The sequence below is a fragment of the Cyprinodon tularosa genome, unplaced genomic scaffold (genome assembly GCF_016077235.1).
Source record: "Cyprinodon tularosa strain WSP-4 unplaced genomic scaffold, ASM1607723v1 ctg33, whole genome shotgun sequence".
In the NCBI taxonomy this organism is placed as follows: Eukaryota; Metazoa; Chordata; class Actinopteri; order Cyprinodontiformes; family Cyprinodontidae; genus Cyprinodon; species Cyprinodon tularosa.
Genome location: NW_024039041.1, coordinates 3,283,999 through 3,527,220, shown reverse-complemented (window position 1 = coordinate 3,527,220; position 243,222 = coordinate 3,283,999). Strand labels below are relative to the sequence as shown.

The 243,222-nt window shown below is 37.8% G+C and overlaps 7 protein-coding genes and 2 pseudogenes across 14 annotated transcripts; 3 read left to right on the top strand and 6 right to left on the bottom strand.

Annotated features, from left to right (window-relative positions):
- Positions 1-3,333: 3,333 nt before the first annotated feature.
- On the bottom strand, positions 3,334-27,079 carry LOC119789025 (bone morphogenetic protein 1-like). Of its 4 annotated transcripts, XM_038293772.1 has the most exons (21): positions 26,986-27,038; positions 26,469-26,624; positions 21,703-21,804; positions 21,452-21,586; positions 21,228-21,345; positions 20,122-20,300; positions 19,926-20,031; positions 15,033-15,157; positions 14,812-14,927; positions 13,260-13,362; positions 12,992-13,108; positions 12,219-12,364; positions 11,774-11,969; positions 11,570-11,695; positions 9,142-9,305; positions 8,872-9,052; positions 8,258-8,383; positions 6,085-6,212; positions 5,787-6,000; positions 4,396-4,646; positions 3,334-4,309 (listed from the first exon to the last, which is right to left on the bottom strand). In XM_038293772.1, exons 2-21 carry the CDS (start codon positions 26,581-26,583, stop codon positions 4,175-4,177), a joined length of 2,883 nt encoding a protein of 960 aa, XP_038149700.1. In that variant the 5' UTR covers positions 26,584-26,624; positions 26,986-27,038; the 3' UTR covers positions 3,334-4,174. The 4 variants fall into 4 exon arrangements, with proteins under 4 accessions (XP_038149700.1, XP_038149702.1, XP_038149699.1 ...); XM_038293774.1 differs by lacking the exon at positions 26,469-26,624 and having other exon boundaries at positions 26,986-27,079; XM_038293771.1 differs by lacking the exon at positions 26,986-27,038 and having other exon boundaries at positions 26,469-26,971.
- A 1,133-nt stretch (positions 27,080-28,212) lies between these two features.
- Positions 28,213-48,178, top strand: LOC119789032 (annotated as a pseudogene).
- Positions 48,179-54,166: 5,988 nt separating this feature from the next.
- Positions 54,167-98,258, bottom strand: LOC119789031 (AP2-associated protein kinase 1-like). Its single transcript, XM_038293782.1, has 20 exons — positions 97,248-98,258; positions 91,614-91,732; positions 88,555-88,663; positions 86,872-87,014; positions 86,047-86,168; positions 84,878-84,959; positions 84,503-84,635; positions 84,293-84,396; positions 82,230-82,312; positions 81,900-82,060; positions 81,368-81,489; positions 80,839-81,171; positions 80,595-80,728; positions 78,892-79,097; positions 77,867-77,956; positions 67,379-67,468; positions 66,935-67,039; positions 65,373-65,537; positions 62,344-62,451; positions 54,167-56,353 (listed from the first exon to the last, which is right to left on the bottom strand). The coding sequence occupies exons 1-20, from the start codon at positions 97,408-97,410 to the stop codon at positions 55,719-55,721; spliced, it is 3,207 nt and encodes a 1,068-aa protein (XP_038149710.1). The 5' UTR covers positions 97,411-98,258; the 3' UTR covers positions 54,167-55,718.
- Positions 98,259-105,566: 7,308 nt separating this feature from the next.
- On the top strand, positions 105,567-119,347 carry anxa4 (annexin A4). Its single transcript, XM_038293781.1, has 13 exons — positions 105,567-105,731; positions 107,494-107,543; positions 110,024-110,111; positions 110,945-111,039; positions 111,831-111,944; positions 114,044-114,134; positions 114,478-114,557; positions 115,853-115,909; positions 116,081-116,174; positions 116,370-116,465; positions 117,423-117,481; positions 118,798-118,920; positions 119,148-119,347. The coding sequence occupies exons 2-13, from the start codon at positions 107,535-107,537 to the stop codon at positions 119,202-119,204; spliced, it is 963 nt and encodes a 320-aa protein (XP_038149709.1). The 5' UTR covers positions 105,567-105,731; positions 107,494-107,534; the 3' UTR covers positions 119,205-119,347.
- A 21,224-nt stretch (positions 119,348-140,571) lies between these two features.
- LOC119788955 (prolactin-releasing peptide receptor-like) lies at positions 140,572-160,601 on the top strand. Of its 2 annotated transcripts, XM_038293658.1 has the most exons (3): positions 140,572-140,658; positions 154,390-154,865; positions 155,603-160,601. In XM_038293658.1, the coding sequence occupies exons 2-3, from the start codon at positions 154,399-154,401 to the stop codon at positions 156,234-156,236; spliced, it is 1,101 nt and encodes a 366-aa protein (XP_038149586.1). In that variant the 5' UTR covers positions 140,572-140,658; positions 154,390-154,398; the 3' UTR covers positions 156,237-160,601. The 2 variants fall into 2 exon arrangements, with proteins under 2 accessions (XP_038149586.1, XP_038149585.1); XM_038293657.1 differs by lacking the exon at positions 140,572-140,658 and having other exon boundaries at positions 154,354-154,865.
- A 10,624-nt stretch (positions 160,602-171,225) lies between these two features.
- On the bottom strand, positions 171,226-177,790 carry brf2 (BRF2 RNA polymerase III transcription initiation factor subunit). Its single transcript, XM_038293593.1, has 4 exons — positions 177,535-177,790; positions 175,719-175,778; positions 173,043-173,364; positions 171,226-172,186 (listed from the first exon to the last, which is right to left on the bottom strand). The coding sequence occupies exons 1-4, from the start codon at positions 177,680-177,682 to the stop codon at positions 171,388-171,390; spliced, it is 1,329 nt and encodes a 442-aa protein (XP_038149521.1). The 5' UTR covers positions 177,683-177,790; the 3' UTR covers positions 171,226-171,387.
- Positions 177,791-182,527: 4,737 nt separating this feature from the next.
- Positions 182,528-200,336, bottom strand: LOC119788956 (annotated as a pseudogene).
- A 2,708-nt stretch (positions 200,337-203,044) lies between these two features.
- Positions 203,045-219,664, bottom strand: LOC119788957 (glycerol-3-phosphate acyltransferase 4-like). Of its 2 annotated transcripts, none has more exons than XM_038293661.1 (13): positions 219,493-219,664; positions 212,633-212,805; positions 210,324-210,393; positions 209,922-210,216; positions 209,759-209,833; positions 209,584-209,673; positions 206,873-206,966; positions 206,666-206,781; positions 206,268-206,323; positions 205,072-205,157; positions 204,857-204,985; positions 203,744-203,823; positions 203,045-203,466 (listed from the first exon to the last, which is right to left on the bottom strand). In XM_038293661.1, exons 2-13 carry the CDS (start codon positions 212,795-212,797, stop codon positions 203,316-203,318), a joined length of 1,407 nt encoding a protein of 468 aa, XP_038149589.1. In that variant the 5' UTR covers positions 212,798-212,805; positions 219,493-219,664; the 3' UTR covers positions 203,045-203,315. The 2 variants fall into 2 exon arrangements, with proteins under 2 accessions (XP_038149589.1, XP_038149588.1); XM_038293660.1 differs by having other exon boundaries at positions 219,532-219,664.
- Positions 219,665-220,988: 1,324 nt separating this feature from the next.
- Positions 220,989-241,708, bottom strand: cabp1b (calcium binding protein 1b). Of its 3 annotated transcripts, none has more exons than XM_038293662.1 (8): positions 240,805-241,708; positions 227,665-227,832; positions 225,700-225,730; positions 225,030-225,173; positions 224,797-224,906; positions 224,093-224,167; positions 223,873-223,945; positions 220,989-222,293 (listed from the first exon to the last, which is right to left on the bottom strand). In XM_038293662.1, exons 1-8 carry the CDS (start codon positions 241,480-241,482, stop codon positions 222,268-222,270), a joined length of 1,305 nt encoding a protein of 434 aa, XP_038149590.1. In that variant the 5' UTR covers positions 241,483-241,708; the 3' UTR covers positions 220,989-222,267. The 3 variants fall into 3 exon arrangements, with proteins under 3 accessions (XP_038149590.1, XP_038149592.1, XP_038149591.1); XM_038293664.1 differs by lacking the exon at positions 240,805-241,708 and adding an exon at positions 229,725-230,233; XM_038293663.1 differs by lacking the exon at positions 227,665-227,832.
- Positions 241,709-243,222: the final 1,514 nt, after the last annotated feature.

Genomic DNA, 243,222 nt, shown 5'->3' with positions numbered 1-243,222 from the left:
CGCCCCTCATTACCCCCTGTACACTACATGATGCACAATCAGGCTGAAAGTCAGGCCGATCAGAAAATTCATGCATGACTGGAAAGTGGCCCCGAAAAAGGCAAAAAAATTTGCAGTGTAAGCCCGGCCCAAAGCCCCCTCTTGGAAGCCAAAACGTATGCTGAAGTTTCCACTTAAAGGAAAAAAAATATGCCAAAGTTCCCTCTTAGGAGCCAGAACATATGCTAAAGGACCCTCTTGGAAGCCAAACCGGGCGCTAAAGTGCCCTCTTTGCATCTAAAATGTGTGCAAGAGTACCAACTTGGAAGCCAAAATGTATGCTAAAGTGTCCTATTGGGAACAAAGGCGCGGGCTAAACTGCCACCTATCTGAGGTTTATAAATATGTACTATATGTGCTTTTTTTTCTGCCCTGCGCTGTTTTTTGTACTATGTTTTGTCTGAGAAGCTGTGCTTTAATGATGACACCATACTTGTATATTTACTTAATTGAGGTGAAATGAAAAAGTCTTTAACCTGCTAATTTGTATGGTATTTTTTAAGATTTTTTTTATTCTTTATCACTAAAAACACATACTTTTACCCTCATGACTGGCTTGGTGGTTTTAATTATACACTGTGAAGCACTTTTATCTTAACTGAAGCTAAAGGAATAACTGGTCAGGGAAAAAATTCAACAAGGGCCTGTTTACAGTTTAGGAATCACCACTTATGTTCCCACACCCTGAACAGCACTCAACAAAATGTAGGTATTTAAAGTTGGTAAGTTTCTGAAACAAATTACAGAAAAGTAAAATTTGACTGAAAAACAACAAGCAACAAAAATGTTTTAAACTGCAAATCATGCAAAAAAATACTTTTGGATCCAGTAATGATGACTCAGGTTCTTTTTGGAGGCCAACTAAACAAAAAATGTTTTGCCTTAGAAACTGAAAAATTACAGCAGCTCTCAAGACAGCGTGTCTGATCATAACTTTAATTTGGTGAATGTCAACTATCAAACACATGATTCAAGAATCAGGAGTCCAAAGATAAGGGAACATTTGTTCATTTGTAGAACAAATATTTGAATATGAGCTACAAAACATAGAAAAGAATGAATTTATTCTGGACATAAACTGTAAAGAGATACAAAAGACTTTAATATCTACAATTGAATTTTTTTTTTATCAATACCCTGGCTAAATGCCACACTTAAGACTCTGACAAAGAAAAAGAGACTCCATCCTCAATTATTTCTTTCAAAATTGTTCTATGCACAGAGTAAAAGATATTTAAAGAAAAATGTGCTATATACATTTGATTAAAGATGCAGAAGGTATAAATACACAACTCTGAATAATACTTAAAAAACTCACAGAAAGGGAATATAAAAAGATAAAGGAAATTCAATTCGAAATGACGGTGCCTCCTTATTTCGGTGCTTCCTTTATAGCAAGTAACATCAATGACTCTTTTATTACATATATCCATTAAAAAAGTACATTTCTTTTGCAATTTTATCCTCATCAATAATAAATTATTTTTATACAATTTCAATTATAAAACCTTCAATATGGTCAAACCTAATGCAATTATTTACCAAGGTTTAGATATTAGACAAGATTTGAAAAAGGAAAAAACATCTTATTGGCAAAAATTACTAAAATTAAAGGTGGAGAAAGGTGTGGAGGTGGGAGAAGACTAAATGCCAAGCTTCTTATAAATTGAGCCATCTAATCCTTCTCTCAAAGTTTATAAACTTAAATTGACCTACAAAACACACACTGCTTGTGATCAGACTCTCCATTTTACAAACTGACTTCTTGCCTCCAACTAGTGTAGTAACTGATTGACCACTGGATGTGAAAATCAAATATTTAAATAGAAAATATGTGCATGGAATCACCAAATCCATTTTAAAACATGTTGCTCTGTGAGTAAACAGAAATATACCTGCTGCCTAGTCAGGCTAAAAGAAGATCACAGTTTCTTTGTTTTACTTCCGTGATCAGAAATTGGTTAATTGAAGTTTGACCATGTGGGAGTGTATTTTCCCCAAATCGGATGTGTTATACTTTGCCATTTTCTCATTTCCTGTCTGATTTGTGGATTGTCCTTTAAAATGCTTCATAGATCCAACTAAATGAGACTCCAGGTAACTCAAATAGACCCCCTGATCTATCTGAACCACCAATAAGGGCTTCGCCTCTGGAGTACCAAAGGATGGTACTACTCCAAATATGGAATCTAGCTAAGAAGTTGGAACCTGGTAAAATGTGTCTTTATTCTGTTGAAGTTTAATATGTCTCTATACCTTGCCTTTAAAGCTACAGTGTGTAATTTTCAGCAACATCTAACGTCCAGACTGCAGACCGCAGCAACATGAACATCTCCCCCCCACCGCTTCTCCCCCCCAACAGTACGGCGAGCGTTACGGGACAAAATGTCTTCCACGATGTCCGCATCACCTACCTTCTCAAGTGATGAGGTTTGTTTACATAGATAATTTTAATACTGCCATCTATTGTTCAGTACCGTCTCAGTTCATCTCTCTCAACTTGCCGTAGTTACTTTGGAGCGTAATGGGCGATCTCGGAATCGCTAGTTTGTTGGCTCTGCGCTGCCGTAGCGCAAAGATGTCTGCCTCCATGGCTGCGAGACCCGCTCCTATGTAATTATAAATAACAAATTCTAAGGCAACGCAAATATTAAGGTTAAGAGGCTGAGCTCGTAGATGATGATAAATAACATAGTTATGTATAATATATTACATTTCTGACTGTATATCCCTGTAATTATTACACACTGTAGCTTTAAATATGTAAATGAATAAATAAGGTAAAAATGGAAATACATCAACAGAATATCTTTAAAACCTATAGTTTGTTTTTTCTTTTTTTCCACTTTCCTATAAATCTCTAGTTTATGTTTTTCTTAATCATTTGTTCAATAAGACTTTTTTTTCTTTATATCCTATCACAGCCAAATGTAAATCAATAACTAATTTCATTAAAAAAATAAAATAAAATCATGTAACCTATCCAGTCCAGCCGGAGCCTCCTCCACACTTATCAGCATCTTTGGTAAATGTCTATGAGAATTTCATAAGTAGCTTAAACTGTTTTCCTGTTTCTGTGCACTGCAAAAATGAGGCAACACAGAAGACAAGTTATCTCAGCCACTTTTTAAAATGGGAAAGACAATAAACCATACAGATTAGTAAGGGAGATTTGTGTTGATATTCATAAATCAGGTAATAGCTACAAAAAAAGGGTAACTCACTAGCAGGTGCATGTGTTTACAGTGAGAAAAAAACTGTGAACAAGTATAAGAAAAGTGAAAGGGTGGCAAACAATAAACAAAATGATCCCCAAGTCTCCGCAGGAACGCTTTATTTAGAAAATGTTGTGTTCACATCATTAGGGCATCATTTATTTAAGATGCCATTACAATGAACGTTATACACTGGAAACATCCTGCAGAGCATTTATACTGATTGTTGATCAGAATTAGCCATTTCCAGCTATATTTCTTTTTTTAACTGCAGACCTCATAAAAAGTTTTTAGAAGTATTTGCTTGTTTGCAATCAACACAAGTAAAATTCTGGAATTGCATTCCTTTCTAAAGCTTCACGTCTCCTTTTTAACTTGCTGCAGTTGATGTCAGAGCACAACTAGAAAAGAGAACTGAAATTTTCAGCAAAAAAATGTCTACATAGTTGTGATATTAAATATCAATAAAATGCGTTTCACCTTGGGCGTCCCAGTTTCTTTTGTACATGGTATCCATTGAACACATTAAAACAAATAAAGAAAAAACAACAACAACAACAACAACATTTAGGAAGACAGCATAGTTTTTCCATTAGGAAATGCAAATATACTGAATAACACGTTTTTCCAAGCTGACTCTTTCCATCCTTTAATTGTTTTTTAAAGTCTTGGCTAATAATAGCAACTTATATTTTAATATTAATCCAGTGTGTTTCTATAATATGTTTATAAATGGAAATGATTTCCTCATCTCTGGTAAAACTAAACCGCTCTGAAAGTGAAGACAGGAAGATTTTTCTGTATGGTTTCAATTAACATTACAGATGTAAAATATGTGGGGTGGTATTTGTGGTACCAAGCCCAGAATTTACTAGTCGCCTGGAAATGGGTGTGACCCAGATGGGAGTTTGTGATTTGGCCTAACTGCTGGTGTGTAACGTGTCCTGGAACTTTGTACTGGTGTAGCGTGCATGAAAGCCTTTTTTACTGATGCTGTCGTCTGAGTGGAACTTTAACAGAATGGCATCTCCGGCTGAATAGACATCCTCTGGAGCCTGAGGGAACCGAGAAACACACACATGTCATTTTTAGAGACACTTATGCTACTGAACTGCATCAAGAACATTATAAAAGTTCGTACCCCCGATCCACAGTATCGCCCCAGTCTGGGAGACTTTATGTCAGCGCCGTCGTACAACTCTAGATAATCATAGCCACAGTCTGCCTCTTCTTCAATCTCAAACACTTGGAAGATGATCTCAACTCCGTAACCCTTCTCGGCGGTGAGCACCCACAAACAGTCGAAGCCTCCAGGGTAGTTGTTATCTCCAAACTGTGCATGAGAGTACAGGTCTTTTGTCCTGACCTCTGCTTTAAGATTTCCTCCACATTCTGGGAATCCACAACCACAAAATTAGAGGGTCAAGAAGAGTGGCTCATAAAAGTGTGGAAAGAATGCAGAAAACACTTGAAATGTAACATTTCTGGCAACTCATTCCCCAGCTTTAAATGGCAATTTCAGTCCTTTTTATTAGACTCTCTTTCGAGAGTAGTACAGACAAAGCATTTTTCTAAGGAAAATAAACAAAATTTTACTCTCTGCCAGTATCTTCTTTAGTTTCTCCAGAGTTTTGGTTTAGAGCGTGATGCTCAGCACTTAAGCAGCAATATTTGTTATGAAATGGCCACTGAGGGAGGTGCTTTTGAAGGTCATTGGAGTGTCTTCACCCTAAGTTTACAATCTGTGTCCAAATCTAGTCAGGCTTGGAGGTGCAAATGCATTGCAAACACAAAAAGTACTGCAATTTTAAAAAGAAGAGGCTTTCAAAACACAGACTAAAAGTCATGCGAAGGAAAATCGCTGCAAAAGTGAACCGCTGTGATTACAGGAAATGCAAAAGTACTGCAACTACATAAACGAGCTGCATTCACAAAACACTGCAAAAAAGAAATTGAATAAAAATACAAGACATGTGCCAGACCTTAACAATGTCATAAATAGGTTGTTCAGAAAGAATCCCTGCATAAACAAAATGCTTACAGTAAAGGTAAATGTAAGTTTTCTCACTTGTGATATGAAAATCTAGTTTTCAGCATTTCTTAACTTAAATCTGTTTTTGCTACTTGCAGTGTTTCTCCTTGCTTTTTCAGTTTTTTCCTTTTGTATGCGTATTTGGATTTGTTTTAGCTTCCTTTTTGTGGCTCTAATCTCTTAATAGGTGACCTCTGAAGGCTTCTTTGAACAGGTGTCTGTTTGGGGTATTGGGGAATGGTATGCATACTGTTTTGATCTGTTGCAGAAAGTTCCAAAACTTTATTTGCAGTTTGTGGTTGCATTCTTACAAAATGCTACAAAGTTAAGGGGGTATCAATACTTGAAATTAATACTTTAAAGGCTCTGTAACCTTTATTCTCTCCTTTATTCCTGTTTTTTATCTACCGGTAATTAATCCTAATCTCAGACTAATCTGTTAGTTTCAAACTACATGTTATATAATAAAAATAGAATAAGCTGATTTGACCTTTGCCCACCTGTGTTGTATGAAGCCTCAAAACCTCTCTTTTGCACAGAGTTGTCAGAGAAAAACCTCAGGAACATTTTGCTGCTGCTGGATAAAATTGGAGCAGGCAGTTTGTTGCCACAAAAGTGTCCCAACATAGGCGCACGAACATCTTCGCCATCAAAGATCTCCAGATGGTCGTAGGCACACTCTAGATGAGCCTCCATGTCGACCTCATTAAAGATCTGAGAGGGAGATTTGGAAACAAGTTATAAAATGCAGGTATCATTCTGCTGGTACAGTATCAGTATGTCTGGCTCATAACCTACGAGTTTGATGCGGTGGCCTGGCGTCGTGGACAGAGACCAGGTGCAGGCCTTCTTACTGGGATAATTGTCAGGCCAGTTGGGACTGCTGATTGTGCCGGATATGGTGTTTACAAAGTGATCACACCCAGCTAAACCAAAATAAAACATCACATCATGTAGAAACAAGGAAGTTACCTAATTTCCGACAACAAAAATTCCTTCCACCAGAAGAGCCTCATTATCACACAGCAATGGGAAAAACTAACAGCACCTCAGCATTAAACAGCTCATAAAAGCTTCTTTAGCAGTAATAAGCTTAAGTGGTTATTTTCTGTATGACTTAAACTCTCATTTTATTGCAAATTATTTTTAAGAGAGAGTTTTCCTCAGTTTATTGAGGTTTACTAGTATATTTATATGCTCACCTCATTTAGGCTGCCTGAACTTCTCCAGAAACATTAAAAAATATATATTGTTTTTTAGCATTCAAGAATAATGAATTAATGAATCTGAATTTTTTAATTTGAATGTAGCACATATGAAAAGAATTTGATCAGGTATGATGCTGATTAGACATAACTGATGTGGGTAGTATTTAAACAGTTTTTTTCAGTCTCTAATATGTAGATTATGTGATTGATGCTGATGTTGTTTAACAGGGTTTTTCAGAATCAAATTCTAATCTAAGCACCTTTCCACTCTTTTATGGACCAGAATCACAGAACAAATTCTCACTCTAACCTCTAGGTAGCAGCAAAGGACTTCCTTATATGTATAAACCAGGATCTCTGCTTTTATGAGATCAGAAACCTTAAATGGTTTGATGCTCCATCAATTATGATCTCACTTTTGGACTTTTTGTTTCTGTTTAAGTTTTTAACTTTTGGGTTCTCAAGTATGCTTTGTTTTCTTCTGTGTTGTTGTCAGATTTATGTAATTTTTTATATTCTTAGTTTTGCTCTTCCTAGGTAACCTCTGGTTCCTACATACTTGGTATGTTTTTTCCCTGGTCTAGTTTTAGTTAGTCATTTATCCTTAGCTCATGTTTTGCATAGCCTTGGTTGTTTTCAGTCCCTCCTCTTGTCTTGTTGTTTTTCCCTTGATCATTCCTGATTTTGCAGTCATTAGTTTTATTCCCATTTAGCCTCATTCAAGTTATTTCTAGTTACCTTTAGACCCTGTTGTTTCCCCTGGTTATTCTTTGCTGCCCCCTGGGGTCCTTTCCTTTCCCCTTTGGTCCTTCTAGTTACTTTTGTCTGCACCTGCTCCCTATCGACTAATTAGCCCTAACATTGTTCTGTCTTTCATAAACCTGCTGTTCAGTTACTTGCTGGATCCTTGTCATTCCTTAGCTTTATTCCTCCCTAGCGTCTCCTAGTTTGTTGGTTCCTGAGTTTGTTGTCGAACGATTCTGGATTATGACTTCTATATTTTTACTTCTTCATTAAATTCTGCACGTAATCATCTCTGCCTCTTTAGCTCTGCATTTGGGTCCACAGCAATATCCACCAATCTTGGGATTATTCCAACATAATATATGCAGCCAGTTTGAGGTCTGGATAACTGTCATGTTGATGATCCAGTTAGTTACACTCCATTTTGTGAGGTGTTATACTCCCCTCCATTTTCACGTGGCAGCAACTCCAACCCAGATCATGACTCCTCCACCACCGTGCTTAATAGTTAGTAGAAGCCCTTTTTTTCTAATATCCTTAGTTTGCATTTGTCCAAACTTATTTATAATTTATAAGTGCAAGGGGAAATGTCAAAAATGTCCTATTTTTTAATTCTGATGTAACTTCGAAAATTTTTCACTTCTAAAACCTTTTATACTGTCAAATGATAGACTTCACAATGTTTGGAAGTGATCATCTTACACCCAGTTCCAGATTGCAGACATCAAAATTCGCTTCTCCAAGGATGTTGCTGATGCCATTTTTATCTTGCTGTTGTGTAAATCCAGACTAGCAAACTGACAAAATTGGTTTAATCTCAGTACTCTTATTGATATTGAGTAACTAAAGTGCAGGTGATTAACATAAAGGATTCATTTGGGTTTTCCCATTACTGAAAAATATCTTTTTAGGGAGCCAAAAAAAATCAGTTCATTTCATTAAAAAAAACATTAACAGCCTAAGAACCATCTGAACGTAGAAGTCGTGACATGATCATAACAACAGTGGCCATAGCCTACCTTCCTTGCAGTCATGATTATTATCATGCAGCATAAACCCAGAGGGGCACTGACATCTGTAGCTCCCAAAGGTGTTCACACATTCATGTTGGCAGCCTCCGTTACCTGTGGAGCACTCATCTATATCTGTGGAGATATTCAAAATCTGTTGCTGGACTTCAGCTGCTCTTCAGTACAGAAAAAAAAAATGAACAAACAGGCTGCTGTAAAACATGCAATAAGCCTAAATTATTCCTCCAGACATGGATATATTTGGTGCTGTTGTGTTTAATAAGTTGACTTATATTTACACTACAGCAACCTCACCAATTAACACTAATGGTAAATATGTGTTTGAAAAATCTAAGATTTAAAGGCTTTTATGCTGCTGCAGTTTTCTACCACTAAGTTATTTTTACACCCAGCACCACCTTCCTGACTCGGGGTCACATGATAAACGCATCTTTTTCATGTTTGTTGCAGCTCCAGTTTCTTCCAGCTTTCTATTTATTTCCCTGACTTTCCCTGACTCTTTGCCAAGACAGGCTGCCTGGTTGACTTTTCTGTTGTGCTTTTAGGCTGTTCAAGATCTGCAGGATTGCATCAGTACTTTTTCAGATTCATCAAAAGCTCACCAGAGAAGAAGTGGGCCTTGAAGCCTCTCTTGGACACAGTATTGTCTGACTTGAACTCAATTCTCATTTTGTTCTGAAGGGAGGTGATAACATCAGGTTTCTCTGTGCCGCAGAACTTGCCGTAGATCTTGGAGTCGGAGCTCAGACCGCTGTGCACCTCAACGTAGTCGTACTTACAGACCTGTTCAGATCCAACAGGAAAACTCCATCTTAATAAGGAAAGAAGAAAAATAATGAAACACTTTACATCCAAATCTGAGCAGAACCTACATCGTTGCCTTCTGTCTCAAAGCCATCAAAGACCAGGGTGATTCTGTACTGAACAGGAGCCACCAGCTGCCACACACAGTTCTTGTTGTGGGGGTACTCTTTGGGCCAGCCTGGGGTGGACAGGGACCCGTTCAGGCTGGTGATGAATCCGCCACATGCAGCTGCTGGAGGGCATGACAGAAGAAAAGGAATGCAGAAGAAGAACTAATGCATTAGTAAGTTAAAAACATCTGTAGAACCTGTGGGAGTGGTGGCATGGTGATTGAGCCCTGGAGAGGCCGCAAAGGTTGCTGGTTTGAAACCCAGACTTTCGTTGATAGTCTGAGCAAGACCCTGAACCCCACAATGGTTTACAGTAACAATTTACAGTAAAAAGTGAAAAAAAAATGCAGGAATCATAATATAAATAATCAAAATTTCAACAAAAAAAACCAAACTGTTGCATTTGAAATAAAACACTTTAAAATATCTTTACTGAAGAACATTATGATGGATAATTCAGAGAGAGAACCTGTTAAAAGATAAATTAGATATATTTCAAACTAGTTTAAAAATATTACTCCATAAAATAAGTGGATTTCTAAAAAATTATCAGAACAAATTTTCTTAGGTAAATTTAATTATTTAGACAAATAACATCTTTTAAGTCTTTTGTGGGACTGATTTACTGTAAACCTAAACAATATATTTATAACAAAAAATAAGTAAAGAGATTAAGTTTACTCATGTTTTTCTAAATAGTGTAAAGAGTCAAACTCAGTGTTATTTTAAGCAAATAAATAGTACAATAAATAAATGTATACATTTTTGCTGTCCTTTGGTTCTAAAGATAAGGCTGCAAGAGTACTGCCCCCTTGTGGCTAAAGGGGAAAGTTTCAATCGTTCTCTAAAAAAAGTTTAGATTATAATAAGAGGCCACTTGATTAAATTATCATTCTACAGTTTACACTGAGTTCTTTATATAATTGTTGTCACAGTGGAAATCTGACGGCTAAAATACTTGGCTATGATAACAAAGGAGCCTTTAAAGTATTTTTTAAAATAGCAGAAATGCTATTCTGGGGTATTTTTCTGTAAACAAAATAGTACATATGTTTAAAGTGTAAGTGTGGTGTGTACTACTTTCAGAAACCATTTATCCATTTTCTACCAACTGTCCATCAACATCACAGGGAACTGGTACCTATCTTGATCTCTTTTGATAAAAAGCAGGGAGCACCATGGAAAGGTCACAGATCCATAGTGAGACAATAAAGGGACCTACAAACCATGCACAATTACACCTAGGCCCTGTTTTAGTGGGATAAAGTCTCAACACTGAATAAGTTCAGTATTAGGCCTAAATCGCTGCATATCCGTTATAATAAGTTTAAAAAGTCTGATAGCCATTATCCAGAGACAAATTAATCCTGTAAATCACTCCTGGAAAAACAGAACAAACAAACTAGTAGGATTTCCTGAAATTATCCTAAATCTGTTGAACATTGAAGCTGAGACACAAGAAAAGAGTCAGGAAATGTGTCCTTTACTGCAGGAACCTGTAGATCTTGGAGAGCAAACGGTCATTATGCTCCACATGATTAGATGGAATTTTAATATGGATTCATAGATTTATCATTACAGATCTATAGTTTTCCCGCAGTCAATAATGAATCTTTTAGCCACAAATCGCTCATATGACACAACAAGGACACATACATTGTGCTGCACTTCATTGCTATGCTGAAGCAAAATTGTCAGGGATTCAAAGTTAAACTGTTTCAAGAAATTATGATCCATTAGAGGGATCCATTACATGGATTATAATCACTTCTTCCTACCCCATTTTTGAGCATGATATGTCAATGGAAACAAATATCTGTATTTTTCTTTTCTTTTTTATGCACTGCTTGTTACTGTGCACTATTTTATTTTTTTATATTTGTATCATGTTCAAAATAAATCTCATTTAATTTCATAATTTAATAGTTTAATTCCCCTTTTTGAAATGGATCCTATGGGCAATTTAGATACAAACAACTCAATAGTTATGTCTTAGGACTGTGGGAGGAAAGCAGATGTGCACACAGAGGGAAAACATGTAAATTCCATGTAGAGAACTTAGGCCAGCACTTCAAATAAGGACCTTCTTGCTGCAAGGCAATAGTGCTACAAACTGCAACACATGGACTAACATTTTCACATTGATTTAACACTGATTGTGATGCTGCTTTAAAATAAATATTACAAAGTATAGAATTCTGCATTTCTGTATTAAACTGAAATGTTGGTTTTGATGAGACAAAATGTTAAACAAGATGAATAATACGTTTGCAAGCCTTTGTCTGTGCAGTAGATAAAAAAGACTTTCAAATGAGAGAGAAAAGTGGGAGCCTTTATCTCCTGTCTTCTTCAGTAATAACTGTTGAGAATCGTCCTCCACACTCACCCTCACAGCTGCGTTTGTCTGCTGCCAGCTCATAGCCAGGGTCGCAGACGCATCTGTAGCTGCCCAGCGTGTTCACGCAGCGCTGCTCACAGTGCCCGTTGTCAGGTCTGGAGCACTCATCCACCTCTATTTTGAAAGAAAAACTGGAATAAGTGTTGAACTAAAAACTGGGCACACACTTTGTAGCTGGGAGGAATCTCTGACCTTTTAAAAAAGTGGCAGCAAACCCCGCCTTGTTAACGGAGCCATCAGATACAAACTTTAGCCAGAGCTGGTTGGAGCTGCTCTGAAGGTTCCCTGGCTTGTCGTAGCCACAGAACCGGCCTAGTAACGGGCTGCTGTCAGAACCGCCATCCCTCACTTCCACAAAGTCGTAGGCGCAGGTGTCATGCTTCTCAATCTGCACTCACAGCATAATAAATGAATGCTGCTGCTGTTTGGGATGCATACAGATAACATAACACTTTTATGTAGACTACTTATACAACCACCTTGGACTATTTGAATTAAACTACATTTACATACTTGTTGGTAATGACAGATCGTATCAATCAAAATATTGTGAAACATTCTTTTTTTTTTTTTACACATATACTGCATCAGCAAAATACAGGAGTCAGTAATTGTATCTTTGTTTCCCTCCTTTTACCTCAAATGACTGAAAGATGAGGCCGACTTGAAAACCCTCTGCCACTGTGATCTTCCAGACACACATTTTGTTGGAGTGGTAATCATCTGGATAGTTGGGGGACCGAATCTGACCATTGTCTTGCTTCAACTCTCCTCCACAGATTGCTGCAGACGGGTAAGAATAATGAAAGAATCGAACAACAGAATGACTGCTGTTTAACGTGTGAATATGTTGCTTTCAAATATTTAAAAGCCAAACAAAAGGTAAATAAAGACAAAAGGTCCTGACTGACCTTATTTTCAAGAATTATAAAAACACAAATAGAAAAAAAAATCTAAATTCTAAAAAATTTTAGAATAAAGGTGTAAAAAATATAGAAAAAAAAAATCGAAATTTAAAACAAAGAGCAAAACCAAGAACAAATAAAAATAAGGATTTTTTTTTTTTTTTTTTTTATAAAAGGTACTTTTAAAATAACTATTTAAATTCTGGAAATGACAGTTAGACAACAACATCCCAGCAGAGGGCAGTATAACACCTCACAATTTTAGTTTTTATGGGACTAAAAAGAAGAGTATTTATTTAATATTTACACCAGCTTATCTCCAGCAGTCATTTGAAAAGAGATTCCCTGAGTGTGTCCTCTGTCTGCCACATGGTACAGTAAAAGACATTTTATTCAGTGGTTTTGATTATAAAATAAAAAATTCAGGGAGTAGAATTTTTTTTCAATTATTGGGCTGTTCTTACTTTCTAAACATGCAATTAAACCAGTTTGCTTAATGTTTTACCTTCATAAAAAGCTGAAAAGCCTTTGCCCACCCAATTGCTGCTGCTTCTGAATTCGATCCAAAGGTGACTATCGTTGGAGATGATCGGATCTGGAATGGTGTCCCCACAAAAACGGCCTGCCAAAGAGATAAAGAGAACATTTCCAGAAAGAATATACTCCATAATGTAATTCATAAAAAAATGAATGACATAAATACAGTTACAGATGATAAGTGGTCAGATTTAACAATTGATTAGTAATTGAAAATAAAAAGGCATCAAGTCGACCTTTCAAAGGAGCCTTTCTCCAGAACCCGTCTCGAACTTCCACATAATCGTACCAGCAGAGATGACTCCTGAAGAGATCCATGGACGTAAAATTAAGGACAATCTGAGAAACAAAGGAGAAGAAGGTGAGCATAACAGCAGGAAAATATACAGGCTTAACATGTACAAAATTCAAACGAGTTCAAATTTTTATTTCACTTTTTCACCTGGAGTTTATACTAAACTGATCCTTATAACTGGTGTCCTGTTATTTTAGATGCATCTCTACCAAATCCAATAATTAGTTAATTAGCATAAATCTGAAGAATTTCACTGAATTCTTAGGAGATCATTTACTTTGGAGTCAGATGTTGTTTCAGATACAGATTCAGGAACAGTAACACATCTAAGAGCAGCCCTCTACATTTTCTTGTCACCTCTGCAATGATTTTGTATAAATCCTGCCAGGTGTGGGTTTAAAGTCATTCATTAAAAACAAGCTGCTCAATGTATGACATTTTCAGCCATGAGAAGTTATGAAACATATAAAAGTATATGAAACATCAATAGGTTGTTACATTAATACTGATTTTGCAGTTTCTATCCTAGTCAGTTAAATAACAAGCTCATTTTTGCACATCTTGATGTTGCTACGGTACTTTTTTCAAATATCCATTACTGTAAAAATGTCCATAGCTGAATATTGCTTATTCCTTCTCCAGGTGCACAGTTTTATATTGTTAAAACACTTTACAGTACAGTATTTTATTGTTAATCTTTTAACTCTTCACTAGTATGTTATTCCTCTAAATTTTTCTAAGGTCAACATTTGTGTGACCATTTTTTCTATAATCTTTTTGCTGCTGTAAACACCAGAATTTCTCCATTGTGGGACAATTAAGGGATTTTCTTTTCTATTTTATTCTATTCTATTCTATATTTCAGGCTATTTATGCATTCAGTTCATATCCTATTGTTGGTCGAATCAATGAATCTTTGATTGACCCCCTGCTCTCTTGTAAAAAAACACTGATGCACTTTTAGCTGGAGTACTCCAACCTGGCTTGATGTAGCTGCACTTGTTGAGCCTGGCTTGGCATTTGTGAAACGGATAAAGCCAGGATGCACTGTTCACACAAGGTGAAGCTGGGCTTTATCTCTTATCCTGTTTTTTTTTTATTTTCCTTTTGTCAAACAACCCCGTCGTCCAAAGTAAAACAACAAAGAACCGACAGGAACAAACTCTAGAGATGCATCACTATCATTCATCTCATTAATACGACTGGAAGTTTTTGACTTAAATTACAAAATAAAAAAAATCTGTCTTCGGATGATTTTAATGCATAGAAAAGCTCTCTTATGCTAAAGTTTTATTTTTTTAATGTTATTTTCTTATCCTTTATGCATGCATAAATTCATCAAATAAAAGAAATAAGGATTTTAAAAGAGGCTTTCCCCCCTCTATCATGATTCAAAAAGATAAACTGGCATTATATATTGGAAAAGTCTTAGGAGTAAAGTCCATGCATCTATTTTTGACAAAATAGATACAGGAATGAAATAGATTAATCACCTTTTCTCCTGGTGTGACAGAAATCCTCCAAACGCAGTGAGTGTAGGCAGAGTATCCATTTGGAAAACCAGGAGAAGAAAGATTTCCAGCACTTTCCTGCAGGCTGTCTCCACATTCTGCCAAAAAGGAAGTAAAAATCACAAAAACAAATGCCCAAAGATAACATTCATAAAGATAGATAATAATATTGCTGTTCAATTTTAAATCTATTTTTCTCCTACTTGCACATTTGTAGAGCTTGCGGGCTTGAGCAATGTCTCCTTTGCTGAGCCTTGTCCTCTGTCCAATGGGTGGCCGAATACCATTGACATCGTAGCGAGGCAAGATCGTGTCCAAGAAGACGCTTCTGTCTCACACAAAGTGGAAATCTGTTTTACATTTTCTTAAGGAACCATTTAGAAGTTAATCATGATACAAACATTAAGGTACATACAGAATAGATGGAAATGAGCAGAGTTTGTTTGGAGATGCTAATGTAATCAACTCCTTCTCCTCTTCATCACCTTCAAGCTTTAAATACCTTGATACTTTTTATTTATTCTGATAATCCCTCTCTGGATTTACTGCCTCCACTTTCGCTCTGTTCCCATGGTGATGAAACCATGAATGACAGGCATGTACAAACAAAGCACTCTGAACGGAGCCGTTGGCCAGTGCCAGTTGGCTCAGCGGGTCCCGCTCCTGAATGCCAGAGGAAAAAAGCCACTCTAGCCCAAAATTGTTCAACAAAGCCTGAACAGGCCGGGCCTTTATTTACCTTGGCATGCATCCATGACCCAGAGCCTTGATGAAGTTATGGGAGTAAAACACCAGAGCAGAAGCAGAGAGAGGTAACAATACGCTTGAAACAGAAAGCTTTTTGGTAACAACCTAAATAGATTATTGATGAACTGATAATAAAAGAGGGACAAACATCAGGTCTCTTCAAACCGATGTGACTAAATCCAATATCTCAAGCATGATGTGGAAAGAGATTGATTCTCCTTGAACTTTTTTTGTTTTTTTATAGGTTATGTAAGAAACTGAAAGATTTGTGAAGAAAGTGGAAAAATAATGAACTTGTTGACACAAAACAGAAGCATTTACTGTGGATTTTTAAATAGTCTCCTTCCATCAGGAAGGATAAATCTATGCTCCAAACAAGCTTAATACGTTTTTACATATTTTGTTTTGTAAACTGACTGCTTCATCATTTTTTATCTTTACCTGAATTTGCCTTCATATTAATGACTACACAGATTTTTATTTTTGAGATGATTTTTTGTTTTGCTCTTCTGCTATACAGCTTAAATGTTCAAATTTTGCTTTAGGGCCAGTCTTTGCATAGGTTATGTGTCATCAAACTATTTGTTTTTGCCATCGTTTATCCAAATATCCCTAATGATAGACAATAAACTTACAGAGAGTAAAATGCTATTTTTTAAAAGTTCTCCCACTTATAAATCATAGAGGGGTCTGAAATTGTCATCTTAGGTATATGTAAACATAGTCTAAAAAAATAAAAAAAAAAAAAATCCAGAAATCACAATATGTGATTTTTTTAATCATTTATTTGTATGATACAGCTGCAAATATATATTTGAACACCTGTTATTCTGCCTTCTAAATATCCACCTCCACTCCATTATTATCTTTAATTAGATGCACCTGTTTGCATAAAGACACCTGTCCACCCCATGCACTCAGTAAGAATCCAACTACTGACATGGAGAGCTGTCCAAAGACACTAGAGACAAAATTATACACCTCTGCAAGGGTGGAATTACCAAACAGCTTGGTGAAAAAAGTCATTAGGAAATGGAAGAAGCTAAACATGACTGTCAGTCTCCCTGGGACTGGGTCTCCATGTCAGATCTCACCTCGTGGATCTCAATTATCCTAAGAAAGGTGAGAAATCAACCCAGAACAACACAGGAGGAGCTGGGACCACAATTTCCTTGGTTACTGTTGGTAGTGCACTAACGCACCATGGTTTGAAATCATGATTGGCACGGAATGTTACATTTCCTTGGCACCATGAGCCCAGCACCCGAACTTCAATCATGCTAGTGGAGGCATCTTGCTGTGTGCTTGATGCAGTAGGGACAGAAAAGCCAGTCAGAGTCAATGGAGAGACAAATGGAGATTAATACAGAGCAATCCTGGAAGAAACCCAGTTAGAAGCTGCAGATGACGAGTGTCTGGGCGGGGCTTTCCTTCCTAGCAGCAGAGCGAAAATCATCAAGAACTACAATAGTTTAGGTTTAGGTCAAACATATTCACTTTGTACTGGTATAGCAAATAAAACTTTAATAAAATAAGCAAACTTTCTACTTGAACTAAAGCACAGAATAGAAAAGTTCAATGCGTTTTAGTACGTCTGCACAAAGCTGCAACAAGTAATCATTAAACAAATTACTCATCACTGGAGAACATGTTCTGTCATGACAGAGTTAAGCGTAGAGCCAAACTGAGGTGAAGACGAATGCTTTAATAGAAAATACTGGAAGAACTTGATGGTTCTGCACAACATCTACAAAAGAAAAGAAAAACTCAAAAAGGTAACCATGCATAGAATACCAGAAGGTGGAAATGGGTATGGTAACAAACTTTCAAGTCATGAATTCCAATGCCAGTGCAACAACCCAACTTGATATTAAAGATGGATGCTACTCACATCAACAGTAGTTAAATTTTCCTACTTGACTGTTGGTAGCAGTTCTTTATTGTGCATGTAGCATTAGGTCAGTCGAACAGATACAACTGTCAGTGTTTATAGGAAGAGTTTTGTTGTCGTGTATATGTGCAGAATACTGCTTAGAACAGTGTTATTGCCATTTTTATGGTTTCAACAGTGGTTGAAGTGACCTTTGAACACACTGGTTCACAAGCGAAAAACTGGAATGCATTTACCTCACAGACTAAGTCAGTCCAATAAGTTATTTTCGAGTCCCGAGGATGAGGGAATACAAAATATACAGGTGCTGGTCATAAAATTAGAATATCATGAAAAAGTAGATTGATTTCAGTAATTCCATTTAAAAAGTGAAACTTGTATATTATATTCATACATTACATACAAACTCATATATTTCAGATGTTTATTTTGTTTAATTTTGATGATTACAAATGACAACAAATGAAAATCTCAAATTCATCATATCAGAAAATTAGAATATTGTGAAAAGGTTCAAAATTGATGGCCCCTGGTGCCACACTCTAATCAGCTAATTAACTCAAACCACCTGCAAAAGCCTTTAAATGGTCTTTCAGTCTAGTTCTATAGGCTACACAATCATGGGGAAGACTGCTGACTTGACAGTTGTCCAAAAGACGACCATCGACACCTTGCACAAGGAGGGCAAGACACAAAAGGTCATCGCTAAAGAGGCTGGCTGTTCACAGAGCTCAGTGTCCAAGCACATTAATAGAGAGGCGAAGGGAAGGAAAAGATGTGGTCGAAAAAAGTGTACAAGCAAGAGAGATAACCGCACCCTGGAGAGGATTGTGAAACAAAACCCATTCAAAAATGTGGGGGAGATTCACAAAGAGTGGACTGCAGCTGGAGTGAGTGCTTCAAGAACCACCACACACAGACGTATGAAAGACATGGGTTTCTGCTGTCGCATTCCTTGTGTCAAGCCACTCTTGAACCACAGACAGCGTCAGAAGCGTCTTGCCTGGGCTAAAGAGAAACAGGACTGGACTGCTGGTGAGTGGTCCAAAGTCATGTTCTCTGATGAAAGTAAATTTTGCATTTCCTTTGGAAATCAAGGTCCCAGAGTCTGGAGGAAAAGAAGAGAGGCACTTCATCCACGTTGCTTGAAGTCCAGTGTAAAGTTTCCACAGTCAGTGATGGTTTGGGGTGCCATGTCATCTGCTGGTGTTGGTCCATTGTGTTTTCTGAGGTCCAGGGTCAACGCAGCCACATACCAGGAAGTTTTAGAGCACTTCATGCTTCCTGCAGCTGACCAACTTTTTGGAGATGCAGATTTCATTTTCCAACAGGACTTGGCACCTGCACACAGTGCCAAAGCTACCAGTACCTGGTTGAAGGACCATGGTATCCCTGTTCTTAATTGGCCAGCAAACTCTCCTGACCTTAACCCCATAGAAAATCTATGGGGTATTGTGAAGAAGAAGATGCAATACACCAGACCCAACAATTCAGAAGAGCTAAAAGCCACTATTAGAGCAACCTGGGCTATCATAACACCTGAGCAGTGCCACAGACTGATCGACTCCATGCCACGCCGCATTGCTGCAGTAATACAGGCCAAAGGAGGCCCAACTAAATACTGAGTGCTGTACATGCTCATACTTTTCATGTTCATACTTTTCAGTTGGCCAACATTTCTATAAATCCTTTGTTTTTATTGGTCTTCAGTAATATTCTAATTTTCTGATATGATGAATTTGAGATTTTCATTTGTTGTCATTTGTAATCATCAAAATTAAACAAAATAAACATCTGAAATATATGAGTTTGTATGTAATGTATGAATATAATATACAAGTTTCACTTTTTAAATGGAATTACTGAAATCAATCTACTTTTTCATGATATTCTAATTTTATGACCAGCACCTGTATACACTGAGGCAGGGGTAGAGGAATGACAAGCAAACTGGAAGAGTTTATTAGAGGGAATGACTTGCAGATTAAGCAGAGAGAGATAAATAACCAGAAGAAAAAGGACAGACATATAAGAAACCCACAATCTAATAGCAAAAAACTCTAAATAGGGAAAAACAACAAAACACAAATTATGAATTAGTAAGACAAACAACCTATGATGCTTAATACATATAAGTAACTAAAGAAAGTAAGATCTGAAGTTTAGAGTGAAATGTAAAGAAATTATTACAATACATGCATGAAGAGAAGTAAAAACCAAACGCTGCAACAATCATAATGAACTGTATATAAATGTTAGATTTTGAGGTGGAGAACTAATGAATGATGAATCAGTGAGCATTTCTCAGAGAGTTGCTTTTTTTTCATCATGAAATGTGTTGAAATGGAAACAGAATAGTGTATGCTCAGCAAACCCAACTGAAAGGCAGTATAAATGAAAGCTGTTCCATTTAGGTGATGCAAAAGAAAGGTTAAAAAATGAGAACACAGCAACCCACCTGGAGAAGGTGTTCCTTGCATAATGCATGATACTCCCAAAGTCATAGACCTCTCCCAGAGAGTTCACCTCTCCAGGCTCCATCTTCATGAAATTATACTCTTGTCCTTTGGTAGATGTAATCAAGCATCAGCGAGCCATATGCACAATAACAGAGACATTAGCGTATAGTAGTAACATGGTTACTACCTTAGTACCTGACTGGATGTTGTCTCTGACGATGCTTACGTGCTCGTCACGGTCAGGACGAGTGTGTTCATGCCAGAATCCGATCACATGGCCGAGTTCATGAACCACGATTCCAAATTTATCACAGTTCTTCCCGATGGAAATAGCCTGAGGTCCACCTCCTCTCCTCCCCACATAGGAGCAGCATCTGTAAGGTAGAGATCAGCTTGACTTATTTACTTTATGAGCTGGAAAAATGGTTTTAACACGTTGTAAACGAGAAAGTCCACTTCCAAAAATCCTCTGTTCATCAGGATTATGATCCCTCTAAAATATACCAGACCTCCAGCATACCGCCGGTGTTCTGTCAGACCAAAATACCTATAGTCAATACGCAGTGCAAGACATCAGATTTGCATTTATAACACTGCTTATTAGGGGATAACGATTTTCTAACTTTTTTCTCTTCACAGACCTTTGTTAAAATCATTAGTGAATCTGCTTATTTAGAATGTATCTATAAGTAAATCACCCTTTTTCAGTTATTGAATAAAAACTCAGACAAAAGTTTCTGGGATTTCCACTTTATGCATTCTGTTTTTGAATACTGGTCCAAATGTCAAGGGCTTTATTACCTGTTGCCTTAATCTGTGTCATAAATGCCCAGCTTATGCCCACTATTAGTACTATTACCGTAGTTTTTTTATACATAGCTCAGCTACTGCAGTTCAAAATACACATACCTAACCATAACTTTAACTTTTTGGAAATGTAAGCTTAACTTCTTAATAAATGAATCTTGTTCTTATGGAGTATTAGTTTAAAACAATTTCACTGTTGCATGTCATTAATTGATAATCAGTAGTTTCTCTCTATTAAATCCTGTGAGGAAATTTGGGGTTTTCTTCTATTAATGTAAATGTATCATTAACATAGAACTGAATAGCAGTAAGAAAAAAACACTATAAGAATATTAAAAATTCACAAAAAGTATATTATTAAGAATTGATAACCGCAAATATTATGATTAGAAAACTCTATAATGCCTCTTTAAGGCATTAGAAGAGATACTTCAAAGTTTAATGTTATTTCTTTTCTTCATACTCGAAATTTTCAACAATTGCTTAAAACTCACCCGCAAGACCTGTAGGTAAATAAAATATAGCTCTCCTCAGTTGTCCTCTCAGTAAATATCACACAGGTATGTTTCTCCCAGTGGCGCATTGCTTGGCGAAATATTGTCCGCTGGCTGCCTAAGAAGGGATTCTGTAATTAGGTTTTGACAGATTTAGGTTGTCCAAGGTGAGCGTTTAGGCAGAGGAAAGCCATGAAGGATGCCTGGCTCTCCTCAGAACTCACCACTGAAATTCCTGCTGATCACATATGGGATGATGCCATCCGGCCACAGTCGCTCAGGCCTGGAGGTGGCTGCTCTCTTCTGCCGATTTGGGCTCAAGTTGTCTGGAGCTCGATCATTAGAAGAGGAATTACTAGCTGTAAAGTGCATATGAAAATACAATATATATATTATCTTTTATGTGTCCTGAATAGACTTATTAAAATGACCATCTTCATATAGATACATGTTTTTTTTTCCTACCAACAGATACCTGAGATTGTGTGGTCAGCATGTTGTGCTTCATTGCTGCTCTGGCTGTTTTTAAACATGCGGAGATCTTCTTCATCCAGAGCAATGTCTCCCAAAAAGGCAGCTGTGCATATATAAAACACACAAAGAAACATAAAATACAAGAGTCTCATCACAACCACACACTTCAATGTAGGACACATGGTTAACATCATTCTTACTGATATCTGAAAAGTGATGCATTAATTTGCATCAAAACCCCTTTAAAGAAAATCTAAAGCAACATAAAAGCTTTTTTATTAACTTTACATACCTTTATGCTTTTTTTTCATATAATCTTAAGCAGATTATCACATAAAATCGCATAATATATATATAAATAATACGGTATATATTAATCTTATGTAGTATTAAGACACTAGCAGGAAATAAATAAAATGTATAAATAAATAAAAAAAGCTAGTATTCTAATATAGTAACTAAGGGCCTTCTTTATCTAACCATCAGTATTATTTTCATCAAATCAAAAGGGAAGTCTTAAAATTTCTGACTTCTTAGATTACCTTTGAAGATGTATTTAAGACATTGGCTGGAAATAAATAATACCTAGTGATCTAATTTGGAAAATACAGTCAAAATGTTTGCCACTTTTGTTGAATTAATGCTTTAGTTCTGACAATTCAACAATTTCCATGTTGTTTATAAAAACATAAGGTGAATCAGAGGGAGCTGGAATCGAAGGAGAGGAAAAACGATGATCAAATACATCAAGGGTTACTTTTACTGCCTTCTGCATAATGAACGGGGGTTAGAAACTAATTGAGTAACATAGTACCCATGAAGGCTCCAAGTGTATTTAAACTTTTATTCCTAACTGATATTGGAGTTAAATTACTCTTCTTTTTTGATTTCTCAGGTTTTGCAGGATTAGCTTCTCAGACACTTAAAAGGCAGAAGTTAATTTTCCTATTTTGATAAACCTTAATATTTAATAAAGAAGCTTAATGCTATTCAAACCTTTACTTGTAGAAACAATATTTATTAAATTAACTGAGATTGCATATTACTGAGGGCCTTTTACCGTTGAAAGGTGATGCATAGAATTTATTTCTTAAGTCTGATTTAGGTCCATTTGGATTGCCAACATTTATTTCATTATGTAAATGCATAAATGAAAGTAAAGGCATGTTTTTTTTCCCTTTGTGTTGTTGATCATATGTTTTACAACACACAGCATATGCAAGCACCCTTTAATTTCTTTGTACCTTGTAAAAGTGACAGTGACATAAAAAGTGAGCTTACAGTATTTATAAGCAGTAAAACTCAACTCAAAGGATCAGAGCTTCCTTCTAGAACCTTTTTACAATAGTTGGGTAGGAATTTTGACAGTTCTCTAAATATATAGAACAGGACTAAGTAGGTCAGGTTAATAGGTCATTTTGCTCATATCTTTCCGCTCTGGCTTTAAACACAGTATGGGATGGAAACTTTTACTTTACCCAATTTGTAGCTTATTTTGAGGAATAATTATAGTCATTGTTTCTTTAGAAGGTTTGTGAACAAATTCTAACCTTCTCTTGAAAGGTTTCAACAATATTTCCAGATACATTTCTTTACTCATCATGAAACCTATTTTATTAAAAGTACCAGTCTCCCCTGCAAAAAAAACAAACAACAAAAAACATCTACAAAACGTGGCTGCCACTACCATACTTTACAGATGAGATGATGTAAACCTTGCAAGCCTCCACCTTTTCCCTCCAAACATAACTAAGAACGTTGTGTACATAAACATTATTATTATTTTCATCACACCAAAGCAGATGTTTCCAAAAATTATTGTCTATCTTACTGAGTGTATATACTAGCTAGTCTGGCTTCTAATATTACTCTTAAAGGCCTTTTAACCCATGTCAATCCAGGAATATTTCGGTTCTGGGGTTGATAAGGATATTTACCAACACATTTGATCCCTGAGGCACAGAACCCAGCTCCTCCCTTAGCAGTAATATGGGCTGGACTTTTTATGTTTATCCATTTCTAAATAAGAAACAAACTGGCTAAATCATTTAGTTTTTTTCCATGTAATCTCATTAAAAACCAGTAGCTGCCCTGAAATACATTCACATTTTCATATTAATCAAAGTGAACTACTCTGAATTAACCTAACAGAGATCTAAAATCCCATAACTTGGAGCAAACGCAGAACATTTTTTATATAAACAGGTGAATTTGAAAAAGGTAATATTGTCTAATATTATTATGACATTAACCAAACATAAATCATTTTGACATTACCAGGAAAGTTTTAGAAAACAATGCATCAGGTTTCAGCTGTATGTACAACTTATATATAGGCTTAAAGGACTCGTAACATTGGAATGTTGGTGTTACTTAGGCACTATTTTTTTTTTTTTTTTTTAGAAAAAAGCCCTCTTTTTTTGTCTTGATTTAATTCTCCTCAGAGCTGTTTTATAATAGACAAAATTTGAATTCAACTGCATAAAAAAGGCAAAAAAAATGTCTTTATATGACTTTAACAGCAAAAGCACAATATGAAAAAGTTGTCTGAATCAACATTACACCTTTTTTCCCACCCTTACTTTGCTTTTTGATTCACAATAAATCTGCTGTGGTTCTCCATGTCTACTGACAACTATATTAATTCACAGTCTGTAAACAGTCAAGGTTAAGAGGACCATGGAGATGAACATGAACAAAAGTTAGTAAATCCAAAAGAAATAAAAGGCTTTTATTTTTAATCAAAAGGTCATCTGTATAAAAAAGCTATGTGTTTCTAATGTTTGTCAGTTTGACTTTTCAAAGGAAACTTCTGCTCACTGGCTCACTTGATTTATTCCTTATGAGCACCTTGGTCTGCCATGAGGTTTAACAACCTTTGAAAGTACAAACGAGAGGATGTGGCCCGTCTTATAGCTGCCTTTGAAGTAGACTCAGTCATGCAGAGGGTGACTGTAAATGACTGCCACACCACCCCTGCAGAGCATGCACTCCGTGCCCTGCAGCCATGAGGGATTTCGCCGGCATCCAGCCGAAGAACAGAGCTGGCACGGCCTCTGTGACCTTAGGTCTCCAGGCAACTGCTTTAAAGTGGAGGAGAAGTGTGTTGTGAAAGTTCCTAAAGTCACAAGAAAAAAAAAAAAGAAGAAAGAAAACGGAAACCAAACCTGCTGGAAGCCTGTGATTATAACAGAACTGAAGGCCATGTTAGATGGTGGAAGCAGGTTGTGTTTAGTTTTTTTTCATTCCTAATCAGAAAATGCAAGTAATTGAAGTTTTTAATATATTATTTCTATTTTATCTGTTAGTATTTTTTTTTATTATCGTATTTTCTTTTGTCACTGACTTTATCTACATCTGGGCCCAAAATAATTCACACCTTGCTCGAATTAGATTAAAGTGACATTCTAATTTTATAAATGTGTTTCTTCAGACATACTTTTATACATATCAGTATTGACATTTAGAGGAAGCATTAGTGTGACACACCAGATTTAAGCACCACAAACATGGTGTATCAGACACGCTGTGTGTTAAATACACATGGTGTAAATCACTCTGGCTGGGCAAGCTAAAGTGGCCTCACCAAAGTCCTGAGTTGAATCTGATGGAAATTAGGAAAGGGGCCCATATAATCTGGTCCAGAGATGAATAATTGCAAATCTGCAACCAATCTGGTCAGTGAATGTAAGAGGATTTAATTGCTGTACTGCAAATTGAGATTTTTTTGCATTAACTATTGTAAAGGCTATAAACAGTTTTTGCCATGTCAATGCAAGTACTGTAAATGTTAAATTGTTTTTAATACATTGATATTTCTTTTTTTATTTATTCATCATATTTTACAGAATATCTTCCTCATTGTTATTTAAAGAAAAGTATTTCAATGTGCCAAAGGTTGGAAGAATCATGTTTATAGAAGTGAGAAACTGAGGTTTCTGCAGATCTTATTTCAAACTTTTTTTTTGCTTTTTATGACAAATAAATACCGGTATACAGAGGAGGATTAGGGCCAATGAAAAAGCAAAAAAAGTTACCTGATTTTTCAATTTTATTTCAGTATAATATGAGAAAAAAGTCAGAAATCTGAGATTAAAGTCAGAATTCTGACTTTATTCCCATAATAAACTGAAATTATATTTAAAAATTTGTTCAATTCTTTTACTTTTTTCAGTGGCCATAATCCTCTTCCATAGAAATAAAACCAAAACCTCTTAAAATAAAGACTTGAAAGTAACAGTTACTGCCTCCATATATATATATATATATATATATATATATATATATATATATATATATATATATATATATATATATATATATATATATATATATATATATATATATATATATATATATATATATATATATATAGTCTCATGTTTCCAAGGTTAGTAGCCTCACATACTTTTGATTTAGTATAACAATGAAAACCACACAGTGAGTTGTTTTGTGCTATACAAAACTTTTAGAATTAAGTGTTAAACAAAGATAGTATGATAACTCTCCATTTTAAATATGATTAATTGGTTTTAACTTAGCCTTTCAGGAGTATTTCTCAAAAGTTTTAAATTCACTTTTATTGTAAACTTTACAGTCATATATCATGCATTTATTCCTGCAAGTGTCAAAGTTTATTTAAATCTTATCAGTTTGAATAATAATAATAATAACAAAACAAAAAAAAACATCATCCAGCTTCAAACTTTCCAAACGCAGCATTTGTCCACTAACTAGTGATAATATCAGGGTTGAGTCTCACAGTACCAGCTCTGCATGGATCCCTGTAACCGATGGCATCCTCTGGCTGAGGGAAAGGCGCGCCATCAGAGACGCAAAGAGCGCTCAGCAGAACCAGGATGGCTGCTGCCGCAGAATCCATCCTCACTTCTTATTAACTGGAAACCGACGCCGCTGCCGCTGCTGCTGACAGATGATTATTGTTGGAAGATTGAAAAAAAGACGAAATGATGATGATAATAAAAAAAAAAACGCAGGTGATGAGAGTTCCTTTAAAGCGACACTGGGTTAGAAACACGCGCCTCCCAGCTGCTGCCGCTCCAGCAGTAAATCTAGGCTATATCGTTTCTAAATAAACGTTAAACGTCACTTATTGTAGTCATAGCTCAGGTTCCGAGTGTGCGGAAAAAAAAAAAAAGCCCACATCCAATATTATAAATTTAAATTAATAATCCAAATATCTGTTGAAACGCATCAAATATAAATTGTTCCGATCTCCAAAGTCAGTGTAAGCAGATAGATTTTTAGTCTTTATTATACTTACAACACCTGCAGCTTGCCAGCAGGGTCCATTATGGGAACATCTGGAAATCCTGACGCACCCATTATTGGGGTTGGCTCACACCAGTACGCCCTCTTGAACTGTTTCACAAACCAGATCGAGTTTTACTGGAATAGTGTGTAATAGACAGATACATGGATAATTGTGTCATTTAGTGTTTGTCTCCTCCTGCTTTGTTTAAAATCTCCCTGAATTAATTTTGTCCAAAGGCTCTTTGCCAAATAGCTCAGTCAGGTTGGATCAGGAATGTCAGTGATGCTGCTTTTAAGTTCATAATGGATTACATTTAATTAGATTTCTGCATGTTTGCTGTGTCGCCTACATGGCTCCAGCACCTATCCTGTCATCAGACGCCTCACAGAAGAGGATTTTTTATATCTCTGGAAAATCACTCTATGTTGATTTTGGATCATTATCCTAATGATCGGGCCTAAAGACGATCAAGTTCCTTTTGTTTTTCTTTCCCAGATCCAAGACACTATTGTTCTAAAATGTGTTGCTGTTTCATGATGACTTGCAGTCTAACAAGGTTCCCAGGACCTTTGGAAGTCATCCGGATACAGCATCACAGCTCCACCATACTCAATGGGTAGGATGAGATATTTTCCCAGTTATTCATGCTTTACTTCATATCACACCCTTCTGAATTGTTTGCTGCCAAAACACTAAATCATATTGTCTTCTCTTCCAGTTAAAGTACAGTTGCAGGTAAAAAAAAATCCCTGTACAATTCAGCAATACACTTTTGTATTTGTTGGATAGAAAAGGCTTCTTTGTCTACCAAACTAGTTTACATGCAGATATGCACCTCTTTTTCAGGTTCCACACAGACATAAGTTTGAACTCCTCCTTTTAATCCACTATGTAATTGAAATTGATTCCCATTGCTGTTACTGTTAGCCTACGGTCCAAATGCATGTTTTTACCACTATGTGGTGCTGATGGATAAGGTTAAAAATCACCTTCTAAAGAAGTGAAAAAACAAGGGAACCCTTTATTAAAAAAGACATTTATTCATGATAAGGCTGAATAAATAGTAAGTACTCTATAATTAAATGTGGTTAGTGTTTTTTTGTTTGTTTTTTTACAAACATGGTGAAAAATGGAAGAAAGAGGGAGCCATATACTTAGTCCCAGTGTTTTCCATCCTCATCTGCCAGGATACATCTGCTACCAAAGAGATGGGATTCTAATTCAGTGGAGAATTTGATGCTTTAGAGATCAGTCTTCCCAGGATGGCTGTGCACATTAGAGCACTTTAAAGGAGGAATATTTCAGCTGAAGAATCTTTGCATTTACTTAATCTCAACCTAAGCCTGCCTTAAACTTGAAATGATGTCCCATTTCTGGTTTGGACAAGTCCTGATTTGTGTGGAAGTGAGCATACTGGTGGCAGTCCTGGTGGTCGGCGGCATGGCACAGATTTATGATAGATGGGAAGAAGGGTCATCCTGCTACGGAGGATTTGATCTTTACTTTGTTCTAGACAAGTAAGTGCTTCTGCAATTGCATAATCACAGGAGAGGTTCCTCAGAGTTTGGTGCATGAATCATTACAATTTGTTTTGATGTCAGCAGCAACATTTTCGGCAGATGCTATACTAAGCTGCAGCCTCTATTTTTAGTTGGCAAGGTGGTTAATGATTTTTACATAGTTTAAGCTCAAGAAGACATAAATAAAAAGCATATTTATACATTCAATAAGTAAACAGTGTAAACAATCCTTATACAAGCTGTGTTTGTTTGGACTTTATTTTGGTGACATAACAGGTGGTTCTGTGGAAATTGCTGGGAGGGGGGGTTTGGGAATGCAGACAATTAACCATGTACATATCTATGACTTAGATGCTGGGAACTACCGGGTTCCTATGTGTAACTATCAGAATTTACTATTTTCTTTTCAATTGATCAATCAAGTATTTTCGTACAATTACAGTCTGAAATCAACAATGTTCTTCTCTGCGTGTTTCATATAAAGGAAGTGGTAATTTGTAAGTCAATTCTAGTAAAGTAACTAGTTTCCATCATTCAGATAAACTGCATAAAATGTATATTTAAGGAAGTCAAGAAAGCCCAGCAACATAACTTAAAAGTTCTTGATGATAACCTATGTGAAATTTACTTGCAAGAAACCAGTACATTTCATGAGAATAACCTAACAGGATGCTGCGACTTTCAAAAAGTAGTCTCTAAAAAGGAAAGGGTCTAGGAAACAACTTAAAAGTTTTAAAAGTAACACCTGAACTCTGGGAAAATGTTGTTTGATTATATCATCATACCAGCATTTTATTTTCCGATATTACTGGCATTTATTTGTAACAGATGTTTTTACCCCCTGATATTGTTTTGAGTATATTTAACTATTATCTTTATCACTAGCAGTAATACAAGAAAATCTTGTATGTGCATTATAAAAAAATATTGGATTTGTCAAAGACAGTTAATGAATCTCTGCAACTAATTAGCCTGTTGCTTCTATTTATTTACCTTTGTTCTTTGTCAAGTAAAATTGGAGCTTGATCAAAATGATGAAATGATATATTCAATATTCTAATGGAATGAAAAGTACAACAAAGATGAATGAAGTTGATTACTTGCCTAAAAGACCTTTTAATATTTCATTGACAAACTAAACTGGAAACGTAATTCTTACAGATGCTGCCAAATTTAAATAAAATCCTGCTGCAGTTTCTGTTTTCCTTCAAAACAAAAAAACATGAGAGGTTTACACAGGTTTTTACACACAGATTGAGATTATCCAGGTACTTATATGTTCCATGTTGTAGGTTAAACATCTCTGGATTTAACAAAGAAAGCATATTCTGTTTTAGAAAATGAAATGTAATGCAGGGGCTCTAGTCGTACTTTGCTGACTGGAGCAGCAGCAGAGCTCTGTGTGCTGGGCAGCAGAACCCTTGCACCATTAGAGCCAGATGTTCCAAAGATCCCTGGTTTTTTGGCGACGTCCCTCCACTCAGGCTCACATCCCTGGATAACTGAAAACATAAGGACAAGAGGCTGCACGGTGTTAGAGTCTGCTTGAGCTCCAAATTTCCACTTCATTGCTGACGTCAATCTAAAGTCCTACATTTATTTTACTAATTTGTTTTCTTTTCTGCACCTGCTCCACCAACAAGAACTGAAATCTTAAGATAATTCAGTTTAATTTTGCAATTTGTTATGATGGAAAAAAATACAGTTTAACAGATTATAGCAACATTTCTTCTCAGTTTGCAAACAAAACAGAAACTTTGTTGAGCTCCTGAGAAGTCCATACAAGGATCTTGCTGTTTTTTTGGAAGAATAAGAAAAGAGTAAATGTTTTTTGTTTTGGGAGAGATCGGTTAATTATGACCACCTTGCAGCTCCGGTTTAAACCAGAGGGGGAGCAAGCTTTCTTTTTTTTCTTTTTGTAAACACAATTTGACCATATGTGACAAACTGGTTATCATGCAGAGGTTTGCTTTCATTTTTGCAATTAAATCTATGTAAAAATACCAAAAAGTACGACTTATAAAAATAATAATTTAGCAACCAGTTGAATCCCCAAAAATCTGTTAGCATAAAATGAAACTTGCACATTAGAAAATTATTCAAAGTGAGCCACATGATTGGTTTGCCGTAGAACCAGTTCATTAACAAACTATGAAGTATTCCTATACTTAACCATTGCACATGCATGCATTCCTCTGAATAGTACTTTTATTACTCACCAACATTCTTAAAAAAAATTCACATCATGTCTCCATATTATTCTTTTAAGTAGTCATCAGTTTGAAAATTTCAAATAATAATAATTGAACTTTATTGATCACACATTGGAGAAATTTACCTCTGCGTTGAAGTGGGATGCCATTATGCAGCACCCGGGGGTTAAGGATCTTGCTCAGGAACCCAAAGTGGAAGCAGTGGGATTTGAACGGGGTACTTGCAACCTTCTCAGAGCAGTGCTCTAACCTACTTGGTCAACACTCCCCTTCTGCTCCCTGGTCATCTGCTCTCTAGTTCCTCCATTCTACAGAAAAGCCTTTTGCAAAATTCTGCAATGATCTCCTCATGGCAACACACACTAAACTCACATATTCTGTCCTAGTCCATCTTCTATTTATCATTTCCACCTAGTTCGGATTAACACTTTCTTAATTTAACCTGCTATAAACATGACACATTTTATACTTCCCCTTTTTGCAAACCCAATTGCACTCCCTGAAAATTGTAGCTTTCAATGAAAACAGATATTCTCTATTTTGATTCATATTATTTTTAGCTAAGTTGGACAGTTTCTGTCTCCTGAATAATAGCTCCCATGTTTGTCCATTCTTTCAACCTATGGATGATGGTATCATCCTTAACTGCCTAGTATCATTCCATTCACAAAAATAGCACCCATCTGAATCTGAATTCCTATCAATGTTAATATTCTTTGATACCATTCTTACACACAGTGGATACACTGCTAACTATATTTTCCCTTCTTTTTAGTTTTCTGCAAAAACACGACATATACCTCAATCAGTCCAGAGCTCAGCTGCCATAATCATCTCATCAATCAATCACATTATTCCTCTCATGCTGCAGCTTTGACTCCAAATCAAACTTTCCTTTAATTTTCAAGATCATTTATAACCTTAATCCTCCATACCTCATTAAAATGCTGCTGATCAGTCTCTTAGCCAATGCTTAGCCAAAGATGAATCCATCTGTTAGGTTCTCGGTGAGGCATCTGAATAGGATTGCTCTCCATATCTTAAAAAAACAAATAAATAAACATGAAATTCTGTTCATCTTATAGTATGTTGCTTTAGGCTGTAACTTCTTAGATCTATTTTTTTTATGTTCCTAATTTTAAACCCTAAAGTTATTCAATAGAAAACTACTTGAGATCTAACAGTTTTACACCGCACTGCATGTTATGTTTTTTATTTTTATTTTATTTTATTCATCTTCCTTCATTTTTGCAAATATTCAAAGTGGACAATATTTAATGAAAACTGCCATCAGAATCAAACAGCCATCAAACTGCATCATATCCAATTAGTATATTGTAAATTTTTATGCCTCAGTCAACCTGTTATGATATTTGCAATATATACATTAAATAAATGAGCCTATCAAATACAAAACATAACATAAATAGCATAAGAATTGCTCCAGCAGCTTGTTTCATTTTTAACTGCGTTTTGCTCCATGTATGGCTCAGGTCTGGCAGTGTGCAGCACTACTGGAATGAGATCTATTATTTTGTGGATCATCTCGCCCACAAGTTCATCAGGTTTGTGTAAACGAAAAAAATTGTAAAAGTAAACTATTATAATGGGTCGCAAATTAAAAATATTCCTCATTCCTGTAGTCCTCAGCTACGGATGTCTTTTATAGTATTTTCCACTGATGGACGGATCCTGATGCCGCTAACAGAGGACAGGTGAACCTTACAATGACACTCTGCATGAACTTTCTGGTTTCTGATGTATGTTTCCATTGTTTGTTGAGTTGTTTTGTATTGTTTTCTGATCAGAGATAAGATTCGAGGTGGGCTAGAAGAGCTGAGTTTGGTGCAGCCGGGTGGAGACACCTTTTTGGACAGAGGCCTTCATAGAGTAAATTGGTTGCTAAGAATCAATGAAAAAAAATCAGCTAACACACTAAAACATCTAAATTAATACATTTTCCTTTCAGGCCAGTGAGCAAATATACCATGGCGCTGGATATGGTGAGCATTCTTTAAAATTTATATTTTTCCTCATTCAAGCCTCACTGAGAAACAGCTGCCCTTTGTATCGTTTCCTCTGCTTAAAGCAACACTTTTGTTCAATTTCACAGCTGATCCTTTTAATTTTTACTGCTTCAGGCTACCGGACAGCGAGTGTCATTATCGCCTTGACAGATGGAGAGTTGAGAGAGAATCAGTTCGATGTGGCGCAGAGAGAGGTCAGAGAGATCTGAAGGATTTTTTCCCTTTCATTTTGCCAAATAAGTCTTTAATGTCTTTTTTATCCATTAGGCTGACAGGGCACGGCAACTTGGTGCCACTGTGTACTGTGTGGGGGTGAAAGATTTCAACGAAACACAGGTGACATCAACTGGTCAGTAAATCAATGTACCTACTAATTGTTGAAACAAACTGTGAGTTTAATTTTTAGCTTCTTTATCTGACAGCTTTCCACCATAGCTGATAGCAAGGACCATGTCTTCCCTGTAAATGACGGATTTCAAGCTCTGCAAGGAGTCATTGACTCGGTATGAGACACACAAATAAGCCCACATCTATAGATAAATGCATAATTCATTCCTTGTTATGTGATGAATTTCTCCCATAGATCTTGAAAAGATCCTGCATTGAGATCCTGGCTGTAGAGCCCTCCAGTATCTGTGAAGGAGGTGAGAAAATACAAGTTATCCATTGGCTAAAATCACAGATGCATAACTCAAATATGTTTACAGCGGAAAGTTATAGTTTTTTTTCTTTCCTGTAAGAAAGATATCTCTAATATGCAATGTTTCTTCAGAAAGCTTCCAGGTGTCTGTTAGAGGAAATGGTTTCCTTCATGCCAGAGACGTGCAGAAAGTGCTTTGCAGCTTCCGGATCAATGACACACTCACTCTCAGTAAGTGCTGCACTTATTTAGGATTATGACCCAGAAATATTTAGAAATATTAATATTATTGTATATGCAACCTAATGAATATAGAAGTAAAAACAATGACAGAAAAAAAGACAGAAATTTTCCTGCAGTAACTATATAGGGCTTTTGAAAAGTGTGACTTTTTGGTATTTCATTTCTTCTGATTCAGATATTTTTAAGTGCTTTTAATCTGTTCTTGTTGAATATTTTCTTTATAAAATAGTCTATAATGGTGTTTTTTGTGAGGACAGTTCTAGTTACAGAGCCGAATTCATACTCTTTTGACTTTTCCAGATACAAACATTGATGCATTGTATTTGGATTTTCTATGAGACCATACAAGATCCTGAAGTCCCTAGTTGTTTTTAAGCCTGGGCTTTAAATAGACCATTTTAGGACATTGAGGGGCTTTCATCTAAGCCAGTGATTCTAATTCCTGGTCCTCTGGATCCACTGCTCTGCAGAATTTAACTTCTGCAGCATTCCATAGCCTACCGAGGGGGGGATGCAACCATTTTAAATAGGTGTGCTGAGGTGAAAGCACATCTAAAATGTAATCTAGACTAACACCCACCCAAACCAGTCCATTATATCCCTGTTTCAATGTTTAGGGTGGAAATCCAGCTGGAAGTTGAATCCAGCTGCAGTATAATGTTTGTTAAAGCATCTAAATTGTGTTTTGTCTGGATTACCCTACCCTACCCTACCTCTATCCACCTTTCCATAAACTCTGATTAACTACTCTATACCAAAAGATACAGAGTATCTTTTGATTTCAAAATGCTGCAGAATGCCTTTTAACTTGCTCATGCAAGTATGAGCACATCTCCCACATTTTAGCCTCACTTTACTGCCTGCCCAAACATTTTAGAATTCATTCTAAAATTATTTTATTTAGTTTTAAATCCCTAAATAGGCTTTACCAACTATACCTCTCTGAGCTTCTACATCCTTATAGACCTACTTGCTGTTCAGCTGCCCCTACATTTAAGTGGAAGCTCAGAGGGGGGGACGCTTTTTCTCTGCTGCAGCTCCAAAGCTCTGGAACGACCTGCCTCTGTACATCAGACTTCTCTGACTGTTTTTAAACCTCTTGTCAAAATCCCACCTTTTCTCTTTGGCTTTTAACACCTAGGAAGACTGCGGGCTTTATAAAATTTTTTATCTTTTATTCCTTTTATCTTTTACCCAGTTTTATTGATTTGATTGTGTGAATATTATTTTTACCCATGTTTTAGCTTCTTTGTTTTTTATCTGTACTGTTTATTGATTTGTTGCATTAATTTTTTTCTGTACAGCACTTTGTTCAGCTGTGGTTGTTTTTAAGTGTTTAACAAATAAAATTGGATTGGATTTGATTGGAAAAGATACCCCCCAAAAAAGTGTCCCCGCAGAATAATGCTTCCACCACCATCTCTCGACCTGGGAAAAGTGTGCAGGGGGAAAATTCTGTCACGTTTTAGCAAAGAATACTTTTTTTTTTTCCCATTTAAGCCAAAATTTTTATTTTCTGGTCCCTCTGACCAGAGCACCTGTCCACTTGTGAGAAACAGCAGAATTTCTTTCAAAAATTTAACAAACTAATTTTATTACAAATATGTAGCCCTCTTTACCACTTTTTGCAATTATTAGTCCTATTTATTGTTGTTTTTTTAAATTTAAACAATATTGTGATATTATTTGTTAAAACAAAGATGGGCTTTTCACACATTTCTACATGCAAATATTGTCCTGTTATTGTAACTCCTCAGGATGAGGTATCATAATGGAAAGAAGAACTAAATCCTTTTTACCCACAAGTGAAAACAATACTAAGTCCTCATTACATAACAAGCACTAAGGTGCCCTTGACGTAACAGTGTTGGACATTTTTTCGACTGTCAGCATATGGATGGGTGGGAGCTAGAAAACTTTGGTGGGCTGCTGTGACATGAGCCTGCTCCCTCTGTAGTCACCATCAGTCCCTGTCTTTCTTTGCTGTGAACTGGATGGTAAAACACTCAGGACTTCTCAGATGTCTGCAGGGGAATGTGGAGCTCATCAGCAAACAGAGCTCTTTGCACACAGTAGACACTCACACAGCCAGGGTAAATAAACCACAAACCCTCCCTCATTTGCTTCAGTTTCCATCAGAACAGGAAGTCCCGGAATTTAATAACATTAAAAAAATTTTTTAAAGGCTTGAAGCTTCTAATTTTTCACCTCAAGAGAAATATGAAGTAAATTTTTCCTCTACATCACAGATTCATCATGTGCTTTTTTTCTCTTCGGGTTTATAAGCTTAGATAAAAGCATTTTTATTTTCTTCTGTTTCTACAGTGAAAAGACCTTTGGTGGTTAGAGATACTTATCTTTTGTGCCCAGCTCCAGTTTTGGAAGAATTTGGAACGTAAGTGGTTACTCTGTTCACAAGAATATTTTATGAAAAGCACTTAATGAAATAATGAGTTGAAAGACCAATGTCTAGTAACTTGTAAAAACAAGACAATTATGTTCATGTTTTTTTTCCTAACTGCTCATTAGAGATTGCTTCAGAATTAATGATCACATGAAATCAAAGACCAGTCTTTACCTGCTAACTAAAGAGGGGGGGGTTGCTGTAAAGTCAATGTCTCTTATGAGCTTTTTTAGATAAAATTTCTTATACCAATAAACAACAATGTATTTTATTTCTGGTATTAAAATGAAATGTGTTTAAAGTTGAATGTGTCGATATTATTAGACTGACTAAACTACATTTTAATGTATATAAATTGGTTAAAAAAAATGTTATAAAGTGCCTTTGAAAAACATTTTATGTAAATTGGTACTACATAAATAAATTTAATTGATTTAAATATTGGATTTTATTTTTAGGATTAAAGATTTAACTTTGAAATTGAAGACAAGAAATTCTATCCATAAAAGTTTATATGTTTTCATGACACCTCAGGTTTTCTATATTTGTGGAAACCTTACAGTCACATTAAAGGACAGACTTGGAGATGTTCTGGCGTTATCGTTTGTTAATTTGCTAAATAAGAAGGATGTCCTGAAAATGGCTTTAGTCCCTTTGAGGAAGCTGAGTTTTTTTAAGGATATTATTGAGTCAAACCTCCAGTCGAACAGTTTATTCAAAGGAAACTAGCTGCAGAAAAAGAACACAGTGCAATTTAATGCTTTTGATCTGCATTAGTATTGTAATTGTTACCCCCCTGGACTCCCTCACAAAAACTATCCTGGACTCTGCTGTCTCTCCTGATAATTCTTTACAGTGAAATATTGTGCATTAGTTAAATTAGGCAGTTTTTTTTCTTTGTAATAGGTAGACTAGGTTAGGAAATTTACAATGATGTTCACCATCTAAGGCCATATTATTTGTTTTTTACAATATTGCCTCTTGACAGTGTTTGGAATCTGGAAGTTAGCACTGGGATGTTTTCTTTGTTTTTTTTATAAATCATTGATCATTTGTGCTCTTACATAATAGTGCTGTACTGGTTAAATGTTTTCATTTAAAACTAACAGAATAAAATGGTTCTACTGCTTCATAAAATGGGTCATTTGCATCAAAAGTTGAAATATTTTTTCAAAAAAGAGTCGGCATCTCTCTGTATAACTATCAAAAGCACAATGCAGGTCAGACATAGAGATTTGCAGCAGCCAATACATTCGTCTTTACTGTGAAAAATACATATTAGCTAAACAAACAAAATAATCTAAAATTATACACTCACCGGCCACTTTATTAGGTACCCCATGCTAGTAACGGGTTGGACCCCCTTTTGCCTTCAGAACTGCCTCAATTCTTCGTGGCATAGATTCAACAAGGTGCTGGAAGCATTCCTCAGGGAGTTTGGTCCATATTGACATGATGGCATCACACAGTTGCCGCAGATTTGTCGGCTGCACATCCATGATGCGAATCTCCCGTTCCACCACATCCCAAAGATGCTCTATTGGATTGAGATCTGGTGACTGTGGAGGCCATTTGAGTACAGTGAACTCATTGTCATGTTCAAGAAACCAGTCTGAGATGATTCCAGCTTTATGACATGGTGCATTATCCTGCTGAAAGTAGCCATCAGAAGTTGGGTACATTGTGGTCATAAAGGGATGGACATGGTCAGCAACAATACTCAGGTAGGCTGTGGCGTTGCAACAATGCTCAATTGGTACCAAGGGGCCCAAAGAGTGCCAAGAAAATATTCCCCACACCATGACACCACCACCACAAGTCTGAAGCGTTGATACAAGGCAGGATGGATCCATGCTTTCATGTTGTAGACGCCAAATTCTGAGTTTTCAGTTTCCTGTTCTTAGCTGAAAGGAGTGGCACCCGGTGTGGTCTTCTGCTGCTGTAGCCCATCTGCCTCAAAGTTCGACGTACTGTGCGTTCAGAGATGCTCTTCTGCCCACCTTGGTTGTAACGGTTGTTATTTGAGTCTCTGTTGCCCTTCTATCAGCTCGAACCAGTCTGGCCATTCTCCTCTGACCTCTGGCATCAACAAGGCATTTCCGCCCACAGAACTGCCGCTCACTGGATGTTTTTTTCTTTTTCGAACCATTCTCTGTAAACCCTAAAGATGGTTGTGCGTGAAAATCCCAGTAGATCAGCAGTTTCTGAAATACTCAGACCAGCCCTTCTGGCACCAACAATCATGCCACGTTCAAAGTCACTCAAATCACCTTTCTTCCCCATACTGATGCTCGGTTTGAACTGCAGGAGATTGTCTTGACCATGTCTACATGCCTAAATGCACTGAGTTGCCACCATGTGATTGGCTGCTTACAAATTAAGTGTTGAGGAGCAGTTGGACAGGTGTACCTAATAAAGTGGCCGGTGAGTGTATATGAATGTAAACAATATATAATATCATTTTGCAAGCTAAACACACACAGGTCAGGATTAGAGCAAGATTTTAAAATTAAAGTGCAGTTGATATTGTCAGGGGCAATAGATTGAATAACTGAGAGTTTAAATTAGTTAATTTTTTATTTATAATGTAGGTATTACATCAGGATAACACACTGTTAACCGGATTGGTATCAGGAACAAAAACAGTAGATGCAGATCATTGGATATTCCAAGAAATCTGTTGATTTGTTTTGGATTTAAGAATAGAGATGCTCAGAACGATTTCATTTATTGTCATTTTTCAGATCAGCCACTCTCCATGTTAGCATGAACAATGGCCTCAGCTTTATATCCAGCTCTGTCACCATTACTGCCATCACTTGTGTGAGTATGAAAGGAAAAACACACGTTCAGCTCATTGTGTTTTGACAGAAAGAGGATTTGGCCCTATTGTCTCTGTTTCTTATTAATTTATTCTTGTTTAGAATTGTCTGTTCCATAACCTTCATCAATGATTGGAAAGCTCTATCAATTTCAATAAAGCTGTTAATTATTAAAAAGCATTGCATTGTAAAAATAATCTAATCTTTCTTGCAGTCTGATGGGACCTTTGTGGGGATTGCATTGCTCATCCTTCTGCTCTTGTTAACCATGGCTCTGCTGTGGTGGTTCTGGCCTCTCTGCTGCACTGTGGTATGAAAAGATATTGACATTAACCTATATGCTACCTCTGAATGTGCTTTTGCTCTTGAGTACAACATAAATTATGTTCTACCTGTTAAAACTAGGAGACAACAGTAACATACTTATATTATTTAAAAAAATACTTGCAGGTTATTCATGAGGCACCTCCACCAGTAATAGAAGACATCTCTGTAGGTTATTTTTGTAAATTTTATTTACACATTTAAATTCCATGTTTGTTAATTTCAAGCAAAACGTTTGCTTCAACTAATGTTTAGGATGATGAAGATGGTTTCCCAAAGAAGAGGTGGCCCACTGTGGATGCATCGTACTACGGTGGCCGTGGAGTCGGAGGAATCAAGAGGATGGAGGTAATTCAAAGTGCAAAAAAAACAACAACAAACAAACTTAAAATTAACACAGAGAAATCAATTCTCAGTTCTTTGCTGATTTGCTCTTTCGGTGCATAAGCAGTCATAAGTCTATGCCTCAGTGAGTTTGTTTGATTAAGACTTTTGTATGGCGAATCTGATTTAGTGCAATTTAAGTATTCAGTTATGTCTTGTGTCTTTGAGTGATTCAGACAGACCATACACAGAGCTGTGCACAAGGTCAACGGTGCTCACTCATGCTTGCACAAACTCAAACATGCAGATTTGCATCCGTATGTGCAATTATTTAAGAGGGCCCTGAGTGTTTCTGACTAACATTTCTGTAAAAAAAAATCATCCTCTATTTCTTTAATTTAAAAAATCACCTACTTAGATTAAGATTGTCTGATAATAACGTTTGGAAAACTTGAAGTGTGAAATCCACTTTTTTTTTATCTGAAAAGCTTCCTTGCTAGGAGAGGTTTTTACACATATGAGGATTTTTTGTGTTTGTTTTGATGAGGTGATACACATAAAAAAGAAAACATACAGTTAAAAGAAAAAATACAGGAATAAAAACTGTTTGAAACAAATATGTCGCTAACACAAACCAACTTATACCAACTATAATAATGTACATAAATAACCAGGCTCATAACGGTAAACTATAGGGCTGCAACTAACGATTTAACGCAAATCGATTAATCTGTTTTTCCGATTAACCAATTAATAATCGGATAGCAAAAGGTTCCTTAAAGAAGACTTTTTACAAAATCAAATGAACTTACATGGCATATATTTTTTATTTATAAGCACTGTATATTCATTTAACCTATTTTCCTGTTTTCCTGTTTTTCGATTAGTAAACTGGATATCCCCCTATCTGTTTATTATCTGCCAGCACACGTTTTTCTTCTAGGAAAGCACCAGATACAAATCTAACAACTAGAGCCAGGCAGCTGAACAGAATTACTCCTCACAAGACTTAATTATCCTGAAAGTGGGGAAAGGAGGACATATAAAGTGGAAAAAACCCAAAAAGACTCAAAGAAAATAAGAAGTTAAAAAAAAAAACCCTGTGAAAAGACTTAAACCTTGCTTTTGTGGTGGTTAACGCTGTGCATATGCTTACAATAGTGAAAATAAATCCAAACTGGTTTCAGGTTCACAGATGAAACACGTGGCAGTCTTTACTGCGGCCCTCAGCATGCAAAAAGCAAATGATGAAAGGTGGAATGAGATCAAACAGGAGAACAATAAAGCGGGGCAGGAGCTGCTGCCTTAATAGAGTTGAGCATGCAAGTCCACGCTGCATGAATCAGAGTCACTTTGTTGCTGTGACCAGCTCAGGCAGCCAGACAGAGGGAAGCTGGGGCCATCTGGATAAGCAACATGACTGAAATGCTTGGTTGATAAAGGAACTCAGCTGAGATACTGTGATTTATTTGTTGTTGTTGCACAGGAGAAGATACATTTCTATTCGGAATGTTGGAGAATTAGCTCTGGAAAAAACACTGACTAAAGAAACTCAGCCTGCCTTTAATGGGTCTGATAAATCATGTTGAAACAGGATTATGTCGGCCTCCTTCGGGACCATGTACTTAAAGAAAAAGACGCTCTTCACTGAGGAAAGCAAAGCTCTGCAGACTGGCAGTGCAGTCTGAGGAGTCACTCAACTCCAAACACTGAAATGGAAAGTATGCATGGCTTCATTTATGTGCTCTTTCTGCCAAGTCAAGGCATTCGCGGCTTTTGTGTGTTAGACGAAAGGGAGTGAATTTGCCCTAATGATCTTCCAAGACTTTGTTGACTGTGCTGGTTTAGCGTGTTAAATTCTGACTCACTGCTTATATCTCAGCCTTTTTTTATGGTTTGCTTTGCATTATGGTAAAGACAAAACTACACAGACTTGCAGGATTTCCCGGCAAGATAACATATTTGTGTTAAGTTGCTTTTTTATCAACTGATTTACTGCAGCCCCAGACTAACATTTTTGAGAAGATGGGAAAGTAACAAATTTGAAAGATTTGTACAGAAATTCAGGAAAAACAGGCTGCCTGCCTTTCCCCTGACTTAGGAATTTTAGCAGCCTAGGTTTAATTAAACCTTGCAGGACTCAAAGGTTTATATAAAACAATGCAACATGATAAAAGACAACAGTTGTTTAATGCAAGTGCATCAGTTGAATTAGAGCAGCAGTCTTCAAACTCAGACCTCAGGAACCATTGTCCTGCATGTTTCAGGTATTGTTTAAATGGGTGACTAGCATGCCCCTGCAGCTTGTGGTGGCTGCTGAGGAGGAAGTGCAATCATTTGATGCAGGTGTGCTGGAGCAGATACACATCAGTGGGACGTGCTTGGAACACCTCTAGAGGGAGGCTTCCAGAAGGCATCTGAAAATATGTCTGAGCCACCTGAGCTGACTCAAAATGGAGGAGAATTGAATCCACCCCAGACTTCTTCTGGATGACTGAGCTCCTCACTCTGTTTCTAAGGGAGTGCCCAGCCACCCTATGCTGTCAGGGTTTTTAGAAGGACCCATAACGCAGAGCCAGAGATGGTTTCTTGTTGATGTATTAATGATGGCATTATTATAGATAATCCAGTAAAGAGAAACTGCAGGGTAACAGTATGTATATAGAGTGGATGAGAATACTGAACAAGGTGTGGAGATAATTACTTGACTGGGAGCAGGTGTGGCCAGAAAAGGCTGGAAGGGAACTGAAGGAAAAAGAGAGTCGCACTAGGGGGCAACGGTAAGCAATGAGGCAATACAAAAGGACTTAAATTTAACCTAGGAAGAACTGAAATGACACAAAAAGGAAATGGAACTAAGGCTGTGTCCGAACTTCCGCCCTTATAACTATATAGGCCACTATATGGTCATAACACGACCTTAAATGAGTGTCCAAATGTCTAGTGGATGAAAAAGTAGTGGACTCCAAATCTCCCCCAAGGCACCTTCATAAGTAGTGATCATCTGTGGTCACTAGACGAGCAGATATATCCTGGAATGTTTTGCGAAAGCTCTCCTTGCAAAGCATCATGGTATTTGTTGTCACAACTGCCCATTGTCGCTATGCAAATAACAAAGATGGCACATACACTGAGCGGGGAGGTGGAGTTACGTGACTAATGGGAAGCGAAAAGTAGTGATCATCCATCCGAAGGGTCAGTTAACTGAGTTCACTATAAAGTCCACTATATAGTCCCAGCTCTGTATAGTGATTGGGTGATTTAGGGGTTAGGGTGGACGTTTGGCACCGCCTAAGACTTTTCGGATACAACGGCTGCTTCCTCCAAAGGCCGATTACATCACATTTCGGCACCATGGCCTGTTTGAATTGGAAGACTCTGGTTGGAAGGAGTCCAAACAAGCCAAGAGCTCCTTAAGGGGAGAGTACCACTTATAGGTGGAGATGCTCAGAGGAAAAGGGGAAATGTCGCCAAACAGTGGTGAGTACTGTAAGTGCAGTTTAATGTAATCCAAATATGTGAATAGTTCAATCTGAAATGAATGAAAATAGTAATAGTAAATTGTTATTGAGTCAGATGTGTGGCAGGTAATGTTTGCTTTATTAAAAGTTTTTATCTGTCCCTGTGCAAATGGGTTTGACTGATATTTAAGCACAGAATCTAATATTTCTGTAGTGTGAGGACTACAGCTCTGATATCTGTGATGATGGTACTGCTGCTGAAACTCCTCGAAAATGTCATTAGCACACAAAACAGTAGTGATAAGTTTGGCATCCCTTCTTTGGTTGCTTTGTGAATCAACTGGCAGAGTTGCTAAGCGACGTAGCTTACCCTGAGTGAGGGGCAGTGGACGCCGGAGAAGGCTGGACCTGTTGGAATCTATAGCTGAACTTCTTTTGCCGCTGAAATCAAAGGATAGGGAAGGGACTGGAGAAACTGTGATAACTAATATCCAATGGGAAAACATCATCTAAAGATAACAGAAAGCCATAAACATGAAAAAACTACAGCAAAGATTAAAATAACACCAGGAATGCTAAAAGAGATAATTAAGATATACACCTGTGAAGAGTTAAACTAAGAAGTAATTCAAACATGATATAAATCTTAACAGCAAACACAGAATAACAAAAATAAAAAGAATTACTGAAAATATTTAAATTGTCACTGTAATTTTGTTCACAGCTCATTCTTAATGTACTCACAACTGAAAAATCAATTAACATTCCACCTGAGAGGGTCGCTGTTGCCACCCTCTGTTTTAGAGTTGAACTGCCTGTTCTAAAGGTCCTGAAGCATGCTCCAATGGTTAAAATAAATCACCTGGCTGGGGCGGCTATAGGGCTGGCCACTGTTTGACCAGAGGTTGCCATGGCCCCCCTGGCCCCCATTCTAGCTGTGCCCCTGGCCATGGACCTTAATCTCCTCCTGAGGCTCTGGGAGCTCCGTTTCACTTTCCTTAATCTTTATCAAGTTTATCTATAATGTTGCATTTAAATTTAGCTAATTTCTGCTGCTTCTCATCATTTCAAACTCAGTGTAATTGCAGCCCAGGGCTGAAAATGTCTTCCTCTGTTTAGGTTCGTTGGGGAGATAAAGGCTCAACGGAAGAAGGAGCCAAACTGGAAAAAGCCAAAAATGCTCGCGTTGTGATGCCCGCTCAGGAATATGATCCGCCTCCACCACGGATTTACTACCACAGAAACAAAACCATCTCCACCCACAAGTGGTACTCTCCCATTAAGGTGCTCTTTCACTTTTTCTAACACAACATAATGACTCATTCAACTAATTTATCTTTGTTAGCTTTCTTCCTTTGCCAAATGAATTTACTCTAAATAAAAAAATCCATTTTGATTGTGAATTAATCTTCCTAGCTTTTAAGCAGAGCGTTGTTTTCCTTTTAGCCATCTGAAAAGATACTTTTGCTCAACAAAGTTTCATAAGCAATTGATTCAAAACTTAAAACTGAATATGTGACGCCTATTTGAGGAGGTCTGTAAGATTTTATATAAAGGCCAATTGTTACTGAGGAGCAGAAGTGAGAAAATATTTTGGTTCAGTGTTTTGGATGATGTGTTACCAGGAAGTAGCTTATAAAATTCTGCTTCCTCAAATATTAGTCAGCTGGATGGATGGTTGTAATAAAAAACAGACACAGAGCTTACCCCTGGGAAAGGACTCAGAGCGGTGGGTGTTATTTTTAACTAATTGCATGCTTTGCTTATCTGTCTCTGTTTATCACATAAAGCCTTCCACACATCTGGAAACTAAAGAGCTAAAACAACCAACGGGATGCTTTTCTCTTTCTTTTCAGAGAGATGAACGTGTCGGTCTTTCAAAGCAGTAATGACATGCTGAAATAATTTCTGTATTTTATCAGATTGGGTATAAATATACTACAGGGAAATATTTTAAAGCCACACCTAAAGTCTATATATTTTTACTTCAAGACAGACAGGAATCCCTTTAATGTGGTTTTGATCAATTAAATTTTAGGTTTAAGGGCCCTTAGGAAGATCTTTCAATGATTTTGGTTTGGTTATTTTATGGCTGCTTTTATTTTCCTATTTGACTTATTATTTTGTCCAACTATTTCTTCATTTTTAGAGGAACATTGCAAAAATAGGAATATGGTTGCAATCTATAAATGCGGACTATTTATAATACATTTGCTATTTTTCAGTATGATTTTTTAAGAATTACATACGAAGGATGACTATAGTCATACTGTAGTTCAAAGTAAGACAGAAACAGTTAAATTCCCTGATAAGCTCTTCACCCCTTAGAGATACACAAATCTTCCAGTCGATGAAAAAAAAACATCAGTATTTACTTAATGTTTTGGCAAAAATATCACCATTCTTCAATATTGCTTGCACATGTAAAAAAGACTTTTAGCTCTCCCTAAAACTTAACTCAAGGTTTAGACTAAGTGATAAGAGAAAGTTAAACAAATCAATCTGGTTAATAATGTGTGAATATTATTTGTCTGATTAAAGTCATTCAGATTTCAATTAAAGAGCACTTTTCATAATGTTAAATGCTTTTCAAGGTTAAAACCTAAGTAAAAAGCATGCAACTAACAATAGAAAATCACAAGAGAAAGTGTTAGGTAAATAGAAATACAAATATTAAAAGTGTTTCTCACTTTTACACAATCATATCTGTAACAAAAGGATGATACAGGCATATGCAAGCAGTGGTGAAACACTGAAGCTCAAAAATACAGGATTATCTTCTAAAACCACTTAAACCAACAACAAATAAATAGGAATGTAATGTATTTTATAATTACATTAAAATATTATTTTAATGTAATTATAGAATGATTGTAGAAAATGTTAATGATAATACATAAATTGAACATATAACCTGATAAACAGATCAAATAAATGAATAAACAATAGAATGAAGGAAAAGAAGAAAAAAATGAATCAGGCTGTTTACAGGTGCGTACTATATCAAAGTATGACAGTTTTCTTTTAGGAGTCACTGTAGTTGTGTTAAACTTTTTAATGTTTATTTTGCCAAATTGTTATTATTAGTATTTTCAGGGACTTCAGTAAATTAGTGGGAACAAAGCACGTCTTTCAAATAAATTTTAAGTTATGTATAAAACAACACAGCTTCATGCTTTGAGATTAATAGACATTTTATTGCTTTATAAATCATACTGTAGAAGATAAATATCCTTTCTTGCACCATTATAGAGAAAAACTGCGTTAAACTTAAGCTGATGATGGCTTTCAGACAAGGCAGAATGATAATAAATATATTTTCCTGGATTATAGGAATATGTGTTTCTTTGAAGAGGGACATGAAACAAGAGAATTTATGAAGCTGTGAATGTGGCATCTTTTTTTAGGGGAAACTGGATGCTCTGGTTGTGTTGATGAGAAGAGGCTACGACAGAGTTTCTGTGATGCGACCTTATCCTGGAGACAAGGTGACCAACATTTTTCTTTTATTATTATTTCGTAAAAAGTGGTTTATAGAGTAACAAAAAAAGAAAAATTGGAGTAAATTTATATTCTATAGCAAAAAAGGAAAACACATAAATAGCTTAAGAGCTTGTGGTGAGAATTGGGTGACCTCATGGCATCAACATCCTTGAATCAAATGGAGAACCTCATAGGAGTTGTCAAGTGCCAGAGTGAGAAGACAAATTAAGTTAGAGAGTGGATTATTGTCTGGAGGAACACGCCTGCAAAAGTCATTAGGCGACCAAATAGTCTGGCTTCTAAAGTTCACAGAGTTTGCAGGAGTTGGTTTTCCTTCATGTCACTCACTAAGATGAAGCATCTCCCTTGCAAATCTACCAGCAGCCTTGCAGCAGTCAATTAAGCAATTTGCGCCACGTTTGTTGCTCCTATAAATCTGACTGCGTTTCCACTATTAGTTGAGTTACACGTTTCCAATTTACTTTGTGTGCCTTTGTTACAGGGTCGGTGCATCAACTTTACCCGGAGTCCATCTTACCCTCCTCCCCGCTACCCAATCTACAACCATCCCTCCACGCCTATCTACACATTACCCAACAGGTACCAGCGGCGTGCATCCGACGGCTGCCAGGACCTCTACCTGCCACCCTCGCCTTCTTCCACACGGCCACCTCTGCCGTCGACTCCACCCCCGACCTCCAGCAGCTCCTCCATGTACACGCCTCCTCCGAACAGAGACCTGCCCCAGACCAACGCCAGACCGATCTCTCCACCTCCATCCCCAACAGGCTCCCTGCCACCTCCACCCCAGGGGCAGCCTCCTTGTAGAGCTCCTCCACCCTCACGCCCCCCTCCTCGGCCCAATCATGAGATCAACTGAAGATGTTAGCTCCAAAAACTTTACCTGTAAGACCTTTTCGCTGTACCTGAAATTCTGATTGACCACAATAAGAATAGAAGTGACTTTGCACAAGAGCTGCAAACAGTTTAACCTGAAATACAGTATTTTGTTCACAAGTCTCATCTTGAACACCCGTGTAAATAATGCAAGTTTTTCATATTTTACTGTCTTTGCATACAACAATGTACTCCATGAAACAGATGGTCATTCACCATTCCTGAGTTTTACTTGATGTAAATTAACGATGTTAAAGCAGCTAGACCTTTTGGAGCTGCATAAAGGGAAAATAAGACAATATTTGGAACTTAATTTTCTTGAGTTGAGGTTTGTGCCTCACAACAGTGATCTTAATTTCTATGCCAATATAAAAAAAGAAGCGCTAGAAAAAAGGAAATGGGAACGCAACAAACATAAGTTATAGATAAGTTACAGAAGAGCAAAAACTAGGTGCATAACAAAGTTCCTCTAAAGAAGAAAGTATTGATGGTAAAGTCTCTGACTTCAATAGAGTTCATGAGATTAATATTTATGTGGTGACGTCTCCAGGGAAAAGCTAACCTGGTATAAGACAGATTGATTCATATGGTTCAATTTCAATTTTACAAAGTATCCATCTGGAAAGTGTTCCACAAAGGGAGGCACATTCAGTCCAATTCTTCTAGCTGATTGGGTAAATCACCAGCTGGCACCTGCCTCCCCTGTCGAGCTCTTAGCCAATCACAGCAGCAGTAGCTCTGATTGATAAACTGATAAATTAAAGTTTTACCAAATCACACAAACATCTTCCTCATCCACAAATGCAAAAATCACATCCCTTTGCTTATTTTTTTCAATAGCAAATAGAGAGTATTCCGGCTGTCCCGAATATACCGGGACAGCCATGTTTGTTTTGCTTCAGCCTTCCTTTTCTGGTTGAACTCATGCATTTAGGTAGATACTGTAATCTCAATCTGAATTGCACAGACGTCAGCTGTTCAATTTCTCCCATCAGCTGCATCAACAAAATGTTAATTTCACTGCGTTGTGTCCTCATCTTTTATCAATGGATCATTCCTTTCAAGTCAAGTTTTCTAATTGTTTAATAATCCTGGAGCAAACAGTGTTTTCAACAGAGACGTTTATTCTAGTGTTTAAAGAGCAAAATTGTCGTCTGTGCTTGTTTATTTTCTCAAATATTAACAACTTTTCTTTGGAAAAAGTAAGTGTGCTCACTTCAGATTTGTTTGTGTTGCAAAAAGACAATCATTTAAACCTTTGAACATATTTCTGTAAGAAATTTTATGTGTGTTAGGAAAAACGACAACAGAGAAGCAGTTTGTATTTTTTTTTTTGCACTTACTCAATATTTGCCTTTTACTTTGATCTGTAAATATGCATTCATTAAATCACTTCATTTATTTCAACACACAGTTGTATAAAAATGACGACTGCATCGAAATAGTTTAATTTATGTAGTAGATATTGTAGATTTGTATTTGTGCAGTGCTAAACATTTCCCTAAAGTTAAACCCTTGATGCAAAACTACAGCATATTAGTCAACATAGAGGATGATACAGTTAACAGAGACACAAAGACTTAAACAGTACAGTTAATATCAGTCCTTTCCTGAACCCTTTGGGGAATAATCCAGAGGTTAACGAGGTATCTAAACCAAAAAGGTATATTTTTTGCTGAAGGGAGTGGTCTGAGTTCTTTCAAGTTTTCTCCGAATAATAAAGCGGTGACTGACCCAGAATCAGATCCGAACATTTAGATTTTTTTTTATTGTGAAATAAAAAATAAAGACTTTATTTTCTTGAATCATATGATGTGCATTCCTTTTTAAATACTTTTAATTATTTCACAAAAGTTATCAGTATAACATTAGATTTCAGTGTATGCGTGTAAGGAAAACTATCCCAACCTTTGATTCATTACATTAAATACAATCATAATAATTCCTAGTCGATGCACAGCTGAAAATAGTTGTAAAACATAAAAAAGCGCAGATTTTATAATGTTATTTCCCTCAAGTTTCATATTTTCTATTTGCAAAAGAGCAGTTAGATGAGTAAATCACTTAATTTAACAGAAATTAAAGTTAAATATGTTTCATCCCCTTCAGAAAATCTGAGATTTAAGTGTCTTAAGTGTTTTCAATAAAACTTGGAGCCCTAGCTTTAGCTCCAGAGAAGAGATCATTGCTGACTAACTTTGACTGCAGCAGCTTTACTTTAAGCCCGTTTCAGTGCCTTTGGCCCCAGTAAAAGTTGGAAAAGAATTTGCAGAAGCATACAGTATAGCACTCTATAACATCAATGTAATGTGTGTGAGAAGAACTCAGCTGAAGTCGTTCTGCTGGTCTCAGCTCTGAGACCTCCACCTGGATACATCATCACTGATTACTTTAATTAATCTTAAATTGGAGCAAAGATTCTCCAATTGGATTTTCTGATGATGGCATTTCAATAAATGTGCAGCTGTATGATTTGAATTAGAACATGATACAAAGTTATTATGTTGACTTTTGGTAACATAACACAGTTAAGAGAGTTATTGTGTTGGCTTAAATTCCACCCTCCGTTAATCTTCAAATTCTTGTCAGGAATAAACCTCTCAATCTGTCCTCCACTTATATGAACTTTATCTGTACCTTCTGCTGAAAAAACATCGATTCCACCCTGGATGGGGTGGATACATGTGCATAGCCATTTATATTTTTTTCCTTTATTTAGATACAGATACATATTGAATTTTAGCACACCTTTTTCTACAAGCATTTGATTGGTTTTCTTCAGCAGCGGAGCCTTGATCACTGAGTGTGCTTTCTGCCAGTTTTCTTTCACTCTTGGACAACTACTCAGATTAATTTTGGACTTATCATTTAGAACTATTCTGTGACCGGGTTACGGTTAGATTATTTTTCTTTCAACTTCTGACATATGGCTAAAAAAGAGACATATTTTCAGAAGCTTAGGAAAAGCCTGAAAAATGTATTGATTTGTTTTGTTGCAATAAGTTTGGAAAAATCTCTTTGTCTTCCATAATATCCTCCTTGTTTGATTCCTTGGAAATGTGAAGACTTTTTAACGCAACAAAATAAGGCCTTAAAAAGATTACCTGCACTGATTAAGGACAGCATTGCTTTATAAATACTGATATGTTTCAGACATTTTCTGGGCTTCTGTCTTTTTTCCACTTCTTTTCACTGTTCCTTTCCTGCTTAATGTCATTCTACTTTATTACAGCTTATTTAAATTTTTTTAGGTGGCTTCATGTATTTACTTTGAAAAACATTTATGAATTTCTCCTGCCCCAAATGAAATAAGTAAAGCAACTTCATTTCTTTTATAACACAAATAATGGTAATTTAGTAAGTATTTGTGGAAATGTTGTATTTGCAAGACAGTTTATTACTAGAGGCATTTCATACTCCTAGAAACATATGCACAAATTACTTTGGTCATTTGAGATTGAAAATCCATATCCATATGTAATGGCAATTCTGCAATTTTTTTCTAAACATATAAAAAAAATCATGAAATGTGTTGCTCTAAAAGTGCAAAAGATTACACTGCTTACAACTATTTAGGATTGAATTGAGGAGTTAAATGGTTGTCAAGATTTCTGTTTCTGCATTTTGTGGGTATGTCTCGGCATAGAAATGGAGAGAAAAACAGAAATGGGGGAATGAGGTGAGGTAGGGAAGAGGAGGAGATGCTCTGAAGTCCTTTGAGGCTGCGTGCAGCCATTAGCCAGGCGCTATCCATGTAAAAAATAGAGTTTCTTCAATATTATTCAGCCTGCTAATTGCCTAAATTTCTTTGGCTAGGCTATCCTAATTTAGCTAACCTCCATAGAAGGAATTTATAAATTAACAATCTGATGCAGGCCATGAGGAATAAGGTTGATGGTCACAATGGTCAGTGTTTGGTGGCTCAATTGACTTGGGCTTGAGAAGTCCAATCATGGACTCCCAGCTTTGAACAATATTGTCATCTCTGTACAAAGCATGGGGATGAAAACACCCCTGCATGTGGGAGCAGTTTCAGCACCTATTGAGGAGTTTGGTGGTGGAGGCGTGCCTGAACGTTGAGCCACGCCCTGATCTGCATTTTGCAGTCAGGGGTCACTTTTTGGTAAACATGAATCTGAGGAATTTAGTGCAGACAAGAAGCTATTTACTAAGTGCTATCAAGGAGCTGCTACGATCTGAAAACATCTGAGCTACGTCTCACGGGACTTCATCTTAGGCTCACTGCAAACACGATCTAGATATAAGTCAACATTTCTTAAATTCAGCCCTAATTTGAGCAGGTAAATAATATGATCTGTCAATGGAATGGATATTTCTACTCTTCAAATAAGATAAATTAGATATTATGCGCTTAAAATAAGAAAGTACAATCATTTTTTTCTTATTTTTAATGTAAATCGTCTTGTTCCATTGGAAAAGTATCCCACATACCTCCTCAATTCAAGACCAAATGCACTTATTTAAAGAAAAAAAATTATTCATTTAGATAAAAACAATTCCAGTGCTCCTACCTCCTATCCCTTGACCTTTCTCTAGAACACCAGACTGCTGTGCTGAATCCCGACTGTCCCGAATATCATTATGCCACGGACACGAGTGATCCTTGTCCAATTGGGACTACAGCCTTTCCGAAAAGAACTACAACAAGCAAACTACATAAATGTAGCCAACAGCTCAGGTTCTCCCTATGAAAACTCAAAACATATGTAGGTGTGTACATTAGCATGTGTTACACCGAGTACACTTGAAAAAATACTGTATTTTTCTTAGATTGTGAAAAGTGGGCTTTGCCTATACGTCCTCTCCCCCAAAGGACTGTTGCTAACCCTATAGCTCCTAAATGCCGGATAGCAATGTCAGGAGGTATATAAATGAACTGGTGATGATAGGAAGCATCCTGTTTCCTCTTTCTAGCTCCTTCCTTGCTATCAGGCCTATTTGGACAGCACTTATTTACAGTAGATGACCACTGGCGCACTTCCGCTCTGGCTTAAATGTCTTTAACAATTTGCACTATTTGGAAGGAGCCTTACGACTTGAGCGAAAACCTTTCTTGTCAATGTTTGTATTATAAACAGAAGTAAACAGTTAGATATTTTGACCAATGAAAATTTAAAGAACAAGGCTTTATGTAGTATTTAATATTTTCTCAGTTAAACTAATAATTTTATTCAGTACCACTGTAGGCATTATTTGAACATTCTAAGAAAACTTTTTTATAAAAAAGTTGCATCAATGATTAAGTGGAAGACTTGATAAGTAAAAAGTGAGTGGGAACCTCTGCAGAGGCTTGAAATCTGGGCTTCATGCATTTTGTTAAATAGTTTCCTTTTTAAAATACACATCACTAATATACATTCATCTTGTTCAACACCTAAATGGGTTTTATTTTCCTGTGAGCGAAATAAAAAGACATCACAAAGGAAATAAAATAAAACGCTTCACTGGAGCTTCAGCATTATGTAACAAACCACAAAGCAGACAGTCAGCTGACTCCAATTCCAGTCAGATTTCCTAAAATAAATCCCATTTCCATGTGTTCTATTATGTTTTTCATATTTGAAAATGCCTTCAAAGAAACTCAGATTTTCAGCTTCACAGGTGGTGATGTGTTCAGGATAGAAAAGAAAACTTTAAACTGCAGAGGCAGACAGCTCCTGAAATAAAAACTAAATTTTTTTGGAAGATGTTTAAACAGATCAGCAAATGAGATTGGATAATGATTAAATTTAACTTATCCAAGAGGACAGTTTTGTATTTACTCATTATTTTACATCAGATAAGCCCCCTATAAGAAATTTTTTTACCGACAGGTTTAACCTCAGAGCATTGCGTAACATTAAAGAAAAAAAAAATCTCATGAATGTGTCCCTCTGGAAAATGTTTAAAAATGTTTTGCAGCTGCTTAAACTACTAAACCTGGCCAGCAGCGCCCTCTAACTTCAACTTTACAAACTGTGGAAATTGGTAGGAAGTCATAATCTGCTCCATAGCTCTAGGGAATAATGAGCAACAATAAATAAGTAAATTACATAAGTTGAATAATTTAGGTGAGGAAAACAGAAACTAAATAGCATTTATATTTAAAACAGTTTTTCTCTGACTATTTTTTTTCCAAAGAATGAATGATTCTGAATGCTTTGCCAACTCCAGAGAAAAACAAATGATTCATTACTCGATTTACTGGCAGCCCAAGAATTTTGGATGAGCTGTTTCCTTTCATTTTACCTCAGGAGAATTTATTTTCTTTAATAATCAGAACAATATAGCCACAGACTCATTTTGTGCTCAAGTACAAACAGTACAACATACTGTATATAAACTATGTTTTTATAAATCTAAGGAGTAGCATTGTAGTTAAAGAAAGTTTTTAAATGTTCAATTGCCAGGAGGAAGAAATTAATGTGAAGGACAGAAGCATACTACCACCAGAGCAGAGCTTGGAAAACAAGGCAACGGGACCAGAAGCAACTTGTGTCCTAGAAAAGCATTAAAGAAAAAGACAAAGTTTTCAGAAGGCACAACAATCAACACATGATGATACAAAGGTATGTCCTCTGAATGAATGCTCTGTGTTGGTGCAAAGAAATGTCAATCCAAACAAGATTCCAGTCGAATGGTTTTCTACAGATTTTCCCTCATACTGTAGCATCTTCTGCAAGGAAAAAGTGAGAAAGTTTCTCAGGTGTCAGAGCTTTGAAATTGTATGGCTGTGCCCAGGGAGGGTTCAAAGATCACAACTCTGCTGAAAACATTTGAAAAGTTTAAACATAGACAAAAAAGACTAAGAATAAATCCAAACAAAAAAATATTTGGTTAAAATGTTTATATCAGTCTGACGGAGTACATTAGATAAGTTAAACAGGTGGATGAACAATACATTGACTCCCTTCACATTCATTTGCTTCAGTTGCAAACATTTTTTTTCAAACCAAAAAAAACTTTTTTTTTTTTGTAATTTTACAGTACAACAAAAAACATGAAAAAAATACTTTTTTTCTCAACACTGCAAAAATATTTGGCCACAGCTGTTGATAGCATTATATCAAGGCAGACATTGAAATGTAACATTTTACCCAATAAACAAAACATGTCACCTGTGCTTAATCCAAAACTGGAGTTTAATTTAAAAAAGCAAAGATGGGTAAGAACAAATTATGAAAACATGAAGCTGATTTTCAAACATAGGTTTAGAATAGTGAAAGCAGAAATATGTCTACACTTTTAATTCAGTTTATTCTTCATACATAACAGGAAAAACAGAGATACCACTGAAGGAGAATAAAACAACAAACGGAAGGTAGAAAGCACATTGGATTCTATCCAGCTGAAAAATAATTAGCATCTTCATCAGTAAAATCTGTTTATATCCAGTATTAATTAAGCTGATAACAGTGTATGGATGCAGGTATGCTAAGCCTGAGGGAAAAAAAGAAGTCCTTCATTGTGCCAAAATAAAACAGAATAAAAACCACATAATGCTAAAAAAAAAAATGAACCAACTCCATTAAGAAAGTAGTTTTTATAGATAAGACAGAATTTAAATAACATACACTGAACTGTGTTTATGTCAGTTTAAATGGGGAGCCCGTAAACTAAGCTTCAAGTAATTTAATACTGACTGTTTCCAGCTCTCTACTGGGCTGCTGGGAATTTTGGAAAATGTCGATTAAAAAAGTACTTATAGAAACAGAAAAATTTCTTTGGCTCACGGGTAAATGATAAGCCTCCAACTCTGATAGCGAATTCTGTTGGAGGAGGACTGCGAACATTTGGTAGATCTCATAATTCTGATAATCAAGGCACTATCTGTAGTTGATATGTAAACAAAATGAAATAAGCTTCCAGCATGAACTGCCATGCAAAAACTTCACACTGCCAAGCTACAGATGTTTTCTGGCATGATACGATACAAATTTATCCTCTTTTCTTCTAAATCTGAGCCAAAGTATTGGCTAAAAAAGTGAAAGAACACATCTTAAATAAACACACAATCTCTGAGTTCATAAGTCAACCTACACTCCTTTAGAGCAGTAACGTCTCCTTAATTTGGGTCTTTCGTGGTTTATTTCACCTTTTTAGGACTTGACTCATAACATGAGATATAACATTGACTTACAAAAATAAGAAATTTGTGAGGAAACGGTTAGGGTTGTGCATTCTCGATCAATTTTGTGGGATTTTTGAATGAGTTTAGGCGTTTAAACTGCTCATATGGTGACTGACAGCAGATTACATAAGTGAGGTAGGAGCTTTAATTGTAACAATGCTGACACTGCATTTGGGATTCTGGTAATACTGCAGCTAAACAATATTTTGGCATCTTCATCTGAAATGGCATTTTTTAAAACAGAAAATAAAACTTAAGGTTTCCCTTGAGAGTATCTGGGTTGAAAAGGTGCAGCAGTGAAGGGGTCATCCACAGTTTTCCCCACTATGGTCCAGGAATGCAGTGGCCCCACTGCCACTGAGCCCACAGCGGCCTGCTGACCAATCCTGGAGATGACGCGGTGCACCGCCACGGGCTGCTGCAGCAGAGGGGCCTCTGTGTGCAAAAAGGCACCGGGGAGACACTTGTTGCTGTTCTTGACTTGCTTTGCCCCGGGCCTGGATATGTGAGTGTTATCTGGAGCATTTTTGTTGGTTTCCTGTCGCTTTCCAAACGGTGCCAGCAGGAAAACATCTGATGCTTCAGCAGAAAGGGCGGAGCCACTGAGTGCTGTCCCATTTCCATCTTTCTGTCCTTTAAACGGGAACAGCTGGAAGACATCAGATATCATCTGGCTGTTTGCAGAGGGGCTCTGGGATTCTCCTTTAACAGGTATGAAATGAGGGATAGAGCAGGGAGTGTGTGCAAGGCGGGGCTGAGCAACACATTCATCTGACGGCAACTTGTCTTTGTTAGGGGCACATGGAGTGGTGCTCTGATGGATCTTCAGCCCAGGAGCCTCAATGTGAGCAGTGTGATGTTTGTTCCTGGTGAGCTCCCTTTGCAGGTCTGTGTTTGCAATGAAAAGGAGAAGGGTGACATTTATAACAAGAAATTCAATCATTGAAAGTGTTGTTCAAATTATATCAAATATAAGTAACTTTTAGAGCAGATCAAGTAGATAAAACCCTAAACTAAAAGAAGCATTAGTCGTAGGAAAGTCCCAAAAAAGCAATTCAATGTAGCATTTATTTTTTTCTTAAAGTCTGGGGAATAATAATCTTTGCCAACATGTTTGTTTTTTTATTTGTCAAAATATGAGAATTAAAATGATTGAATAGTTTATTATTTTAGTCTGAGTCGCTTTGCACTATAAACTAACTGCAGACGAACATTGCACATATAAGGTCTTACCTGCATTGATTTACAGGACAATCCAAGCCAGAAATGTTACTATTCAAACTGTTTTTTTTGCTCTAGCTTCAGCTATGTCCGCCAAACATTCTTTCGAAGCAACGACATTGACAATTATTTAAATATTGCAATATTGCACAGACAAGTTTTTCCAGCAATATAAAGTAAAATAGAACTTTAACACATCAGTTTGAATTAAAGATGCACCGATCTGATAATAATATCTCTATTGTTTTCAATATTGATGAAAATTCTAGATATCAGCGAAAATGGGCTCTTCTGACCAGCCACTTGATTCAAAATACTGTAAAAAAAAAAAAAAGTAATAAAGTAAACAAATTTAATAAAATATAATTTATAAAAATACAAAAGAACACTTAAAATAACTATTAACAATCTTAAAATTATATCCGCCTCAGACAGAAGCTTATATAATCTGATATTAATTTTTTTGGCTAATAAATGTGTTAAGTTGGTAGAAACATTTAACAAAAAGACATTTAGCTGTAACTGTAGTGAAACAGCTATCTTTCAGAAATCTACGTGTTGACACACCTGCGCCATTAGTTTTGTGTTTTGCAGTTATTTTTTTTTAGTAATAAAGTTCTTGAATAAGTCTACACCTAACATGATCTGATCCAGTTCTGTGAGCAGAAGAAGTACCAGCACTTCCCATAGAAACCAAACCTAAACATGCAACTTGGGTGCATTAGAAAATTACATAATGTGAGAAAAGGTTATTTGGTTTAATTTTGCTTAGAGAGGCTGAGCTGATAGCAGCCAAAGCTGTTTGCATGTCAGATCAGTAAACTCACAGATCAGCACGGCAGGAACCTCACTGCAGCTAACCATGTGACACCATGCGGTGTGAAGGTTCTACATTTAAAATAAAAGCAATAGTGAAACACCCAGTAGAGTCAGCACGTTTACAAACAGATTGAAATCAGATTTTCAATTTTGGGACCATGTTTGGTATTTTAAAGCATGTGGGAATTAAACGTTGTGAGGTTTGTTTTTGATTTAAGTAAAGGGGTGAAGCTAAGAAAGGATGATGAAGACAGTTGTATGATTTTTTTGCTCTAACATATATATCTGTAGTAAAGGTGATGAAAAAATGTGCGAGTTATGTTAAGAGTTACAGTAATAGTGTAAAACTGTAACCTTTATATGTTCCTGCTTTAGTCAATAAACATCATGTTCAATTCCTCTATGGACTATGGCCGATGAAAACGACACCATGTACAGTGTGAGCACTACTTTGTGTTGGTTGATCACATAAGATGTAAATCAATTGACGTACCTCAGCCAAGCTCTGTAATCCAAACTCTCTGTGGTTCTGGGTTTGTCAATAAGTGCTTTGAGCAATGTAAGAATCAGAGGTCGAAAAGTCAACATTCACATTTGTACTTTATTAGCCATCGCTTTATAATTTTAAATTATCTCACAAAAAATAGGATCACACAGTATCACAGCTCTGATGCAGGTTTGGGCCATAATGACAAAGAGGCATCTCAAAAAACACTTGATAATATCACATGACTGACAGCTTTCATTTTTCTTTTTGGAGATAACAGAAGAAAAAAAATCTGGGACTTCCGTTTCAAACCAGGTACTAGTCTCACCTGGGATTAGTAATTACAACATCACACTAATGCTGATAGGGGAAAAGCTTGGGGACTTGCATAGGTTTGGAAAGGAACTGCAGATGACTGATGTTTGGCAGAAGAATCAGAAACAGGATTGCTTGGTTACATTAAGCCTTAAAACCATGCATGCAGCAACTCTGGTATATATATAATGAGGCTTTCAAGATGTCTTCCTGTGGTTTTCTTTTGGGTCAAAACAAAGGTGTTGCCTTTTTTACCCAAACTTACTGCACTATACAGATACATGTTCCCAACATCTGCGTCGGTCATTTAATCCTTGATCCTTTTGGCACAAATTCTGGGTTGTGGACTTCAGGACGAAAGTAATTTCTCTAATCTAAACACTCATAATTTTAAAACTAGCTATATGTCAAACAATATTGCACGTACCTTAACCTTGGGCACTTTATTAACGTAAAACAAAGATATTTTGATATATCTTTTTCCTCCTCTGAAATTCCAAAAGTAAATCTTGTGCTTTTTTCGTTTCTTAATTGAAAATAATATCAAAGAAAAATAAGCAAGTGACAGTAGGGTTTTTTTTTTTTATTGTAGTCATGCATAAGATGCATGAAGCATTTATTTTATCCTACAGAAACATCCATACAGTTCTGACCTTTGATAATGATTATGATGCCGTGTAAAAATCAAACTTTAGCTTGAGTAGAAGTGCTATACCTTCAGAGCAACATCCTTCAGAGCTCCGAGAACATTAAATATAAGATGATTCTGTAAACCGTTAAAATGAACGCATATTTCCAGAGGACAGGGGATAGTAAGTCGGCGTCCTGCATGAGATGCAGCTCCGACTACCTGAGAGAATTTAGGAGAGATGAAGGTCTGTGCTTCCAGAGGAGATTTAAGGACAAGCTGATCAATGCCATTTCTACAGCAAATAACACACTAAGACTATTGGGAAAAAACAAACAGAATACACTCCCGACACTTCAGGGTCCACACACACTTTACACACTGAATACCAACGGCATGGGATTGTAACATCCAACACCACTGCCATGCTTTTTGATATGAATCCTGTGATCACTAAAATAAACTGGAGAAACCTTGAAAAGCCCAAACTCAAATGAAGCGGGACCAAAGAGAAATAATTGCACGGAATTCCCTTCTTCACCAGACGGCTTGGAATGCAAATAAATCAACCAACCCGTCCATGAAAACGGGTGGAACACAGGATCTCTTCTCTTTTCACAACAGTGGAATAAGACATGGGTTGGAGCCTCATCTCACAGGCTGAACAGACCAGGAATATCATCTATACATCTCAACATACTGACAGTCTACAAGTATTTATAACCCAGAAGAAAAATAAAAAGATCACACGTCTGCACAGAGGAATAACATTTTCAGATATTCTTTAACATTATCCAACAATAATGATGTTAAGAATCATATATATATTTTTAATATAGACTAATATCTATTTCTTACATTCATTCTCTAACACTCTATTCATATTAACATGTATTAACAGGAAAACAATGTCATATATATATATATATATGGCATGTACAACACATTCATACATAAAGCAATATGTCTTTCACATGTAAAGCTTTATGACAATGACTCCATATATACGATCTGGATAAGAGACTGAAGATATCTATTTACATAAATAAGGAGTAAACAAATGGGCGGAATGTAGGAGGGATTGCACAATGTGGATTTAATGTGCAAAAACAACAGTGTGTGAAAAATGTATGCCTTATCTCTGTAGGTGCCAAGAAAATGAACTGAGTGCGTTATACTTATTTTTAATTGCTACCATTTCTCTGCTAGGTTCTATTGTTGTTAGTTTTTCTTAAGCATTTAAATCGAGATTTCATGCATTTCGATGAAATTGGCACACTATCAACCCCCTGATTTCTGATTTAGTTCTGATGCATCCTTTCTTTAGGAAAATAAATTTAAGTCTTTAAAAGAAAGCAAGGTAGAAAAGGTTAAAGCAAATATTTTTTATACTGAATGGCTGGAAGAACAGCACTGCATAATTATCGGCACTCCTGCTGAAGATGTCTTCAAATTTTTTATTTTTATTTGGGGCAGCGTCATGTTAAACAGAAAATGCTTTGATCAACTTTCATTTGAGTTGCTTAGTCAGCAGTGTCCATGATCAGAAATAATTAAATCATCTGCTCACACCAATGCACATTTTTGATTTATAAAATGAGTATTTATTAGCAATACAGGTTGTTGTTTTTCCCTGGTGCGTAAAAATATTGTGTCCAGAGGCACAATTTTATTAATTTTCTTATTGGAAAAGACAAGAAAATAAGCGATTTCACTGAAATCTAGGCATGTGTCAAATAGCAATAGGTACGATAACCTAAAAATAAACTTTCCCACTTAAGGCCTTTGAAACACAGAAGAGATGCTTTCTAAAAACCCTGGTAAACCTTTAAACCAGTAAACAATCACAGCTATCTACTATCAGAGCAAAACAACTAAAAGCTAAGTACTACTGAAACTGTGGCATAATACTACTGATAATGCATTGCTTCTCTCTGTCCTTTACATATCTAGGTTTCCTCATTTAGGAGCTCCGGCCTTCCTTGGCTCTTCTCTTTCCCTCCGTGTCTCACCACAGCCATAAATGGAGCAGGCTACTGTGTCGTTACAGACCACATCATGCCAGACTGTAGGGCCACCTTGCTATTAAACATCCCCCCTCAACACGATACAACATATTTGTAATAGAAAATGAATTAATCTGAATTTAACTGACTTGACCTGAGTAGATAAGTTAGCAATGGAAAAGAGGCATTTGACCCTCTTCATAAAAAAATATTTCTAAGCTTTTTTCTTGTTCTAAAAACCAATCTTCAGTAGGGTAACAAATAATTATGGAGTGCTATATTTAATATTTGCATTGTTGTTCTCATTGCTTCTCAGATTACTTCAACATTTTGTTATGACTCCTCCGCTTCTAGGATGGACATTCACATATTCACACTCTTAACCACAGCAGCTTAAAAGTTGTAAATATCCTCCAACAAGAGCTCCAAGAAGTCCAACATTTTGCATCCATAGAAATCAGGCTTCAGATTCAGAAACGTTTGGGCTTTGTTGTTTCAAATAAACCTCATCTGAATAAGTGCGCTCTAAACTTTTCCATGTTTTAATTTTCTGTGCAAATAAACTCAGGGAGGAAAATCTAAGAAGGCAAACGACAACAAATTCACTTGTGCACGAGAACTACGACCACTTAGAACTATGCCTATTTTACAATACGACAATGATCTTTTTTGTTTGCTATTAGACATAATGCAGTATTCTTCAAATAAACTGATAGTTTTTATCCTGATTGACAAAGGAACTACCATGACTCGTCTTTAAATGGACGGTGAATGGCTGCTTGTTCTAAAAAGGATCATAAATAATGCAAGGTGACGAGAGCAAAGCTGAAATGTTAGCGTGAAGAGATGGCGGACTATCGATGAAAGAAAGCAGGAATGAAAAAGCGCTGACAGGCGAGGGATGTTTCTATGATGAAGGGGTAAGTCAGGGGGGTGCAGGGAGCTATCCATATCAACACTGCTGATTGTTATTCTATGCCGGACTATTATCCAGATTTACAGCTTCTACGAAGGAGGAAAATGGGGGCCATCTACAAGTCGATGAGCTGGTCCACCAGCATCAGGGAGCGGGCCAAGCTTGGCAGGCTGGATTCAGAGCCACCACTGTTACTGCGCGAGTGGCCTCCTGAAACTGGCCGGACAGACAAGGGAAGGGAAACAACACGAGTACAGGAAAACAGAGGTAGGGGGAGATAGGAGAAAGCAAAGGAGTGGGAGTCACAATAGGCAAGGAAAGCAGGAAACAGAAGTGAGAAGAAAGAATTCACCCAATTACAGCTACAGCCTTTTTTCTTCTAACAATTACATTCCTGTGTTCTCATTTTAATGATTAGATCTAAACTTTCTAATTTCAATCGAAAGATCCATCTACTTCTTTCTAAAAGAAACCTTAATGACGTACCTTGGGAATTTTTTCGGCCTGTGACGGGAATGGGATCAAAGTCATCCTCTGTAGCAGCCTCTGCGCTGGTCGGCTGGGTTTCAAAGTCTGAGATCAGGAGAGACGAGTCTGAAGATGATCAAATAAAGTTTAGACCAACACAGCAAAAAAAAACCAAAAAAGACCCCTTTTCAAGACAAATACATCTGCTGCTGCAGATGTTAACATCCTGTCTGATACCTATTATGAAATTGAATCACTACAGTCAGACTGCGATGCAGAGTTGGTAGAGTCAACAGTATTTAAATACTATAGTTTACCAGCCAAGAACTGAGATCTAAAGCCCTAAAGCACGTCATAATGGAGAACATGGATTTTACAATTTAACACAGTCTGAAGATTGTTGATATCACAATGATGTCGCCCTGTTTTCTGTGAGATTGAAAGGCAACCGGTGTGAGCTCTGAATGTGTGATCCACCTGTTATCTGGGCAGACCAATCTATATAATGCCAAAAGACAGTAATCATTCATAGGGAATTTATGGCCATGTGTTAAATGTTGTGAAACAAAGACCTGAAACGTATTAGACTGATCTGAACAAAGCAAATGATCAGAGTTCAAGTTGCAGACATTTGAGTTTGTGATGGTAGGAGAAGAACACATGCATCACCATAGCAACCATAAAAAATTTTTTCAATGAATGCAGTTGTCATGTAGTGACAGCTGGCTTTTATATAATATTTTGTGATCCAGAGATCTCATCTTTAGCTGCAGCTCGGTGTCCAAGAGATTTGGATTTTTACCTCCACAATAATAGCCCCTTTAAGGTTACAATCACTTCTCAGTCTAGTTTAATTTCATTCAGTTGTTACTATTTATTTCCACAAATTTAGTTGTTTTTTTAAGTTCTTAGTGGGTTTGATATTTGCCATTAGTTCCTATTTATAGTATGTACTATATAAGGTATTAGTTCTTCTAATACTTTTAGTTTTTTCACATTCCACCTATTTTTTTAGGTGACGGATTACAAAAATAAAAGATAAGTATTGTATTTATGAAATTATCATACTCCTCAACACAAGATACAGTTTTTTTTTAGGTTTTGAGGTAAACTGACATGCAGCAAAAAAATAATAATTTCTGTATGTTTTTGTTAAATTTATAAACGCAGAATACAGTTAAAGTGAGTTATAGATTTCCATTTTTTCAATAGTTTTGGTTAACTATAATAACCCTGAGCCCATGAAAAACATGGATTATTCTTTGTGACCACAGGCTAAAAGAAACAAATCTTTGTGTCAAAACTTATTTACACTTCAGAAAGCTATCAAATTAATTAGTAATTAATCCTTATAAATGTGCTGTTAGGGTAAAAAAATGACAAAATGTGTATTTCCAAATATGGGATTATTTACCCTAACCTACTGAATAAACTTAAAAAATAGATGGGGTTTAGTTACATTTTCTAGTGTTAGACTGTGTTACTGCATTAAAAATTAACTCTACTTTAATGTGTTTACATACATTTTTCCCAGGAAGGCAAATAAAGAGGTAGACAGCTGCACCTAAGATCTTAAACCCCCTAAGGAACCAATATTCCTGGCTGGAGCAGCAAGATCACGCCAAGCAGCATTTTGATCCTTTGATGTTAATGCATTTCTACCTCTGAGAAGCAGCAGTTTTTAAATTATTAAACACCAGCTTAATGTTTACTTTGTCGATAGATACTCTTGGAAAAATAAGAACTGAGAGGACTTTCCACAGCTGAACAAATAAGACACTACACTCTCCTCTTAAAAAAAGTTTTTTTTCTGTCCAGTAAAAAAAAGAAGAAAAAAAAACTTTCAGCTTCACTGAGCAAAATTAAAGGTACACTATGCAACCGGTGTTGATTTTCCAGCGAGACTCCCCCCAGAGGGCGAAAGTAAAAGTGCACTGTCGTAAATATGCACAGCTGTTCTCCTGGTTTCTCCGTCAAGCCAGGCGCTGTTGTTTTGAGCTTAGCAGACAGGCGAACGCAACGAATGACTAATGCTGCGTTCACACCGCAGCTGGCGCGACAGAAGCAGCGAGTTTACATGCAAAGTCAATGGTTGACGCGCGTCAAGGCGCAGCAAAAGGTCCCGCGGCGCGTTTTGAGCAGCAGGCCCAGCGCGTCTGAGCAGCTGAAGCAGGGAGAGAGAAACAGCGCTGATGATCAGAGGCTATGATCTCTCCTCTTAAACAGTTTATTGACGCCTAAATTAACTTAAAATGCAGAAATCTGCCGGCAGAATATGCAGTTTGGATTATTTAGATCAAAAACACCTACCAGCTGCCGCGATGAACCGCGAGGACGTGACCTGGCCAGAGGCTGCTGATGAAGGGGTTCCTTCTGTCGGCGCACCGCTGGTATGTGGGGGTCTGAGCGGCTCCGACAGAAAAAATATTGAAGGCAGGATAATAATCTGAATGAACTGACGGCACTGATTACGTTTTCAGGTGTATTTTCTCATTTAAACACATATTAAAACTACTTTATTCCAAATGATCACAGCAAATATAGCTGCAAGGCAGAGAAAGGATAGTGAAGCTCCGCCCAACGCGCGTCAGACACACTTTTGCACCGCACAGCCAGAGCAGCAAAGCTGCTTCAGCTGCGCGTCAGAACTAACTGGTTCAAGCAGCAAAAATGAAGCAGCAGACACGATTTTGCTGCGTGAACGTAGCATAACTGCACAAGGATCGCCACTGTGCTAGCAACGAGAATGCTTTTAACTGGGGGGTGTAGCAGTTCTCGGCCGTAAAGCAAGACTGACTCTCATGAGACTTCTGAGCCTGTGGGTGCGGGTCGGTGCTCCTGCAATTGCAAGTGCAGTATTTCCCCCACAGACCACCAGGGCGGCCGAGAATACCTTTGTTCAACCTGAAATGAATCATTTAATCATCCATAACGTTATAGAACACATTAATTAACTGAAAAATGTTGCATAGTGTGCCTTTAAGTGATTTCTAAAAAAACTAGTGTTTATAATTAAGAGCTTCTTTGTTAAGATCCCTGCATCTTACCCGCTTTAGGCTGTACAGAGTCTCCAGACAGCAGGCTGAAATCATCAAGAGCAGAGGTGGCAGAGGTGGGAGCAGAGGAGACGGAGGAGGTGGCACTGCTTGGTGCTGCGGGGGGACCAGAGATGAGAGAGCAGCCCAGGAGAGAGCCATCTGCAGTGAGAGGGTCTGGGACAGGAACCCAAATAGCATAAAGGGATGTTTTTTATTAGAATGGGATCTAGTTAAAACATCTGCATTCTCAGAATTGAATATTGACTATTTAAACACATTCTGTCTTCTCTCACCTAAACTGTCAATTAGAGGTGAGTATTGGCCTGAGTGTTGCGATTCGATACATGTCGCGATACTTGGGTCACAATACGATATTATCACGATATTGCAGTATCCCTATATATTGCCATATTTTCCCCAGCTATCAAAATCAAATGATGAGATAAAACAGCAAGTGCTGTATATTTTCATCAGAAAATATTGATTATGTATCATTATCCATGTTGTTTGGGGTTTTCTTCCACTGTGACTGCCTCAAACACAGATTTGGTGCTGCACGCACAGTTAAAGGGCTCCACAGCGCTTTCTGCCAGAGTGGTGGTGCAGAGGTAGCCCCTTTTCCCATCAATATTTTATGTAACCATTTTTTTTTTTAAATCGATACAAAGAAGTTAAATGGTAAATGGTAAATGGCATGTACTTATATAGCGCCTTTATTCAAGTTAGGAGACTTAACCAAAGCGCTTTACACTACATTCATTCACCCATTCACGCACACACTCACACACTGATGGTGGCAAGCTACATTGTAGCCACAGCTGCCCTGGGGCTCACTGACAGAAGCGGGGCTGCCGTACACTGGCGCCACCGGGCCCTCTGACCACCATCAGTAGACAATGCAGGTGAAGTGTCTTGCCCAAGGACACAACGACACTGAAAGTCGGAGTCGGGGCTTGAACCGTCAACCCTTTGATTTCAGGGCAAACTCCTACATCCGACGCCACTGTCGCCCCGTCGTGAAAGATCGATATTATATTGGGCAGCCGAATATCACGATATATCACCAAAATGATTATTTCCCACACCCCTACTGTCAATTGAATGAAATAACTGACAATAATATGGAATTATTTGGCCACCAGTGGCAGCAAAGAGAAAAACTTCAAAGCTGCAATTATAGCTGAATGCAGACAATTACAGGCTGTCATGGTGACAGTTTGTGTCACTGATACCATGCAACACGAAGGTCCATGGTTCGGTTACGAGGCTAGGATCTTTCTGCATTGGGTTTCCATGTTCTCCCCATTGATGCATGACAAGGAAAAACAAATATATCCCAGGATACCAAAGAAAACACTATGATTTTTATTGATTCATATGAAACCAGCTGATGATTATGATGCCTATCATTCCACTTTTACTTTACATACGTATTTAGGGTTTTAATGTTTCTGTTTGTGCAAAAAGATTAACTAGATTTTTCATGAAGTTAAAGTGTTGTCAATAACACTGAATGTGTTTTTCTGCTTTTCGTTCTCGTGATAAACTTTAATAAAAAGAAAAAGTTCTACCTTTGACAGACTCCACAGACCCTCCAAACGGATCAGACAATGACAGCAGATCAGGAAGTATTAGAGAAGAGGTGTCAGGAGATTTGAGTCCTTCAATCAGCTTCTCTGTAGGCCAGAATAGATAATAATGAAAAACTTACACAAAAGTAATTGATCAAATGTCCAAATCATCCAGACAACAGAAAAAGCAGCAGGATGGATAGATGGATGACATGGACAATGGGATAGAATTTTTAAACCAAACCCTTAGATTCTCTAAACTGTACATAAACCTGTGATTATCAGCATCATCCTTATCCTGGTAATTTCTAAAATTCCTGTTATCAATTTGCAAAAATTCTGATTATTATGAAGATAGAAAGAGGTTTTTAGCTGCTTAAAATGTATAGGAGGGGTATGGGAAACCAACCAAATAAGTCATTATCAACACAAAGAGGCATTTACCAGGAGCATCTGACAGTTCAAGGGTATGAAAAGGATCTGGGACAACCAAAAGAGACGCTCCTGATTCCAGAAGAGCAGATGGTCGTTCAGCTAGGACACAATGACAAGAATTACAGGAAAGATTTTGAAATCAGAATAAAATGCAACTGAACATTCTGGCTTAAAAACATAAAGCAAAAGGAGTTTGACCTTTACATACATTATTCATACTAAAAGGACACCAATTAATTGCTGTGTCTAAATTCTTAACCACTTGAAAAATCCCTTTTTTCGTCATCATAGTCTTCCCTTGGTTGACTGCATCACTGCCATTGATGTTCTTTTTCATAATATTCACTCGGTGTCTTGCTATGGGATGCAGCCTCCTGCAGCCCTGATAGAAGCATCTATCTCAATCTGCCAATCCTGATTGGCCGGTGGAAGTGCCCGTCATACGCCACGCCCCGTAGCTCCGACTACTAAAGCGTGTGCGGATCACGGCACTCCAATTCAAAACCTCTTCTCACCTGAGAGCTTATCTCACGTCGGAGCCTTCTCCTAGCTTAACTGCCCACAGACGGACCTTGCTAGTTTCCGTCGCCGGACGCTAGCACTGTGCTCTGGCTTCTGCCCTGGCTTCTGCCCTGTCCGCTCACTCCAGACCGGACCGGTATCCTTTTGTCTCTCTTCACGGCGGAATCCCTCTCGGCTCCCCTCCACGGACGCTCGAGTCGGACGAGCATTTAGCACACCAGCTACTTCCTCGACCCCGCCACGCTAGCACGCCAGCTAGCTACGGTTCCTTTCCCTACCAGCACTCCAGCTCGTCAGAAAATGGCGACCGTCCAAAACCCCCACGCCAGGGGAGACTACCGTCTTTGTGGCTGCGGGAATAAAATTTCAGGGAAGGACACCCACCCGGTGTGCAGTACCTGTCTGGGAGTCGACCACGCCAGGTTGGCCCTAGAGATTCCCGGCTCCTGTGGACAATGCAAAGTGTTCACGGTTAAGAGCCTCAGACGCAGGCTAGCCCGCCAGGTTAGCGTCTCGGACTGTGATCCATTCCTCCCCACCGCCGAACAAGGTGCAGCCGCGGAGGAGGACGTGGACACAGCTGGGGAAGCTCCGGAGACTGACTACGACTGGGGTGCCCAGTGCGAGCAGCTCCATTCCCCCCCGTTTCCCGAGGAAGACGTGCTGGAAGTCAGCCCCATGGAGGAGGATGACGACACCTCGTTCCTCATATCAGAGGACGAGGAAGAGGATGACACCTTCATGGCCCCAGCACAGCCTGAGAAGCCTAAACCGCCGTGCCCTTCCACCAAGGAAGACAGGGGAGCGAGCTCACCAGCTCCCTCCCTCCATGTGGACCTGCTCGACGTGTGCAAACGCGTGGCAGAGAAGCTGGAGATCCCCTGGCCGGTCGCAATAGCGGAGCCCACCCGGTCCCGCTAGGAAGGCAAACGGCTTCCCCTGGCACGAAATGCGGTGAAGCAGCTTCTCCCTGTCTTCCCCGAGTTGCTGACGGAGCTCTCCAAAACATGGACTAGCTGCCCATACAGCAACAGGAGCCCTATTTCGGGCGCAGCATCCCTCGACTGCGAGGCGATGGACGCCCACGGCCTCCTCTCCATGCCTCCGGTGGAAGTCCCGGTAGCTGCGCACCCCTGCCCAGGCAGCGTGAGCCCGCTGTCTGCAGTTTCCCCCAGGCGCCCGACGCTGCCAGCTAAGCCCGAACGGTTTCAGTCTGCGCTGACCGAAAAGGCATACAAAGCAGCAGCCCTCTCGGCCAGAGCCCTCAGCGCCCTCTCCATCCTCACTGCCTACCAAGCGGAGTTGTTTGGCGCGTCTGCTGAGGAGCAAGACCCGGATGTGTGGGAGGAGATGGCGGTCATCGCGGATCTGTCTCTCCGTATCCAACGTGTCTCGGTCCAGGCCACAGGGAAGGTGATGGCAACCCTCGTCGTCCAGGAGCGAGCGCGATGGCTCAGTCTCGCTAACCTGACCGACAGGGAGCGGGATGACATCCTGGATATGCCGATCGTCCCTGAAGGCATCTTCGGCTCTGCATTGGCCACAATGCAGCAAAGATGTGAGGCAAAGAAAAAGGACAACGAGGCCCTCAAACTTTGTCTCCCTCGGAAAAAGCCCCTGCGCCTTCACCTCCAGTGCAGTGCAAAACCTTTGCGCAAGCAGCCTCCCAGCCGCCGCGTTTTAAGATACCAAGACGGCCACCACCGCCAGGTCCGCCCCCTCCGATGAGGAAGGAGCGCGGAGCCGGCTGGCAGGGGAAACCTGCCTCCACGACCGCTACGCCGCCGCCGCCCACAGCCGCCGCGAGCTCGGTCCCACAGGCGAGGAAGAAAAAGAGGGCGGCCTGACAGCCGCCAGTTCCTCAGTTGGTGCAGCCTGCCGCTCCCCGTTGCGCAGGCCCACCGTTTTGGCTTGTTTGTGCGCACCCCGCGCCACCGTTGCCCATCCCAGAGCCGGTCCGCGAGGAGAAGGACATCGCCCCGGAGGTCTGCGCGGTTGCGCCCCGAGCGGAATGTCCACAAGCACAGTCACACACCCTTGTTCAAAGAAAAAATGGTGTCAAAATAAAAATAATAAATCTGTCACAGCCAGGCCACGAGCCGAGGGTGCAGATAATAAAAAAAGCCAAAACAGACAATGCTCTCTCCATAAGCAGGGTGGCCGCTCAGCCCCCTGCAGCTCTGCTCCCGGGACGGGCACCGCCGTCCCCGCAGAGCAGAGCGCCCCACCGTGCCTCCGGTGGTGCCCGAGAATCATTTCTCGGTTCCACCACAGGGGGGCGCGGGGCAGGAGCCGCAATATGTTCCCCCGCTTTCTCTCAGATGGGAAAGCTGGAGAGCAGCAGCAGCAGCTCCACCGTGGGTGTTGCGCACAATTTCCCGGGGATACAGGCTTCAATTCGCCACTGTCCCTCCCCGCTTCTCCGGTGTAATACACTCACATGCACAGGGAGAATCAGCTCGAGTTTTACGGGAGGAAATTCTCTCTCTGATAGACAAACGAGCAGTTTCTGTTGTATCTCCCGAACAGAGTCTGTCAGGGTTTTATTCTAGATACTTCCTCGTCCCCAAACGGGGGGGGGAGAGGAATCCGCCCTATTCTGGACTTAAGAGCCCTGAACAAATTCCTGCGGAAATACAAGTTCAGGATGCTGACACATGCAGCACTGTTGCGTCTAGTAAGACCGAACGACTGGTTTTCGTCCGTGGATCTGAAAGACGCTTATTTCCACATTCCCATTTATCCCCCTCACAGACAATATCTCCGATTTGCCTTTCAAGGGGTGTGTTACGAATACCGTGTTCTACCATTCTGTCTGTCTCTCAGCCCGAGGGTTTTCATACGGTGCACAGAGGCCGCGGTAGCCCCGCTCAGACGCCGGGGGATACGTCTGGCCACGTATTTAGACGACTGGCTCCTGTTAGCGCAGTCAGAACAGGAAGCCAGGGTTCACACACACATTGTCACAACACACCTGATGGATTTGGGTTTTGTGATAAATATGGAGAAAAGCCACCTATCTCCAACGCAGGAGATATGCTTTCTGGGATTATCCCTGCGCTCTGTTCTGTTCACAGCCCGCCTGTCAGAGGAAAGAGTGACGACTTTCAGAGCGTGCCTTGCACAATTCCGTCTGCACAGGTCTGTCCAGTTCAGACTGTGCCTTCGGTTGCTGGGTCTGATGGCCTCAGCCATCCTCGTGATTCGCCTCGGCCGCCTTCACATGCGGGACTTTCAGCGCTGGGTCGCTTCGCTCCGAATGGACCCCATGCGTCATGGCGCACGGCGGATAACGGTCACAGCGGACTGTATAACAGCTCTGCGCTGTTGGCGAGCCCCGTCCTTCCTTACCCAAGGGGTGCCTATGGGCACCGTCTCGTCCAGGAAAGTGGTAACCACGGATGCCAGCCTATCAGGCTGGGGCGTCATTCACGAGGGCAGGTCTGTGAGGGGTCGCTGGAGCCAGGCCCTCCAGCGCCTTCACATAAACTTTCTCGAACTTTCGGCGGTGTTTCTTTCTCTGAGACACTTCCTCCCATTCCTCTCGGGTCACCATGTCCTGGTGAGGACGGACAACACGACAACAGTGGCGTATATCAACCGCCAAGGGGGCCTGCGCTCCCGCATGTTGCACAATCTGGCGCGCGACCTGATTCTCTGGAGCAGTGCCCACTTTCTCTCCCTGAGGGCGACGCACGTCCCGGGAGACTTGAACACGGGTGCGGACCTGCTGTCCAGAGGCGCGCCAGTGTACGGGGAATGGACGCTGCACCCACAGGTCGTGGAGCAGATATGGGCGCACTACGGGCGCGCTCAGATAGATCTGTTCGCGTCCAGGGAAAACGCTCGATGCAAGCTGTTCTTCTCTCTGAGCACTCTGAATGCCCCTCTGGACGTAGACGCACTAGCGCACGCCTAGCCGCACTAGCGCACGCCTAGCCGCACGAGCTGCTATACGCGTTTCCACCGCTGGCCCTGATACCCCCCACTCTCGCCAGAGTGAGGGCATTCAATCACAAACTGATCCTAATAGCTCCGCACTGGCCAGCGCAACACTGGCTGGCGGAGATATTCCAGATGCTGTGCGCCCAGCCTTGGGAGCTGCCGCTGCGCAGGGACCTGCTCTCGCAGGGTGCGGGGACAGTGTTCCACCCACACCCGGAGCGACTGCAGCTGTGGGCCTGGCCCGTGAGTGGCTTAATTTAACCACTACGGGACTCCCTCAGAGTGTAATTACTACTATCCAAAACGCCAGGGCTCCCTCTACTAGGAGCCTATATGGCTCCAAGTGGAGACTGTTTGAGTGGTGGTGTCTTGAACGGGACTACGTTCCCTTTCAGTGTGCTGTACCAGCGATTCTGTCATTTTTACAGGAACTGATTGATAAAGGAAAAGCTTTTTCCACAGTTAAGGTTTATCTGGCAGCTATAGCAGCATGCCATATAGGATTTGGAGACAAAACGGCGAGCCAACACCCTTTGGTTTGTCGGTTTATGAAGGGCGCCCGCAGGCTCCTCCCCGTCTCCAGACCTTTGCTGCCTCCGTGGGATTTGTCGGTGGTTCTTGAGGGGCTCAAGGGACCCCCATTTGAACCGTTGTTGGGGTCCAGTCTTAAACATCTGTCTCTCAAGACAGTGCTGTTACTGGCCCTGGCCTCTGCGAAACGAGTCAGCGACATTCATGCGCTCTCTGTGAACCCCGCATGTACCCGGTTCGACCCGGAATACACGCGTATGGTTCTGAAGCCCAACCCGGCCTTTGTTCCTAAAGTGGTTGGTTCTTGTTCACCGATCGAGCTAGCGGCGTTCGCCGCCTCCCCAGGTGAACAGCGAGCACACACGCTGTGCCCTGTTCGAGCCGTGCGCTCTTATATGGACAGGACGCAGAGCTTCAGGAGGAGTGATCAGCTCTTTGTCTCCTGGGCGGAGCCCCGTAAGGGACAGCCGATCACAAAGCAACGCCTTGCCCACTGGGTGGTGGAGGCTATAGCTTTGGCGTATGGAAGCAGGGGTCTGCAGCCCCCGGCGGGTCTGCGTGCACACTCTACCCGCGGGATGGCTGCGTCCTGGGCTTTGTTTCGTGGAGTGTCCGTTCAGGACATTTGTTCAGCGGCGAATTGGTCTTCGCCTCTGACTTTTGTCCGGTTCTACATGCTTGACGTGTCTGGACCGTGCGTGGCCAGTGCGGTCCTAGAGTCATAACTGACCTTGTGGACCTTCCCCATCGGCCGGTTCTTGTTCGATAAGCTGTCTGGCAATACGGGGGCTACCATATCCCATAGCGAGACACCGAGTGAATATTATGAAAAAGAACGTTTGGTTATCTAACATAACCCCAGTTCTTAGAATAATATGAGCGAGGTGTCTCGCCAGACGACCCTTCTTGCAGGGCGGCGAGAAGAGGGTTGCTTGTTGAATTGGAGTCCCGTGATCCGCACACGCTTTAGTAGTCGGAGCTACGGGGCGTGGTGTATGACGGGCACTTCCACCGGCCAATCAGGATTGGCAGATTGATATAGATGCTTCTATCAGGGCTGCAGGAGGCTGCATCCCATAGCGAGACACCTCGCTCATATTATTCTAAGAACTGGGGTTATGTTAGATAACCAAACGTTTTTATTCATTCTTAAAAAATTATTTATTTATTTACAGGAGACACCAAGCAGGGTTCATTATGACAAAAATGTATTTAAAATGGAAAATTTTCTGTGACGCACACAAACAGTCAATAAGTGACAAATCTAATTTAAGATATCATAATAAACATAAAGTTTACTACGTAGGAGTGATGTCCCATGTACCTGCTCCAGAACCTTTAGAAACTCATCTGAGATGTTTCTAACTAGCTCTCAGGCTATAAAATGTCTTAATTTTAGTAGTTTTAGTTAGACGTGAGTTTTTTTTATGAACTGGAGATTTTGAATAAAAAATATTTGCAGTCTTTTGACAACAAAGATTTGTCTAACATTAGAATTTTAATTTCAGCTGACCTTAAAAGATAAATATTATTTTTATTTGATTTGACTTGTATAAGCACATTTAAATTTTGTGACAACAAAGGGCCGGATCTATCAAAGGTTTGCGTGTATAAAAACGTGAGCTATTTCACTGCGCACTCTAAAAAATGTGCAAACTGATCTATCAACAGCGTGCTAAAAGGATTTGGTCTTTAAAACGTGCTAAATAGCGCCTCTTATCCATTTAGTACTTTTTCTGCTATGAATATGCAATATGGGGCGTTTACATGCAAAAGTGCATCTTGTGGGAGAAGAACATGTAAATATATTAATTTAGCACTCGCAAAGTGATTTATTAAACCTGAAAGCAATTTTGCTAATGGTATCTGACTCTATATTTAACACGTTTCAAAAGAAGGTGCAAATGGTCTGCTTGCGTAATTGCGCACACATGGCAGCGGTTATAGTCGCAAGAAGGAGACATCGAAATGAAGCAAGGAGACGCAGAGAACGCATTTTTTCACTCCGTGTGAATATTTTTGGAATGAAGGAGGAAATGATCATCAAAACATATCGTTTATCCAGCATTGCCATTTTGAAGCTGCAATTCCAGTGATTTGCTCCTCACAGAGCGTCAGCTGTACTTGTTCCTCAATGCTGGTCAGAGGCATCTTATCTACTGTGCCCCCTCCTGTTTGTTCGCAGATGTTTTGTTATATGCCAGTTTTTCTTTGGTTCGCCTTCTAATATCCTGGTATCTTCTTTTTACTTCATCCACTGTTCGCAAGGTTTCACCGACAGCGTTTACTTTATTACAGATTTGTTCACATATAGCGTTCCTCTGTGTGACAGTCACACTTCTTTGCTGTAGCTCACTTAAATGTTTGTTGGCTTCATCCACCAACACCTCCATTTCCATGGGGTCGAATTTCCTTTTGCGCTTTCTGCTGTCCTAACTCGCCATGCCGCAAACCACAAAACGCGCAAAACCATCAATTAAATAGGGCATCTCCAACAGTTTTGCACCTGCCACCAGTTACGCAATCGCTCTTGTTAAATCACCCGCAAACCATGGTTCAGCCCCTCGCGCAAAATTCCAGTTTGCGAGCGCAAATTACTGCACGCAAAATTGGATCTTGATAAATCCGGCCCTAATTGTTGCAGGATAGTTGCCATCATGATTCAGGGCTAAAAGGTCTTTTTCCAAGTGAACCCTACAGTTTTGTTTAGCACTTTTAGCTGGAGACCAATAGCGTGAATATGAGTACTGTAAGCAGAGACAGCAATTGCTTACAGGCCCACGACCTCTTAGGGGCCCTATCACTGAAACCTGATTTACAATTGCGTAGGCCCCCTACACAATTGTATACTAGGACGTCTCTTTGAAAATGTAATGGTGCGAAAAATTCTTCTTAAACCCACCTGATACTAAAGAGACTGACCTCACCGGACCGTATTTATACCGCAACACATGCCAGATTTCAACATGATGGTGAGCCGTTTAAACACGACACCAATAGCAAAGCAGACAGTTTCAAACTGCAATAAAGATATTAAAAGAACAATGTATTTGTGTATTTTATTTTTTACACTACAACTTGGAATTATGGATAATCCAGAGCGAAGATTAAAACCATAACAGTTACGTACAATGTGTTAGCGACAGTGATGGGCAGTAGCGCCGCTACATGTAGCGAAGCTATTAGTTTAACTACATTTTCCAGTAGCTTGACTGTAGCGTCGCTGCTTTATTTATGAAGTAACTTTCCTGTAGCGACGTTATTGTTTTGATCAAGTAGCGACGTAGCGTCCACAAACGCTACAAAATCCAGGGCATAACTAAGAAATTAATCCAGGTTTTCTATTTTGAAACAACAATCAGCCACAAGCTACTGTAAATAGCAGTTTCAGCTGACGGTCTTATAAGTGGCGTAGTAGCACAGGCACACTCAGTAGGGTTAAACAAGCGCACCCTTTCCGAGGCTGTCGTTCTATTGGCTGGAATGGTTGCTAGGCGACGATCCAACTGCAGTCCGAGAGGAAAAAAAAATCCGCAAGCAGAGCCTACGGGTTTGCGAGCGTATCTGTGACTCGTGCAGAGCGCGGATTGTGCGCAAAGAGAAGGAGGCAAGCGAGAGGAGAAAATATCTGTGCAAGAAGCATTAAATCTGAGAGAAGAAACAAAGAGAGAAGAGAAAATATTTGAGAGAGAGCGCATGTTTTGAGTGTGAGCATTATAAGTTTTGAGTGCAAGAAGATGAAATTCTTTTCCCAAATTGAAATGATGTGCTCTTGCATTATGGCAGGATAATTCTTCCATATGTGCCACTAAGATACTCTAATTAGAGAGCAGTAGTGAAACTTCCATATTGTATTTTCATGGCCTAGTTTACCTGACAGGATGTTTGCATAAATCTGTTTTTAGGCTTTGCACAGATAAGATTTTTTTTTATTTATGGAGGAACAGATCTACCGTATATAAAATAAATACATAAATAAATAAATGCTCAATAAATAAATAAATAAGCATTCAATTAATTGCCCCCAAAAATACAATGAATAAATATGTAGGTAGAAATTAAATTATATGGTGAGGCATAAATATATGTATCACTTAATTAGCTTCTTTATTTTTTCACCTTTTTTGTAAACAGTTTCATTTGTAACTTGAATCGACTGTTTAATTGAGGTCTGAAGAAGTTTTCTCTAAGGGAGACCCTAAAGAAATAAGATGCCTTTTGTAGGGTTTTGTTTTCCCTAGAGATAACCATTTAATGCAAACTCATAGCCATGTCTCGATGTGTAGAACAATACACAATACCTTTAATTTGGTTCTAATAACATCAGATTGTTTACTAGTTTGTCTATAAGTAATTACTTCAGTTTTTATTTTAATGTGCTGATCATAAAGCAATGTTTACACTGTGTTATGTCATTGGCTGATCTTTAATAAATGTTTTAACTAGTGTATCAGACTCATTTTGAATTGATATTAGGTTGGTACAACGTTAAGTAGCTTCTGATGTAGTTAAGCTACTTTTAACACATTTGTGTAACTTAGCTTGCTATAATTCTTTAGGTGGTAGCTTTGGTGTAGTGAAGCTTAATTTATTGTTAAGTAACTGATAGCTTAGCTCACTACACTGGACAAGTAGCTTGCCCAACACTGGTTAGCGATAGGGGTGTGCAAAATAATCGTCATGATGATGCATTGTGATTCTAATTTTCGTGATCTATTGCATCGATTCTTGACACCAAGTATCGATTATTAATTTAAAAAAATGAATAAATAAAATTGCATGAATGGTTGGCAAACATCAGCCAAAAACAAGTGTAATACAACTTCCAGTCCAGTAGATGTTGCTGCAAATATGTTGACGCACGCTGCCTTGTGTCACAAGCATTTCCGGCAGCGGGATACTGTGCCGAGTCATTCAAAAACAAAACATGGAGGAGAAAATATTGCAATGCATCGCAATAATTCAAGTATCGTGATGCATCGTGATAGAATCGCATCGTGGCCTGTGAATCGTGATTCGAATCGAATCGTGACTTCTTTGGCAATATCCACCCCTAGTTAGCGACGATGGATACAAAAAAAAAAGAGGTACTTAAGCGGATTCCAGAAATCAATCAGTTTTTGTTACTTGGGATGTCTGTAACATGTGGTGGTGCGCTGTCACAAATGGTTCCATTCAAGGTGCCTAGTCACTATTTTTCCGTGTGTGATGTGTGATCATATACTACTGAGAATTGCATAATTGTATCTTCCTGGCCTATTGATGGAACTGTCGCCGTATCCTAAACCTTTATCACGTGTTGTACTTCATATGGGGCCCACCCAGACAATGTTGCTTATGGGCCTATTGTTGTGTCGTTACACCATTGATGGAGACGTTTCAAGTTCTCATCTCTGGACTGTCACTTTACATCAAAACACAATTTCAAAGCAGTGAAGGATCTGACGGGTGCAGGTCCAAAATTATAAGCAAGTAGAAAATACTGGAGTTTGTAAATACCAGTCCCTTGAGGAGTGTTTTCCAAAGAGGCGGTCTGCAGACCTGGAATCAGCTCTTCAGAGGAGGCTGTCTCAGTCTCTGATGGCATATCTGTCATTAAAGAAAGAAAATATGAATTTAATCGTTTTGTTAAAGTAAAACTAAAAAGAATTTAACCTTAAAGGAATAGTACACCCAAAACATGATTAGCCTTCATTTTCTACTCACCCCCATGCTGAACAACACTCTGGAGTACTTTTTTGATATCTCAAATGCATCTGGAGATCTGGGAGGCTTCTTGCTGTCTGCTGACATTCAAATAATGGAGGTCTATGGTGCCCGAGGCAGAAAGGTCCATAAAAGTCCACAAAAAAACGTGTCAATATTCCTCCATACTGCTCGTCCAATGTATTCCAAGTGTCCTGAGTGGGTAGCGTCCATAATTTACTCGAAACAAAGTCATTTAGAATGTTTTTAGAGCATAAACAGTAGTGTATAGGATTTCCTAAAAGCGCGTTCACGAGTCTACGGAAACCGCGGCAGACCAAACCAGACGAAAGTGCGCATTCAGCTCGGCAAAGAACTCATGCTCTTCCTCAACACTGAAGTCCTCAGACATTTTTCTTTCGTTGTTTCTTTCTTTGCACAGGTAAACAGCACATTTCTTCTTCTACGCTTGCATTATCGGCAGAGCAGACGCTGAATGTGCACTTTCGTCTGGTTTGGTCTGCCGCGGTTTCCGTAGACTCGTGAACGCGCTTTTAGGAAATCCTATACCTTTCTGCCTCAGGCGCCACAGACCTCCATTATTTGAATGTCATCAGACAGCAAGAAGCCTCCCAGATCTCCAGATGCATTTGAGATATCAAAAAAGTACTCCAGAGTGTTGTTCGGCATGGGGGTGAGTAGAAAATGAAGGCTAATCATGTTTTGGGTGTACTATTCCTTTAATGATACAATGCCGTCTTTCAGTTCCAATCTCAAATCAGTCCTGTATAGCATCAGCATCTGTAGCATCTGAACCAAACTCCATGTATAAATTCTACCTGCAGTATTTTTGTCATCAGTTTTGAATTCCTCAGCTGTGAATTTGGAGAAGCTGTCGTCGTCAAACGGGTTCCAAGCTGGCTTTGAGGAGATGTTGTTGGAACCAGATGTAGAACCAGGGGTTGTAACTTTGTTTTGGTCCTTTGTTGGATCGCAAACGCTCGGCTGAACAGGGTCAACTGTGTTTTGTTGAGATGCAGGTGATCTATAAGAAAAAAATAAAAAATAAATAAAAAAATCTAAAAACAGATGTATATATAGTTTCTGCCCATTTTGCTCCATGTGCAAACAGGTATTTGTGAATGTCTCAACTCAACTAAAGTTGGTATCTGCATGGATAGGTTTGCACAGACCAAACTTTTCACGACTGCATAGGAGGTGTCTCACTTAGCTGCTCGGCTGGAATGTAGCTCTCCAGTGTTCATAGTATTCAACAAGAAATCAAAAAATATTCATACTGAACCATTTTAAATGTCACATGAACAATAGCTGGCAGTGAATCATTGCTCAGAGCAGCCAGTCTTAAAGACCCACAGCATCTCAGCCTCTTTATTTATCGCCCCGACAGGTGTGCGGCTGGTGCTCTTGTAGAGAGGAAACAATGCAAAGCACCCAGCTAGACTTTGTTTCTTTGATTTTTGTAAAGCTAGAAGTCGAACTCGTCAAATGATTCCATGACAGTGTGGGAGTTGATGGCATTTGTCATGAGAAACAGGAATAGTAATGATCAACCATGAGGGCCGAAATGTCTATGCAGACGCTGTACAGCTAACAGTGTGAGCACAGTCTGCGGAGGTTTGTGTGAAAGGCTAAAAGCTTATTTTGTAGTGTGACATATTATAAAAAGGTTTGATTAAATTATATTACTGAAACAATAATTTAAAACAATAGTTGTGAGAACAGCTGTTAATTATTAACTAGAGGTTCCATAAACTTTAAACAGGTGTGGGTAGAGGAACTGTTTCTATCAGCATGCTTATACCAGAGGTTTATATGTAGGCCATTAATTGATATTTCACTTTTTTTTGGCTGATATTAGATCAATTTCTACTAATATCAGATCAGGACATTCCTAGTTTCTAAAATGATTTTGTAGGAAAATTTTATACTTAAATTTCAATTTGTGCATTACACTAGTTTTTTCCTCATATGTATATATGAAGAATACTGTAGAAGTTAGGACAGATATTGTATAAACTATGTTTGCATTTTACACTAATTATAAAAAAGTATAGAGATAGGTGTTTGCTCAAATATTTGATGGGTTCAGGAATGCCTCTTAATACACACTTAAAGATAATACATTCTGTACTGTCGGAAAGTCTGTTAATATCCTTAAATGGTGCAACATTAATAAATACAATAGATGATCTCTGGTAATTGTTTTATGTTATCTTTGGAACTAGATGGTTTAAGTGACAGGTACATTAGTTAACAGTAATTCTCCAAATAAACAGGGGTTTCAATTGTGTGTTAGAGAACTGCACACAACAACAACAACAACAGGAACCTGCTCCTTATGCTTGGTCACACAGTACCAGGTTTAGATGGAACATTTTTTATCCAGTCTGTCTGCATGATTCGATTCTTGACTCTGTAAAGTGCCTTGAAATTACATTTCTCGTGAATTGGTGCTAAATAAATATATTGAATTTAACTGAATGAGGCTTTGAAACCTTTATTTCATTAAAATGGCACTTACTGACTGACTGCATCGCCTCCATTAGCTCCTTGCAGTGGCTGTGTAGAGTCAATGACTGGGGCTGCAGCAACATTTGCTGCTGCGTCGCTCGGCAAACGTTTGTCATCTCGGTCCTCAGATGTCGCAGGTGGAGTCTGGTAAAAAAAATAATAAATTAAAAATAACTATACTATCAAATGTCAGCAAATGTAATGTATGATGAATATGTAAAGTCCATCAGCTTTAAAGGATAGAGGTAAATTACAGTCTGAGCTGTTTTTTGACTGGTCTCAGTGGGAACGGATTCAGTTGGAGCTGGTTTCTCCTGCGGCTGAGCTGCTGCTGGTTGCCCTGGTGTCGGTTTGCTCGGCGAAGGTGGAACCACTGGCTGCTGAGCCTGAGCTGGCTGTTTTCGACGAGCTGGGCGCTGAGGCGCCGCCGGGCTGGGCGGAGTCAGTGCTTTCTGTGTGGGAGCAGAGCTGACCACAGACGGAGAGGCCTGTTGCTCGGATGTTGGCTGTGCTGCTGCTGCAGCGTCTGCCCTGGCCACTTGCGATGCTGTGGTCTCTGCTCCAGCAGCTGCAGCTGGCTGAACACTCTGATGCACAAATACAAGGCACACAATTTGGTTTCACTCAAGAAGAAACAATCAGGCCTGGTATATTCAAGAAACAACATATCTACATAATCCCTATAAAATGATGAAGACGATTTATTATTTCCAACTGTTTTTTCTCACAATAGGAAAACAAAATTTGGATTTTCAGGATTGAAATTCAGGACTGCACTTGTACCTGCTTCTGCAGCACTGCAGCCTGACTTGAGCTGGTTTGTGTTTGAATGAAGGGCTGAGCTGACGTCTGTGCCTTCTGGGACTGGAGAGCTGCAGCTGGTCGGGAGAGGTTTAAACTGACTCCTGCAAAATGGATACACAGCACATCACTCAACAGCATCAAGATCATTTTCCATCATGCACAATTGTACAGTTTCACATGAAGCTGCAAATACTGAAATATTCACATTCATAGTAATGGAAATCTCTAAAGGAGAATCAAATGATCAGTCAACACCTTATAACTCGAATCTGATATCAGCTGAAGCAGAAACAGAGATTACAAAAAGAAGCAGAGAATAATTGCAGTGGATGTTTGCTTTATACTTTTAAATGCATCCCTGTAAACACTTCATCTGTTCCTATTAAGAACCACAGCACATAACTTTTTTAAACTGATGTTGGAGGATTCATGCATCTAGATAAATTTTGATAGAAAATGTTTCTTGTCATAATAATAATTAAAAAAAATAACGGCGGAGTAAAGCACGTACCCACAGGCTGAGCTGCAGCCCCAGAGAGATTAGCCCGCTTGCGAGGGGTGAGAGCAGCAGGCTGAATGGGAAGGATCCCAGAGGCCGCCTGGGTGTGAACGGCTTTGGGCCTCTGACGAGGCGTGATGGAGGTTTCAGTGGTGGGAATTGGATCTGTGAGTCTGATGAAAAAAAAGAAGCATAATTCTCTTTAAATTAATCATGCAAAACACAGTTAACATAATTGTATAATGAGTATCAGGATATGTATTAACTGGGAGTAATTAGTTCCACAAAACGTGGTGTCACTACAGCTTTAAGGGTATTACAAAGTAATGAGGTCATGCTTGCCTGGACTTAGTCTGGCTCTTCTTCGCTGCAGCAGCTTCGCTCGCTTTGATTGGCTCAGGAAGTGTGGAAGGGATTGAAGAATTCTAGTTTATGGAGGAAAAATCAAATCTTGTCAAGGAAATCTGGACAGAACTTACATAATGAAACCAAGAAAAATAAAGGCTATTGCCATTCATTGAAGACTTTTGAAGCTAGATTTTAGTAAAAGGTTCATAGTATAAATCAAGATCTGATGGCTTGGGTTGTATGAAAACAGTGTTTTATGGAAACCTTGTCCATTCTTTCTGTAAAATGGTTAAAATAGCCAAAGTGAAAGTACAAGAATATGTATATGAAAAAAAATTCTATTTATACATTTTTTTTTTTTTTTACATGAGCAAATTAGCCTCAAATAAGCAGATAACAGGATCACTGGATGACTCGAAAGCCACAACCTAAAAAAAGGGTCTTGACATGTCTTCTTAGAAAGAAAGGATTACAATTAATAATATATAAATCTGTCCCTAGTAACAATAAATAAATACTTGCTTTATTCAGCTAACTTTAATTGATGGGTCTACTTTTATGTTAAAATACTTTAGGCAGGTAGGGACCAGAGATTTTCATGTTGCCTGTCTTCGTGAACTCATCGGGTGTTTTAGTTAATTAGTTAATGTGAAAGCCAAAAGGCACAGCTTAAGATTAACCCAGACATGTTTAAGTAAAGCTGATAATTAAATGTAACTGATTTAAAAAGTCAAACAAGCTTTAGACTAATCCATTATTTGTAAGTTTGAATACCGTTTGCCATTGATGTGGTGACACTAAATGTAAATACTTGTTGTGTCTGGCTTTTTGACATTTTTTGAGCGAGTAAAGGTTTTTTTAATAAACTGAAGTGGTTTCAAAACTAGTAGAATATATATATTTACTGGCTCTTTAACACAGTATAGATCATATTGACCAAATTCTTCCTGCCATTTGCTGAACGGTCCTTCATAATAAATCCTCTCCTGGATGCATAAGTTCCAGAGGAGCTGCTGAGTCTGAGGACTGAAGATACTAATATCTATTAAGAGGATTTAGCCTGCTGAGGTTAGTGAGAGGACTGGTTTGCAGATCCAGTCTCCAAAATTAGCTTAAACCAAATGCTACTTTACATTTATCTATTTAATCTAAAGATCCTACAAGATGCTTTTTCATCATCCAGGTCTTGAATATGTGCCGTGTCGCATAGCGTTTTTTTTTACTAGGGTAAGTATCACACTCTGCTCCAAAGATGAGGATCCTCCAGAGATCCAACGCCTGCAAAAGAGCAGACACTGTGCCAGTCAGAGTGACTTTCCAGGCAAACAAAACTGTTTAGCAGAGACTGCGCTCCAGTCGACAGAGGGAGCCATGGGAGCAGAGATAAGAAGCTGGCTTTGGAATATCATAAGGAACTCTGTAGTTCTGTTGAGGCTATTCTGGTTTTAAAAGCTGGAAGATTAAAGCTGGTTCTGAACCCTTTGTTTGCTGTCCTTGTTTGTCCTTTCCTCACTCACACTAAGTTAAAGATTATAAATCAGAGTTAGACACATGAGAATGATAAACTGTTGATAAATAACTGATAATGTATTCGACTTTCTAGTTAACTAAAAGAGTTAACAAACTTAAGCAGTGTAAAAAAAGATAGCATTCACCTTACTTTTAAATCAAGCAGTGAATGTGATAAAAATTGCTTACATGCTGTATTTTCAGTGAAAGATCACTGATGGCATACTGCCCTCTACCTTCACTTCCTGTATAAATAATGAGTTACACAAGTGTAGAACTAAATAATAATGTAAACCTGAGGATATTTTAAAAATTCAAAAAAACGGGGTAATTGTATATTGCAAAGATGATTTTGAGATTAGAAACCTTTTACAATAATTTTTAAATTCTGCTTCGGTCGCTGGCTCCAGCCTCCAGAACCAACTGGTAAGATCATAACTGCTAAAAACTTTTAACAAAATACTATAGAAATCCTAACCTATTCGTTTCAGACATTTCTTTCCAGAACTTGTGCAAAATATTTGTTGTAGAGAGAGACAGAGACTGACCTTCACATTCTGAACAGGGCAGGTTCGCTGAGCTAGTTTAAAAGCAAAGTAGGACACCTGGTAAATATCAGGTCTTTTGTCAGGGTCTGGCTCCAGCATATACCCTAAAAAAAATGTGTAAAAAAAAAATCAAAATACAATAAAAAAAGAAGGAAATAAAACCAAAAACTCTGGACTAAGAGCAGTGGATATCATTTGACAGGTACTAACGAATGAGGCAATGAAGATCGTAAGAGTAGCGAGAGTTATCTGGAATAGTGAAACTGCCATCACAGATGGCCACCTGGCTTTCACCAAAGGGGAGGGTGAAGAAGCACAACTTGTAGAGCAAACAGCCCAGCGCCTGGAGAAATAAAAAAAAAAACCACATGCACACCCAGGGACAGAACAGAGGGAATTAAGTCCAGAAACATAATTCCAAAACCAGAAGCGCAAAAAAGATTCCTAAATTATTCAACACAATTAGACCCAATCAACATGACTAAGTTGTCGATTTTATGGATTCATTTATAACTGAACATAACGCAATTTAACAGGACAGTGATCAAGGTGCTAACACCACAGAGGACGTTCATCTCTGCTCACCCAGATATCCGCCTTTGTGGTTATGATCTTATTGTTGTAGAGGTTCACCATTTCTGGAGCTCGATATGATAGTGTGGTGTACCTGAGGAGAGTTTTAAAAAAGAAACATACGAAATAATCATGACAATGTTATTAAATTGCAATAAAAAAAAGCAGCCATGCAGGAACAAGTTAAAGGAAAGTATGCCTGTATTTTGTCACAGTATAACAACAAACTTTAATGTTTTTAACTGGGATTTTATATACTTAAACAACACTTAAGCTGCGTTCACACCAAATGCAGAAGGAGCAGCAAAAACGCGTCTGCTGCTTCCTTTTTGCTGCTTGTACCAGTTTAGTTCTGACACGCGGCTGAAGCAGCTTTGCTGCTCTGGCTGCGTGGTGGAAAAGTGGGCCTGACGCGCATTGGGCAGAGCTACCCTATCCTTTCCTTGCCTGGCAGCTATATTTGCTGTGATCAGTGGGAATAAAGTAGTTTTAATATGTTTTTAAGTGGGAGAATCCACCTGAAAACCTAATCTGTGCAGTCAGTTCATCCAGATTACCATCAATACTATTTCTGTCGGAGCCGCTCAGTGCGCTTTCAGTAGGAATCCTATTCAACAGCAGCCTATGGTCCGGTCGCCTCCTTGCGGTTTGCATCGGCGGCTGGAAAGCGGTTTTCATGTCTGTAATCCAAACTGCAGGCACCAGGATAATAAAAGCGAACATGTTTTGCATTTTAAGTTGATTTAGATGTGTTTGTCTCCCTGCCAGCTCCTAGATCAGCTTCTCTGATTGGTTGATGCGGCGCATCAAGCAGCAAAAGCTGCTCAGACACTCTGCGTCTGCTGCTCAAAACTCACTGCAGGACATTTTGCTGCGTCTTGACGCCCATCAACCATTGACTTTGCATTTAAACTAGCTGTTTCTGCTGCTCCTGCTGCGTTTGGTGTGAAAGCAGCTTTAGCATATAACTGTATATAGGGAGGAAATGAAAAAAAATATAAATATAGGTTTGCATCTTTACCAGCACATTTTTATACCCTGACATGAAATCCCATCTAATGCCTTCAGAAATCAATAAATTAGTGTAGTCTCTGTAAAAATCATTAACTAAAATAAGTCAACATAACTTACAAGAAGAGATAATAAAAAATAAAACATTTAAAATGTTAAAAGGCACAAACTTTTTGATTTCTTCCTCTACAGCTGCCACCCCTTCGGTCTGTGGGTTTTGGAACTTGTTGGTGGCACTGCCAAAGTCACACAGCACGTAATGACCTTTGTCATGCAACAAGATGTTCTCCACCTGTAGATGCATGGACAGTTTGGGTTTTTCTAAACAGAGATCCACAAAACAGAATTTAATCTTTGCAAGAAGTGCATTAGAGATAACATTAGGTAGATTTAAAAGCCCCCAAAGCTGAGAGATACTGAATGAAAATCTAATACTTTTATTACTGCAAAGCAATGATAAATAACAAACCTTCCACGATTAATTGGAACAAACCTCAGCTGCAAAAATGATGCGTCTCAGTTTATGTCAAAATATCTGAGAGAGGACTTAAAATCAATACAGCTTCATGGCTCTATGGGCAGCAGGTGAAGTTACTTCAAGCTCGCTTAAAAGTTATTCTCATCTGCTCTTAGACCAATGAATAATTAAAGGAAGTTTCCTCTCACACCAACAGACTTATCATTGCTTTTCAAAGGATGTTTCAGCAGGGTGATGCATAGAAGGAGCTGCTAATGGTAGCTGATCACAATTACATTGGATGTCATCTCTCTAGGTACATCTCTGTATGTAGTACAGAGTTGTACATTACAAGCCATTTACACATTAAAGTCCACAGAGCTCAGATTCACTGTATTTAAGACTTCACCTTGCCAGCAGTGTTTCCTTTAGGGCTTAATCAACGGGAAACCAAGTCTGTGTTAAAATAATTATAAAGCTTAAAATAAAAACAACGTCGACATGTCAGAAAAAAACTAAAAGTGTCTAAAGGCGTCACCTTGAGGTCTCTGTGGACGATGGGTGCCTTTCGTTGATGCAGGCGAGATACTGCATCACAGGTGTCACAGAAGATCTGAAGCACCTCGGACTCCGTGAAGCCAGTCTGAAGTCTCTGATTCATCAGATTCACCACCTGCCCCCCTGAAAACAGCATTTAATGATGTAGATAACAATTGTTCAGGCTTTCTAATTAAAATCTGTTTGTTTTGGCTACATCCATACTGACACAATAGTGCCTTGAAGTAGTTTCCCTGTCCTTTCCTGATTCAGCCCCTCTCCCCTTTCGGTTTTGTTTTTCAACATTTAGAGACTTCGCAGCATTTATTTTGGTCAGAAGTATTGTATTTATGGTTATTTTCCCTATTCCAGAGTTCATTGTCATTATGCAAATAAATTGCATTAAAATAAAAAGCCATAAAGATCTGATGGAATACCTCAAACCTCCCACTTCCTGGTCAAGAGTGGTACTGTTTACAACTTAGCTGCGTACCTCAGCTGTTGTGTTGTTGTCCTCGTCATAGCTGCCTTGTGGTTTAAGAGCAGGTTTATTGCCAAAATATCATGCATATATTAATACCAATAATAAAGAGGGAGATTTATTGGAAGTGTCCAGAGATGCGATTATATGAATATGTTTTTGTATTGTACCACATCCACGCTGATTTTATCTGAAAATCAGGAAAATTTTTGTTTTCCGATTATGGATTTCCCAGTACAAAACCAGGTCAAGACGCATCCTATCTATAACATCCTATCTTTGTGAAGCGGGATTTTCTGCGGTTACAGCGACCAAAACAAAGCTACGGAGCAGACTGGACATCAGGAGCACACTTAATGTGTCATTGTCTCCGATTATGCCTAGATGGGACCGGCTTGTTTCGGAGAAACAAGCTCAGGGCTCCCACTAATTCAACATAACTGAGTTTTATTTTTATGCAGTTTGTATTTAATTTTATGCCAGTCGTATCATTTTATTTAATCGTATTTATCCCCCCCACACTTTAAAGGCCAGTCCGTAAAAAAAACTGTCTGACATATTACCGGTCCGTGGCGCAAAAAAGGTTGGGGACCGCTGATTTAGAGTACAGAAGACAGGTGGATAAAAGGTGCTAAGGTACCTTCAACACAAACACTACCCATCAATTCTGAACATAACACTACCAATAGTGGTGGCAGCGTTGTGCTGCAGTGTGACAACGGTAAACATACAAGCAGACTTACAGTTAAATAAGGTTAATCAAAAGCATACTCCTTCCCATATTTACATTTAGAGCATTTTCATGGAGTAGAATGACCTACTCAGAGTCCAGCCCCAAAACCAATTTTAGAATCTTCAAGATTATTGTTCAAAGATGCTTTTTTTTTTATCTGATCTGACTGAGACTGAGCTACTATGTAATGAAGATGTTTCACTAATTTTAGATCTAGATATCCAAACCTGGTAGAGACATTTCCCTAAAGACCTGCAAAAAGAATAATAGTGTCTACAAGAATGATTTTGGAATGATTTTAGGAACCTTATAAGATTTTTGTTTCACTTAGTTTGCCACATAACCCAACAAATACTTGAAAAAATGAAAAAGCTAAATGCTTTTCAATCTTAAGCAAAGCATTGCTCATATTAAATAACACCTGAATCTAGAGTTACAAAGTAATCAAAGATGCAAGTATAACCCTTTACCCTTGCAGTAGTCCATCAGTATGAGAACCTCCCAGACGTCTCGGGATCCCATAGCTGTGACACTGGAGTCCAGATAACCAACGATATTCTTGTGGCCGACCAGGTCTTTCTGCAGGAGGAAAAAAAATAAAATAAACATACACAATCATTAATACAACAACACGCACAGATAACGCACAAAAAACCTGCTAGAATAGCCGTCCACTTCCTCTCCAAATTTACTCCCAATTGAAACGAACTCCAGCTTCACTACACTGCACTGCAAACTTCTTACTCACATTTTCAACAATAGGGTTGAACAATTTGATCCAAGTTGAGATTATTTTTAACCTGGATTTGTGTGCTAGCTTCAACTCTCTTTTCCCATCTGTGTGGCAAAAAACCCCACCATAAGAATATTACTGCCAAGTAATGAGCTGGAGTGAGAAATTTAGGGTTTTACTCGTGCTCTTCTTCATCTCCAGCTTCTCCCGGGACTCGGTCGTAGGGGCAGCAGTCTCAGCAGAGACTCCCAGACTTCCCTCTCCCTGCACACCTCCTCCAGCTCTGCTCTGGGAAGCCATGTCAACTAGCTGGGAAGCCAGCTAGTTGATTTTAATGTGACAAAAATGGAGTGCTTATGCAATTTGAAATTGGGTTTTATTAAAATGTAATTATATTGCAAATGCAATTAATAGCCCAGCCCTAATCCACAACAGCACTGAGCAGTGTCCAGACATCACACCTTTGTCAAACTACAACAACATCTATGGACTTTAAAACTACTTAACTTTTTGTTTTTGGGCATTCGACTATTTGTAGAAGTTATATTCTACAATAGGTGGGTATCCTTAGCACAGAGAGGGTGTAGTTGTACCTTATATTTGTGGATTTAATGTTGAGCCGTTAGGTTTTGATTACCTACGTTAATATCTGTATATCAGTAGTTGATCTAATGTGAGCAGTTAATAATGTCGAAATATGCATATGCTGTGATCGTTCGGTTTCCTGTTGTGATTCCTGAGTAAGCAGCAGCCTTACAAGACACCGTCAATTCTCTCATTATTATTAAAGTCTTTACTGTGCAGTTCATTGAAGGGTGAAATGGAGCGGATGTCGTGTAAATTAGGTTCAGGAGTGTCATTTGTAAAAAAAAAAAAAAAAAAACGAAATCATGTGACATAAAAGAAACATGTTGACATAGTTTTTAGCTAAAGATGTGGGGATAATCAGATGCAAGCTAAGAGCTGCAGCTTGAGGCTATTCCCTACAAAAGAAGGTAAGTCAGGAGTCTATTAGGTAATGAAAAAAAATGTCAAGTACTACAGCTGGAGGTGAAGCACAGTCTTTGTGTGTGAGAAGAGTGAAAGAGAGAAGCAAAGGTTAAGGAAGCAGACGTAAACCGACAACATGTATGATTACACTGAGAGATGGCGGATGATAGAATCTGGCTTGTTTGTAATCTCAAAAACCATTGCTTCCTTCCTTCCTGTGTTCCTTGCCATAAAGAATGCAGAGTCCTGTACAAACTCTAAACTCAAAGAAGGCTTTCAGACTTTTCCAACATCGCCATCCAGTCAAATAGTTTGGACATGACATCACAGCATTCATGTCTATTTATAATCAAGTGAAGCATCACCATTAATAAATGGGCCAAAAATCAACAAGATAACACTGATTAAAATGTTTAACTCTCAGCTTAGCTGAGTAGTTTTTTTTTTTGGCTAAATTCTTCAGTTTTATGGTATTTATATAGAAATAATGTTAAAAGGTATTTTGCTCAAACAACACAACTCCTTTTAAAGATCTTTGCATTTTTCCAATTATTCAATTTCACAGCTGTTGAAAGTAAGCAAAGGCTGCAGACGTTCTCAGCTGTTCTGAGATAGAGTCAGTTTATAGTAGAGATTTGTAACTTTCACAGACACGGATTAAAAAGGATAAAAATAAAACCTTTGTCCATAGCTACATACATTATTCAAAGAGGTTTTGGATTCGGTCAAGTGTTTAATCAAAATTGGGATTATTTGGATCGTTGCATCAGTGGCGTGTGGGGAAGCTGAAGCTTCCATTAGACTTTTAAACCGGACAATAGTTTTGAAAATCTGCCAAGATTTCATTTTAGAAAACATCCTGGAAGACACTAAAGTGGCCATTATGGTTGCCCAGCTTGAACTCTATTGAATATCTCTGATGGTATTCAAAAACATGCAGTTGCAGCAAGCAAAGCTGGGAAAACTGATGAATTGCTGGACTTTGCTGGTGGGGAGTGGGATAAGATTACCTAGGAATGCTGCGGGAAGCTGTTCTGGCTATGAATCCCATTTGCAGCATTGCATAACAATTAAAAGGTGTCTCTAGTCATAACATTTTTTATTTTGACTGCAGCATTAAACAAATAAAGCATTCAGTATTTAATTTGGAGAAGCTTTTTGTCATTTTAGTTTTATGGAACTATGTCTTTTTTATGTTTTCTTTAATATTAAACTGCTGCAAAGTTTATTTTATAGGCAGCTATACGCATGAGCATAACCATTATTATCCTGAATACCAGGTTACTGCATGAAAACAGCTTAAATAGCAGTCATATAATAGAAATAATAACAAATTTTATCCTCAATGTGCTTTACACTTACACAAACACTCAGTGAGGTATGGTTCCTAAAGTCTTTTTACAGAGCTGCCAGTGAATATGCCTAATTGGCTGAAAGTTTGGAAACATGGTGCCTCCCCTCCTCCACCAGATATTGCACACTGCCAGTCAGCTGGTTGAAAAAGGAAACCATATTGGCTTTTTAAACTCAATAACATTAAATCGTTTCATAAATATTTATTTATGACCTGTGTTCAAAGCACAACATCAGTACTTAATTTTTTTTTTTTTTATACTCAATGTGATCATTCTGAGATAATGTAATACAAGCTCATTTGTACTTTCTCTGTAATACATCCAGCATCAGTAAAGCATCCTGAATGTATTTTTCTCTCTAAATACTTTTGTCTTTGCCATTGTCTGGATGTGTGGCTTTAACCAACACAAAAATCCACAGGAGCAAAACGCAATGAACAGCTATACTCACCATAATCTGAATCTCCCGTTTGCACACCTGCAAATCATGCTCATTGTTGACGTACATCCTCTTCAGGGCACAGCGCACTCCCTGGTTTGTTTTCACCAAGAACACAATCGCAAAGCCACCTACAAGAACCAAAAAAAGAAAGATTTGTCAACTAGATATCAAGCCTTGAATGATTGAAATCATGAAGCTAAATTTAGAGTTAAAATTCAGGGCCAGATTTACAAAAGATTTCAGCTTAAAATTAGTCTTTGTGAAAATTCAGAATGAGGCTGCACATGAAAGCTTTCAGACTGCATCTCTGTTCTGGTAAACGAGCCTCTTTTTGCCTCATTACATCAAACAACTGCCAGTGTCTGTCCCTTACATCAGAGCGGAGGATCAGGACCACATGGTGCTGCCTTATAGCGCTATCTATTAGTCATGTCATTGCCGGAGGGTTAAAGTAAAGGCCTACAGTGAGGCCTATCCATCTGGTACGGCTCAGGCCACATATTCATTGTGCCGAGTTTAGCTGTGCCTCTGTCATCGTTTTCAGACAGATACTGTCAGTCTGCATGGTGGATCTTAAATGACAGTTTAGGATATAAATACGATTCAGATGCAAATAACCAGGTAAAGACATTTCTATTTTGAAATAACCAATATGTCAGAGATCATACACAATACTCAGAAATGGTAAAATATATTTTGGTCACAAAAACAAACAGAAATACAGACTTTTTAGTGACATTTTAAATATGATTTTAACGTTAAATTTATCTCCATGGCACACTCAAAGCAAAACCAAAACAAAGGATTAAAAACCATACAAAGAAACCCTTAAACTAAATCAAATAATATTTTTAAAAGAATATTTAGGGTTTTGATGAAAACTATTATGGGCATATGTTTATATGTAAGCAGGTAAAAAGTGTTTAAAAACAGAATATTTTAGTGTATGTTTCTCTTCTTATGTTGTTTGAATTCTTCATATGATTCCCTGTCTGTTTATTTGCATTTTTGTTTTTCTATTTTTGCTTTTCTGAATTTGCAAAGAGTCAACAATTAAACTAATTAAAGGGGAAAATGCAGCCGTTATCCTTTTAGTTCCAGATAGGCTTCTATAGTCCAGCATCAGCATTTTCACCTCATGACTCTGGGTTAGAATTTGCTTACCACTGCTCGTCAGTGTGAAAATGACGATATTTGCTTTAGACATTCATTTCAAGAGGATAAAGCAACTGCCTGGCGCCTGCTAGCATTCAGCTTTGACCCATAATTGCAGAGTAAGAAACTGTGGTAGAGCTTTGTTTTTAAACACTTGGGTACAATAGTTTGAGATCTTTGTGGTGCTTGTGTGAGACAGACGCTATAGTGGTGTTGAGGTATCTGACTCACAATGACAAAAATACTCCTTCACCATTGCTGTGTTTTTGGCATGCAGGGGGCAGCAAGGCCTTGGGGTGGTGTGAACACAAACAACATACAAAAGAAGTTTTTTTGTGTGTCAGTTCAGGGGTTGACGTTAAGGATTTTTACCACTGGCCCGACATTCACATTTCATTTGCCCAGAAACAATTTTTACTTGCCCAGTATAATGTTTGATAAATATAGTTCCTAATATTCATTTTTGAATATATATCAATGAAACATGTTTGTTTTTTAAATGTTTTTTGTAATTCAGTATTTTTTAAGTTTACAGGTTCCTGGTGTGTGTATGCATGCGTCAGATAATGAACTCAAGCCCACATTACCATGTTAACATGCTCTTCAATCCTACCTTCACATTCTTTTCAAACTAAACTTTGCTTTAAACTGTTGTGTGCTTGGAAAAATATAAACTGTAATGTTAAAAGCTAAAAAAATTTGACAGGTTAAAAACTTAAGATAAATCACAAGACAGAAGTCAATGTCACAAATGAATAACTTTAATTTTAAGAGTCACGGTATGTTTATACAAAATAATACTATTAATATAATGTGACTTTTCTAGAGAATCATTATACATAGTTATTTTATTCAGGGTTTCCACAGTCTTACATAATTTCAGAATTCCTTGACTTTTAACTGACTCAGGATTAGTTTTCCCTGACAAAATAAATGCAGCCATTTGACGTTTTGGTAACTACATCAAAATTACCGCTATGTGAACAAAAATCATGCCATCTGGTGGAAAATCACCCGGCTTTTTCAAATCACGCGAGAATGTGTACAAAACAACAAAAATGGCGCGGCAACGCGGCAATCGTTTTCATCGAATGTCGGTGATTTTAAAGTAATTTTGAGTGATAAATAATTTTTTTTGCAATCATTGCTCTTGCCCGGCGGACAAATGCAATGAAATTTGTACTATCCCTACAATAAAAACTACTTGCCCAGGGAGATCGGGCGATGGTTAACATTGAGTCCTGTAGTTACTCTATGAATGAGGGGTAGTATGCATCTTTTCCCTTCACAAATGAAATCCGCTGACTGATAAAAAGATAACAGGTTGCTTTAGTCCAAAAATGATATGGTCAACCCTGACCTAATTTAATTAGCAAATGCTTCGATTGCCTTGCCTAGTAAACTAGTACCACCTGCCAGCAGCCAAAAGCATTTTTGCCTGAGAGTTTGGTCTAGCCTTGAACAATGCCCCAGGCCCTAGAACTGGCGGGCCAATCACAACGCAGAGATGTGTTTTGAATTCCTGGATGCAAAGCAGGCGGGGTTTTGAGGGCGTGACGACAAAGCTGCGCGATGCTGGAGAAAGCACAAGGAGGGTGGAAACAACTATTGAACAGTTCTCGTTTGACTCCGCTTTGGAATCAGTTTTGGAAGGATTAGACTTGGGATTTTAGTTGAAACGTGAGCAGGAAGAGGATCTACGCTCATTAATTTTTGAGAAGGACGCATTCGCCGTTTTACTGACAGGCTGTTTGTTTACACCAGGGGTGGGCAATTCCAGTTCCTGGGGGCCAGAATCCTGCAACTTTTAGATCCATCCTTGCTCCAACACACCTGAATTAAATGGCTCGGTTACCTCCTTAGTATGCAGTCACTTCCTCCAGAGTCCTCTCAATCATCTAATTATTTGATTCAGGTGTGCTGAACCAAAGACACATTTAAAAATTGCAGAATAGCGGCCCTCAGGAACTGGAATTGCCCACCTCTGGTTTACACTCTCCCACCAGCTTTCTGGCATACTACGTCACAGTCAGTTGCGCTCATTGGTCAGAGCGTTGGCCAATAGGCACAGACATGGTTTGAAAAACAACAGGTTGTTCTCAACAATCTTCCGATTTCTCATTCATCGGGGCCAGACTAAATTACACATTTAATCTCACATTTAGTCTGGTTTATCAGGCTAGAGATTAGGGCTGCAACTAACGATTATTTTGAAAATCGATGAATCGGCCGATTATTTTTTCGATTAATCGATGAATCGGACACAAAATATTTTTTTTATATTAACCTCTTCATTCCAAAATAAACATTTTAGACAGAACAAACAAGCACACAAGTACAGGTTGCTCATTAACTGTACTGGTGCAATATGAAAAATAAATGTTTGTGTTAAAACTACGCAAACTTACATGAGAAATGTAGCTGTACATCCACAAAATATAGGCTACTTTGTTTCATAAAGCGCAAAAAGAGACAGGCATTTTTGTTTTTAAAAGCCCCTAAGGGGTTCAAACAATAGCCCCCCCCCATTTCAACAAATGAGGTTTTTTTAGACTAGAAGAGTTCTGCCTTTTAAGACAGGAAAGTATAGCAGTTAAAGTTGCTACTTGAGAAAATCCTGAACCCTAGAGATAAAAATAGCCCTGTGATTCAAATTATAAATTGTATTTGGAATAAAAATGAGAGAACTAGGGGTGCTAAAAAACACATCCTCCAAAGACAGATATTTACATGGGAATGTGGCAAATAATGAATTGACATATTACTGATCTTGCTGGATTTTATTCTGCTTTACTTCCATAAATTGCAGGATCTTCTTTACTTTATCTTTGCCAGAAGATTTAAACTTTAAAAGCCTTGCCCTCATTATTTGCAAGTTAATTTATTTATAAAGAAAATATAAACGCTGCTTAAGCTAATTCAAATGAAATTAAAAGTAAAATAAGAAGCCAACCTTATCACTGTCTGTAACCTACTAACAAGCTAAGGAAAGCATCAGATGAGCTACCTGAGAAACTAACTTACGTTTCCCCACTTTAAAATGAAAAAAAACACGGTTACTCATCCTGCTGATCAGCTCTCTTCACTGCCATTGAAGGCTCCAACGTGTTTTCTTTTCAGGTGCTGCGTCATAACAGTGGTGCTTCCGTGCCATGTTCATTTGTTTTTACAAAAGTTGCATGTTACGACTTTTTTCACTTTACAAAGCGCAGGCTATTTTAATTATTGTGATCAATTTGCGCCGTCAATCCCGGGGCATGCGCGCTTCATTTGCAGTCTGGACGCTGAGGGTAAACTCCTCACTAAAATCCTGCGGCTCTGACTGCAGCGCTGAGAGGGATTCTTGTGGGAGAGGGAGAAAGGCGTTGGGATGGGGGAGGCGCCCCACGGCAGCAGCTGCCGCTGTAGGAGAAGAGTAGGAACGATACATGCTTTCACGTAAGAGTCTCCAAAAGCCGCCAGTGACACCGTAAAAAGTCGCCAGATTTGTCGCTAGTAGCTTTTTTAAAAAATAGTCGCTGGAGGGGTCTGAAAAGTCGCTGAGTTGGCAACACTGCAACTGCGGCGCTGACTCGCTCCGCCATATTTTTTTTTCTTCCCCGGGATGATGGCGGCGGCGGATGACGCATTAATCGCGCGACACAACTAATCGATGATTAAATTCGTTGCCAACGCTTTTAAAGGTCGATTTTTATCGATTTTATCGATTCGTTGTTGCAGCCCTACTAGAGATTGCCATTAAGGAGGACAAATCCTGCAACACTTCTTACATGTGATATCAATTGGCCATTTCAGATCCGTTGCGTAATAATGCTTACTTTTGTATCTGATTCAAAGTTATCATAAAGTGCTGCATTAAAGGGATAGTCTGTGTTTTGTTTTCATACGTCTATAAATTATTTCTCAAATATTTAGTCTTTGAGAAGACTAAATATATATAAATATAAAAGTAACTGGTTGTCAGTTGCCTTTTGTTGCTTCTTTCTGTATCTCTGCTTCTGTCTCCTTAAACTCCAGTTGGCCTCAGCAGATGGACGCTCACACTGAGCCTGGTTCTGCTGGAGGTTTCTACCTGTTAAAAGGGAGTTTTTCCTTTCCACTGTCACTACAAGTATGCTTAGTGTGAGGGATTGCCCTTAGTCAATGAGTCAATGCGATCAGCTGGTTTAACTTTGAATCAATTTGACTGTATGATCAGGTTGAATTTTAAAGTGCCTTGAGATGACATGTGCTGTGAATTGGCGCTATATAAATAAACTGAATCGAATTGCAATATCTTAAGACTTATCTTTCCTAAATATACTATTTTATTATTATTGTCATCAAATTAAATTATGACCATTTTATTTTTTGCTGAATTTGGGTTCCTGGCCAAGGCCCAATTAAAAAAAAACTGCCCCTGATACCTTTGCCAAACAAAAATAAATAAATAAAGAGTAAAAACCTGGATCAATAGATGTGATCTGGGCAGTTCAGTCTCGGTCTCACCTTCAGCAATGATCTCCTCTACGGTGACTTGGTGTCTCCCGACCGTGAAGGCTCTGCCAATGAAATTTCCTCCGGCGTGACTGGACCCAGAGCTGCTGCCCCCTCCTCCAGAACCAGGCCCAGAGCTCACCAACTCCCGACGGGAATCAAAGAACTTCCTCATGGTGTCGAAATGGCAGCAGGGAAGATGCTGTTCCTTCGCCCTCTGATGTGCAGCGATATATCAGAACCTCCGCTCCCAATGTAAACTTCTCCACAGTCTATTCTGGTCTCTCAAAAATATGCAAATAATACCTCTATTTTTCCTTTTTTTTCTTTACTTGTGGTGATGATGTGAGATTCTTTTAGGGAAATTTCCCATTTGCCTGCCAACACAAGCCAGTTGGTAATAACTAGAGCTAGCAGTTATGTAAGTGTATTAAACCGCCCAGGAGGTTAAAGCATCTCCGGGAGAGAAAAAAAGTGCTCCTTTAACCAGCAAGCCAGCTGTTCATGGTCGGCTGCTGAGGAAAAATAGCTCCATCTCCATCTCGTCCAGCCGTTACCGAGCTAGCTCAGTGCTAGCCGCTAAGGCGCTATGACATTTCGTGTAAGGTTATCCAGGTTATACTCTGAAGAAAATGTCTTCAAACGAGATGTATCCTCCGGGTAACTGCGACAGCGCGACCTGAAAAGCTGTTCCCATCCTTCAGGAAAGTGCAGCGAGGGTTTGTTGCCTCATTGCTAACTGTCCGCGCTGCTATTTAATTGCTTCCTTTTATATATAAATATATAAAACTATATGGTTTCCGCTCGCTGACGCCTTTAGCGCGAAGCAGCCCCCGATAAGCGTCGAGTTGAACGGTGACGAGTATGCGTCTCTGGTGCAAATGTGTAACCGCTGCGTCTGTCATCCGCTAAAACGTTACTAACTAACTGAGGTTTCGACACAGGCGTCTAATCTCTGCAACCACAGCAATCTTTGGCTGCCAGCATTATCGCAACATCCTAGCTGTTTCTGTTGACGCGCGCACTGACATCTGGGTATTGTAGTTTAGAGAGGCCTGTCGCCCTTTTTTATTACAAAAAACATACATGAAAAAAATAAAAAACATTAATAATTACAAACATATACAACAACAAATTATTTTAAAATTTCAAAATCAAATCTATATTCTAGGGTTTTAATTCTTTAAGGAGATTCTTTAAGCATTTGAACTAAATTTTAAGGATTCTATATAGATATTAATAGAAGATAATGAAATCTGGAAATTAGTTTTTTGTTGTAAATATTTGGAGGTGTGAATATGATATTTACCATAAATAATGATAAAAATAACTATTTACAACATATTAAAATTCTGTTTTGTCAAGTTCACATTTCTCCATCCCAAACAAAACATCCTTATCTGTTAAAGTAATGTTAAGATTATTATTATTTTTTTTTTTTTGATGAAAAAAATTGACATATCTCTCCAGAATATTTTGCTACAATTACAATCCCAAAAAAGATGAATAAACTTTTCTTCATTGTTTTTTTTTTAAAGTACACATTTGGTCAAAATCCCATTTATATATTTTTATCAAAAATAAACATTATTAATAATTTTTATAAGAAATTTCTCTTACTTTATTATAGTATTTTTTTTTTAAGGAGCAACCAAGTCCACTTCCAATTTATATTTTCAAAAGTGTTGGACCAATAAAATATACAAGCTGGTGAAAAAACAACATCTTGTAATAGAATATTTCTTAACCTTTTGTTGGTTGTTTTCTTACTTATTAAAGGACAATCATAATCAATATAAATGGAGTTTGGATCAAAACTTGGCACTGAGTAAATCTGACGTGTGGGTAAAGATGATAAAAGCTTTAATGACCCACTAGGGATTGCGTCAAACACAGCAGCATATTCTTTAGGAGTAACAGGAAATTGGAAAAGTGACATAAAGTCAAAATAATACAATAAATGACCATATGGATTTAGTAATTAGCTTACAAGTAATATTTATAATATTTATATATAAACAATTTTCTATAAAAGATTGTCTTATTTTTGTATTTGGCCTGTCGCCCTTTCGTTGTTCGATGCCGCTGCATCAGGTCATTTGGTACGTTCACGTCATATACATGTATTAACATACAGTACATACGGAAGAGGATTAGGGCCACTAAAAAAAAAAAAAATAAGTTAACTGATGTTTACATTTTATTTCAGTTTAGTATGGGAAAAAAAGTCAGAATTCTGAGATTAGAGTCAGAATTCTGACTTTTTTCTCAGAAGTCTGACTGAATTCCAACAATGAAAAAAGTCAGAATTCTTAGATATGTTAAAGTGAAATACAATTTAAAAATCAGTTAACTTTTTTTTTTTTTCCATTGGCCCTAATCCTCTTCCGTAAGTACATATAGTATATATAGTTTCAGAACAGTAATTAACCAATGATAAATTAGTCATTTTTCTTAGTTGATGATTATTTACTATTTACTTTGTTAAAATGTATTTACTTTGTGCATCAACCTTGTTGTACACCTTTTTTTTTTTTTTTTTTTTACAATATAAACACTTTTAGTCTGTTCTATTAATATTGATAGATGTTGTTATATGTGAAACTCTCTCCGCTTGACTTACTTTGGGAGACCAGCTGTATCCACCAACAGTACTGATCTAAAGGCTGAACTATTTTCCTTGTTCTTTTGCTGTGGCTTGCAAAGGCATTTGTTCCTCTTTTTTTACATTTTCCATTTTTTGTCCCTTAGCCACATGCCTGTGTTTAGTTAATATCATTTTTTTTTTAAGTGATAGATCAACACCAAGTCGCACATACATTATCACAGTTTAGGGAGCACTTTTAAATCCATAAAATACAAAAAGCATGAAGGTTTGAAGGAGACACAGATAAAGAAAATAAATAAAAATGTCATGAACATAAATCTAAATGTACTATGGATAGGGGGTTTTAGACAGGACCCAACATGCTGTTATGGCCCCTTTACGGTAAGCATACACTAGAAAATATTGAAATATAGGTATACATTTTTCTTTGAAATCACTACATGTACCATTATATGTACAGTAATTAAATGTAACATTAATGTTTTCAATACATCATTAGATAATCCAATGTACCATAACATTTTGTAAAATATTAAATAACACGTATAAATATATCTTATAAATGATCACATAAAATAATGAAATGCAGTTTTTAAATAATCTAGTTTAAATATACATTTCCATATTTCACTCTGTTTTTATTTATATCATGGCGAAGTCATCATAACATTATTTAAACTATTAAGTGGTTGGGATAAGGGCAGCTTCCCAGGGTGATCTAACTAAAAAGAGTTTCTCTTTAAACGGACTCCAACTTCCATTGAAGCTGTAATTGGCTGCTTGTCACTAAGACATCACTATTGTTTCAGGTTTTCTTTGCCTCGGTATTTTCACTGATAAAGCCAGAAATAACCTCAAAGATTTTTGAGCAACTGCAGCCTCTATATAATCACTAATCACCTATGGAAGAACTTGTTGATTCTGTCAGGAGTCTTAGGCAGGTGTGATCACACCGGACCACTGCAAGCTCTCTCATAAACATATTAGAGATACTTCAGAGGAATTATGCATACCTTCAAACTCGCTTTGTATGTATAATTTAATGTATAAAATGTATAATGTTATTTTAAAAAGGCTGATAAAAATCATTCACGTTTTAACTAATATTTTATTGATTTCTTTACAACAAACTCGATCTGTAACAGTTGAAAAGTATTGACACTCAGTATTGACAACATATCTACTGATTTTTTTAAGGCCTTTTGGTAAGAGATAAATTATTTATCATTTAACTCATATTTGGAGTGTATAAACAGAGTCCACTATCCCAAAAAATCAAAGCTGAATTGATTACATTATTGTTAAAGGGTGATAAAGGAAAGCTTAAGATAAAGGTTCTTTTTCCTGAAAATAGATCACTCAGGACCAGCTCTTTAAATAACACTTCATAATGTATATGCAGTAAATAACTATGGGACATGACAACAGATTTTGATAAAAATTGTAACCTTACTCAGATCAGAGAAGTTGCTTTGAGTTACAGAAGGCGGCGCTTACCAACCGTGCAGTGGGCCCCGATAAAAAGTTTGAGAAGCATTTTATACATCTCCAGTCTGCCATATCATCACATCATTACATCATACACATTTGCAGATGAGGAGACATCCATGGCTCAAGCCTTATCAAAATATTACACTTTGTTGTTAGCTGAAGGACACTTTTCTCATTCCATTCCCAAATCTTTGCCATGTACAAAATGAAGATGATAACTGTATATCTGGACAGAGGAACTGTCCTAAATAGATAAACTACTGGGGAAAACATTCATTCTGACACACAACAGACAGGTAGTATTAGGGTGTAATAAACTCACACATCATCAATGATAACTATCCTAACAAGGACAATGAGGATATTTTACAGTTAATCAGTGATGCCAAATCTCACCAACACTATTCATTTTCTATGTGCAGCTATTTGCTAATTTTGAAATAAATGACAAAGATGTAGAAAGTATATAAATATTTAATACTACAGTAAGTTTAAGAAGAGTCAATTTAAAGATGATACAGTGATTTCTCAAAAAAAAAAAAAAAGAATTCTTCCAAAGGCTTAAATCAAATCTCTATTTTCTTTTCTGAGGTTAATATGAAGGGATTGTATCTTAAAAAAAACAATGTGAAATGCTCCCCATATGACAACAGTAATACAGGCATGATGTCGATTCCTGTCAAGAGTCAATTCAAATATTTTGTAATCAGGTTAATAAAAAATGTGGGAACAAGACAATCCAAAAATAAAAATGACAGACTTGAAGAAATAATAAAAAAGATCTCAATCACTAATTAATAGAAGACTTAACTAATCTGGGATTTAACATTCTGTCAAAATCTAAAGGTCTGTCCTAATTGGTGTACCCAAGATATTCCTTGCATATCAGTTAACATAACACCAAAAAAGCAAACTGTATAATTGATCAATCTATATGGCAAAACCTAACATTCACTTTATTAAAAAAATGAAATAAAATAAATAAGTAAACCATGTACTAATATGATAAAGGGGAATTAAAAACAACTGACTTTGAATCTATCATTTCAATCAATTGCAAAAAAGTCTTTCAGTTTAAAACTGATTGTTAATGGTTCTTATCCTCAAAAATTTTTTTTGATGAAGTTGGAAGTTTGTAATTACTTTAAAATTTGATTTTGAGATTTCTAATATGCTTGTCCAGCTTTCTAAATATCACAAGCAAGTATCTTAATATTAAAAGTTGGTGTTTCTCTTTACTTTTAGGCCATACAGCCCCACCTTGTGGAAAGATAGAGTTATTACCACGAGTAGAAAAAAGGCATATTCATTCAAAGTTGGTACTGACTGACTGACTGACTGACTGACTGACTGACTGACTGACTGACTGACTGACTGACTAATTCATTCATTGAATCCAAAATGGGAAATTATCATGTGGTAGCAGCAAGACAGAAATAAAATAAATACAAAAAATAAAACAACCCAAGTAGTATTCTTCTTTAGAGGGAACTATCCTTATCCACCACCAGTGTAAGAAGTAAGAGCCAAATATATATGTACCGGTACGACAAATATGTAGAACTTACCGTAAAAACCTATAGTTCACATAACTGTATTGTCTAATACAAATTAAAGTTTGAAATTCGCTATGAACAAGAGTTAAAACATCATACGGAGGTCTCTTTCAACACATTATAACTGCAATCAAATCAGATGTTTGTGAATGTGTTTTCGGGTCTATGGAAGAAAAAACAATAGAAAACTTTTACTTTTCCCAAGTTATTAAATAATTTTGGGAAGAATTACAGAACTGGTTGAAAATTTCATAGATAGAATGTACACACAAATATTTTATGACAGTGAGAGTCTACAGGATGAATTCTGTAAAATGGGCAACACAATTATATTTATGGGTAAATACCACATTCATAATGGCAAATGGTAAATGATTAAAAATGAAAATGGTGTGATGTGGTGAACTTAACTTTTAATAACAAAATATTACATTTAATTGTTTAATGGTGTATTAAACAATTATTTTAAATTTAATGGTACATTTGGTTTTTTCTAAAGATGTTTCGACACCGTAGTTTTTGTCAATTCTGTTGGCTGTGGTTGCAAGCCGATATAAATGCCGTTCTTTTTGTTTTTTCTATTTCTGTATAGATATATTGTGTCATTGTTTCCTCTTTTTTGTCACTTGTTAGTCCAGTTGCTCAGACTTTTGAACTGTTGAATCTCATTCCTGGCTTATTGCAATAGATTTCTTTCTGATGTAAAGTGATGTACATCTTTATTACATTATATACCATAAAGCGCTATAGGGATTTCATTATCAGCAACTTATAAGTGAGAATGGCAATAAAGGAGGGAGACATTGAGAAATACAGATCTATGCAAAGAACATTTTGAGTGATAAAATTGGGCATTCATACCACTTTCCAACAGTTGAATGACAGCTTTATTGTGTGGCATGAATGTTTTCTACTTTCTTATTTTTTCTACATGGTCTTTTCTGTTTCATTCCATTTACATTTGGGGAAAACAAGTTACCATCTTACACCTTATCTTTGACCTCATATAATGGTTTTGTGTTGTTTCTTGTAAGCCTTTAATTATATGTTAATTCTTGCAAATAGATACACAAGACTTTTCTCCAGGTAAACACCTTTGAATGTGTTTGGCATACTTGTGTTATTTTTCTTAATTCTTCTCATTGAAATTAATTATTTTATTGTAGCTGTTTACTTTTTGTTCACGTGTAGAAATAATAGACATACTGTATTAGCCCTACCTACTAGCAACCATGGTTAAGAATATATAAAGAGGCCCCCCAAAAAGTAAAACTTGCTTTTGCAGCGGCAGAATATATCAGTAAGCAACTTAGAAAAATCTAACTCTTAATCAAATCATTTACTCAGCAGACAAATTAATCTATAGTAAGATTTTTTTTTTAAATAAATATTTGTGTACAGATATTCTCAGTGAGATATCGTTTACAGGAGAGGTTTGTTGCTCTCTTATAAATAGGGGACACAGGTGAAGAGATCCTTTTTTTTAAATCACAGGTGGCATAATAATGACATTACTACAGGGGTGAGCTAGATGGGGGGGCAGGGGTGGCCATGGCCACCATTAGCCAATCATTGGCTAATGGTGGTGATTTATGCATATAAATAGCTTTATTATAAATCATTCAGGGAGTATTACAGATTATATGGACACTGCAATTTAAGTAGAACAGGAAAGGAAAAACAGAAAAAAAGGAGAAAAGATTAAAGAAAGAGGAGATAATAGAGGAGATAAAAGGGAGAAAATGATAAAACATCTTCAGTCTGCTTCATCACATGCAAAGAGACGTAAAAAGAACAGCACAACAAATGGATATAGTATAAGAGATACAATAAAGTAACACCTAGATACTATCGCTGAAGTATAAGTATTATCTAATCTGACATGTATACAGTGGTAGCTGAAGAAAAGAATATGGGCTTTCTGTATGGAAGTGAAACTCTAAGTAACAGGAACCGAGCACCTGTAGTTGTTTGTGAGAGTGCACTTGTGCATTTAAAGTTTATCCGAAGGAAAAATGCTCAATAGTGGTTGTGAAGAGCCGAGGATGCACCTCCCTAGAGCACCGAGGCAAGCGCTGGGGGACCCAAAGCCCCAGATGCCCAAAGGAACCCAAAGAGCAAAGGCCCACAGGAGGGTCCAACCCAGGAAATCCGACCCCCACCAAAGGCGGAGGAGAAATGGCCCCGAGGAAGTCCCCCAGCCACCGCTATGCCCGAGCACCGGGGAACCGCGGGGATGAGTCCGCGGTCTCTGCCGGCAGCCAGCCACCCCAAAGTGGATCCGGCCCTGGGCCCCAGGGACCCCTGTGGTTTTAAAATATTTGACACTAGTGTCTCACCTTTCAGTAGGAAAACCCTAAACATACACATCTGGAGCGACACCTAACTATTTATATCCAAGCATATTAATATACATAATTTAAACAAACTTTGACCGTTTAAATGACTCAGTCAAAGCAAAGATCTAAATCCAAATAAGAACCTACAAAAGGTGAAAATATAACCAATCAGAAAAAGCTTGAATTTTAATTTAAGAGAAAGCAAATATTGTAAAACAAAATAAGGAGGGGAAAAAAAGGTAACCATGAATGGTTCAACTCCTTCATTCAGACTTGTTAACGTTGATGTATTTGGCGTGCAACAGCGACACCTACAGTCAAAGAAAGTCAACGCACTTCGATGGTTGCACTCGAGCTGTAACCTTCACGCGCATAAATGGGTGGTCCGAGAGCAGAGCTCTAGTTAAAACCTACAGAGTGTATCTGTCCTGTGTCTCTACCTTCCTACCGTGCTCCAGACAGAAAGCTCTCCCAGAACGGGCAGCAAACTCTCCCAGAAGAGGTGAGACAAAGTTTCTCCTGTCTGTTTCTTCCTTTCAATTAGAGTTCTCCTAACAGGACGTCGTTTTTCTCATAGGGTGTGCCCAAACGGCTCTGCCAACTTTACCGTTTTCTTCTTCCTCATACACTTTCCGCAACGTTTTGTCTTTAAGTTTACTGTTTAAAGGGCCAGCAAAGCCTAATTACATTTCTGCAGCCCTTATGAATACAAAGAAACTGCCGCCATAACTTGGTTATTTAGTTTCGCTTTAAGTCAGATTATCGCTATTGCTTAATTACCAGTAAATTCGCTGCATTTGGAAATCAGAATATCATCAAACTGCTGTCCAAAGGGCGAAGTTTGAAGCCATTGTAAATGCAATATCTTCAAACAGAGGTATTTTTAAATTGTTGCTTTTTCCTGTAAACTAAATGTACCACAGACGTTTGCATGTATTTGAATAGACAGCAGGATCTCTTTGGAGTCGGGTTGTGTTTTCTTACATCATTATTTTTCTTCCTGATTTTCTGCTGATTGTTTAAGTCACATGATTAGTAAAATATTTACACCACAAAGTCTGTCTGTTTGAGTTCAAACCACAGTGAATAGTACATGTCTCCATCCTATTGGAGAATTTTTCAGTCCTATTTTGCTTTCAGTAACAGAAACTTTTAGTGTTTGGTCATTTTACCAGGGGCGGAACGAGATGGGGGGGCCACCCTTCCATTTTCCCCCCTCTCTAATACAGATGGTGGCAGGAGTAATACTCTCAAGTGGAATGTTCTAAATAATTTAACATTGTAATCTTTCATCTGTTAACAGTTACTTGACAACAAAAACACTGTGGTTAAATGCACATCCATATACTAACATTAAAGATGATAAATACAGAATTCATGCTCTTTTCAGAACTAGATTTTGTTTATTGGGGTAAAGATTCATCTGCAAGTCAACTATGAGTCTTCAGTGAAATCAGAGATAAATAACTACTTTAATAATAAGTAATCCATATAATATAGATGTTAGTACATCTACATATAAATTATATATATATATAAATTTATGTAGAAGCATTATTGGAAAAAGTATGTAAGTAGTGACAATGATTAAGATTTTCACATCAGAACTCAAACTTGAAAGAATTTTGTGCTCTAGACCTTTACTTTAGACAGCATGGATGTTTATATGTATGCATCCATTTGTTAGCAAAGGCTGTAGGAAAGTATAGTTAGTCTTTATTTAGGAAATATAGATGTTGTGGTTGTTAATTTTCCTTTTGGAACAGTGTATGTGAATGAGATGACATGTGTGTATAAATAAACTGAATTGAATTGAAATTGAATTGGAAATCTAGCCTATCTGCTTTCGGCCAGTGGTTATTGCCTGATCACCTGATTCAAATTCTCTGGCTACGCCTCTGCTGTGTACACTCACCAAAATGTGTGCTATGCAGTGTTTTCCTAATACATTTCAAAATAGTGGCTCTTTGCAAGCAGATGGGAGTAAATCCCCCCTGGAGTAATTACAGGTGTGTCCAAACAAATAAACACTTAGCTCATGCAACACCAGCTCTGAAATGAGACACAGGAGAGCTCATGATCTAATGAGTGTGATGGAAACCCTCTGGCAGATAATAAACCAAATAAAATATTAATCAAAGGTTAATAAGGGATACCCTTAAACCTGCTCTGTCTTATTACCTCTGGGGATTGCTTCCTCTTTGTTTGATATAATCTTTTGTTCTTGTGTGTATTATTATTTATTTGTGATTTTTCTTTTCCAGCTTCCCAGACCTCCAGATCAGAACTACACTCTCATCCAACAATGGCAGCCGTAAGTTTGTTCTTTCAAAGCTGTTTTACATAATAGCCATCAATAATATTTGCATTTATTGTAGGTGCAAGATCAGTAGGCTCAGTGTGTCCCTTGCTTTGAAAACTAGACCTAGAGTTATTGGCTTTATGCTGTTATATTTGCAGCCTGTAGAATGAATAAATGGGCTTCAGCTTAAAATGTGCCAAATTATGATGATACTTAAAAACCCATATTGAAGTTTAATGTGATACCACTTCAAACTGCCAAAGATGTCTTTTAGGAGTTGTGATTATATTGTTTTTCAGCATCACTGGTTTCTTCAAACAAACAACTTTGCTCAAAGTACAAAATATTAAAGTAGTTATTTGTCCTTATTATCCTACCGCCACATTTGTTTGCTGCCATCACAATATTTATCAGCTGATTCAGTGTCGTTAAATTCACCCTCTCTGTCTCCTTATGATTTTCAATTCATGAAAATATAGGTTACCACATGAGTTGCTCTGTAATTAACATGTTATATCTTGTTTTGTTTTTCATTTTAAAGATTTGCAGCAGCCTCTACGGTTGTGTTATTGCAAATCTTTATGAAACATCCTAAATTTGGAATAAAAAATGCGTTTCATTAAGGAGAGTTTTAGTTTTCCTAAAATCCGCATTATATTTATTAACTAAACTAAGAATACTGTTAGAGATCCACTCCTAATGCACTCCCACTCCTAATCCTAATTTTTCTGTTTCCCTTAATTTCCCTTATTTCCCGCCCAGCTGCTGGGCTACTATAGCACCGGTCCAGCAGTACAGTGGTTGATTTGACCCCAGCGAAATGGGTTAACATTTAACCCAACAAATAGGTTATAATGTTCCAACCACATTCTGAGTCGAATTAACCACAATTTTTTTTTTATAAATTTAAACAAACATATTTTTTATTTTCTGTACCCAAATACTGGGTCAAAGTGATAACATTTCTGGGTTGTTTTAACTTTATAATTTCATATTCCCTCTATCCAAATGTTGGGTCAAATTATCAACAGTTCTTGTTTGTTTCACCAGCTACATTCTACGTACATTTGTATAAATGCTGGGGGAAATTGTCCAACGCCTCAGATCGATTCTAACATATTACAGTACAATCATTAGGAGAATAAAATGCAATAGATGACCCATATCTATAATAAAATACATGCTAGATATAGTCATGCAAAGCATGGTTTATGCAATAAACATGATACTGGACTCTTTACAAGGCAACGCCTTGAAATTTATCAATACTTTATATCCACAATACAAAATGGAAGCAGTCAAGTTAATCATGGAACAGTTTAAATGATTGTCATTAAAATAATGAACAACTGAGAAGAGAAACAGACCAAGTGTTAAACTTGTAGTAACAAGCTGTTCTTTAGGCCATTAGATACTGGCAAGCAAGCATTCTAGTGAAGAAACTACCAGTTCAGAATCCCCTGCACCAACCTTAAAACAAAGGAAGGAAGTGAGAAGTGAATATAAGCACAACTATATATATATATATATATATATATATATATATATATATATATATATATATATATATATATATAGTTGTGCTTAAAAGTTTACATACCCTCCCATTACAGAAAATTATGATGAAAAATTCACATTAGTAATTCAACTGACATAAAACCGAATAAAGTTTAAATTAACCATAATTTAGTAAGACTAGGATAGAGTAGGGAGAGTAGAGAGCAGAATACACCAGACCTGTCCTTCAAAACTGGCAAAAATCGGCTGCATTTGTCAGCCTCATATGAAGAAGTCTTCAAATCTGAACAGGCCGCTGTGCTGCACTTAATCGACTGAAGAATCTGGCTTTCTGAGGCGCATCTGCCAGATCCGAACACAGTAGTAGTTTGTACAAACATTTTAATAATAACATGCTATGCTGACGGTAATTTAGGTGCTCTAAATGTGTAAGCTGATGGTGGATAGAGCACGCAGCTTGGCACATTCGAGTCTTTTCAGATGATGAGCTCAAAGCACAAACCCATGCATGTTGGGTTGATGGATATGAAAAGAATCTCGACCTGGTGCATGGGTTTTGCAAAACATAACCACAGTCCCATTAAAAATAATCCAACTACCTTCAAAATAACTTTTCTATTTCATAACCCTGATAATTCAACCCAGCATTTTTTAGAGTGAAGAACTCGACACAGTTTTAATTTAAAAATGCTTCAAATAACACCATGTACCTAAGGGGCTTTTTTTTTTTTAACATAGGTAGAAAACTAGGTAAAGTTTAGGGACATATGCTCTGATGCTAAAGATAAACGATCTTGGTATTGCTTCACAGTTTTGTAGATAAAAGTTTCTGCTTCTATTAAAAGGACTGCATGTTTGTAGTGTGAAAATACCAAATTTGTTTTAGATAAGTTTATAGGTGTGAAAGTTTGAGCACTGTTTACTAAAATATATTTTTATAGATAAATGGCTGTTAATTTGTCATTTATGAGCAGATTGGAAACCGCGGAACTGTGACCGAGGCAGCTAGTTTCGACGCTGAAGCCGATGTCCAGAAACTGAGAGGAGCCATGAAGGGAACTGGTGAGTGGCCAGCAGCAGCATTTTCATTCATTAACTGAAGTTATGGTTGACAGATGGATGGCTACATGGAAAGAAAAAAATCTGTTCCTCCCAACTTCTAGAGGAAAGTTTGACGCATCATTTAGTGTTGCTAAGCATTTGTTTTGCAATCACAGCTGTAGATTTAAGACTTTTAAGTCTTTTCTGTCTGCATCCTGCAGTTAAATATCACTTTCCTTTAAAAAAAAAAGGAAGATAAAACCCCTGGTCATGCAGAGTACGTTACAAAACTGATCTCACTGTAGAATGCAGTGCTCTGAAATGACGTTACACGCATTCACAAAAAACCTTTTCTTCATATTGACAGATTTCTCGAAAAGAATGTTGATGCTGTTAAGAGTTAACAAGGTTAATCGGATGCTGCTGACTCCAGGTTCAGGCCTTTCACTAACAGAAAGTTTCCATGGCAACAGTGAAAAAGTGCAGTTTGTCAGGGTTATCTACAAGGCTGTTAAAGGAATGTTTTTTAGACAGACGCCCCGATTAAAAGTTAGGTTTGAGATACAGTGCAGTAAAAAGTATTAGAAACATTGGAAACCCTCCAGTGTGGCTGAATTAACACTATTTCAGTTATTATAAAAGCTTAATATTAGATTTTATTATTATTATTAGGTCTAGGAGTAAAATAATTTTTTTCACAAAGGCCAAGGTAGGATTTGATTGCTGTTTTCGATTAATCTATGTTATTCTTATTCAAAATAAAACTTTCTTTGATTGGGTTTATTTCTGTCTGATATTAAAAGATGTATTTGATGTTATTCGATTGGTTTAATTATTTCTGATCTGCCTTACAGGAACGGACGAGGCGGCCATCATCGATGTCCTGGCGCACCGTACGATCGCCCAGAGGCAGCGCATCAAGGAGGCCTACAAACAAACTGTGGGGAAGGTGAGAGCAGAAGCAATCATCTGATTGAATAAAGGAGTATTATCTTGAACAAACATTATTCTAAGCAAATGGAGAAGCAATAACTTAACAAAATAATAAAAAATGAAGAACAGCACCCTAAATGAACCCTATTGATAAAATGCTGTTGAAGTTTTATCACTTTTTGTTTCAGTGTCTGCTCTTATCATGTGTTCATTGTGGGTGTGGTACAGACACAGATAAAGTCCAAGTTAACTATTGACTAAAGAGGAGAAATAAATTTGAAATGACCATCTGTAAACACAACCTGAGACAGAGGGAGGCCTGTGGACGGGTGGAAGGGGGAAGGCTCTCTCCCATAATAAACATCCACTGAAACCAAATAAGGGAGGCCACTAACCTTCCTCTGCGTTCTTTTATGATTAGTCTGGATCAATTTATTAACTGAAGGGGAAGCACTGGGATTGACATAGTGAGATAAATGTTATCTCTCCATATAATGTCCAGTAAGAGATTCAATAACGTTTTTCTGAGAGTTCATTGAGGGAACAGCAGGAAAAGCAAAGACAGAGAGAAAGCAGGAAGAGTGAGTCATGTTCACACCAACATGTGGTCAGCTGTCTTAGCAGCTCCTCTGTTCACTAAATGTTTCCAGAAACCACACCCTCTAGTGGGGAACCAAGCGCTGCTGGAATATGTCAAGTCAGGTCTTTAGAAGACATTGAGTTTCCATCACTGATCTTAATTATGAGATTAATTCATGAGATCAATGGAAAATGACTTCATTTTGATTCCTTGGTTTGTCACATCAGGAGCTGGCTGATGATCTTTCTTCAGAGCTGAGTGGGAACTTCAAGAGTGTTGTTCTGGGTCTGCTGATGTTGGCACCTGTCTACGATGCATATGAGCTGAAACATGCAATGAAGGTGAGGATTTCTCACTTCCATAGCCCCAGAACAGCAATAAAATGCTTTGCAGTCTTAAAGGATTTTGCAAACACATAAAGCAAAACCTTTTCTATAACAGTCTGTTAGAACATATAGGGATTATAAAAGCTGCAGGTATCTCTTCTAATTTCTCTCTCTCTCTCTCTCTCTCTCTATATATATATATATATATATAAAGACCAGAATTTATTTTTTTGCTAATGATACTGTTATTTAATTTGTTCCTTCAACACCTTATTCAAGCACTTTATTAGCTCAAGTCATTTAATGCATCCAGTATTTATGTGGTTAAAAACTCCTCTAAGTACAAATAAAATGAAAGCATCTGTTGGTTGATATTCTGTTTTTTTAGTTATTCCATTTGTAAATAAATGCATGCAGAATGCATCATTTTAAATAATAATTTTAGAAAAAGTATTGTAAAAAGTTACAGTCAGACAATCATTCTTATTCCTTATCAAAATGAAGCTAATCAGACTTTTAGTAAAGGGGTTTTACATTCACCTTGTTTATACATGTTTCTATCTCTTTATTTGTTTCTTGGTTATTTAATTGTGCACCATTTTACCTCGGAGTTTAAAACATCCTTGAAGTGGGTTTGGTGTAGATGTCAAACAAAACAACAAGAGGATTTACATTATGAATTTTGTGAAATAAAGGTATCACAGTTATAAGTCCTAATTTTTAAGGACAGGTACTTCTACGTAATCTAGTCTAGATCTTACTAAATAATGCAGATTATAGCCAATCTTAGTCGAACTATTTGCAAGAAGAATGTAAAACAGACCCCTCTTATTAAAGGGGTCATAGAATGATTCTATAGGGTATTTGGATGGTCCTTAAGGTCTCTGAATAGGTTGTGTAACATTGGTTGGGTTGAAAATGGCATATTTGCTGTTCTATGAGCCCTAATGCAAGCCTGGTTAAAAGCCCTAGAATTAAACGACAAGTTTTCCTTCCTTTTATGGTATGTTCATGAATATTTACATGAGCTGTGCGCTGATTGGTTGGTTTACAAGGAGCGAAGCTGCTGAGGAAAGACTCATCATAGCAACAAGCACTCACTCACTGAAACATCAAATTGTTTATATGGTAGGGTGACCAGATGTCCTCTTTTTCCCGGACATGTCCTAGTTTTCATACCTAAAATAATGTCCTGGGGGGAAGTTCAAAATCGTCCGGGATTTTGGTCGACTACAGTGCAGCACATAGTCAAAAAACACCGGGCACTCAAACTGAGCCATCAGCTCCGGGGCTGGTCCGGGAACCCTGGCAGACAGGGGCAGGGAGCAGGGGATGGAGTGAACTTCTCTGTACGTCCATTTCACCCACTGAACTATCGTTATTCTACGGAGCCCCTCTGATGACATGGTCAAAAAAATGTTTTAATTTAAGTAAAACGTGCGCACGAAATACTACTTCGTGGCCACGCAACAAGTTTAACGTGCGCACGAAATAGTTATTAATAATATTAATATCATTCCTGGACAACTGGGTAAGCAAATCGAGCGCGCCTTAGACCTTAGAGAAGGCACGCTCGATTTGCTTACCCAGTTGTCCAGGAATGATATTAATATTATTAATAACTATTTCGTGCGCACGTTAAACTTATTGCGTGGCCACAAAGTAGTGGCCACAATTAAAACATTTTTTTGACCATGTCATCAGAGGGGCTCCGTATTATTCATCTATGAGAATGTAAACTCGGTTTTGAATTCTATGACCATTTTAAGGCCTAAAATATTTAGTCTTTAGACAATTGTATGACTTTTGAGTACATCTTCCTAAATAGGCTCTCAACATTTTATTAAATCTGCTTAACATTACTGGTGACATTTTGAGTAAAATTTCTATGTGAATAGCAAAAAAAGATGTTCCTCATTTTAAAAAAAAAAGGTTACAGCCTAAATCATTGAATTTTATTAGCTTTGTTTGTCTCAAATTATGTTTCTTTGATTTTCATCGAGGTTAGATTACAACAAATGAAAAACTAGCACCATTAAACATAGACTTACTTTTATGCCTTAAGCTAATTTCTATTGATGCAATTCATTTTATGCATATTTCCTTCTTCACAGGGGGCTGGGACTGAAGAGGCCTGCCTCATTGACATTCTGGCTTCTAGAACCAATGATGAAATAAATACCATCAATTCAGTCTATAAAAAAGGTAACTGCGTTACTTCTGTAAACAATATGTCAGGTTACTGTATATCTTAGGATCTGTTGTTTCCTGTGGCCTATGTATGACATACGATATTGTATGGCGGCAGGCGACTAAAGGCCCATTATCAGAAAGCAGTGGAAGTAGTAAATTATTCAGGACGTGATCTGCTCTCTGTCTGGGAGCGCATTCTTTTCACCTTTGTTTTTTCAGTATTTTGTTTTTAAACTGACACAAATGAGCGTTTATCTAAACTGTATGGAAAACATAGCATTTTTTAATAACTGCCTTTAAGTAAGATTGAACTATAAGTAGGTATATATGTTGTGTGTTTTTTTTTTCACTTTAGAGTATGGGAAGACCCTGGAGCAGGATGTGTCTGGAGACACCTCTGGGATGTTTAAAAGGGTTTTGGTGTCTTTGCTCACGGTAAGCAAACAAAAATCCCCAAGCTTTCTCCAGTATTGTTTCTTTAATATGTAGTTTTAAAATCACACCTCACAATTACTGGCAACTCTGTCAAAGATTGTCAAAATGCCTTAAATTCAATAGTTGTTATTGAGACCTGTTTTTAACAGTTCAAATGTTTTAAACATTTTAAATTATTACTCCTACCAGAAAATACTGGTATATCTATGCCAACAGCTATTTTCTGACATTAACACAAATCTCCTTGTTTTGGATTCATAAAACTAAAGGCTGCAAAAAGAAATGGAGCATCAAAATTTGAAAAGTTAAAGAGCTTGATCTTCAAGCTAACACAGTATTTAGAAATACTTGGTATAAAGGTTTAGTCACTTTTTATATAGGGAAGTTTACTGCGTGTTATCATGATTAATTTCATAACAGGAAATTAGGAAAATGTCAAAAAATTGGCCAGGATGTTAATCTGTGACCACATATTTGTCTTTCTCATTCGAAGTATTGAATAAGAGGAATGAACCCGGAAAATATTTCTGATGAAATTTGTATAACAGGTAATCAACAAGATTTCGAAAAAGAAAACTAATAGGTCTAATATTGAATTAATATACTGAAACTTGATTTTTAAAAATAATCGTCTCAGGTGCTGTAATTAAAACACTGCATAGATTAGATAAAAGGTAGGAAATATAAAAGGTGCCATTAATAATCACTTTATTCACTGATGAACTGAGACACAGAGCAACAAGTAGGAGTCACTCAAAAAAGTTTTAGGAGCAGTTCAATTCAATTCAGTTTATTTATATAGCTCCAAATTCACAACACATGTCATCTCAAGGCACTTTACAGTTCAACCAGATCATATAGTCAAATTGATACAAAGTTTTCTATCTAAGGAAAAGCAGTTGATTGCATTGACTCATTGACTCAAATACAATCCCTCACACAGTAATTAAAATTACTTTCTTGCATATACATTGTTATTAACAATTTATTTTCTAAAAAAAAAAAAAAAGGCTCGACTATCATCTGTCCCATCCAGATCTGTTGGTTAGGACTCAATAAAACTTTCTTTTACTTGATGTAAGAATATTTTCTGTTTTAATTTGTTTGATATTAGTTCGAGTAAAACATTACAGCACAAACAAAATTGATGTAGCAGCAATTCTGAGGTGCTGTTATGTGTCAAGAGAAAACTTGTAATGGATGCTTTTTCACAGAAGAGGAATCGGTAGCCATTAATGCCCTAGTTAGCTGCGTATTGAACTTATTTTGTGTTTCTGTTTTTTTTGCAATTGCAGGCTGGACGAGATGAAAGCGATAAGGTGGACGAAGCCCAGGCTGTTCAAGATGCAAAGGTCAATATTTCTACCTTTAGCAGGAATTAACCTCCCATATACATACATAATTTATTTATGTATATATATATATATATATATATATATATATATATATATATATATATATATATATATATATATATATATATATATATTTTATTAATTCATTTTTTACTCCTGGATTTGTAGGACATCTATGAGGCCGGAGAGGCTCGTTGGGGCACAGATGAGGTTAAATTCCTCACGGTTCTGTGTGTAAGAAACCGAAACCATCTGCTGAGAGGTACTCCTGCCAAAACTGCAGTTTTTTTCATGAACTGAGATGGAAGTCTTGTTATACATTAAGAAGGCTTTACTGCCCCCTTGTGGCTGGTTAATATCCAAACATTCAGTCTTGTATTTTTTACCTATTCCAAGTCTCAAGCTCATAACAATCACTCCCCCCCTCTGTAAATCCTCTTGTTGTTTTCTGTTCCAGTGTTTGAAGAGTATCAGAAGATTTCTGGCAAAGACATCGAGGAAAGTATCAAGAGGGAGATGTCTGGCTGCTTGGAGGACGTCTTTCTGGCCATAGGTCAGCTTTGATACCTGCAGGTTTCATCAAACTGGTATCTATTTGCTGTCAGTTACTGTCTGACTGCTGATAGAAGTTATCTTTAAACTTAAAAATCTAAGGTTTTATTTATCATTCTGGTTTAACATGTATATAAATGTACTCTTTATCAGACCATATTGTCCCAAAAGTTTTTAAAAAATAATCCTGTCTTAAAATCTGTGTTTGTTTGTTTTTTTCGTTATCTTATCAAGGCCAGTTAGTTATACATCAGCCTGCACACATAAATTTGCGTAATCATATATCAATGGTTATCTGTCAATCAATTTTTTTCAGTCATAGCATCTTGACAGTTGAAATAAGAGAGAAGAATTATTTACTTTACCATTGACTTCAGTCCCAGTGTTCATGGGGATGGACGTCTGTGTCTTCAGCAGGCTTAGAGCTAACAGAACTGGCAGTGTTGTGAGGCAAGGGCTCAAACATGTACGGCTGTAAGCCTTCTACACCAAACCAAGCTTCTGCCGCCCTGGCGTCCTCTTCCACAACATCTTCTTCCCCACTTACCTCTTCTAAATAAAAAATATGTTAGAGGAGACTCGTCCACGACCTCCGACAAAATTCTCCTGCTCTTGCATGTTTCTGCTGTCCATAGTGTTCCTTGACAGTGTCGTCTTTAGTTGCATTACTTGGTCCCAATGTAATTTCCCATTGGGAACCTACTAGCACTAAGTTGCTCACTGGTCAATAAGATGCTTTCGAGACACCGGTCACAACCAAACTTGCTTGCGAACCTTCCGCCACAACAATCCCGCCCTCTTGATAAATTACCAATCACATTCACTTTATTCACTGGTGTAAAGTCGGGCACCACTCAGGAGAATTGGGAACTGTAACTGTTGGATTAGCCATTTCCCTATGACTTTAAGATTTTAGTGTGACTAACACTAATATTGGTTTGTTTTTATTGCTTTGCAGTGAAGTGCATCAGGAACAAGCCAGCATTCTTTGCTGAACGACTATACAAGTCAATGAAGGTAATTATACGTTGAAAAGAAATTAAAGGTTTTCAGATATATTATAGAAACAAATCTGAGAGGCTTGGTGTTGAGCTGTATTCAGTCTCCCTTAACCATCATTTCCTGCAACAAAATCCTGTGTAAAAGATCCCTTGAGAGGAGATATTATAGGTAATTACAGTTTAATCTCAATGCAAATACAGCTGTTATGAAGCTTGAAAAAATATTTTGAAGAACAAATAATAAAACACCGGTCAGTTAGAAAGTTTTGCAGAGCATTGCAGTAACTAAAAGAAAAGCACAACTGCAAGCCTTCTAAAACACAGCCTTGCTGAAAGGCCTGGTAAGGAGAGCTTTTATAAAAATATAAACAACATAGACACTCATTGGAATTCTGGAGGAGCTGCAGAGACCCACAGTAGGGGAGAATCTTTCAACAAGACAACTATGAGTCATGCATTGAGAAAGCCTTTATCCAACAGATGTCAGAAGAAAGATATAGGCAAAAGAAAGCAAAAAAAGTTCTGTATACTGTTTTCCATAAGCCACAAAGCAACACTTAAGACATAGAAGGAGGGGCTCTGGTCACATGAGATCAAAATGTTACTTTTTCCACATAACCATAGCATGATGGGAGGCAAAAAATGTCTTAAATTAAGTGCATTTACCCTTTATCTGAGTAGGTAAATAAGTTGATTCACCTATGGGATGAGTATAATTATTCATAAAATAAGAATTTTAGATAATTTGCCCTTGAAACGAGAGACTGAAATAGTTTTTTCCTATTATAAATGTACATTGCCTTGTTCTATTTGCAAAGTGTCTCACTTATCTCCTTAATTGAAGAAATAATTCACATGTTTTAAGAAAAACGGAATTATTGAGATTTAAATTATTTGCAATCTACCGTGAAGGTGCAGCATTGTGCAGGTGGGATGTTATTCTTTTTCAGAAGGGTAAGGGAAAATGTCAGAGTCCATTATAAGGTACAATTACAGTACACAAAGCTTCCTGAAAAACAAAAATTGTTAATAAACTAAGCAAAATACTAAGAATGAGCAGGTGGTGCACCTTCAAAGACAATGATGTAAAACAGACAACCAGGGCTCCAATGGAACAGAACATTGTCGAATATGGCTTATGCAAAGTCCAGGTCCAAACCTAATTGGTATCTTCTATCACCCAGACTTAAACATACAGATTTAAATCTATGGTTTGGGTTTTTATTAGTTTCTTTCAGTGCTTTTTTTGCATGTTCATCACCCACTGGCATTAATAGTCTTCAATGATTTATGAACACAACTTTGATCCAGTTTACTGTCTTTTCCTTTAAGGGGCTGGGCACCACAGACAGCGTCCTCATCAGAATAATGGTCGCCAGAGCTGAAATCGACATGTTGGACATTAAAGCTCAGTTCCTGAAAATGTATGGAAAGACTCTGCACTCCTTCATCAAGGTGAGGGGCGTGGACACGCTTTAGTCAGCACAACCTTTACAATACATCAGCCATGATCTAATAATGATAATTGGAAAACATGCTTTAAGTGATTGCTAGCCTTTCAATCTACGGACGCCTTTTTTTCCCCCTGCAAATGTTTCCATATGTATAAAGGGAGCCAAAATGAGCTTTTGATAATTTGCAGTATCCTTAAAATCCTCATAGACCTTTTTCTCTCTATTTAGGGAGACACGTCAGGCGACTACCGTAAAATCCTGCTGGAGCTCTGTGGAGGCGAATAGAAACTACTTCAGCCCCGTTCCTCCAGACAACATCATGTTTTTTTACGATATCTCCGTTTCTGCCTTTCTCATTTTGCTAATTAACATGGTGCCTCATATCACTGTTTCTGAAACCAATTAAACCAAAGACCAGTGAACTTTTACACCTCTGTGTCTTTTGTGATTTATTGCATGTTGGGGGGTAGGGTGGTGATTAATGGGATCAAAGAAGCACAGATACCTCCTAAATCTTTCAAACAGAAAAGTTAAAACATCTAATGACTTTGCTGATTTTGGTTTTCTTCTTTCCATTCTATAAAGTCCATTTGCTTAATTAGTTACCTTGGTTCTCCTTTGTTACATCGGCCTGTTTGATTGGACTTACCGGTAATTAGATTAACAGGTTGTCACTGTGTTTTGAAGCAAGCAAAGGGAGCTCTGATTAAGGGGATGTTATAGCTGTTGTGCTCATACTCAGCGAAACCACTAGGGGGAACCAAACTAACTCTTACTGATACATGTTAGGAAGCCTAGTTATGAGCAGTGCAGAATTTGGGGGAAATTGTTTGCATGTTGTAGATGCAAAAATTATGATTTTAAACAATTCATCTGTTCTCTTAACATTTTAGCACATCATTACCCTTTTCACTCTTATTATTTTCTAGAGGGAAACATCTAACCGTTTAGATGCTTTCACATCCGTTGAAAACCTCATTAGATCCATTGTTCAAGATTGCATTTTTTTTTCCATTGGGAAGATGCTGCTCACGGCAACAGACTGCTGAAACCTCATTTAGTCAATTTGAAAGGACTCCCAGAAATGCTGCACGATTATCTCTGTGGTGAACAGTTACCATGCGAAGGTTCTGCCATTTATTGTAGCAATCTTTATCATTTAGAGTTAATGGTATTTTCAAACAATTTCATTTTAAATCAAGAAACCATCCTACCTATGTGCCAGCAGAATAGATTTTGTCAAAATATATGAACTGTGAAAAATTTAAGGATGACAAAGACAATATTTAACTTACTTTCTAATAATGTTCATAGACCTAAAATGTCTTGCTTTTGTAAACATATATCCTAAAGGTATGTATGATGTTATGATGGATTTATTGTTATTTATTTTGGGGAAAAACTATAACTGTGTGATGCATAAGAATATTAGTAAGGCTTGGGCTGGTCTCTGGTTTTGTTGGTCCACTTCTGGTTGTATCAGCTACTAAAAAATTACAAATTTTTGTTTTAACCTCTATGTATTTTTTTCATTAAGTCCCTTCTTTAACAAAAAATATTAGTCTTAGATTGCACATAAACAGTAAATTGCTACTAAAGTGAGTTTTTTGTGATGCTAACTTTCTTCTCGTTAGCCGTGTCCCCTACATGGCATTTAGCAGACTTTAAACATTAGCTTGTTTTCTACTTTCCTTCAAAAGTATTTTTCTTCTCGTGACTATTCCATGAAAGACTGGGTTTGTTTAATGTGTAGCTATTATCCTTCCATATAAACATATTCTTCAACATTGGTTGTTGATTTCTGGAATCACAATGGACCCCATTACATTTCTGATAAATGCCTTTACTCTGCTTTTATGCTGATAATGAGAAAAAGAAAAAGAGAGGACCAATCCAACGTCTAAAAGAACATGTGAATGAATGATGCTGGGAGAGCAATAAAATACAGCTAGAGGACACGTCTATTTAAGTCAAGGATGCAGTGTCACAGTTCAGATGGAAGAAATAGGCTTGTAAAAGATAAGAATATATTTGCACAGTTTGTTCCAGGTACGCTGAGAACAGCATGTGTTATAAACGATATGTGAGCGATATTATGCAGAAAAGCATAGCTGTTTATTTTTTTCTCTTAAATAAGAGATAAACCAAACTAAAGTGACATGTGATCCATTCAGAAAGCAATCAGCTGCACCCAAAGACAGCAGGGCACAGAGTGGCAATGACAATACATTATACGGTAGTCTGATTTCAAACAAAATAAAGCAGAAAACTAAGTAATTATGCATTTTTTCCCTACCAGATATTAAAATCAAAATTATACTCTAAAGTTAATCAAGAAAAAAAAATGCATAAGATTTAGTCTGAGCCTTGAGAGAAAATAAAAGTCAAATTGATCAAAGGGCACAAATACAGTTTAATTCAAATGATAAAATTTAATATGGGTAAGAAATATGAGATAATATGAGTTCTGTGTTTTTATTACCCCATGAATCAAAAATTATATCTAGAGACAGCAGGTTAATTGGCTCTGCACTTACTCACAACTAAAAAAAAAACACCATCCCAGGAGCTCCATGATGTCTCCTTTAGTTTGAAAAGGAGGAGGTTTTCATTATTTTTCATTATCATGATATTTCATACCACTGTTGCCTATGCAGTGGATTTGTTTTTAACACAATGTCCTTTCAACCTTGTCTTTCTCTTTTGTACAAACACTATAAACATATAAATATTTAACAAAAAACTTTTTTAAATCATTTTTTTAATATGTTAATATTTAATCTTTTCTTGAGAGCAAAGTGGATTCAAAGTCAGATTCCTTTTTATTAGTACCACCAAAAATCTGTGAATGACAACAGCTTCTCATTGAACTTTTTGGGCTATATGGATATGGATTATATATATATATATATATATATATATATATATATATATATATATATATATATATATATATATATATATATATATATATATATATATATATTCATGTTGTGATGGTAAGGTAATAAACAAACTTCTATTTGATTTTTAAAATTATGATTTAGTTAGGTAAAAATAACCCAAATGACATTTTTTGTGTTTAAATTTAAGAGCAAATAAGACACTAATAGCACATATTACAAAGTGTGCTACTCCTTGAAATGTAGCAAACAAGTTTGGCGAAAGTGTTTGCTACTGATGGGCTCCTAATTGTCCTCATTTACTGTACAAACTCATTTGCAACGTGTTTATACAGTAATGGCCAAATCTGTTCTGAACTAGCAGGTCTAATTAACACAAACAAGGATACCTACTCCTGTTATCACGGCCGGTAATTTGCCAAACCAATAACTTTTTGGTTTCTGTAGCAGAGTCAGCAGAAGAACAGACTGGGATTCCTGCTGCAGATGGAACTTACGATTACCTTTTGTACTTTATATTATCCTGTTAAAAATAATAGTGGATGAATAAGTAGCATTGCTGCCATCATTCTGTATCATAAATCTTTGCGGATAGTGAAGATGGACAATGAGGATTCAGCTTAGAGATAAAGATATGCACAAAAATGTGAATGGTCATATGCAGTTCTTGTGTTTCCATCCATCCATCCATCCATCCATCCATCCATCCATCCATCCATCCATCCATCCATCCATCCATCCATCCATTGATAAATTAGTCCCTACATATATTATGTTTTTAGGACTTTTGATTTTAGAATTTCTTTTCACCTCAACATGCCCCCTTCCTCTGCTTCCTTCACATCCACAAGGTGAAGCCATTGTGAATTGGTTATTCAAACTCTTAATTTTTTTCTTTTATCTTTTCTCCTTTTTTTTCTGTCTTTCCTTTCCTGTTCTACTTACATTGCAGTGCCCATATAATCTGTAAAAATAAAGGAGGAAAAAAATGCTCTTAATTAGTAAAAGCTAATTTGACTTTATTCCAAACTCTTCAAGATAAACTTTGGTTTAAACCAAAAAATATGCCAAACTGTGATATCATTGCATCATTTCCCCCCCCCTATAGTTATTTTTTTTTAGCCATTTTCAATTCCTTTTTTGTGTACAGTACATGGTAACTTGGTTTAGTGGAGTTTAACCAGATTAGTCAAGAGTTTTTGACTGAAACTCTTGTAATTTGAAAGGACATAGTTGTGTATGTATTCAAAATGTGTGTAGAGTTGACTGTTTAAGCTCAATTCACCCTTTCATTTGTTGGACTAATGTACAGCCAGTCAGGTGTGTTTTCACGTATGACAGTCCAAAAATATTTTGATTAAAACACCTATTTGCCAACCCAACTGGGCTGGGCGTCAAATATAAAATGATTGCATAACATCAGTAAATTATTTAAACAATTTTGGTTAAAAAAATGTATGCATCTATTCTTGTTCTTTTACCTCAGTTGGAAATAAGGTTGACAAAAGGAATTTTAACATTTCAAGTGACACAAAAGCTTTTAAGATGTTTTATGAATTCAAACAAATCTTAATATTAATGCAACATTAATAATGCAATGGAGCCCAAGCTTTGTGTTGGTGTGCAATTGAAACAGTTCAAGGAGACCCTTGAATATTTGATTTTATACTGAAAGAAAAAATAAAACAGAACAACAGGCAGATTTTATAAACAATCCATGCAACTTGAAGGACAGCCAACAATTGGATAGAAATGAATGATTCATTTTATCCCCCGTGGCCCAAGCAAGAGATAAACAAGATACCTGAAAGATAAAAGAAGACCTGCTGTTGTAAAGGTAAACGTGAGAAGGAGTCAAGTCCTTATTAAGCATCATTCGATAGGTTTGAAGAGGCAGTGTGGAAGATGGAAACAAGATAAGAAGAAACAGGAATTATGAAGGTAAATCTAAGAGGACACCACTAAGAGTACATGAGCAGAGCATTAAACATCAGAGCAAATATTACTAGAGCAAGAAACTGTTCATTCAAATTATTTTATAAATTTAACCAAGTGAGACGACTAAGAACTAATTTTTTAAAACGCAAACGTGGGACCCGCGCTGGAGATTTCAGGGAGTAAAGCCTGGGTTCTGTTAAAGCCTTGCTACATTAATTAGCACCACCTGATGACGGAGATTAGAGGACAAAGGATGATGATAGAGAACCATAAATGCTGTTGTCTAAAACTTTTTAACCAGTTTGTGTATATTGGGACAAATAATGAATATTAACTATATGGCTGTCACCGTTTTGGTTCTGTTATGTTTTCTTTTGAGTCCTCAGTTTTACTTTGCTCCATGTTTTCTGGTTTTAGTGGTTTATTTCTTATTTTGTTGTGTTTCCTGGTTATTTTTTGTTTTCAGGTTTTTTATGTGTTGCCCTCTGCTGCACTCTTGTGTTCTCCTTTTTCCCTAGCTCCTTTCCTGTTCTGTTCTGTTCTGTTCACACCTGCTCCCAATTTCCTTGTTAGTCCTCTCTTTGCTTCAGTCTCCCATAAATACTCTCTCTGTTCAGTTCCTCGTTGCTGGTTCCTCGTCTAACTTCCTCCAACTCCGTCTCTCTGAGTCTTCCACCTTGTGATAGTTTTCCTCCTGATGTCTCCATGGTTTCTGGTTTGTTTGACTTTGTTTTCATGTTTGATTTTTTGGATTTTGGTTTCCTGCCTCAGTTGTTTATTAACTCTTCATTAAATCATCAAGAAACTCACCTCTGCCTCCCTGCCTATGCATTTGGGTCCTCACACCACAACCCAATCTTGACAATTGCAATCTTAAAAAAAAAAAAAGATGAAGGGTTTTCTTTGACAAGGTTTTAATTTTTCAAAATCTTGTTTTGTTCTGATTTTTCATTTTTCTGAAAGAAAAAAAAAATCTTTATTTTAGTATTTACCCAAAATGATCAGGGAATACATTTGGAAACTCTTATTTACTTACTTCATGCATATTTTTGCAATATCAAACAGATGTTGCTTCATTTGCATAGTGCAAAAACACACAGCAGGTGGAAAGTTGGCCCTTCCGTAGAAAATTGGTTGACAGAGGAAACTTTGTAATGTGTCATAATTAGAGACTCATTTAAGAGATCAAATTGAAACCGTCTTCTTTTTAAATCAAAGCTGTTTCTTTGTTAATGAGATCTTGATCTTCATTTTTAGAAGAAAACATTTTTCCTTATTTCCCATTTTCAAAGTGACGATTATTGAAAATAAATTAGAGCTGATTAAATTGCTTCAGTTGCCTTTCTCTCGTAGGATGGATGGTGACGAAATACACATTCAGCTTTCATTTGACTATTGAAGCTCGAAAGGTCCAAATTGAATGCTATAGATCTTTTCCATGGCCAGTGCAGCTAATATAAAATCAGATGTAGAAAAAAAATCCAATATGGAGATAAATTAAAGAGATGAGACTGAATCCTGATTTGGACGGAGAGAAGCAAGCAACTCCAGTTTGGAGTGGGTGGGCAGCTTTATTTCATTCTTGAGTGACTGACTTCATGACCGATGGGCCCTGAATTACTGATAACATATTTATTAATATGAAACATAGAAGGGGAAGGAGAAGTCACACAGGAGACCTAAATATATTTTCTTGTTAAATTAATTGTTTAATAATCTGGAATTAAAGGTAGTTTCAAGACAGAGCATAAATATATGTTAACTACTTTCTAATGTTGTGACACTGGTCCCTCGCCATATGCTCTGATATGGTGACATACATTCACCATCAATCTGAAGTCAACCCGCTCCAGTTTCTCGATTAAGATTGTGTCCTAATCTAGACATAATTTCCAGTTTCTTATTAGCTAATTTGCAAATGAGTGAGGAACATCTGCAGGCATCAAACCAGTGAGTTGTTTTATTAAACTAAACATCCATTTACCATTATGCTTTATCCCTGCTGGGGTCGCAAGGGGTGCTGCTGCCTATCTCCAGTTGTCTACGGAGATAGGCGGGGTCCCCCCCTGGATAGGTCGCAAGTCCATCGCAGGGCAACACAGAGACAAACAGGACAAACAACCATTCATAGTCACACCAAAGGAGAATTTAGAGAAGCCGATTAATCTAACCATCATGTTTTTTGGCTGCGGGAGGACGCCAGGGTACCGGAGAGAACCTACATGCTCAGGGAGAACATGCAAACTGGAGAAAGACCCTGTCCCTGGAATCGAACCCAGAACCTTCTTGCTGCAAGGCAGCAGTGCTACTCATTGCAGTTAAGTTATCAAACTAATTCAAAAGCAATTCAATATTGTCTTTGAAAAAGTAAACATAGAAGGCTTCATGTTTAATTAAGTTAAAAAAACAAAACTATTTTCCCTTCAAAGAGATAAATTGGTTTTATAGCACAATTCTGTGCAAATTCAATATCTTACCCTACATTAGAAGGCTCTTAACAGCATTGGTTATGGTAAACAGGAGGTTCTGTGTTTTTTTCTATCTGAAAATAAGATACATACAAGGTATGCATGATCATGTCTAAGAAAATGACCAAATGTGAGAAGAAAAAAAGGATTTGATGTGATACTAACAGAAAAAATCTGACCATGAATGAAAACCCGCAGAGGAAGGAATTAATAACTGGAACACGGGGGAGCAGGTAGACAACATGGGCAAAGAGACTAAGGGAAAATGGCTAGCACCAGATAGATATTGTAACAGCATCAGTCTGATTTGTTTTTACATATAATAAAAATTAAATCAAACAAATATTTAAATCTATACACAACCATCACATAACTAACAACACATAACTATTAGACAATTAAGGCAATAGAAGTGAAGGGCAGCAGAAGGACACAAGAGCACCACAAGCTACTTTCACCATTTCTTTTCACTCTTGCACAGCACAAAAAGGAACGTACAAGGAAAATGAGTGAAAAAGGAAAGAGGAGTTCTGCCATCTGCAGAAAAAGTCAGATAACTGCAAGTTAAAGAGGTACTAGAGATGGACTATTAGACAGAACTGGGGGAATACTTTGTGTCATGGTGTGAAACAATGAAATTATTTTAAATAATAAAAAAAAGCAATTTGCAAATCCAGGTGAATAGGACTACATTGGTGAAGAGCTTAGGTTGAATATACAAGGGGATATAAACATGAAAGAGGAGACATAAAATAAACTTGCAATGACTCACCAAAAAAGGTTGGCTGTTGAAATGGAATCAAACAGAAATTTAATTATACTGCAATAAGTCCATTTAAAAACCAGCGTAATAAATTTTGTCACTTTATTTGGGTATTTTTTTCTATTTTATTTTTTTATGATTAAAAATTGGTGTATAGATTGGCTACGAGATACTTTCCTTCTTAAATTTACTCCATAAAACCTAAAATCTGAAAACTTTTTTATAATTTCTGCAAAGCAACAGTCCAGCCTCAGATTTCTGGAATTAACATAAACTGTTTTAAAACTGTTTCAAAGATTATGTGATTTTCTGTCAACCATCAGCAAGATCAACCGCCAGCTTTTACCCCTGCCTCACTCTTTGTCATTATTGTATTTACAGACGAAAAGTCCCTCAGTGATTGGAAGTTTGAGCTCAAATAGTACAAATACACATCATATATATGTACATAATACACAGTGTGGCTACATTTTCCCTATACTATATTATTCTACTCCTTGATATTTAATTTGTTTATTGGAAGGATACGTGCAGAACCTGTTTGTAATAGAAAGCATTAGAACATGTCAAAAGCAAATTCTAAGTATAGCTTTGATTAAAATATACACAGAGCTTCATCTGCAAAGTATCTTAAGAACACAAGAGGCTAATGAATGATGGCACCATCCTTTCTTCAAAGAAAATCCAAATCCCTGCACAGACAGGTAATTCAATAGAAGAAACCTAAATTGAATGTAAACTTTGGCAGATAAAAGTGAACAAAAGGCTTTGCCCAAACAAAAGGAATGAGATACATGTGCTGAGGTCAATGAGAGAACAGGAGACAAAATAATTAATCAGAATCAGAAAAACACTTTATTGTCAACTTTATTAGACATAAAATGAATTGGCTGTGGTGGTACGGTGCTACACACAGAGAAACACATAGTTGAATACATAAATAGAAAGTGTAGAATAATTAAATGCAAGCTGAATAAAAATTTTATGAGACCCCCCCACTGGCGATTCACCGGGTTGAGCTCCAGCAGGAGTTGCCCTCTCTCAAGGAGCACTTTTCCTCAGCCCTGGCTGTGCATGAAGGTGAGCTGAGTATTTCTAGCTGGTATCACTCAACCTCATGCACATGCTCGCTCCTTACCCTCAGCCAGGTGACATCCTGCTGTATGTCCTCAGAGCCACTTTAAACATCCCTGAATTGGGTTGCCTTAGCTTCAGCCTCAGCCTCCTGACCAATCCTTTTAGTACCAGTCCCTTCATGGTTCTCCCAGCATATTGGGGGCTCAGTGGAATGGCCTCGTATTTTTCATTTAGGCTTTGCCAGGCCCAGTCCCGTGAGGATTTAAAAGACCACCAGCCACTCACCAACAAAGCCTCAACCCCAGGCCGGGCTACAGGGGGAAGGCCTTGATTTTATCATCAAACTGAATGCTTTTGAATCCCTCTTAGGCCCCGTCCACACGAAGTCAAAACGAACACGAAACGCTGATATTTTCTTCTTCTTCTTATGAGATTTTATGGCGGTTGGCAAACTTGTGAAATGTGCATTACCGCCACCAACTGATATGGAGTAAAGCAAGGAAACAGGAAACGATTCACCCCCCCCCAAAAAAAAAAAAAAAAAAAAAATACAATAAAATAACCTGTGTAACTTAAACCCACATAATACTAAATTATACTAAATTACATTTGCCCGTATAATTTTAATTTACTCTAGGTCATCGTACCTCTGCCAGTTTCTGATGGTCCCATTGGTCTTTCCATCATGCTTCCAACCATCTCCCAGTTCATATCTTTAACATCCAGATATTTTTCTGCAGCCTTCACTATTATTTTGATTTTTTCTGTTTTTTTTGTCGTCTGAGCAGTACAATTAATCACTTCCACCATGAAAAGAACAAAATTAGTCTTTTTAACAATTAGTGAGTCTTCATCAATTTTTGGAGATTTCTCTAGAGGTTTGAAATTTGCCGTGTGTTGAACTGTAGGTTTGGGTTTTTCTGACTGAGATGGGATCCTTTTTGCAGCTTCAGCATAAGTTATTCCAAGCTCAAATTTCATTTTTTTTATTTCTTCAGACCTTTTGCTTGCTTCACAGCCGCGATAAGCAGCAGTATGTTCTCCACCACAATTACAGCATTTTATTTTAGCTTCTTTTCCACATTTACCATATTCATGTTCTCCTGCACACCTTCCACACCTCTGTTTCCCTTTACAAACTGCTGCAATGTGTCCGAATTTTTGACATTTGAAACATCTCAATGGTGGTGGATTGTAGATTTTGACATTGTAACTGATGTAACCGATGAATACTTTGCTTGGTAATTGCTCTTCCTCGAATTTAATTAGTACAGATAAACTGTCAGATCTTTCTCCGTTTCTTGTTGTTTTTAACCGTTTTACTTCTTTTACTTTTGCACCGCTTATGTTTTCCAGAATCTCTTTTTCAGAAATTTTCAGAGGAACTCCTCCAATGACTCCCCTGCTGATCTTTTTGTTCTCCATTAGGCTGCACTGAACTCTTATCCCGTCAATTTTGTTAATACGTATTGCTTTGCCTTGCTGGGCGCTGTCTCTGCAGTTAATTAGCAGGTCTCCACTGTACAGAATTCTGGCACCTCTGACTTCTCCAACAAGTTTATTGATGGTTTTTGTTAAGTGAACCGGATTCCAGTTTGTAAAAGAGTCTGCCTGATTAACGACTTTGAATATGACTTTGAATTCATTTTGTTGTGCTGTGGAATGTATGGATTGATCATCACTGGATTGTTCTGAACTAGATTCCCCTTTAACTGATCTCTGTTTTTTCCGCTTTTTCTCATTTTTTGATGCTGCTATCTTCCAACCTTCATTGTCACTATTTCCCTCTTCCATCCCACAAGAATCGCTTCCTGTTTCCTCACTACTCACGGCCCAGGACATTTCTCCACAAGCAGAGCAGCTTCAAAACACGCGCCATGCACCAAACGACCAACCTCCGCCAACGCTGATATTTTCCAAAACGTTTGCCGTAAAGACGGAGACGTAAAATAAATGTGAGCGTCCACACGAATGCATGAAAACGCTGCAAAATGTATGCCAGGCCTGTAAGTGGCGCTGTGGTGCCAAAGCAAAAATAAGCGACGAAATGTAGGGCATGTGCACTAATATTTATACATGGTTGCCCTGCGGGTCTATTTTCGTGGTTAAGTCAAATTCAGGTGCTGAACTATGTGGTCGATATTGCTCTGTTCTTCCTGGAGATATTCCAGAAGAAGAAGATTCTGTTGTAAGCCCGACCAGCCCGACAGCAGGGTGAGTAGCATTAGCAGCAACGGCGCCATTGTTGTTGTGATGTGTCGCGCTTGCGTGTTTAGAGGCGACGCTATGACGCATGCGTGTAAAAAAAAAAATGCGGTTAGGGTGTAAACATGGAAACGCGAAAACGGCGTTTCAGAATCTTCCCACTCTGAAGGGTGAATAAAAAAATGATCGTTTACAGACCCCCGAAACGCCGGCTTCGTGTGGATGAGAGGCTGGTTTGGTGAAAAATTTGTGCGTTTAGGCCAGGGTTCGTCTTCGTGTGGACGGGGCCTTAGAGTAGTAGAGTCTGTTTACCTTGGGAGATCCTGCCATAGCCATCTGAGCCCCTAACAACATAGCCTCTGGGTTCATTTGAGGACTGAAACTCTTCTACCTTAATGTCATGTTTCAAGGAGGGAAGTTTAGCTCATAAAAGAGAATACTAGACACACGTTGACATGCCCCCCTATTTAATATGGGAATAAATGTATTCATGGCCAGCATATAGGATCACCTTTATTTGTAACTGAAATTGTACATTCCTACAAAAAAGTAAATTTTCCAACTTTTTAACACATTATTTTAGGAGTACAAGCAGATTTCTTTTTTTTTTCTTTTTTCCAAGGAATGTTCAGGGTACAGTGTGTCTTACTCAGAGACCCAAATCTGGCTCAAACCAGGGATTTTTCAGCTTCTGCATCATTGCTCACCAATGAGTGACTTTATCTGATGCATAATCTCTTTGAAATGCTGGTTACTTGAGTTTGCATTTGGCGAAGGATTTGTGTTGAGCAATGAAATCAAAGAAATTTTATCCAGCAGCATTGGTCAGCCAGGCCTCTGTTAGACCCAATTGTTGGAACCAAAGAGTAGCCAACAGCAGAACGGATGCAGGTGGATCTCATCTTGTTCACATCAACAACAGCTTCCCATTATACACTCTGAGTTGCTGTTAGGTTGTGAATGCTTCTATGGTCAGAAATATTAACATGCCTTTTTTACATTAGCTGAATATAATACAGGTAAATAATTTACTTGAATGGTATGAATTAAATAGAAGAAGCATGACTTCCATAGAAACAAATAAAACAGATTTAAAGGTGATAGCTGTAAATGTAACTCCTCTTTACTAACCTTTGATTGGCATTAGCAAACATTTGACTTACCTGTCCAGGAGCAGAGGAAACAGCCACATGGGTTTTGAGCCACTTTGCTTTCTTGAATTGGCACCTCCATGTAAAAGCTTAACCAATATTCAGCCAACTTAATTTTCTCTTTTTGACCTTGAATCAAAGATAAGAAATGCAGAGAAGAAGCCATTTCTAAGCCAGGTTCTACCAGGATTTAAAAAATCCCTGCGCTCCATTTAACATGACTTCAACTCTCAACTGAAGAACTGGTATCATGATTTCCTCCCTTTGAAGTAGGCCTATTTACCACAGATCTTTACAAAGCCTTGATACTTGTGAATGGAATTCCACATTTGCTTATTTGTATGTTAAAAATCAAAATGAATGATCTCCTGGTGAGGTTGAGACTTTCAAGTCATGTTATTTTTCTTTGTTTTCAAACCTAACACCTGCAGACTGAAAACCAGAGAAAACCCGCTGTGTGAAAAGAAAATTATCTTGCAGAAGAAAATCTTTGTGAAAGATCTTTGAATTTCTAGCTGCGCAGAAAAAAACCCCTCTCATAAATGTTACCTTTTGTTATTTCCGTGAGTGACAGTTTTATCTAAAACAGTTGATAATAGCCGCTTTCAGCCTCAAGCAAAGACTGAATACAGCTTGTGCAGCTTCTGCTCAACCTCTTAACCTAAACACCTTATCACTATTTGATATTAGCTCATTTAAAATAAAATATGTGGTAATAAGTCCGCTCTTTTATTGAAAAACACCACTAACATGCCTAACTGGATGTGTTTAGAGGCTTTGTTCTACAGATCTGTTTGATTTGAACTGACTGGATCAATGTCACTGATGTAAGACAGTGTTTATATCAGGTATTCGATCAAACCTCTGACGATTTTTAATATAAAGGTTTGCCACCAGTACTGTCTACATTGCATTAGCATGCTTCACTCTTTCCCCCATATATTTTCCTTATCCGTGTGCAAATCAGTGGGTGATGCAGCGGCTGAGTTTCACAAGGATTCCATTTGGCAGACCGGGTTTATTAATGCAGAGAGGAGAGAGCACAAACTCCTGCCAAGTCAAATGAAGGTGGGGTCTGGCACAGGAGAGAAACACTGTGATTATTAGATCTTCAAATTAACGATAAATTCCTGAGGGTTTAAAGCTCCCCACTGCAAAGCAGTGTGAAAAACAGGGAAGAGCTAAAAAATACTCAAGTAGTGGCTCATTCATTAGTGTCTCATTACCTTCGACAAGCAGTGAGACCACCATCAGGTCCTCCAAAGCAAGTGAGGGGCCTAAATCAGAAGTCATTAAACCTTTGAATTATTGTCTAAATTTGTATTTTGACATGTAATGGTTTAGGGTCGTTAGTTGTTTCTCTTGACCTTGTTTTTATATTTGCCTTTTTTTTTATATATATAATTGCTGTGATGAGCTTTAAGGTTATATGATCAACCTCAATTTATTTTAATGCTAAAGGCAGTTGAATTTTCAGCTTCCTTTCGGTTTTGATTTACCTGTACAACACATTTGTTGCCATTTGGTTTGCAAAAGAAATTAAAGATAACTAAATGGTGATCTTGATGAGCATTTGCCTCCTTTCTAAACATGTATGAATTGAATTTGACCCTGCCAGGGGGATGTTTTTTCTTCTAGGATATGTGAACACTGTTATTGGCAACATATCAATATTGAGTCAATAAGTATTTTATTCTGCAACAGTATATATAAGTTGGCTTTGATAAGACGTGATAACGGCCAAAGACATTTATTAACAAAATAAGTAATTTGTATAATGATTTACCAAGAAGCAGGACAGTAGGAAATTGAAGGCCAAACAGGCCCTTATGCTAAGTTCAAACAGCACACAGCAGAAGCAGCGAAAATGCGCATGCTGCTTCATTTTTGATGCTCGTACAAGTTTAGTTCTGAAGCGCAGCTGAAGCATCTTTGCTGCTCTAGCTGCGCAATCATAAAGTAGGTCTGATGTGCATTGGACGGAGCTACCCTATCCTTTCTTAGCCTGTAACAATGGCAGCTATATTTGCTGGAATAAGTGAGTAAAAAGTAGTTTTAATATGTTTTTAAGTGAAAGTCCACCTGAAACCTTCATCTGTGCAGTCATTTCATCAAGATTACAATTCTGTCTTCAAATAATATTTTGCTCTTGGAGCCGCTCAGACACCCACCTCTACCCCCTTTATGACATGTTCTGTTTAATTATTACGTCTGTGTAAATGATACCTTCTTTGTAAAGCACAGCTTAACTGTTTCCAAACATAAATAGTTATTCTCCATCTTCCATTGACAAAGAGCTTAAACTCTTGGTTTTGCTTTGTTCAACACATTGATGTTGACTTATAATAAGCTTGTTATATTTAAAAAATTGTGTTATTCAAAGGAGTTATAATACATTTTAGATTATTAACCCAGGAACGTTTTTTTTTTTTGCAATGCCAGCATTGTTATTTTCACATGTGTTTTGTGTTTAGTATACTTATGCAAACTTTTTCCAGCTATTTATTTCATCATCTTGGCAGCCACAGCTTTCTCTATTCCAGATGAAACTGAGGAGGAACAGAGGAATCGTTTTTAACGATAAGGACCTTAAAGAGTTGTTTTCTTTTGGAAGCCTTAAAATAAAATTGTTCATTTTTCTTTCTATCTAATATTCTTGGTTACTTGACTCTAAATAGGAATGACCACAAACAAAATTATGCTGACTTATTACTGTTTATTATCTATTAAAGTAATTATTTTTTGATTCATGACCTCATCTGACATCCTCAGCAAGGTTTTCAACTTATTATCTTGATAATATAAGACAACAGTTTCTTAGGATCTTCTAGTCTCAGTCTGTAATCAAAAGGTCATTTAGGAGCTGTTTACAGTAGGATTTAATATCTACGCCTTAATATCTATGCCTCTATGTCATTTTGAGTTTTAAAATGCTCAAAAGTGAATCACTGTGCACTTTAAAACCTCTTAAGAAAGGACAGTCTGGCAGTGACACAATAATTTGCTCTCACCAGGAGTTCAAGGAACAAAGCTCTAAACAGAGATGTTGACAAAAATGAATTTTTCAACAAAAGCTGTCCTTGAAGCTTTCAGTTAAATGACTGAAAAACAAGAAAGTTATGTAATGATTGTGGGAGGTACCAGCAGTGGGATGGAAGTTCTGTACATAATAAATTAAATGTTGTCTTGAGCTTAAATGCAACTTAATCGGTACATAGAAATGTGTAACAGAAAAATTATTCCATGATTTCAGATTCTGCTCATTTTTTGTCTCTTTGTCATTTCTTATTCTTGAATGTAAATGTCATCTGCCACTGTTTACACTGTATTTACTATCCATAATTAATTTACACATAAGATATTAAATATATATATATTTTTAAAACACAGCAACAATTTTTAATCTTTCAGAGGATCCAGGTTGGTTCAACCAATGATTTTAAAATCGTATTTTAATCTACTTTTAACTTATGAATGGGCCAAAGGAAAAAAGTCAAAAACAGTAATAACAATTTTGAGAAAATTATACAAAAAATAACAGCCTGGTGAATAAAATCATCAAATACAGTGGGGCAAAAAAGTATTTAGTCAGCCACCAATAGTGCAAGTTCTCCCACTCAAAAAGATGAGAGAGGCCGGTAATTTTCATCATAGATATACCTAAACTATGAGAGACAAAATGAGAAAAACAAAATCCAGAAAATCACATTGTCTGATTTTTTAAGAATTTATTTGCAAAATATGGTGGAAAATAAGTATTAGGTCAGTTACAAACAAGCAAGATTTCTGGCTCTCACAGACCTGTAACTTCTTCTGTAAGAGGCTCCTCTGTCCTCCACTCGTTACCTTCATTAATGGCACCTGTTTGAACCCGTTATCAGTATAAAAGACACCTGTCCACAACCTCAAACAGTCACACTCTAAACTCCACCATGGCCAAAACTAGAGAGCTGTCAAAGGACACCCAAAACAAAATTATAGACCTGCACCAGGCTGGGAAGTCTGAATCTGCAATAGGTAAACAGCTTGGTGTGAAGAAATCAACTGTTGGATCAATTATTAGAAAATGGAAAACATACAAGACCACTGATAATCTTCCTCGATCTGGGGCTCCACGCAAGATCTCACCCCGTGGGGTCAAAATGATCACAAGAACGGTGAGTAAAAATCCCTGAACCACACGGAGGGACCTAGTGAATGACCTGCAGAGAGCTGGGACCAAAGTAACAAAGGCTACCATCAGTAACACACTACGCCGCCAGGGACTCAAATCCTGCAGTGCCAGACGTGTCCCCCTGCTTAAGCCAGTACATGTCAAGGCCCGTCTCAAGTTTGCTAGAGAGCATTTGGATGATCCAGACGATGACTGGGAGAATATCATATGGTCAGATGAAACCAAAATAGAACTTTTTGGTAAAAACTCTACTCGTCGTGTTTGGAGGAGAGAGAATGCTGAGTTGCATCCAAAGAACACCATACCTACAGTGAAGCATGGGGGTGGAAACATCATGCTTTGGGGCTGTTTTTCTGCTAAGGGACCAGGTCGACTGATCCGTGTGAAGGAAAGAATGAATGGGGCCATGTATCGTCAAATTTTGAGTGAAAACCTCCTTCCATCAGCAAGGGCATTGAAGATGAAACGTGGCTGGGTCTTTCAGCATGACAATGATCCCAAACACACCGCCCGGGTAACGAAGGAGTGGCTTCGTAAGAAGCATTTCAAGGTCCTGGAGTGGCCTAGCCAGTCTCCAGATCTCAACCCCATAGAAAATCTTTGGAGGGAGTTGAAAGTCCGTGTTGCCCAGCCACAGCCCCAGAACATCATTGCTCTAGAGGAGATCTGCATGGAGGAATGGGCCAAATACCAGCAACAGTGCGTGAAAACCTTGTGAAGACTTACAGAAAATGTTTGATCTCTGTCATTGCCAACAAAGGGTATATAACAAAGTATTGAGATGAACTTTTGTTATTGACCAAATACTTATTTTCCACCATATTTTGCAAATACATTCTTTAAAAATCAGACAGTGTGATTTTCTGGATTTTTTTTTCTCATTTTGTCTCTCATGGTTGAGGTATATCTATGAGGAAAATTATCGGCCTCTCTCATCTTTTTAAGTGGGAGAACTTGCACTATTGGTGGCTGACTAAATACTTTTTTGCCCCACTGTAAAATGATAAATTATAAAAGTTGCGTTTTGTGCCTCAGAACTAGGGGGAGACCTTGGCTAGTTTTCACATTTTTTACTCTCATATTGATATCTTGGAATCAAAATCAGAATTATCATATATTAATAAAAAAATTACCAGATGAAAGCTTCAGGTATATTTTTTGTATTCATGCCATTTTCATATCTTGTGTCAGTACAGAGTTATAAGCAATCTAATGAAGATTGTCACAATGTGACAAGTTGCCCCACCAAAGGGTAAGTTGTCACACTATGTGAGGTAAGATGTCACACTGGATTTTGCAGCCAATAGAATAAGGACAAAATTATTATTGTTGTTATCTTTTAATGGAAAATTAATAAATGACAATAATTCACTTTTATTCCTCATGAAATATGAAAAACCATTAAATATTATGCAATAAGCATTACAAAACTGACACTTAAACTAGTCCTGGAACAAAAGAAAATCTTACTAGTCAGACTCCTTGTCTAAGTTGCAGTTTTGGCATACATAGACCAAATTGTTAGGGTTGCATTCTTCATGTGCCCATACTTAGAATATTGTGCACTGCCAATGGTGTAACGACACAACAATAGGCCCGTAAGCAACATTACAACACCCCATTCCACCCCATCTTCATCATTCTTCATCTTCACTTGACATGGATATACTTTAGTAAATTCTGCTGTAAATTTAGTCTTATCGGGCTACCTTCAGTTTCACAGCTCCCCTCCTCACCCACGCTCTCTCCATTCATCTCCTGGTCGCAATCTTCACACACTGTAGCAGCAACGTCCACTTCTCTGGTTCTTTCATTTTGGGAATTTTGGGAAGTTTTTTCCCGTTCTTCCAGCAGCTCTTCTTTCCTTTTTCTTTTCCGGAATCTGCTTAAGTACCTCTTTTCGGTATCCATCGTCGCTAACACATTGTATGTAATCTGCGCTCTGGATTACCCATAGTTGCAAGTCGTAGTGTAAAAATAAAATACTCAAATACATTTTTCTTATATTATATTAATGTATTTTTTCCAACCGTCTAAACCCACCTCATACTAGTTTGATTGGCCGGACCTCATTTGTACCCCAACACATGGCAGATTTCAACAGGATGGTGAGCCGTTTAAACACAACACCAATAGCAAAGCAGACAGTGGTACTTTTAATTACTATGTTAATAACTGTGTATAGTTAGTTAAGAGGAATTTTTCGCACCATTGCATCTGCAAAGAGACGTCTTAGTCCACAATTGTGTGGGGGGCCAACCAGGTGTCAGTGACGGGGCCCCTAAGATGTTGGGGGCCCCTAGGCAACTTCAGTCTCTGCTTAGCGATATTTACACCATTGTGCCCTGCAACAACATTTCCCCTGGGCAGCTGTTTGTCAGTGGTTCTATGCAGACCAGACACAGGGACTCATCTTCTTCCAATGAGGATTCACCTGGAGTTTTTCATTTAGTACTGTATCTTCCCTCTGCTTCTTCCCTGTTCATTGCTTCTTTTGCACTTTAAATTTGGTAAATGTTCTGGTGAACTGTGAGGTAGCCACTCACCATTGCTGCACCTCTGTGGCTTGGTGAGAACCAAGGGGACTCAATCTCCTAGCAATCAGAGAGTGCAGGTACTTTTGGTGTGGCCGACCTATCGCTCATGTTTGAAGAAGTGCCACAGCATAAGAAGCAAACAGAGCTGGTGGATCATTTTAAGTCCGAACTATGCAAGCTTTCTACAAACTGAGCCTCACAATTCTGTTGTTCATTTCCTAAACTCATTGAAGCTGCACATATACCCTGATAGATTGTTGTATTGGACAGTTTAAAAAAAATACGCTTGGTGTTTGTTTATGGTAGAATTTGAAAAAGAATAAATGTTGAATTGAATTTTGAATAAAAATATATTTAATAAAATGTTGACAAATATGCTAATTTATTTATTGGTGTTAAATTACTATTAACTATTTACTATTTATTATGCTTTGGGAATAATCAGTTTAAAGGGGTTGAAATCTGTTTAATTATTTCACAATGCATTTCTATTGTTAATATCAAAATGCAATAGACATGCTTCTGTTTCTTTTGAGGTTTTTCACCTATATGAATGGAAGGCTATGGTGGCCATCATGAAAAAATAAAGATGGATCAACTAAATTGAAGGGTCTTTGAGTAAAATGCAGTTAAGTTTCACAATAGAGACTATCCCTTTTAAGTGGGGAATTGCACGTTACAAAACTTGACAGTAACCTTGCCGTTCTTTTTGAAGTCTTTTCTTCTCTTGTGCCTGCCTTTCCGCTTCAAGTGCCTCATTCAACGGTGTGTCAGGGAGAATATATGTTTCCCTTCCTTCTCTGCTGGGGAACTTTTTTTTCAGACCAGCGTTTGAGTAAGGCCTAATATTCTCTAGAGTAAAGAGAAGGCTTACTAGGGCCTGGAATAGCTTCTTGGTTGGCGCCTGGGCCTGCAGCAGCTGCTTGGTCCAATGCTGGCCCAGTTGGTGCTTGGATTTGGTATAGCTGGGTCCTGGTAGGGGAGATCTGAGACGTAAGATGGAGCAAATTCTGCCTCCAAGAACCCATCCCTGTTGTACAACTGAATCCCTTTTGCATGAAAGGCGGCCTGAATGTTAAGTGGGGTCGCAGCCATTGGATAAGCAGTTGCTACAATCCCAGGGATGTCATAAATGCTGAGTGTTTTCCCTGGGTGGTTCCTTATCCAAGAATCAGAGATAGAGTAACATATTTCAGGCCCTTTGCCACTACAATTTCACATGCCAGTTTTCTCACCTCTGATGGAGACAAACCAAAATACATGTCAAAGAATATCTTTATATAGTTCTGAAGATGCAGTTCCATCTCTGTGCTGAAAATCTGCCGTACCACTGTACGTAGTTGGGATAGCTGTCTGACCCTGAATTTCAGCTGGTATGAATGTTTTACAGTATCGTGCCAAAGTATGGTAGTTGACATTAAAGTCCTTCGCTGCACTCATGATGGACTTGTGACCATGGGGTCACCTGCCCGACTGCCCCCAGCATCCTATCAGTTGCTGCTGCACGGCCATCATCTTTTTTTCTTTTGTAACTTCTGACCATCTGCTCACTTTCTCCCCTCTTTTAAACCTCTTTTTTTCTGTAAAAATAAAGTGACATTTTTATTAGGATGTGGTCATTTAAAGGATTTTTTGAAAATTATCTTTTTGGTTGCCCCAAATGATCCCAAACGACCATGTTTGCCAATTCTAACTCTAGTTTTAACATCAGCTTAAATAAGAACAATCAATGAGGTATGACTAGGTGTCTGTTAGGATTTTTATCTGAATAAAGCTTGTTAAAACGGGTAGTGAAAACAGTTTAATTGGAGCTCATCTAAACATACAATTTGTTGTCCTCTTCTCACTCAGTCCATAAGACCAGACCATGCAAAGGAAGAAAACTATAACTCAACTTTTTAATTATGCCCTCTGGTGTAGAGGATAATTGCAGTGTGACAACTTACCTGTGCGACAACAAGCCTCGGTCTTCCTACATCTTTATGCAGCTAAAACATGTAGTTATTTTTAGTACAGTAAGCTTGTGTTTTTAAACAGATATTTATTTCTTTTCTATGCATTTAAAAAGCTTTTAATTGTTGAATTTCAATATTTCTTTCTTTTTAAACTATTAATCCCAAATATGCCATATAACAAATTTAACAGATGCTCATCAAAGAAAAAAACAGTGATATGAATTATGTTTAAAAGCTGAGGGACAAACAACCAAATGGAAAAAAGCCCCTGCTTTCCACTAGACTCCACCACCAGTCACTAACTGATCAAACGTCATCACCAAGTCCAACCCAGACATTAATATTTGTTGGTTTCTCTGCCGCCTCATTGGCTCCCCATCTTTTCTACAGACATCTCTGATATATCCTCTCTCTCCTTCTCTCTCTCTTTCTCTCTGTATGCCTCCCACCTTCTTATTCTCCATTTAAAACAGCAGCAGCGTCTGCTCCCTCACTAAGAAAAAGCACACAGTCAAGGTCTTCTGGTAACACTTCTCCCTCATGTCCTAACAGAGAAGCATCAGGCCAGGTAAGTTAAGCTCTAATATTTAATAATAAAACAAATGAACTTAACATTGTACTTGCCTACTTTATTCAATCATAATCTCATATTATTTGCACATTTATGTTGTTTTTAAAAAATGTAAATCCTTACGTTAATGTGATGTATTCCAGTGCAGTGATAACACTTTAATAGATATTTACAACAAACAAGCTTGTAATGTTTCTCGACTGTTAGATAAAAAAAAAAAAAAAAAATAACGAGTAAAGTATGAAAAAAAGAAATTTTATTCTTAAAAAATATAGGAAATTCCCAGCCTTTGCCGTTCTATGTTTTGCAATTGAATAGCCAAGATAAATATCTAGATTTCAAATTTCTTTCTGCTTAACTTTTACATATGATGAGAAATATAAAAAAATGAAACTGATTTGCTGCTATAACAATGTTTTAATTTGCTAAACAGTGGTTTTCCTGTGGGGAAAAAAGAAATGATGGGGCTGAAAAAAAGAGCTGTTTCCTCTAGAAATGTTAGGCTGCAGAAAGGTTGAGTGTGGCAACAATACTTTAGGAGGTCATACTGCAACACAGAATTCCCTCTGGCACAAACCTGCAGCACTGGTCTGTCAAGCATCCTTTGGGGTACAAATAAATGGGCAAGGGAGGCGATATCTGATGCAGCAGTTTGAGTGTGATTTTGATTGCAATTCAGCAGGGAAATAGCAGTTCATTTGTGGATTTCAGACAAAGTTTAAAGGCATTGTGGAGGATTTTTCTGATTTTTTTAAAAGACCCGCCATCTCCACTTTTAAAAAAATGCACATGCACAATCCTGTACCCGCTCCTGAGAGGAAAAGCCTACTAAATGCCTGCGAGAGCAAGCACGAGCCCATTTCTCCTTGAGCACGTTCTGTTTAAAAGCTGCTGTTCTCAGAGTTCATCTACAGTAAGCTTACTGTGCCTGAATGTCTGCCCTAACCCCTAAATCCCTCAATCACTATATAGAGTGGGGACTGTATAGAGGACTTTATAGCAAACATGGTTAACTGACCACTCGGACAGATGATCACTTCTTTTTGCTCCCCGTTTGTCATGTACCTCCTCCTCCCCCTTGCAGTGCCTGCACCATCTTAGTTATTAGTCGCCACTGTCTGGTAGCGACAACCTATGGCGACAGCGGGCAGTTGTGACAGCAAATCCCATAATGCTTTGCGAGGGGATCTCCCGCTTCCGAGTCCTTTCTTTTGTTCTCATACACTTCGTAGAACTTTTTCTCTTATGACCCTCAGACGTTTTCAAAGAACTACAGTGAGAAAGGCGAGCTTCAATGACTGTCTGGAACATAGCTCACCACAGATAAACGTGCGCATGCACAGAAAATATAACTTAAGAGAAGAGCACGTAGGACGGCATTACGTGAACATATCACCAGAATGATTGACAATTAGGAGGACCACTTATTTAGATGATCCATCTGGAAATAAAAGGTCATCCTCTATACCTTTAAGTGAGCAATGACGGTAAACATAAAATTCAAACTAGATGTTATTAATAAAAAATAAAAATCCATTTAAATTGATCAATAAATTAGGTTATTAGTGGCAAAAGCAGCGATACAGAGGAAACAGTTAGTGTGAACTAAAACCGATAAAATTAACTACCGGTAAATACCTTTACTGACCTGGTTGGTCATGATATCTTGAGGTGCAGGTTGAAATCTGTTCTGACTCTGTGGTGACATCAAACATCATCTATGGTGTGATTTGTTTGAGCAACAGCTATTTACAGCAGAGAGAAAGTAGTTTGATAGGCTTACCAGGAAGGCAAAAGAGCCTCTTTGAACCAGGAGCTGGTACTTCAGTGCAGATTAAGCTTAATAACAGCTCCTTTGTAGTGATAGCTAATAGACTTTATAACCATCACTGCACTCATTTAGCTTAACGAATGTTTACATACATGCAGTTATGTGCAGTTTTTTTTTATTTCTAGTGAATAGTATTTGGATCATTTCATGCACAAATATACTTGCAGTTGCACATGTCAAAATTATCTTATTCAGCTGCAGCTTTCTTCGAATTAGTATTTTTCTTAGGCTGTTACTTTGCCCTTAGACTACAGCCTCTCTTTGTTCCCTTTTTGTTTTTGTATTTTTACTTTTGTGTGAACCTGTATGCTTTGTCTGGCCTGTCACTCTACTGATGGTAGGACTTTATTTCCTCACTGAATAACAATAAAGACTACTTCTATATTCTGTTTTGTTCAGAGTGAAAACGCCTGCCCCATGCAGGCCTGCCCCAAGCAGGGCTTAGGTTCGATGTAAACGCATTCTTAATTTTATAAACATTGTCATCATGTCTTTGCGATCCTTCAAACTTTGCCATCTGATTTAAAGCTTTTTAATTGGATTAAAGTTTGAGGACCAGCTTGATCATACCAGCAGCCATTCTTTCTCTATATGGTTGCTATATTTATAGATTATTTTCACGAATATCCTAAAGAATTTATTCATTCTTCTTTACTTCAATTACATGAAGTGTGCATTGAGTGCTCAAAAAGGTCTTGCATCATAATGAACCAAACTCCAACTTTCCCTGTATTCATAGTTTTATTTTTTGAATGAAGTAATTTGAAATTAATCTCTAATCATGATGTTTGCAATGACACCCAACTACGTAGCTAGATCAATCTCAATTTTTCACGAATACACATATGTGATTTACATGCACAAGACAAAATCCACACATGCACAGCATGATTCACGCAAGCACAAAAAAATCCAGACAGACATAGGACCAGATTCATACACACAGAACGATTCACACAAGCACACAATTTCTAGTACATAAACAATTAAATTATAAAGTACCAGTTGTCTTTAAACTTCACTGCAATTATGTGTAGATTTGTGAGACTCTCCTGACATGGCTTGATACACAAATGCATTTTATTAAATAGCGAATGGTTTGCCACCAATCACAAAGCTGCCTTGTATAAGCCAATCACAAGAAAGTGCTCCATGTGGGATGAGTAACCCCTCGATCCAACTTCCAATACTTATAATATGATATAATTGAACTTTATTGATCTCACATTGGAGTAATTTACCTCTGCATTTAACCCATCATCTTGGGGAGCAGTGGGCTGCCATCATGGGGTGCACAAGTGGGGTTAAAGTTTTTGCTCAGAGACCAAGAGTGGCAGAATGTGGGAGTGGGGCTCGAACTCAGAACTTCAAGCTCTATGTCCTAACCGCTTGGCTGCCACTCCCCAATAATGGTAATGATGAACAACTTCATAGACCATTACCTAAAGCTTAACCATCAGATATTAATTTACCCAAGTTTGGCTACAGGTCTTTCGGCTTTCTCAAACTTTTCACTGCTATTCTAATTAATTATCTAAACCTCTATTTATGAAGTAATCATTTTTGTATGTGTGAATTGCTTTCCCTTTGATCAATATCTGTCTTTTTCATCATTATAGCATGATTAGAAATAAATGTACTTGTTGTCTTATTTTCTGTGCCGCATACATAAAAAGCTGATACATTTGAATATAAGATAAAGATGCATATTTCATTTCAATTCACTTTCCATACTGATTTTAATTGCATTATGGTGTGGTGCATAAAGAAATTATTACAATAACAAAGACCTAATTAAATCCCCCCATGGCTCTAAGTGAGGAAAAAGCAAAGTCTCAGATTACATTTCCATTGAAATCCCTGGTCAATACTTTTCATTAATAGTATGACTGCTGGTAAGAAATAAGAGATTTTTGCTCCAACTGTGGCAGATATAAATTCCCAAGTCTTTACCTCAGTACAGATGATACTAATTAGCATTGTTTGTGGGAGAGGGAAACGTAAAGGGACTAGAATCTTCATTCTCACAATCAGCGCTGCAGGTCACACTGATGTAATAAATGAAAACTGTAATTGTGTGCACATTCATGAGCAACCAGCAAACGGATCAGAAGTAGATCCAGCAATATTGCAATGTTCAAAGCCGTAAAAGTATGAAATTATAAAAATCTTACCTATAAGCAGTATATTTAATGTTGAACAAGTGATGCAAAGGAAATTGACTTTGCATGCAACAAAGTAAATTAAAATCTAAAAGCCTTTTTTCTGTCCTTTTCTATTTGTTTCAAATCTTTTAAAACAGAAGCCACCCTCTTTTTTTCTTAGCTGGATCGATTGTTGCTTTTTAAATTCTCAAAGAAGTGTCTGAATTTATTCCCAAAGATTCCCATCATTAATCCTCTTTAAGCTTTTGTTTTCTCCGATCCTTAAAGTTCAAGGTGGTTTCTTCTCTTTTAGAGATTGTCCAAGATGCTTGTTTGAAACCCGTGCACTCCTAACACTCCACACTGCTGTCCTCTTGTGCAAAGGCAGATTTCAGTCAATAACAGCACATTTGCCTGTCATCCTTAAATTATAAATTCCTAAGATAAGGAGTATTTCCTTTGTATACAGAGGTCTCATACAGTGGAGCTCTGGGATGAATCCCTGACTTTGCCAAAGAAACTTCAGAGTTTGCGTCAGCCAAATCACGGAAATTGCATCAGCAAGCTTTTGCTCAAGCGGTTTTAAGATTTATTTAGTAATATAATTATGGTGCCTCATTTTAGTTTCTACTCTGATGGCAGCAGGAGCTTGGCACACTCCATGGAGAAGGCCTCCAAAACCAACAGAACTAATATTGCTTGTAAGATTTATTTGCTTTATTCATTTGGCCTTGGACTTTGTTTGGGTTAGTGTATGAGAAGACATCTTAACTGAACCATAACAATAATTCTATCAACTCACAATCCCATCTTTTAAAATACCATTTCACATGTTTGAAATGTTATGCATGTTTCATCCCTTTGATTTTGTTTATCTTTTTTTCCTTTTATGGATCAAACACTGATTATTAGTGTAATTATCAACAAAGCACCACCTTTCTGGTTAGCTATGGAGTTATTTTTGTGCTTTTTTTTAAATTCAAGAACAAAGCAATCTGAAAGGGAAAACTTATTTTGAAATCAGAGTGAAAATGTTTTCTCTCAAAAATGTATCTATCATTTCTCCATTCTGTTGAGACTGGCCAATAGGAACACAGCCCCGTCCATGAAACATTTTTCACATCGAGAGAAAAACCCTAAATCGAGAGGAGACTATGCTGATTTTTGGATGCAATGTGACACAATAAGAGATGAAGAAAAAGAGGTTTTGAGAGAGAGAAGAAAAATGGAAATGAGATGGAAATCTGATTTTGAGAGAAAACGCTTTTAATTTTAAATTATTTAATTTATTTAATTTGTGATAGATTTTTCTCTTGAATTTAATAAAATAAAAAAACATTTTTAATACCAAAGTCATTTTAGATTTAAACAATGTCCATTTAAATGAGAAGTATGTTTCTGAAAGGACACAAGAATTCATATATATATATATATATATATATATATATATATATATATATATATATATATATATATATATATATATATATATATATATATATATATATATATATATGCTATGTCAGCGCTATGTCAAGCTGTGTGTACACTCTGTGTATACAAAATGACAATAAAGTTTGTATAAGTCTAATAAAGGTGGCAACAGAAACACAAAACCAGGAACACAATACAGACAATCAAAAAACAGGAGACACCAGGGAAAAGCACACATGAGGGGTAAAGTAACAACGAGAAACCAGCAATGAGGAAACAAACAGGAGGTGTATAAATGGTGGGCAGAAACAATGGGATGACTAATTATCTGATAGGGAGCAGGTGTAGCCAGAAGTAACTAGAAGGAGCTAAGGGAAAAGAGACCGGCACAAGGGGGCAACAGAGAGTAACTCACACAGAGTAACATAAATCTAAGTAATGAAAACTTAAAAAGGAACTCAAACACAAGTCCACATAGATCACAAGCATGACACCCTAATCTTTAGTCCCTTTCCTACATTTTCTATTAGATTTAATTAGGTTGGCCTGCTTGTGTCAAAACAAACTAAAACAAATTGTGCAAAAAAAAAAAAAAAAAAAAAAAAAACTATAAATCTCAATATGCCCAGTAGATGATCAATCAACACAACAATCAAACTGTCTGCCCTAAACAAAATAGCTGTGTTTAAGAAGTCAATATTGACATAGTTGTAATAGCAACAATAAAATGCATTTGTGCAAATGTGTTCTTATACAAGAAAAATTCACAGTAAACCTTCTCATTAAAATAGATTTATGCAGCAGGTCGGCAAACATAAAATATATATGAAATTATAAATTAAATTTAACACATTACTTTGAAGAGCCATGAGGTTGGAGCTGCTCTGTAACCCTTGCAATATTCATTATACCTCTTAGGTTGTAAGAGAGATAAGTTGGAAGTAACAGAAAGCAATACGGTGCATTTCTTCCTCTGTCTCTACTGTACCTGCAAACAGACCAAAACATGTGGAGCTGGCTCATGTGCAAATACAAAGTTTAGGACAATCTATAATTTCCAAAGGGCTAGGACGAGTGCTTTTAGGTTCAAATGTTTAAAACCTGGTTGTAATAAGAAAATCTATACAAAAAACTGTAATTACAGCTCCCAAAATGCCTTGCACCTCTGATGTTACCACAGGGGATACATTCAAGCAGAAGGGTGTCTTCTTCATCTGTCTGTCTGCGACTCAGCTGAGCCTGTGTTCTCAGCACATGTTAACCTTCTAACTTTTAATTTCTTTGAAGAAGAAGCTTTTAAGCTTAGAGTCTCCATTGATCACCTGCAGTTTCCTGTATTGTCTTCCTAATCAGGCTCCTGCTCGTGATGAAACCACCTGTGTTATTGGATTAACAGGAGAGTTCAGGGATAGTTGGAGGCACAAAGGTCTTTCTTTCTTTCTGAAAGTTGATTTGAACCAAGGTTCTGGATTGCTTTGGCCAAGCAAGATGACCAAACCTGCTTGCTTGCATTGCTGAAGCCCAACAAGTCCCTACAACCAGTATCACTCCTCCTTGCAAGAATAAAAAAGCAAGATGAGCTGCCTGCCTCACCACCGCTGATAGCCATGGATAAGAAGAGAACCAAGCACAGCCCATATTGCCCCTTTGTGGGGAAAACAAGCTCAGAGCGGGCTCGCAGCACAGAGCACACCTCTTGCCCCCGTATAGAATGGTAGAAGGCCGCCTTTCCCCTCTTTGTGTTTACATCCAGAATTACACAGCCTTCTTTTTCTCTTTTCTGGAAGGAAGCCTACAGCTAATTCAAGAACACAGCCAAGGGCAACACTGCTGCTTCCTAGAGGGAACTAGGTGTTATTAGCAGCTATTAGTAGTGGCTGCTCCACGCTGCAGCTGAGGACAACTCAAAATGCTTCACAGTAAAAAAAAGGGAAAAAAAATACTCTGGGCAAAGGCTTAATTATAAATAGGATTTAATTCTTCTATTTACTCCAGAAGGAGTTAGCTTGAGCTTCTTGATTAATGTGTTTGGTGTGCTTCTAAAGTCGTGCAATAAGCATAGCACTATTGTCAGTTTCTGTGAAACGTTGCACCGTCAGCCAGCTTAGAAGGCTCTCCCTCTCTGTCTCTGCGCTTTGCTTTTTTAATTTTATCTCTCTCTGTCAGATTACTAGAGCTAACTGCCCCTAGCTTTTGTTTAGCTATTTTCTAAGGATATTTCTGGCTCTAACCAAACATGGCCTGGCCCAGGGGTCCCAGACAACCAAAACTGCTCAAAGAACCATATAGGACCAAAAGAAATAAAAAAAATAAATCTGTCTGGAGCATCAAAAATGTAAGTCTTATATATGCCTTGTATGGCAACACGGGCTCTAAGTGTATTATCCCACGATTGAAAGTACTTTGTGGGCTTAAATATATAATAAGCATTCATGATTAAATATTTATTCTGGAGCAAATTACACATGACAACATAAGGTGAGGGAGGAGCGGTGAACGCCCTCACTACACGCCGCTTCACCACCCTTCACCGCGTGGTTTAGGTTTTTATGCATTGATGAAATTATAGAAGCACAATAAAGGAATCTTTCTATGGTGGACGTGTTTCTGTTAGGAGGAGTTGATTGAGTCATGAGAAACCAAGCAGGAATTGACATCCATCAGAGCAGAGCTCTCTACCCCTGAAATCCCACATCCTCGGTCACCAGTGTTTCTTGGTGTGATTTATATTTTTAGGATTTGGGGGGAAAATGGAAGAAAGTTCACATCCCTGCATCAGAGTACTGCCTGTTTGATCCGTGGACGGTTTCCATCCTTGCAACAAAACTAGCAGCAGTAGTGGAGTTTGGAGATGCAATCCACTTCTTATATCTATCTTTGAGCTCCTCTAATTTATCCAGAAGTTCTGCAATCGCACTTTTTCTCTCACTCCCAACTTAGTGATCGGCCGCATCTTTTGCATGCCTTCCCTGGAAATGCCTTTCCAAATTTTTATTTTTTGACAATCTCTCATTACAAAGCAAAAATGCGGGCAATCCTTCCTCATTGATAATGATAATCCTCTTTTCTCATTAGCTATCTTCTTTTTTTCCCCTTTGGAATCCATGGTTCGAGACACACCTGCAAGATGCAAGTTGTGACTACTAATCTGCATGAGCTGCACTGGGCTGCATGTGGCTTTGGAGCCACTGGTTGCTGGCCCCCGGCCTAGCAAGAGCATGCAGAGTGTATGGCTGCAACCTTGAAGACTTCCTGTACCATAGCACTTGTGTCAGGGCACTTGTCTAGTGAACCTAAACCCTGCACACTGTGGAAAGCCATTTTAACATTAAATAGCTACACTGGACATTCATTTCTGATAACTGCAACCTAAGTTTGCTTAGTTAGAACTCGTAATCAAGATATCTGTAGATTTTGACTAGTCAAAACTGAATGACCCATATCTATAACTGTTTATATATATACCGGTATATGTGTGTGTGTGTGTGTGTGGGTGTGTGTGTGTGTGTGTGTGTATGTGTGTATTAGAGGTGGGCATAGATACATTTTTTAATCTAGCTAGACTCCAGTACTATCAAACAGAAAGAGGTCAGAAGCACAGGTAATCAATTCGGAATCCAGAGGCTGACAGAGCAGATCTCAGGCTGGCAGACAATCCAATAAGGCAGTGGTTCCCAAAGTGTGGGGCGCGCCCCCTAGAGGGGGCGCAATGCCATTGGAGGGGGGGGCGCGGTAAGCGCTATGGATGAATGAAGAAAAAAAAAAGGGCTTGCTTGACTGAGCATAATGGACAGTTGTGACACTGCAACCCAGATTTGAGAAGATCTACAGCAAAAAGCAGGCTCACTACAGCCACTGAAAAGATGGGAGGATTAAAGTACAAAGAAAAAACTCTCAGGGAGCTGTTCAATGTTTTCACTCCATTTTGCACAGAGGCTTTTTTAATGTATTGATGATAGCAAAGTTAAATATTGTTACAATTAAAAAAAAAGAAATATGTTTAAAATAACAGACAACAAAGAATCCTCTTCTAATCTACAGTATAGAACTATGAAAAAAATACAGTTACACAAAAGTGTTCCACTGTAAAGATGGTGTATAGTTTGTTTTGTTGCAACCTGAAGTGTGAAATAAACTTCAATGGAGTTTGAAAACAAAATATGTGTATAGGTTTATTATATCTGGTTGAACGCTGTGCGTGCCCAGTTGATTTTTTATTTTATTTATTTTTTTTTTGGCGGGGGGGGGGGGGGGGGGGGGGGGGGGGGGGCGTGGACATTTTATTGTAATCCAAAGGGGGGCCCAGAAGAAAATCTTTGGGAACCACTGCAATAAGGGGTCAGGCAGGCTCAAAAAACAGAAGACAAGACAGGTTTGATAACAGGCAGGCAGGCAGGCAGGCAAGCAGACAGACAGACAGGAAGGTTTTCAGAAAAACAGGCTGGAATGTTCTCACTGGGCTAGTTTGAAATGATCTGGCACTGGAGGCTGATCAGGACGGAGCTTATATGCAGGTGGAGTCAGGTGAAACCAGGAGAGATGATTGCCGTGAGCGCGCAGACTGAACCAGATTGTTAATTGGATACAGAGTCAGCTCCAGTGCCAGGATCATAACACTGTTTAGGTTTTATCTTTGAGTTTTCATTTTTTATTTTTTCATTTTGTGTTATTCGGGTTATTTTTGATTAGATATGAGTTCTTAGGTATTTCTTGTTTGCCCTCTGTTGCTCTCCTGCGTCAGTGTCCTTTTCATTAGCTCTTTTCTAGACTCCTGTTCATACCTGCTCCCAATCTGCTGATTAGGGTGGTCTTTGCTTCTCTCATATTTTCACCTACTACTCAGTCACTGTAACTGGTTTGACATCATTTCTCAGTCCCCTTGTTGTGAGTATTCCTGGCTCTTAGTTTTTGTGGATTTTGTGGATATATGTTTTTGGATTTTTGCTTCTGTTACCCTTTTTGTTATTCTTCAAGAAACCACTTCAGCTTCAGTGCATGCATTAGGTTCCCGTCAAACCTCCACCCACCGTGACACATTAGACCAGGGGCTCATCTCCTGTTTACAAAATGCATCACATAATACCACTGAACCAACATTTTTGCACAGCATCCCACGTTACCCACATTCACCCAAGCAACCATCAAGAAGCAAACATAATGTTGTGGTAATCATTCGTGGTGTCGTGGTAAAATGAAATCTAAAATTACATAACATAGGCTACCTAAAGCCAAGTTTTAGGTAAGTTCCCAGCTGGCATCGATGCGGTGTACAGTGACGCAGAGGTAGTTTTCATTATTGACAGATGTCCAGTGGTCCCCCTTTAGTGCTAAACACAAACCCTCGACCAACTTCCCATCTTTCATGGCTTTCTCTGTGGCGCGCAGGTCGTTTATTCTCATGGTAGTTCACCTTGCAGGTTGTTTGTAAGATGGGTTACCTGTTGCTGCCTGGAGAACAAGCTCTAGCCCACCATCTTCAACCACGCTGATGGGCATTCTTAAAAATAAATGGTGGCTGTATAGCTACATCCATGTTAGCACGTCACGTTCGATGTGTTTACAGTAGGCCTACACATAAGGCTGATTCGTTTACGCCCCAGATATGCATCTGTGCTAAGTCATAGCTATAGATCCTGCTCTCAAACTAGCTGAGAGAATAGATTAAGAATGAGCGAGACATCAACTTACTACTCCATACCAACCGGATCTTCAGCACAGACATTGGGATGCTATTTGGACTAGTGGTAGGATGGTGACTAAGAGAGGGAAGGTAGTCCACACAGAAGGGATCTCACTCATAGAAGGAACAATAGAAGACTTTGAGGAAAGTTACAAGTACCTCAGAATCCCAAAAGCAAATGGCAACCTTGAGGACTTGAGAAGGAAAGCGACTACGACCAAATACCTCCAACAAGTGAGGCAGATCCTAAGCAATCAGCTAAATGGCAAAAATAAGTCAGGGACAATAAATAGCTATGCTCTTCCAGTAATCAGATACCCGGCAGGAATAATAAGCTGGCCAACCGATTTGATACAGGCCACAGATGTTAAGACACGAAAGCTCCTTACCTTGCACAGCGGGTACCACCCCAAATGTAGCACCCTGAGACTGTATGCTAGCCGTAAAGAAGGAAGCCAAGGACTAGTGAGCGCGAGAGCCACTATCCAGAATGAAACATCCAAGATCCATAAGTACATCAAGGACAAGGCTCCAATAGACAAGTGCTTAGTTAATGTCTCAGACAATGGGGAACAGAAGATGAAGAGCTGGAGGTTATGTAATGGGAGAATAAGCCCCTACACAGGATGTACCACTGTAACATTAAAAAAGTGGCTAATATTAGGAAACCCTACCAATGGCTAGACAAAGCCAGACTGAAGGACAGCACAGAGGCACTCATCATGGCTGCATATGAGCAGACCCTGAGCACCAGAGAAATAGAGGCCCAAATCTACAACACCAGACAAGACCCCAGGTGCAGACTGTTCAAAGAAGCCCCTAAAACAATCGAGCACATAACTGCAGGGTGTAAGATGCTAGCAGGGAAAGCTTACATGGAGCGCCATAACTAAGTGGCTGGAATAGTATACAGGAACATCTGTGCAGATAATGGGCTGGAAACTCCAAGGTCAAAGTGGGAAACACCCCTACAGATGGTAGAGAATGATCGAGCCAAGATCGTGAGGGAGTTCCAGATACAGACCGAATGGTAATTGGAAACCAACCGGACATTGTGGTGGTTGACAAAAAGCAGAGGAAAGCTTCTGTGGTTTACATAGCAATACCAAGTGACTGCAACATCAGGAAAAAGGAACATGAGAAACTAGAGAAATACCAGGGACTCAGAGAAGAGCTGGAGAAAACCTGAAAGGTCAAGGCAACAGTGGTACCCGTGGTCATTGGAGTACTTGGGGAAATACATCCGACATCTCTGTGCAGAAAAGTGCAGTTCTAGGAACAGCAGAAATACTGCGCAGAACCCTCAGGCTCCCAGGCAGGCCTTTGGTAGAGGAGCCGAGCTTCGAGGAAAAAAGGGGGGAGACCTCCCACAGTGGGTGAGGAAGAGTAGTAGTAGTAATATATGTGTATATATAATAGCTATAATCAAATAAGTAAAATTGCACAACAACTTAAGCTGAGAGCAAAATACATTGGCAGTAACTTTTCCCATGAAGGTGAGTCAATCCATGTGCATAACGGCTTGCAGCATCTGCAAATAAAGAGCAGTCACTGAGCTTCTGCCCTCAAGGGGAAATACTGCGACTCTATCCTGCATAAGTGGCCAACGTTTTTAATAAAACTCCCTGCTGAAATAAAAGCTTAGTACCACCAGGGAGATCTCCATTCTGTTCAAGGTCATCAAAGGCCTTCATTACGTTAAAAGTTTAAAAAAAGGTTAAGGCCAATAGTAAAATAATTCAAATGCTTTCATGCACAGCATTATCTGTCAGTCACCACAAAAATGAGGGCACAACCCTTTACCTCCTGCAGCATGGTAGAGGAATATCTTCAAAACAGGTTTATTAAAATAAAAATGAAGCAATATAATAACAGAAAGAGGGCAGCTTTACCCTCTATTAAAATTGGCCTGGAGAACCTTCAAACCCTATGGTGAGTTTTTAAAAATTTCTGAAAAACGCTTCAGGTGGCGCATAAATATGCGTTTGCCAGCTTGGCCTCACAGGTGGGAAGCTCAAAATGATTAAATTTGACTATTTCTGTCAGGTTTAGAAAGAATAAGGCCTGAGGCATAAAAGAATACTTTAAATATGTATTGGTGTTTAAATATTTTAATGAACATTCGTCTGCAATTCATTTTCAGCTTAATTTATTCCTGATCGACTGACGTGATGACACACAGCAGTTAGAAAGTATTGTTTCAATAAGCTAACAAGGAAGAAAAGTATTAGAGTGATGTTTCTCAGCTTTACTGAATCTTTCTGCAGATGCTAAACATGCCAAATGGAGCAAGCTGATTGATAATGACATGTTTTCTGTAGCCTGCAGCATGTAGATCAGGACTAATTTTGTCATGTGGCATTTCTAAAACACATTTTATAGGAGGATGGAAGATGATCCTCTATGCATTCGCAATGAGATACTGTTATATACATCTGCCTCAGTGTACCTTGCTCTTTACTTCTCACTGTGTCAATGTGTTAGAAATATGCTTTTCCTGTTACCAATCTTCCATTTATTAAATGTCAAGAACTTTTTTTTCTCTGAACATGCTGTTTACATTTGCAGGTACCTGACAGTCTGACCTTTTAGAGGTGTTGGTGATGTTCAGCTGTAAACCAGCTTTTGTTTTGTTGCAGGAAACACGTATGGACGGCTCTGCCTCTATGGAGGCTAACTACAGTAGTCCAATTGGGAGCACGCAGCCTTCCCTACCTGCGGAAGAAGCTGAGGGACATATTTATGAGGTGGCAGTGCAGAGCAATTCCAGCAACCACAGCTACCAGTTTGCAGATGTGGCTCTGCTACAGACGTTCAAGCCTCTCATCATCCCTTGTTACGTGCTTGTGGTGCTCGTGGGCGTCATAGGGAACTACCTGCTCCTTTATGTCATCTGCCGAACACGCAAAATGCACAATGTCACCAACTTCTTCATTGGGAACCTGGCGTTCTCAGACATGCTCATGTGTGTGACATGTGTCCCCTTCACTCTGGCCTATGCCTTCAATCCACACGGTTGGGTTTTTGGCCGCTCTATGTGCTACTTGGTGTTCCTAATTCAACCAGTCACAGTGTACGTTTCCGTCTTCACGCTCACAGCTATTGCTGTGGACAGGTGGGTGATTCTACCTGCAAACAATCACAACTTTGATGATGTTATTTTCATTTGTACCATTATGCTAGTCAGAAATAGACCGCATCTTCAAAGAATCTATGCCAATCAAAACCTTTTTTATAAATTACGCAAAAGCAAACACCCTCTATTGGTGTAAGAAGAGACTCAATAATTTCCAATCAGCTGGCTTATTCGAGGTGTTAACATGACAAAAAAACTTAAAGCAAGATTAGTCAAATACTTGAAAATTTTAATGTTCTTAAAGGGAACAAGTGCAGAAAACTAAAACAAAAAAGCAGGTGTCAGGTTAAAAGAACTATCTCTCATTTGGCTTTCCTTTAGTTATCTCTAATAAAGGTTCTTTGTCTCTCTTTTCTAAGGGGATCAATTTAAAATCAAGTACATCTTCCTGTTCCTTAGCCCAACTGTGTTCAGTGGTAATGTTAGAAAAAAAATTGCCAGTCTTTTTACTTAAAAATAATAGGTCATAGAGATTGCTCAGCATAAAGCTAGCTGTCTGACTGGGAAGTATGTCATATCTTGTTAGATGCATTGAAACAGCTTCAGGGCTAATTAAGCCATTTTACATTTTTCCACTATCTGATCGTCGGACTTGAACTTTGGGTTTAATCATGCTTGAAGGGTTTTCACCTTAGCATTTATTCACTTATTCACCCCTGATGAACCATGCCTTTATCCAGCTGAGGAATATAAAGCATTGCTCTCCTTCGTTGCAGATATTATGCCACAGTTCACCCTCTGAAGAAGAGGACTACTGTGGCCACCTGCGCCTATGTCCTCACTGGAATTTGGTTGCTTTCCTGTGGCCTCGTGGCTCCGGCTGTAACTCACACCTACCATGTTGAGTTCAAAGAGGAAGGCTTCACTATCTGTGAAGAGTTCTGGTTTGGCCAGGAGAAGGAAAGACGGGCCTATGCCTACAGCACATTGCTGATCACATACGTCCTCCCCCTTTCGGCCGTCTTTGTCTCCTACCTCTGTATCACAGTCAAGCTGAAGAAGTGTGTTGCCCCTGGAAACAGGTCACAAGACCAGGTGGATGTTCACCAAGCCCGAAAGAGGAAGATATTTCGCCTTGTTGCTCTCCTCGTGTCTGCCTTTGCAATTTGCTGGCTTCCCATCCATGTCTTCAACGTACTGAGAGACATTGACATTCACCTGATAAACAAGCAATACTTTTTACTCATTCAGCTGCTGTGCCATCTCTGCGCCATGAGCTCCTCCTGCTGCAACCCATTCCTCTACGCATGGCTACACGATCGCTTCCGCACAGAGCTGCGGAAGATGCTGAAGTGCAATCATCGCATTGGAGTCCCATCCAGCCACTGTGCTGCTGGTGGGGTTTTATAACCTGCTTGTTTTATTTTTCATTGTTTGTGCAGATAAGATCTTGGGCAGAACATCTATCATTATAAAGTATAAGTGCAACTCAGCCATCAGTTGTGCTTGGTGAAAACACCATCCAGGCCCTACTATTTTTAGTTTGCAGTCTGGCAAAACTGAACTGCATATTTCAGCTTCATATACCTCTTTTTCATCAGAACAAATGCTGCTTACTAGGAACGTCTTGAGATAACATTTTCAATATGATACAGATATTGCAGCTTTGAGAATTGCTTAATCCTGATATTACCCTGATATGATTTTAGCACAAATCCTACCAGCTTTTATGACATTACATCATAAAGAATCAAAAGGTGGAGTACCACCAATCTTTATTTTTTAACCCAGCAAAAATAAATAACGGTTTAAAAGTTCCACATAGGCTGCCATAGTGTTTATCTAATGTTTTTATAAAAACTAAAAAAAAACTGCATTCTGTGCTTTATGATTTAGTATCTTACTTATTGGATGAGAGACGTAAAAATACTAATTGTGCTGCCGGGACCCTTATGACACCAAACCTTTTGAACACCAGGTGGTACCTATTAAACATCTGCTAGCACATCACTACTGGAGAAGAGAGTAATGGTATTGAAATCTCAATCTCAAAAATGTTAGCTCATATTTTGAAGATGTAAATAGTGGTTTGTCCTATGACAAGGATGTCTAGAAAAACATTGACCACAAGCTTTTACACTTAATAAACTAGAAGTGTGCTAGTTTGAAAGTCCAAGAGTTTTTTCAAGAGAGTCTGGCTGCAGACCTGCCCTGTCAGGACCCTTTGTTGAAGACCTGCAAAATGGGATCTCCTGCACTGTCAGGACCTGGGGTTTATTCCAGAAGTGTTATCCGAAGCCTTCGGGAATAATGTGTTTGCTGCTGGTGTTCTTTCAGATCAGCATACCCCGTCAGACCAGCATACCTATAGTCATAACGCATGCGCAAGACGTCAGATTTGAGTTTATCCCTTTATTTTTGTACAACAAAAATAGACTTTAATCTACCTCGAAGTGTATCCCTTTTGTCATGTACAAATAAAAACAATGGTCAGATTGCCATACGCTTAAAAAAAACACCAAAAAGTAAGTAATTAAATAGTTTTTTGTACATGACTAAAGGGATACACGCCAGTTGAGGTGATTTAAAGTGTATATTTCATACAAAAATAGAGTTAAATTAAAGGGATAAACTAAAGGGATAAACAGAGATAATTCAGTTTCTTAAGCCCTCTGCTCCAGGTTGTTGTTATTTATGAAACAATATAAAGACAAGTTTATTAGATTTCCCAGGAGAGATATAAGAGCAATTATCAAACACCAGTAAAACAGTTCTGATTTTTATAGTTGGAGATCATTGCTTTCAAATCAATCCACACAAAATTATGATATAACAGCAACATACGTTTTGACCTGCACCGGCTGTAAACAAATTCACCTATCTCCAGAATGCTACTGTTTGCTGTTCGTTATACGATGCCATCAGTCCACACAGTATCTGGTTTGTCCAGTATCCACCTGCTTCTAAAAGCCCTCAATGTCTCAGAAAAATAAAAAAAAGGATTGTTTTGAAATACAGTGGAAAAGCAGAATGTCATTTATTGTTTTCAACTCAGGGGACCCCAAAACTCTTTGAATTCAATCATTCACACACGTTCACACACTGCTGGTGGCAAAGTACATTATAGTCACATTTGCCTTGAGGCACCCTGACAGAAGTGTTGAACTGCAGCGCCTTTTGACCACCAAATTGACAGAGCAGGAAGAGCCTGCATCCTATCCCACTGTCGCCCCACTTTATGACCCTACCTTTGAGATCTATAGGCTTTCTAGCAACAAAACAGTTTAATGAACGCTGAAATGATGAAAGTTTCCCTTTAAGACATAATTTCAGAATGAATTAATTTTGTAGCTGATGAGGATGGGATTGATTTATTGATAAAATAAAACGCTTTAATTTCAGAATGACCATGTTTTACACTAAATTAAACAATTTATGTATAAAATAGAAGATTTTAGTGTTTGGATGTAATGCTTAGGGAGGTCACAGTTTGCAGATTAACTTGAATGATCTAACTGTTATGTTTTAGAATATTGTTCCCTGTAAGGTGATGAGGTTAGTTAGCTCCAAGCTTTCATCGCTTCCATCCTTCAGTTCTCCAATACTTTTACTATTGTTTGCAGGAACTATTCGGAAAACATAAGATGTGCTGAATATAACTTCTGAATCAGAGGGTCCTGATCATTGACTAAGCAAGAGTGAGGCTGAGGAAAATGCTGTGTATGTGGAAAGGAAATGAAAGGAAAATGAAACTATCAGTTTAGAAATGATCACAACATGTAACCGATTTTATTAGATTCTTTTTCCAGCGAGGATCTTACGTCAGTTCAAAATACGTCCTTCATGTCCTCCTTGAACCATTGTGAGCTTCAAATAATAAAGCTTTCATTTCCTTCATGCTAGTAGCAGATGAATGTACAATGACAACGAAGTCATCAACTTGTTTTTGAAATAGATTGCTTGAAATGTCCTGTATATAAGAACAAAAAACAGTCGCCATGATCGTGCTGTACTGTGAATGCAATGTTGCTTATAGTATGACTACATAAAAAGTATTTATCAGAGACAGAGACTGATTAGCTGCCGGGTTGGCCTTATTGTCATGTGTTCTTACTGATTTCCTTGCAACTATTTTATCATGTTCCTGACATTCTTCTATACTTATCTGTGCCAGTGATGATTGGTTCTTACATACAGAAAAGAAGATAATCATAATACATTTATTTTTCTCTGTAAAATTATGTTTGAAAAGGCAAATGCCCTAAAATACCCCATTGATGTTGAATACAAAGCACAAATTACACATACAAACTAACCCAAATTGGTCCAAAATTTGAATCTAATCAAATATAATAAAATAAGGAATAATTAGCTGCAACTTAATGAAAATGGATGCAAAAAGACATAACAAACTAAGAAACAAGCTAGATTCTGGCATCATCTTTTACAAAAAAAATAAATGAGTTCCTGTTTGTTTAGTTCTGATTTCTAGAAAGGATTTAATGATAAGAAAAAGCTAAGGCCTTACTTGAGACGTTTGAAACGTTTCAGAACATACTGATGGAAATGGATAGAGGTTTAAAACCGTCTGAATATTCCAGTAAGTACTGCTATAATCCTGATTTGTAACGATCATAATTTCACCATAAACCAGGCATGACTGAGTGCTCTTTGCAAGATTTTTTGAGAAAAGAGACAAAGTACCTCAGAGGAGTTTTCCTAGAACTGAGGATCACCAACTAAGTGCTTTCAGAGAGATCTGTGAATACAGGAAAACAGTAAGTAGCACTCAACCTTATTGGTGTCAGAGCAAATTCACAGCAGAAAACATTATACTTGAACAATATAGTTGGGTCTGAATCCATCAGTGCAAAAAAACCCTGTTGAGAGAAAAAATGTCACTTAAATCCCCAAAACACCATTTCAACAGTGAAATTAAGAGGTGGAAACATCATGGCAGGTGGTTTTTATCACCATATGCTACTGACAGACTTCATGTAGCAAAAAAAAGGATTACTAGAAACAAAAGAGTTCAGAAATGGAAATCACTTCAAAGACAATAAAGCAGGTAATAAAAAAAGCCAGTTATCTAGAATGACCTGAAATCTTTAGGAAGACGAATTTGTGTGAAAGAATGGGTCAACAGACCACCTGCACAAAGCATGGCGGTAGTTTCTCAACACAGGAGAGATCATCAAGATTTTATTGTCATTATTATTATTATTATTAAAGATGTGCCAAATAAATTTCATTAAAGATGATCTGGGCTTGTTTTCCAAGATATTCTTTCTCACTGATAAACTATGGTGTTTTTTCTTTTGATCTTGTTACACGTCTTGATAACCTGAGTTATTACCTACATCTAATGTATATTTAATGTCCTCTTTGTTCAAAAAATATTTCCTGAGAAAAGCATCAGTGTGTTTAATATCTGTGTTATATATTTTCTTGTCTGTAAGTGATGTTTTCTTTCTTATTATTTGTTGATTGTTAATTTATTTAAAAAATTGTATTTATAGATGTTTTGCATGTTTATTAAATGTAAATGAAAATGAATAAAAGCGCTCTGTTATGGAACAGGAAATCTGAAACCCCTCTGGCTTCAGATCTGTGTGAGTGTAATAAACTTTGTCAATGTGCAGCTGCATGGCTGAATTAACTAATTAAATGCTCAGAAAGCTACAAGTGTTTGCATATCAATTAGACTCGCTCAGAATAGGGAAATGTGATAATTTATTGATCCCGTAAATCATGTCAGCATTGTCTGAGGCTTAGTAACAGGCTTCCTGCTGATGGATGGGGTTCAGTCTACAGCAGCAACACTAATGCTCTCTGTGAAACAAGAACTTCCATTTACTATTCTGCTTGATCCAAGTAGAAAATAGAGTGAAATTCAGAAAAAAAAAATAAAATTCATATTTTCAGGGTTTAACTTAAAGTCTGACGGAAAAATCTTTATTAGCCTGCAAAGAGTAATTCCTCTGTCAAAGTTTCAAACCAGATCCGGTGTATTGCCAATAAAAACAACATGAGACATCAAATTGAGTAAATGGTAGAATAAAACAGTTGTATACATACTTTAGTCTTAAAATGTGTCACACGATAATACAGACAGACACAGTCCTAGAAAAATAAATGTGGTGAAAGATCACGCTTTATTATCTTTGTATATGTCTCGGATGGACTTCTTAGCCTGGACTAAGCTCAGGTGTTATGAGAAACATTAATAAAAGAGTTGTGATCTGCTGTCCCTCTAAGCCCCGTTATAATAAGACACATCCATTAGTGAGGAGGAAGTAAACGGCTGTAATTCATTATCATAATGTTATTTTTCTGGTGCTGTGTCAATGTGCATCGGGATATTTGCTCCTTAGTGTAAAATTCTGTAGACAACGATGTTGCTAAAAGCTATTTCATGTCTAGGCTAAGCTGCCTTCAGATGTGACACACTTTAGCTCTTTTTCCCTCCAGGTCAAATCAAATGGCAGGATTTACTCCCAGCTTGTAGGAATATGACGTGCAACCTTAAGGCCTTAAACTGATAAAGGACTCACTAAAGTCTTTTGCATTATGAACAGAGATGTCTGTGTGTGTACTTCCCAGAGCTTTGAGGGATGGGGTGGATGGGGAGGGGGGGTAGCAGATATGATGGTGGCACCTTCATCTATACATATTCTCCAGCATATTCATTGTTTTTCTTTTATTTGTGTTTTCTACATGAGACAGGGATAATGAATAAAACAAATAATAAAAATTTGAACGGCAAGGATGGAAAGATGCATTTCGATTACAGGTGTCAGTTTAAAGAACAATCTTGACAGATAGATAAATATAAAGACAAAGGGTATAGATTTATTGTTTATTTTTTGCGCATTTGATTATGTCTGTAATAGTTTTCTGAGCAAACTGCTTATTCTCTCTTTATGTGAACAGGGTATATACGTTTCTACATCTTTCTTGCTCTTTTTTATTTTTTATTTCTTTTAGTTTTTACATTTATTATTCAATATTTATTATATTTTGAATGAGATAAAAATAAAACAAAATAAAATAGTGTCCAACTCTACAAAAATCATTTGTGCTTTGTCAGGCCTCTACTCTAAGATCTGACCTGCCTAGCTTTAGTGTCCCACCTGAATCCAAGCTCCTGCTGGTCACTATAAATTCAGTCTGATAGCAATAATGACAGAAAAGTGAAATCAATATAAAAAATATCAACCATTTCTTAAGCAGGATCAATGAACAGTATTGATGATTCGCATGTGCTGATTGAAAATTTGACTCCTCAAATCAGGTTTGTATTAGTCAAATCAAAAAAGAGAAAATAAAAGCAGAGGAACACAGGCTACTGAATCCCAAGAGAGGAAAATAAGAAAATCTTAGTAAAAAAATGCTTATAATATTTTAAATAACAGCATAAAAACTAGCAGGTGGGTGGGTCTTTTTCAGTTGTTTCTCAGTAATGCACCAGTCAGTGTTTGAGAAACAGATCCGCTGACAGGCTCTGGAAATAAACAACAAACCATTCTCCGGTTGTTTCAAACAATAGATGTTGTACTTGCATCTGTTTATACAGTTAACTACTTATAAAGTGTCAACACCATAAATCACTATAATGAATTTCATGGAGCTCTTCAGCTCTCTTAAAGTTTATCGATCTGGCTTTTCCTCTCAGCTAGGTTGTCAGGTCAGCCTTCTTATTGGCTCTTGCATGGTGATCACTGGTTTGGTCTCCACTGGCTGCTGGCTGAGGAGAAGATCCAAGCCCTCCAAGAGCCATGCACAGCAGAACCTGTGATGTTCACTAACTTTGGGCAGGTTTGATTTGAGAGGACAAGGTATTCGTTTTAGAGAACTCTTGCCACAGCAGGTAACTAGACTCCCTTTGTTTACTTCTCCTTTTTACTTATATCATTCTGAATCTCAACGGTATATTAATAGTTTCTCATTATTCTATAATATTACTATTACCAATTGGGGTCTGATCCTTCTACCTCCACCACAAAGTGTTTGTATAGTTTCATAGTTCTTATTTAGTTCCAGATTTAGTTTACTCCATTTAGATGTACAGTATATTGTCTAATGGGTGCACACTTTAGTTAATATATCTGAATGGTTTAATTCACACCATACATTTCTTTGAGGTTCTACAAATGCAGTTATTCTGTCACCTTAATATTAATTTATTATTTGTGCTAAGTTAAAGAGTTGTTTTGTTTGTTCAGTACATTTTAGTTTTGTATGGATTTTTTTTTTTTATTTGCTGTTTCTACGTTATGTTGTGCCTCCTTTATGTGGCAAGGTTAGGTTATTCCACCCCTGTTTAAGCAGCTTCTGTTCTTTATCAGTAGGTCCGTTTTTGTTTAAATCAGTTACTGTTCAGTTGAGTTGGGCCAAAATTGATTTTATTGAGTATAACCAGGTGAAAACCTGTTTAACTCGTTATCAAACTTGGTGTCGCTGACTGCAGCCCTGCTGATGATATCTCCACAGCTCTGACATTGTTCTATGCCAGTTCTCCATCTTCCTCCAATAGTCCTTATTTGCCGCCCTGATCCTACCATTGGAGCTCACGCTGAACATTAGAGTAGACACTAATATAGTCAGAAATGTGTGATGTATTTTAAGAGTTGAACATTTTTGGAAGATCTTTCTAGGATTTTGAGTGTATAGAAATATTTCTATCTTACTCTGATAAAAAAAACAAAAACAAAAAAAACTAATTTTCTCTCTGTCTCCTGATTAGAATTTTTTTATTTATTTATTATATGTCATGCATTTTGTAAGGCTGTTATCTCTGAACTCAAATCAGATGTCTTTACACACCACTGTTATAAAACATTCTTTAGCATTTCATTGCTTTTATAATTATATTATAAACCTTACTTTATCTAGGGGGCATTTAGCATACAACTTTGATGCACTAATGTCACTTTAATGTCACTCACTCTTTCTCTGTCAGACTAAACATTTTCAATCTTAAGCTCTGCAGGGGCGTTGATTTTCTGAGACATGTTCAGGCGTCTGATGTAACAGAAGTGCCATTATGACCATTGCTACATTAGGAGTTATTTTGCTGCTAGAGGGACTGGTGCACTTCACTTAATAGATTAAATTCAGTGTAAAATCTGTATTATTTCCAAAGGGAAATAAAATTGTAATTATCAAAGTTTTAAAACGGGTTTAAGAGTAGGTTTTATTTTTCAGTTATAATATAAAGAAAGTATTTCTGGGATAAATTAGGATCAAGTGAATAAAGAAGTCAGTTGAAATAACAATAATTATGATGGAATTGATTAATAAAATTGTCAACAGAGAAACAAGAATAAAGCAGTGAAGGAAGATAAAATTAAATGAGACCAAGACAATCACATCGGCCTCTGTTCTTTTCCCATTTTAACTTTGTCATCTCTTACAATCCATGGTCTAAAAACACCAGACCCAATGTCCTGTCTAGGCAATACTCCAGTGACCAGGAACCAGATATCTGAACTGTAATTCAACTTTCCTGCATTGTGGGGTTTTTAATATATAAGGATATTAAAAGCTATGTTCTAGTCTGTCCAGTGTGCGCTCGCAACAAAGCTGATCAGATCAGCAGCCTCACAGGGATGTTCTTCAGTCATTGACTTTCCCAAAACATCCATGGTCATATATAGCTTTGGATTTTGTTACTGGACTACCACCATCTAATGGTTTGGGTCGAATATGCACATAATTGTCACACTTCTTCTACTACTGGTCTGTCTCCATTTGAGTCTTCACTAGGATACCAATCCCCTCTTTTTCCTTCTGACAAGCAGGATAATGCAGTTACCTCTCTCAAAAAAACACATTTGGCGCTGCAGATGGTTTCTGCCTTAAGCAGATCAGTGGAAACTAAGAAACATCTGCCCAATTGGAGAATTCGTGCTCCTCAGTACTCATCTGGAAAAAAGGGTTTGGCTATCAACTAGTGACATTAACCTAAAGGCTTCTAATCCTAAACTCTCTCCCAGATTCATTGGTCCATTTGGAAACCAGGCAGTGCTCAGTCGCTCTGCGGTACGCCTCAAGCAGCCAGATTATTTAAAGATTCCACCTGTTTTTCACATTTCTTTGATCAAGCCTGTCCTGTCCTCTTTCCTCGTCTTCCAGTCCCACTCCACCCTCCAGACACATTGGCGGGCATCTGGCCCTCACTGTGTGAAGGATTTTGGATGTTTGTCGAGGAGGAAGGGATTTTCAGTGTTTGGTCGTTTTGGAGGGTTATGGACCAGAGAACGGTCTTGGATCCCTTGTACTTTTATTTTGAACTCTAACCTTGTTCAAGACTTTTGGGCTTATTTCTCTTCCTCTTCTGGATTGCCAGGGGGCAGTCCTTAAAGTGGGGGTAAGGTTAGGGTCTCTGGGGTTTTGCTGTTTTTTTGGTGTGAGTGAGAACACCTCTGAATCAAGATAACTAGTGTGGTTATAAGGAAGGAAAGGATTATCTCTCCTCACCGGTTGATTACCCCTGCTGGTATTCCAGCTAAAGACCTAAACCAGGAATATCCTTCTTGTTGAAATTTGTCTTCTTGTGATTAAGATTTAAGATTGGGGAAACAACATGGTGTTGGACACATTTTGGAGATTGCTGTTAATTTAAACATCAGAATAGAAAAAGAACAAACATGGTGCAAATATGTATATCTTCCTGTTACATCAACAACATTTTTATGGACAACTAAATTATCTGATGATTATTCTGACTTGTGTTTAGTTCAAACTCAAAGTGCAGAATTAGTAAGTGTAGTCATTTTGAGTCTGTAAAACAACCATTCTTGCAGCAGGCGTAATCTTGCGGATAATTCAATGAAGCCTTAAAAGTGAGCAAATGGTTCTGATGAAGTACTGTAAAGGGCTTGGTCCAGCCCACAGTTACTACTGCTTTTTTCCGATCTATCATGGTAGTTCTGGTGCTGAATGCTTTTGGGTCAATGCTGCTTCCAAACCTTTCTTTCCTTCTCTTTTCTGGCAAAACTTTCCTTCTTAGATTCATGTTAGGTATTAGATATTTGTGTTCTAGACCGTCCTCCTTAAGAGATAACAGTTAAGTTTTAGTTAAAAAAATGTGAAAGAAATTATTGACTGTGAAGAAACAGATCGATCTCTCAGATTCTCAGAGATCAAAACATCTCCCAACATTTCGTCATAAGTCATCCTTTCAGCCTCCTCTTGTTACTTTTTAATTTAAAATGCTTACTAAATTCTCCTTAAAAGATATTAAGATTACAAACATGCAGCGCAGGACAGAAATGGTCACTTATAGCATTATATTAAAAAAAATGATGGCAGACGAACTTGGTATAGCAGTCCTAATGGAAAACTGAAAAATAAGATGCTGTGAGTCACTCTGGGCTGGGCTAAGGGGACAATAAGGATTACATCTATTGCTACAGCAGTCACACTTCGTTATTTTTCGTTTATAATTAAATTAACTAAATCTGTGGTTAGTCTTAAAGTCAGTGTCTTTTTATTTATTTATCTAAACCAATTTATATCAGGAAATATCTTGTTGTGGTCAAGACGGGCAGCAGTAAAAAACAAAGTTTCCCTTGACCCGTAACCAGGGGAAGACAGGCCATCTTTAGCACCAGGAAATTTCCCGGTCACCTGGTTCCTGGCCCACTCCAAGATTAGTGAGGGATGGAACCAAAGGCGTGGTTTGGGTCACACCTGATTATTTACATAAACAATTCATATCATTCTTGAGGCTTTGGCTATCTGCATTATTGTTCCTTGAGACAGGAAAACATTGATGTGGAAGACAAAATATCTGTGTTTGCTTTTCCTTGCTTTTCTGAGGTTGTCTGTCACAGCAGTGCAGAGAATCACTAAAGGTTGCTCCAACGCCGGGTTTAGCTTGTTATAGAGCAAGAGACTGAAAACAGAAAAAAGTGGAAAAGAGGGGAATATGACAAAAAGCAATGCCCCCTAATGCAGCTAAGTGCTGTACATTACGTAATATTTGTTCTTTAGAGAGAATGAAAAATGCTAGCATTGCACAACAGCTTAATGAGAGGTCTAGTTCCACTTTAAGAAATTTAAGGACAAAAACTGACTTCTGTAAAACAAACTTTTTCTTTTTTTTTTTACAAAAAAATGTCAGGTTTTAGAATATGATTAACAAATAGTACATGGAATTTTTTTATTGCTACAATTTAAAGGTATTAAGAATGAGTAAAAGCTTTATAAACTTCACAGATAAACTACATGTATATTGCATTTTTTTAGGCTTGTATATACTGTAAATTAAAGTTTTATTTAGCCAAGTAAATCCTGTTTTGATTCAGATGTACTTTTTATGTGAATCAAGCCAAAGCATATAAAAGTCAGTTTGTGAATTTTAATTAAATAGAAGTCATTGCCAGCTTTTTTATATTTCCTTACAAGGGTGGTGAGTAACAGAGGTGATAACAGTATAATATTGGTTACACATACCATATATTGCACCACTAATTTAAAACTGTATATATGAAAAATGTATATATTCGAGTAGGGGAATTAAAAGCACAGCAGTCATATATATTTATATGTCACCAAACCGCATATTGACTACCTGCAGCCCTAGATAGGCCCACTAACTTATTACCAGTTTGTAGAAATGGCAATTAGTGGACACACCTTGATTTAACAAATCCCTTTGGTCACATTATTTTCTGTCTTTTCAAAAGGTACCATTATTTTTGTCCAGGTCTTTTTCATGAGTTTTTTTTTTTTTTTTTTGTATCAGTCTGTTGAATTATTAAAAAGCTATGTGTGAGTTTAATTTGTTCATTTTCACTTTTAGAACTTATTACCAGTGGTGTCAAAAGTACATATATTTGGTACTTAAGAAGTATAGATACTGCAATTAAAAAAAAACTCTCTGGTTAAAGTTGAAGTATCAATTTGGCCTCTTTACTCAAGTAAATGTGAAAAAGCATGTGCTCCAAAAACTACTTAAAATTTAGAAGTATAAAATAACCTTTAAAAAAAAGCAGCCAGATGCCACTATATGAATTGAAAGCTCAATTTTTAGACTAATTCGGTCTTGTTAGTCTCCGTCTCAATCTCCCTATATTCTCTCTCGTATGTCTAACCTTTCAGACATTCAGACATCTTTTTCTGAATCCCACATTGTAGCATGGCATAGACAATTCTCGTTTGCTGTTTGAACACCTGCTTGCTTCTGATGATTTTCTTTGGCATCAGCACAAATTTGACGAAAAGCTAAACAATGAGGGCCGGATCTATCAAATGTTTGCGCGTATAAAAACGTGAGCTATTTCACTGCGCACGCTAAAAAATGTACAAACTGATCTATCAACAGCGTGCTAAAAGCATTTGGTCTTTAAAACGTGCTAAATAGCGCCTCTGATCCATTTAGTACTTTTTCTGCAATGAATATGCAATATGGGGCGTTTACACGCTAAAGTGGGTCTTGTGGGAGGAGAACATGTAAATATATTAATTTAGCACTCGCAAAGTGATTTATCAAACTTGAAAGCAATTTTGCTAACGGTATCTGACTCTATATTTAACACGTTTCAAAAGAAGGTGCAAATGGTCTGTATGCGTAATTGCGCACACATGGCAGCGGTTATTGTCGCAAGAAGGAGACATGGAAATAAAACAAGGAGACGCAGAGAACGCATTTTTTCACTCCGTGTGAATATTTTTGCAATGAACGAGGAAACGATCATCAAAACATATCGTTTATCCAGCATTGCCATTTTGGAGCTGTTGGGGGAACTCTGAATGGATTTGGAGCCAGCCACAAGGAGGACCCACGCAATACCAGATATCACTAAACTCCTTGCAACATTGCACTTTTTTGCATCTGGGTCATTCCAGCGTACGGTTGCAGCGAGAGCTGGGATCTCCCAATCTCGTTTTTTCAGAAGTGCTGTCCGACGGGGTCGGGGTTCTCCCCCTGCGCCTGTGGAGCAACGTGCCAAATGCTGCGGGGATCTCATCCACAGTCACAGGCCAATACAAAACACCTTTTTTTTTTTTTTTTTTTTTTTTTTTACTGCAGCACATACCACCTTAGGGAATAAAGGTTGCCAATTTATAAATATTAAATATATATATATATATATATATACACTCACCGGCCACTTTATTAGGTACACCTGTCCAACTGCTCGTTAACACTTAATGTCTAAGCAGCCAATCACATGGCGGCAACTCAGTGCATTTAGGCATGTAGACATGGTCAAGACAATCTCCTGCAGTTCAAACCGAGCATCAGTATGGGGAAGAAAGGTGATTTGAGTGACTTTGAACGTGGCACGATTGTTGGTGCCAGAAGGGCTGGTCTGAGTATTTCAGAAACTGCTGATCTACTGGGATTTTCACGCACAACCATCTCTAGGGTTTACAGAGAATGGTCCGAAAAAGAAAAAACATCCAGTGAGTGGCAGTTATGTGGGCAGAAATGCCTTGTTGATGCCAGAGGTCAGAGGAGAATGGCCAGACTGGTTGGAGCTGATAGAAGGGCAGCAGTGACTCAAATAACCACCCGTTACAACCAAGGTGGGCAGAAGAGCATCTCTGAACGCACAGTACGTCGAACTTTGAGGCAGATGGGCTACAGCAGCAGAAGACCACACCGGGTGCCACTCCTTTCAGCTAAGAACAGGAAACTGAGGCTACAATTTGCACAAGCTCATCGAAATTGGACAATAGAAGATTGGAAAAACGCTGCCTGGTCTGATGAGTCTCGATTTCTGCTGCAACATTCGGATGGTAGGGTCAGAATTTGGCGTCTACAACATGAAAGCATGGATCCATCCTGCCTTGTCTCAACGGTTCAGGCTGGTGGTGGTGGTGTCATGGTGTGGGGAATATTTTCTTGGCACTCTTTGGGCCCCTTGGTACCAATTGAGCATCGTTGCAACGCCACAGCCTACCTGAGTATTGTTGCTGACCATGTCCATCCCTTTATGACCACAATGTACCCAACTTCTGATGGCTACTTTCAGCAGGATAATGCGCCATGTCATAAAGCTGGAATCATCTCAGACTGGTTTCTTGAACATGACAATGAGTTCACTGTACTCAAATGGCCTCCACAGTCACCAGATCTCAATCCAATAGAGCATCTTTGGGATGTGGTGGAACGGGAGATTCGCATCATGGATGTGCAGCCGACAAATCTGCGGCAACTGTGTAATGCCATCATGTCAATATGGATCAAACTCCCTGAGGAATGCTTCCAGCACCTTGTTGAATCTATGCCACCAAGAATTGAGGCAGTTCTGAAGGCAAAAGGGGGTCCAACCCGTTACTAGCATGGGGTACCTAATAAAGTGGCCGGTGAGTGTATATATATATATATATATATATATATATATATATATATTTACTTATTTATTTTTTTTGTTGGGGGTCACTGTAAGATTTAAATTTCTTAATGCACTAGTTTGTACAGACTATAAACTACTTTGCCGCAAACCACAAAACGCGCAAAACCATCATTTAAATAGGGCGTCTCCAACAGTTTTGCACCTTCCACCAGTTACGCAATCACTCTTGTTAAATCACCCGCAAACCATGGTTCAGCCCCTCGCGCAAAATTCCAGTTTGCAAGTGCAAATTACTGCACGCAAAATTGGATCTTGATAAATCCGGCCCTGAGTGTTTTTGTTATATGACTCGTCCAATTACACTAGTTTTCAGTAGATGTGGAACATTAAACCAAAGCCAAGAGTAACGAGTAATGTTTGTTTTAAAAATGTAAGGAATAGAAAGTACAGATACATGTGTGAAAATGTAATGAGTAGAAGTCAGAAAAAGGAAGAAAAATAAGTAATGGAGTAAAGTATAGATCCCTAAAAAGTGTACTTAAGTACAGTACAGTTATTTCTGTGGAGTTTTCATTCATTATAAGAGTACCAACAATTTTGTCCAGATTTTTTTTTACCCATTCACCATATATATGAAAATCCCACAATAGGTAAAATTTGTTCTCTGCATTTTGACCCATTCTAAATCTTTTCAGGAAAGTAACTTGGATTTACAGAGCTCCCTAAAGTTCATTTCATGAAAATAGATTTCAAGTTGAAGTTTTAGAAAATCCACCACACCAGGGCTTATCGAGTGACAGGAAACAATAAAACATTAACTGTAAAAAACATCAACAACTTCTGCTTAAAATGCAGTATACTACTACCTAAAAAAAAAAAAACACTGGAGTTGAGATTTTTTTCTGCCCGTATTTAGTAATTTTTTAAAATAAAAGTTCTCTACGGGAATTATCTTGTACTAACGAATACCCTAGTCAAAGAAATAAGAAGCTTATGTAAAAAAAATTATATTTCCAACTGTTAATATGTGCAAATAGCCTCAATGTCGATTCTAAGCAAAAATAGAGGAATGCAGAGATTGGGAAAACTTGAGGGCATCTTGTTTTATTCAGATTAAATAAAAAGAACAAAGGTAGAGTCTATAACAGATACGAAAGTTGCATGTTTAGTTGTATAGAACATGCGATGCAAAAAAAAATAGCTCAATAACATAGTGAAAGTTTCCTCCTTATTGAAGGGCAGGTTAGCTATGAATTCTCACTGTTGGGCAAAGACAGCATCTTCTGCATGAGGGCAAAGTCTCGAGCTTCTTGTGGAGAGCGGATGTAGGAATCGATCTCACCGTCAGAGATTTCCTCATCGCCGGTACAGTTCTCGACACGCCGCTCGACCCTTCTCCTCTTGGCATTAATCACACACGGAGGAGCAAACAGGACCTTTTTACCCCAGTTTGGTACTGGTTCTTCACTCTGATCATCGTTTTTATCTCCTTGGTTTTCCCCTTTGTTACTGGGAGAGAGCTGCACCACAGAGGAAGTACTTTCGTTTTCATTCCTGCTTTCGGAATGTTGAGTTGGCACCACCTCATCTGTTGGATGGTTCAAAGTGCTCGTCTGAGCGCAATTGGCTTCCAAAGCCTTCTCATGGGTTTTCAGAGCCCTCGCTAGCAGGCTATGCCTGTACTTTAGAATATCCCCCACAAGGGGAACAACATCGCTTTCTGTCACCGCTTCCGTAACCCAGGGAAGCTCCTTTCCAAGCCTACAAAGCACCTCCTTCAGCTCAGTTATTCTAGTTGCAGCTGCTCTGCGCTTTCGCACTTTGGCCATATTACAGAATTTGTCCAGGGAGAACTTGAGGCGATGTCTGTTGGGGTTCAAGGACTGCCAGGCCAAATACGTAGCTGCCATCATGAGCGGAAGGGGCCTTCGTCCGGTCACGATCCAGGACTCTCCGGCCAGCTCCACCAGCTCCACTGCCCGTTTAGTCAACACCTTAGGATCCTCAGCAAAGTCTTCTGGGACATCTTGTTTGCTTATTTTGTACCTGTCAGGAAGAAAAAAGGAATTTTAATAAAGTTTTTTTTTTGGTCTAAGATTTCTAAATTTAAGCCAATAAGTAAAACTGAGGCCTGAGAAGTTTGTATTATTAACTTTGAAATGAGACAATATCACCCTGAAATATCTTTGACTAAAAATAATTTTAAGTGCATTTAAACCTCTCCTCACACCAGGAATTGTAAAACTTTTGATATATGAAATTACTTTAAAGGCCTACCAATCAACAGCCAAAAAATGCCCTGTGAGTGACTTACTTTGGCTGCATTCTAGGGATTACTGATTAAATTCTCACACCCTGGTAACCTATTATGTTCAACAGAGAGACCAGGATATCATTTATATTCTAAATTACACAGCAGTCTCAAAAACTCAGTTTCTTCTTTGGTTCTCCTGCATCCAACCCAGCCACGCCTATGCACAATTTGGAGGTTGCGTGCTACTACCAAGCTGGGAGCCCAATGGACAGGGAATAAGACGGAGCTTAAAGGCTGTGTGACATCTGTATGCGCCAAGCTAGTAGCTATTCAGTGCTGATAAGTTGAGATTCTTTTAGCCAAAGGAAGGAACCCGTTTATCCTATAAACCTTAACTGAGGAACCTAACTGTTGCCATTAGGAAGGGGAAAAACAAAAACATCCCAACAGATGTGGAACAGGCTACCTCATATAAATTGATTGTTTCATTTTTAACAGGGATTGCTCCAGTACATGGCAGGATAGCCATGTTGCAGAGTGACCTTAATCCAGTGTGAACAGCACTATTGCTATGACAAAGTTTTACCTTTTGTTTCATATTCCTAACAATTTTAAATGAGCATGTATATAAACTTTGAGACTACTTACTCATGAACGTGTGTTTCTATGACTTCTACCACACTGACAAACGGAGCCTGGATGTTAAGGATCTTGAGCATTTCCTGATAAACGCCTCCTAACAGTGTCTCTTCAGCATTTAGCACGCAGCAGATGGTTCCTAGAGTGATCGGCCAATTCCGCTGTCTGCAGCTGATGCAGACACAGCAGCCAGCCAGCACCTCCTTCCTCTGGAGGGTCACATTGATGAAGCTCTCGTGCTGGTAGGCGGTTCTGAAATACGTCTGTGCTAGATGCTCGATTTCAGCGTTGAGCCTGAGGATCCGACATATTTCTTTCACCCGCTCCAGACCTTGACGTAAACAAAAGATAAAAAAACAAGAAAGTTTACTGTTGGAAAAAAAAAAAAAAAAAAAAACCCAGAAGTGATGTAGTTGTCGAGACTGGTCTCCAGACCATTTTTTGATGGTCTCAGTCTTGTCTTGGTCTCAACATAAGGCCTGATTTTATTTCAAGCCCAGTCCAGACTAAAGCTGTGGAAATATTACAGCTGTTAAGGTAATAATACAATAAGGTCAGTTGTTAAAGTAACCACAGAAAATATAGAGCCTGTAAAAATGTCTCTCCACTTTTGGTTTGAATTTATCTTCCACAAAGAAATGGTACAGCGACTCACAGCTGAAGAACTCACAGACAATTTTGTGCCAGTTCATAATTAAAAAAGAATGAGCTCAAAGTTCAGTTCACAGATGAAAATTAACTAGCTCCATATAAAGTGCTCTGCAAAACCGGCATCAGAAATACCAGTAGATGAGACTGAATTGTGCAAACTAGAACTAGCAGTAGACATGTTGGTCTGTCATGCTGTTTACTTTAATAAATGCGTAAAACCTGACTTTTTCCAATGAAAAGGGTCGTTATTAATTGAACACGAACGTTAGCTGTGTTTGTTCTCAGACTGAATGTCGCTCTCGTTCACGTTCATCAGTTCACAACTGATCCGTTCAGTTCACCATTCACTAAAAAGACTTACATATTCAGTGAATGCTGTTCATGCACAACTCTATCCGCAGGTATAGCTTGGCTTTTGCCTGCAGACAGGCCGCTTTCTGTGCCTCTGATCTGATATCAAACTAAAATGAAGTTACAATTACTGTATAACCGGTCCAATAAGTATCGTTTTAAGGTTGCAATGTGCTTAAGACTGGCGTGACTACCAAGTGCGTCCACCGCCGCACCTGCAGGGATAGACTGGAGGCGAGTGGTCATTGTTAAAGCATATGCTGTGACTCATTATAGAACGCTAATCATCCTGCAGAAACCAGGGAGGATTTCCTGCAGAAGAGTTCTGACTAAAACATTTTGAACTCAAATTTAAACATGTCTTAAAAGCAACAGCCTATAGGATGTGGACTGCAGCAAGTATTGAAGGCAACAAGTGCCACAAATTCAGCAGGCTACATTAAAAATAAGCAACATTTATATATGGAGCACAAAAAAAAGGAACTTTAGATGCACACATCAAATTAATAAAAAAAAAAAATCTAAATAATAAAAAATAAACCAGGGCTGCAACTAATGATTATTTTGCAAATCGATTAATGTGTCGATAATTTTTCCGATTAATCGATTAATAATCGGATAGGAAAAGGTTTCTTAAATATTTTTTTTTTACGAAATGAAACCAGGTGAAACTAAAACTTTCCAGTGGAGGAGTTTTCGGTAGAGAATTTTGACGAACGTAAAGATTTTTTTTCTTAAACGCAAAATATTCACATCATTTTTTTGCAAGTTTGGTATAATTATTGGTCTGGTATAATTACTGGGCATGTTTTAGAGTCTCTAAACTTCAGTTAACGATTTATCAATTACAAAATTAGTTGATTGTTTCAGCCCTAAATTAAAACATACTATTTTATTCAAATAATGTATAGTTATTAATTAGACATTTATTTTCTTATGACCATGGGCTGAAGAATTTCTTCTTAATTGTTACACTAACCCTATTATTTTCTATTTTTACCTCCACCGAGGAGTTTATGTTTTTAGGAGAGCTTGTATGTCTGTCTGTGTAACTTGAAAAGTTATGAAAGGCCTTACCAGCCTTACTAACTAAACATAAAAAATGAAATATAGAACTCAAGGATGGACTGATTTGTTCCAAAATCATTACTTTTAAAATATTCTTTGATCAGGTGTCATCTTGTTCACAAAGAACAACTTTCAACTAATATCTATAGCATTTCCGTAATGCATGTAACACAGAAAAAATTCAATAAGATCACTAGTTATTGAAATGCACATCAACTAGAACCAATTCCTAGATTAAGAAAAAAACATTTCACAGAAAGCACTGCATGTTCCACCACTGCTTGCTGTTTTGTTGTTTTAAAGTTTTAAGAAAACTGAATAAAAAGGACCAAAACCTTCAGGGCTAAAGAAAAAAAAAAAAAAAAAAACGTAACTTCACGTTGAAAAGAAAATGAAAAAAGTATCTTGCACAGACATGAAACAACAGATCACAGAAAAATATCTTTAGTCTATCAAGTTTGCAGTTGGAAAAGTTTGAGGAGCCTTCAGAAAGCCTGAAGAAATATTGCAAAGGCCACTTCAAAAGATTAAAAGCAGGCATGTGGCCTTTAGGGAGAATGTGGCTGAAGGCTTTTGCACAGTATAAAGTATCTGCTTTGGGGGAGAAGAGCTCACCTTTTATCAGATTGAGGCAGGGGTTTTTTTTCACCGCTGTGGTCCTGCTGTAGCTGACATCTATAGAGAATAAAAGAGATATCATCAACATTAAATCTAGACAAATACCAGAGTTTACCTGTTAGGTATTCAGCTAAAAATGCTGAATTAAACCAAACAGCTCATTTTTGGACAGTACTGGTTCCTTGTGCAAAGCAGGCATGGATTGGAATCCTGGCCCTCTTAAACAGGTCCTTCTCAAAAAATGTGCATATTGTGATAAAGTTCATTATTTTCCATAATGTAATGATAAAACTTGAACATTCATATATTTTAGATTCATTGCACACCAACTGAAATATTTCAGGTCTTTTATTGTCTTAATACAGATGATTTTGGCATATAGCTGTATGCATGTATGATCAGTGGAGTGGTTGCAAAGTTAACCCCAAGAGGAGACACAAGATCAAATAAACCATTGAGGTTTATGAAACATAAATTTGCATCCCTGCCATTTAACTAATGGGTTGCAAAACATTAAAAACAGATATGAAACTAGGGTAGCAGACTGTTCCTGCTCTCTATGAGGATTATTTTCCAGCCTTTATCTGAATTATTGTGATGTTAATTAATGTGCAGGACGCAACTGCAAATTAGGCCTCTCAATAGATGCTTTCAGGTAATGTTGGTCCATTAATGGTAACCTTAGGTTGTCTGAGATCAGAATAAAGTAAAAAGCCTGGCAGATCAATCAGTGGTGAAAGTGTCCTCTTCTTCTTCTTGGATTTATTGGCAGTTGGCAACAAACATTTAGTATCATTACCACCACTTACTCTTATGGAGTGTGGTTCGTGATGGACTATCTTCTTATATATAAACATTAGGAGTGTAAATCCCACCCATCATGGTGATTTGATTCAGTATTGATTTTCTGACCTAACGATTTGATTATTTTTGATACTCAAGAATACATCATGTGTAAACTGTTTATGCGACCGTGTGTGCATGCGGAAAGAGGGTAGTGGCTAAAGGAAGTGAGGTAGGAGGGCAAAATAGGGTTAGCGCCACCTCAGCACGGGAGTCACAATTACGTCCAGGAGCAAATGGATAAGAAAATTTACGGGAAAAAAAACATGAATCGATACTCTTGCAGACGTGTCGATGTATCGGATCGTCGGCTGTTGGATCGAAGCATTGACACAAAACCCATTATTATTTACACTCCTAATAAACAAACAAAAGACAACTAAAAACAAAAACAAAAAAACAAAACACCCAAAAAACAAACAAAAAAACTACGTACTATATTAGACACACATTCACCCTCTCTATAATCAAATGCTATGAAATAATTTAGTTTTCTTTAAAAATCGAATAATTATTTGTATAAGTTTACTCCCTTAACTATTCCTCAAAATATCTACTAAATTAATCCTTTAATTAATAAATTCAAACTTTCTCATTGATCTTCTCTCGTTTTCATATACATTTATGACATTCCAGTATGACATGTTCTATTGTTTCATATTTTCCACAGTAATCACATTTGCCAGTAGTATGTTTTTGAATGTTGAAAAGTGTATAATTAAGTCCTGTTTGCCCAAATCTTAACCTTGTTATCATTCTCTCCTCCTTTCTATTTCGTTTTCCATTTCTTCTTTTTCCTACTATCTTCTGAATTTTTTTTTAAACAATCTTCCTGGTTTTTCCGTCATCCCCTTGTTTTTTTTGTGTGCCATTTTTCCATGAATTTTTCTTTAATAACACTCTTTCCCTGAGATTTACTTGTTTGAACTGTGAAACTAATAGGATTTTGAAGAAAGTGTCCTCTTCCTACCTGTACCCCACAGAGGGTCATCAGCCAAACTCCCCTCAGAAACCACCGCGCCGCATTCCACACAAACCAGCTGCGCCTGTGAGTACAGGTCATCGTTCACGATGTTGGAGGAGCCGCAGTTCGGACACTTTAAACCCGCTTTAGACATTTTCTTTAATGTCAAAAAGCAACCACTGGTTTAAGCTGACAGACATCACTCAAACGATTAGGTAACGTACAACAAACGCCACTTGTGGGGAGTTTAGATGTCCCCGGGTAGATACAAGCATGTCTAATAAAAGGTTCCGCTTAGAATAAGACGCGTATATGATCATTCCGAGGTTTAGAGTAAACTAATTTTTCTTTCCAAAGGATATGATGTTGGAATGTAGCAAAAAGAAACAATATATAATCAACAAAGTCACAGAAGCTGTAGAATGCAGAGATAATAAACGCGAAAAAGAAATTTAAAGTATTCTGAATTAAATTTTTTAAAACTTTCCATACCTTTCCATACCTATAAAAAAAAATCATCAAATAAATAAATGTAATCTAACAAAAACTTCCAACTGTTTTTAATATTCTTTTGTTGTTTCTGCATTTTTTTTATTTCTTATTTTTTCCTACTTGCTTTGATTCTGTTTTATCTTCCTGTATTTTAATCATGTAAAGCACTTTGCATTGTCTTTGTACTGAATTGTGCTATACAAATAAATTTGCCTTGCTTTGCCTTACCTTTATCGCGCGCAATCACTAGCATTATCACTAATGCATTTTAAAATGCATATAATCATATTTGGTTGTTCGCTGAGAATATGTTATTTTATTAATCAGTATTTATTGGGATATTTAATTAATCTAAATGGATATTTTGCACATTCAGATGGATGCTTAAAACTTAAAAGTGTAAATAGTTACACGTACTTTTCAAAATAGGCAGAGGCGTAGCCATACATTTTTTATAAGGGTCGCCAGGCAATAACCAATGTACACTGAGGGGTGGCAGAAAGTGGATAGGTGCCAGAACCTCACGGTAAATCTACACTGTATCAAAAGGAAAATTAACCAGCAAAACATCCATATTTTCTAAATAAAGACAAACTATACTTTCCTACAGCCTTTTCTAACAAATAGATGCATATATTCAAACATCCCTGCATTCTAAATAAAATGTATAGTGGATAAAATAATTTCAGTTTTTTTGGGGGCAAACATCTTTTCCATTGTCATTACTTACCTACTTTTATTAATAATCATTCTGCATAAAATTAATAGTTACAAGCACTAATATCTACATAAATTGATTATTTGATAAGTTTTTATTGAAATAGTTATTTATCTATGATTTCACTGAAGACTCCTAAATCACTTGCAGAGACACATCATTTTCTCTTTACCCCATAAAACACAAAATCTATTTCTGCTTGAATTCTGTACTTATAATTTTTAATGCTAGTATATTGATGTGCATAATTAACCACAGTGTTTTTGTTGTCAACTAATTGCTAATATATGAAAAATTTAAATGTTTTGAATATTCCACTTGAGATTATTACTGTTGCCACCATCTGTATTAGAGGGAAATAAATGGTAGGGGTGGCTAATGATTGGCTAAGGGTGCCCATTGCCACCCCTGGCCCCTCATCTAGCTCGGCCCCTATAAAAAGGAACAATGGATATTTTGTCGATATAAGTAACTAGTTGTTCGACAAATAACCTAAGCAGTTACTTTATGTGGTCTAAAATGGAAAATAATTTAAGTTTTTAAAATGTTTACTAATCAGTGAACTAAATAAGTAAAAGGACTACATATCCGAAATCTGCACCATTTTGGCGAGAGTGGTTGGACAGGTGAGTTGTAATATAATTATGTAGTTGTGATTGTTTTTTTCTTGTTGTTAAAGTACAGAGATGTTTGAAGTTGCTAAAAAAAAGAGGTATGAAGTTAAAAAATAATACTTTATAAGCATATATATATATATATATATATAATAGAGAGAGAGAGAGAGACAGAGAGAGAGAGAGAGAGAGAGAGAGAGAGAGAGAGAGAGAGATCCGTATCAGTATAATATATGGATAAAACACGTGGATAAAAAGTCATTCAGTGTTGAAATGATGTGTGAAGCTTCTTTAGATAACAGCTGTCTCTAAGCGATGTATTTAGAGTCTTTGTTTTCTCTAACAATAAGCAGATTATTTTGCCTTTGACTTCAGCAGGAACTCCCTTTTAAAGAACAGTGTTTATATCTCTAGTCTGAGGTTTATTAAAAACTAAAAAAAGTAATCACACCCTTATGGTCGTGGATGGGTTGACCTAGTTTGGCTGCTTAAAATAATTCCCATTGGTTAACTTCTATATACAAGGCATTGCTTGGACTACTATCAGTCTAGATCTTTACTATAACTGCACAGAGAAGTGTTAACTTGTAGATATTTCTCTCACACACACTTCCTGCTTATTTTTGTACCTTTGGCTTACGGTAGATTAAATTCAGAAAAAAGGCTTCCGTTTACTCAGCTCCTTCCTCCTGCCTTCTTCAGAAAACCTTGAAATAACATATCATTGAATCCTCAATAACATGCATCTGTTTTTCAGACTTCTTTTAACTATGTAACTTGTGTTTTATTTGTTCAAGGACTCCTTTGAAAAAGAGTTTTTTAATCTCAATGACACTATCACTGTTAAATAATTGAAAACTAAACATGCCATTGTATTTAAGAAACAAGTTTAAAATCAGACTTTCATTATTAATTTCTTGAAAAAGGTGTAATGTTGTATTTATAGCAAACTTCAAACTTGTATGAACCTGCTTTCAGCTTTCCCACTAATGTCACAAGCATTTCAGTCAATGCAATGTTAAAATGAATGCACAACACAAAAACTTATGTTTAGATTCGATAATTAAAACCATTTTAAAAGAATTGCATGACATGAACGAGAGGCATGCAGAAATATCAACTATTAAAAAAAAAGCATCAATACCTAAATAGCTTTTTCCTGTTTTGCAAGTTTCATTGAATTCAATGTAACATGCTGTAGGTGCATGTGATGAAAAGTGCTTTTTTCAATCAATTACAGGTGCTGGTCATAAAATTAGAATATCATGAAAAAGTAGATTGATTTCAGTAATTCCATTTAAAAAGTGAAACTTGTATATTATATTCATACATTACATACAAACTCATATATTTCAGATGTTTATTTTGTTTAATTTTGATGATTACAAATGACAACAAATGAAAATCTCAAATTCATCATATCAGAAAATTAGAATATTGTGAAAAGGTTCAAAATTGATGGCCCCTGGTGCCACACTCTAATCAGCTAATTAACTCAAACCACCTGCAAAAGCCTTTAAATGGTCTTTCAGTCTAGTTCTATAGGCTACACAATCATGGGGAAGACTGCTGACTTGACAGTTGTCCAAAAGACGACTATCGACACCTTGCACAAGGAGGGCAAGACACAAAAGGTCATCGCTAAAGAGGCTGGCTGTTCACAGAGCTCAGTGTCCAAGCACATTAATAGAGAGGCGAAGGGAAGGAAAAGATGTGGTCGAAAAAAGTGTACAAGCAAGAGAGATAACCGCACCCTGGAGAGGATTGTGAAACAAAACCCATTCAAAAATGTGGGGGAGATTCACAAAGAGTGGACTGCAGCTGGAGTGAGTGCTTCAAGAACCACCACACACAGACGTATGAAAGACATGGGTTTCTGCTGTCGCATTCCTTGTGTCAAGCCACTCTTGAACCACAGACAGCGTCAGAAGCGTCTTGCCTGGGCTAAAGAGAAACAGGACTGGACTGCTGGTGAGTGGTCCAAAGTCATGTTCTCTGATGAAAGTAAATTTTGCATTTCCTTTGGAAATCAAGGTCCCAGAGTCTGGAGGAAAAGAAGAGAGGCACTTCATCCACGTTGCTTGAAGTCCAGTGTAAAGTTTCCACAGTCAGTGATGGTTTGGGGTGCCATGTCATCTGCTGGTGTTGGTCCATTGTGTTTTCTGAGGTCCAGGGTCAACGCAGCCACATACCAGGAAGTTTTAGAGCACTTCATGCTTCCTGCAGCTGACCAACTTTTTGGAGATGCAGATTTCATTTTCCAACAGGACTTGGCACCTGCACACAGTGCCAAAGCTACCAGTACCTGGTTGAAGGACCATGGTATCCCTGTTCTTAATTGGCCAGCAAACTCTCCTGACCTTAACCCCATAGAAAATCTATGGGGTATTGTGAAGAAGAAGATGCAATACACCAGACCCAACAATTCAGAAGAGCTAAAAGCCACTATTAGAGCAACCTGGGCTATCATAACACCTGAGCAGTGCCACAGACTGATCGACTCCATGCCACGCCGCATTGCTGCAGTAATACAGGCCAAAGGAGGCCCAACTAAATACTGAGTGCTGTACATGCTCATACTTTTCATGTTCATACTTTTCAGTTGGCCAACATTTCTATAAATCCTTTGTTTTTATTGGTCTTCAGTAATATTCTAATTTTCTGATATGATGAATTTGAGATTTTCATTTGTTGTCATTTGTAATCATCAAAATTAAACAAAATAAACATCTGAAATATATGAGTTTGTATGTAATGTATGAATATAATATACAAGTTTCACTTTTTAAATGGAATTACTGAAATCAATCTACTTTTTCATGATATTCTAATTTTTTTTGACCAGCACCTGTACATATTGCCTGTAAATGTCAGCACATTACTGAAGCGGTGATATATATATTTTTTTTACATAAATAGTTCCTGCAGCACGACTCTGTTATCTCTTCTGATCTTTGTTGCCTTTCAAATTGCTATGATTGCTAGTTTTTTTTTTTTTTTTTTTTTTTATTCTAAATTCTATAATTGTAAAATACCTACAAGTACTGAAGAATTAAATGGCCAAGGAGCATTTCTGGTCTGCTTGATAATGGAAAGTATTGTGATGCAGATTCTGTAATTAAAAACCTACTATTTTGATAAGACTATGGCCTCGGATAACAAAACAAAACAAAAACATTTTGTATATTTGTATTATGCAAATATAAAGAAAACAATTCAGTGAGCCAAAGAAAGGTTAAATTTTTACAGTGTTTAATTACCGTTCACAAAATTAATAATAAAGTGCTCTTGATTTGCAGAAGCATACAAACATTTAACATTCAGGACAACAAAAATAAAAAATATAATTCCAGAAAAGAGTATCAAATGTAAGGCTTTTTTTTTTTTTGACCAGGCAAGAGAAAAAAAACTGTTTTGTTTTAACCAGACAATATAACATGTCTGATGTTTTACTTTAATGCTCTACATGAAAACAATCAAACGTCCTTGCAGAGAATCATATATAGAAATGTGTAACTTGATTTTTACAGACATGACAAAGAAAAAAAACACATAAAATGGTTTATCTGAAACTGCAACAGTCATAGCATTAATTCACCTCTGCTTTTTGATTTCATCTCGATAAATTATCTTTGATGTGTATCCCACCTCACAGTCTGTTGATCAAAAGATCCAGTATTCAGTGATGAACTCGAACCACCTTTGAAAGCCTAGTTTTTCCATTTAGAAGTGAAGTGAATAAAGTCGGACCACAGAGGTCTGATCTGATTGAAAGTGTCAGCTGTAAATCCACTTAGGCAGCCTTCTTTAAAGAGCTCAAGGACATTAGAATACTTGGCTTCTCCTCAATGACCCGCACCAGTAAGTTGTCAATGTACTGCTCCAGCTCGGATATCTTTTTATCCCTCTCAGAGAGCTGGCTCTCCTGTTTCAACAACAAGGCAATTAGTTCCTCACGAGTCAGCTGGGAGTACGGTCCTGATCTCTCTGTGCCAACCTGTGGGGGGAAAGGAAGTAATCAGATTATAATAAAACGTCTCAGCCATCTTTGAATTGGTATCAAACGTTTAGTTTAATTTGAAAATGCATACGTTTGTTTTGTGCTGAACTCCATTACAGTCTAATCCTGTGGCTCTGTTCTCATTTCCAACTTTAACAACAGAGTCAGACTGCTGCTCCAGAGGATTAAGGGGTTTTACAGGCTGAAGTCTGCAAGAACAAAAGGTTTGAGAATGAAAAATACAAAGGAATGTCAGATAAACCAGAAAACTAAAGCTGAGGAACATTTAATGTATGATTTGGTGGGGAGAAAAAAAAAATTCTAACTTACTGGAAGGTTGTTGTGTTGTATAAAGCAAAACTATACAAATCCCTTAAATTTTTTTATAATTTGTTCTACTACAAACACCAGTATCAGTGCACCTTTTGGGATTTAATGTTACAGACCAACACAGTTATTACCTGTGAGGCAAAATTTTATGTGGTTATTGAACTAAATGCAAATACTAGATTGATGAGTGTGGCATGCATTTGGGGGTTAAATAGGGATAGGTTAAATGCAGGGAGTGAATTTCCCTAGCCTGGGTGCCATTCCGAACTTAGTCCCGCCCACAAAGTTTGAGTTCGGGGAAGTTCGGTCTGGCTCTGCTCCATAGTAGCGCGAGTATTATCGCCCACTGCCAGGCGATCCAATCAAATTGTCAGGACGGGCTTTATACCATGATGGACAGATGACCAACAGTCACGTAATCAACCACGTGACCAATGTGCGCTTGGGTGACAACAATAATGGCTGCCGCTGGAGAGTTGAGGTGAGTAGATTCTGCTATTAGGTCTGTTCTAGAAGATATCGACAGCAAATTAATTTTAAAAGAGTAACAGAGAAACACGATCAAGGCTCATCTTCTTATTCTAGGCGTGCAATTGCACGCTTTGATTTTTGTGGACAACAACTATGCCTCGCTTAACATACGTCACGCACTCCGTTGCTCTTATTGGTTGTAGGTCTATCCAATTGAGTGCAGAGGCATTTTTTTTCCTGGTTCGTTCGAAACACACCCCTTAATCACAGCTCTATGGAGCAGTATCAGACTCATATTCTGACTAGAATTGAGTCGGACTACGTCAGGCTAGAATTTCCCCATTGCGGAACAACAAAGGGATTTTTTTTATCATTTTATCTATACATTTATTTGCATTCAGTCCAAGTTAGATAAATTGCAGAGCAACCTTAGGTGCAAGTATAGGTGTCTTTTCCCCCCCCTAGCTTTTACTGTCATTACTCTCTTCAAAGTACATAGCAACGAAATTAACTCTCTGCATTTAACCTATCCCCTTGGGGAGCAGTGGGCTGCCATTATGTGGCGCCCAGGGAGCAGTATGGGGTTAAGGGGACCCACAGTGGCAGTCTGAGGGAGTAGGTCTTGAATTCAGAACCTCTGGATTCTAAGCGCAACGACCCAACCACGAACCACTATATTAGCTTTTAGATCTAAAGATTGTTTGCTCTTTTTTGCCTAAAAGCTAAAGATCCAACATACTGTATGGATTTTAAAATATCAATTTCTAATAATGTCAAAAATTCCAATTTGGGTTCAAGTCTGCACTTTAACAATTCCTAGTTCTATGTAAAGCTGAACCTCTATCTCAGTCTCAAGTCTTCTGTAGCATCCAACAGAGTTTCATGTACCCGTATTTTATTCCATAAGTTTTCTAATCAGCTGTAATCCCCAGCCCAGCACATGCTAGATAAAATTTCTAGTTAAATAAAATCCCTAGGCCACGACGCTGATGGTAAGTTCAGGGGAGCAGAATGCAAACAATGATACTTTTGTTACATGATGTAGAAATAATGAGCACCATTCAGGACTAACAGGTCTACTGTACCTGCGTGAAGCTGCAGGAGGTCCCTCCTCTTTTATAGCTGCCACAGTCCCAATCTGCTTTGACTCTCTGTTTGGACTCTCTTTCACGTGCACATGACTGGTGGCCTCTTTCTGTGGGTTGCATGTATTATTTGGAACAATTGCTCTAATGGCGTCTGACCCTCCGTCTTCATCACGGTTTTGACAGATTATTGAGCTTGAGGGGGTCTCATTCAGAGTGGGCGGTAGGGGGGCACGAGCCATCTTTGAAGATTTGATTCTGGCATCGTCTTTGTCAGTTTCCTGTTTGACAGGAGGCCAGCATACTGGGTCAGTTTTACCAGAGTTTGTTGTTTCATCAAAAGCTGTGAGCTCAGTGTCATCATCATCTTCGAATGGGTTCAATCCATAAACTGCTCTGTCTTTTTTTATCTCCAACACACCTCTGTGAGGCTCATCTTTAGCAGTGCACGGTACTGATGGAGCAGGACGTTTGCCGTTTTTGGTCGTCTCCTCTTTGGTGAAGTCTTTTTCCGTCTGGCTCAGGTTGTTCAAATCTTTGGAAGGTCTGTTTAGTGGAGCAATTATCTGCACAGAACGCTGCGGAGCAACACTGACAGTTTTGACGTTTTTGTCTTTACTCTGCTTGTTCATTTGTGACAGATGTGTAGACGACATGTCTTCCTCCTCCCGTCTCTGTCTTTGCGGCTGATTCCTTCCAGGAGGCTTAGGAGCAGTTCTTTTTCCCCGCTGAGTGTTAATCAGGTCCCTTTCATTGGTGGTGACATCACTTATGTCAACTGATGGAACAGCTGACTGACATCTGGAATTGACAGAGAGATGAGGTGAGGCCAGAAAAAAAAAATCAGCTGACAATTAGGGATATTCCACAGCGAAGTGAAAATATAAAGGCATTAAACAAGAATTAAATGTCAAAGATCTGAAAGCAGACAAGCATGTTGAAATTTCTCAATGTGCCAATACATTAACACCATTGAACAATTTACTGAAATACAAAAAAACCACTTCCGTGTCTTAAGAGTTAAAGCTATACTTAATGCCATTATAAACACAGCTGCGCTAAGAAGGCAGAGATTTGTTAGAAAACATTAATGAACAAACGGCATCATGAAGACCAATGGAGCACATAGCTTAGATAAACTTTTGAAGAAATAACAGACACCAAGGTAATGAAACAATATCCCAACCATTTACCATCTGAATATAAAAAGAGAAAGTACAAACCGAATTTGACACAGCTATCCACCTAAGCTGAGAGGCCTGGTAAAGAGTCAATAGAAAAAGCAGCCAAGAGGCCCATGGTAACTCTGGAGAAGCTACAGAGAAGCAAAAGTCAGGTGCAAGAATCTGATGACAGGACAGTTAGTGGAAGAGTGATGAGAAGAAAGCATGAGACCAAGACCAAACATGCTGCCCTTTACAAAAAAACTTGAGGTTTTGTAGAAAACTATAACTTAATATGACCCTGAACACACCTCCATGGTGAGCCATGGCAGTGGCAGCCTCACAGGGAAGGGAATCCTTCTGATAGGGGAAGCTGGTCAGAGTTGATCAATAGATGGTGTAAGGCTAATACATAATACTAGGGAACAGGGAAGGGGTAGCAACACTTGTAGTTTTTTCTGTAAAATTTATTTTTGCTTAATTTAAACTTAATTTAACTTAATACGTTTTTGCCCTATAAACTGCTGGTAACCTTAATTTCCGGAGGGTAGTCTTCCCAAGGGATCAATAAAGTACTGTCTAGGTCTAAGTCTAAGTCTAGCAGAGACTCACCTTCTAGCAGGGTAACCACCCAAAGCATTCATACCAGTTAGAGCTAAATAGGATGGCTTAGATCTTTAATCCCAAAGTAGGGGCCTTGACCCAACTTAAGGTTCTTGATCAACCAGTATAGGGTCTCTTAGATTCACTGCAAAATTTATGTTAAAAAAATATATCTCTTAAAGTGTTTGAATATATAAAATATCACTTAAAAATGGGAAAATCAAACAATTTGGTTACTGATGCTGTTTGCAATAATTATACAATCAGTGTTTAATAGATTTTATAGAAATGTTTAAATGCTTACTCAATAGTTTGAACCGATCAAAGTCCAGATCAAAACTAAAAGAGGATTTCTTTGGCAAAGATTTAAAAATGAATGTTATTTCATTAAATAGTCTTTGGCAAAATGTAACTTTAGAATGGGGGGGGGGGTGCAAATGCAGAGAAAACGTTTTAGGTCATGAATTGTACATCTGTTTTTTTTTTTTTTTTTGTTGGTTCATCTCATGAAATATAAAATAAATAGAAGCTTTCTCTAATGTGATACATGTGAAAACTTTCCAGTAGGAAACATACTCCTGCATGAACCACAGAACAACTCTAAAGTCCTCAGATTCACTCCTGAAAGTCAGTGTAGATCAGACAAAGTATAAAGTCATTTCACTTCTACACATAACACTCAATACAATGAGGCAAGACTGTGCAATGAGCCTCATCCAGCCAGCAAACTTCTTCAAACCAACACATGAGCTCTAAGCCATGCAATTTTCATGTTGGTATCAGCTGCCTGTTGCATTTAGAGTCACAGTGTTGAGACGGTCATTTTCAAAGAACTCAGACTGGAGAAGATAACAGGAACATTGGATGCTATGTGAATATAAATGACCCCCAATATTTACATCAAGTATTCTAACTCTCATTTAGTACCTATTCTGCTGCTGAAGAGAAACTTTAAGTTAATTTAGATCTCCTTTTAAACAGACAATACACAATCTTAAATAATTAATACACTGAAAAATACTTTTATCAAATAGTTTTCTAAAAATTGTATTTTTCTATCCTTTTAGTATATTCTTTTTCATTTATATCAGTTGGCGTACATTTCTAATTCAAGTAAAGTGGCTTGTCTTACTGCTGCAGCAGAGTGCCAGCCCTCAGACATTTAACAGACTGAGATGGAAAAACCAAATTCTCTGAAAATGATAACTGTGCCTTTTTCATTTTCTACACTGCCAATCATTTAAACATCATATCCTGGAATATTTTCGCTTTAGGGATAAGGTAGTAACTAATGACTGCCAGAAATGTGCAATAGCAAAAACTTTCCTAAAAAAAAAGTTCACTCTGTTAGAGAACTACTGTACTTGGTTCATTATATCACATAGGTGAATAAATCATTGTTAGAACCATAAATTAAAGGGAACATATCCACATACACTGGCTGTGGTAGGGCAAATATGTATTTTTCTCTCTCCAGTTAGTTATTATACCCTCTTTCTTTCTCACCACCCTATCCCTCTCCATGTCCGTTGTATACAATTTTACTCCCTATATAATCTACAAGTATTGTAGATCATATAGTGTTTAATCTACAAGTATTAAGTGAAACCATATGGCAACAGGTATAATGGTGTGTTTGTGAAAGCAAAGCTGTTGGGCTTTCATCTACCTTTCATCTAGACACCTTTTCCCAGAGCGATGTTGGCAAAACGGGACACAAAAAAAGAAAAAATAATAAAGCTTTTCATTGGTTAAATATCAGGCAAATATTGATCCACTAACCTTTGATCATCAGTTTTTGCTTTAGAAGAGATATTTGTTTCCAAAGGAGGAGAAATGTTTTCATCAAATGGATTAGTGGAGGTGATTTCCACAGGAACTCTAAGTTTTAATTTTGTTCCACTTATCTCTTTGTCTTTTATTTTGCCTTCTTTTCCTTTTGTCAGATTCTCCTGCCTCCTTTCTTCTTCCCCCTTTTCCTTCTCATCCTTAAACCCTTTTCTCTCAATTTCCTCTGCTGTCTTTTTTTCCTCTTTTATTCTCTCTTCTTTCCCTCTCATTTCTCTTTCCATCCTCTCTTCCTCTCTCTGTATTTCTTTCTGGATCCTTTCCTCCTCCCTTTTTGCTTCCTTTTCAATATTTCTTCTCTCTTCTTCCTCCTTTCTCAGCTTTTGCTTGGCCAACCACTCTAGTTCCTCATGCCTTCTCCTCTCCTCTTCCTTCTCTCTACTCATTTTCTCTTTCTGGATCCTTTCTTTTTCCTCTCTCATTTCCTTTTCCATGCTCTCTTTCTTAGCCTTCTCTTCCTTTATCATTTTTTCTTTTTCAGTCCTTTCTTCCTCCTCCCTTTTAGCTCGCTCTTTTTCAACCTCTCTCCTTTCCTCTTCCTCCTCTATTTTCTTTTTCTCTTCCTCCTCCCTTCTCATTTTTTCTTTCTGAATCCTTTCTTCCTCTTTTCTTTTAGCTCGCTCTTTTTCAACCTCTCTTCTCTCCTCTTCCGCCTTTCTCAGATTTTCCTCATCTTGTCTTCTCCTGTCCTCTTTTTTCTTTCTCTCTTCCTCCTCTCTTCTCCTTTTTTCTTTCTGAATCCTTTCTTCCTCCTCTCTTTTAGCTTGCTGTTCTTAAGCTTCTCTCCTCTCCTCTTCCTCTCTTCTCATCTTTTCTTTCTGGATCCTTTCTTCCTCCTCTCTTTTAGCTTGCTGTTCTTCAGCTTCTCTCCTCTCCTCTTCTATTTTCTTTCTCTCTTCCTCTTCTCTTCTCATCTTTTCTTTCTGGATCCTTTCTTCCTCCTCTCTTTTAGCTTGCTCATCTTCAGCTTTTATTCTTTCCTCTTCCCTCAGCTTTTCTTTGGCCAATCTCTCTAGTCTCCTCTTCTCTTCCTCCTCTCTTTGCATCTTCTCTTTCTGAATCCTTTCCTCCTCCTGCCGTTTAGCTTGCTCTTCAGCCCTTTTCCTCTCCTCCTCTCTTTGCATTTTTTGTTGATCTTCTCTCCTTTTCTGTTCCTGTTCTTTCATCTTGGCTAACTTTTCTTCATCATTCTTCCTTTTCATCCCTTCATTCCTAATCCTTTCACTTTCTGCTTTTCTGAATTTCTCTTCACCGTCCACCCTTCCCCTTTCTTCTTGTTTCTTTTCTGCCATTAGCCCAGCATGGTCATTTTCTCTTCTAGCCTTTTCCTCCTGAATTCTTTTCTCTTCTTTCTTAAGCCTATCTTCTTCCTCTCTCTTTTTCTTTTCTTCTTGTTCTTTTTTCCACATCTCAGCTCTCTCTTGTTCATGCTTGACTTTCTCCTCCATCCTCCTTTCTTCTTCCTCTTCCATCAGTCTCCTTTCTTCAGCTAACTTAAGTTCTTCTTCGTACCTCTTCCTGTCCAACTCTTCCTTGATTTTTTCCTCTTCCTCTCTGCGCATCTTTTCTTCCTCATCAAATTTTCTCCTTTCTTGTTCTTCTAACCACCTTTTTTCTTCTTCAAGTCGTTGCATCTCTTCTTTCTTGACCCTGTCCTCTTCATCTTCTCTCAACTTTTCTGCAGTCAATCTATCCTGTTCTCCTTGTTGTTTCCTGATAGCCTCCTCTTCCTCTTCTTTTATTATATCCGTCTTCAGTTCGAACTTTTCTTCTTCCTCTTCTTCTCGTAAATCCTTAATATTTTCATCCTCCTCCTCTTCCTCCATCCAGGGGGAATACTCCCTCTGGGCTTTAAGGGAATCCACAGAGGGAGAAAAGTTTTCTGGGGCATCCTCTCTGGATTCATTTATTGAGCTTGACTGGCTGAAGCTGGATCCAGTGCGTAACGGTCGAGACGGTGCCTCCTCGCAGTAAATATGGCTGCCGTTGATACATACATTGCTCTGCTCCTGTTTTTGTTGGCCTGAGGATGAATCTTTACTTTTGGAGTTACTGGAGTGTTTATGTATCTTGAACTTGAACTTCTTTTTCCCTGAAAACACACAAGGAAAGTTAACATGCATGCACTGACACAGAAAAGGGATTAAGGTATTAGATAAAAGCTGCTGACCCTCAGAGGAGTCCACGTTCAGCCCAGATGATTGACTGCCGCTCAAAGAGGAGTTCTTTCCCGGCAGGACAGACATGGATTGAGACATGTTCCTCTGAAGGTTGGATTTAGAAGAAAACAAAGACATCCTCTTGTGTTGCTTAGATTTTCCATCCTTGCCTGTTGCTCCCTCACCACCTTCACTTGTGTCGTCTTCCTCGCTGTCAGTCAGAACCTGTGTAATGGACGGCTCCACACCTGAGGAAGAGTCCGACTCCCTTTTCTTTCCACGCACTTTATCCTTAAACTTTCCCAGGCGGGAGCGGGATTTCCCTGCAGCGGAGAGGTCGAACATGCTGGCGGTCATGTTGTTCCTCATGAACTGGATGTCAACAAACACCTCTCCACGGTCTTTGTCTGGCTTACCAGTTTTATCCAGCAACTTAAACCATCTGAAAAAGAGATTCTACATTAGGAATCAATCTTTAATGAGGAGGATGATGTTGTGTACAGATCATTCAGAAGAAATACTTATGTTTGTCTCTCATTAGCTACCTATAAATAAAAACATTCAATTTCAAAACTGTTTCCTGATCTAGTAAAATGCAAAAAAATACTATAATATTCTAATGGAGGTTATGAACCAAAATAGAACGAACTAAAATATGTCTTAACTGCTGTTTATATTATAAACATATTCATACCCCTCAAGTATTTCTGTAATATGCTACAATCACAAGCTTCATTGGGTTTTATTGGGATTGTATGTAGTAGGCTAACACATAGTAGTGCATATTTGTAAAATAGAATTAATTTGTGGAGGTTTGACACGTTCAATGGCAATCTGCAAAACGAAGGTGACAATTCTCATGAAGCAACCCACTTTCACTGCTGGTTTGCTCAGACTGCATGGAGAGTATCTACAGCTAGGAATGATCAAATCTTAGTTGAATTGTAATCTGGCCTTTGACAGGGCCTTTCCACCTTGCTTTAATCCATTAAGACATTCAGTTCTAGGTATGACTTGTATGTTTATTGTCATCAAACCGAAAGGACCGCCATAAAATATAACACTTATTTGGTGCATTGTCACAATGGGCCGTTATGTTGTTCTGTCAGATGAGCTATGTAGCATTTGTCTGCATACATAATGAGAATGCAGCAGTACCAAAGAAAATATGTTTTTATTTTTGTTTATTTAAAAAAGTTTTCAGATCAATCAATGACTTTCTAGACCAACATAAAATAATATTAAAACAAAAAGAAAACACCATGTGGATAATAAGGTTCAACTGTTTCTCTTTTATGCGCAACAAATTAATTGGCGTATGAAATCAAAGTTGGTTTTATTTTTAGTTTTTTGATCAAAGCCATTTCAGTATGAAGCAGCATCTTTTCTGTTTTTTACCGGAAGGGATTGACCGTTTATCAAGTTCTGATGATCTGACATTACTGAGGAGAATTTATTAAATATGGAGAAATGCATTTGCTCTCATTTAGCATATTTTTTATTTAAAAAGGACTTCCATGATGCCTGCTTCAATTCTGTTCCAACTTACAGATTTAGATGGAAATGCCTAAGTGTTTGTGATACAAACACCCCTTCACCTTCGAGCCATTTGAACCTACTTAGCCATACTTGTCAACAAAACTTACAAGCAACAGATCTCAAAATAACCCTGTCTATTTAACAAACCATGGTGAGGTAGGTGCAAGGTGCACCTACCTCACTATGTAGGTGCAAGATGGAAAGAATGCAAAAAGCAGCCACCACTTGTTCTGTAAAAAGAAATGCATTATACTGTAGACCGCTAAATAAAAAGGGTTATCATTACCACAAAAAGTAGTTAATCTTTGCACTGATTATAAAACTGTGCTAAAAAACACCAACAGGTCTAAGATCACAGTTGTTTTTTTTTTACAAAGCAGAGAATGAAAAGATCCCAGTCAGCATAAAATAACTGCCCATCGGGCAAAAAGCTGAGGTCAGCTCGCCACTGAGAAAACGGCCTCGACTTAAATCTGGATTCCAAAGGAAATGAGGAAATCAGGAAGGGGGGTATGAGTAAATGCAGAAACATGCTGAGTTGTAGAAGCAGACTTTTCTTTTCCCTGCCAACGATTGTCTGAGCGGGTTTTCTGATTTTTATTCTTTAAATGGCATCCGGTATTTATTCCCTGAGTTGACAATGTTCCCAAGAAGCAACAGACTTAAAATCTCTCTGTGGGTTGCTCTCCTGTCATTGTCCTGTACAAGCTATGTTGCTGAGATTCACCCTCACCCTCCTCCTTCCTCAGGAATGCTTCAGATGTATGGCATAAACAACATTTAGGAGGGAACCCGCCTTTTCCTGGAATTTGATACTTGGTTCCTTGCACCTCAGCCTCCTTATTACTGATAAACTAGATGTAATCTGCACATGTCAAGCCTCAAGATTATAAATTTACAGTGGATTCTGCCTTGCTTACTGTTGAATAGATATGGCATTTGTCATGTAAAAAAAGAAAAATGGAAAAACATTCTTTGTTTAGATTTCAGGCCTGAAAAGTGATAATTACTGTCATTTGATTCATAGACAGATAAAAATCAGACTGATTATTTGTTTCCTCTTCAAAGGTTTCTTAGACATGCTGCTTAGTCTACACAGAATAGATGACCAAGATGGCCTTGGGCAACTGTTTAAGCTCAGAAAAGGTTAAATATTTACACAAATTCAATACATTCTGGTGCATTAATAACAAAAAGAAAGAAAAATCTATCCAAAGCACACATTTGTTTTTAAATTTATTCAAATCTTAAATATAAAATAACAGAAAAACCCCAAAGAGATTTGAGCTTTCATCACTTTTTTCAAGCTGTACTGTTTAATAAGCTCAGACTAACAGAATGGATTTGTTGAGCAGATCTGGGGTTTCTCTAAGCAGCTGCACAGCAAGGAAGAAATTTGAATAATTGACACCCAGATGGCAGGAGAAGACCTTAAAGGAGAATAAGAAGAGATTAAATAACAAATCTCACATTTGTTGTCATCTCTGAGATCAAGATTCAGTTGTTTTCTCACACTGACTTTGAGTTTCTTCAAACAAATGTCTAAACAGCCTCATAAATAATTTTTTAAACACTAGGTGTTAATTCAAGGTGCAGACCTGCGATTCCTACTTTGTGTTGAACTCTAAGCAGACCTTTTTATTACCAATCTCCACTGCTGATCTGTGATGTGCGCTATGCTCTTCTTATTAACTGAACATAGCCATATTCTGCCTGATTGAAAGTATATTTTGAGAACTCAGCGATGAAGCAGAGATAAAGCATGCAACAAAAGTAAGGAGGCCTTGTTCCTTGACAGGTTCAAGTCCCAACATCCTCTCTCTCTCAGTCTCCCGTCAGCCTACTTTCAAAGACAGGTCAATAGAGTCAAAAAAGTACCTTTTAAAAATAAAAACCTTTAAGTACGTATTGGACATACATTTCAAACCCATATTTTCCCTTTACTGTATAAAGCACCAATGTACTATTTTAACTATGCAATGTTTTCATTAGCTGTCATCAGAACAATAATAGATTGAAAGGCCTTAAATCATAAATAATAAATAATAATAAATAAACCTATTGAATATGATTATGTTAGTCTGCTCTTGACTCATTTCATTGGAAGAAATAAACAGATTTGGTCATAAAAAGTAAAGAACTTGCATGATTCATCCTTATTCATGCAGATGCTTTCTGATTTAATTATGGCATCTTGTTTGCCTAATATAATTTTCTCTTACATTGTTTTTGTTCTATTTGTGAGTAAACAAAAGTGCTCTTGGTATTTAGAACAACAAGACCATGTGATAGGAGGTATTATTTAGCTCATGTATGCAGTGGGGATATAACTAATGAATCCAAAAAAGACCTTAAAATTGTGAAAAGAAAGAGGAAATATAATAATGGTCTACAATTTCTTTTCAAATAAGAGTATTCCTAATAAATCGTAATCCACTGAATCATTTCTGACAGTCCTCCTTAAAACAAAATGGAAAAAGTGTCGGTGTTCAGCAGTAGTGTATAATTTAATAAATATGTAACTAAACTCAAAACTAAAATACTATTTCTTATAAAGTTGGGATGGTGTATAAAACATTACTTTGGCACTTAACATAATCCTCAGACCTGTTCAAGTAGTTTATTTGTTTACCATTTACTATTACAACTAGGGATGTGGGAAAAAATCTGATCTGGCGATATAACGTGATCTTTCAGTTTTTAATATCAATTTTAAACGAAAAACAACATTTTGCACCGCCACACAAACAGATAGTGCTGTGGAGCCCTTTTGCTGTGCGGCGCAGCGTCATATCTGTAGTTGAGGGAGTCACTGTTGAAGACGTGGACTCAAACCCCAAACATGGATACCAAAATAACTAAATTATCAATATCTTCATTTGAACATTTAAATCACTTGCTTTATCTATACATTTTATTTTGATAGCTGGAAAAAATATCAAAATATATAGTGATATTGCAATATATTAATATCGTATTTTGACCCAAGTACCACAATACGCATCGTATCGCAACACCCATGCCAATACTCACCTCTAATTGCAACGTTTTAATTATTTTCTGTAGATTTATGTGCATTATGCTTTTTATTGGCTTGAGTCTTTGAAGATTTGAACTACTGAACACAGACAAGAAGGAAAACTTAAAAAAAAATAAATAAATCAAGATTCTTTTTGCATACAACTTTAATTTTCTTTTAAATACAACTTTAAATTAAAAATTAATTAAATACAACTTGAATTTTCTTTAAAATACTAATCACCTGCAAATCTGACTTTTTCCATGTTAAAATAAAAACCAAGGCAAACGGCTACAGTTGCTAACGCTACATCCACATCAACAAACATAAACAGTAAAATTCTTCTGAAAAAGAAAATCATAAACTAATTTTAATCAAATTACAGAAGGACTGTGTAAAATGCATGCAGCTTAGGATTCCTTCAAGGTAAAAAAAAATGCACAAAAAGAATCAGTCCCTAAGGTCCACCTAAACCTCCACGATCAAACCAGAGGTAAAAATAAAACTTCAGGAGATAATTAAAAAGAATTAAGTGTTCCTGAACTGCGTACACTTTACAGGCCCTGCAGGAACCGATGATACAGAGCCTGCAGAGCTCCATAACGTTATGGCCATGAACAGTTCAGCAGGAAGACATCTCTCCCAAAGGACTGACTCAGTTTTGGGGATCAGAAAGGTGCTCCCAGTCCAGAAGGAATACAGGTCCCCTCAAGGGTCTAAAAGCATTAAGAACAGATATCGTATCCTTATAAAACTAACTGTGCCAAGTCTACCATACCTTGTTCATTTTACCCACCTATATACAGAAGCGGTAAGTATTTTTTTAGGGTCAGAACTTTAACAGTTCAATGAATCGAGAACTTCTCTTCTTAGCAGAGCTGTTTTTTGTTTGTTTTTTGTTAAACCAGTAAAGGATACCTGTAACATAGTGTTCTTCTCTACAATCAGCTAAAAAAAAAAAAAACTACCCGACCTCAAGAATGGGAGATTAATTTAATAACCAGAATCACTTTTAAGGCTCAATCTATGATTCCAACATTTTAAAAAAGATTCAAACATAAAAACAAAATAGACTTTGGTCCTTTCACTGATGTAAAAAGAAACATTGAATTGCATCATAAGACAATAATTGGAGCGTAATCTGATTCATGTTACAGGTCACAAAACCAGACACAAATGAGCAAAAATGAGAAGCAGCAAGTTCCTCCAGTGGAGTCAGAGGGGAAGTTGCTAAATCAATAGGGTGGAGCCCACAACACCCTGCAGGAGGTATCAAACTGCCCATTACTCTTCAGCTGATCTTACATTTCATTGAGCTGGTAGAAAATGTGCCACTATGCTGGACAGACAGAGCCAGAGGAAGATAACAAGACTCAACATTCTGCAGATCTCCATTGTACTTTCTCTGGACACATCCTTCCTGGGCTGCTGATAACACAATGACCCAGAATGACTCTGGTGGTTCTTATCACAGAGTGCAGCTGTTCATGGTAAAACAGCTGAATATGTAAAAATGTGGCAAGAAAAACCTCCAAGGACTAAACTGTCCCATTCAACCAAAAAAAAAAAAAAATAGTAGTGAACTCAAAATAAAGACATCTTGATTGTTTGGCCATTTAATATCTCATATATTTTACTTTAGGCTTTGAAGGATAGTTTTAAAATGATCCTTCCAAGCTTGATTCAGAAGAATTAAAAAACAATATATTTTTTAGAAAACTAAAATGTGCACAAATAATGCAGTTTGAATTTGACCAAAGTCACACATTGTCAAACAGATAGACACACTCCTGATAACCTTTAGATAACAGCCCCATAATAAGCTGAAGAGAAACCACATGCCTTTAGGAGCCATCAGTGAGATCTTGGCCCAGTTCTGGCTGACTGCTCTTGTTTTTAGATAAAGTGAAAACATTTCAAATTGGCTGGTTTCCTGGTTCAGACCTGGCTTTTAAAAACAGTCCAAACATTAGGGCTCCTCCAAACGTGGTCATTATGAACAACACTTCAATTTTAGTTGTACAAAACACAAAAAGTAACATCTTTCATTTTGAGTGCATCTTTAAAACATAATATTTAGTTATTTAAGTTGCGTTAATGGCTCCATTTTTGAGGCCGCTTCAGTCACCATTGCTGCTGAACTCTTCCAGTGCTTTTTTGAAAGTTTTAAGAATATTTTACCAAATAAAATCAGGTGTTCCCCTAAAAATACATCCACAGGAGTGCATTAATTTGACTTAAACTGTGTACATTAACCAATGATAAGCTTATAAGCCATTACATCAAGCTTAAAGTTTCTCTAATTGCTTAAAAGCATTATAATTTTTGAGTTTCTAAACCTCTGAATTTGATAGAACAGTAACAGTAAAAAAAAAAAAGAAAAAAAAAGAGAAAAGGGGGAAAACATGATTATGCATCTTTCCTTGGGAAAAAAAATAAATTTAAACTTTGGCAGTCAGGTTCAACTTTTTTTAAATTAACCCAATTTGTATAGTGGATCTTTTCTTTTTTGATCAATTCAAAGTTACAAAGTTCAAAATTAATAGCAATACACGCTTAAGTTTCAATTACCTACTGGTCAAAGTCCTGTGGCTTTAAAGATGGAAGCTGTAATGTTCTAAAGCCTTAGGAAGCTGAAATTAACTATGTGCCATTTTCACCAAGAGGAAACAGGCTGACATGCTACAGAGGACAGAGACTTTAAGTGATCAAAAGTATGAAAAATGGACTGATTTTAGCTTCTATATCACAATTCCATTATATACAGAAGCCTACGCCTGTGTTATTACTTATAGCTGTTCTTTTTTAAAATCAAAATACCGAGAGGAGAAAAGAAAAGGGGACAAAATGCATTATTTTGACATGATTCTTTTCCAAGTCACCATGACATGAATCTTTCCCTAACTTAATTTAATTACTGTATCTGGAGAGTTTCAACATTGGCAGACTGCAGCATCCCAGATATGTGAGGGAATTGTTTCCACAGCACAACTCCAGTATACCTTCCTTATCATAGGGCTATAGTCCACATATGTAAAGACTTTTCTTACATTACCTGTTAACTTGAGAGACGAATTAATTCTTAAATCAAAATTCGTGAAACGAGCTGTGGGTGAAGCAAGACGCTCTGATTCTCTGCAGTTGAACTGTGAAACCCTGACCTCACTTGACTTTCACAGTTGCCATCAATGTTTGTTTTCTCATTGATAAAACAGTCAGGAATGCAAGGCCAAAGCTGGAGGGAAAGTCACCGAGCTCACAGAGAGAGATCAACACAGACAAGCTTTGTCTGAATTCACAGAAAAACAAACCTGCAAACGTCCCTGTTCTTGTGTCAAAACTATGAAACCCTCATTAAATTGAGGCTTTCATAGTTTTCCACAAGGCCCCCCATGTTTAAAAGAATGTTGAGTCTGTACAGATAGGACAGCGCTCTTAATCCAGCAAAATGTGACACTGTAGAGCAAGACATGCAAAAAAAAAAAAAAGAACATCTTAAAAACTTGACTGTTTTCATTATTAGAAAGTGTGATATTAATGTGCGCACATTTGTACAATTGAATTAATTTCTATTATTTCTTATTACATTTCATACTATAAAATGTAATGGTGTGGAAGACTTTGGCGTAAAAATAAAAGATATATAAAATTTTACACCAGCTTTGATAAATGCATTTCTTCATGAAGGCAAATGAGCGCAGTCAGAGTAAAAATTAATCTTTAAAACAACCCGCATTCATTTGTTTGAGTAAGTAATGCTGCTTGGCATCCTCCAAGGCTGCAACCAAGGGAACAAATCCTATAAACCTCAAGGGTGCCAGTGGGCCAGCCCACCTAAATGGGCCTGTGCAGTGATGCATGGCTGAGTTTTGCACTCTCAATGGGCTCAAAGGGTTCAGAAATCACAGAAGTCTCCTATGCAGATGGTCTAAAAACAAGCTTTAATAATCAAATGCTTTTAAATATGCTGCTGGGTAGTTTGTCTGCGAGATTATTGTGAATTTAAAAAGGATTATGTGAGTTTTGAGCTCTGAAACCACAAAGGTTCAGTATGATGGGCAGCAGAACCTAATAAACAGAAGTTACATCTCTGTGGGGAAGGTGAAACTCAGAGCAATTAGTTGATCCTGATATTTAGTTGTGAATAGACATTTCAGAAATTAAGGCTCAGAAGACCTAAAACTTCTAATATGATGTTGGTATATCTAATGATCATCAGTTTATTTATTAATTGGGTGTTTGTTTTTTACACTTCAGTGGACTTACTCTGTTTTGTTGCGGGTTTTGTCGTCACTGAGCTGCAGCAGGTCGATGACAGCCTGTCCCAGCAGCTTGTCAGGTCCCACCAGAGCCCGGTGCAGGACGTGGACGCGCAGCGTGCTGCGCTCCTTCCCTCCTCCTCCACCCTGAAGCGGCGGCAGGTCGAAGGTGGCCTCCTCCTTCCATGTCGGAGCTACTGTTTTCTCCACCACCGAGGTCTGGTACTTCTCCTTGCCCACTTGCATAAGCGCATACGCGTCATTTGTGCCTCCTTTCCCTTTAATCCTGAGACCTCTGGCTTGGAGCACCGTTACCTGAACGCTTGTGGGACACCACTGCTGATCCGCTAAGGACATGGTGGCAACACCTGCTGCTGGATCAGCGACCTTCAGGAGGAAAACACCAAAACAAAAGGCAACGGAGACACTTCACCATCCGGATCACCGCAAACTGAAGAGGACGGAAAAGTTTTGCTGACGAGCGCAGCAGGAGTTAGGAGCCAGCTGATTGGGCGTGGTCACATCAAGGTTTGGAGAAGCCACGCCCACTCTGAGCTGACAGGTGGGTGGATCGATCTTCATTATGAATTAACCACACACCTGACACCTGTCTGCAGCCGGTATACATTCAATCTAAAATACTTTCTACTGAAGCAAAGTGATGTTTGACAACCTTTAAGCAGAGGCGTAGCCAGACATTTTTATAAGAGTGGCCAGGCAATAACCAATGTACACTGAAGGGGTGCCGAAAGCGGATAGCCACCAGAACCTCACTGTCAATCTACACTGTTCCAACAGGATTATTAACAAGCAAAACATCCATATTTTGTAAATAAAGACAAACTATACTTTCCTACAGCCTTTGCTTACAAATAGACACATATATTTGAACACCCATAATTTCTAGATAAAAGATATAGTGGATAAAACTCTTTCAGTTTTGAGTTCTGGGCCATAAATCTTTTCTATTGTCATTACTTACCTACTTGTATCAAGAAACATTCTGCATAGAATTGATATTTACAAGTACTAATATCTACATAAATTGCTTATTTGCTAAGTTCTGTATTTATCATTTTTGACTTAGTATATTAATGTGCATAATTAACCACAAAAAACTAAAATGTTTTGAATATTCCACTTGAGATTAATAATGTTGCCACCATCTGTATTAGATGGGTGACCACAGGGGTGGCCAATGATTGGCTAAGGATGGCAATGGCCACCCCTGGCCCCCCATCTAGATCCGTCCCTGCCTTCAAGCAGGGATTTTTATCATAGTTAACAGAATTGAGACCTTGTAGTAGGGTGTTTGTAACAGTGTTGCCAGAACAAGCAAGATGCATTCAATCATAGGGGAGAACAGTGGAGTCAGATGTAGGAGTTTGCCCCTGAAATCGAAGAATTGACGGTTCAATCCCCAGCTCCGACTTTCAGTGTTGTTGTGTCCTTGGGCAAGACACTTCACCTGCATTGTCTACTGATGGTGGTCAGAGGGCCCGGTGACGTCAGTGTACGGCAGCCCCGCTTCTGTCACTGAGCCCCTGGGCAGCTGTGGCTACAATGTAGCTTGCCACCATCTGTGTGTGTGTGTGAATGGATGACTGACTGAATGTAGTGTAAAGCGCTTTGGTCAAGTCTCCTGACTTGAAAAAGCGCTATATAAGTACAGGCCATTTACTATTCAGCAGAAACAATATTATTATTAACACAAATGCAGCTCTGCTGCTCTTCTCATCTGTGGGGAACAGATGAGCAACGTCATAGCAGCACGCACATTACTGAAGGGTGTGTCGCTTTAGTTACGACCAGAGACAGGTAACTATATAATGCAATGATTATGGGTTGGTGGGTTTTTTTTGTTTGTTTTTTTTGTATTCATAATACAATGGAATAATATATTGTGTTTTATATATATATATATATATATATATATATATATATATATATATATATATATATATATATATATATATATATATATATATATATATATATATATATATATATATATATATTGTATGTGTGTGTGTGTTAAATACTGTCTTTATGCACATCTCTGATGTTGCTGCTATTTTCAAATATCAATTACTGTAAAAATGTGGTTATGTAGTTCTCCAGGTGCACAGTATTTATATTGTTAAAACACTTACAGTACAGTATTTTTTTTATATATTTTAGCTCTTCACTATTATGTATTTTTATACACTCTTCTAAGATCCACATTTTTGTGAACATTTTTTCTATAATTTTTTTGCTGCTGTAACACCAAAATGTTCCCATTGTGCGACAAAAAAATTGATATTCTATTCTATTCTATTCTATTTTATCATATAATGATTGAAAGCCAATTATTAAAAAAATAAAGGTTGAGTTGTTTTTTCAAGTTGTTTTCTTTTTTTTTTTTACTTTTCTGGAATACAAAAATAAAGACATTTTCACTGCAATGTTTTGAGAAGATTAACTTGCTACTCGATGTTTCACTTTTCGAACTGAGTTACAGAAATAGGGTAAAACTGATTAAAATTTTACTGCCTATTCCAGCTACATTTTCAACTGTAAGGGAAGCAGAATTGATAGAAAAGGAACCATACTTACCCACTTGTTAAAAATAATGAATGGAGAACCTGATCTCTCAGTGAACAACATGTCAAACCTTGACATGTAAATTAATGATTTTCTTTTTCTATCTTGACATGAATTCTTTGAATTACAACATCTCTTTGCCTTAAGGGGGGGCACAGGCTCCATGGTTTTAATGAGCAGTTTCAATGGGGTTCAAACTAGTTCCTGTATCTCTAACTATTACATTGTGCCAGTTTGGTATGTCCACAACTGATTCTCTGCCTCTTTTGTATAGAGGTGGCCTTCTGAAACTCAAATGACTACATACTGTATACCCATAGTTAATTCATATAGAGTGAGATACTGTTTTATGTAAAACACTGACTCCTGCTGTAAGAGTGAGGTAAAGGACATATTTTTTTTAAAATCAGAATATTATAGACTATAAATATAACCTTAAATAGTAATTCAGCAACAAGCAAATGTGTGTTTCATCTTAGTCACCATAACATGCAAAGAGCAGCAATAATTAAAGCTGCAGACAAACAGAGCATTGAGCCAATTATCAAACTGATTACACATGCAGGAAACACTGTATATGTTATATAATGCCTGCTGTGCCTGCATCTGGGAAATTAGCAAACTACTGTGTTTTCAGAGAGTAATTTCTTTAATGAAATAGTAATTAATAGTATTATGATTAATCACCTAAGCGATAAAAAACAGATCTTCAAGACTGTATTTAGTTAACATTTTCTGACTTGCACAAGCTTACAAAAACATTTTCAAATAAAAAACATCTTATTATAAAATGCAAACTCGATTCTTTACTAATGCATTTCACACCATATGTTGCATTGTTGAACAGGACATAAGAGCCTGTAGTGATGATGGACATACAGGTCTTTATTACAACTGAAAATCATTTGTCTTTGTCGCCCTCTGGACATCCACCTTCTGTATGTTTGCACCGGTTCTGATCCTCATGTCCCCCCATAAGTATTTTGCTGTAAAGTTGCTGTTCTTCTTCTTTAAAAGCATCTTTCACTTTGGTTCGTTTCAGTCCTGCATCCCTGGAGGAGCAAATGTAAACAAAGACGAGACTGTCATACATAGAGTCAGTCTTAGTGGTAATATTTTCAGCAAACCCAGGAGAAACAATAATAAATGTGGTCTTTGATTTAGCTCCAGCATGTAATACTTAATTATGATTATGAAATCTAAAACCTCAATAAATTAGTTTGTGAACTGGGCCCTATGTTCAGCAGGATATTTAGTTTGAACTCATGAAAATCTAAAACTAAAATGAAGAAATAGTCAAAATAGTATTTCAGTACCACATTGACTCACCATATGAGGTCCACTAACCCTGCCTGGGCAGCAATGGCAGCCTTTACTCGATTGGCAAATTGCACTGCATCCTCTCCGTCCTATAAATGGGATAAAAAAAAAAAAAAAAAAGGTTTTTAAAAATATCCAACAAATTCTGGAACTGTTTCTTCCCCACCGTCATTAGACTGCTAAATGTTATGTAAATGGGTTATAAAATAAAATAAAAAGAAAAAAAATAAAATATTTTTTTTTTTTATAATTTTTTTAATTATAAAAAAAAAAAAAAAATAGTCCAGAGAGCTGTATTTAACGGAATTTCTTTTTGTTTACACTTGTGTTTACAAAATGACAAAATAAAATCTGTCTAAGTCTAAAAAAAAAACAGATAAGGCTAAAATGGCTAAATGTTTTATTATATATGTTTTAATATAACTAACTGGTCATTGTATTGATAACATAGTCCTGTGTGCTCACTTTTAGCTCCTCAAGGACATAAAACTTTGTTGTGTTTTCAATGATATTACAGAAAAAAAAACATTTACAATCCGTTTGGGTGTGTTTTTTTCTTTAGCACATTATATAAAAGCTTCCAGTGATGTAATTGGCGTTAGTGTTAGCTAAAGGGGAATTGCAAAAATGTGTGCCAGAATCTTTATTGTCATGATGAAACCATAATGAACATTTTTGTCAACATGCTTGGCTCCAGAATACACATAGAAAATACAGAGAAAATAAAAAAACACTTTGGGGAGAAACAAGCATCTTTAAAAGTCTTTAAAAAGTTGACATTCATGCATATTGTTGTAACTTTTATATTCTAAAATGTATCTGACATTTAATTTGTGGCGACATTGGGGTCGGAGGGCCTGGTAGTGCCTGTTTTCGGCAGCCTTGCTTATGTCAGTGTGCCCCTGGGCAGCTGTTGCTACAAAGTAGCTTGCCACCATTAGTGTGTGAATGACAAAATGCCGTGTAAATTACTTTGCAGTCACCGAACTTAAAAAGCGGCCATTCCCGTACAGCGCTTTTACTAAAATATTTACAGTAACATTAAAGGTTTACAGCTTGCTGTATGTTACTGATGTACATTGTTTACATTTCCCCTGCTATTGTGGAATTGTAAGAGCTTACCTTTCTCCTCATTGGTGGTAGATACCAAACGCTACAAACGATGGCCCAGCTGCTCATCATTCTGACTAGGTATCCCACTAAACCAAATTTGCTGCTGTCCCAAAAAGCATCTCCAAAGTGAGGATCATACTGAAAGAAAAAGTAAAAACCTTTCTCCTTCTGGCTGAACTACAAGCAAAATAAGTGCAGAAGAGAGTAAAAACACCGGTTCTTACCTTAATGGCAGCAGGATAGATGGTGCAGCCGATTTCAAAGCTGCCCTTCCTGAACATCATCACTGATGTGTTGTTGACACAACTGCCTGTAAATGAAATAATCTGAAGATTTGTGAGGAAAGTATTTCTCATGCCTTCTCTTTTAAAACACTTTTTAGCACTTTTTACGGGAATGTTTTGTGATTTTTCAAAACTTTCAAAACATTTTAAAGTATCACAGTAACCGCTACATTGCTGTGCATTTTAGTTAATATTTTGCACGGACACGACAAAAGTTTAAACAACATAATGAAACCACAATAAACTTTAGTAGGTAAAACCTAATTACACAAAAAGGGTGCTATGTTTTTTCTGTTGATGCAAGGCCTAGTAGATCCATGATTTTATATATTCTTAACCAACCATCTGAATGTTTCAGCTTATGTAGTGATTTGATGGCAAAGTTTACATTTTTCTAATCTGTTCATGTCCAGTTTTGGTAAGTATGCATACTCAGTTTACAGTTAGCAGACAGCTGTGAAATCTGGCATGGTCTGCTGCCAAAGCTGTCTGCGGTCTGCTGCCCATCTGCTTCAAGGTTTCCGACATGTTTTTTGTAAGGCTACTGTTGTTTTTTAGATTGTTTTTACTGTTTGAACTATTTTTTTGGGAACCTTTGCAATTTTTTGTAGTAAAATTTCCAACATATTAACAGTACCGGTTCAAAATCACTTTAATACACTTTTTTTAACAAGTATTTACAAAAAGCTTAGTATTTAGGTTACAGGTGACTGTGCTCTAAAATGAAAATAAAATGAGAAAACATTAGCTTGCTTATGGCTCTGACAGGAAGACTTTATGTCTTCTACTTGTGAACCTCATTTCTTTCACACTACATGTTTGCACAACCAAATAACCCGTAGTTTGCATAATGTTTGCTCTGAAGAAAAAACATCAGTGTAAAAGAAGATTATTTCATCATCGTGCATGAAGATTATGTGCACAATTATTATTTTATGCAGGTGGGAGGTTACTTTTATTATAAAAACACTTTATATTAAATTGTGTTGCAAAACTCTTTATTTTGCAAAGAGATTTGCAAGCCTATGTATTCTATTTCTTTTTGTGTTAATGTATCAAAAAGAAATATAAATAAAAAAATATCAAGCTATTCTGATTATAGGTCTCGCTAGCTAGGTAACAGGGTTCATTCGCACCTTCAGGGAAGATAAGGATGGGATGTTTGTTTTCATCTGCAATGTGATCCCTGAGTCTGAAACATAAGACAAGGAGAAAAAAAAACAAAGAAAAACTTCAAAAAATACATAATTAGTGAAGTGAAGGAAAAGTTGTTTTATTTCCTACAAAACACCTTTTATTGTGGGATAATTTTTAATAATGAAATCTTAGGGGATATGAAGTGACTCTAGATTCTTTAACATTACATGCTGGGTAAAAGATTGTTCTTAATAACACATCATTAAAAGATATTCCTTATTAGTAAAAGATGTGTTCAGATGTCATTCTTTTCCCTTACAGTTTTTTATCTAAAAATGAGTTGAAATGAGTTTCTGCCAAAGTTAAGGGACACTTTATACTAACCCTGCAATGTTACCTTTGGGCCACTAGGTGTCTGTCTTTGACTTCAGCTCGTTCAAACCATATATGAGGAGAGGACGTCACCATGGCTCTTTGGATCATTCCCAGTAAGCCTCCATGTAACTGACCAACCTGAAAGATAACTTCACTTTGACTTCCTCTCATCCTTTAAATGTATTTTACTCATAACATGCAGACTTTCTACATACTTAAAATTCCATACCAAAGAGTAGCAAAGGTCATTGGCCAGGATAATCCCATCTATTGGTGTTGTGTGATTTGCCACACAGATGCCATCATTCTTTGGTTTGTTTTCTCTGCAGGTAAACAGAACATAGACAGAGAAATTATCTTGATGGCTGTGCTAAGTAGAATTTGACAAGGGATCAAATAGGTTAAGACGCAAGAACAAGCGTTATGTGCAGCGTTTGCAGCTAAACTCAATAATAATAATAAGTTCAAATGAAATACATATAATCAACAATTTTGGATGAAACTCTTAAAATATGGTATGAGGTACTTAAAAAATACAAATCAGAAGGAGATAGTGAACTCTTAATGTGGCCCTCTCAGTCAAAGAGATTTAAACCAAAAGACTCGGATAGCACATTTATAGATTGGAGGAGAATGGGGATAACGGCTATCTGCACACTAGTAGAAGGAAAAACATTTAAAACATTCAATAAAATCAGAAGAGAATTTTAACTGAATAACAGAGATTTTTTTCAGATACCTACAGCTAAGACACTTATATACCAATGAGGTTGAGAAAGAATTATCACTGGAAGGAAATGAGTTGATTCAGCTCTTTGTAGAACCAAACCCCAAAAAAAGTTGTATCTAAACTATATAAAAGCTTACAAAAACGAAATGGAAATAACTCGTTATATATAAAGTCCAAATGGGAAGCAGAGTTCAAAGTGAAACTGTCAAAGAGTGACTGGCTTTCAATGTGCAAAACACGACAGTCCTCCACAAGTTCTAGAGGTTGGAGGGAATTTGGATGGAACAATTTAATACGCTACTTCATAACACCTCAATTACGAAATAAATTATTCCATACTCAACAACAATGTTGGAGGCAATGTGGACAGATGAATGCCAGTCACTCTCATATTTTTTGCAATGTACAAAAATACAAACCTACAGTACTGGGATCAAGTTGTTAAGGCTACAGAAGAAATAATAGGATACAAGATACCCAAGGACCCACGAATAATGTATTTGGGCTGGCTGGAGAGTGAAGGGATACACAGGAAAGGCATCTATCTTCTCAAAATCTTGATAGTGGCAGCTAAAAAGGCCATTACCAGAAAATGGTTTAAAAGTGACCCTCCACATCTGACGCAATGGATTTTAATAGTAGAGGAAATCTTCACAATGGAGGAAATGACCTACCACATAAGGATCAAGTACAAATACCTGAAACAACAGTGGAGGAAATGGTTTGATTGCACAAATCGGAAAGGACTTACCTTCAATAAGACTGGAACGACAGATAAACCTTTTTAAGACTTGTGTGACCCCCACATTCACTAAACTCAGACTCTGTTATACCTTTGCTGTATTTTTATCGTCCTTCGCTGTTCATATTCTTCTTTTGTTTGTTTTAATGCAAAACTGAAAAATACTAAATAAAAAAAAAAATACATATAATCATTTTCCACTTTTTGAAATAAAAAAGGATCCAACCTTTCATGTCTTAAATTAAGATTATCAGAACTGTTTCTTTTTTTCTAAATGCTGAAAGGATGGGATATTATTCTTTTTAAAGATTATTTTTTTTTATATTTTCTAATTCAACATTTTAAAATACAATTTCTTACATTATAGTTTTGCTGTAATTTTGCCCATATTTACTTGACAGAAGTAATGTGACCAAATCAGGTTTGTAAGCCACATTGTTTATCCATGATGGGTCTGACAACAACATTTGATGATGTTGACACCTCAATTTTCTGGTCTTTGGCAGATTTTTAAAATGTATTAGAAATCATTTTCAATCTAATTTCATGAGATGCTGCTTTAGCAATTTTTAAGTATGTAAAATGGATTTGTACAGGGTACCAGCAGCACAAATCCACCCCTATTCTGTAAAGTTTGCAGAATGTTATACTTTTCACAAACTTGTACTGTATTTTCTTTCATCTGAATCAGGGTTAACCAGCCTTTTAAGGCCTTAGAGCTACTTCATGGGTGCTGAGCCATAGAAAGGGCTAGTATGAATAGAGGAACCAGAGTTCATCTAAACTTCATAGTAAGCAGCATGATAAACATAATTTCATTATTACTTTTACTTCCTAAATGTCTTTTAGATGTTTTCATTTTGAAACCTCTATAAAAGAAAGTGTGATTAAAAAAAGAAGGGCAACAGAATAGATAAAAATTCAGACTTAGCCCACTGGTGATTTGTGAGGTTATCAAGGAGATGCTGAGGGCGCCCCATGTGGTCCCTGAGGGCCAGTTGGTGTCCGCAGGCACCATGTTGGTGACTCCTGCTCTAAATTAAACAATGCTTATTGTGATCAAACATTTCAATTGTAGTTTAATCAGACAAAAGAAAACGAAACAAGAATTAAGATATTTTTCCCTGAATGTATTTACAGACCTTTAATGTTGCTTTTCATGATGCTTTTGTACTAACTGTTTCCATTCTGAGAGCCTCATAAGTTCTTTTCAGATAACGACGCACTCTAAAAAAATGGCACTGTGGTAGGTAATTGTTACCCTGTGTAGATTAGAGAAAAATTTAAATAAGCTAAAACATCTAAACACAGTATAGGTATGAAAAGTCAACCAGAATGAATTTGCACTCAGGCCTATGTTGAGCATTGATGCCCCTGTTACTAAAAATGAAATGTTTCTATTTCCAACTCTATATAGCATTAATGCTTTGCAGAATGATGTGATGGGGAATGATATCCCATCTCATACCTGTTGTGATAGGTGATGATTCCAGTCAGAGATCCAACACATAGACGATAACCCATCCAATGCACCTTATCACTGAGGTAGCTTCTTAACCTGGTATCATACAGGAATGAAGGCACAACCTTTGCTAAGATCTTATTTGCAAGTTGAAACGTAAGCAGGACCGATGGAGACTCACTTTGTTTTGGGTAGGAATCCTACCATGGTGCTTAAAACAATGAACAGAGAAATCCCTGTCACTGCTAGAGTTACCCTGAAAAAAAGTACATTCAAACAAATGGATTATGTAAGACATAACCTCGCTCCGCAAAAAATGAATAAAAAATCATTACTGCTCTGACCTGAAAGGCAGTAGAACACAATAGCGGATTAAAACTCCAAGAACCCACAAGGCTAAGAGTTTTAGACTTAGGTAACGGAAGTTGCGGTTGCTCCTTTTTAGCAAGTTCCAGCTTTCCAGCTCCTGGGCTGAGAAGCACTTGGTCACGTCATCGTCCACAATGCTCTCCAAGGCTTTTCGACAGAAGAAGAAGACATCAGAGAGGTCAAACCTTGGCTCCAAACTCAGAAGAGTACTTTGCTGAAGGTCCTCAAATTCCTGTTGCAGAGTTGAACCTGGTGTTTTGGCTATAATGCCTTTGGGTAGAGAAATACATTTTATATTTTATGATGAAAAATACATAAAATACATGATTTACTTGTAATTTGTACTGCCAAAAAACACTGAAATGTCAATATCTCACCCCTGGTATAGTGTTTGTAGAGTTGCTGATTCTTCTCTTTAGCACTCAGCTCCATTTGTAAGGTTGCCCACTAAAAGTCAATAAAACAGATCGCTGTCAGGCTTTGCTAAACAACCTATATAGGTCATCAGAATAGAATCAGAGTCAGAGACTGAAGGAGAGAATGTGCAGCAGAGAGCAACTGTATAAAAAACAACCCACCCCCCATGAAATTAGACAACATATGTCTGGAGCACAGCTATGTTCACAGGAGGAGAGCATGTGCTCTGCAGATTATTACGGGCCAATTTTAGCTCCAAACGTTCACTATCCAGCTTAAACATTGGAAAAGTAGGTCATAAACTTAGAAGAGGAGGGTTCAGCATCAGATAAGAAGGGAGATATTTACAGAGCCACGCTGGAGTTGTGCTAAGAAACAGGAACATTTATTATCTGACTGTAGATACCTGAGATTATAGAAGGTGCAACATTCCAATCCATCAACCACTAATAGATTACAAAAGAATCAAGCCTTACTGTTATCTTCTGTCTTTTGCTGATCTGTGAATTTATGTGTTGAATTTGACCTAAGCTACACAGCAATTAGCTATTTTATATTATATGTTGTGAATGTTTGAACATTTACTGTATCAACATTGATTATTAAATGGATGGAAACTTTTTGATCTCTTTTCTCTTGTTTTATGCATAACTTGAAATAGTCATGCCAGATGTTTTCTTAATGGCTGATGTGAGGTTAAGTAGATACATTTAGACGTAGATCATTGTGTGACTCCATGTTTAATTGGGACTTTGTATGGGCTACAGGTCCAGATTATGTCCAAAGAAATTAATCCAGTTTTAACCTAATTAAATGTGTTTCTTGTGATATGAGCCCACTATAATAAGAAACTGTTCCCAACTGCTGTCTAAAGCACTTTGACCTCTATGCCCACTTAAACAGTGTTTGGTTCCTGTCTCTTCTGGTAGATTTTCAGCCTTAATTCAAGGTTAGAGGAAATTAGCTGAAACAGTTTCCCAATAATAACTTTAAATCTTCTAAGTAGCTGGCAGTGAAGACTCTTTAAGTTTTCCAAAAGTAACATTTTATTACACATTTGTTCACTTTTGCACTCGGTAAAATATTCCAGGTCACACTATGTTGGGTATGGGTATATGCAGATAAACCGCTGGATAAAAAGCCTGATCAAGAAGGCTTGAGATATCTGGTGGTCTGAGATATCTAAACCAACTCTAATGGGTCCTGAGGCTGTGAGCTTTCTCTGCCTGAGGAAGCTGTTCCAAAGAAAAAAAAACAAAAATCCTTTAATCTTGATATAATGCATCATATTTACCTCCTATCTTAATTAAGGATTTATGTTTCACAACCAGTTAATTTATAAAAACTGTCTTTTTCAGCTGAACAATTTAGGAGCTAAATATTATTAGATAAAACAAATTATCTTAAAAGATGAAACAATTATAATTTATTTTTACTTTGCTATATATAGATAATCTTTATAAAATACTCTCCGGACAAACCACAGTATTAGCTCTAACTCCTAACTCATCAGTGTGGTATGTGTCTCACTGAGATGGTTTTATATTCACAGCTGGGAAAAGGCTGATACCAGTGAGCTTCAGAATAATATTAGCTATGATCAGAATAATATTGGCTGAATGCATTCCAAGATCAGATCGAAATGTGTCATGCAATATTCTGAAGGAGTGGAAATGCACCATGTGGATGTGTGGTGCACATGTGCACTGATCAGATTGTTAGTCGGCATAAACCATCATTCTCAGTCAGATCACTTCTTCTCATTTGATCAGAATATTCAAACTGGCATGTTTACAACATATTATAGTCCAGCTGGCTAATTATCACTTATGTGCATGTAGCCATAGCTATTGTTGATTGCCCCTCTTAGGTTAGGTCCACCTGACTGCAGTCAGTGTTTTAGTTGACTGTAATGAATTAGTTTTTTTCTGTGGGTAGAATGCTGGTTTGTTAGATCTCTAAGCTGCTTCTTCAGACAGAGTTTATCCTGACCTGATATTCCAAATCACTATATCATTCTTCAGTTTATGAACCAACATTCAAACCGGAGAGACTCTGAGAATACTTTGAATTGTCTATGTTGTATGCACTGAAGTTGTGGTAACTTTTGGCTTTATTTATAAAGCTTCATTTCCACTCTAGACATTGAAATCTGAATGTTTCTTAAGGGCTACAAGTCTGAACCCAACAGAAGAGGCATAACTGGTTAAATTTATAATGTATGATCATTTCTCACTCTAATAATATATCATAAATCCATCAAACTCACCTTAAATATGCTCAGAAGTGTCCTCGTGTAATATTGATGGATACCAAAAGAGACTCCAAGTATATGAGGCAAAAATAAAAAGCCAAATAGAACAGTCAACCACACATTGATATGTAGGCCAAGATATCTGAAGAGCAGGTCAACAGGCAGCATGAACCAAGCCATGTGTTTCACTGCAGAAGAAGAAAAGGGGTATGAGGTGGTGGCCTTCAGCTTTAACAAAAGCTGCTTGCTCTGTTTAACGCTCATACTGTAGAGGCGGCTGAGCCATACAGCAAGAGTTAAACATGTGGATCTGGCTAAAGGAAGAACAAAATGATCACCCAGAAAAAACATAAAACAGTTAACTAAGGTATGCAAAGTCATTGTAAAATGAGTAATCGATTAAATCATCTCTGAAAGTTTTAAACTTATAACTTATAAGCCTTTTTAAAATGAGGTTTAGGCTCACAGCAAAAAAACAAAAAACAAAAAAACCCCATTAAAGTCTCATTATATTTTCCGCCATTTTAGTATAATTTTGCTTCTTTATATTAGATCCATGCATAGCGAAACTATTCTTAAAAATACAGAGTTTTGATTCAGACCCCCCCACCCCCCTCTCTAATTTACATTTATTCATTCATTGCACTGTTTTTGCACAATGTCACTATCACTTTATATATATATATATATATATATATATATATATATATATATATATATATATATATATATATAGAGAGAGAGAGAGAGAGAGAGAGAGAGAGAGAGAGAGTTATGTATATATTTATTTCAATCTGAAAAACTCACACAGAGAGAAAAGATAATTAGAAGAATTTATTGATAGAAAGTATAGTCTTTGGCGCTCAGACCTCGGCAGGAACATTCATGCTGAATTATGCTTTAACATGCATGAGCAGATAAATGAGAATAGGGATGTTCCCCCGGCCTGAAACTGGTGGTGGTTTAATCGGAGCTGGTTGACAAGGTGATCTGCTGAGCAGAATGTGGGACTAGAAGACTGAGGGAGCTGACGCCAGGCTTCACTCGGAGACTCGGGAACTGTCCATGATGAGCAAGCATGAAGCGACAGTGGAGAGGAAAAATTCCCCCTTGGGAAGAAACCTCTGGCAGAACCGGGCTCAACATGGTGGTCTTCTGCCGGACCAATGTGGTGAGACAGGGGATGGTGACAACTGGGATTAATACTCTCTGATGAGGTTGATGTGAAGTCGAGTCATGGAGGACGATTCAGCTGCGATGGCGGAGAAGGGGATGGAGGTGGGTGAATTGTCGTCTGAATCGAAGTCCGACATTGCGATTGCAGGATAGCGGCTGGGATGAAGATTTGGAGCGTTTATAAAGTGAGAGCAGGACGCTGATTGGGCTTGTGGTGGAGTAGTTCGAAGCTGAATGGCTCGCTTCGGAGACGGATTAGCTTCTGATTGGATGGAGGTAAGTCAGAGTTTCTTCAATTGAACTTCCGCTAGATCTTCATTTCAATCTGAAAAACTCACACAGAGAGAAAAGATAATTAGAAGAATTTATTGATAGAAAGTATAGTCTTTGGCGCTCAGACCTCGGCAGGAACATTCATGCTGAATTATGCTTTAACATGCATGAGCAGATAAATGAGAATAGGGATGTTCCCCCCAAAAAAGCCGAGGTAGAGGCCGGAAAGTCCGTATGCTCGTGAGGCATACGCTAAGGACAGAATAAAAGTGTGCGTAGTGAAATGCTGAGAAGATTTGAGAACAACTTACCGAGCCAGGTTGTTGAAGAGAATGGTGACCAAGGTTGACGCTGAAAACTTACAACTGAAGATGATGATGATGATGATGACGAAGAATACATACCCACGATGACGATGATGAAACCATGGTGATGACGATGAATACTTACCCACGATGACTATGATGAAACCATTATGATGACGAACCTCCATGATGCTGATGCTGATGATGATGCTGATTCCCCCATGATGATGATGCTGATGATGATGATGCTGATTCCCCCATGATGATGATGCTGATGATGATGATGCTGATTCCCCCATGATGATGATGATGATGCTGCTGATGACCCCCGATGATAATGATGATGATGATGGTCCCATGGTGATGATGCTGGTAATCCCATGATGATGGTGATGAACCCATGATGATGATGATGATGATCCCGTGATGATGATGATGATCCCGTGATGATGATGATGATCCCGTGATGATGATGATGATCCCGTGATGACGATGATGATCCCGTGATGATGATGATGATCCCGTGATGATGAAGATGATGATGATGATTCCCCCATGATGATGATGCTGATGCTGATGATGCTGCTGATGATGACGATCCCCCGATGATGATGACGATGAACCCATGATGATGATGGTGCTGAAGGTCCAATGGTGATGATGCTGGTGATCCCATGATGATGGTGATGATGATGACGATGATGATCCCATGATGATGATGAACCCCATGACGATGGTGACGATTGTGATGATGACGGCGACGATGATGACGACGACGGTGATGATGACGACGGCGACGAATCTTGCGGATGAGTCTGATAATGGATCTTGCGGATGAGTCTGATAATGAATCTTGCGGATGAGTCTGATAATGAATCTTGCGGATGAGTCTGATAATGAATCTTGCGGATGAGTCTGATAATGAATCTGGCGGATGAGCTGAATGATCTTGCGGATGACATAAAACATATATCTTGCGGATGATGACATGTATGAACAAAAGACATGACGAAATACAGACGCATGACGAGACGCAGACATGGTGCATATTGGTGCATTAGAAAATGCATCAAAATGGCGTAAAAAGCATGACGAGACGTAGACCAGACACGACGAGACACACAAGGGAAGGCATGTTGCTGCCTGGCATAAGGTGAGATGATGATGAATCTTGCGGATGAGTTTGATAATGATCTTGCGGATGATTCTTGCGGATGACATAGAACATATATCTTGCGGATGATTCTTGCGGATGACATAGAACATATATCTTGCGGATGATTCTTGCGGATGACATAGAACATATATCTTGCGGATGATTCTTGCGGATGACATAGAACATATATCTTGCGGATGATGACATATATGAACAAAAGACATGACGAAATACAGACGCATGACGAGACGCAGACATGGTGCATATTGGTGCATTAGGGAATGCATCAAAATGGCGTAAAGAGCATGACGAGACGTAGACCAGACACGACGAGACACACAAGGGAAGGCATGATGCTGCCTGACATAAAGGTGAGATTGCACGTATAAGCCAGAATTAAGACAGCATAAGTATAGCAGGGAGACAGCATGAAGGCTGCACAAAGCAAGAATGTTGATAACTGATGAGTAGGAGGAGGAGACGACGAGCTAGAGGATGGGCATGGTTAGGTCAGGTAATGATGAGAAAGAGTTCGAACCACCACCAGTATTTGTGTTAGAGTTACCTAGAGGCAGAGAGAGTGCTGCGCTGCGAGAATTGATGAGATCTGGGCGGAAGATGAGGTATAGGCTAAGACCATCGGCCCAGTACTGAGGGAAGCCTCAGAAACCCCGTGAGTAGCTGACTACGTAGCTGCTCCAATCGGGACGGATGCCCAGGATACACCCTGAGGGAAGCCGCATGAATCTGAAGTATCCTGAGGTGATGAAGAACCATCGAGTGACGTGGGGTAACCCTCGGGTGTAATGAAGAGCTAGAATGCCTGAACGTGATGCGCTAGATGATGAAATGTTAGAACTGCTGCCGGATGATGCTCTGTGAGGGCATAAGAAACGGGAGAAGCGACCTAATAAAGTTTTACTACTGCAAATATCGTGGTGGGCGGATATGCGATCTTCCCAACGGCCCCTCGACGCAGGCTATGGAACGGGGTAGCCTCCAGGGCAGATGATGGGTGTAGAATAAAGGCCGTGGACCACGAAACACCTAACCTGAAGACCCCCCAAAACCTAAGGATGAACCAGCACCCGTAAATTGGAGCATGCAGGAGATTGATAATATCGTCTTATATTTGTTATTATTTATTATTTTTTTATTTTTAAATATTTTTAATTATCTAATTATTTTATGTATTATTTTTATTATTTTTATATTATTATTATTATGATATTATTGATTATTATTATTATTATTATTATTATTATTATAATTATTAGAAGACAGATGATGAGGAGAAAGACGATAATCAGAAAATAATAAGGGGTAGTAAGATGACGGGCTGATCAATGATTAAAGCTGAGACGTCACCTGCTGGGGGGGGGGGGGGGGGGGGGGGGGGGGGGGGGGGGGGGGGGGGGGGGGGGGGGGGGGGGGTCCGTCTCAGCAGGCAGCGGCAGGTGTGACGTGGCAGTGCGGGGATTTTCCAGGTTCGGAGCGTGCGGACAGCGTCGAAACGGATTGAGTTAGAGAGTCCAGAGGAGTGGAGGGAGGCCGGGAGCTGCCAAACAGCTGAAGGACCGGACGTGGGTGCCGCCACAAATCGGGAAGCTGAAGAAGGTCCAAAGCCCGCATCGATACGATGAGAGGAGCGGGCGCATCTGGAGCCCTCTGCGCTGGCGGGGGGAGCGGAGGACTTGCATGTCTTTGCGGCCAGGTATCGGAGCAGATTGAAGAGCGGAGGGCGAGGGAGATGAACCACGAGGAGGCAGGAGGGAGGCCAGCCGAGACAGCCGAGCAGAGTCCATGCCGGAGCCCGGCAACACGCCCTCGGAGCGCAATGCGGAAGAAGGAGATGCGAGAGCAGCCAAACGGGAGCCTCTGTGAGCAGGGAGAATTGAATTGTCGTCTGAATCGAAGTCCGACATTGCGATTGCAGGATAGCGGCTGGGATGAAGATTTGGAGCGTTTATAAAGTGAGAGCAGGACGCTGATTGGGCTTGTGGTGGAGTAGTTCGAAGCTGAATGGCTCGCTTCGGAGACGGATTAGCTTCTGATTGGATGGAGGTAAGTCAGAGTTTCTTCAATTGAACTTCCGCTAGAGCTTCATATTATGTGTGGTTTGTTATATATATATATAAACCTGTTTTCTCACCCCTCGTGGGGTGGTATGTGTCATCCTCAAGCTCGGGTCCTCTACCAGAGGCCTGGGAGTTTGAGGGTTCTGCGCAGTATCTTAGCTGTTCCTAGGACTGCGCTCTTCTGGACAGAGACCTCTGATGTTTTACCTGGAATCTGCTGTAGCCACTCTCCCAGTTTGGGGGTCACAGCCCCCAGTGCTCTAATTACCACTGGTACCACTGCTGCTCTTACTTTCCACATCTTTTCTAGCTCCTCCTTCAGTCCTTGGTATTTCTCAAGCTTCTCGTGTTCTTTCTTCTTGATGTTGCTGTCGCTTGGGATTGCCACATCTATCACTACTGCCTTCTTCTGCTGTTTGTCGATCAACACGATGTCTGGTTGGTTAGCCATCACCTGTTTGTCAGTCTGGATCTTGAAGTCCCATAGGATCTTAGCTCGGTCATTCTCAACTACCTTAGGAGGTGTCTTCCATTTTGACCTTGGGACTTCCAGCCCATACTCATGGCAGATGTTCCTGTACACTATGACAGCTACCTGGTTGTGGCGTTCCATGTATGCACTTCCTGCCTGCATTTTACACCCCGCTGTTATGTGCTGTATTGTTTCAGAGGCATCTTTGCACAGTCTGCATCGGGGGTCGTGCCTGGTGTGGTAGACCCTGGCCTCTATTGATCTTGTACTGAGTGCCTGTTCTTGTGCTGCCATGATTAGTGCCTCTGTGCTGTCCTTCAGTCCAGCCTTTTCCAGCCACTGGTAGGATTTTTTGATATCAGCCACTTCTTCTATTTGTCTGTGGTATACGCCGTGCAGCGGCTTGTGCCTCCATGATGGTTCTCCTTCCTGGAAGCAACTGGATAGCTCGGTAGGTAGCACCGACGACTCCGGCACAGGTGACCGGGGTTCGATTCCCAGCATGGACATCATCCAGGTGGACCCTTAGGCAAGGTCCTTTGTGCTTAGTGGCCTACCTCAGGCATGAGTGATACCGCAAATACAAGAGCCATACCGGCTCGGACGTCGCCCGGGTTAACAAGGTCCGCGTCAGTTGCTAGGGAACCAGGGCAACTTGATGACAAATTGGCTACTGGAACAAGACATAGATGGACTAGAGCAGAAAACTTGGTACTGATATATATATAAATGTTTGTATATCTGGAGCGTGTAACAAAACTAATTTGCCTCTGGGATTATTAAAGGATGTCTGATTCTGAGTTAGAATGTTACTGCCTTTAATATGATGTGAAAAAAGCTAAAGACAATCTGCAAGCACAGCTCTTTATATATTACTTATTAAACAAATTGTAATGGCTGCACTGATTTTTCTCAGATGTAATTTAAAGAGCTGGAGGTTGGAGACCTACAACTGGATTAAAGATGTTTAATCAATGAACAGGCATCACTCTTTAAACTACATCTCACTAACTTAATTTCTAAATTCTATATCAAAACTGTTGATTGGGGCCCTTTCCAAATATACCAGCTCTAACAAATCAAGTCCTACACATGGTTAATGCTGGTCTACAGTGCCTTTTAAAACTACCCTTACCCCTTAAAGCATTTCAGTGTAAAAAACAACAACAACCTGTTATCCATTAACAGTACCCTTCACTGAAATATGATTCAAAATGATCAAAAATGCCTTTCAATGGTTTATTTCATAAATGTTTTTATGCAGGAGCAACATATTGATTTCATTAAATTCAGTATGGTTGTCTCTAACCCTCACATCTCTAATCCCATCAGTGATTTATAGATGTCTGTTCTTAACCACTTAGCCTTAATATTGATCCACAGATTAACAGCCAATGGAAAACATAGTAACCTACACAACTGTCCTTTGTTGGCCTTCAGACGTAAAGCTGTACCTGTGAGGATGTCATGGGATCATTTCGAGCTCCATCCATCTATGAGAAAAGTCCTCTTTAATGCAGAAAGACTCTGCAGCTCTGTGCTGTTTGCTTTTCAGGCAACAAGCAACAAGTCACAGCGGAAGCAATCGGCAACACATGGCCAATGAGAGCTGCAGTCACTCCGCTGAGGGCTGGGAATAAACCTTCAATCTGATTATGGTGGATTAACCGTTCACTGCACCAAGGTTGTTTGTTAGTTAGAACACTGAGGAAATTAGTTTCATTTTTGATTTTGTCTTTTGTTGCTATAAAGAAGTGTACAAATTAATATTAGGCTTTTTTTCAGACTCAATTTTTACAGGATTAGGATATTTTTTTAAAAAAAAGTTCTGAAAAGTTTAGCTGAAACTTGCAGTACACAACTTATAATATTTTCCAATTGAAGCAAAAAAAAAAAAAGTAATTAAAATGTAATTAATTCCCACAGAGTTTATTTAGTAAATAAATCCTTTACTCTGAGGCAATTATTCTTTCACAGTACTCATATTCTTAATCATCATCTGCCCCTTTCTACATGAATGGGTGGGCCGTGGAGGCAATGGTCTCACAGAGACACCAAGGCTCTCCAGAAACCTCCTTCAACGTCTCTGGGGGATCTGAAAAAATGTCTGAGCCAAATCAACAGATTCCCCTCGATGTGGAGAAGAAGCGACTGATTTTATTACTTTTAATTATCTCAAAATTAGGACTTTCCAAAAACTTTATATCAAAATCAGAATTGCATATTTTATTGATTCTGATAAAATTGTAAAGTCAAAATTCTGACTTTATAAGTTATAAGATTAAAGTCTCAAAATTCATCTTAAAAAGTTAAAATTTTGTTGAATTTTTTTTCCAGTCAACTTAAAGCCACAGTGTGTAATAATTACAGGGATATACAGTCAGAAATGTAATATATTATACATAACTATGTTATTTATCATCATCTATGAGCTCAGCCTCTTAACCTTAATATTTGCGTTGCCTTAGAATTCTTTATTTATAATTACATAGGAGCGGGTCTTGCAGCCATGGAGGCAGACATCTTTGCGCTACGGCAGCGCAGAGCCAACAAACTAGCGATTGCGAGATTGCCCATTACGCTTGAAAGTAACTACGGCAAGTTGAGAGAGATGAACTGAGACGGTACTGAACAATAGATGGCAGTATTAAAATTACCTATGTAAACAAACCTCATCACTTGAGAAGGTACAGTAGGTGATGCGGACGTCGTGGAAGACATTTTGTCCACTCGCCGTACTGTTGGGGGGGACAAGCAGTGGGGGGGAGATGTTCATGTTGCTGCGGTCTGCAGTCTGGACGTTAGATGTCGCTGAAAATTGCACACTGAAGCTTTAATCATTTTGTGTATGTTTACCTTTTAATATCAAAGACAAAAAAACATGAATATTGTTCCATAAAAAAAACACACATTTTCCAATTGAAAGAGATATCTTTATTTTTCATCATCTGCTACAAATTTCAGTAGTTTTCTATCATGCATAGTTTCACACATTTAAGACAAAAAAAATCACAAAATTGGATTTCCTTTTTTCAAATATAATTGAACTTTAAAGCATGCATATTTTCATGTGTCCAGTCTAGGACAGTCAAAGCTGTCCCGCTGTAATGATTAACGTTCTTTGGCTTTTTCGCATAAAGAAGCTCGCCTTGCTTCTTTACACTTACTGAAACAAAGAAATGACACAGGATTTAGAGATTGGAATGTCTTCAGCAAAGTAACATATACGGTTTAGCTCACTTTGAGGTATTTATTGCTTAAAATTGGTTCACCTTAAAAATAAGAAACCATACAAGCCCCCCAAAATAATAAACTTCTATCACATCTAAATCTATCTGATATAAACTAATCTGTTAACTGAATCTCTCAAACACAGATCAGTAAAACTGTTCTGAACGCAGCGTTATTATTCATGCAGGTAATGATCATAATTAATAAAACATTGACTTAATCAAAACTCTTTTAGTAATGATATTTTTGTTACTGGATGTTTGCAGCTACATGAATGTCTTATGCACACTGGAAATTGCACATGTATGTCACAGAAAAGCCAGTGCTACATTATACAGGTTTACTGAACAAATATGGGTTTGTCTTAGCAGATATATGTACATTAAACATCAACAGTGTATGATGGAGAAAGAAACAAGATTCACAGAATTCAAACAGAGATGTGACTAGATGATATGGGATGTTTCTATATTGCTTGTCGTGTTTGCGTTAAATATAATCACTGCAGTCAAACATTTGAAGGATTGTGAGTTGCTTCATGTTGCTGTGTTAAATATTATTAAGTTAATCTGCTACAGTCAGTATTAACAGAGGCTCCTGGTGTTTGAGGAGACTACCTCAGACATCATATGTGCCCTTGGCCTAATGGGTCAGTAAACACATAGAAATGTTCTAGTATTTAAAGGAAAACATGTTTGAAAAATGTACTCTGCAAAAGTCACGAGTGCAGCCATTGGTTTTGTTTATGCTTGAAGGAACAGCAGCAGCGTGTTATTAACAGTGATGCTCCCGGCTGTAAGCGTCAGCCGTTCTGCTTCGGCGAGGCAGTTTTGGGACAAGGTTGATATGTTTTTGCCATCTTCACAGTTCAGGAAAGTTTGAAGCCTGTCGTTTTTCTTCAACAGACTTTCTCCGTGCTTCTCCAGCTGAGTATCCAATCAAGGCTTTCTGCCAGGAACTCATCGGGACATCATTCGAACAAATTCTGGAACGTTTATGAAAAAGAAAGATTATTAAGCTATGTGCTCTGCTTTAGTTTTGTTCTAAATAAATTCTACCAAATATTTTCAGCATTTCATAACTTTATTGTTTTTTTTAATTGCAAACATTTATCATTTCTACTGAAATTAATGTGCTATGTTCTTGTCCATTTTTACTATTTAGGTAATCTATTTTATGTTTTTGATTTTAAAACTTAGGAATTAACAACTATCAACCCCCCCCTAAAAACTATTATAACTAGACAGCTATTGTTGAGGATAAAAACAAAAAAAAAAGATTAAAATCCAATGAGATGAAAGCATAATATGCATCTTTCACTTTATGTTGAATTATTGGGCCTAGGTAGAAGATGGATATTTGCAGCAGTATTAGTAGTAGTGTTGGTGTTAGTATTAGTATTATATTAGTACTACAAAATTAAATAAAAAATAATTAGAAATGTATGTATATTACAAATTTGTGACAACATTTATTATGGTCAATGATGACATCCACCATTAGAAACCAGCCGTGACAGAAACAAGAGCTTGCAGAAGGTTCCCAGGTCCACACTGAATGCTTAATCTTAATGCTTAAAACTATATTAGCTTTGTACAGGTAATAAAAAGGGTTTGTTGCACATTTCCAACAATGGGCATAAAGGGGTTAAAGAGTTTTTCAGTTCAATGGTTTCATAGTTGATACAAACCCACCACAACTGACTTTTGGTTAAAATGTTGCAGCTGGATGAAGGTATAAATCAGCCTCATATTATAATTTTTTTGGACAGTTTGACATGCAGCACCATGGTCGTAGTGCAGCACCATGGTCATGGACAATATTCAAAACTCCTTGCAATTACGGACTCTTATTCCGCTACAGCATTTTAAATCACTATTGAAAACTGCTTGCACAGAGAATTGTAACTGTTATTCTAGAGTTTAGTTTATGATTGATTTTATTATGTTGTCCTGTGTTTTTATAGTCTTACTGTACTGCTGCCTCTTGGCCAGGTCTCCCACGAAAAGAGATTTTATCTCAAGGGACTTCCTGGTAAAATAAAGGTTAAATAAAATAAAAATAAAATGTCCTTTTGTAATAGAGCTCATGGAGAAAAACAAAAATTACTCAAGCTCCTCTCAAACATCTGGCAGGGTTTTCTCTTTTTTTTATGCTCTTTTTGCATCAGATATCTTTGAAGCTCTTCTAACGAGGTAGGGTGCTCCAGTGATTGTGATCTTACATTCAAAGAGTCAGAAACTGTGCTTTCAAATTTAAATTTACGCAGTTTGCAGCACAATGATTTACCCCATACAGCAGATTAGCTGAGAAAAAGTAACACTTTGTTACACTGTTTTTCAACATCACACTATGTATTCATCTTTTTCTCTGCAGGTCATCTTCAAGATGTAGTCAGATGTTGCCTCAGAGATAAACTGACAGATATTTCTTCATACATCAGCATGCTATGTGATATTACTGACACTATTTTGTTTTTGTGTGTCTATAGAAGCTTTCTGGGAACTAAAAGAAAAAAAGGAACGGTGTTTTAACATGTTAATAGAAATGCATATGAGCTCTACCTTCGAAGTCTACGTGTCCATCTCCGTTAAGATCAATGTCCCGCAGAATTTCCTCCAGATCTCTGTGTCCGACCTGGGAAAGTTGAGACGAAAGTGTGAGCTTCTGTGGCATTTACTCAGACTAGATTACACGTGAAAAGAGACGGAGAGAAATCAGTCGGACACTGATTGATGGAGGCTCACAGAGAGGAGGGCAGTCTCTCTGTGAGCAGCTCTGTACCTGCTGTCCTAAGAGTTTTTTCATTGCTTCTCTGAGTTCAGCTGTGCTGATCTGGCCGTCGCCGTTTGTGTCAAACTGAAAATAAGGAAAAAACAATATTAAGATAAGCAGCTGCCTTAAGTCTTGGCCTTCTAAGCTTTTTGTTTGTTGGTTTTTTGCAGCCTTTCATCTCTACAGACTTAAAAAAAAAAGGATGACTTAAAAATAAGTGCACTTAATTTGTCTCTAGCCCATTTCTCCTCGTGCACGCTCTGTTTTTTTTAAAACAAGATTACTTTCCAAAAGAAGATTTGAAATTTTTCCACTATGTCAGACTCAACATCAGTAAGTGAAAATTGAGACAAGCACGTAGGAAGGCCTTACATAAACATATCTCCAGAATAATTAACAATTAGAAGGACCACTTATTTAGATGATCTAACCGCAAAAAAAACATCCTCCACTATACCTTTAATCTACTCGGCTTGTATGTTTCAAGGAGTCCAAATAAGGCTTTTCAACAAAAGAGTGACATCCCAGCTGTCAAGCATGGCATTGGATAAATCACGCTAATTTGTTTGCTATAAATCGAGGAACTAATAGAGAGCAGGGAATCTCACAGTTACAATGTGACTGATGTTTGCAGCAACAAAACAAGTTTTATTTAATGAGATGATAACTATGTTTTTTCCATGTATGTGTATTCAGTATGTGGTGGTGCTTGCCTCCTTAAAAGCATCCCTCAGCTCCTTTACTCCAATCATGTCTGCTGTTTCAGCCAAAAGCTTGGGCCCCATAAGCTCAACAAAGTCCTCAAAGTCAACATGTCCTCCAACTGTTAGAAAAAAAAGAGTAAGAAACAGATCAAATGGAAAATAATTTACAAAGTTGTGATGTAAAAAAGATATATATAAAAAAAAACATAATTAGGAAATAAAATGAAAACCAAAAAAGTTACGGTTCATGTTGATCTGTTGGCTCAGCTCTATGAGCTCCATCTCTGTTGGCATGTATCCCATCGTCCTCATGCAGTTTCCCAGGTCTTTGCAGCCAATAAATCCATCTTTGTCTTTGTCAAACTCCTTGAATGCTTCACGCAACTCTATAAGAGTTACACAAGTTACATGAAAACATTTTTTTTTTAAACTGCTAATTTAGATTTTTTTATGTCTCTTCTGCTAATACTGATAAAAATGTGTAAAAAGATGTTTAGATAATAATTGCACTGGCATTATTGCACATTTTGTTTTCCTGTTGTTTTTATAGAAAACAAACCTGGATCCTTGTCCAGCTTGTTTGTCATTTTCTCCCAACTGTTTATGTTAAGAAGTTAAAGGCACACAGTCTCACACCTTCTTCTTTTGAGTAGCATGTTTTCATATCTCTCCCATTTTTTCACAGTGTCTAACAGATTTAGGGCTTTGTTTAACATTGGTGTAGCGTAAACCTAAAATGTCAGAGTTTCATTTATTATACTTTTCCTTGGTGTTAGAATAAAATACTAAAATAAACATTTGCAGTGTAGGATTTTATAACTGCAGTAATAGATGAATATTTTAAGGCTTTATTTTAGAGCTCTACTTTAACAAGGCAGCCAATAAATGTGATGGGTGCTGTCGTTAACCTACCATCCAGCTCTTCTGGTCTCAGCTCTCGGTCCTGCAAAGGAAACAAATGCAAGGTTATAACCCGAACTGCAGCTGACATATGTTAAAACTCATGCCAGCAGGCATTATTCCTCACAACATGCTGCTGTAGAAAACAAAAATAAGCACTTTTGGGTTGCATGCCAGCGGTTTACAGTTTTGAATCCGTTCAGAGAGGAGGAGCTCATTCATGAGAACACAAAGAGATTAAAACATGTTGAGAGTAGCTGCAGTTGAGTAATATTTGGTATATTTGAACGAGTATTAGACAAACTTTAGAAATGTTCGATTATTAATGTGAGTTCTTCAAGGGAGGAATTGAATACTCTGTTTCCACTTAGTTGTCAGTGTATTAGGAAAAATAGGTTCTGTTTTACAACTATTTTACGGTGGCTGTCTTAAGTTGATCCTTGAGCTAAAATACTGTTTTTTTTACATAAAAAAACAACTGAACTGAAAACTGAATATGTCAATAATGACTTTAAAAGGTGCAGTAACCTGTGTCCTGCCACGGTCTGCAGTGGTTGAGAGTTTTATTTTCTCTCATGATATTTTTGACAATGATCTTTTATTGTGTCCTTTGGTTTTATATTTTCCCTGTGTCCACCAAACGTAGATGCTTTTTTATTGCCATGTTTTTACCTTTAGTGGATATGATGATCACTTTCTAAGATTTCTTTCCTGCATTTCTGTCAGCTTCTATCAAATGAAGCCCAGGCAAAATTTTAAACAGTATACCCTGCTGTTGTAAGACTATCAGCCTCACACCACTCCTCCGCCATGGCCGATTATCATCCACAACATTATTGTAAAGCCTCCTCTGCCATGTTAATGTCTGCTTGAAACCAAGATGCAACCCTCTTCCACCGTATCTGCGCCATGATCCTCATTTTCTTCTGGCTCCCCTCCTCCATTGTCCTCCATTCCACCACCAGTGTCAGGCGCCAGGTTGGAGACACCCAATCATAACATGATGACTCTCTATTCTCACATCTTCCACATGGGGCCTGAGTCTCAGTGTCCATATTTCTCATGTCAATAAAACTCCATAATTGTTCTTGTCTTCTGTATGAGTCTTACCAGGTTGAGTTACTTCCTCTGTTCCTCAGCTCCATGTCATAATTATCCTGTTTTACCATTCTCATCTGATTTCTTTAATTTGCTCTCTATATTGTCCCCTTTCCTCTGTTATCTCACCTTCTCCATGCCTAATTCCCACCAAAGAATAGCTTATTTGGGTTTTCATCTGTTTTTTTCTCTGGTAAGATTTTGTAAAACATTAATTTTCCTCCCATGCATTCTTAATCTTATGGTTTGCTACCATCATATATTTAGTTTGGTGATGCTACATGTCATCTCTGACCTGACCATTAACCATTCATTCGTTTCAGGTGTGTTGAAGAAGGAATGCATGCAAAAGCTGCAGGACAGTGGCAGTCGAGTACCGACGATGCCTACCTCTGGTCTATGGTGATGTTAGAAATGTACCCCTACCACTGACCCTGTTCCCAATATTAACCTCAAGAATCCCACATGATTTGACCACATGAAAACCCCACAGAAACAACACTGTATAGTTTTCAGCAACCAAGAACACTCCTTCAATCTAACAAGATTGTGAAGAAAATCCTACAAGCACCATCCTCTTGCAGTGTGTCCCACAGGTCAATGACTCCCTGGAATCAGCTGGTTTTCCTTGATGGAAAACGTTAACCAATCGGACTGATCTATTTGACTTGTTTCTCTAAAGGGCCTTAAGATGACATGTTGCAAACTGACGCTATAGAAAGAAACTTAAAGAAAGAAATAAACTCAGAGCAACACCACATTTTTCAAATGCTTGTTTTAAAGTGTATTGTTTTTTACTGACAGTTTTTGTGCATAAGCTACATTTTGTGCTAATCTCCCTTGCAATGCATGCACTTTATATGTCCTGGACTTACGTACAGCCAGCCGCCTCTCAGCGAAGCCCTTGCGTAGAAAGATGCATGCAGGCCCCAGCACGTTGTGCATGTTTGCTCCGTTCTGGGCCAGGGCTACTAGCGGCTCAAGATGGCCCCCCCCAGATCCCCCTTCCTCACTGGACTGCACTGCTTTGTAGTTCTTCTTCTTGTCCTTCAGCAGCATCCAGGGTGAGGGGCCAGAAATGGGAGCAGAGGCAAAGACAGGGGTACTGAGACTCAGTTTGTTGAGGTGTGCAGTCAACAAGGAGTCGGGTGGAGGTAGGGTGGGGTTAGGGGTTCATAGGGAGTGCAGGGGAGTGACTGTGGACTGACTTATGCCTGGCAGTCATAGCAGGGTGTGAGGGTTAGTTATGATGGATAAAAGAGCTCACTTGGACAAAACAGGGTGTAATATATCATGACAAAGCAACTGATGCCATATAAGAATCTGACATGCATTTCACCATCATGCCCAGCAGAACTGATGGATATCTTCATATCTTGTATAGTAATAAACATTTTATGTTAAAAAAAAAAACTTATTTCATCTCCCTAAAAAATTTAAATAATTAAAATGTTCTTTAAAAAAACACGTTTTAAAAGTTAGTTATTGATGCTCTATTGTATAAACTCAGAATAAGGTATTCCTTATGTGTAAACTTTTGCAAAGATACTCCAGTTGCTGCAAAACTCACATTAATGTGTTCTATTTTGCAAACAAGTTTCAGTTTGATTCCTTAGACTTACTTTGTAAACAAATCATGCTGTCCTAAAAGATAAGCCAAACGTTTAGCTAGCCATGGAATTATAATTACCAATTAGCCAATCAAGCAGCAGGTAAATGTTGTTCTCACAGCGGCGGACCAAATTAATGAGAGAATTTAAAACAATCACTGCCTGCCAGATTGGAAGACTCGAGTGGATCAAATCAAACAAGCCCCCACCATCACTTAGTAGTTCAAACATTTTACATATATGTTTTTTTTTTAATCAAATTTAGGTAATAAAATGCTGAGTTCTGCTAACTAAAAAAGGATTATCAAATAACTTCAAAAGCAACTGACTGAACTCCCAGAGAATAACAAAGCACCGATTTAACTACTGCTTCAACCCTCTCTGACATGAGTTAGTATAATCTTTGCACACAAACAAAGGCAGTAGGAATATTCCTTTGCATATACATGCTTTACTTTATGATATTCTACAAACAACCTTCAAAATCCATGTGTCATCGTGCCACTCTCAATGCCAATTTGTGCATTTCTACAGTTCTCGCCACAGGAGTGGATGCCCACTGGGTAATCTGAGCAAGCGATGCATGGAACAGGGCTGTCCAAGGCCACATCCTGCCAGAAAAGTATTATGAATCCTTGTGCTAGTTATATAATCTGAAAAAAGAACACATAAGCACACATTTGATCATCAAACCATGGTTCGAACAGATGGCATCAACAGTTGCTTGTCATATTAAGACTCCTCAAGGATGTTCATCTGCAAAAGCAACTATTGTAATTATGAGAGCTCAAGCAAGCATACGGCTGAAACAATATGAAGAGAACATTAGGAGATGAATTTGTCAAGTTTTATCATTTCAGAAATGCCATATAATTCATATCAGGTTGTACTTTGCATCTGATTGACTCTAATGATAGCAAAATTGCTCACACATTGACTAATCGATTAGGCTCATGATAACATGAGCCTAATCATATCAAGGACAAATCTTTGTTCATCCTGTATAACACAAGAACCACAGCTAGAGTCTTCGGAAAACGACTCCGTAGGTCAGATTTTTTTTAACAATTCTGTCAACTATCATAACTAAAAACTATTAAATCAATTCTACCTTTAATAATTCCCCATTTAGATTTGACTCAAGACCAACAGCTCAGGACTGAGATCTCAAAATGAACAGAGGGATCAGTCAGGAGAGATTCAGTCAAGTATTACAGCCACTGGTCCGGTTGGTGACACACCATTACACAAACATGCACTGAGAGTCAGGGGAGTCAGGGGAGTCAGGGGAGACGACCACAGGGTGAAAAACCTCAGAACAAAGCTTACCTTTTTGGCGAAATTTTTTAAAGACTTTACAGAGTTTCCCATTGCAAAAAAAATATAAAAAGGCAACAAATCTCCCTTTTCTCTATGTTTTCCTTTTAACTGTGCAACTGTGCTTGTTTTTGAGGGCACATATCTGCATGCACAATTGAATGGGTGTCAAGGCAAGCATTGGAAGAGAAGGAAAAAAGGAAAAAGGGTTCAGTGGGTTACTGAATAACATAAAGATAACATAACATAAGAAGGGAAGGACAAAGGAGGACCTGCTGGATGGTACAGGGAGAGGGGCGATGAAACAAAATAAAGGACAGCTCAGGAAAACAAAGAGTACTAGGGAGAGGAAGCATGCATGGGATCTGTGCAAGATGCATGTGCCTGAAGTGGAAAAGCAGGATTGCTTATTCATTCCATCCTCTCTTCTACAGTGTCTTCCCTCCCTCCCCTCTACCCTCGCTGTGTGTCCGTCAGCCTTGCTCTTTTCTCGCACACCCCACTCCACCCAAAGCTCCCGCTAGCTCCGCACTTTTAAACCATCTTTATATGAATGTGTCCCAAGAACTTATTTTGGTCAAGCATATTACCTTCCTCTGACCGAGAGGCTGAAGACACTAATCCAAACATAAACACACATATCTATACACCCCTTCCACACACATACACTTGATTAAACACAGTCGGATGTTGGGCCATGAAGCTAAAAATAAAACTCTCCCTCTCTCTCTCTGTCTCTCTTCTCCACCCCTTTCCTGACTCTACCCCCAGCATCCATCCCCAACTACAGGGAGGCAACACAAAGTCATGGTAAGCTTTAAGGGCTTGGATTCAGATCAAAGCCAAAATGGTAAAGAAATTACACACGGATGCCGAATTACCCTGATGGAGAGAGAAGCAGAGCAGCACGTGCAAACGCAAACACACACAGACAGGAAACAAAATTCTTGCCGGCAGTTTTTCTTTCTCACTCGCACCAACATCCATTTGACACTGAGGATAAAGGCTGAATATATAGAGCATCTCTGAAAGCCAGCACTTTTGAGGGAATCATACACATAAAGAGATAACCTGTAATCAAATGCCAGTTTGATTAGAAGACTAAATGACACATTTGATGAAACTAACAAAATGTAATTGTTTGACTTTTTTTTTTATTTCCAAACATGTCTTTTAAAATTTCTAGTAACATTTTAGGGTTGTTTTAATGAAACTCTTTTATGTCTTTTGAAGATTTGCTTTAGACTTTGGCTATTGTTTCACTCATTTTCATCCCTGTTGCTCCGTGATTATTCACAGCATCATGTGCAACATGTACAATCTTTACAGCAGACATCTAAACCTATTTATTAGTAATCAAATTGTAGAAACTTCAGGAGAATAAAGCCAGCTGGTAATCACAGATTTATTGTATGCCGGACTGCGTAATTATAACCAACCTGACTCTGTTAAGTCATGTGACTTCAGACTTTTCAGTGGACAACATATCTACAGTAACTCCATGCCATTTTATCCATTCCTTTCTTTAATGCATATATATATATTTTTTTTTGCACTACCTATTGTATTTGTAGCAAATAATGTATTTGCAGTGTGGTTGCAATTCTTGGTCTGAAATAGAAAAAAATAATAAATAAAGCGAGAACAGATTGTTTTTCAAATAGAGAATAATCTACCTCTCAGACACACTAGGATCCAGAAACTCCATTCTGCTCTATATTTTATCGTTTCACTGCGTTTCTTCCTCTGATCTGTGCAGATATTGTGTAATAATATGGGGCAATTTTTCTTCCTCAGATGCTTTATTGAAAAATATAGATTTCTGGGGGGAGCTTGGAACCTGTGCTGTGCTAAAAATAGTATAAGTACCGGCACCTGATTGTCCACAGTGACAAATCACAGACATTGTCTAGCTTTCTCTCAGTGTCATACTGTAGCATGATATCAGTTTTTCCCTATTTGTGTTCTATGGTAACTAGTGTTTCGAATTACTGATATAAAAAAAATAACCATCTTCATCAACTTGAAAGGTAATACAAGAAAAATATGGGAAAAATGTACTTAAAAGAAAAAATATTAGTTTTATATTATTCTCTTGGCTACAAGTTGTTTTTATGTAATTGTTTTTCATACTCCAAAAGTATGAGGAAATTTAAAGTTTTCTCCTAACATTTGAGTTAAAATTATAAATAGATGTTTCCTCTGACTAAACTTTTGAATTTACAGAAAATCAGTTTCAAACTTTACTTATTCTGCACACTTAAGGACTAACTTCCTCCTATGCTGTGAAAAAATCTACCACATACAGTGAAAGAAATCTCTTTCTTAAAAGCTGTCTCCCATGGCATCAACTCCCAAGGTAACACTAGCGTCAGTCACTGCGGTAGCCATATTCTGCTCTCCTGCTCGACCTTGTCTGTTCGCTCCTGTTCTAATAAACACATTCACGCTGGAGTCATTTCAGATCTAAGCTCCCATTCAGCGTCCTCTTTGTTGCTCCGCAGATGATTCATCCAGCCTCTCACCGGAGGCTCATTGTGAACTTCAGAACACATCAGACGTCAGATACAGGAGCCGTCAGCTCTTATAATGTCACACCACAGTGTGCACGGGCTTCATTTCCATCTCTCACTCTCTCTTTCTCTATCTCTTTCACTCGCTCGCTTGCATTCTTTTTCTTTTTTTCTTTTGTATTTTTTTTCCTCCTCCTAACTCACTCGGAAAATCATGATTACTATTTTACATAAGTGTTTGGGCACAGCATGGTAACAGCATCCAGAAATAAAGTAATTCTAGGATCTAAGTTTGAAACTGATTTTATAAACTTCATAATATGATGCAGGGTTGTTTTATTTGAGTAATACAACAAAATAGACCATAAAGGACATAAAGGAGGAAATATTGTTGAAGGTGCAGAAGATCAATCTACAAATACAATATCTTGCATAAGTTAAATCCCTTAAATGTTTTCAAATTTAGTTAAAACCAATTTCCCGTAAAGTCCATGTATATTCATCTCCTTTAAGTCACTTCTATGAAGAATTACAGTTTACTTCAGATTAAAGTTTGAGCCATGTATTTTCCAGCTTTCTACCTCTAGATAACATCTTTGCAAGATTGAAAATCATTAATATATATTTTCAGGTCTGGCCTCACCTCCATATGAACTTGAATGACATCCCAAACCCAATCAAGCATGCTATCCCACCCTTTTGTAGCTACAACCATTTCAATTGTTGGGGTAAGGGTTTGGATAAGGTTCAGGAGAGGGTTCGTGGGAATTTTATGCCATTCTGTATGACGTGCATTTGAGGCCAGATGTTGGTGTTTGACAATAAAGCCTGCATTAAAGTCTGATCTGTAACGACTCCCTAAAAATGTTGGGTTGAGGTCAGGACTCAATGCAGGTCAGTCAAGTTCTTGATCCATTGACATGATCCATTCATGTCTTTATGCAACCTCACTTTGTCTAAGATTGTACATTCATATTGGAGAATCATATACAACCCCTAACTGTTTGCAAAAGGTTTGAAGGATGGGATTTCACAAAATGTCTGATGGTGCAGCCTTAAGAGTTCATCTCACTGGAACTAAGGGAAAAATGCTCATCCCCTTAAAACCGATCCACACTGTTATACCCTCCATACAAAAATATATACTTGACGCAATGCAGTCAGGAAATGTACTAGCAAATGCCAGACCCACTTCATTGGTTTTCCAAGTGACATGAATTGTTATTCTATGTAACACACATCTCCACTGTTCAAGAGTCCAGACGTTTTTGTGCTTCTCATTGGTGCAGCTGAAAAGAATTTCCAATAAACTACTGTATAGTCTATAAAGTGTTTTCAAGCTAATCTAAAGGCCATCGAGTTTGGAGTTCTTTAACTATTGAATAAGGAGAAAGCTGCTTGGTAACAATCCCCAATTGCCTCCATTTTGTTAAAAGACTACCAATCCCTGACAATAGAATATGTAGAAGATTGCATGTTTCATAACTAAACCCACTGCACTGGCAGGCATCCTAAAACAGCAACACGTTGGCAAATTTTTGTTTCACAAATGATTTTTTATTTTCATTATTCATGTATGTGCTTGTTAAACCCTAATAATAGCTGCCTGTTAAGTGTCAAGACTAATGTTTTCCCAAGCAGTTTATCTAATTAGGGCTGCTCTTCTGTAAGGATAAAAAGCAATTGTCTTCATTATGACATTAAGACATATAAAATAAATGAGAGCATACAGACAGAGTGGATAATTCTAAACAGATAGCTCTGTCACCGTACATTTGTAGTGTCCTTGATCTAAGAAAACTTTGAAATATTTTGATATAGCGGGATCCAGTGAAGTCTCCTCATGATGTGATGATGTGGCTACCATCTTTAACCCAAGCCATTTCTCTCGACTACCAATACAATTTTTGTTAAAATCTGTTCTCATGTCTCATAGTAATTTATTACATTTACCTTATAAAGTGTTATTTAAGGTGTTTGATCCAAGTAATCTCTTCTCAGGAACAGGCTCTAACCAGACTGGAAAAAGAAGTGGGAGGCGGCGTTGCACAACTGAGCAAGAAGATAAGTACATTAGAGTCTCTAGTTTGAGAAACAGACGCCTCACAGGTCCCCAATTGGCATCTTCATTAAACAGTACCCGCAGTAGCCTGTTTGTGCTGTCCTCTGAAGGAAGTAGTACACACCGTTGTAGGAAATCTTCAATTTCTTACCAATTTCTCGCATGAAATAGCCTTCATTTCTAAGATCAAGAATAGACTGTCGAGTTTCAGATGAAAGTTCTCTTTTTCTGGCCATTTTAGCATTTAATTGACCCCACAAAGGTGATGCTCTAGAAACTCAATCTGCTCAAAGGAAGGTCAGTTTTGTAACTTCTGTAATGAGCTAAGCTGTTTTCAGATGTGTGAACATGATTGCAGAAGGGTTTTCTAATCATCAATTAGCCTTCTGAGCCAATGAGCAAACACATTGTACCACTAGAACACTGGAGCGATAGTTGCTGGAAATATTGCACCAAAAACCAGACATTTGCAGCTAGAATAGTCATTTACCACATTAGTAATGTATAGAGTGTATTTTTTTAAAGTTAAGACTAGTTTAAAGTTATCTTAATTCAAAAGTACAGTGCTTTTCCTTCAAAAATAAGGACATTTCTATGTGACCCCAAACTTTTGAACGGTAGTGTATATATATATACTGTATATATATATATATATATATATATATATATATATATATATATATATATATATATATATATATATATATATATATATATATATATATATATATATATATATCCACCTCAGATATTTGTTTCAGAAAACAAAGAGAAAGAGACATATCTTTCCCATTATATTCTATATTTTCCCTTCAAAAAATCTTATTCTACTCTGTGTCAGGATGCGGAGAGAGAAATCATAAACTAGAACCAGGATACTTTCTCTCTATTTATACTCCCATCATCAGAGAATGCAAAAAAAAAAAAAAAAACAGAAAGTCACTTGCGTCATCCTCTTTTGCTTGAAATTAGACGTCATGCATTCATGTGACTAAGACACTAAAATCAAATATGTGCAAAATATCAGACCTCATCCCGGATTGTTTAGTGACATGCCACATCAAGTGTGACTCTTTTTCTTGCCTTCTCTTATTGTTTTCAGCTCTCTGTCCGATTTCCTGTTTTGCCAAAAGGCCTGTATGGACTCTAATCCTAATTGCAAAAGCAGCAGGATTTTTTACCGTCGGGTGATTTTCTGCCTCCATTTTGGGAGCGCAGATATAAAAATACTCATGTGTGACTAAAAATAGCATGACAAACACAGCACATATGCAGGGTTGAGAATTAAGCCCCTCAGCTTGCCCTCTCCTAATTTCCATCATATTTTGTGGTGATAAGTGGGCTTTCATTTGTTTTAGAGGCTTCTTTGGCATCACGGTCAGTGTGACCCAAGCAAATGAAAGGGAAAAAGGGAGGAAAGAGTTTCTGAGAAGCTAGCAAATGGAAGAGATTAAAAAAGGAAACATCATCACTTACAAAAAACGGATAGATTGCAAAAAAGAGAAATATAGAAAATAATCTCCTTTAATCTGAACTCAGAGCTTTTTACAATAAGAACATAGTTTGTTCAGATTTACCCAGTTTTATTTTTTTGTAACCATGCAAGAGTTTTTTTATGAGACACAGAGGGTTGCTACTCTCTCACACGCTGACATATATTCTGAAGCCTTATCTTATAGGTGCTTGCACCCTCTGCTGGATACTATAGGATTTCCTGAAAACTTTAATTTTAAACATTCCCTTTAGAGCTCCATTGCATTCCAGGTTCTTAAGACCAGATTGTTTTGGTTTAAAAACAAATTTTTTTACTAAAAGGAACACAGTTCCTGCTGTTGTCTAAATAACTGTAAAATCTCAAGCAATTTCATAGTTTGTGTTCACTGTAGGGCAGACACAATTATTCAGATTAATCATGATTGATCAATTTATGGAAATAATTGGAAATAATTTTCATAAATTGTTAAATGGAGTTTAGAGACTCTAAAATATGCATTTAGCAGGACAGAACAACCCACTTAGAGCAGCAATTATACTAAGATTGAAAAAAAAATATATGAAAACATTTTGCATTTAAGATAAATAATACTTCGTCTGTCAATATGCTCTATACAGAACTGAAGTGGAAAAGTTTTAGTTTCACCTGGTTTGATTTAGTAAAAAATATTCTTAAAGAAACATTTTGCAATCCAATTATTAATCAAATAAATCGAAAAAATAATCGACAGATTCATTGTTTTGCAAAATAATCGTTAGTTGCAGCCTTAGTTCACTTTAAATACAGAAAATGGCATTTTAAAGAAGATTGTATTAGTAACTTAAACAAAGCCACTGATGCCGTACTTTATTTAAACTGCTGCTTTGTCATTATGATTCCATCTATAGTTACAGATGGAAGGAGCTTGGAGAAATATCTCAGTTGATTCGAGAAAAAATTTTATTTCTTGAAAAGTGATAAAACCAAGAAGAAATCCATCCAGAAGACTTGCTAAACAGGGATTAGGTTGAATTGCAAATAAACTTGTTCAGGTATTTTTGTAAAGTTTTCCCTAATTAAGACATGACAATAATACTAATAAAAGAAAACACTGCTGTTTGCTAATCATAAAACCAATTGGAAGTTTTGGAGGGAAATTTATTTATCTCTAAAGCGTCTCATTGTCTCTGTTTGGTGCAGTTAATGTCCTGTATCCTGTGGGCTTTTTTTTTTCTCCGCATGAACATTGTTACCAAGGAAAATACATTGTACCAGAAAAGTGACATCATATGTGGTCATTAGGTTCTTTCCCGGATAAATCAGCACATGTGATTCAAAGTGGGTCTTTTGGTGATTGCATCTGATTATATGGGCTGTATACTTTTAGCTGGGAAGCCACATGTCAGCTCATACCAAAAAGCAGTTTTGTATTCACTAATCTATTTCAGTTAGCATGTTGGCTGAAGTGCTTCCCCTCTTTCCTTTTTCTATTTGCTAATTCCTGAAAGAAAACACTGCTGTGCTCCAGCCTCATAACCAGGTCTTGATGGACTATTTTTAGCCTTTTATACTCGAGGCAAGTGGGTTTTGCTGGGACTGTACAGAGATCTATGTTACATAAGAGAATGAAAGAGTTTTCAGAGTTTGACATCTCACCCTGGATTCTCTGTGATGCTGCTGTATCGCTGCGAGGAGAAAGCAACTCGTGTTTCCTGTTTCAATACCATGCATACATCATTTACATGGTCCTTTATTGAAAAATAAAATCTGACAACTACAAATCATTATTTAATATTATTTATGTGCTGTTGCATCTAGAACTGCTGTACTAAAAAATCCGCTCTTTTAATCCTGGTGTGCTAGCTTAAAAAATGCATTGATCTGCTCGATGTGCAGTGCTAAATAGGAAGTTTATATCTTACCTGAAGCACAACAGATAACTGCTCCTTGTCTTTATTTATTACACAGATCAGATAAGTTGATCCTAAAGGTTTAAGCTGTCAGGTAGCTTGAGAAGAGCCAACCTCAAAGTTATATTTGATTAACTTCAAGAAATGTTAACGTTTACATAGGACAGTTATTTTCAAAGAAACCAATTATTGTTTACATGGCAACCTAAATTAAGTATTTGAAATAAGTCAGAAAGTGTTTAGAGAATATGTAGTAAATGATTGCCTCGGAGTAAATAACTACTTTATCCAAATTGAACTATTATTTAAAGCCTCCAGGAGCTACTTGTCTGAATTATACAGAATGTTTTTCACACTGGAAGCAGCTTTCCTGGAACACTCCATCCTAACTCTGTTTTCTGTTTAAACAACGGCCCCTTTTGTAAATAACTGATTAAAAATTGGCAATGGCTTAAAGGTTCATAAGATAGCATTTGGATAAACAACTATGATGTTTAGAGGATTATAAAAGTCTGTTTAGGTTTTAGACCTACAAGTTAGTTTCAACTGATCAGAATTTAGAGGAAAAGACAGAGGCAGAGAATTGTATAAAACTGTTACAGGTTGAGGTTTTAGGTTTTTCTTATTTTTGTTTTTCCTTTTCAGTCAATTTGTAGTTGGTGACCTTTTTTTACCATTAAATATTAAAATTTAGAAATTGTTCCCTGCCTCTCTGTAGCAATTTGGTGCTATTCAGCAACAAAACACGAGACAATTTAAAAAGTGTAACAGAGGAGAGAGAGGTCTATAAAAGTATATTTCTTTAGACTTTAAACATCACCATGTTTTCTAGATATTACTGTAGCTGATTACAACCTTTTAAAAGGACGTACTTTCAAAATCCATACCTTAAATAAATACTCCTTAAATCAATTAAAGCTGCATAATTTCTATGTGTTCACAACATCCCAGTATTCCAGCCATACATTATTTAGATTAACAATTAAAGATACAGATTTTTGAAGTTTGTGAAAATAAATGTCAAGTTAGCTCTTCTTGTTTTGCACATCAGCAGTTTCAAATTTATATAGCACTTAGTTGAAGGGATGTTTCCTCTCTGGAACCAACCAAGACTAACTGAGGCTTTGGCCTAATTGACAGAGTTATTTCTGGAACGTATCAGTGCAAAGGGAGGTAATTGTCTCCTCTTGAGCTTTTAATCATCGACACAGAAAGACGGATTTTAATGAAGGAAGAAAAAGATTGGGAAGGAGATGAAAGAGAGGCGGGTCAGGATGAGACTGATTGGGGAGGGGTAGGAAATCTCACTGCGCTGCTGCATGAGCTTTCAGAGCAAAGAGGGAAATATCCAATTTTTTTTTTAAGTAATGTTTAATGTGTTTAATCTATGTGTGGATAACAGCATCCCTCCTGGTTTTATGTACAACTGGCAAGCTTCCATTTATGCAAACATTTTCCATAGAGCAGGTAAGTTTATCCCTGTCCTGCTGCTCAGGTGACAGACCTGATGAAAGCCGTTGCATTCATACTGGGATGAATGAAAAAGTAACGGACACCAGACACAGGCTGCAACCAGATTTCAACATTCATTTTTAATCTGCTTTGCCCTGCAGGGTGACCTGCATCTCACCTGAGAGCCTTTTACCTCCCGAAGAATAATCAGCACTTTCACTAACCATCAGGGCTGTAGTTAAACAACCAGAGAGCTGAAACACTGTATTCATATCTTTACTATTGCTTTCATGTCCACATTTCTCATAATATTTCAGCATTTTCTATTATGACAGTGATATCTCAATGCCTATATTCTGTTTTGTAAATTTAAACCTTTAACTGTTCCCTCATCTGAAATTCTTTTGATTGTATAAGTCTAATTAAGATCTGAATGTTAAACATTGTGCATAATTTGCTGCAAGCTGTTTGTAATTGGGTCTAGTGGATGGGGAGCACCTGTAAATGGGAAATATCAGCTCTTGACACATTTATATAAAGGTATAGTGGAGGATTTTCTTTTTCTGGCTGGATCATCAAAATAAATGGTACTTCCTAATTGTCAATCATTCTGGTGATATATTTACGTCAGGCTGTCCTACGTGTTCATCTTCATTTTCAATTACCAGTGGGGAGTCTGACATAGTGGAAAAATTGCAAATCTTCTTTTGGAAAATAAGCGTGTATAAGCGATGCAAACAGCAACTGTTAAACACAGCGTGCACGAGGAGAAGTGGGCTTGTGCACGCTATTGCATGCATTTAATAGGCGTTCCCTCTATGGAGCGGTTACAGGGTTGTTCATGTGCAAAGGTGGAGAGGTTAGGTCTTTCCAAATATATACCTACACCTTTAACTATGTATTCATAGTTTTCAGACACACACACACACACACAATCATATATATATATATATATATATATATATATATATATATATATATATATATATATATATATATATATATATATATATATATATATATATATATATATATATATATATATATATATATATATACCCCACATTGTGTAGCCTCTAACAGGTGTTTTTATGGGAATGCCTATTTACCATAATATATCACCTTTTTAATATGATCAGCTTCCCTTTCCCTCCTGGAAAAAGTCTTGCTAAACATGATGCTTCCACCTCAGTATCTGACAATAGGGATGGTATGTTTAGTCACAGACAGCTCGTTGTTTGTTTTTAAGAAAGTTTAATTTTGGTCTTATCTGGTTAGACTGCTTTTATCTCGGTCCTCAAGGTCCCCTGTCCTGCAGGTTTTAGAGGTTTCCTTGCTCCAGCACAGCTGATTTTAATTGAAAGCTGATTAACAGGCTTTTGGTCTACTGCAATCATTATAACCAGCTGTGCTGAAGCAGAGAAACCTCTAAAACGTGCAGGACAGGGGGCCTTGAGGAACGAGTTTGGGAATGCCTGAATATTAGCTGTGTCTCATGCATGGCTTTGGCAAACAATTAAAAAAAATGACATCGCTGTGTATGAACATTTTTATGCTTTAAAGGGGAGCTGTGATGAATGAACAGAGAATTGTTTCTCTGATTTACTCCAGGACTTAATATCTTTTTTGGGGGGGAGTTTGGATGTATAGCAGTTTTTGAAGTATTTGAAAGATTTGTTACCTGCCCAAAAACAGATTTCACTATAGGATGCAGATTAGAGTCGCTCTCTGACGCAGAGCCAGGTCTCTTGGTCCTGCGGCGTGATGCTGGCCGGACAGGTGCGCTGGCCGCAGGTGAGTCTGAGCTGAGAGTAGAAGTGGACCCAGTGACAGCTCTCTGGCTCTGCTCGAATAGGAAATCCGCCTCGTTGGAGGGCTTTGAGACAGAGGTAGCGGGTGAAGTCCTCCTGTCCTGCCGGGTGTCGCCCTGCTGTATAATGATCTCTGCAGGAGGGGAGTCGTGGTGCTGATGATAGTGAGGATTGGATCTGGAGGACTTGCTGCGCTCTTTATGGTGAAGCCTGTTCGCTCTGCCTCTAGCATCCCCCTCCTGGAAACAATGATCCTCCAGGTGGGTCGGCTGCCGTGGAGAGTAACCATCCTGCACTCGCAGATGCTCCACTAAATGCCGAGACTCAGCGTGTCGCGGCTGGCAGAGAGGTCTCCGCGCACTTGTCTCAGAGTCATCCGACCAGGGTGCATCCTCTCTGCTTCCAATTCTGGAAGGATGCTGATGGTGGTGAATGCGGTGGTGGAGCCGGTGAGCAGCGGCGGGATCAGGGTGCGCAAGCCTGCGGCTGAGCCCTGATGAGCGCAACAGAGAGGTGGTCGACTCGCTTTTGGGAAGAGAGGCGCTCATCCTTCCCTTTCTCCCTCTGGATGAGAAATGCGAAGCTGGTGAAGGATGAGGCTGGATTGAATAAAAAGAAGGCAGTCCGCAGTGTCCTTGCAGGTGTTCAGCCTCTCTCAGACTCTCTCTTTATCCCCTGGAGGTTCACCCAAACGGACAACAGCTGAGTGTGAAGTTTCCTGATGGATGTGGATGTTCAGCCAGTAAATCCACAGGGGGCTCCGCCAAGTTTGGACGCAGTGTCAGCTGCAGTGTAGCGCACACAAAAGTTCATTTAGACGCGCGTCATAATCGTTTCCACGCATAATGAGCTCCTAGAATAACTTATTTCACCTTTTTCTGATTGATTAGATGATGGTGGGAGGGAAAATGAACCTACTTAAAATCCAGTGGGTTGATATAGGCCTAAAGTGTGACAAGTTTATTTATGTAGCACATTTCAGTGGCAAAACAGTTCAAAGCATAGTAGCTACATTAGAAATGAAAAGGAAATGTACATTGGCATAGCATAGACGCCTAGAGAAGGTGAATTATAAACAGATTATAAAAACAGATTAAAAAAAAGAAATATTTTTAAAATAGGGAGTAGAAGATGGAATTTGAGCTTTTCCAGACTTTAACGCAAGATTTGATAAAATCTATTGTTCTAAAATTCAAATGAAACATGATTAAAGGTTTTACGTTTCCTATATACTCAACATTCATATCCATCTTTTTATACTCCTGTCTGTGTGGTTTGTCTTTTGTGTGTTTGTCTTGCTTATTCTTATTCCTTGAGTTTTAATCTTACTATTTTGTCTTTGCCTCTCGGCAGAAAGTCATCCTGCAAACTGGACGTTTCAGGCCTTCTCTCCCTGGAAGGATCAACTGAGCCTCAAACTGAGTTGGGGATTCAAACAGGAGTGTCATGATGGGTTCTCAAAGGGGACCCAATTATGCAGAACACCACTGAGGCGGAAACAGGAGTAAAGGTTTAACAGAGTTTATTTCAATAAGCACTGAGATTATGACAGGTTCGGGTTCAGGCCTGGGAAACTGGTTCACTGGAGTCTGCGTGGGAGACAGTTTAGTTAGCGTAGAATCAGAGGAGCTTGACTTTGAGGGTTTCTGGTTTGTACCTTGAGGGTTCTTGGTTAACGCCTTGGGAGGAGAACTGTTGGGTCCTGGGAATGTTTGTTCAGCTGAGTCCGTTTGCTGCTTCAGCGTCTTACATCTAGAAAGAGGGCAGACCTTGGTTTTGAGTTTCCAGCTCTTGGTCCAGAGCTGCATGGAAATTCAGAGAGAAGTCTTCAGGTTTGGCTCAGAGGGCAGACTCGGCAGGTTAAGCTCTTCCTGAGCTTCACAAGAGAAAAACAGGTTTCCAACTGAATACAACACTGCGACATTGAGGCAAGGTCTGAAGACAGCTTATATAGTGGATCCTCTGATGATGGTAATGAGCAGCAGCTGTGCAGGAGGCTCTGCTCAGGAGGATCCACGGCGGACTCTGCTGGAGAAAGATGGTACTACTCCAGCTCCCAACAGTACCCCCCCCTCAAGGGCGGATTCCAGACGCTTCAGACAAGACCTAGGGAAACAAGGGAACAAAAAAAAAACAACCCACCAAGGGTGGGCGCAGGGGGCACCATACTAGGTAGGCAAGAAGTAGAGTCCATAACAAAAAACCAACCCACCCAGGGTGGACGGAGGGGAAAAGAAAAAGGAAAAAACAAAACTGAGTCCCAGAACAAAAAACAATCCACAAAAGGT

Coding starts and splice junctions, on each gene's coding strand:
- LOC119789025 (XM_038293772.1), bottom strand. CDS start 26,583: ATGGATTCTGCGGCAGCAGCCATCCTGGTTCTGCTGAGCGCTCTTTGC. Junction 8,384..8,871: donor CAAGGCCCACTTCTTCTCTG/GTGAGCTTTTGA, acceptor ATATCTCCACAG/ATATAGATGAGTGCTCCACA. Junction 4,647..5,786: donor TGAGGCTTCATACAACACAG/GTGGGCAAAGGT, acceptor GTGGATTCCCAG/AATGTGGAGGAAATCTTAAA.
- LOC119789031 (XM_038293782.1), bottom strand. CDS start 97,410: ATGAGGAAGTTCTTTGATTCCCGTCGGGAGTTGGTGAGCTCTGGGCCT. Junction 81,490..81,899: donor GGCTGCAGCTCAGCCTGTGG/GTACGTGCTTTA, acceptor TCCATTTTGCAG/GAGTCAGTTTAAACCTCTCC. Junction 65,538..66,934: donor GTCTGTGGAGTCTGTCAAAG/GTAGAACTTTTT, acceptor TTCCTGTCCCAG/ACCCTCTCACTGCAGATGGC.
- anxa4 (XM_038293781.1), top strand. Junction 111,040..111,830: donor ACAAACAAACTGTGGGGAAG/GTGAGAGCAGAA, acceptor TTGTCACATCAG/GAGCTGGCTGATGATCTTTC. Junction 114,135..114,477: donor CAATTCAGTCTATAAAAAAG/GTAACTGCGTTA, acceptor TTTTCACTTTAG/AGTATGGGAAGACCCTGGAG.
- LOC119788955 (XM_038293657.1), top strand. CDS start 154,354: ATGTTCAGCTGTAAACCAGCTTTTGTTTTGTTGCAGGAAACACGTATG. Junction 154,866..155,602: donor ACAGCTATTGCTGTGGACAG/GTGGGTGATTCT, acceptor CCTTCGTTGCAG/ATATTATGCCACAGTTCACC.
- brf2 (XM_038293593.1), bottom strand. CDS start 177,682: ATGTCTAAAGCGGGTTTAAAGTGTCCGAACTGCGGCTCCTCCAACATC. Junction 173,365..175,718: donor CTGCCTCAATCTGATAAAAG/GTGAGCTCTTCT, acceptor GTTTACGTCAAG/GTCTGGAGCGGGTGAAAGAA. Junction 172,187..173,042: donor ATAGAAACACACGTTCATGA/GTAAGTAGTCTC, acceptor TCTTCCTGACAG/GTACAAAATAAGCAAACAAG.
- LOC119788957 (XM_038293661.1), bottom strand. CDS start 212,797: ATGGCTTGGTTCATGCTGCCTGTTGACCTGCTCTTCAGATATCTTGGC. Junction 210,394..212,632: donor CACTTCTGAGCATATTTAAG/GTGAGTTTGATG, acceptor ATTGACTTTTAG/TGGGCAACCTTACAAATGGA. Junction 203,824..204,856: donor TACCACCAATGAGGAGAAAG/GTAAGCTCTTAC, acceptor TCCCATTTATAG/GACGGAGAGGATGCAGTGCA.
- cabp1b (XM_038293662.1), bottom strand. CDS start 241,482: ATGAGCGCCTCTCTTCCCAAAAGCGAGTCGACCACCTCTCTGTTGCGC. Junction 225,731..227,664: donor TCGCTGAGAGGCGGCTGGCT/GTACGTAAGTCC, acceptor TTTCCTTTGCAG/GACCGAGAGCTGAGACCAGA. Junction 224,907..225,029: donor CCAACAGATCAACATGAACC/GTAACTTTTTTG, acceptor TTTTTCTAACAG/TTGGAGGACATGTTGACTTT.